The sequence below is a fragment of the Falco rusticolus genome, chromosome 12 (assembly GCF_015220075.1).
Source record: "Falco rusticolus isolate bFalRus1 chromosome 12, bFalRus1.pri, whole genome shotgun sequence".
NCBI classification, from domain to species: domain Eukaryota; kingdom Metazoa; phylum Chordata; class Aves; order Falconiformes; family Falconidae; genus Falco; species Falco rusticolus.
The window spans coordinates 23,267,738-23,556,095 of NC_051198.1; the positions used below are offsets into that span (position 1 = coordinate 23,267,738).

Below are 288,358 nucleotides of genomic sequence, written 5' to 3' on the forward strand. Positions count from 1 at the left end.
TGTGTAGTTGTATGATGACTAATTTACCTAGTTTCCACTGATTGAATTGCATGAGATTACTTCTGCAAATCATGTCTGGAGAATAGATCATGTCCAGAGGTATAATGTCATATCATAAATCCAGTCATAGCAGTATTAAAGTTTGGCTGATACACAATGACAGTGATAAAACATGTCTTTTCCATGTAGCTGAAAAACAAAAATATGCTTTTGAAAAACACAGGAGGTGACTTTGCTCCTCACCACACTACTAATTCAAAGTCACTTCTTTTTGCCTCTTATATGAGCAAAAAGCCTGTTCTCAAGAACATGTCAATCATTTTACTTTTTCAAAGACTAGTATAACTGCAGTGCAGCTATACTGCAAATAGTTTATACTATTGCTAACTGCTAGTTCCTACAAGTAGATACTTCACAATGTGGGGACAAAGCTATGTGTACTGTTAATCAAAAAATAAAACTTGTTCAGTAATACTTAAGCCTCAAAAGCTTGGAAATATAAATTCTTATCTACCCTTCACTTTGGGGGCAAGTGGGAACCATCTCTGCAACATCCTTGGCTTTGCCTTTTGTAAACTAGTAGAAGTATCTGTCAAGAATTGCAAGGAAATAAGCGGTTCACAGTTATGGTCCTGTATCTGTTTGTATCTGTCTGCTTCCTCATCTTGTATTTAGAGCCTAAATTTGGGGAGGAGAAGGTCCACCTCTTCCCTCTCTGTTTGTCTCATGCTTAACAAGGCAGAACAGTTGCCCATGGCTATGACCACAGTGCTTGCTTCAACGCGGGTAATACAGTAAGCAATGAGATAATCTCTCAGCAGAGTGGCCCAGTCAATGGCTGACAAATGTTTTGCAGATCACAGAATCATAGAACCATTTAGGTTGGAAAAGACCTTTCAGATCACCAAGTCCAACCATTAGCCTAACGCTGCCAAGTCTGCCACTAAACCATGTCCGTAAGCATCACATCTACACATCTTTTAAATACCTCCGGGGATGGCGACTCTTACTTTGCTTCAGCTGTACAGTTATCTCAAGCTGGTCCCCTTCTGGGTAAGTAGTTCTGCCTATTTTCAGCTACAGGAAGCGCTGGCAGGCATTGAGCTTTGGCTACTGCTTTGAGCATCTACCAGAGGTGTCTCTCCTTCTGTTCCCCTCAGAAAATACATATAGATAAAATTATACAGGAAACCAGTATGACAGATCGCTGAGGTGGGGACACAACAGGTGTCCTCCTCTCAATCCTTCGGGTTTCCTTTGAAAAGGTGGGAAGAGGAGGATGATAGGATTAATACCCTGTAGGCCCTGAAATGCAGCACTCCCTATGTGCAGAGAGTAAAACATCTCCGACTGCAGCTGGGCTTTGTCAAGGGTGGGACAAAGGACAAAAAGGACAAAACTGGCAGGTGGTGGTGCGCTTGCCAGCATATAATTAAAGACTGAAACTATATGGATCTGTGTAGAGGAATGAAGCTGGGTTAATTAGCATTGATAATATACAGCTGTGGGCTGGCTTCAGGGGCAGTGGGTTGGCTGATCTAGACAAGGTGCAGCTGTGGCTGGTTAAGTGGTTGAGAGCCAGTGAAGAGAGAGCAGCCGAGGAAAAGAAGGAGAAAGAAGCAAAGAGAAGGGAGAGAACATGTGCCCTGGATGAGGAGAAGGCAGCAGAGGGACTGGCATGAAGAGTATGCTGGTATGAGATGGTAAAAGACCTTGTTGCAGCCAGTAGTTTGGAGAGTGCAGCGACAGATCTGGAGAAGGTATAGTGGAACAGCATTTCCGAGAAGGGATGCTTCAGGCAGAACATCTTTCTAGCAATTCTTCCACAGGTGCTTGACAAAGATTCTGACCAGGAAAGCTGCTTGCCTGAATATAAGAAGGTGAGATTTTTTGTAATAGTAGATACTAGAAGTGCTTATCTACTTTATATTGTCTCAACAATAAATTGTGCATTTTAATAATCTCATAATATTCAAGCTGTTACTCCAAAATTGGAGCACATAGGCACCTCTCAAGTAATAATTTGAATACTTACAGCTACTTTTGAGACTCATGTGTCCTCTGAAAGGTCCCATCATGGAGTACGTGGGCACCATGGCTATCTGGGACCCTTGTAAGGAAGGAAAATGTATTGGTTACATATTATGGAGGCATTAAGAAATACATTTGCCTTTCTGCAGGTCCTATGCGAATCACAGAAGAGTCACCTCCTGGCCAAAATGCTATGCTACAACTGATACAGGTATGAGAAGGCTGGCACTTCTAAGTTTACTTTTCCCTCCAGATTTCTTCTGTTTGTTTTAATCCCTACCAATTAGTAGGACCCTTTTGACCAGACACTCAGAGAAAATTCCCTGTTACAACAGCATCTACAGGGTAATTTTCTGCAGGCCACAAAAATGAGCCGTGGCATTGTGCAAATGTCACATATTTTGCAATCTGAAAGATCGTCTCTACTAAACATAAATCTTCAAGGCAAAAGGAGGAGCAGCTCACTGTGCTACTGTGCTGCTTGTGCCCAAGGGAAGCACTGAGGGGGGGAAAGCAAAACATTAAAGATTTTCTAAAGATACTCTATGCAATAGTATAGGTTAATATCATAGAAGCCAGACCTAGAAAAGTGAGGCCCAACACAGCAAAGTAAGCAAACAAGTTCCATTTCATTTTAAATTGCAACTTGCCATTAAGAACACATATTCCAAATACACAGAATTCCACCTGTTTTTTGAAGATATGTTCCACTGCTGACAGCTGAATTCCTCTCAAATGAGTTGCCAGCTCAATTTTACTGTATGCCTTAAGAGCTGAAGGGGCCAAGTCTCAATTTCAAAAGCCACTTAAGTTCACAGGAGCCAGACAGACACAGGTTCATAGGAAATCCAGGAGATTTCAGTTCCTAACTGTCCAGTGGTGTGGTTTTTGACACAATCATGTTCCGAACTCCCACTAAAATCAAGGAGCTGGTACCTTAATTTGCAAGTCTGAACATTAAGACAAAATTTTGGTCCTAATTTTTTAACTTACTTTTAACTTAGTGAATGCAAAAGTTCTAGCAATAATTTGAACTATTACTTAAATAGACTTTGTCCAGTTTAAAAACTTATTTTGTTTTAGCTTAAACCTATTCCTGTTAATGTGAAGCAAGCCAGTCACCAAGGCAATGTGTATACATAATCTTCTCCACAAGATAAATCTTATCATTTTAAACCCACACTTAAAAGTCCATGCTTCTTAAGCAGATAAGCCAACTGGCATACAGGAGCCTAAAGCTCAGTAGCTTTATGCTCCAAAGGATTGTCTACCAGCAGAAGTTGCTTAATTGTGAACTTCTATTTGCCCGATTAAATTTGTGAGTTGCAAAGGAAACATCTCCTTAAAGATGATCCTGAATGTCAAAGGACACGCCATCAGAATTAGAAAAATCAATGCAATTTTTTTCTTTGATTTTAAGGCAACGTTGTAATTCAGGAGAGGAACCAGGGTTGTCTAACTCTTAAATTATGAAACCTTTACTTTTGTTCTCACACATGCATTTAAGGATAATTTTTGGTTTTAAAGGCATTGCTGCAACTTTGCAAACCTTGTGTTTATGCAGCTATAACCAAACCCGAAGGGCAGAGACTTTAGAAAGTGGCTACATGTTTTGGACCTTGATTTGGTGACACCTGACAAAGAGCCTGTTTTTTCAGAGAGTACATTCTCAGCTGGCTCTGACATTCAGGCCTCACCACTTGGAGCTTAGTTTTTGGCAAAATCGCCTGTCTGGGACAGCCTTCTTAAAAGGGTGCAGGTAACGGAGAGTATGACAACAGTGTTCTGAGAAAACAAAAGCTGAAAGGATTATGAGCAGTGCTTTTTTGATCAAATTCTGCCACCTTAGACCACAGGCTTAAAATAAAAACACTATGAAATAAATGGGAGCTGAGTAAACATTATTGCTTTTCCCCTGTGCTCATATTTCTAATTGTCATAGGTCCCTCAGTTAATAAAGTAATCAAAAGGTCAGTTTTTCTTTTTGTCTTTTAAAAACATCCTTCTATAGTCACAAAGGAATATAGATAAAGCAAGTTACTGCTATCAAATCCTAGGTGACACATCAAAACATTTGATTTTTTTCATTTATTTCACTTATTTAGATATATTCCTTGAGCATTTTGAAGACTAGTGGAACTTAATCATAGCTTCGTATATACTGGCTAAAGACTTAAAAGCAAATTAGTTTAGCTACACCTCAGTGTATATTACTAATAATAATTTTGATTCTTTGATTTCTTTTGAAATATAAATTATCTCTGGCTATATTATTACTTTTGGGTTTTTTCTTTGTCATATACCTGTGAAAGGCATGACAGACAGAAGAATACTATTATGAAAAGAGCTCTTAATAGTGTGCAACTTCAGAACAGGGAGCAAATCTCCATCTTCTTGTGTCCAGTCCTATAATTTAGCTCAACAATTACTCCACTATGATTTGAAATGGAAAAACATCAGTGGGAAACTGCTCTGGGTGTGGACAGATAAAAGTGGAACAAGCATATATCAAAAATTGTAATTGTTTGACCCAAGTACATTTAATTTAATGTGTGCTACATGTAACACATGACACAGGCACCAAACAGTTGTTATGATTGAACACACTCACAATAATGGCAGATCTTTAACTGGTCCTTTACGTGTGCATTTACAGTAGTTAACTCATTCAAGTGTTGCTGCTGTTTGAACTCTGGTGACTTCTTGAAGTCTCAGTCAGAATGCTGTCTCAGGTTCTAAAAACAGTCACTCGTCAACATACTCAAAGAGTTTACAGCTGAACTTTGCAAACCACATAAATAGCAGGTGGGGAAAAAAAAAAGCGTTGTCTTACTCTTTTTCAGCCTCTGAAATTAAGTGGTTTGTTCATTGTAACAAGATCGAGAGTTACCAGCAGAGAAACAAAACCTGTTTTTCTGAGTAACTAGACCAGTGCCTAAACCTCAGGACATCTATTTTCATCTTTTCTAAATATGTAATGCATGGAATTCTTCTTTCTCATGAGAAGAAACAGTGCAAAGTTTCCATAGTTGCAACCATTTTTGACTTATGGAGCCTTAAAAGCCTCTAGGAACCATGTGTTTCCCCATAGAAAGCCATACAAAAAAGGAAATTGTTTTGGCAAGGCGTATTTTGAAAACCATTGAGATGACAGTATAAAACCTATTGTGTTCAAGTTATGATGATTCATTGTGGTGGTCCAATACCACATACGGAGCCAGAGCTTATCCAAGGTGATGCCCACTAGCAATATACTCCAATTAAATTCAAGATCAGGCCTCGAATGAGGAACACCCTTTTCCAGAGTAGAGTCTCTGAGAGTGAAACAAGGGAACCGTTCTGCATCTGAATGTCTCTTAAATGCAGTAATTTGGCAATATCCCTTACCACCAACTTAGGTCCTGTTGGCTTTACACAGACTTTGTAAAACCATGCTTGAGTACTATCACTAAAATAATTCAGAAGCTATGCAGTTGCTACTATTTTTGCCTTTTCTTAGAATGAAAACAAGTAGTATATAGCCTTTGAAAGAATGGTGTTAATTTTTGTGAAGCTTTCCATTTCAGCCACATCAAATTGAGAGCGAGCAGAGCTTCTGCCTCATCTCTGCTTAAACTCGGGTATAGTAACAGAAGCTGCTGTGTGTTAGGATAGTTTCAGAAAGGAGGAATTTCCTAAATCTGTCATTCTTTATGACCACCCCTGTTAAACCTGTATAAGACACAGTAGGGAATCCATACCGCATACTCAACAGTTACCTATTCAGCTATAGATGAAGCCCTGATCTCTGCAGCCATTAGATGAGGGAACAAGCCCCAGATCTAGCAGAGATTCATTTCTATTTTATTACGTAGTTTGTTGTCAGCGTAGTCTCTTCTGTTCCTTTGCATTTTCTGCATTTCTATAATACCTGAATCTGTCTCCCTACACAAACTCTGCAGTGGTTACTTGTGCCAAACTACTTGAATTTCACTGGATTATAGTAAAACAATCAGTAAGTGTAATATTTTTCTATTTTACATCAATGCACAGTACTTTTAACAGGAGGCCCAGGCTGTAAATTATATGGATGAAAAATCAGGTCTTATAGCGGACAGATACTAAAATGTTTCACAGGGAATTGTTTCTTTTGAATATAAAACCCATCACACCTAAAAAGGTAACAGTAAAAGTGCTGAATGGAAGTTAGAGAAAGGAGAGATGCTTTTCTATATTTTAGCTAATAGCAATGCACTGATACAACGTGACATAGCTTGTGGCATTCACAGAAGACATAAGACAGACTATTTCTGAATATTTTGAATGATGTGCAATGAAACAGATTGAAGTATACAGCTAAGCAACTGCTACTGTGAGAGGATCGTTCTCCAAAAACAAAGGGTTTGATTCTGGAGCTTTGTACTTGCCTCCAGTAGGTTGCTGAGCAGCACCAGCTCTCAGATTTGCAGAGCTTTCTGTGTTGCAAGATTTGGCTCTCAGTACAAAAAATAGTGACAAGTCCAATTTTAAAGAAGGTTTCAACATCAGTTAGGTCTCCTGTACTGTTATTCTGTATTGGTAGAATATCCTGTTTCACATATTCATTTGGAAGGATTTATCACTGCATACTATCGTGGGTTAAAAATTAACCATATATTGGGCTGTTCCCATTGATGGGAATGTGGAAAGTTTAGCATAGTTCTGAAACTGAAACAGACCTGACCGTACATACTAACAAATGGAATTTATGCTTGAAAACATTCTCGGGAGTTTTCTACTGGTAGAGTAAGTTTGGGTGAAAAGGAGTGGACCTTCATCCACAGGAATGCAGAACTACAGTGTCTGAGATATGCATATGACATCTAGCATTCAGAATTGATTATTAGATATGCATTATTTGTCAGCATCATAAAATCCATGGTTTTGATTCCAGTCCACTAGGAAAACTCTGGGTCCATACTTGAATACCTACGGAAGCCTGCATCCCTCATGAGGCATCAGATATAGAAGCAGCATTTGCAAACTTAATCCAGAACATTAAAACCCAACTTGACTATTGCTTGTGCTTCACTTTAAAGCTGTTTGAAAAATTTCCAGAAAAACAGGACTTCTGCAGGCATTTTATGTCAGTTTGTCAAAATACAAGTATTTCTCAACAGAGGACAGGGTTTCACCGAACTTCAGAAATAAGGCCTGGAAGGAATTCCGCTGACTCACCCAGTGGGCTGCAGGAGAGCAGAGGCTCCCAGGGCCCGCAGCCCCAAGGCATTCCCACCTGCTGGGGACTGCAGCCACTCCACCTGCCAATTACAGGCCTGCCAGCTTTTTAGAAGCAGCAGAGCTGTCCTCTTTTGTGAACCCAAACACTACACATCACATTGGGCCTCCCAGCTGAGCAGCAGGAAACCTTTGAGAACTCAGCTTATGCCTAAGGTCTGAGTCTTGAAGCCCTGGGAGACCCTCCTCTGGGCTTCTCGGGGCTCACTCTGGTGCAAATAGCTAAAAAATGTGAAAACCCTGGGATTTGAGAACCTACAAGACACAGCATCTGGACCCAATGAATTTAAAAAAATGAATTTAAAGGCACGAGCAGAGGGGCCTTAACACGCATTCTTATAAGGCATCATTTGGACCTTTCTGCGGAACAGGAGCTCCGCCACTTGACTGGCTCTACTAAAGCCTACCACACCTGTATTGGATGAACACCCTCATATTTGTACTTTGCGGTATTAATTATCCGCTTTATTAAGCGGCATGATTAACTATTAAGAGCTGGAGGCAAATTAAGCAACTGGCACGGTTATGTAAGTGATACCCTCAAGAGCCCCTATGAAGATACGTACGAACCCACACCCAGGCCATCCTCCCACTGATCAGCAGGATCCAATTTTAGCAGTGTGCTTGTCAGCTGCAAGGCCCCTCAACCGAGCAAAGACACTCCTTTTCAAATGCCTTTGCTGTCACTGGGTGGTATCCACTTGTAGCTACAGAGAAAACATGGAGAAGCAAGGAGAGACAGATGAAAGGAAGAAAGATCAAGGCAGTCCTTCCTCAAATCCCTTTGATGTAAAAGGGAGATGTTATAGTTTGGGTATCTGTACAGGCAGAAAAGTAAGAACAGAAGGCAAATAAATAAGAAAACCATGAAAGCATGTGGAAAAACTATGACTCTGCTCTTTATTCTCTCTCTCATTTTATTAACAGAACGGAACGTCGTTTAACTAGCAGTATATTTTAAGAGGATGTCTTTTTGTAAGAGCTCCGACATTTTCACTCACTTCATGTCATTTCTGGGTAGCTGCATACAGATCAATTATTTCTTCTCGTCCAGGACAGATGCATAATTTCCTAGTTACACTTTGAAGACTCTTAAATAAATAGAAAAAGCACTATAATTGTATCAGCTTTTTTATCCCAATTAAATGGCTGAGGGTTGCTCAAGTACTGATTAACCTATACTCTTGCCCTGCAGAATAAAGAATCACTCTTATTGGGCTTTTTGTGGGCCAGAGTTCATCTGCAAGTTGTTATCCTTTACACTGTATCCAAATGAGAGAACTTCTTAACAGCAGGGAGACCATTAATACATAAACTCTAGTTGATGAAGAACAAATGACTTCTTCGCTTGAGAAAGTAACTGAGCTATCTCTCAAGTGTGCAGCCATGCTGTGGTAGCTCATGGTTTTCAGTGGGAAACACAATCAAGTAGTTACTTCAACAAGGGCAGGAACTCTTTTTTTGAGTTTCTAAAATAAGCACATTCTAAGTGAAGCTCTTCGGATTGCATTTATCAACAAGAAATATGGCCCCATCCTGGGCAGGTAAAAGCAAGATATAAATAAATGTATGCTGTCTCTGCTGATGGATATGAGCCTGCTGTTTTAGACCTCTTTGAAAATTCAAGCCCTAAGATCACATCTATCCCACTTCCCCTTCCAAAAATCCTATTTCTCTTCTCAGCAGGGAGAAGGCTGACTTTAGTAGGATGGGTGCGGTACAGATTCTTCCTTCTTCCAGGGCCCCAGAGTTGCCCTGGACACAATCTATACCCTGGCAGTAACCCTTTCTCCACTGACTGGGAGGTTTGTGGCAGCATCTTGCCAAGGATGTGCAGCTTACTCTACCAGCATGCTCTGCTCTCCCCCAGAGCAAGTAAATGCTTTCTTTCTGTTCCCTGTGAAGAGGGTTGAGTGCTGTGGCAGTGGAAATATCCTTGAGCTTCAAATTTCTGTGAAGGGGTTCTGCTGCTGTGACTCTGCAGCAATGTTCTATCTACCAGACTGGAAATTATTTTAGGAATATATTTATAATTAGTGCATAACTTAGAGCATCAAAGACCACGATGTGTACCTCTTTCCCTTCCAATCTGTCTTGTCTAGTTAAACCAGAGGTTTAAAGCTTCTCAGGGCAATAGTTATCCTTCACTATGCAGACATGTCTCTCAAAATGAGTCTTGACCTGTCAATATTTAAACACTAACACAGCACAACCAGCAAGTCACAAGAAATAATCGAAGTACAAATAAGCATTGAAACACGAGATAGGTGCTGCTAGAAAACTCTGAGGTCTATGTGTCCATCACACTGGTTAGGCAAAGACTGAAGACCTTTTTTCCCCCATAGGGCTGAGAAAGGAAAAAGGGAGGAGGAAAGCATTAGGGGAAAGTGTTGTATTCTTGTTCTGTTCTTACACTTTCCCAGGCAGCTACTTATGGCCAGTACTGGAGACATATTTGACTAGATGAACTTCTAGTCAGATGCAGGGCAGCACTGGTAAAGTCTTTTGCCACTTTGCAGCCTTCTTTACTTATGAATTATAAATGATATTATGTTAAGTTATAAGTTAGAAGGAGCTATTCAGACTCAGTTTCTTCTGTCAGTGTAGCTTGGTTGACAACTCCTTTCTGTTGTTTTGAGCAATATAAAGCCACAGGCTGCATAGGGGCCACTGACCTACACCCAGAAGCTCAGACTCTACCAGTCTTGCATGTTTTATTTACCATTTGGTCTTGCCTATAAAGGCTGAAACTGGAACTAATGCCTAGTGGGGAAAAAAAAAAAAAAAAGACAAAGCAAATGCACTCTTAATTAACAGGCCTTCATCCAACATATTCTGTTAATTTTATCCTAGTGTTTAGTTGCCAAGGAATGTCAGGACATGTGTGAACTATATTAATTTAAAAATAACAATATATCTTAAAAAAGAAATTAAATCAAAAGGATGAAAAAGAGCACAGAAAAGAATATTTAACCAGAGCATCTGGTAATTGCTGACTCGTCTCCCTTGAGTTTTAGCTATTTTTCCCTCTACTTGACTGGGTTTCCTCTGCTCATGCACGTGCTTTGAATTTTTCTACATAACATGATACTGGTGTGTTATTGTCTGACAAAGCAAGGAATTTTGAAGCCAACTTCTATTCTATACAGTGAAGAATTACTCAGTTTCCCCCCTTTTTGTCAGGTATAATGCATTGTCAGATATAACGTGTATTCAGCACAATTGTTGGAACTACAATATTACATGAATGAACTACTCGAATAAGTCTATAGTTTCTTTTGTTAGGACTTTGACAAGAAAATAAGTTCATTCTATTAAATTGTCACGCTATTTATTATTATTCTTCTGTTATTTCTATTTTCCATTTTTCAGCCCACAGGACTTTAAATCATCACTGATGTGCCATGTGGTAGGTCAAAGGTGACCATCTTGAGCATAAGATCTTCACAAGGAACTACAGTTCCCATTTGAAACCTGCTGGCTCACAGCAGTTAGTTACAAGTTTCAACAGTTCACAAAGGTAATGCAGCCTCTTCCTGCAGCAGCTGCAGCAGACAGAAATAACAGTCTGATGGCTGAAGAGGAGGAAAAGGTTTGGGAACTTTTTCTTTTCTTTATGTTGCTTCAGGGGCATGCTGTGCACTTGGTGGGGCTGCCAGGAAGCTTACTACAGCACCTTCAGCACGGGTGAGGAACAATCAGTGTCAGGTGTCAGAAAGCAAAGTCAAGATCGGCCACAACTGTGACAAGGGAGGGTGAAGCACTAGATGCTAGCAAATTTCTTCAGAGCAGGCAAAAAGCTCCCCATGGCCAAAAGCCAAAAACCCAGCTCTTCTCCCTCTAGACATAAAGCCTCTAGCATAAGGATAGCAGGAACAGCGATGTGTCTATTCATAAATGCCAAAAAAAACCCACAGGAGGAAGTATGAAGCCCAATTCAGGGGATAACTATCGAGCCAGTATAAATCACTGAGGATATGACCAATGGCAGTTCAAGAAGCTGAACTTGCTGTAACTTTTTAGTGACATATGTCAATAAAATGATGGCTCTTTTGTATCAGAACTGCAGTCTGTCTAGGTCAGCATCTTGCCACCGGAATCCTGCCTTTCAAGTACCTGAAAAAAACCTTTGGCAAGTGTATATATATATAAAGCTCAATCTGTTCCTGTCCTCATACTACGTCTTCTAGAACTCCGAAGCTACCTTCTGAATAAAGGCAGAATTTATTATTCTTCCCAATAAATCTATCAGAATTCATATGGATTAGTTGATATATCAGTTTGTGTCATCTCTAAACACAATTAAAAGTATGAGAAACAAGATCTTGGTATTTATCAATACTTTGTGGTATTAGCAACAATTTCAGCAGCTGCCTTGAAAGCATTTCAATTCCTCTAAATTGCTAAGTAATGTTAACATTTGCAAATTTTCCAGATACCCCTCCTGTTAACTGTATACTGTGACACTTTGACTAATGAGTCCAAATGAACAACTTCCAAATTTTAAATTACATAATTAATTCAGCCACTGATATCTAAATCTTCTGAGATAAAATTAAACCCCTGATTTACAGACAACTTCTCTATACTGTCACGAAGATAATGTAGTATTGAAGGACAGGGAAAAATATGCTATCAGATATTAATGATAAATTCAACCAAGGCTGAGACCAACAAGATTTTTAGAGAATTGTTAAGTTATAAAGTTAGCATTATATGTTTGTGTGTTTTTGGCTTGACTAATCAGATATTGCAGGATGAAAATAATGATATTATAATGTTTCTTTCCTGAGTGACAGGCATTAAAGCTTTCAGTAAGAATCCACTTCACATGCAGAATGGTGCCAACCAGTTATAAATAGCTAAAGAGCCAACACTTTCTCATCTTAATGGATCAGGCTGCCAGCACCAGCCAGATCTTTATGTCTTTATTTACCTGCCTGGACCTTTATATTCCTTGGTGTTTCTTAGAAAATATCTTAGGTCTCCATATTTTTGGGCAACCAGCAGCTCTTTGAACATGAATGAGCACGTTCCTACAACCCCAGCTATAAAACCGTTAGTTTTATTTAGATGTGAACTTTTTTATTTTGTTGCAATTTCTTAATTTTTTCATATTATGTTATTCAAGAAACCATCAGGACACATTTTTGCATATTTTCATTTCTTTATAATTCATTAAAAAAAGAAAAGTAGGATGCCCCCCTCTAAAATTGGTTTTGCATTTTTATCCTTCACAAAATTGGCCCAGTAAAACACTTACCAAAGGTATAATAACTGTCATAGGCAAGGACATTTTACTTTTGATTTTCAATCATGATTGTAAGTTTGCTTCCAGTTCCAGCCCCTGCTGAAGTCCACAATGATGTTGACATTGACTTCAACAAGGCTACAATTTGATCCTCTAGAAACACATGGGTGTTTTCAAGCAGGAGGTATGAAGAAATATGGGCAGGTATGTGAGTTTGTGAGAGCAACAGAAAGGCCACACCTCTGCCTTGTATTCAAAAAAACTATGTACTCGGCCAGTTTCTTTAAATACCATCAGAGTTTGGCTGAAAAAGGCTTTGTTGGCAGCCAAATACTTCATAAAATGAACCTTCCAAAATGTGTAGCAAAACTCTACTGTTGCAATTAAACTTTCCATTTTCTGAAAGAGGCCCTTTTCTGCTAGCAGTTCAACAACAAATAAAATGTACTCAATTACAATGAATCTCTCTGAAGCAGGACAGAGTACCTTCAGATGCATTCGTGAACACTTGCAATAGAATACTGGCTATGCTACTGCAGCTGGCTGTCTTCATCATGGACACCCAGCTCTTCTCAGCAAAAAAAACCAACCTGTGGTGATGTGGGACAGTTTTCTGATTTTTACTTATCTGTTTTTTCTTATCTTCTCAAATGATGCAAGGCACAGGTTAGATCAGACCACAAGCAGAGCATTCAGTAGGACAAAAAACCACTGTTTAAAACTACAGCACCCTTAAACTACCAGGCTTTACAGCCACGTGATTTTTTTTTTATTTTCCATTGTGCAAGCGAGAGCATTCCTGTTACAAGGGGAAATTAGTTAACAGAGCGAGATCATACAGCATAGTAGGGGAGCCCTGCTGTTACTTGCTGAAAGAACGTCAGAACTGGAAGGAGGAGGTATTAAATGTAATTCCCTGCTGCTCGCTCTCTTAAGGCACAGGCAGCTCCCCACTGGAGGCCTGCTAGCTGCAATCAAAGCTTGCCCTAAGAGACCTTCTCCACCACAGAGCCGTAAGCATCAGCAGGCTACAAAGCTCTTATTAAATTTAAGCACAATCCTGGGAAGTTTTAAGCAAAGGAGGACCCTCACCTGTGGTACTTCTGAGTGGGGCTCTACAGGATTTCACAGAATCGTGGGTGGGAGAGGCGGGAAGGGCCCTCTGATGCCACCTGCTCCCACCCCCTGCTCAGGGCCATGTCCAGGTGGCTGGCGAATGTCACCAAGGATGGAGACTCCACTGGGCAGCCTGTGCCAGTGCTCTGTCACCCTCACAGGAAAATGTGATTCCCCACCTTCAGCGAGACCCTCCCGTGTTTCAGTTCGTGCCCACGGCCTTTGGTCCTGCCGCCGGGCTCCACCGAGCTGCGTTGACCCCGGCACCCTGAGACCCCGCTGCCCCCCCGCAGCCTGGGGCGGCCCGCGCGTCCCCTCACGACCCCCCCGGGCGGCGCGGGTGGCCCTCACCTGGCGGGCGGTGGGCAGCCCGCTCGGCTCCCGCGGCCCCAGACCCGCACAGCGGCGGCCGCCGGCCCGGGGGGATCCGCCTGGCAACCGCGGCTGCCCGGGGAGGAGCCGCAGGGCCGGGCCGCCGCTCCCCTTGCCCTCCCGGCCCGCCGCCGCGGCCGCCCTCCCCGCTGCCCCGCGGCCATCTCGCCCGCCCTGCCTCCCCCTCCCCTCCTTCCCCTCCGCAGCAGCGGCTTGACGGGTCATTTTGAAACCTATTTCAGCGGCTCCTATTTATAGCTCTCCCGTCTTATTTTTAGAGCCGTGGCTCTCAGGAGGGCCTGGGCGGCAAAGGCTGGCGAAGCGTGTGCTGCGGGCGGGCAGCCAGCGAGTGCATCACCCCGAGCGCTTTCAGAAACATGTATCAAAAGGTGAGCGATAAAATGTGTTGGCACATCAGAGCCAATACTCAGACCCTCAGCACGGGGCTGTGGCTGCAAGAGCGGCCGTGTGCCCACTGACACCAGGCCGTGGCCGGGACCCTCCGCGAGGCTCTGAGGTGCAGAAGGGCCGTGGTGACCAGGTGGGTGATACTGACTGTCCGCCTGGCCCGCTAGCACGGAGCGCTCCCCAGCCACGTGCTGCTTCGAAGGTACTGTAAAAAATAACATCTTGGAAGCAATAATTCTCCCCACACATTTAATGTTAAGAGTGAGTAAAGAGTTGGTAGAAAAACATCTTTCTGTGCTGTCACTAACACACTACTGGTGGAGATGAACAATTGACGTGTATGTATCAGTCATAAAAGTGCTTAGTTATCGCTATCCAATATTTAACATTATCTTGGAAACAGGTATTATTGTAGGAGTTCATTAGCTTTTTTGAGGACATGCATTCACCCTGAATGGTACGTCCTCCCTTTCCTTGGTATGTTAAATTCACATTAAACTTAAAGGGAGCTGCACGTGCGTAATGAACCAGTGTATAGCCCAGGGCACGCACATTCCATCACCGGCGTCCATTACCCACACTAAGTGACCAGAGGATAAATTAGACTTCATGTGAGCACTATGATATTTTCTGCAGTTCTTTAAAAATGTTCATCCAGACCTCTTTGTCTCCTGCCTTTCAGATTATGCAGCTCCAAAAGAAGCTGTTAAGAAGCTGCGTTACAGAGCAGAACGGGAACTGAGGAGCCCGCAGTGGAAGAGTTACAAGCCACAGTGTCAGGCAAGAAGGCTATACCATAGGCAAATCAGCTGCATAGGCTCAGGTAATTTTGAAACAAATCCTTCATGGGATTATTAGCACGGATTAAATCTAGCTTTCTCAGAGTCCAGGCAGTCTTTTAGCACTTCACCTGAAGGAATGTTTTAATTGACTGCTAGTTATTTTATACTCTTATTGAGTGTGCCCTAACCACTCCAAAGGAACATCTTTGTTTTAGCTAGTAAGTTTCACCTGCTGTAGAGCAAGAGATAAGGAAGGACATTCCGAGTAAAACATGCTGATCATTGGTGCTCCTTGTGTATAGGTAAATAAATTTAAACATCAATACCATGCTCTGGAAAATAGTATAAGTTGCAGAACACAAGTTGTAACACTGTCTTGCTGTCAGTATTAAGCAGAGACACTGCTGTTCAGAGCCATCACAGTGACATCCCCTCTCTAAACTCTGTTTTGAGCCTAAGCAGCATATAGGGCAAGAATGTATCTAGAATAAAACCATGGTTATACAGGAAGGAGATTTAACTTCCAGCTTGAGAAAATTGTGTTTAATGTTTCCAGCCACTTCAAAATAAAATATGCCCAGGTGGCAAGTGGAAGGCAGGCTTTCTTTCCCTAAAAGTCTTCAAATTAAATCAAGCAACAAAACATTTTTATCTTCTAGCTTCATGTCTTCTAGCAGATCTCTACAGGTGATAAATGTTCTGAAGGGCAAGCTAAGCTTTAAATTTCCCCTAGGCAGTTAATTTGCATACAAATAACTGACTAGTCCTTTAATTATCCCATAGTTCTGTTGATGATAGACAAAAGCTGTAGCTCATACTCCCTCAGTTATCTTGACATAGCAAGAATAACAAGTAACTCAAAAACGCAGTATTTTGATTACTGAAGTCAGCGCACGCATGTCCAAATTCACACAGGGAACAGATGTAGTAAGTAAGACGATACCATTTATACACGGTTGCTCTTTGGGGTTGGACTGTGCTTAAGAGAAAGTTGCGTAGATTATAAACCTGCAATCAAGAAAAGTTGCTCTTATTGTGCTGATTCTTTTAGAACCAAGACAAGGCTTTTACATCCTTTTAAACACCCCCTTTTCTCCTATCAGTCATTGTTTTGACTGAAGACAAGGAAAACCAACACAAACACCTTATGCAGAAGATATAGAGCTATTTTGAAGAGCTTCCTTTACAAATGCTCCTCTTGGGACCCAGTCTCTTACATAGAGTGGATCTCTTGTCTGAACCATCCTTCTCTGTGAACAGGTAAGTTCTGATGCTTTTATTGCCTTTTACTCATAACAGGCAGGTTTCTAGCTTGTATTTAATTAATGTCTCTTATAGTGGTACTCTTGAAAAGGGAATACAAAAAATGTTTGTTGAAAGCAAACTATTACAGAAATTCAGAATGTTGAAGAATAAGCAAGAGGTAAAGGAGGTCAAACAGAAAATTTCTAGTTATCCTCATAAAGACAGAAAAGCTGTCTGCTGTTTTCATCCTTTGCTTTCCTTTGACTTAGCAGCTTCTTTTGATGCTGGCTGTGATAGAGTTTTGCTTACAGACCTGCTCTTGTATAACTCAGTAGTAAAAATTTTTTAAGACCCTACTCTGTAGGAATAAGGCAATGTCAGTCTTATTGCATACGTAGGTTCTGATCTGATGTGTTTCTGAGCAATATTAGTCTCATACCTGAAGAAATACAATTCTTTCAAAGTGATTTGACCAAAATTATACTCAGTGTTTGGGTTTGCAAATGTTGTTCAAGATTTAAGCAACTTTAAACTTGAATATTGTGACATTCCGGTTATGTTGTTATTTTCACTTTTTCTGGTACAACTTGGTCAGGAGACAACACATGAAGAAGCAACAAAAAATATCAGTCATCTGGTTCTGTAACCTTTACTCAAGTGGGTAATAGTACTGAGTTTGGGGGGACTGCTACTGCCATAGGGACCACACTGATGGGAAGTTATTTGGTTTTTAAAGATTTAATTCATTAGTAAAATACAAGGAAGATGCATAAAAATTCGGTGTTGGACTTCTCAAGAGGTACAGCAACTAAACAAACAGTTGAATGATCTAGCAGCAGCAGGAGACCTGCTAATGCAAATACTTAGTGGAGTGACTCATAAAAACAAGCTGAAAGAAAAACATTAACCAGCTTGCCCTTTCTTCCTCCATCCCTCTCTCTCCCCCCGCCTCTCTCTCCCTCTCCTCCCCTCTACTTCTCTCTCACCCATCCTCTATCTTAAAAGCACAAGCAGATCAATACCAGGGATTTTTCCCCTGCTTGCATATGGTGCATCCAAACGAATTGGTAAAAGAGGCAAAAGAGAGATGCTATTCCATTTTAAATCCCAAACTCATCTGTGACAGTCTCCCTGTTGCAGAATTATTGAAAGGAAAGACGTGTAAAGTGCTTCTCTAGCTGCCTTACAACATTCTTTAGTCACCATCTTGGTGACTAGGGCTACTCCAACCACGGCAGACAATGCTGTAGTAAAAACAAACATCAAGACTAAGACTTCAAATGTAGTTGTGCTGCAAAAACTCCTTAGAGGCTTTGGAGCCTAATTTTCAGAATTATAAATGTCAGAAATAACTGAATTCTCCCAGCCTTTGCCAATCTTCATATATCTTTAGGGTTTCTGTATTAATTCATGTTATCCTTTGGTCCTTTGCTTGCTTTCCCTCTGTGTGTCTTTCAGGGGATATTGTTATAAGCTGGGTGTACTGTAATGTGTTTGGAGTTTGCAGTTTTCTGTGGCTTTACTATTCTAAATTTTATTTCCAGGAAGCTGCAGTCACATGAGTTTAACCAACATACCTCTTACATTCTGAAGTAGTCGCATTAGCAAAGGATCACATTTGAATCAGTGTGAGATTCAAACTATTAGGTGAAAGCTACAGTACAGGAATTGAAAAGTATCACTTAGGGAGGAGGTCATCCTCTTAAGAGCATCTCTAATGCACAAGTTTTACTTCTTTAGAGAACATACCAACTGCCAATGCTTACACTGCCCTGTGAACATTAGTGGAGATCGTGCATCTTGCAAGTTCAAGCACAACATAAAGACTGCACAATTAAGCTGCTGCTGAGATTATTTCCATCATCTTCTTTTTTACATGCAACATACAAAATCTGCATTCTCACTCCTAACCAAGCTAAACTGATGGGTACTTATAAATATACTTACATCTGCTCATTTTTCTCCAGAGTACATCTTAATGGCACAGTTATAAGTTGTCTTGTTGCTGAAATTTTAAAAGTAAAATCTATCCCTTCTGTTTCTCATCTAATATATAAATAGCTTGATTTGATTCTTGGAAACCTTTAATTTCTGGCTGCAATAAACTGGTAGAGGAACATGTTTCTAAAATACATGTTTCCAACCACTGGAAGGAAGTCTGTCTTACTAATATCTTTATCATTAATTTGCAGTAATGATCCAGAAACTCAAACCAGCAGGAAGGATAAAAATATAGAGGCAAGCCTTAAATAGCTTGTTGACAGAGAAGCTTTAGAAAGAAATTTAACCTCAGTCTCAGCTACAGTGACCACTTGCCACTTTCTTTTTATATGGCATTATATTCTGTGCTATTTACTGTTCTGTCATGCATCTGTAAAGCAGATACTGTCCCTCAGTCCTTCATAGGAAAACTACATGACTGAATGCAACTCTGTAACAGAAAGCAGGATTTGGGAATTGGTGCAAAAATTCTGTTCTTTAAGCCATGTTTGGAGGTACACTATCAGTACCTTTACTCATGACATGGACTTCATAAGCAGGGCTGGTGGATTCTACAGGTCCTGAAGTCATAAAGGTAATTAGGCATTACATTTATAAAGTACCTCAACCTAGATGAACCCGTCCACCAGCCATATGGATCACTGCAATAATTTAGTCTCTGCAGTGGCACTTGATACAAGTTTGCAGTCTGATAAAGGAGACTTCATGTGACTCTTCAGGCCAGTTGTCAATCTGGGCTTGGAGCAGAGGATTTAACATTCCCTGAGACCCTCCTGAGCATTGCTCTTCTGTGTTCACTGCAGAAGATACATCTGCACAGCTAAGGAAAGGATTGATATAGATTCAGCCTTTCTTTAGAGAAAGGCAAGATCAAGCATGGGTTTGCAGATTGAGCTTCACCTTTCCAAAATGAGATCCATGACCCAGGGATTCCAAACCCTTCACATTCAAAGGAAGTGATCAGCTTAGATCCTGATGCACATCTGTGGGATTTAATCCATAGTATTGACAACTCAAATTATTACTGTCATTGTTAGTAATGCAATTATTTCATTAACAAGTTTAAAAATAATTAGCAGAATCTATTTTATAATGTTTTCAACAAATCTCAACCTGGATGCAGATGGACGATCCCTGATGAAGTGCAGGGATATCTTTTGAAGTGTTCAATTTGCGTTACAAGAGCACATTCCATGGCATTGCCATGTCATGTGTTACCTTGGCTGTAACATTATGTTGCCTAAATCTCTATGAAAGCCTTGTTCACTGCATTGTGCAAGAGACCTGGTGATTGCTTCCCAGCAGTGATGAGAATGAGTTATGAGCCTCTCTGCCTCTTCCTAAAATAACAGGGAATGAATTTCATGTGGGCAAACACTTGACTCATTCTTCTTGGAACTGATAGCTTACCACACAGGACTTGGAGGCTGCTCAGTGAACCAGTCCATGGTTCACAGGAAGAAGAAGCCTCCAGAGGAGCTCAGACACTCAAAGAATAACATTCTTAGCCAAAAATAACCCTGAACACTGAAAACAAATTGGAAAAAAAAGAAGTTGATTTACTTGTAAATCTGTTGCAGCAACATGTACCTCCAGACATGTCTGAGATGAATGGTACATCCATCTCTGTCTCTTCACTGTTCTGTTTCCAAGTAAGGCTTCTTCCCAACCATACGAGTGCTACATATGATATGCATGGCTTATGATCATGAATCACATGAGCTATGTCAGCTGCTGCTGGTGAAGACCCTGATGCAAGATGTGAAGGTAAGAATGGCTGCCCTAGGGCAATTGCAATGATACAATGATATCTGCAGAGGGACTGTGAAAAGCAGGAGAGCTTAGGAAAGACCAGAACTGTAACAATGGCATTGTGAGAAAGGGACAGTCCCACATGTGATGCTGTATAAGGAGGATGGGTAGGGATCATTCTTGGCATATCCCAAATGAATATGTAAAGGGTGCAGTGCAGCATGTTGTGTTGTGGGTCAGCACTGGTTTCTATGGATATGTGTGCAGATGGGTGTGGGGGTGAGGTGCATTCAGGATAGTAGGAGCAATACATCTCTCCTACCTGTTCACACACGCTGGTGAACTGGAAATCACCTTTTCTCACATATCCTCCACAGATGCTATATGTTTTTCCCTCAGTTCTGTAGCTGACTGTGGGGAATGGTATGGCCAAGTGTACGCTATGTTTTTGAATCTGTGTGTTTCGTCTTGACTGACAGACTTTCTGCAGACTCTTTGGCACAAAGTAGAAAATGGCTCACTGACAGCAGAAGGAATATGTCCTTCTTGGAGACGAGAATCCTTCCTTGGATGAAGGAGCTGCTGTGTACTGCCAGCTAGCATTCTTGCTGATTGTTAAGTTTCCAAATTAAAAAAATGATTTAATTCTACATGAGGCAATATGTGCTATGAGATGCTGCTGTAGCATGAAGCTTCATAGACTATTGCATAGATAGGAAACCAAAAACACACCTACCCACACAGCTTTTTCCTTCCTTTGTGTTGCCTTCCCTACGCCCTGTGCAGCCACTCCTCCTTGGCAGTGATAAAACATTCTTTCCTTGCTCACAATTTTAAATAAGGGGATAAAGAGTGATGAGCCTGCCAAGAGCAAGGCAAAGGGTCAGGAACTGCTAGGTGGTAGTGGGAAGTAAAGGAGAAGAACTTATCACTCCCCGAAGTCATTCCTGTGCTTCTGAAAATATGTAATTCCAGTACTGATACCACAGAAAGAATAATCTTTCCCATCCCTGGGAAAATTTCAGGAATCCCTCCTCCAAGAAGTACACTTAGCATCCTCGTTTGTGTGCTGAAAAATCAGCCTTCATTCCAGAGATGGCATGGGTCTCCAAGGAAAGAATAACATTTCTGTTCCAGAGTATTAGTGGCCTGAGGCTGATCTCTGTAAACTGTCTACAACTGAGGCTTCTCTGCACTGGGAAATGACATTCATGTTGGAACAGGAATGCAGGAAATTAATGTGGTAACAAACACAGTGCTAAACACAACTGCCTATATTTGGAGTTGGGCTTTTGTTTGTGCTAAACCCTGCTTACCTACACAGGAAGCTATAAAGGGATCCTGAAGTGAATCAGAGGCTTTTAACAAGATATGGAATACCCCACCTTGAAAGACACATTTAAATGCAATTTACTGGTTTAAACAGAGTGGGAAACAAGTAATTCAAAGGAAGCTGTTGTCGTTATCTTAATTTGTCATGCCAAATTCATGCTGAGGTTGAGTTTGTACTTGATAACAGAGATAAGCAAAAATGAAAACCCGTATCGGCATCTTTATAATATGAGGGATCTTATTTTTTATTAATCTGTTAAACATGTTTAGCATGGTTATGTTTACCTGAAGACATTAGTGTCAAAACCCCTATGAAACATCTAACGCTATTTGCCTATTCTTGTGGAGGGTCAAGAGGGGTCACTTAAAAATGGCAGGTGCAGATTGACATGGAAATCCCATTTGCTAAATGTCTTTAAGGAACACACTGCCTCTGTTCTATCCAGCTGCTGGTTTTGTTAGGACCTGTGCATCACTAGGAATGCTTCCTGTTATAACACATTATCTTTGAACAAAAATGTGTTGCATTTTACTTCTCGGAGAACTGGGATATGTAAGTACCTGTAATGGGTTTGAACAAATCATAGTAAGACTAGAAATGTTAGACCATAACTGCTTAATCCTGCAGTTATTTTATTAATTTTTCTTTGTTATTGATGTAGTAACTAATTGAAATGTTAATCTAGGTTATTTGTTAAGGTATTATGCCTACTTTATATTCAATTCATGTTCCAGTACTGCAGGTTAAAGATGGATTCGCTATTAGAAAAATATGAAATTCTTGGATCTCAGCGGTTTTGACTTAAGGGATTGAGTTGTGTTAATTGTACTTGTCTACCCACAGGGTGTAGAGATGATCAAAAGGTTGGCAAGCCTTATATGACTGATATTGTTGCATGTGAACAATAGATTTGCAAAAGCAGAAATTTCTCCAGAAGTTAGCCTATGGGGTAACTACTTCAGCGGGCTGTGCAGCACAGGTGTAATAAAACTAGTGACGGTGTGACCTTGGGGAGTCACTATACTTGATACTTTCTGCTTCAGATCGTAGGTGCTTTTTGTTGAGCTTGGATAGAGTTACAGGAAATACTTTCAAAATGGTATACGTAGTACAAGGTGGAAGATACTGCTGTTATTTTAATTCTGTTTTCATGCAGCATAGAAAGTGAGATAGTGTTTTGGATATTGTCCTGAGAAGAGAAGCCAGGAAATTATTTTTTAAAATCCTGATACTGACATTTAGGCAAAGCCAGAAAGAATGAGGCAGCTCCTGAGGCACAGTTACACCACTTTTGCTAGAGGATCGCTAAATTATCCCTAGTTACTCTATTTTCAAAGTGCAGATACAATGCTTATATTATGAAGGTTAACTACATAGTGTATGACAGATTGCTTTGAAGACTGAGTATTGAAGAAATTGCATACTTTTAAATAGGGCTCTATATTTAATAACTTACCAGATAGCTGGCTCCTGCTCCCTCTGTCTTGCAGCAGGTTTGCAATCTGTTTTAATGACAGTAGGATGACCTCCAGAGTTTCTATAATTTTCATCTACATTTTATTTGAAGACTGCAATGCCTAATCTAAATGACTTTTTGTGTTGTCTCCAACCCCAGTTCCACGTAACATTTAGAAAAGTCCAGTGATAATTCAGGAGACAAAAAAAGCTCCTTAGGCCCTAAGATCCTTTAGCATTTTAGATATTTGATCATGTATCTAAATTCCAACATTGTGTCAGATTCACTTTTTCTCTACTTTTATAGCTCTTCATCCACTATTTAAAAAGAAAGCCAGTTGTTCTGTCAGCTGAATACTTCAGTATGTGAATGTGATGAAAGTGAAATCATGACAAGTAAATAGCATAGAAACAGCTTAGTTGTACAATTGTGCACATTTTAGGAGAATAAAACGTGTGCTCACTTACTGTATTTGGACAGGAGAGAACTATTGTTTTGTAAGAATAATTTCCCAGCTACGGGAAAATAAATTTTAAATTCCTGGCACTTCTCTTCATCTGAAAATTCAGGGGAATTTAGAGCTGCATGTGCAATTTGTGGCTTAAACCCATCTCTGAAGAAAGTAGAAGTGTTGATGGAATAAGTCAGGGTAAAACAGTGACAGGTAACTGTGTTGTGGTAGACCTGTAAGGGTCTGCCAAGAGACATGATTTTTGCTTACTCTGTTCCATGTACTGAGCTGAACCTTTAGTCTGAGCAAATGTGAAAGTTTTCAGGAGCTGCATCCTTTCCCCTCTGTGTATGGGAATAGGCTATGCGGTATGCCACTTTTTCGCATCCTTGATCTGACAGCTTCACATCAGGAGTGGTGGACCGTGATGGTGACCTCAGCTGATGCTGAGCCCCTGGTCTTCTCTCATTGGCACTCTGGGCAAGTTGTAGCTCTCACTTACTTTTGTCTAGTCCCCTAGCTTATTCCAGACAGCACAGTTGCACTTTGGCTTTTCACTCTTGTGCAAGAGCTTCTCTCACGCTTCAGGTGTTGGGAAAATCAAGAGAGTACATGGACCAGGTTTCTTCATATGTCAGTGCCACATACAACATGTAGGCAGGATATTATGTGACCATATTCTTCTTCCTGATGGACACAGGGCTGTGTAGGACACTCCTCTCTTCCCCAATGCAGACATACAGATGCAGTCCAGTGGGAATGCCTCACTGTTGCTACAGTAAACTTCGAGGGCTACAGTAATACTTAAAGTTCAGGGTTGCTCAGATCCCTGGAAAAGAATTTGGTCTGTAATAAGTAAATTGTATTTGATTTAGAATCTGTTGTTTACTTTCATTTAAATCAACAAAAATGAAGGAGAAACAATTAAATATATTGCTTGCTAACTACATACAAGATGTATGTGTTCTATTACATCTCATTCTGTTATTTTTGTCCATTGGCTAATAAATATAATAAACATGCCCAACTTAAATACATTACTGCAGGATGCTAATATACTGAGGATATTGAATATAATAGTTGTCCTGGAGAAATTGTCCAACAGAACAAATAAAAAAATACATAAATAAGTTGATATGTTTTGATGTGATTATTCTGTCTTAAATTTCTAGGGACAACAAATATCACTCTGATTTCTTTGTCAGAAGTCCTAAATAGCAAGATAGAGGAACAAAGGGTGATCACCAGAGTCACTGACTTAGACCATTTGTAGTGAATTTTGCTCATTTATTTTAAATAGTTGATTTTTTGGCATATGCTTACTTGAGGGACTCTTTCCTAAGAGTCCTAATGAGTAATACGTTTGTGTTTTACAGAGGTACTTAAGAACAGAATTTATCTGACCTTGATCAAACTTTAGTTATCTGTTACTTGTCAGCAGGCTTCTTTTATTTTATGAAAAAAATATTTTATGAGGAGTATTTAATTCAAAGCAAGCCTGCTACACTTAATTTTCAGTAAAACAAAACAAAAAATAAATTCAGTGAGCTTTCCAGCACACAAAAATGTTGAATTAATTACTCAGCATTATTCTGTGTTCTTTGATAAAGGTTTCAGCACTGCAATTTATATCAGCAGGGTACCTGTCCAACATGATTTTCAGGGAGATTCCAACTGAGCCCTGCTGTGTAAAAGTATATACTTTAAATAGGTTCCTATTTTTGTATTGCTCAAGGGTTGAATGAAAAAATGAAATCAAGGTGCATGTGAAGGTCTATTTTTAGTTTTGCACATAGTGCATGAACTCTAGAGTAAGAGTGGAAATGCAGACCACAACCATGTATTTCTTGAAATAGCCCACAATTTAGTAGATACTGTTACTTTTATTTCTGCCTGAGCGATGCTCTGTGGATTTGTTCAGTAAATAAAAAAAACAGGATATTGATGATGATTTGAGCCTCCAGAGTCTTCACAGTCCTTGCAAGACCAGTGCAAGGAATCCTCTTACTCAGGGGTCCTCAAACTATGGCCCATGGGCCGGATACGGCCCCCCAGGTTCCTCAATCTGCCCCCCCGGTATTTACAGACACCCCCCTGCCCTCGTTGGGGGTGGTGGTGGGGAAACCAAGCACCCGCAGATGACTGCCTGCCACTTCATCCGCGCGCCAGCCTCCTGTTTAAAAAGTTTGAGGACCTCTGCAGTCTTACTGTTCCTGTCATTTTTCTATTATCAATTTTATCATTCATACCAAAGGAGTTTAATCAGAGCCTGTTATGCATATACATACAGCAGATAGCTCTGAAATTAGCTGCCTGAAATGCCAAGTTGTTTCTTGTAGGGAACAGCTCTAGTCTTGTTTGTGTTGATGATAACCCATGAACAGTTTTTCCTGAGTTTTCTGGTGGTTTTCCTTAAACTTGACAGGCTTAGTTGGATTTTGGGTTTTAGGCTGTCATCGTGTTCCATTTCCAAAATATGACTGGGAGAGACCTGTGCTGTAATCTCCATATAACTGCTGGATTTTTATATTTGGAATATAAAAAAACCCCACCATCATAACTGCAATACATCTAAAGGATGATCTATAGCTTTCTGCAAATTTATGCAGAAGTTCATAAATATTAGTCATTTTGAAGGCTGATACTCATTTTAATCCCAAAAATCCTCATGTGCCAAATAACTTTGTGGCTCCTTACCTGTATACTTGTATTGGTAAAAATTATTTGTATCACACATGCTTGCAAAGCTGTGTACATGAGTCCTTGTATGAAGCCTCATATCACTTTTAAGTTTACTGCTTGAAGGATGTGCATCAAAGCATTTTGTGCATCATTAGCTTGTTCCTTACCAGACGACATGGTACCCACACAAATATTACCATCTGGTAACTTCTGTTTAAAGCAGCTGTTGTCAGAGTGTTCCAGAATTTTAATCAGTATCTAGATTTCTAAATGGCAAAGCCAAGATACCTTTGATCTTATTGCAAATAGAAGAGCTTCTTACAGTACAGGGCTGTGCTACAGTGCGCTGATCACCTTGAACTGTATCCATGCACAAAAGGGCCATGTTCCAGATAAAAGTTCCTAGATGATAATTGACTTGTTTTAGGATAACTTTCCATGGGAACATCTGCAAGGTCATGTGGAGGGAAACAAGGAGTGGAGAGTGCAAGAGAACGAGAGTTGTCCACTAAATTGTGATGGTCCAGAAGTTGCTTGGGCGCTTGAGTTTTAAGGCAGGATGCAGCCGAAAGCACACTGATTTTATTTTGGGCCAATGCTTCTTATCAACCATGCATTGATAAAATCTGCTACTTTTAGGTTTTGTGATATCTGTGTCAGGTCACAGTTGCACACTGGAACAAGTTGGGCTAAAAAGAGATGAATCTGATATATAGCTTTGCAAATAGTAAAATCTAAAAGAACCAGTTCCCAATGTGTTTTTTTTTCACAGGGATTTATTTATCATTTTGGAAGGACACAGTAATGGAAAGATACTGATGAAAGAACTGGCAGGAATGGGTCTTCCATTGCTGACATGTAACAGGTGTGAAAATTTTATCCTTCATTTCCTTGAGTCAGCATAGTGTTTAAGTTTTTAGCTACAGGAGTGATTTAATAGGAATTTCTGTGTGTTACAGTAGCAAGGAATAGAATTGCCTTAGATACAGACATTGACTCGATAATTTTTACCAACACAAACGTGGATTTCTCTCCGAGGAACTCAGTATTGGTACCTTGTTCTCTGGTTAGTGGAGTTGTGCCATTGATGGAGCATATAACCATGACCAATAAGTTGTAACTATAGAAAACAACTTACGTGTTGCTGAAAATTACAGTTTCCTCTGGGAATTATTGGAGGAGAGAGAACTGGGGGACTTGTTGCTATAGCAGTAGGTAAAATGTAGCCCACTATAGATGAATAATATTGGCATAGGATTTCTATGAAACACAGCAGAATGCATGTAAGAAATCAGTGGGTACATTTAAAGAAGGATTAACACGGAAGAGCTCAAATGTCAGTTATCTATCATCTGATTTTATTTATTCCCCAAACGAAGAAACAAAACCCCATCCCCCTCCAAAATTCTGTAACATTTTATTTCCCTAAACCTTAAACACTTGTTCTTCTGTGCTGTTTTCGCATCGCCTTCTTATACTGGGCAAAGTTTGCATCCATATTTGCCATGTAGCCCTTAAAAAACACCAGTTACAAAGACTGGGGTACTCTACTAGAAACTGCAGGTACTAATGCCGTTTCTAGGCACTGTTCTTTGGGAGTGTTTTGCAGTCTGGGCACTGGTCTATACAGACATTAAAAAGAGTGAGAAGTGTTCTACTGTGATTCTTGTGTTCTGCAGATTCTCACAGCTATCCTTTCCTGTTGAATTCTTATGATTGAGTTTTTTCCACATTTGTGGCAGCTGAAGTTGTGTAGGCTTGATGTCTGCTTGTCCGATGGTATCTAGGAAATAGGTGGAGTGCTTGCAAAGACTGTATAGTTGCAGAGGGAACTTATATCGTTATTGGTGTCTTCTGCCATTGGGACATGTTTTCTGCTACTTGTAGTAATCTCCTTGCTCACTTCTGGTTAGGGTGGCTGAATACCCTTTCATCTGAAACTGTGCCACTTCTCCACGAGTGATTAAGGGACTGGATCTCAGTCCTAGGTTTTCACAGATATTGTCGCTGATTTGGTTCAGGTGAGAATAGAAGTTAATAGTCAGCCACATTTGCCCTGTGATAAATAGCTCCAGAGAAATAGCACAGGAGATTGATTTGGATGAATATGCTGAAACATAGACTATTTGAAGACACATACTGGGCATTCCACTTACTTATGTTTAATGTATATTATTTATTTTGTATGCCTATCAGTCCACGCAAGAGAGTGGGTTTCTGTAAAGCACTTTATTTTCCCTTTTCTCTGACTTAACCGAAGGCAGAGACACGCTCGAGGCACCCACACTCTTTTATGCATATCTACTGCTGTTCATCGATCAGGGAGCCACAGTCAGCTCATCAAGGCACTCTGCAACCTTTGTAATGTGCAGTTGCTGGTGATTTTTTTCCCCTTCCAGGGTATAATTGCTCAGTCCCTACTTTATCATAGATTTAATAAGATATTTTTCTCAGCCATTCAAGTGCTCTTGCTAAAGTACAATTATAGCAATTATATTAAGGAAGGTTATGAGCTGAAAAAATGTACAAAGCCTTATTTTGAAATGAGGTAGTATTAGCAACATGAAGCTTGGAACTTGACCAAGATAAAACAGATTAAAGAAGACCAATTTTTGGAAGACCGAGGTGTTTTTTCAAAATTGTAGAAGTGTTGAAAGAATTGGGAGTATCACAACAATGCTGATTTGGAACAGACAGAGGAATCAGATTGTTTTGCTCTCACACTTGAGTAAATCAAGAGATTCCAATTGAGCAAATATAATTCTGCCAACAGAAAACCAAATGTAAATAAGAGGAGAACTGACCTAGAGTATCTTATCCTTTGGAAAGCTCTAATGTACATGTCAAGTCTGACATTTTCTTTTTTCTGTATTGAAAAAACAAATATGCCTCCTGTTGGTTTATTTTTGTGCCCTCAACAACACAGGGAAGCATGTGACATGCCAAATGTCATTTCAGTATGAATTACGTATACGCATACATTCTGCTGGTACAGAAATCACAGCACTTTGCAATGGATTCTGCTGCCTCTTGCTCCTCCAGTTTGAACAGACTAGACTTCAGAAGAACTAGTCATCAGGAAAAAGGGAGCCTGCAAAGCCATGACATTTCATCAGTACCTGGCTTCTCTTAACAAAATTCTTGATAGGCAGAACATAAACAGCAAGATGTATCTTTCAAGAACCATTTTATATGACTGAGTTTTTAATGCTTGATGCACCAGGAGCAGTCTGCATTAGAAACAGACCATGATAGTAGCCTGATTTTATCAGATCTACTAGTGTAACATTTATATTTCTGCAGGTTTTATAGGAGATAGGGACTTTGTCTAATGTGATTCAAAGAGTCTTTGAATCACATTAGACTATTGACTGATCAAGTCAGATATCTTGCTTCCTACAGTGGCCTTGACCTAATACTTCACAGCTGCAATAGCAACTACTCCAAGGTGGCCAACTTAAAGACAGAAAGTAACTTCTGCCTGCGCCTATCACAGATTCAAGAATTTAAACAAACTATCCATAGTCATTGATTATTAACATGGTCTTAAAAACATAGCTCCAGATACTTCCTGTATTTATATACTTCTATATTGCAAAAAAATTAAATACAATTTTATAGAAAATTCCCTTTTTGTAAAAGCAGAGAGGCATCTATTGTCTTTGAACTGCAGGTTAGAAAAATGTTAAGTCCTCTTCTCCCCCTCTCTTCCGTAAGCAAGATAACAAGCTGTTAACTGAGTGCATCTCAAAAATGAGAGAAAGGGAAACTGCAGCCTGCTCTGCAAACACTACTGATGGAACTATTTCTGGTACTAAATTTTATTCAGTTGTAAATCTGTGTTGGCTTGAGCCCTCAGCCACCAGCTATGGATTTAATCAACGTTTGGAGCTGGATGAATAATTCAATTTGATCTATTTTCTTTCAGCACGCGAAATCCATCTTCAGGTTTCAGCTCTCATGTATTTATCCAGATACTACCTGAATCCTTTCAAAACTCTGCTTGTCTCCCTTCAAGATGATGGTTCCAATAACATGAGCGGGCTCTTAGTCCTGCAAAGTGTTCTGCTTAAACAAAAACAAATCAAAAATGCTGTGCAAGGGCAAACCTGCAAAATTCAGCCCTGATGTTTCAGTCTCTGGGTTAAAGGGATACATGGGTGACTTTCTAGCAAGGATGAAGTGAGTGGCACAGTTCCCATGTACTTGGAAAAGAGCATGGTTTCAGATTAGGTCCTAATTCCTGCATGTGAGAATGTAAAATTCAGACTTGCGAATGCTGTTTTTAAATGTGTTTTTCATGTTCAGCTTTATGAAATGTCTATTATTAGTTTAAAGAAAGAGAATGCAAAGGTGACTGATATTGTTGCATCGTAAATATTTTTATGAATTTTTATTCAAATCTGTTATATCAGTTTTATGCTGCAAAAACTTCAGGTTGGTCAGGTTGAAATATAACTTCCTTACATTAAAGAGGTCAAATTGAGTTTTCTGATTTGGATGACCTGACATAAAATACCAGATGACTCATTCCCCCTTCCTAAAAACATAACTTGACTGCTTAGATGCTATAGAAACTTTATGGAAAATACTGTAATTTAGTGTGGGGATGGTCATTTGTTTGCAAGTTTGGAACATCTTTGGTAGAGCAGCTGTTTTATAGCAGTCTTGTCCCTGGCTCTGGACTACATGACCATCCTGCATTTGATGGTCCTTGTATTTTGGATTTACTTTTTCTGGTTCTGTTAAACCTCCATCGCATTATGGGTTCAAGTTCATGTGCCTCATGTCTTTCATTCCCCATTAGACATCAGCAAAAGCCAAGGAACAATATCTAATACAACCTATTTACCTTCCATCCAGATCCCACTCTTTTCAGTGAACACTTTTAGCTACTGACATCAAGAAAACAAAATTATGTATTTTAAAAACAATGAAGGTGTGCCAGTAAATAGTGTTATGATGAAATAGGTATAATGGGGCTATATTGTGGGCAGCAGATTGATGCTCTTTATTAATTTTCATGCTTTTAGGTGCTTGTGTTTTTAATGCAAGGTAATAGGTACCATTTTATCTCATTGTTACATTTAGTGCCTTCAAGCGGATTTAGGAATATGTGTGATGATTTAGGTTTTTTGTTCTGGTAGTCTGGCAACCTTTGGATCAAATGGAGAAACAACATGTAAAATGACAGGCTGGTGAGAATGAAGGTCAGATAGATGTAGATTCAACATCAGGGTAAAGATATAGGCTAGAACTTGGAGACCAGTTTTTTTCTTGCCACTTGTGTTGTGACAGAGCTGCTGCAAATCTTTCCAGCAACGTGGGAAATCATATTTATTTCTGTTGAAAAAGTTACTGGTTGAGGCTAAGGCTAGAACTGGGTTAACTGCGCCTGTCCTGGTAATAGGTGACAGCAAGAAGATTTGGGTTGAGTTTGGTTATTTATGTTGCCCTCTAACATATTCCCCAATCCTCTCTGGGATAACTGCAACCATCTTCGCTTATAAAGGCTCTGGGTTAGACAAAAGGCATGAAAGCTTCTGCAGTTTTCCTGCCCTGCCCTGGTCCATGTAGTAGAGTGGAGTCCTTGAATTCATCCTTGCCTGCATTTCTTCCTTCCCATCCAAGTCTGATTGTTGATGGTCTTGAAATGTATGTCTATGTGGCACAGGAGTAGGAGGGCACCTCTCTATCCTTATAAGACCCTTTCTTGACTGGAACTAACGTGACAAGAAGAAGCAGGAACAAGATCTATTTTTTGTACGACTCTTCCCTCACCTGGTGAATTGGAGAAGAATAAATTCTCTCCTACCTCAGGTATACCAGTCAGTAGTGTCTCACTGTCTCCTTGTAGGAGGAAATCCAGGCTTTCAACAATCTATTTATAGAAACAAAATACCCATAAAAGCCTGGCTGTCTACAAGTCCCTGGAAGAACAATGCAGGTCACAGCAACTTTGAAGTACTTTGTCTTTTTGAGTAGTTTGGATACAGATTTAAGTAGATTCACCTTTTGGCAGTGATTCTCTATACTTTGTACAGAAATACCTGGAAATATTTCTGTTTAGTCCTTTTGCCTTCTGGGCAAAGATTATATTACATTTCAGATATGATCTGAAAATATCTAATGCCCTCTGTTTAAGTGCAATGGAGAACATTTTGATTTTCATGGATACTGAATGCTAGTATGGATTTAGCAGCTCAGTTCTTACTTATCTTTCAGATCATTAAATCTGACATATGTACTCCATGGAAAATAGAAGTAATTTTGTTCCTCATGATTATGAAAACATTAGAAAGGCTGAGGTACATCTGTCACAGCTGTCCATTAATGTAATTGTTATATTTCACAATAGGCAACTTGCAGGCTTGGATTTTCTTAACGCTGCTACTGAGAGAGCTACTAGTCTTGACCTTTCCAAAGAACTTCTTTCAGGTAAAGGCAGTCAGAGATGTTCATAGCACCCACACCATCTGGAATACACTGCCCAGCAGGACTAAAAGTGAAATGTTACTATTATACTACCTCTTGGCTCAACCCATTTGCGTGTTGATGTTTCTTGGGTAAGATTTCTCTCCTCTCTTATAATACCAATGCAGATTTGAGCCTTATGGCAGAAATGCTGAGTGGGTGGCAAGGATGTGAACAACTTATGAAGCCACTCTTGCTCCAGAGATACTATCCAAATGGCAGTCACTCATCAGCTTATTATCATTTCCTAATGTCACATTCCCATCATCAAGCAAAACAGCTTAACTGAATGTGAACAACATGTGGAAGATGTTTGAGTGTCTGGTGTCACCTATGTGATACATAAATATTTAACTAGCTTATGGGATATTGTTTTTCTAACACACAGCTCTGTTTTTCTAAGACACAGCAACTATCCATCTGCCTCAAGTATACAAAAGCACTCATATTTTCTAAAACTTGTGTGCTCTTGTATAATTGAAAAAAAAAGTTCTAGACACTTTCTGAAAAGGGACAGTCAATAACTCCATTTTCATGCTAGGGATATTGAGTTATAGTGTGTCTTTCCAGTGATAGCCTCACAGACTTGAAATTAATCCTATCTCTACAGACCTGCTGGGCGTAGCAAGTTGCTGCAGATCTAGCTGCAGACAGCATCCATCTCATTCTGTTCCTCCTGGAGGAACAGAATCCAGTTCTTAAAATCCCTCCTTGGCTGGTCTGAAGTTGGCAGTTTGCAAGCATGTATGAAGAGATCAGCTGCTTAAGGAAAGGCCGTTTCTGTGTTCTTTGGAGAAGAATGAGCTTATAAGAAAAAACGAGTGCAGTAAACAGCTGAAAGCTGATGTGCTAGACTAAAACAGGGCAGAATAAGATTGTTGGTGTCCCAAATTTCTCCCTTTTCATGCTCCATTCTCTCCTTCAAATTGGCAGCTGTTTTCAGGAATGAGCACTCATTCCTTCGCCTAACTGTTGGCTAAGAGGCCATTTCTAAGACTGATGGAATATCATTCAAGACTAGAGTGCTTTCCTTAGAGACACAAGTTGTCATACTCCTATCCTTTCCCCTAAACCTCAAATACATCTGTATGCCACACTTTCTTGTAAAATGGCCGTAACAGTTCGTGTTTCCTTCCCAAACCTTTTTATGGCCATAGCCCTAATGTTATTTTAGCGCCAGCTTCATGACTGCCAGCATACTTACCTCACAGTTACGTAGATTTTCCATGGAGACATAGGGCGTCTTATTCTTGGGGGGGAACTCCAGTTTAGCAAGTAAGACTGTGTTAAAACTGAAACTATGTTAATTGCATAGTCTATCTTATTACCTTAGGCTTCAACCTTCTCTGAGTCTTCTGTTGTTTTTCTTTTTCCCTTGTGAAGTAGTGAATCTGTACTTTCCTTTGTTTTTGACTTAACTTTGAAGTATGAATAGAACCTTTTCTTGGTTGCTTTTTTTTTTTTAATCATTGCTTTTAAAGCTCATTTTGCCTTTCAGCCTTTCTAACTCTGTTATGGCATTCTTGTGCTATTCCTTCATATTCATCCTTAGTCCTGTGGCCTTTTCACACTTTTTATATGAGTCCTCATCTTAAATATTACTGAACAGAAATTTTATGAAGAATTGTGACAAATTATTTAATGTATTTTGTAACTTTTATAAGTACATAATTCTGGATATCCTTCTACATAAAAAGTAGTCACATAAATATTCGATCATTTTGATCTTGTAAATTCTTGTCACACTGACTGAAAAGGATTTTCTCTTCAGTTTTGAGTTCATCACCATTTACTTTCACTGCAGCTGTGGTTATGTGTCAATGTAGTGTGATGTTCCTATTGTATAAGAATGCTTTTTGTGCCAACATGTATACACAGATGTCCGTGCCTTTAAAAATATAATTTTGCATCTGAAATCCACAATTCCGTTCCTGTGGATCTGTTTCCCATTTCTTAGATGAAAACAAGTCAATGGTGCCACTAGTACAGTTATGCCTGTGGTGCTGTTGAAGGTACATACATCAAAACTTTTACCTTCCAATGGTATCAGTAGATCAGCATCTTGGAGTTATTGCATGACTTTTCTGTAATTGATATGTAAGTCAGGGACTGAAATATAAAGCAGGAGCAGTTTTATCTCTAATTCTTCCAGTGCTGGCGCAGTTAAGGTACCTTATTTTGCCCAAGTATTTGTACCCGTGGAATAGAAGAGAGTCTATACTACCTTAGCAAAATGATATGAGATTGAATAGAAAGGCATTATGGAACCTGTAAAGAATACAAAGGATTGGTTAGATAGGATTCATATGTCTTTGAAAGGAGATGGATTTTTGTTTAGAAAAACAGTTTATATTTCTAACACTTAGGAGTTGTATGTGGGAATTTTCCAATCTGCTTCTTTGCCATTGATTTCAAAAGGAATGGAATTAATCTGACAAGATTTTATAAGAAAAATGCTCACTTTGAATATTTTGCTAATGACATAACAAGGTCAGTCTTTCAGTTGTGCACTTTTTATTTATCCCTATAAATGCCATATCTGATATATAAATATATAAAACATTACACTTCTAGGAAAGTTACATCTTCACAAGGCAAGAGAGTTAATATTTTTGTCTAAATAAGGAAAACATTTGGTGTTTAAATAAAGACAGCCACAGGTTCAGCCAAAAAGTGTACTACTGTTTTATTTACCCAAGTTCATTTAGGGCTTGCTTGCTGAAATGCTAAATTTGCCTCTATATTTCATTGATTAGCAGGTTTACAGCCCACCTATAGGACTATTTCCAGGCGTTGCATCTGAGAACTGATAGCTAGAAGACAAGAGGTAGCAAAAAACAGCTTACTGAAAGCTGATTCACTGCAATATGTGAACGCTCCTTACTCTTGTTTCAGGACAGTTAGGCAATTCAGTTAAAATCAACTGCAGCAATTCCTGAAACTCACCTGTCTGTGTTGTAGCAGGAAAAGGGCATACCTTCAGGTGCCAGGGAGAGAGGTTTTAGGAAGATGTTGAGGACTGATTATTGGGGTTTTTGTCCTCTGGAACAGACTGTGAGTGCTCATGGGATGAAACTTTGAGCAAGCAACTTTTGCCATGTGCTTAGGTGCCAAGCCTGCAGGAGCTCGCAGCCTGCATGGGCAAGCACCCCCTTGCCCTCGGGGCACCTTTGTCCCAGTGCGCTGGCTCCGAACCTGGGCCATGTTTGGAGTTGGCCCATTTTCTCAGATACTGGGAATTAAGGCCAGTTACTCCAGATGAGGAAGTAAGTGAATGTCTTTAGCCTAGCATTTATAGTAACTGGCCTGTGTTAATTGTCTTATGACAAGCGTTTCCGGCTCATCTTTTTGGTAGTTTTCCATGCCTTAGGTGTGAGACAAGCATCTGAACTTTGTTGAGCTTTGGAAACAGGAAAGTCTTTTATTACCTTCTTCAAAGAAGGGCAATTTGTGTAATATGTTTTATTTGTTACAAAATGTCAATAGTTTTATGTCTGATGGTAGAAGGCCAAAAAAGTATTTGAAACTGAATGTTTTCTTGTGTTGTCTTCTATCAGCTGGTATAGCACAGTGAAAGGTTGTCTGATATGTTAGGGAAAATGCTTCTGGGGTCTATTCCAAGGTTAGGCATATATTGCTACTGTGCTTAAAAGCGTCAATTACTATGCATATGCATTGCGTGTGAGTGAGAGATGTGTTTGTGGTACGCCAGTCAAAACATTGTATTTTCGTGTTCTAAAATTCCATCAGAAAGAGAAACTTGGAATTGATTCATGGAGTTTTTGATGGAAAAGGAGAAAGAGGTAAAGCAATTCTGAGAGTTTAAGAATATTCTTGAACTCTATTGAAATGAATAATTCGGGCTTTTTGGGGAATTATTCACAACTGGAAATCAAATCAACACAGGGAAAAAACTACATATAAATGGAAAAAATATGGTATTAAGCAAAAAATTATTCCCAAGCCATTTCATAAAGCAGATATACTTATGGAACTAATTATTGTTGTTTTTTTGTTTTGTTTTTTTTTTTAAATCTATAATATCCCTATCTGACATGAAGACCTTCTGGGCCATTTGATATAAGTATTCTACAGCAGAGATTAAAGAGATCCTGAAAAAACATTTTTGGGGACAGGGTTGGAGAGAGAAAGCTAGGCAAAAGAAAAGAAGGAAATAGTAATGACAAAATGGAAGTGAATCTAAGATCTAATAGCTGTAATATTTTTTCAGTTCCTAGAAAATCCAAATGACTACAGTTGAAGATTGTGAGAGACATAGCAGAGTTATAGCTGCATAGTCTTGGACTGCAAATGAGATTTGCATTATTTTATCAAAGAAAAGATAATTTGATCTGCCCTAATTCTCAGGGGACAACCCACCCGAGTTCCCATTCCCCTAGGAATTCCAGGAAAACCTGTTAATTAGTCTCTGATTCATAGAGGCTGACTCTTCCCCTACTCTGGATTTACACTCGAAGATTTTAATTAACAGACTTATATTAAATGAACGCATTTCATACATTCCTAATTATTGTCAGTACCAAAGTGCAGACACACTAGATTTACAGAGAGTTGTGGCAATTGCTCATAGAAACGAGTTACACAACTTGCAGAAATGAGAAAGGAGAACAGGCAATTTGTGTGCTTGTGTAATAGCCAAATGATCAAAAATGGCCTAAGTAAAAAGAATTGATCATCTGAAAGCATTTTTGTAGACATGCACACCAGGAAAATTTTTTGCCTGTAGAAAAAAAGCCAAGCAATCAAAACAGAATTAGAGCAGAAACACAGGCTACGTGGAAAATCTCTCTCGATAATTTATGCTGTCAGGTCACCGTGTCAGACTTGCTTTGACCATCTTTGATGCTTCTTTTAGTTCAAGAACATCTTACTTATTTTTGACCTAAAATTCAAGGGGCTTGGTTTTCTGTAGGATTTATTTTTGTTGATTCTTAGGTGGCAGCATTTACATGTTTGTTTTCACAGAGAGAGAGAAAGCTGTTACTGTAAGCAGTTGCTTACAGAGTAGCTGGAATCCTGTACTTAAAATGCACAAAAATAGAAAACATTCTCTGTTTTAAAGAACTCCTTGCACTAGTGACATATTAACAAATAATATGTAGCTCAGTCTTTCTTCAAGGCAGATTTTCCTTTAATTTGCATCTACATATTCATTATAGCTGTCAGGCTTTTGGTAAGTATAAAGTTTTTAAGTTGTTAAAAATACCACTATGATCTTATTTTATTTGGTCTTTGTGAACAACTCATATTTCCAGCTCTTCACTGCAAACAAAAAGGCAAAGAAATCAAAGAAAAAAATGTTCCAAAATATTTGTCTGACTTCAGACATCAGGGCTTTAAGCAAAACATTAACTATTTTAGACCTTCTGGTAGAAAGTTGTGAAGGTTAGGTATGCAAAACTATCAAAGTACCTATCACAGGGACTCATATATGGCACATCTCCCTATGAAAATTCCAAGAAATTACATCATATGACTGGACATGAGTACTATAATTGTTTTAATGTTATCACATATGGGTCTGTTTCCACAGTCTGGGCCCAGATTACTTAACCTGTAAAATTCAGGAAAAAAAGTTCCTTTTTAATTGAGTAAGAGTGAGAATGAGCTCTATGGAACACAGCTTTCATAAAAAGTTTTTTTTAGATAATTTTCTTTCTAGAGGAGTTCATCTATAGGCCATAAAAGAGTGGATTATAGTTAGCAGATTGGAAATCAAGCATGCACAAGTGTTTGGCTACAAGTTAAGTCCCCAAAGTCAAGGCAGATTTTCTTTTACTAATGATAATATTCCTTTGTGGATGCATATATTTACAAGTGGATTACAGAATGTTTAAGAGAGAGAGACAGAGTTACATTCATTCTCTTAACTCTCACCATATCTTCAAATATTTAAAATCATATATCATAAATTTTAGAATAAGGTTATATGACTGCCATATCACTAGATTACTTTAAATAGTATTCTTTGCTTTGTTAGGTGAGTGTTGTGATAATGACCTTTTCACAAATATTACAACTAACATCAGTTTTTCTGTGTAAGATTCCTATGTGATACGATTTCTAGAATATGGGGTAACTATGCTTTTTTTTTTTTTTAAGGAATTTAATACAAATATAAACAATATGCCTCAAATTAATAACATCTGAACTTGGAAAATCTGTGAGCAACCGAAGGTAGGGAACTAAATATATCAGGGTCCTTTTTCAAAATTTATAATTGGGATAATCATAATACTGCAGCCCATGGTGGGGGTGGGGGGAAGAGTGGATGCAGGAGACATCAAGAATTAAATTTCTAAAAAAAGTTACGGAAAATAAAATCAAACTCTAAAGATTATGTTATTCCCTTCTCCTTTGTCCTAATCAATAACTATTGATACAGCTGAGAAAAGATGCTTAAAAGCCTGTTATGTGACTGCTACTTAGGAAATTCATAAATTGGAAGAGAAATTGTAGCAGTGTACATCTTACTCCTTTAAACAATGGAACATGTTTTCTATTTTGAGACACACCTGACTCTAAAACATACTGGGGATCTTTCATCAGAAATTAGATTGCATGCTGCATATGCATGTTTCATGTGAATGATGCTTAAGAAAGGAAGAATTAATGGGGACACTAATTTTCATTTATTCATTTATAGTAAAGAAGCTGTGGTCTTTTAAAACCTTCTGGAATATTTGAGATACAATTATTCAATCTTTTAAGGAACTCTGTAATTTTGTTTCAGGTTTCTAAGTGCTTCCTAACCTATTCAATCAGCTGCCCTTTGTAAAGTAGTATGAAAATGTAAAACATTATATAGATGCTATGTATCATAACTAGTAACTTACTAGTTTACTTTCATGTGTACATTGAGTATTTTGGACAGGACATACAGAGAGAGAACATACGTGTACTTCAGAAGAGAATATGTTATGAAGAAATGACTTCTTCAGAAGACTCCTTAAAGACAGCCATAAAGGAAATGGTTTATGTTAGAACAAAAGCATGGTGACTTCTGAATATTACATCACCAAATGAGGAACCCACAAGCAAGACATAATTTTTACTGTAAGTACCATTGCTATAGACAAATACTTACTTTAGTTAAACATTACGGTTTCTAACCATTTTTCATAACTTCAGGTGGTGCACTAGAATATAGAATTAGATTAATTTATTAATAATTAAATCAGAGAAAATGCTTCAATGACATATATATTTGTTCTAAAGAAAGGTGATTTATTTTAGTTAATGGCCTTCCTTGTGAAAGTTGATTTTGTAGTGAAGTCTACACAACACTTGTATGTATTGAACATCTGCTATATCTGAATGGCATAACATAGTTAAATTGCATTAGCTATCCAGTATGCTCTTACTGAGAATGCTTATTTGGGGAGTCCGAGATATCCTTAACTGCTCTGATCACAAATATTACTTGAATATGACGCATATTTGTTTACATATACCAGTGTGATTCTTAATTTGGAGTTTGGAGATTAAGAAATTGTTGACTAGAGTGATCTTTACCACCCAAAAAACACTTAAAACATGCTTTCACTTAAGCATGTTAGTCTGAGTAGTCCCCACTGCAGTCCGATATTGGAAGTCCTTATGTTTTTATTTCGTAATTATCATCAGGTATGTAAATTTTGACTGGAAAGTTTTCTCAGGCCCTGAGGAAAATCTTAGCCAAAATCTGAGAAAGAAAAAAAATAATCCTTTATTGCTTAGACCACATGAAAGAGGAAAACCTGTAGTCTCTCTCAGACTAACGACTTACACTACTAGGTTTCTGAAACAGAGATGAATCTTTTGAGCTATTCTGGGTTTAGAATATTTCCTTTGCTTTTGTGTTGGTTTTGTTCTGGTGCCATGTGTCACCATCCCATCCCCCCGCCCAGCCTCGCCAAAGGAAAGCTTTAGAAAATGTCTTCTTCCTTCCAATGTGATGTATCAGGGGTTTTTGTTTGTTAGCAGGAATTTTCTCCTTCTGCTTGGTTGTCTAGTCCTTGCTGAGCATAAGGGTAAACATAATCTTGAATAATTGTGTTGGATTGGGATGTGGAAAATTACTGACCTTTACTAGTGAGGAACTAGAAACAACTGAGGGCCAGTTCAGTTATGGGAATATGGAGATATGAAAGGTACTGAAGGGTACTCGGTCCTGCCTCCCGAAACTGCAGGTGCTGGTGACTGCATTGTGTTGTGCTTAAAAACAAGAGGTCAGCAAAAGCATTTGATGTGTCAGTAAAAAATATTTTATGTGACTAAGACCCTGACAAATTCCCCGAACAAAGAAAATTCTGGGAAGTCCTCAAATGGGCTATAAATAGGGGCTCTGAAAGATAGCAAATCAGAGAAAAAAAGAACTCAAGAAGAAACACCTCGAGAAATGCAGGATGACTACTTCGGTTCACATCTCTCTCTGACTGGTTATTGTATGTGAACTGGCTTTTCCTCCCTTATGCCTAAGGATGCTTCTCATAGTTACTTTCTGTAGGATTGAGAGACATGAGTATTGCTCATGAATATTTAAGCACTTAAAAGAATGATTGCATTTATTTGTGTATTTTTATTATTTTCAAAAAGAATAAATAAACTGGACAAATTAGTTTTTGATAGCTGTATCAACAGATCACTTGAAATGAAACCTTGGTCATAGACTTCTCCCTTGAGGAGACAAGTTACACAAGGTAGCTTGACACGGAGATAAACAACTTCTCACCTTCATAATAGAACCTTTAGTGCTGTGTAACAGAACTTTATTCTTTCAGTTCTGTTGTTTGCAGAGTTATGTTTCTCTTTTGTCTATTTTTTTTGTCTGTCTACTATTCAGCATTTCTGAAAGTGAACTAGAACTTACCTTTCTTTTAAATGCTTAATTATGCTGAAATGATGGCTTCCAAAATACTTAACCCTTTTTATTGAAGGACGACTTCTCTAATTAATTGAATCCTTTGTCTTATACTCATTTTACTGCTTTAAGGTGTGTACTATGGATGTGGATGCTCAGGCTGGAATTACTGATTAAAAAGCCCAGCCAGTGATCTCTCCTTGTTTTACTTTCTTTCCTTCTCTGCTCCCTCAGACTACCAGTGATTATCTACTTTCCTCTAGAATTAGTTTAACGTTGCCTTCTGAAGCAATGTCAGAGGCTTTAGATAACCTGTCAACCATTAGCACCACAGCTGAAGAATTAGTAGTTTTGAATCTTTAGGAAGCTGATGAACTCAAGCATTTATTTTTTAAATACTGAAAACAAACACTGCCATCACCAACACCAACTTATTTTCTATCAGTTTTCATCCCATGATTCTAAAGAGTATAGAAAACTGCTGAGGTAAGTTGTACTGAGGTATCAAGACTGCTCTAGCACCCAAGTACAGCTGTTCCATAGCCTGCAGCACCACTATAAACGCATGACAAATGAAGAATACGTTTGCAAAGTCTAAAGGAGACCTCAGGCAGGCAGAATGGAATTACCTAACTAGAATTTAAGTAAGGCCCCAGGACCACCTGGGAAGGAAGGCGTTGCTTGCTGTTAGTAGGGTGCCAGGCAGGAAATGTTTTTAGATTATTTACTACATAGAGTAACCTGCACTGCAGTCATAATTTAAAATGATAAAATACTAAAGATAAAAATGTACAGCATCAGTAATTTTCAACTTAGTAATGAGGCGTAATGGAACAGAGCCATCATGTTACATTATGCAATCTGCATTATAGACTATGTGAATATAACTTCAGTTATTTTCTGTCTATTGGGTGAAATTGCAGCAACTTAATATTTAAAAACAAAAAGTACTTTTCAAAAGAAAAGGGAAGAAAATTCCTCCCTGAAATGGAAGTTTTCCATAGGGGCTTGGATTAGTAGGACACAACCCTTTCCTGTATCTATCTGCGGCATTAAATCTGAAGGGTACATCTCAAAAGAGAGTTGGTGCATCATATATAGGAGGAAGGTGGAGGTAAATATTAGCCATGGCCTGTAGCACAAACCCCTTTTCATATGAAAACCAAAATGTAATGCAAACAAGCCAACAAGATCAGACATGATTTGCTTTGAAGGTTGTATCTAATAGACATTTAATCCGTACCTCTTTAGAGTTATTGATGCTGTTTCAGTATTTGTAAGACAGGTGTTTCCAGGAAAGTCATAATCTAAAATAAGAAAGGAGAACTAAGCAGAAATAAGGGAAAATCATAAACAGCCTATTAGCACAAACAGCACCTCAGCATCTTTCTCTGAGGATACTGGAGAAGCTGAGGTGAAAGTCTGCTAACAGAATGGAAAAGAGAAAATATTTATAGTGTTTCTAAATTCTGTAGAAATAGGTATTATGTTTGAAAGCAGAGGAGGAAAAGAAGGTTGTTCCAGAACTGTCACTCATTGTTTGACTAACTGATCACCTTGCAAATATTCTTGGTATATCCTAGATCATGCTTCAGCCAAATGAATATTTTATTCTTGTAGGCTCTGTTCCATTTTTCCACTGTTCTTTAAACTTTCTAGTTTTCTCTATTAAAGAGCTGCATCAATAAATATACCCAGGCATTTGCCAGCCCACTACAGCTGTAAGAACTTAGTTTGCAGAGATTATTTAAATTTATGTACGCTTAGTATGTATGCTTTGTGTTTCTCCTGGCCCTTGGTGAGAATTCTGCTGTGGTCAAGATTTTAAACTTGGAAGTATGCCAAGTCCAAGAGCAGGTGAAAGCTGAAAATTGTCTGGGAGAAGATAATGAGACAGGGTTTGAAAAAGAGAGAGCAAAAAACCAGATGAAAATTAATGCCTAATGCCTGTAAAGTATGTAGTCAAAAAGATAAGCAGTACTGACAAAGCATGTTTGAGAAGTTGAGAGGCATCATGTTGAGATTAAGTAGATGTTTAATACTTTTATTTTAATGTGATTGATTGAGTTAGATAAGATAGATGGTAGTTTAATTTTCTCGTATGTATAACCACTTCCCATCTTAATTAATCTGTAACAAAAAGAGAGGATTTACTTCCTACATCCACTTCTGGAAGAGAAAGGAACCACTTTATGCTGGCAGGCAAATTCATGCAACATTCAACATGGTATAATGCTGAGATCTTCAGTATGATGCGGTAAACCACAAAATAACATGAAGACAAATACCTTTTTGGCCTCCTTCCACTGTTTTATTTATTATATCCTTCTTTATTTTTGACTGGTGGAGAGAAAAAAAATACATGATTTAAAGTGGTGATGACCACTTTTTAGCAATGTTTTGTTTTGAGACAGTACTGCATGAAACATCACAGTAAATGCATAGATTTGTCCATGTGTGATATTTGAGTTACTCAAAGAGAGCTTATATTTCTAAAGGGAGGTCAGAGTGGGCTGGGAGAGGGATGATTTTATTCATGCAGTGTTTCCTGTAAAGATAAAATTCAGGTTCACAGTGAAATGTAATATATTTTAGTCCAGAGTGGTCTAGCACAAATTTGCTGCATTATTTTTCTGCCTCCTTTTTCACATCTCCAGGTGTTTAGGCCAGGATCTAAAAATGCCTTTCTAAACTGTTCTGTTTGCACACTTTGACTAATCAAACCCGTAAGTTTGGGCAGGTTCTGGTTCCTGTTGATATAAGTAATCCAAAATGTTTGGGCAAAAGAGTCCAGTGTGATTTTTCTGAATAAGCACTCAAAAATAAGCAGTCTCTTATTTAAAAGCTTGATGGCAAAATCAAATGATTCAAAAGACATTAACTGAATTAGGAAACTATTTTATTTACTTTGGGATCAGGATTAAGATTATATTATGATGCTTTTTACTGGTGATATGTGATGAAAAAAGAAGCCCAGAATGAATAACATTTTTTCCACAAAATGAGTGAGTTGTTGTACAGGAACAATATATTGGACACAGATAGGTCAGCTGGAAAGAGACTTAGAGCTCGTAACACCACTTTTCCTGCTACTTGATAAGTGTATGTCTCCATATATAAAATCAGTGGGATTCTATACAGGCATAGCTATCCATTCAGAACTGTTGGACAAATTGAAGAAACCCTACCGATCCTATGTTCTAAGCCAAAATATGTTTCTTATTTCTCTATTTAACATGGACCAAGCTTTCCATCAAAGCTGAAAAAAATTATTTTCATTTCATATGTTTTTACTAGAAATGTTACGTGTAGATTATTTAGGAGAAAAATGATTTTGACTCATTTTCTCCCTCAAAGATTTGGAGTAATATATGCACTATCATATTATAAACTGAGCAGCTGTTAATATCAGAAAAAAATCTTAACAGTCACTTGAATGATGGAGTGGTGGCTGCTGAACTGTTCATTTGAAAACCCATTGAGTTGCACAGTAATCATAGACTCTCCAGTTTCATTGTCCTTTATGCCACTGAGAAATGCCTGCTGTTTTGTTCTGTTTTCATTTTCATCACGCTTCAAACCAAAAATGTATCACTGCCTAAAAATGTGTTGGTAGGTAACAGAGAAAAGCAAGTGAAAGGTCAAATCTCTTGCAAACTGGTAAAACCACATAACTGAAATTTAAATAGAAACCACATTATATGACCAGAGATAAACAACTTACGGGTTGTACTATAATTTATAAAGCTAAGAACATTATCATTAAGGGCGCCTGGGACTGTAGCACTGAAGAATAAGACAAAATTCCCATGGACTTGCCCTTAGATGTTGTTGGGCTCTTGCTTAGCTGAAGTAAGGACATTTGTTTGGATTCTCTCTGCTAATACTTCTTAAAAGAGGTATTTCCCACTCTTCACAAAAATACACGTAAAAAACAAAAACTCCTCAGTGGGAGACATGCCCATATAATGATTTTATCTTGCTAATGTTGCCATTATTCCCTCAAATAGATATTTCAGTTTTACCATCTACCATTTGCTTTATATTTGCTCACGAAACAACTTTGTGTATTGTATACACTTATGTTACACACAGAAAGCTTAGTAGAATGCTGAAGAAAGTGCTGATACCATACTCTGTTTTCTCAGACTTGTAACTTTACCTCCAACAGACTCTTACAGGCTGCTGCAGGATTCCCTTCAAAGTCTCATTATGCCCCCATTCCGTGGTTGGTGAGGATAGCTTCAGAGATGTTACTACCATACTGGAAGCGGTGGGAGGGATGCAAAGGCCATACCAAAGGTTGTGCAGATGATCTTTGTCATATGGAAGACAGGAGCTCAGATCATATGCCCAGCTATAAACACATGGCTTGAGGTTGTGTGGCCTCAAGAGCTCTGAGAGTTGAATCTTCACCCCCTTTATGGAGTACTCTAATGCTGTAAGTCAACAAGGCCATGGCAGCTGCTGGCTGTACTTGCTAACCCACACGTACACCAGAAGAGATCTGCCTTCAGCCCCACTGTTTCTCTCACGTGGAGAAAGCAAAGCCTTGAACACCTGGTTACACATTTGAATAAGAGATTGTATTTGACTATTACAGTACCAGTGCTGCCTGAACTGCTTCTGTGCAACTCTCCTGTAGAAAGGGAGGCAGATCAGCGGGGTCCACCTGTAGTGTGCACATGTTCCTGGCTGAGCCTGGTGTATGTAGTCTGATCTCTCACATGAACAAGCATTTGCTTCCAAAGAAATCCAGGCAGGCAGAAATCAAATGCTGAAGCTGAGTGCAACATTTTGAAAACCACAATGAACTTGTATTATATACTTTTTAAAAAAGGTGTTCTGCCTCCAGTATAATCTTGGCAATTGCAAAGAACCAGATCAAATGCTGAAATGATATCCACTACCAATTCATCAAGGAGAGGGTTTCTAAAGTTTTCTTGAGGCCTTCAGATGAGACACCAACTACTTTCAAATGTTACTGTAATTATTTATAGGAATTTTGAAAGCCATTGGTCGAGAAGAGTGTAAAAAACACAACTGCAGAAATAAGCTGGTCTGGAACTAAAGTAGGAAGATGTGTAGCCCTTGTTGCTGATCTATATGCAGAAATAACATGATGAAAATTGATAGGCATCATCATACTTTTGCTTTCATTTGGAAAATACATGTAAAGAATAAACTGTAGGAGGCTGAAAGTAAAATCCTATTAATGTACAAGTCACTGTTGCTTGGATTTGATGACGTCTGGAATGCAATTTCCAACAGAACAGTTGTAAAAAAATGGCAGAGAAGGGCCTTGCTGAAGAGCTCTGCTGATGTAGCTCAGCCTTGCTGCAGTCGGTATTTCTGAATATGAGCTATACTTTGCCATCTGTCTTCTGGACCACCATTTTCTCTCTTTGTACCATCAGCAAACAGAGAGGCAAGACACTCAGGAGGTGCTGCATGCTACCACTTCCCTTGTTCTTTGTATGTGCTGCTTGGAGTTGAGTCCTTTTTTGAGAATGTGGCAATTACCACCTAATGTGACACAGCGATGGCTTTATGGTTGCTCTGTGACTTAACTGAGACATGGCCAGCTCTCAGCCTGTGCAGTAAAGGCCACTGACCCAAGCAGAAAGTAACAGTACTTGTCCTCTTCAAGATGGGACAGAATTCTTGCCTTTACCAAGTGTATGATACAGAAGTAAAAGTAAGTGTAAAACTGCACAGAAATCAATACTGATGCTCAGTGAAAGCAATGTTTCGTGGCAGATATTTAACTAGACAGTTTTTCTTCGTGATTGCCTGGGCACTGCATGTGAACTGTGTTGCCTTTTCCTTGTATAGCAAGTGTTTTGGGAATCTTTTCTTTAACTACTTAGAGCTGCTGCAAGAGTCTTGGTTCTCTTGCTGCCTAAATGCAACCTGATGTTAAAAAATTCAAAAGAAGCTGATATATAGTCTGCACCTTTTTACCAAGGGTAAGAAAAGATTAATTTAATGAACAAGGAATTGGTAGCAGTGGTATACATCTGGTTTTCTTAAAAAAAATGTATAAAAATTGCATCTGAAAAGCCTATCTTTTATGTATATAAGGAGAATAAACTGTTTTCGCATAAGTAAAATCCTCAGAGAGGAGGAACCATATGTTACCGACTTTGCAAAATACACATTTTTTTATCATTTATATACTTCATTCTATCAATCTTGTCCTCGTACAGACTGTAAGGAGGCCAGGATACTTATATTCAAGAATCTGCTTCAGGTTTCTATTCAGGTGAGACGTGTCCAGCAAAAGGGGACACCACCATGAAGAGCTCACCCAGACTGCCATTATGTTGTGAAAAGAAGGCACACAGGCGAGGAATGAAATTCTGTACAGAAGTTTTCTGTAACTTACAGGTGCTATTGCTTCTGTAGAGAGCTGAACACTGGTGCAAGGAAGAGAACCTCTTCACAATGCAAACGTGCTTAACACAAGTGCAAAGCCATGGAGTGGCTTAAAAGATCAAATTGAAAACCGGTGGATGTGTAATGTCTCTCCACAGAGATGTAATGTCAGGAAAGAAAAATGCAGCTATATCCAGGAAACACATTTATCAAGAGTCTTTGCAGAAGTATTTGGGATTTCCAGTAAACCATAACAAACGCTGTAGAAATCCTGTTTTTAGCTGTGGGTGGAGGACAGCTTCTTCACAAAAACTCAAGTACATTTAAAGCTATGGGGAGACAGGACTTTAACGGGATAGTGATGGCAGAACTGTGGATGCCTCCAGCTGTATGACTTGAGAGTGCTGTAAGACAGCCTGTATGACAGATCTGTAGACAGAAAATCATCAGCTTTTAAGAGGAGAGTCGTTCTGGGCACAGTTTGGCAGTCCTCAGAGTTAAAAACAGGGGGAAGTCTCCTGTCTTCTCTGCTGAACTCCTACCTGTCCTTTCAAAATTCTCCAACTAGGTAGGCATTTTTCTGGGAACATTGGTGTTGGCTTCTCCAAAAGCTATTCACTGATCCATTGGGCACTGTGCACTTTTCATTTTAAACTAACATTAAAATGTGCATCAGAGCTCTGTTTCCCATAATCTATGGGAAAAATGATAGGTGGGAATTTTACTTTTACTGAGTTTATTCAACACTGCATAGTGCCTTACCCATGCACAGCTTTTGCTCATGGATGTAATTGTGCCGTGTACTCTACCTATGTGTGTCTATTTGCATCACCGCAGAGATAACATATAGTAATAGGGATGTACGACTTTTGTGAAAAAACAATGCCTTCATCCAGGTTGGTGGCAGACAGGAATGCACATCTGGCATAGCGGGTCAAGGTTGTGTTGCTGTTCTTTGCTACCATGAATTGGAGATGCTGAGAAATTTTCTCGAGGTGTAATAAAATATCTTTGATGACAGAAGCCAGTTCTTCAAGAAAAAAAAACTTTGCTCACAGGAAAGCACTAGTTTAACTGAAACTTCCCATGGGGACCTGCATTTCAGCTCCACCGTGGACACAACAGTGCAACTACTTGGTACTGCCACGCTAGTTAATGTGCTGGATCAAGCTGATTAATACTGTCTCTTCACTCTTCCATAGTCCAGTTGAGGATCCTAACCTACAGTTTAGTTGCTTTTGTGCGATGTGTGAGGGTCTTTTACCTAGTTCTAAACAACAACAAGAACAACAAAACTTAAAAAGTTTTCATTCTCACAGTATGTGGAAGAGTGCATTCACATGTGTGGGAAGATCCAGTTTCTATTCTACCTACCTGTGCAGTCAGTGCACACGCTTCCTTCTTAGTTTTGCTTCAGCAATTGCCTGGCTTCTTAGATCCTCCTCAGTAGCAAATAAGTCGTATCAGCCTCTGACACCATTTAGATGAAACAATGCAAGGTTTTTATTTACCCAACATAAGAAAAGTAACTCTTAACAGGAAAGAAAATGTAAATGGAAAAATCCTGAAAACACTTAGATAACCAAACAACCCACGGTCAACCTGTGCTCCCTCCTATGATTCATTTTCCTAGCTCTGTCCACAAATATATATTTTTTTTCCTCCAACTGCCCCAGAAAGGGTTGTCCTTCTATTCACTGTGACAGTTTTTCTATTTCAGATGGGTGCAAGCACAGCCTTTTCTGCAATTTCCAAACATGTATTATAAACAGAAGTACATTGTAGGGGGAAGTAACCTTGCTAACCTATGCAAATACCAGAGAAGTGTGAGGATTATATTAAAAAGGGTAAAAAAGGGTTAGTAATATGAAGAAGCAGAAAAAGTAGAAAAAGGCTGTTCCCAACTGCTTTTAAAATCTGTCTTTAAATTATTCACTTGGCATTTTGAGAGCTCACAATTTGATTTTTGTCACTCATCTTAATATTTAATCACAATTTTTAATTATACTAGTAACTTGAGGCTACTTCTTAACTCAGCAATAGCTTCATCTTCTATTAATAAACGGTACATATCCTTGGCTTTGACACTTACTTGCTGCGAGTGTTTTGGCTTTGATAGAACACGCAGTCCGGGACACCGTTATTGCCTCTTAAATCTCAGATCTTCTCAAGTTATCACTACAGTGTTTCACCCTGATGATGGTAACTTAGCATAAAAATGTTCAATTTTCACTGTGGTTCTTAGTGCTACTGTTGCTAAAAATACTGGAGATCAGAGAACAAGTTCTTGGAAAACAGTCTTATTCTAGAAGACATTTTTCCCCAGATGATTTTTCTTCTCCTTAGGCTAGAGAAGGGACAGACTGGTCCTGAGAGGTGTGGGTTGGAAGAATGTTACATCTCTGTGTGTGTTTGAGAGGGTTTGAGATGAAGGTCTTGGATTTTTCAAGCTGCATGCCAAATGAACTCCCATGCTGGGGTTGCGGCGCTCATGTGGCAGTGGGCTGCACTGGTTTGGAGGCTGCTGGGGGACCTGAGCCAATGGGCATGGCTTTGTCTGGGATGCAGAGGCCATCCAGCCCATATCCACAAGGGAACAGTAAAAGATGTGGGACTTGCTGAGCTATCCACTCTCCCAACAGCTCCCTGAAGTCTATGTGGCTCTGTGAAGACTGCAGAATGTGGTTTATGGGTTCAGGAAGGTTCACCATCAATCTGCTGAGCCTCTGAGACCAATCTGTTTTTGCAGGCAGCATGTCATTTTTTATAAATTGACCAGTCTCTATTTTACAACATTAGGTTTTTGTTCTCATCCTCCCTATTGAGAGGTTGTTCCAGAAGCTGGCTCTTCTCATGCTTATTGTGATTTCCAGCCAAAATTTATTCGCAGAATGGTTTTGTTTTTGTGCCAACATGGTCCATGAGCTCAAAAAAGTCTTTTTGATTGATCTACATACAGCAATCAGATGTCTTTTCAGCCTTCATTTTGCCAGAATAAGTGAGCCAAGCTCTTCCAGTTTCCTCTGAAAGAATGCATCTAGAAGCCGCCTTTGCTGCTTTTTGGGTTAATTTTTGTGGACCACCAATGACTAGAACTAAGTGCACTTTTCCCACTGATATTTTACTGGGGCCTGTAGGCTGGCATGCAGGACTGATAGCCCTTGCTGGCCAAACCCCACCTCCTATGTATTGTTGACACCAGCAAAAATAATCAGTATAAACAAGATGGTGGTTTTAACAGGACTTCTAATAAATTTCATTAAAACAGACTAGAAGGGCCTAGTTTATTAGGTGGCACTTTGTATTCATACAGTGATAACACAAGGATCAGGAACCAGAAGACACTGGCCCATATGGGTAGTTCTGTTTGTAGGTGGGTCCGAAAGAATCAGTACGCCAAATTGTGTGATGTTTGGTGGCTTTCTGTTCAGTGGCTGGCCACTTGGGATTCCTTTAAAAAGTGCTAGCTCTCCTCATTTACTTAAAGGAGACCTGCTGCTTGTAACAATCACCTTCCTATGGCCAGAAAGCTTATTTTAGACTTGGGTTGAAGCAAGGGTTTAAGGATAATTGGACTCTGAACAGTCATAAGCAGAAGCGTAACATTCCTTGCACAATGTATCGCTTTGAACCAGAACAGATCAACAGCAAGAGGAAGATGAAAAGAAGCATCAGCTTCCCTCCCTCACAAGCCCAGTGTCACACATGCCCAACACATACTTGTCAGTTTACCCATTACAATTTGGAAGATTCATCACAGTTACAAGATTCAACCTGGGCACTAGCATTAATCACCACTAAGAGCACTCAATGGTATCTGAAGAAGAACAGAAAAGACCCCATGCATCCAGTATCAGAAACATAGAAGACAATGTGAGGGATGAAGGACCTGGAATGAATAGCAGCTAAGGACTACAGCTATTGCATCTGGGGTTCTTGAGAAATGCATCAGGCAGAGGGATTAAAGGAGAATTTTGTCTCTTCAAAAAGAAAAGTTGCTAAAGAGAAAGGTGAGCAAAAGCTAGCTACTCTTTTTTTCTAGTAACCTCAGGCCAGGGGCAGTGGATATTATTTAATAACCTACAATTAAAGAAGAGCAGTCTAATTATCAGTTTGTGCAAAAAAAAGTTGTGTCACACTCTTTGAAAGAATGAAATTCTGAGAGCGTTAATTGTATGTGAAATACCCAGAAGAGAAATGTATTTGATATTTGTAAAAAAACCCATGCTTTTTTCTCTGTTTATGGGATCCTAATTTTGAGATCAGATTGCCATAGAGAGACCAAAACTGAGAGAGAAACACTGCATGAGATTCTGACTTACATCTAGAAGCAGCTGTGTTAGTTTGCCAGGCTGAGAACACTCTTGGATGAGAATGCAAGTTTTAGGAAGGAAAGGGGTGATGGCACAGTAGATTGGGCTGACAAACAAGTCTTATTTAAGAAGAAATATGGATTGACGAAGTAAAAAATAAACAACTTCAACAGTTCAATTCTCACATGGAGTGAATTTGCAAGAAGTAATGTAAAAATTTACACCGGACAGAAAAAAAGGAAAAGTAAACAATGCCTGGCCCTCAGTAGAGCTACTATTTTGGCAGGAAACAAAACTATGAGTGGGAAGCTGTATCTAAAAGGAAATTAAGTATACGTATTCTGCACGGTAAAAGAAGATTGTTCTGTGGAAATTGCTCAGATAGAGAGCTATTTCAAATGACTGAAACGCCCCTTTGAACATGAATGGAATTGTTGTTGCTTATAAATTGGATATTGATACCCAGCTCAATATGAAATCTTAAGTCAATTTGAATACAAACAAAAAAGCCCAGGTTGCGCAGTAACAAACTCAGTTCTGTAATAGCTGTATACAAACTAAATGTAGTTGCCAAGCAGTCTCTTGAAAACATAGAAATTTACTTATTATTGAGGGAGACAGAATTTGGAAATGTGCATGGTACTTCATCTCACAGGGAGAACGTGTAAGCTAGAAGGCCAGAAGCACTTGGAAGTAGAAAGAAAAACAGCTTAGAAAAAACCTTCAAACTAAATTAGGATATAGGCAGAAAAGAAAAAAAATTATAAGGCAAACTTCACAAGGGAAAAAGAAAATCAGTCATTACAGTTGTAAGAGAACAGTAAGGAAAATTTAGAACAAAGTTCAGAAGTTGTTAAACATACATGCATAATTAAACTTTCTATCCATGATCATGATATCCATTATATATTTTGGAGATTTTAGAAACAAATGTCCATTACAAAGGAGAAAAATGACCCAGTTCTCCTGGCGCACATTTACAGCTGAGTACACAAAGAACTAAAGCCCAACCTGTTAACAATTTCTTGTCCACAGGGAACTCCCTGTGAAATGTTGTCAAGTCACTGTTTTCTGGGTCACTTTGATAAAAATGGACGTAACAGCACTTTTCCACCTCAAAGAATTAATGAAATAAAGTTAACTTCACAATATTTAGCATATATATGCTATTGTAATGAAGCCAATACACACATCTTACCTAGTCAGACTTAGTAGTCTGTACTAGAGAGAAAAATTATGGCAAGAACTAAGGGAATAACTTTGAATAATTGGCATGCCATTCATTCTAAATTAATGGGTGACTGCTTTGGCTTGGTTCATATGCTGATTTTGAATCTGATGGGTAAGCGAGTTTCTATCATAGTTCCACTTTATCCAAAACCAAGCTGTGTACACCTTTTTCCGGTACACTTTTTTTTAGTGTTTGCCTTTCGTGCTTTCCTGCGGTTAGTATTTTCTGAGAGCTGTGCTCTGCTGAACGCCCGTGGAAACCTCTTAAGCAGGTAGACTACTTCTGTCATGGTATGTGGGAGTCCTTCCCATTTCCCTGGGCTCACAAGCAGATGCAGGCTGAATGCCATTGCTGTACAAGACCCAGGCATGTGCCGATCCCTTGTCCCCACACCTCTCAGACCCAGTTCTCATGCCAAGGAAAGCTTGAGCCCAAAGCCTGAGCGTGAGCCATGGCATGTTGTAGCCGGGCGTTGGTCTGAACGCTCTTTGGAGCAGGACCCTGGGGCATGCCAAGGCATGCATGGGAACATAAATATAGACACAGCCATAGATAATGTGAGAACTGAATGCCTGTAAGTTTTTAGGCTTCCTTTGAAGTCGATGGGAATTCGCCTGAATAAGGTATGTGTAAAAATGGAATAAAAGTGTTCAGTTTTGGCCTGTTAGGACATGGGTGCCAATAGAAAATGCTTTATTGCCAAAATCATAAGCGGCTAAATATTTGGGGATTAAGAATACTCCACCCAATGGCTTTCTGGTTAAAGCATTCACAGGGAGGTGGAAGATGTGAGCCCATATCTCCTCTCCTGACTCCTGGGTGGATGTTTCCAGCTACTGAGTTGCACCAAGTGGTGCCTTTTAGCTCTTTGTTCTCCATCTTTCCTCACTCCCCACTTTTTACTCTGTTCTTGTCACATTAACAAGCCCACCAAAACAGCATCTGGAACCTGAAGTGTGGACAGATCCTCCTTTGAGAGATTTAAATTGCAGAGCTTGACAGGGTTTAGTACATTTCTTTTTCTGTAGTGTCGCCCAGTGGCTAGTTGATAGCAGTTCCTGGAAGACCACTGTGGGTTCCCCTCATGGGTGACCGACTTTCCCCACATGTTACATGGGGAGCTCAGGCTCTACCTTTGGACTGCATCGGCTGTGTTCGGCTAAAACTAGGTGCATCAGTGCAGAGCATGGTGGCTTTTAAATCACTGTGTTGACTAAGCCCAAAACCTGTAAGAGCCAAGGTGAAATCACAAGAAATAATGAACAAAGCTTGGCTGACCTTACTTACAGTGGTGTAATCTAAGTCAGTGAGGTTGCATCAATATGCAGTAACTGACTGAATCTGGACTGGAAGAAAGACTAGGTCACCTACCCTTGTCCTCTGTTATTGCAGGCAGCTAGACCATGTAAACCCTTTCACAAACTAGGGGACTGGAGCATCTCCCTGGTGAGGAAAGGCTGACAGCGCTGGGCCTGTTCAGCCTGGAGAAGTGAAGACTGAGAAGGGACCTTATCAATGCATGCAAATATCTTAAGGGTGAGTGTCAAGAGAATGAACGGAGCCAGGCTCTTTTCAGTGGTGCCCAGAGAGAGGACAAGGGGCAACGGGCACAAACAGCAACACAGAGAGATTCCATCTGAATATCAGGAAGATCTTCTTTACCTTGAGGGTGGCAGAGCCCTGGCACAGGCTGCCCAGAGAGGCTGTGGAGTCTCCTTCTCTGGAAACATTAAAAACCTGCCTGGATGTGACTTTGTGCAACCTGCTCTAGGAGAACCTGCTTCAGCAGGGGGTTGGACCAGATGATCTCCTGAGGTCCCTTCCAACTCTGAACGTTCTGGGATTCTGTGATTCTGTGACCCTCCAGCCTCCAGCTTGACATTATACATTCTATAGCCTTAAATGAATATGAGCCCAAGGAACATAAACTTACCGACTTTACTACTGCAGCATCTTGTATGTCAGTATGTCTGTAGTAAGGAGGCTTAGGGAACACTTACGGTGAGACAGGGAGTCCCATGCTGCAAGTCAGAAAGTCACACATTTCAATGCCAGTATTCTGTTCAGCTAAGTGATACCTCTATCTTTGTTGCATTATAGGAGTGTTCATTAACAAGTTCATTACACTACTGATATTTATTAATTATGTAGTATAACCTTTTTCTGATATACTAATATGATTTTAATATTATAGTAATAATTAGAGCTTATAGCTAGTCTATGAATGCAGTATGTGGAGATAATACAGATGTATACCTATCTAACATGTGCAAGTGGTATATTGAAGGATGCATTGCTGTCAGTTAATCAGTAATTGTTTTATATGGCTTCAGTGTTATTTACTTTAAGAAAAACATGGCTGGGTGAGGCACATTCATTTGTGTTTTTCCATATGTAGGTTTCTGTCAAGCATTCTAAACACCAGCTATTGGGCATATGTTCTTCCCTAAGTGGTCATTTTGAATGGCTAGTAGTTCAGCAGTTATTGACAGGTTGCTTTCTGGTCTAAAATTAGAGGAATGTGTGGATCCTTGTACGCAGCGTGTATTCAAGTAATAACGAAAGTGATTGATGATAAAAAGCTTTCTTTCTACTCTTCTGTCATCAACAACCTATTGGGATCAAGAGAACACTGGGATAGAAATTAATCTTCCTTGAGTTATTCTATACAGTCAACTGATGGGAGATTTCTTTGATCTCATTCAGTTGAAATTGATTAATTCTGTTAATTACTCTGTTTGAACTGAGTTAGCAGGAATTTTCTGCGTGTTGCAGCATCCTTGATGGTTTTTCTTCTCGCATGCTAAACAAGTAAACTTGGTAAAGAATTTGAAGGGAGGTGGTGTCAGTGTAGGGTTTGCTGACTAAGATTGATGATGACTATCAGTGATAAATATCTGTAGAAGTGATCAGATGTAATTTGTTTCTGCACTTGGATTTTTCATTGAAACTGTCATTGGTTAAAATGCATAAACAGTCCTTGGAGCAGGAACTCATGTCTTCCTCTGCCAAGTGAATAATAATCACTAAGCTAGGAATGTTTTCTCTCTTTCTCCCTCTGTCTTTTTCCCACCTCGTGAATCCCGAGTTCTACAGGAAGAACTAGGATTACATTTGAATTCTTTAATGCCTGCTAGATTATGGGATTGTCATAAATCTAAGGACATCCTTTGAATCTCATGCCTTCTGCTTATTACCCTGATGACTGCTTAGTAGGTTCTGATTAACATTGATAGTGGGACCCTAATCTCCTACCCGGAGTCTGTTTTTTCCAGTAAGCAGGGTGCTGGGAACTGTCAAAATAGGCTGACACGGACTAAAAGATTTGTCTCATAATGAGGAGATGGCTGCTTAAGGTTTGTCAGCCACCCTGAAATCCACCTTTGCTCTAACTAGCTTTCAGTCAAAAATAAAATAAATTTATTATACTAAAATGTTAAGATTAAAACAAAAATAAATCAGTGACTATTTCTGAAGAGAGGTATGAGAAACGAAACATATTGTAGCTACATCTCTTTCTAGTTAGGCTTCAAGTTGATTCATCTTTCCCATGTAGCTAGTAGGCGCTTAAGCCCAAACAATTTCCAAAATAATTGCCACAGCCCTCTGGTGCTGGGATCCAGTTCTCATGCATATTCCTTTGGAGTGCCCTTTGGTGACAGTGTAGGCTCTGCTGGAAGTCAGCAGCTAACTGACTCTGAAGAAACCCTTTATGCAATAGGAAGGCAAAAAATAATGACAAGCTCAGTACTTGCTCTGGGGGTAAACAGGTCATTTACCTGTTTTCAGTAAAATTCTTTCTGCTGATGGCAAGGGACGTTAAACTTCCTAAGCACCTGTGTAAGTATATCACTATTTATAACACTCAAGTATAAACCTTATTTTGCACAAATATGTAAGTGGGGACAACAAATACAGGTCAGTAATATTTCCTAGAGACCAGACACAATTACAGGACTGCGCACCTGAATCGAGTAATGTGTTAGGATCAGTGATTTTTAAGCATGGCTTGCTGAAATGGAGGGAGCCCCAGTTATAGGCTCTCTCCAGGAATGTGAAAGATGTGGATTTAAATTCTTTTATGCAGAAGAAATAATTAGAGTCCTTTTTCCCCTTATCCTGAGAGAGTCTTCCAATCATTGCACTGTTGCATAAAATCTGGTGGAGGCTTTTCTTCTATTTATGTTTTAAAAGGAAGTGGTAACCATCCCTACATTTTACATAAAGTTTGTTCTGCTAGCATTCCAGAAAAGCCAAATAAACTCCCCTGAGGAGATAAGTAAGGAAGGCTTATTTTCTGGATCAATTGAGCATAAAAATGCCATTAGTGTTGAGCAGCATGGTGGGAAGTGTATTTGTGTCCAGAAGCAGAAAGCTTGCTAAAGGACACCAGTGGTGAAAACTGAGCCACACAGAAATTAAAAAGAAATGTTTTTTTCAGGATCACGATTTTGCATATAGGTGCCTCTGTCCAAGAGAGATGCCATGTCTGTCCCTGGCACAATGATACAGAAAAACCCAAAGCAGCTGACACAGAGGTAACCCCAGAACTGGAGGCAACACGTATGTGCTATAGGAGTACTGTATTTGAGCCAGTTTGCCATGCTGAGAGGTCAGTTACTAGTTTGAGTGTGCTGCTGTGAAGACCATACCTGCCCTACCTTCAGCAGCTGGCAATGTTTTTGTGTTACGGTGCACAATCTTGTGCATGCAGCAGCTTGCTCTGAACTCCCACACCGCTCCTTGTGCGGTGTTCCGCCGTGATGTTCAAAATCCTTCACATCTGGGTTACATGTATTTATATAGATTTGCTAGCAGCATGCAGGTCCCTGTAAGTTAGGAATAAGGGATATTTTTCCCACAAGTTTACTATGCTAATTACAATATTGTGATCATAGCTGACTTTCCAAAATACTCTAGGCAATTTTTACGAGTAAGAAAAATCATCAGATCATCCCTCTAAAATAAAGAAAGAAATTGCCAATGAGTCCCCAAGAATCTGGTACAAATGTTCAGCCTGAGGCTTACTTACTTACTGCTTTTGTTGCATTTCTTCCATTGAGATATTCTTATTGGATGAAGCCTTAAGTACATTTTGTGAATAGTAATCCCCTTTATATCCGAAGTTGTTATGGGAGAGAACATGAAAAGCTAGGAAAGCAGTAATTTCAGGAATTTGTTTCTTCATGGCTTTTCTATTAAATTTTCTTGGCAATTACTCTTCTTAAATCGGTATACTCCCATTTTTAACAAAAAAATAATGGAAAGTTTACATGAATTGTTACAGGGGGTCACTTACGATATATGTGGCCAATACAAATAATTTAGAAGAACAATAATTTTCATTGAAGAATACCTTTTACACTAGCATAATTAATTTTTTCCAATCTTACTTTGCCCATTTATGTGATAGGGCAAGTGACCTTTTTGGGCAAGTGATTATAAAAGTATTAAGATGTTGAGCATTTTAGAAATAGAACAGCCTTCATGTCCAGGCTGCTAAAATGTCATGGAAATTTCATAATATTAATTTTAGCTGGTTTATGTGAAGGGGTCATATAAAGCAACTTTCTCACCAGTCACAGTCCTAAGTGTGTCTGGTTGTCTTTGGTGCCTGGGGTATTTACATCTGGGGTATATTTACATTTGCTATGCAAAGAGGAAAATGTGGGCAAATCTTCCCCTATATTTTGCACCTTCATCTACCTTGGAGCTGGAGACCAGCTTTTAATGTTCCCTCTAACAACTGAAAATAAAACAGGAAACTGTACAAAACTGGTTCAGTTTCGTTGCATGCTTAACATCAGTGGCACGACACAACTGAAAAACCTTATTTCTAGCAAAAATGTAAAGATAGATTAACAGATACTTTAGAAGTGAAAAAATGAGTATGAACTTGTAGCTGTTCTCCTGCCAACACAGTCTGTAGCTGCCAACCCAAGATGAAACCAGCAAGCCCAGAATTTCAAGGTCTACACTTTAAAGAAAATAGAGGGAAGAGTGTTCAAGGATGGAAGTGCTGCGCAATGCCAATGCACTATCCATCTGAATGGCAGAAATTTATGCTTCTTGCCGTCCAAGCACCTTATGAAAACCGGGCTCTGTTCACCCAGCTTTCTGCCTGCATGGTGCTAGTGGCATCTTTAGCACAGCAGAAAGATTTGGTCACTGGAAAGGGCAGGCGATCCTTTGCAGATGAAGCTATGAAGTTGTGACACCCTGATTTTCAAAGTCAGACTTTTAATGTGATGTGAAATTACCTCTTCGCCTCTGTTTAGGTGCTTAATTGAAAATCTGGGAGGTACTTTTTTGTGCTGAGAGTTTTAAAAGCTGAAACCCTATACCTCTTTAAATTAACTAACCATTACTTACAACTCCCATATTTTGACATTAGCAGTAGCACACAGCTTAGTTGTACACTGTGATTTGTGAGCTCTGTTCCTGGCATGGGGGGAAGAGAAAATGATAAAATAATTGAGAAGAGATAAAATAAGAGGTCTATCCTTAGAACAAGCTATCAAATAAAAAAAAAAAAAAAAGAAAAACACTACCAAATGTTATCTTTCTATAAAAAATCTGTGGCATCTTTTCCAGACGTATCTCCCTGTAGCTGAACACGCAGAGGTTGCCAGAAAACAGAGTCTCTTGTGCACATTTGAAAATAATTCATGTATTTCATCACACTTTCTCTTATAGCTACTGCCATGTAGAGTAAGTCTGGTGGTTTAAAAACATAGATGATACTTAATGTTCTCCTTTTTCATCTCCTCATTTGTATTCTTTATTTCTGCTAGCAAGTTCTTTCATTATCCCTGCATGACACTTATTTAGTATTGCCTGGGCTATTTTCTCTTCTCTGGTCTTTGTCTGGTTTGTTTTGTTTCTTCCAAATTATATTTGTGGATTACTCTACAAGAAAAGCACTAATGCTATTTTAGGTGATTTCCAGCGTCCTCTGTCTCTTTTTTATTTTATTTACATATTGTTGTGCCATAGGTCTGTGTCACTATTTCCAGAGTTCCCTAAAATGTGGATGTAGTACTTTACAAATATAAAAATAAAATACCCAGCTCCTCAAAACTTGGTTTAAAACTAAGCATCTACTTAGTTACTCAAGGAAAACTACCTTGTGAAGTAAGCATGAGCTTTGGCCATTCTCTTGTCAGAGCTGATGTCTGCAGTCTTATATGTATGTTCTTCTTCTTTCAAAATATTACATGCTTTTTTCCAGTCTGCAAAGACAATCCAGAGATTAGGTTTCCACCTCATAAGTCATCCAGTAGCACCATGAAAATCTATGAGGACAGTTGCATGATTGGTACTAATGGGTGTGGACAGCCCGATATAAAATCTAGATATTCCCATTGCCAGTCTCCTATTTTGAAGAGACCACAACTAGCAACAATGAAAAACAAATTACAGACCAGCAACTTTGTAGAACATTTTGATGATTACAGGAAAACGTTTTGTAATCAACGCAAGGCACCACCAGCTTTCCCTCAAGGAGATCAGTAATTCAAAGGAGTAGTAAGCTTTTCCTGTGCATAAATAATCCATAATAAAGGTGACATATGGCAATTCACATTTATCATTGATGAGATTGGCATTGAAAACTTGGTTATAATTGTTGCTTCTGAAGCTATCCAAGCATAACAGGTTTGTGAAAGCAAATATGAAAAAACAGTGGCAGAACATGTGACAAATAAATCCCATTAGGTCTGGTAACATGACACAGTCAGGGAGGAAACCCACTGGGAGATTTGCAAGGCAGTAAAGAAAAATACACATTCACAATATTAATTACAGCAGCGAATACTTTATGGGTTCTAAAACAACTTCCCACTTACTGCACGTGGATAAATAGATAAGAATTACTAGTGATGGAAAGAATTAGAACCTAATTAAAACTGACAACTGAGCTGTATGAAAATAGATGGGCACATGTAAACATTTTTTCTAGTAATTGATAAGGTGAAAAACAATGACTTTTCTGTTGAACAAGTAATTCGTCACACTGTAAGACAGACACTTGTGGTAGATGTAATAGCTTGTTAGTGAGGTAAACGCCATTAATACATATTCTAGTTGCACCGCATATGCTTACTCATTTTAAAATGTGATTTAAAAGTGATCACGTATTTTTAAATGGGACTGCTTAGAGGCTTTAATATTTTCAGAGGCAGATGAGGGCTGAGTATAACTCAGCTGCTTGTGTCTCCTGCCCATTGCCTTCTCTTTGCCCTCCTAATGCTGGTGGTGGGCTGGGACAGTGCAGTCAGTCTCAGTGTGGTTACTGGGAGCAGCTCTGTGTCCTTACTGCCCGTGAAGCCCAGTGTCTGCCTTCTCCTTTGCTCAAAGGAGAAGCAGGCTGTATGCCATTAGTTTCTCGTTTAGTGTAAATTCCCATAGCAGGATACAAGTAGTGGTTTAATGGCAGAATACAGTAACATGGCATGGCCTTAATGTCATAATTACCCATAAAGAACTGACAGAGATCTTTTAATGTCTCCAAAGAAGTCAAGAGACAGGTCATTTGTAAGTCCCGCTGAATAAGTACAATGAGCTTTAAAATTAACCCTACTAAATAAGTCCAGTAGTATTTCTGCTGAGCTCTGTTGTAACAAAACCTAGCAGTAGCAAGGCTTTATCCTGGACTTCAACTGGGTGTATGCTTTGACCCGTTCTGTAGAAAGGCAGAGGTTTCCTGTTCTTACATCACAAGAAAGCATTGCTGCCTTTAGAGGGGAAGATGCTGTGTCCACAGCAAGGGCTGAAGCCTATAGCAAGGCAGTGTTTGATCAAAGGTGCAGGTCCCCTGCGGTGAATTAAATAGGTGCCCATATGAATAGTCTGTTGAAGTCACCGAGGGAAGCACCCTCACTAGGAAGCCTTGCTGTAACAGTCCCTTGGAAATGCAGAAAATCTTGGCAATTAAATAAGAGGGCTGGAACCTGTGGCACTTCCTATTACACAGCTGGTTAAAGAAGAGCATTTACTGCACCCAGAAATGGGGGCTTAGCAGGAACCTTTTGCTCTGGGCACAAAGAAAATATTTTTCATGGCCTTGCGGGGAGGAGATGGCTCCTGCAGCTGGAAAGAAGAAAAGATAAGGGTACTTTTTTATGTACTCTTTTTAAATTGGTCTTTCTAGGGTGATATTTTTCTGGAATAACTATTTCCTTTTGAATGCTCTCCTGTCCTATCAGAGCTATGTTTAGATCATCTACAGCTGTTATTTGTATGAATATGTGATTGCTATGTTTATCATGTAACTTTGACTTCCTCTGCATGCTGCATGCCTCTTTCAGCTGAGCCTACTTTTAACATTTCAAAGAGCTGAGCAGCTTCCAGCAGCCACCGTCTGTGAATAATGTGGCCATCCCAAACTCATGCCAAGACATTTTTAGACAGCATTTGAAAGTCCTGTACTTTGTGAGTTTTTCTCATGTTAGCATGAAACACACAAACCTGCGTATACTTAATCTTATGAGGTTTTGTTGTTGTTGTTTTGTTTTAGTTCAGATAAATCTCTTTGGCTCAACAGCAAGCCCATTTGCTTGCAAGGTTGGAGCTCTGTGTAGCCCCTTTTACAATTTAATCTTGGTTGGTTGGTGGTATGTTTTGTCAGTGATATTCTGCATTTGAGTGTTTGTTTAGTAAAGCTCAGGCCTGACATGTCAAACTGGTTGAATGTCAGTTCCAAATTTGAAGGCAAAATGGTCACACACAAAATTCAAACAATGCGTGGCATACATTACAATAAAATATTGGGGAGCATGACCCCACAGAATAAATGCTGGTGCTATATAAGGCCTCCAGGAAACAGGAGTTGCTATACACAATAGTTTTTGTTGTGCACCACAAAAAGAATTACTGCTTTTCATGCTGGATTTGAAGATGTCAGTCATTAAAGGTACCTGCCATATGTGGAGTGTTTATATCCCTGGCAGAAGTGAGAAAGCACAGCTCCAGTCCACTTTAAGTAAGCGGCAAGCTCCAGCTGAGGATTGCATCTGGGATCACAATAGGTGGAAAATATCAGCCAACTGAAAGTAGACATTGGAGCCATTTACTAGGTAATTAATGGAAATAATTACTTTCACAGAGACAGCTCTTCAGCTATTGAAGTTAAGGTACCAATGCCGTCATTCCTACAGTGGATCCCAAAATGGTTTCTGCCCGTTGGGTGGAATGACTGAATTTAAGGCCTCGTCCAAACGCAGCTGAAGCTATCGTGAGGCTTCCCACTGATTCCAAATTGTAGGCACTAAGTCTGACCCCCTTTCAGCTTTTAATAATAATTCCTTCACTCAAGGAAAAACAAAATCTTATTCCAAATATTTAGATTGCTAAAGAAAGGCATGTAGTACTATTTTCCACAATATTTTATACAGACGCAGGTCAGCATGGAAGGAAATTTTTGTGCCTGTCTTCCCATAGGATGTTGGAAAAAATCCTGCGGAATGATTCTTTCCCGCGAGGTAGTAACAGGCAGTGTTTACATGGGCTAACAGTTAAGAAATCTTTTTTGGGAGAAAGATGATTTTTTGGTATAAAAAAGATCCAGGTGTGAAAATCATTCATCTTCAAGGATCCCTTGAGCAAAGGAGTATCAGCAGATGGGAGCGGGCATTTTGCTTTTCTTCTGTTGTTTGAGGATTGGCACCGCAATGATGAAATTGACCGTACGACTGAAAGTCTACTTGCAGAAGGATTTGCTGGATTGGGCCCAACGGCTCTTGTTACTCGACAACGGCTTTGCTAGTTCATGGCAATGGGGAGCGATGAGCTACAGCTCAAACTGAAATAGCAGACGCAGCTTCCTGCCCTGCGCTGCATCTCGTGGAGGTGTGTGAACACACCAGGGAAGATTGGCATGATTGATACTGCTGAAATTGGAGTCCTAAGGAACTCAATATTACACTCATTTGTATTATGTCACACTGATACGGAGAAGCGTTCATATAAGTGACTTCTAAAGTGTTTGCTGATGGTGCTGCTGATTTAAGCAGGATTATAGCCCGTTAAACACCCAACGTATGACTGACTTTGGCCATACAGCCTCTGGCTTTAAATGCTTGTGACCTATACCCATTTGTTACGGCGAGTAATTCTTTAACATGCTTGCAGAGACTTTTTAGAGTGTGGCTGTTGGGAGCACTTTTTGGATTCTCTGGGTAAATCCTCTCCTGTCTTATAGGCAAGTGTAGATGTTCATCACCTCAGTGCGAACAACTGACCCACGGATAATGTCACAGGTGATAGATGACAGCGAAATCGGGGAGTTATCCCGTGGCAAAGATAACAAGAATCATTTCAGGCTTTTTAGTGGCAGAATCCACAGTTGAAGCAGCATTTCTGATGTATCTATCAGCCTAAAATGGCAGGAGGCGGTACACTGGCGGTGCTGCGATAGGAGAGCAACTACCATCCCTGACTCCTAGATCCCACCTAGTTAACTCCTTGCGGCAAAACGCCGGGCTGCAAAGCACACGGGTTAAAAATCAGGCCAAGCTGGCAAGGACGGAGCCGCCCTGCCCCGCAGCCCGGCGCGGGGTCCCCCGCCCGCCCCCCGCTCCTGCTGCCGCGGTGACATTTCGGCTAGTTCAAAAGTTCACGGGCAGGCTCTGGCGAGGCGGTGGCGTTTGGGGCTGGAGCGGGGACCGCCGGCGGGGGTGGCCGGTGCCTTCTCCTCCCTCCCGCCTCTCCTCGCTCGTTTCCAGGCGAGACCTCGGTCTCCGCAGGTACCGCTCTGCCTCCCCTCCGCCTCCCCCGTTCATTTTTTTCCCCGCGCCCCTGCAGCATCTGCCCGCCCAGCTGAGGGGCTGCCTGCGCGGAGGGGCGCTGCCTCCCCCCCCCCCCCCGCGGTGGGGGACGCGGAAGGGGGCGCACGGCTGCCCGCTGCCCCACAAAAGGCATCGCCGAGGTCCGCACGCCCGGCGCACCAGAGCACGCAGGGGCACGGGCAGCCACAGACACGCACACGGACGCGCAGGGGCACGCTCAGGCACGGCCACACGCGCACACCCGCACACGGGCGCACACGCGCACACCCGCACACAGCCACGCGCGCGCCGCGATGTGCGATGCGCGATGCGCGACGTGAGGCACCTCGCCCGCCCCGGGGCCGGGGGGAGCCGGCGGGATCCGCGCTGCCAGCCCGCCCGCCCCTGCCGCTCCCTCTCCTCCAGACCCATCCATCAGCCTCTTCCTCTCCGTCTGCTTCTTCCTTCTTCTCCTTCTCCTTCTTTTTAAATTTCTTTTATTTTTTAATTTGCTCTGACTGTATCTACCCAAGCCCTGAAAAAATGCCTGCCCGTGGAGCGAGGAGAGGGCACCGGGTCGGTAAATAAGAAGTGAGTACGAGCACAATGGCGTGCCTCCCCGCTCCCAGCCCTGCGGATGCTGCATGCGTTCCTGCTTCTCCCGCGTCCGGGCGCGGGGGGGACCCCGGGATGCTCCCCGGCGGGCCGGGCCCCCTTTGTACCGAGCCTGGCTGCCTCCCCTTCCCCTCCCCTCCCGCCCCGGCCCCGCGCCGCGCCCCGGCCCCGCCGCCGGCCGCCTCGCCCCCGCGCCGCTCCCCGACGCGGAGCATCCCCGCCGGCGGCGGCTCGGGGCTCGCCCGCCGCACCGGGGCCGCGGGCATCCCCCGGCGCACGGCAGCGGCGGCGGGGAGGGGGCGGCGGGGCCGGCGGCGGTGCCCGGTGCCCGCTCCTTTGTTCGCCGCCGGCGGCCGCGGCCGGTCGGCGCTGATCCGGGCGGGCGGGCGGGCGGCGAGCTTGGCAGCCCCGACCGGGAGCGCCGCGGCCCCCGGCACCGTCCTTGGGGGCTCGGAGGGTCGCAGGGGCTGCGGCGGGAGGGCGGCTCCCCCCGCCAAGGTGCGGGGCGCGGCGGGGGGGGCCGTGCCCGTGCGCCGGGTGCCCGCGGGGCGGGGGCCGGGGCAGCGGGAGGCGTGACCGCGTGGGGCGTGCGGGGCGCCCGGGACCCCGCTCGGCCCGGCCCGGCCCGGGGGCTGCCGCTGTCCCCGGGCCCCCCCGGGGGGTGCGTGAGCCCGCGACGCCCGGGGGTGGCCCTGCCGCGGGTGTCCCACCGCCGCCGTCCTGAGGGAGACTTCCCTCTGGATTTAGCTCGGGGCTCGTCCCACCGGCAGCTGGAAGCCGTGTGGTGGCCGTTCGAAATGTAATTCCGATGTAAATATAGCCTGTGTGGTCAACTGCTGTGGCCATCTTCCCACAGGAGACCTTTACCTGCACTTGATGTGGCGGATTTTTTTTTAGTGCCCATGTAGTTGCCGGTAGTCACGAGTTATCGAGATACTTGATAACGCACTCAGCTGCTCTTCTGGTAACCCGGTGGGTTTTTGTAGCTGTAAATAAAAATACATGCTCTAACAAATGGGTGGCTTTTCCAGTAAGTACACACGTTTTACTGGTATTTTTTGAAAGGTGTAATTGATACGCAGTTAACACTTTAAGACCGGTATGGTGAGCAATATGTTCTTTTTATGGTTGTGTCTGGGGAGTGTGGAACAGATCATGCAACTGTTCTCAGCATTTGTCGGAGTGCAGGACGAAATAGGTGAGAGAGAGAAGGGTTTGTGTTTTTCTGCTACTTCTGTAATGCTGAGGTAAAACACAGCTGGAAAGCTGCTTAGTGGTGCTTAAGAGACCAGCGGGTGTAAAGAATCTCAGCAGCAAAATACCACTCTACACTACCCTAATGAAATGCAACAGTGTAGGGGAAATCTGCATGTTGGAAATGACTGAATATTGGGAGGGGACAGACGCAGACAGAAAATGTGGCAAATGCGTGTATGCTTGTAAAAATGGATTAATACTGCTCAGAGCAGCAGCCTTGTTGTAAAGTGCATGGGATTTAAGGGAAAGATTCAACAGTTTAAGAGTTGCAGTTTGAAGCAACAGGATTTGTGTGATCTTTTTGCAAGAAGTTCAGTTAATGAAATGAGTGGCACTGTGAAAATTAACTTTCTTCTTGTGTTTTGCCAGTGGCGGCACCTGACTTGCTGGATCCCAAATCGGCCACTCAGAACTCCAAACCAAGATTATCATTTTCCACCAAGCCTACCGTGCTCTCTTCACGGGAGGAAAGTGATTCGGCCATTAATGTTATGAAATGGAAGACAGTCTCAACAATTTTTCTGGTGGTCGTCGTGTATTTAATAATTGGAGCAACAGTATTTAAAGCCCTGGAGCAGCCTCATGAGACCTCCCAGAGAACCACCATTGTGATTCAGAAGCAGACGTTTGTATCTCAGCATTCCTGTGTGAATGCAACAGAGCTTGATGAACTGATACAGGTAATCCACACCAAACCCTTGCCACCGTGCCTTAGAGGAAAAAAATCTGTATGGCACCATTACTGTGATAAAGGGGAAAAACGTTATTAGCAAAGCTCTGTGTTGGCCGAGCGATGTAACAAGTGTTAAGACCAGAAGTTGAGCAATAGCATTTTCATGCAAAGCCTCATGGCTGAAAAGCTATTGCTATTTTTAGGTCCAGTACATTTGGTAGACAGCCTTTTCTCACTGAAGCATCCCAGTATGCTAATTAAATGATTATTCATCAGCAATATATATAATTAATAGTTCACAAAGGAATTGATACATTGATTGTGCCTTACTAGGTCTGTCAATATTTGAAATGTCTAATTCTGAGGAAGAAAATACACTATCCATTGCCCTAAAGAACTTCTAATTTATCGTGATTGTATCGAGCTAGCTTCCCTTCCAGCTGTATGTTTCTTTTTATTGATTCTGTTTTAAGTACAGGGAAGTACTACGGACTTGCTGTTTTGATCTTAAATCTCAATTTTCTCCACTTCTTAAAGGCATACTCACAACTGATGTACATTGTTGTGTTCCTACTAACATGACTTTACCTTTGCAGGTCACCTGCCTCAGAATCATAGTAACTATTTATTTACAGTAGCACAGAACCAGATCCAGAGCCTTATAAAGGCCCCCTCCAATTCAAATCCTGTGTTCCCATGTTCTTATGAATATCCAGTGGCGCTGCAGGGAGCAGCAAGGGGCTGCCAAATAATGTCAGTTCTGGGGATAAGACAATGAAAGGGGAGGCTGGAGTGAACAGCCAAGAGTTGGCAAGGATTGACTCCTTCATTAAACAGCAGCCATGGGGCCGTCTGCGTCTGCAGAGCCTGAGATGGGACAGGGGAGAGCAGGAGAAGCTGGCAGGCATCCAGACCCTGGCTAGTGCAGCTGCATGTACACAAAGCCTTCTGGAGGTGGTTTTTGACAGCAGATAAGGCTGGGAGTTTAGAATTTGGTTTTACCTCTCTAGACCAATCTGCCTTGAGCATCAGCGTGGACACCTGGTTTTTTTTTCCGGTTTAAATGCGGAGCTCTGACATACCGAGTTATTTTTATGGCACACTACTTCTGGATTTTAAAAGCAAACTGGGAAAACCTCTTGTATTTTGTGATTTCCCCCCTGCCTTGTTGCTAAAACGTGTTCCAAAACCGCTGCCCTTTAGGCAGTTCCTATCTGCATGTGTCCTGACTGGGCATGCCTGAGGAGGTGCTGCTGATCTAATTTCAATGCTGTGTAATTGCGTTTCAGAGGTTCTACCAGCAGAATGTGAGATAATCTTTCAGAGAAATATACAAGCACATTCTGATTAAAACAATCTCTTGTAGCTAGTGTACATATCCCCATGTGAAATTTTTAGGTCAGATCCTGTACTTGTGAAGATAAAAATAGAAATTTTGAAGCAATATTATCTTACATCATGTATGAGATGGTCCTTAAGGCAAAAAATGCTGAAATTTTCTCTAGAGTACTTAGATATTTTAGCATTTATGATTCCCTACCCAGAAGCACAGATTGGTAATAAAAAAACACTTCATCAGCATTCAATGCCCATTTGATGTTCTGTGCAAAATAAATGACAGTTTCAGTACAATTATCAGAGCGCAGATACCTGTGTCAGCATTAGCTCCCTGCTTCGCTAGCAGTCTTGGCGTGACCAGAAAGACACAGGCTTGTGAGGCCTGGTGGGGTGACACAGCCTCCCACAGCACATGGATGAAAAATAGTTGTGGGAAGAGTTTGCTCTGTTTGTTGTTGGGGTGAATGGAAAATGCAATTTCTCCTTGTTCCCTTCTGCTTCTCTGCGAAGAAGAACATCACAACGTGGAGGTAGGAATGTGTTGTTATTCTCCTTTTACAAGAGGAGAGCAGAGGCATGAGGAGCCTGGTTCTACAAGTGCATTTTGGTGCCTTTCTTTGTGCAGAATGAATGATAACGAATTGCCTCAAGTTGTTTAAGGGTTGGGAATTAAGTGACTTACCCAAAGCAAAATAGGAAAGCAATGGTAAAGAAGAGTCTCAAATCCATTTTTTCCAAGTCTAGGCTGCTCTCTTAACCATGGGGTCATATTTCTTCCCTACTTACCACTTTGTCAGAGAAGCTAAATTACTGGAATACATTTTGTCTCTCTGGGTTTATGTCTGACTGCTATTACAGTATAATGCAGTGTTTCTTCAGTTTTTGTTGGATATCTGAATAAAAATAAATAGTGTGTGTGAGGAAAAAGTAAATGATATGTAAGAATTCACTGAAAGCTATAAAACTGAAAATTAATACGTACTAGTGTAGTAGGAAGCTGGAATGATTAGTGTGTGTGAAGAAAATTACAGAGCTTGCAGGTGGTAATGTCTTCTTTAATCAAGTATTTACCTTGAGTCAAACTATAATGGAATTTATTACAAACTTTTCCTTTTGAACTTCGTGTTCTGGGAATCCAGAAACTGGTTTCGCTCTGGTTCATGCTAGTCATTGCTCAAGGTGCTTATCATGCCAGGCTTTTTCAATCCTCACAACTTATGATCTGCCATTTAATCTTTACTGTGAAGCAGGCTGCACTATCCCAAGCCTGCTAACTGACAGTTCAGCGTGCGGTGGCATAGTCAGGTGGGCAAATCGAGGAGACTAGTTTGAGAGCACATTCAGCTACAAAAAATTGTACAAGTGGAATGAAAATCCAGTTTGCTAGCACCCAGGGGCCATCCAGTTTCCAGCACCTTTGTTGAAATTTCCCCCTTGCCACAGAGGTGATTACAACACAGATTTGTGTGCTTCTATAAATGTGCACAGGATAGGGAGTTTTCCTTTCCTGTCTTCTCCAACCTTATTTTATCTCACCAGTCACCAGAAACCTTCCTGGCACAACAGTACATACTGCTGCCAACTTTTCAGCATGCACAGCTTTATTCCCTGGGTTTTGAATTCCTGAAACTGGATTTTCACATTGATTGTGTGCCTTCTCTAACTGTCCTTGGTGAGAATTATACTTCTATAGACTTTATATGTTTTCTCTACATGTGAAACATCGGGCAATGGAGAACTGCTCTGCAGCGTAGGAAATGTGCAAAGTTAATGAAATAGGGTGCTCTGATGACGTCAGCCAAGCAGCCTCAGCTGCCTTAGAAAGAAAAATGACCTGGGTTTTCCTCATAACTTTTCAGCTCAGTCCAGCAGCATTGTTCATGTGTTGACGGAAGAGGTGGTCTTCATGACCTTCTCCATCTCTGACTTCCATGGCTCAGTGTTGCAGATCTCTTTCGGTCTAAACCACTTCAGTTACTCATTGCCTCAGTATAATAAAATACACCTGCAATGTATGACCCTGACACCTGCTTCCAGATACATATTTTTTTTTGATACTTCATGAGCACTTCTATTTAGTACCGCAATTAAAATGTACAAAAGTCATGCAGAGCATATCTGTACACCCAAGAGCCCATTTTTTCCAGGCAATTTCAACTTCTTTTGCTGTAGCCTGAAGCCAGTGTTAACGACAATGTTAAGTGGATCACTGCATGCTGTATGCAGCAGTGCTGCGATGGGCAGCGCACAGCAATCCGCGGGGGTATATCTGAATCTACAGCTAGAGGAGCATCCCAGGAGGGAAGCTTGTGAATGTACAAACACTACCTTGGTGACTCTAATGAGGATATAACAGACCAGCAAGCTGTGCATGGTCTGATGTTAAATTTCATTTTTTGAAGTTTCAGTTGAAAGGTCTTGAAAGGATCTTAGTTGTTAACAGATGGGAAAGCATTGGTTTGGTGAAGGTTATATGTAATATCTAATACATTATAAAGCTGTTGAAAGGGTTGTGGCCAGACACTTTACTAATATTCCTTCTTTTGGAAAAAGAACTCGTGACAATTCATCACAGATGGTGTTTTGGTTTCCCTGTCCATGCCTACTCTCAACTTGGCCCTGCCATGCAATGCAAAGTAACTGCCAGGTGACAGAATAAAAGAGTGAATGTAGTTCAGACTGTGTGGATTTTGTGTTTATGTGACAAAATATATAAACCTGATCTTCATTTACACTAGGGATTTTTTACATCTCGCTTGTAACAGGTTTTTCTCCACCACTGAGCTTTCTGTTGGCAGAAGCTGATAGAAACCTGGGAGTAATCCAGCTATATGTATGCAAATAACAATAAGCATTAAAGAATGAAAAAATCTCTTAATTAGAGAGCTTGTATCTAATTATTTACATCTAGTTCTAGTTCTTACAGTGTTGATTGTTCACTATAGCAAGCTTGCCACTAAACATTTAAAAATGTTGCAGTTTCCAAACTCAGATGCACAAAGTGTATTGCCAGGTACCTAGAAGATGTTCTGCTGTATTTATGCACCCGTGCATCGTAGCAAATGTGAAGGTCGCATTGCTGATGTTCAGGTTGCACGCATGCCCTCCTGCAGTGCTGCGCAGCCATGAAATGAGTGCATATGCTTTCTAGACATCTCCTGGGCTTAAGAGTTTGTCTCTGGGGACAGGTGAGCCTGACTGACTATGATATCCGACAACTTTGTAAAGCTGTCATTATTCATACACCTCATTCCCTCTACAGGGGATCCTCCTATAAGGAGAATGAGGTGTATGAAATAACAATGAATTTGCTTTCCCCCTGCCCAGAAGTCTTATTGTTCCTAGGAGGTAAGGATGTGACCAGTATGGGATGTCTTGGCAATGAGAGACAAGTATTTGTCCCCCTGCCAATGAGAAAGCTGATTTCAAAAAAGAGCTTTTTATGTAAATATCAGCTAATTATGTATTGCTCCGCAGTTATTTTAGTGTTGACCTTTGTAAACTGAAATGGAAAAAAAATTCCTTTTAATTCCCAAGCGTTAAGTTGTTTAATGTATTATTTTTGCATACCAAAAATTATATTTTTTGCATACAAAAATTTAAAATAAGAGAAATTTCAGTTATATTATTTTAAATACATAGAGTGTCCCAGAAAGCTGGTGTGAATTATTTTATTTATCTTAGTGAGTTTTTTCTGAAACTTAATAGTTTTCAAGTAAAGATACACTGAAACTTAAGTTAATAACAGAACATATCACATTTCTGTTTCCTTTAGCAGAAACATCCTTCAAATATGTTTATTCTGAAAACCCCAACAAGTGGAGAAAATAATATCACATTAAACAGCACAATCTTTTAATGTGTTCCAAGTGCTGTTTGTGGTAATTTTTGTCTTATAAAGCCTTTATTTTGAAATTTGAACAAGTTTTCAGGATGCTGCACCAAGCTGTCTCAGCAATAAAGGACTCTTGTAGAGTTTTAAGTCCAGCCCCTTTCAGGGTATGTGGCTTCTTCTGAAAACTAGATGCCCACAAAAATGTGCTTGCATTTAAAAAAAAAAAAAAAAAAAAAAAAGAATTAATGAACCACCAGGATTAGCTGAATTGACCTTGATCCCATGAGCTGATCTCCTTGGGTTCTGTGTGGGCTTGTGGTTAACATGACCGTGCTGGGGTCCACAGTCATGTCCCATGCCTGTTTTCATCTTACATTTGTGTCAGCTGCATTCTCCCTTTTCCTTCCATTCATCTCTTAGACTGTGAATGAGACCAAAATGTGTTTTATTTTTTCCTCCCTTGAGGAAAAATGTGGTTTTTTCTTTCTCTCTCTTGAGGGAAGCCTGACACAGTTATGAATGACATGGGAGCAGGGTTTCTGTCATCAAACTGGCATCACCAAAATATCATCATGGCTTCTTACGTGATTAATTTCTTGTAAAAATATTTTACTTTAAAATGTGCTTTCTGTGGCTTCATTTTCATAGTTCAAGGTAGCTAGCTGCATTAAGTTGCACCTCCACCAGTAGCTAATTTAGTGTCTTTTTCATAGGGTTTTTCACAACTTGCATTGTAACCCCAAGAAACTAATTTTTCTACACCCTCAGGAATATGTTGTTTTATTTCAGCCAGATAAGCTCCTTGAGCTGTAACCTTCCTGATTATGTAGAAAACTGTTAAAATAAAGAAGCATAATTCCTTCTTTCTCTCCCAGAGACTAGAACATATTTAAGCTTGCTGTACCATTTTTTGACATAATAAATCACAGAGATGCAAGCATTGTTTTCAGACAAATCTGAAATTCATTTAGACAAATTTAAAATTTATTAGCTAAGCCTATTAAGCCTGAATCAAATTTTATTCATTCTTTGAATCACATCATTTATAGACATTCTCAATTCTGTGAGCTGTAGCTTACAGGTACTTTTAAGCAGGAACTTTTTGAGGGAGTTTTAATGTACCAGTTTAAGCCCTAAATATTCTTAGTCTCTCCCTGTTGCAATTCCTTCCGGCCTCTCCAAAAGGAAGCAGGAACCATCCCATATCTGGATCCTAACCTGGAAGCAGCAGGTGTTTATGCTTCGTAAACCTTAAAGCCTTGAAAAGATTGATAGACCAGCATAAAAGAAGTTGTTGCTGCAGCATTTTATTTATTTATCTGGGGATCCAAAATACCGTTGCATCGTTTTTTTTAATGTACTCCTGCATTTCAGATGTGAAGCATATCACAAATTCAAATACCAGTAGCAGAGCTGCCTGTAGATGGTGTTTTCAAAGCAACGTGAAACGAATTACTTTTAAAGTAGTTAAAACACGAAGTGCAGGAACTGTAGTTTGTGTTGTTACCCTGTGCATATGTAATGCATATTAGTAAGGTGTCTCTGCCCATGAAAGCGCTAGAGCTTAAGTGTTCTTAAGTATACAGGTAGTCCTAACTGGCAGGGTAAGGTCCTGTTTCGGTGCCACTGGGTCTGTAAGTCTGGCATTCACTGCAGCATTGCCTTTCTGCTTCGCTCTTGCCAGAAATAGATGTTCAGAAGCTATTGTCTCCTTCCACAGTAAAATCCCCCAAATTCTACCCGTACCCACAGATCAGAGGAATATTTATTACATAAAAGATCTCTGTGAAAGACCTCTGATCATCACCCTCCCGCACCTGTCCTGCACACGGGTACCCACCGGCTGTGGCTGAGTCCAGACGGGCTGCAGGAGCCCCTGGGTTGGGTGCGCTCCTCGCTGAGGGTTGCTCCGGTTCCCACTGTCCCCTTACAGCCAGCTCCCTTCTTCTGGCTCTGCACCTCACTCCTGGAGGGAGGGAATATTTTGCCAAACTTTCTGCTGCCTGGGAGCGTTCCATCCCGTGACAGGGCAGCTCCCTTTTCTGTCGTTATTTTCTACCTGGTGGTTAAACCAACAGGACTTTTAAGCACAGTCTTTATCCTTCATGAGCATAGGAACAATACAGATTTTTTGGAGAACAGTGAATAAATTCTAACTGCCCTTGTCACTTCTTTGTTCAAGCAGGTTGCTTTCTAACTATATTTGCTGTTTCCGGTGTTTGGGCTTTTAAAGGATACCTTTACTTCAGATGAACAGTTTATAGGGCCTACAACCTAGCTAGCTTGAATGCCTCTGAATGACAGTATTTCTCTTAGAAAGGGTGGCAGATATGACCCATTAGAAAGTCGCTTTTGCTGAGCAGCTGTCTGCATAATTGTTCCCCTCTTTAATCTCAAGCAAAGAAAGGCCCTCTTCCCTGAATGTGTATGTATACATGCATATATATATATATACACACACAAAATTTATATACGTAGTCTGTTTGTAATGCATGTTTGGAAATAGAAATGTACGTCAATATGTTTCTACATTATTTTAGTTCAAGTAGATTGTGAACATAGTGTGAAAAGTGTTCTTCAATTCTTCAACGTGTTGAACAGTGCAGGTTATAGTCACAGATTAGACAAACTAAAAAGAAAAAGGTGGAATCACAGAATTATAATACAAACATTGCAACCTCTTTCAACAGCAAGGCTCAAAAGCATGTGCTTCTGGAGGCTGGGGAGTTGTTTGCAAAGTGTTAAAAGCATCCTAGTGTGCCTCTGAATAAAGAACTAGGATTTCCATTCTCTGTAAATCAAAGCTGAAATAAAAACGCAGCAATAGTGCAGTAGGTGGGCCATATGAGACTTATCCTTATACTGGAGAGCAAAAGAGTGCTCTTGTCGCATGGCAGCAGGACAGTGAAGGAAGAAATCCAGGCTGAGAAATGAATTTCCAGAAACTCTGAGGCACATTGGACTGTTTGACATCACTTGTTAAGTGACTGCTAGGAAGTACAAGCTAACTCCTGACAAGCTGGGTAATGAACGGCTGCACACTCTGTGTTTTATCAGAAGCATAATTTGAGGTGCTTCTATTTCAATCTTCAGATAGAAAAGCTGAGAGTAACGCAGTGTTGTGCTACATCATTTCATAAAAATGAAGCGACTGGAAGATGGTACAAAAACATGTATTCAGAGCCTGGTGTGGAACAAGGAGATAAGCATTAGGGTGACTGGTTTGACACAGGCTTGTTTCCGCCTGATCTCTGTGAGTCAGCGGCTGCCTACCAGGGGCTGACCTTCTCAGTTTATAACCTCTCGTGTTCCTCCAGTGGCCCTGTGGACCCCTGCTTAGTGGAGGTAGCTCTGTGGCCAACAGGCTTGTTTTTGTCAGCCATCTCCATTGGCTCCTTGCAAGGTCGGAGGACCAAAGGTTGAAATCCCTGACCTAGGAGAATTCTGGTTTTGCAAAATGACTGTTTGTTTTATCTCTTCTTTTGACAGAAAAAAGTCACCAAATTCTGTGTCTTAATCTGTGGGGGTATCTCAGCGTGGCCTCTTTGGACAGATATATGTGTGAATGCAGGGATGTGATACTACAAAACCATGCAAATTTTTTTACCAGAAAGCATTTCTAAGTTATATAGGAAATGAAAAGCTGATGAAATTAAAATGACATTTTATATTGTCACTCTCCTTTTCCCAGTGTACTGATTTCAAGCAAAAAGGCACAGTGTGAATGCAATGCTTATGTGTTTTTGGGCCTCGGTCCTGTTATTGAAAATAGGGGAGGTCATGCCTGGCCTATCCACTCTGGGCTCAGGTGTCCCTGCCTCTGTCCTCTTATGCTCTCTGCTAAAGCTTGTTCCTGAATATGGGTGCAAAGCCGGGTAGTTTGGATGTAGTACGCGTTAGGACTTGTACTCCAACACAACTCATGCCTATCCTAAGTTACAGTACAGAGCTAGCCTCAGAATCCATGTAACTTAAAAAATGGGAATTCTGTTACTAAATTTTTGAAATAATATATATTTATTATATAAAACATATATAATAATTTTAAATATTTAAAAAAATATCTCAGTTCTCTTTACTATCAAAAGAAGCCCAAAAATTTACCATTAGAAAGACAATTAATAAAACCCTGTTACTTTTACTGTAACCATACAATACTGTTCTTAAAACCACTGCACACAGAGGCCTTGATTGCATCCCATGCGCTGGGTGGCCCCCCCCTCTGCTCAGTCCTCAGACATCTCATGTGAACCAAATATGAGACAAAGGCTTTGGAAGAAGGTAAGGCAAGTGAAAAAACCTACATAGTTTAAGAATTGAAACTGTCCACATTTCCATTCTAATGCTGACTGGTTCTGTAGTGCTGAAGTAAAACTGATTTTTAAGTAAGAATTTAGATTGCATATGGAATGAAAATAAGAAAAATAGAAAATTTGCTACTGAGGCAGTCCGTTAAGTTTAATACTGTAATTTTTTAAAAGTAAAAAAATTCCCATGTTAAGATCACACAAAGTGTTAACAGGCTGCACCATATGATAAATGTACAGATTATGTAGAGTTTTCACGATTCCGTTTCGAGGCTCAAAATACACAGAGTTACTAGTGAGTTAAGATAAGCTGAAGGGCTCAGGTGACAGAACGAAGTTATGAAGGAAGGAAAGAATCACATGCCAAACATGACAAATGAAGCGGTTGTGTTTGCTCTAGTAGTAAGGCATCAGTCAAGAAAAAAGGCTGAGGACCAAGAATAAAGTGGCAGAGCAAATTGAATCTAGCAGCACTGACAGTGAATAGCATGCTGTTTGAACACTGAGGGTGAGATCCTGGTCCTCAGTGAAGTTAGTGGAAACCAGCTGCATGAGCCTAGTTTTTTTTTTCTGGGCTGAGGAAATGTTAATGTCCAGTATTCCAGGTGGGTTTGTGCAGTGGATGTAGTTAGAAAGAAGATGCTACCCTGTAATTAGTGCCCTGCAATGTACATATGTTAGCAGTTATGCTGTATATTATTTTTTAAAATTATGCTTGGCAATAGTCTTAGATGAGGATCTGCTCACAGGCAGTGACCAAACAAAGAAGAAAAGATGTCCTCTGATCCAAAGAACTGAAAAGGCCGAAAAAACATTCAAAGACTTTATGAGATAGTAGTATTGATCTCAGTAAACCAGGAGCCTTCCCTGTCATCCTTGTTGGTAAGGCAGACTCTTACAGAAGACTGAAGCAATATAATGCAGCAGCTTCGTTAGCATTCAAGGGTGGCTCCTCCCAAACACAGGAGAAAGTGTAATAACTGTGTGTTTGGAAACTTAATAACCCAGTGATGAAGGCGGCATCATCTGGCCCTTTATGACTAAAACTATGTTTTAAAAAATCAATAAGGTAAATCAGTAAATGTACAAAGGAAGTCGGTGATAAATACTGGCAATGAATGTTACTTGTATGCAATATTCAACAGATTTATTTAAACAGATAAATATGTTATTTAATAAGAAAGAGTCTTTAATTCAGAAAAAAGAGGCAGCTGATGTGTCTGTAAGGTCATTAATTTCTTGAAGGAGACAAATAAGACATGGCAATTCAAGTGTTTTTCCTAGCCCAAGAACTTATAAAATTACTTTGAAGCACATAAAAATCTCAAAAGGTAAATGCTTTTTAAATGATCCAGAAGTAAATTGCAGAACTTACTGCCACAGGATGACTTGGGTCCCAAAATACAAGTGAGCTCCAAAAGCAGTTAGATAAATTCATGGTATAATGATCCACCCAAACCAATCTAAACACCATGATGCAGATGCAGCCCCCCACTCACAAACTCCCTAAAACTGTGCTTAGTTAGAGCTTAAGAGGGTGTATGAAGAGGAAGCATCACTTGCCTTCTCACCCCGATTATTAGCTAATTGGCTAACATGAAAGATGCAATACGAGTGGCTAATTGTTGTGTTTTGTTAGGTCTGACCCAAAAAAGCAGTTTTGGGTTAGGTTGTATCTTCTTCCTGGAGGTCTGTAGGTGCAGCGTACTGCAGTTAGGGAATGCATAGCTGTAACGGACCTTTGAGCAGTTCCGACTGGCACACCTTTCGTGTAAAAGCCGTTGAGGTAGCATGGCTTCAAAAATGTGTGGTAATGATATAAAGCTCTGAAAACATTTTACATCTGGATCTCTATAAAATGTGGTCTTGCTAGACTGCCTAAACAGGTGTGTTGCTCAGAGTAGTGCCTTCATCCAGTACAATAAACTGTAATGAAACATGAATGGTCCCATAAAATTGGATCGATCCAGTGCTTTACCAAATGATGTCCTCACTGGAGAACGTGTTCCCATTTACAGGTACAAGGACTTGTGATGAAATTTCTTAGTCCACTGAAATGAAACTGTACTCAAAATTTATTCAGTAGGCTTTATAATGCAGCACACTGGGGTTTATAAGTCAGAGGAATATCTGTATTGTGTAAATTATAAAATCAATACAAGGGATGGTTTTTACATGCTGCTTAGCCTGATGTGTCCCTTCTACACTAATGTAAACACCTGTCAGTATCAGTGCTGCTGTATTTGCTTTTGCCAAGTTGTACCTGATGTACCAACATAGATTTATTCTTCCAACCCAATGGAAAATTATCCCCTTCCTTTTCCCCATCCTTTCTCCTTTCTCAGTAGGATTGAAAATTCCATGTTTGATGTCTGCCCTTCTGGTCTTTAAAAAAACTTAAAGTGAAAACAGTTGAATGTATAGAAGATAAACCTGTAAAGTCTGTGTAAAGATACCTCAGCTGGCTTTTTGTTGGCCACCCTGGGTGTTGCAGATGGCTTAGGTGCGGCAGCAAGGTCCCACTGGCTGCGGAGATGCAGCTGTGGACTTTCAAATGGCTACTTTGTGCATCTGAGCTTTGAAAATGGCAAACTAGAAATGGTGGATTTAAGCTGAGATCCTGTCTCAAAGATCAATGGCCTGGTTAATCCAGCGTTGGAATTTTGTCATTTCTGTCCAGATCAACTGACTTCAATGGGCACTGCTTAGAAACAGAAATGTTTTGCTTTGCAAAGTAGCAATGTATTTTGAGGTTGACAAAATTATTGCTACTGTACAACACTGCAACAGACTGCCTGTGCGGAAAACCTATTGCTGAATATCTTCATGTGCATAATCCTTGTTGGACAACTTGCCAAGCAGAAACTATTAGTTAGTTGAAATGCTCGTTTTGGCTTTGCCGTATTGCTTCCTCTGTTCTTTTGTTAAACCCTGTTTATTATTATAAGAGTCATGATTACGAAGTAAGTCCTGTTTTAAACTTTCAGAATGAAATAATAACTGACATTCCTTAAAATATTTATTGCAAATTTAAAAATACTTTTCCTTGATGTGTACTCTTTAACTCAAATACTAGTATGTGTCTGCAATAGAGATATAACTAAATAGGAATACTTTTTCTGATAAAAATTTACAGCAGGTGACCTGCTGAAACAGGACATGTTTCATATTTCTTGAGACTATGAAAATGTCAGTAGTGGCAAGCTTGTTCATTTCAGCTGCTGGAACTGAATTTTTCAACAATGACATTTATGGAGTATATAGGTGTATGAACTTGGAGTTACGTGTTTGATATTTGACTGATATTTTTATTAATATAGTGAAAGTTTTATAACCATAAATGTAATTGTTAATCTTTAATTATTGAATTTTCTGTTCTACAAAAGTGTTTTAACTAATTTGAGTTAATTTGATCCAAAACAATGCATGGGCATTTTTGCTTGGAGTTTTAAAATGACTGTGTTTTAAGTACATTTGCTTGCCTAACTCAATAGAGGAATATTTTGGGAAACTCTTATTGTAAATCTTTGTCTAATGCATATTTTTCTTCACCAAGCAGTTGCAACAGTAAAAATAATTGTGTTTGCCCTCTAGCTAAGGTGATGCTGTTACTGACGTTGTGGATTTTGCATTCTCCTTAATGGTCTGGAGTTTCCAGCTCTGCTGCGTGCTGAAGTGCTTGGGGTGTGTGCTGAAGATCAAAGTGTAGCCTGACTGAATGATAAAACTTGAGCAGAACAACACTGATCCTTTCCTGGTTTATTGCTTGGACTAAATAAGTGATTTAATCAGTTTACTGTGTAATGTATATTAATATCATTGTTTCATGAATATTGACAAAAATCTTTTTAAACTTGCAGCAAGTAGTGGCAGCAATAAATGCAGGAATCATACCTTTAGGAAACACATCTACTCAGATCAGTCACTGGGACTTGGGAAGTTCCTTCTTCTTTGCTGGCACTGTTATTACCACCATAGGTAGGACACAGCTTATTATCTTTTTATAGTCAATGGACTGAAACTCTTTTGATTTCCAGTGTGTGCATGTATTTGTCAATGGTAAATCTTCCACATCTGCTGGTTTAAAGTAGAGAGTTATTTTTAGTTGCAGGGGCAGAAATGATAGCTGTCTGTATGGAGCCCTAGCTGAGTAAATGATTCTTCCGTAGGAGAAAAATGTTGCTATATATTTCTGTGAAGTGACTAGAAGAGGTTGTGGAAACATTTTTGGGGCTGGGGCGGGAAGGGGGGGGGGAGCGGAATTTGGTCAACTATGTAATCACAAGTGTTAAATAGGGCATGATTTCAAGCGCATTAAACCTTAGCTGAGATGTATGGAATTTCAAGTCTGTATAATGCCATTCTATATTTTTGTTTTCTCTAAATTATGAAAGAGATGAGAAAATGGTAAAGATTCAGTTCATCTTACTGGGGTATTGATAGGCAGATTTACATACAAACGCTTACTTTGAGGCTTCTGTTGCACTCCAAGTCCAATGCTGTAGGGTGATTTATCTCTGCTCACAAGCTCAGGGAGTTTTCTGGATCTTTTCTGCATTTAGGAGCTACTGTCCCTCTGAGCAGTTGTGAGTAGGAGCAGCATTTGATCTTTCAGTTTCTTCTCTTTGACTACAATATAGTGGACATGGTATACAGTTCAACGATGTAGTGTAGCTCACAGGTCACAGAAGGGCTGTCCATGAAGGTGGGTAGAAATCTGAAGAAACCCAATGAGAAAAATTTAAGACCTAGCAATGTATAAGGAACTGTAGTGTTACAATAATTACCTCTACATAATATTTATATGCATATTGTGGTGGAAGAGGATGTTCTTTTCAAGTATGGTATGTACTTTTGTTCTTTCTTTATGCAGATGTGCATAAGTACTATATTTTTTGTGTGTTTGAGTGTATATGTGCCTATATATATGTGTAAATATTGTGTCTATGTGTAATATTTTTCCACATCTGGAGTGACAGAAAGACACAGGTTTAGTGAAAACAAAGAATGAAACTGTTGCGTCCTTGAGCTTAGTAACAAACTTACTGATTTTATAGTAGTAGGTCCACAAGGTAATCGAAACTCCAAGTATTGAAAAATGTAATTTTAACAGATTATAACCAAAAAAAAGCGATAACCTTGAGAGGATAGCTTTACGATCAGTTTTATGTTACTCTCTTCCGACATTGTGAAGCTTTATGTTGTAAGTATCCATGGTCCTGTAGAAAGTGCTTACTATTTGTCTCAGTTTCCAATAAGGATAAAAGTTAACATCTGGAAAGTTTTCAAGGAATTAAATGATTCAACAATTATTTTAAAGCAGTGGAACATTTTGTTTCACCATTTTATTTCCAAGTAAAACTAAGGTTTTTCTAAATCAAAATGTTTCCTGATTTAATTTCCTGACCTGATTCTACTGAGTCCTGCTTAGAGGAGAGTGGGGGATCTGCAAAGGCACCCAGGCCTCTGACCCACTGTCCCCAAGAGGCAAGATAACCCAATAGGAAATACATTTGAAAATTAGTATTTCAGGTCATTTCCGCAAACCAGAGTAGTCAGAATCAGGTCAAACTAGGCAACTGTAAATGTTTCTTTCAGGTTTTGTAATAGCAAACTGAGAAAATCTGGGGGAAAAAAGTCTTCCGTAAAACATTTTGGCTTTGGAGTAACTGTTTTTCATCAGAGAGCCTTTTTGACAGGACGGTCCCAGTCTGAGCTTTGTTTCTTAGGACCTGAGGACACCTGAGGACAGCACGCTTACGTGAAAGCTGTAGCGTGATTGGCATTGCCTTACTGCCCTGAACCATCTTCCTGGTGGTTCACAGCGCTTGCGGTGTGACAGCAGGTGGAGGTGTCATGAAAAGCCCTTGGAATTGTGACTTTCCCAGGAAAATGGTGACAAGCATAACAGTTGGGTGTGCTTTCCTTTATTCTTTATTTTATTATGTGCCATCAGGTGATTTTGTGTTCGAACAGTGTCTTTTCATGTATGAGTAACCTTTTGAAAACGAAGGCGTTCCTTCCAGTTAGAGGGCATATGGTTATCATATAACTTGGTATTTTAATTTTGCAAAGAGAGTAAAAATGTGGTTTATGAGCATCTCCAGAGAGTTGCCATAGGTTTCAGCCAAACACTAAAGGTACTTTCTGTGGACAAAGACAGGATCTTATAAATTCATAAAACAACTTTACAGAAATAATTTGTAAAAGGAATTTTATAAATATGAATAAAATTGATAAGTATCATGTCCTTTAGACTGTGTATCTTAAGAAGTACTTGAATAGAAGAATAAAGGACTACTACCATTTGAGAAAATGATAGCTTTCCAGTGTTGCAGCAGATTCTCTAGCTTTCCAAACCTCGTATTACTATAATTTTATCATTTAGCCCACACTCCTCCTTGTGATATCTCAGAATCTAAGAAATTCAAATGGAACCAATCATCTGTTTACGGACAGCATTTCCCAAACCTTTCTCTAATGAAAGTCAAGCCCTTCTTTATTGACAGTAGTGCTTGCATCCCACAAATATTTGATTCCTAGGGAGAGGGGGTAATAAATAAAGCCTTTAGCATTTGCCTAAGCACTAGGTTGTTGTTTTACAGTTACTGTTATTACTGTATCACAGTAGTGATGAACACTGAAGTGAAAGATTTTGACTGTGTAGTTTGGTGGCTGTTGGCACCAGTCCAGAACCCTCTGTAGTTTCTTGCTCTTCTGGGTCCCCTGTAGGTTGCTGAAAGGCGCTGTGACAGTGACGTGTATCTACTGGGTTTCAAAGCCAGCTCCCAAAAGCAGAGGTAACACTAGAGAAAGCATGGCTTAATATTTAACCTTTTTTTAATTCTCTTATAATCCTTCGTGTTATCCAATGAATGTTACAGTGCATATTATAAATTTAATAAGCTCAGTTTGAATAGAATACATCTATCATAGTGCTACTAGATCTTTCCTAAGAATGGATTTAGTTGAAAGGTCAGGGTCAAACAATTTCACAATACTTTATTTAGGAAAGATTCTTTGTAGCTTTTTTTTCCCCAAAGTCTGAGTAGGTTGGTTTGAATTTTGCATTTACTACTGTGCAACAGCATAAAACTTGTCTCGGGAAGGGCCCTCACTGGTTATAGGTTTGGCTTGCTTAGTTAGGTGTTCTTGCTTGTGGGTATATTTCTAGAACAAATACGCCTCATCTCAACAAAGATACGTGAAACTACATGATTACTCTGTGTGTATGAAACAGTTTCAGACAGTCCCTAAGAGGGAAAAGGGTTACAAAGGGAAACAGGAATGCTGAAATTTCTATGAAAAATATTGTTGTGCTGTTCCCTGGGATACTGTGCATGCTGCAAAGCACAAAAGATACTCTTTTTTCTACCTGAAAATGTCATTATCCAGTCAGTCCTATTCTAAGACCACATGCCCAAAGGAAAGGAAAAAGAAGGTTGAGAAGAAAAGCAAGAAAAAATGGTAACTCAGTTATAAAGCTGGAGACAGTGCTGAGAGGAGGGGAAAATAATCTTTATGTCACCTCTTTTTATTCTGAGAACTCATTGTTGGGGCTGTTCATGTTTTTTTTTCTTCTAGATCGTTCCCTTCAATAGGTAGCTTAACTCAGAAAGGGGGATACAGACACAACCTGTGCACACCCTGCTTCCCCCCCCAACAAGTTATATTTTAGGGCCTGAGAAAGTTTATAGCAGGGTAGAAAAGGACACCTCTCCTACTGCAACTTGAGACCCGTATCTAGAAAAATGAAAAAAACAAAGTGGACATGCCAAGGCCTTGAGCTTAGAACTTGTTTTCCCAAATGACTGCTGCCTCAGCACATAAAAAATATAGTGTCAACTGTAATATCAGAAACCATGTCCTGAAAACCTCTACCAGACTCCTATGGATCTTCATCTAAAATAGCTGTATTATTTCTGCTGTTACTCCAGCCAGTCTATGATGACTTCTTCAAGCACTGCAAGTAGACATATAGTGGAAAGGGTACTTACTCAGACTCCTGGAAGATGGACTATCTGGAACAGCAGCCATTGAGCACGCTGGGAGTGCCAGCAACCTCACTGGTAGCTGTGGCTTGGCAGAGAGCATCCTTTCAAACAGAGCCATGTCTACATGGGGGTGAACTCATAGGGCTCCAGTAATACCTTAGCACTCGAGGATACTTTGCAGCCATATCGAGGTCCAAATCCAATAGCTGCTAATAACTGCGTCTGCAAATCAGAAGAGGAAGGACACAACATGTCTTTTGGTATTTTCCCACTTTTTTTCACAAGCACTTGATTTTTGAACCCAAACTTCTCATACACACTGGAAACTAAACCTCTTGAGAAGTTCAGTCATGACTAAAGTGTTTCACTTAGCTTCATGGAGCTAGCTATGGAAGGACGGTTATGCTTTTTGGGTTCGGAAGCCTAGCAACCATTATTAAAGGGTGTAAAGGAACATGAATCTTTTTTAAAAAAAGAAAAAGAAAACAATTGTAAATATTTATGTTTTGGTAGACAGTTGTGAATAGCAAGCAGCTAAGATTCTGAAAAAAAGATTAATATTTTTGACTAGAAATCTGAACTTGATTTATTAGTTATGTAGCTTCAAATGCAATTTCACTCTAAGGAGTATTTCTTTCTGCCATCTTCCCACTGCCAGTACGCAAGCTTTTCTTGTGAAGGCAGCGTATTTTAAAAAGTCTTATTACATTGCTTATTGATAATATTGATCTTGCTGTTAAGTCTGTCCCTTCTGGCACCATTTCACTGCATTTTTGAAATACAAAGTAACAGAATAAAGTGTTGATAAATAAAATAACTAAAATATGTTTGATGTTATAAAAAGAAAAACCTTTTTGATAATCAAATGTGTCACCTATTACATCAGATAATCATAAAGATAAAAAATTGCAAGTGATGTTGAAAAATGTCTTCCCTTAGTTTGTAAAAGTAAGAAGCATCACATACTTAGGTTAGACTAGTTTTGTTTGTTTGTTTGTTTGTTCCACCAAGTAAGAAACAGAGCTATCAAGGAACAGCCTAAAAATTTCATTTGAAAAGATTACTCCAGTTTGCTTATCAGAATATAAATGCTGGGATTTCTGTTTTTTTATTTGAAAGGGAAGCTAGAAGAAGCAAGCAAAAGAGAGTAAAGTGCAAATGCTGAGGTGATTGAGGAGGGGGTTGGTGAAAAGCTCCTAAAATTAAGTAACACCAAATACATTCACCTGAAAAATATTCTGATATGTGATTTTCTCCATCACACCACTATTCAAAACTGCAGTTGGGACTATGATTTAGATGAACTTGACTACATGGTGGGGTGGGCATTGGAGTATATGGCTCCAGAGGACCTGGTTTTTTTAAGGCTCCTCAACTTGAAGGTAATGTCCTTTGGTTCCATTTCCAAAGCAACAGGTAAAGCTTCGTTAAGGCAAAGTCGTGGCTCTTGTCCTCCATGAACAGCCTGGATGCATGTGTCCAGATTTCATACCGCTTCTAGCAGGGGTGTGTGTCTGACAAAGCTGAGTATAAACGGTTGATAAGACCAGCTGCAGAGCAATGGAGAAAAAAAGTGGTTAAGGTTTATGGTCTGTGAAAATGGCGTAGTGAGAGACATGCTGAAGAGGTCACTAGGGAATGAAGTGGAAATGCTCCTTCCATCTCTTACTCCACCGAGGACTCCACTGAAAACTCCTGCTGTCTTACTGTGATTTCGTGTCAGCTCTCAAAGTGTGTTAAACATGTATATCTTATCTGATAAATTGTCAACAGAAAGAACTCTTGTTTAAAAAAAATAATGGCCCTGAGATCTCTTCAGAGTTTTCCTCTAGGTTAGCGCTGTGCTTACCTTCCCATCCCTATGCTGTTGTTCTTAATAGATGATATTAGAGCTAAAACAGCTTCTTAGTCACTTATTTGTTCCATTCTAATTTATCTTCTTTGCTTCTTTTGTTGCTTCTGTGAAAAAGTGACTGAATTTGACCCGGTTACTGGCTGTTGACAAATAGTGGTTTACTTGTGCTCTGGAAAGACCTGTTAGGATTTGGCAACAAAATTCTCCAAATGCTTCCTCTGAACAGAGCATGGTCTCTCCCAGGACAGTAGCAACTAAACAAGATTTCCTCTGTAATTACTTCTCCCAGGAACAGTGAGTAGAGAGTATATTACCACTATGCCCTCAATTTTCTCCTGCATTTGTTCAGGCAATGAGAAAGAGGGCTTATCTGACTTGATTGCTGAGAAAATAATGTTTGGACTGTACAAAATTCAGAAGTAATAATTAGAATAAGACTGCTGGAAGCTAGGAAACCTGGAACAGTGGTGGAGGAAGGACCATGGTGAAGGGCTGAAAGGAAATGATCCTATATGAAGAGCTCAGTTAGAGCTATTGAAGGCTTGCATATTAGAAAACTTTGAACTAAATTGAATGAGCAAATCAGAGAAAAGATATTGAGCCTCGCTGACCGAAACTACTGAGACTAAGAGAAGAGGACCACTTTTTCCCTGCCCATGCCAGAATACTCAACAACACTAAGGTTAGCTCTGAAATTGAAGAAGTGCAAGTCTATAGGATGATACACAGCTTTAATTACACAGACAGAGAAGTGATATTTTTTCTACCAGCCCCATTTTGATACACAGATATCTGATGTGCAGGTATATGGTAAACTGCAAGCACTTGCATGCTCTGTGGGCCATATTAATAACAAAAAGGATCTGCTATTGCTGGTGATATTGTTACTTTAAATTATTAGCTATATTAGAAAAGCTTAGGGTGTTGTAGACTCTTAGTAGCGTGGATGTACAAGGGAGTTTTTGTTGACCAGCTAAATTCTGAATTCTGGACAAGAAACTTGGCAATGGATGGTACAAAGGGATACTTTCTCTTTAGGGATGGTGGTGGCATCAGTGACATTTCATATCACTTTTCATATCTTTTTTGCACTGATCTTATTTCACTTATTTTTAGTCATTTAATCCTGATTCAGAACGCTGTGAACTACTTTTCTTGTAACACTGAGTTTCCAAATATGTTTATATTCTGGAATATTTTTTCCATCCACCTGGGATGTTTTTCAACATTGATGTGATTTCATTAAGAACTGGTTTTGTCAAAAAAGCCTTTTTAATTTCATTGATAAACCTCCTGCTAGGCAGCACTGATGGTTTTATTCTGGTGTGGTGCGTATTTATTGCTTGATCTCGCAAAGCAAGGAGGAGGACATATCATTTTTGCACTTTGATGTCCTTCACGGTCTGACCTTTTAATCCTCCTTTTCCTCAAAACCAGCAAAAAGTTGTGTTAAAACAAATTGCCAGGTATACAGCTTTACATCACTCTTTTGTGCCTTCTGTAATTTCCTAAACAACAGACCGTGCTTAATGCACTTCTGCTGAGGTTTTTGCTGCGGAGTGAAAATGTCAATTTGTCAGTTGTGACACAGTCCCAAATTTGCACTATAAATAAGCACTGAAATTTTCTCAGCGTACTCTGTTAATGCTAGTGGGCTAATGGAACTGGATTTTGTTTTCTTTATTCAGATTTCTCATCCCCAGCTGATCAATGTAGGGTTTCTGAGCCTCCCAATCATGTCCATTTTAATTTCCAGGTTACAAAAGCTTGTTGTTATCAATAAAGGAAGGGCTGCCAGGAAGGATTGCTGAATATGGTTATGCTGTTTGCAGAATGCTAGAATGAATGAAATTATTTCCTGCTTCCCTTTTTGTTTATTTTCATAATTGCATCAGGAGTGGTGCAACCAACTGTGAGAACCTCTAATCCTATAAGCAAATAGAGGAATGGGATTTTGGAAACACAGAAAAAAGTGAATAGTTTGTGCTTTGTTTCTACTAAACAAGTAGTAACAAAATTGGAGTTACTATGTAGGGTTTAGAGGTCAAAATAAAAGCACCTGTATGTAGTGTGTATATCAATCAGTATGATCTGGTGGCAAGTTCCCCTTTGACCATGTGAAGCTGTTTACCTTTACGTGCTGCTTTAGTCACAGGTGTTTGCACTTACTGTTCAGTTGAGCTTTTTTTTTTTTTTTTTTGAGACTAACAATGTAAGAGTGGGGTTGTAACCTCCTTTGAAGCTGACTGTCTCAGCTGGAGGTCTTGCCTACAGATCGCCATGGAAAGTAAAGTACTTTTTAGGTGCCTTTAGCAAAAGTTCTGGGTTCTGAAGACTTGAAGATACCTTGCTGAGCAGTTTTTCAGATCTGGCCAAACAGCATATTGTTTTATACCAGGTAAGAACCTGCTTAATGTAAGTCCCTCTCTATCACGTTGACCTGAACATAGGATGAAGTGGGTTTTCTTCTTAGAAACTAAGATCTGAAGAAGATTGCTTGTGTTGTATTGAGGTTTTGCTTGATTTAAACCTCACCGGTGCATCTATCTGCTCACAAGTCCCAGGAATGCCCCTTGGTACTCTGACTGGTTGGAGCACGGCAGGAGCTAGTGTTCACATGGAACAGCTGTGCCTTGATATTCTGGTGGTGTACTGAATTGGAGAACTAGGATCTACGGACGAAAAGGGTCAGTTGGCTAGGATAGACTCTGTGCCCCCTATTCACTCAAATGTTTGTATGTAAACTGCATTTCACAATCCCTGACAACTAGGATTAAAAAGGTGATGGATTCAATTTCATTGATGTTTCATTGAATGATAACTACACATTATTTCACTCCCCGCCCCCCCCCCCCCCCCCCCCCCAAGGAATTTAGACTGATAGCCTGGAATGGTTTAAAGATTTCTTGACGTGAACTTCTAGTGGTATAAAATCTGGTGTGTTGTGCCACTAGCATTATGGATTAAAATAGCATTAAATTATCACTACAGTGCAGGAGAATATCCATTAGTATTTTATAGAAGTGTTTCTTTCTTATACATTGAGAGCTGTCTATATTTTATGGATTTCGCATTATTGCCAGCAGCTTAGTTCCATTTAAAAAAATGAAAACCAAAAGGGAAGCTGGGTAGAAGTACAGGCAAAGGGGAAATTAACAAAATCCATTAACATTTTTCAGTGCTTTTTTTCTCTATTGAATCGTCTGATGCTTTGGAAAAATCTCACCCTGTGGTGTAATCCTTTTTGCAAGAGCTTCCTCAGCTGGTATGACTGCAAGCAAAGTTCTAGCCCACATCTCAGTGTGGTTAGAAATCCATATTTTTCAGGAGCCCAAGTTTGTTTCTACAGTAATATACATATAATCTGTGTATGCAGTGCTTAAGTTAAAGAAGATAAGAAGTGATAAAAATTGATGTGAACTGATAATGCAGGTTGTGATCATTGAGTACAAAAGTTATATTCTGATGACTTCAGTTTTTCATTTGGGAGGAGCAGACATTTACAAAAGACACACGTTACTTGCAAGTTAATAGTAAGATAGATGGTAAAAAGGACTCGTGGGATGCAGATTTTACACAGCACTGTAGGAAACCGCTATATATGTATTATTTACCCTCTCCTGGTCATGCTGGGCTTCACCGATGAATAAGTGCTTTTCCAGGTATGAAAAAAAGGGATGTAAGCTAAAGGAAGGAAAATTGTTTGCTATGTGCTAGCTAAAAGCACATAAATAAGCGTGGTAGTACAACTATCAGTCTGTAAAACATATGATGAGTTGCTGTCTTTGTCAAGGTGCTCTTATATTGAGTACTAATGGTTAAAATTTTAGTCTAGATTTGTGCAGCATGATCAGAAACAATAATACCTTTTTCCTTCTAGTTAATTTGCTTTCTGAAAGTCATCCTTTTCTAGGAAAGACAGCCTCTGATATATTTTTTAAGAGAAGCACTTAAATACTCCTTAATGTTAATAAGACATTAGTGTCTAAGTTTTTGGCTTTTGCTTCTGTGGGGACAAATCTGCAGATGGTTTTACTGTTGTGGCTTCACTAGAGATGTGTTTTTCTCCTTTTTCTGCACTTGTGTGGGATTCTGATGTGTTTTGCTGGACCAGTAACCAGAGCCTAGACAATGCCAAATTTAATTAAAGAAAATACATTACTTCATTTGGACATCTTTGCTGTAGATGTTTCATAGCAACGGTGCAAACTCTGTAAATTCAAGCCTCGTTTGTTGGATAGGAATTTGATGGTAATCATGGTCCCAGTTAGACTCCCTTACCTGCAGTGATCCTTAGAACCAGTTGTCCATCCGAAATCAGTAATTTGGTATGGCCTGATACTGTGGAGTATCTAAGTAGTAATTTAATATTTAGATGACTAGGCAGAGAGTATCAAGCAGTCTAAGTAGGAAAAAGTACTTCTATCTTGAGGATTCAAATATGTTACAAAATCTGTCAAGGCTAAGGGTGTGTTTTTTTTTTTTTAATGCTTTGAATGTAGCTACGTTTTTTTCATTCCACAGAACTTGTTATTCTTTTCTATAAAACATATGTTTAAGTTCTAGTATCCAGTGCTAAAGCTATAGCTGGTTAAGAAGGACATGATTTGAAAATGGTGGTGGTGCTTCTCACCTGCCAGAATGTCATGAGGATGCCTGAAATTGTAAACAAATGGAAGAACTAGCTGCAAGAGGGCTCTTGGGTCCTTCCTTGTTGCTGATAGCCAGGCTCCAGCTGTAACTTCTGAATTAAGTGCTTCCTTGTTGTCATCCTGGTTTGCTGTACAGATTTTTTTCATCTCACTTCCTTTCTCCAGGCATATAATCCGAATTAAATACTTCTGAAGAATGGCTTGGTGACACTTGCTACTTACTGGACTGACAAATAAACTCTTTTCTGTCACTGGGGTTAGTTGTACAACTAATGGTTCAGGAAAGTGTTTTCTTTTTGGTAAAGGTTCTTGAAGGATCAGGTCACTTTTCTTGTATGTGAGCATTTTGTTAACCTGTGAAAACTGTCACCATCTGAGGAGACTGCATAGGAAGGAAATTCCCTCCTCTTGTTTACAGTTGTTGTTTCTTCATGTCCAAATTCAGAATATTATAGTTGCCTTTTTTAGCTCTTCAACCCCCATGATTAACCATAGCGAGGGTTTATTTGTTCATCTGTAAGTTTTGCAGGCTTTCATTCTGAAATTCTATAATGGGATCACGTATTAGTAATGACTTGCTCAGTTTACTGGCATTCCTTGGGTAGTGTGGCACAAAACAGCTATCAGGGAAAATGTGGATGTATGGGTGACATTGGTTCATAGGTCTTTGGTTGGTTGTTTTTTTTTTGCTGTATGATGCATCATAGCTAACAAATGATTGCGGAACCAGCGTGGTGTTTGCCATCCACTGTTCTAATCTCTTTGCTGTTGTGTTGTTTTGTCTGTCTTGTTTATTTAGATCACAAACTCTTTGAAGCAAGTATTTTGGGTCATAATGGTGACAACACAATCAAGTATCCCAAGGGTCTGTGTTGCTCCGTTTAACTGATGGCACGTTAGAGAGAGATCTTCCAACATACAGTTAAAATTGCAGAGCTAGGAAGTAAAAATTAGCAATCAAGAAAAATCCCTGCATCAAAGTTCTCTCAGATTAAGGTTATGTACTACTTCTAATTTACATAATCTGATTTTATGTGATATTTGAATCCTAGTTAAAAAAACTCTCAATCGGCTAACTTAAAAAGACTGAAACTTTTTTTCAATGTAGTGGATGATCTTTTAATCTTACTCTATAATATTTTTTTAGTTAAATAAGAGTAAGTAATGTCAGAGGCTATTAAAGCCTCTAACTTCAGCTTTCAAGTAGATAACATTCTCTATAGAAAATAACTTCAGTAACTTTAATGGCCTAAAAAGGTCTTTGATTATATATTGTTGGCACTCACTCTAAAGTCATGTTGCAGTCTGAATGTAGTCTTGGATTTGGACGTAAATATGCTGAAACACATTTGATGTCACCAAATGCTTTTAGAAATGTGCCAACATCGTTGCTGAGTTAAACCTTTTCTCCTCTTCAAACTGACCGGGAGATACCAAATCATGCTTTTATTGCACCACAGGTTGATGAACTCTGATCAGGAAAGCACAGATTATTTGCAAAAAGTCAACGTTCAGGCTTAATAAGCAACCATGATTACTGCTTGGAGAAATGGCTGCAGGAAAATACATTTGCTAGAATTTGGGGAGTGTTAGGGCACCAACAGCCACAACAGTGCTGCTGGTGAAGGCAAGGAAACTTCTGCTCTCTGGCTTGCTCTGTTCCTTCCCTGATGTAAGAAAGGATGGATGTGAAAGGAGATATATTAGGGGCTGTAAACTTTGCTCTACATTTAGGGCAATTGGAAAGTGTAATTCAGCAGCCTGAGAAAGGAGACCATATGTCTGTCTACTGTCTGGTTAAGAACTGTCCGGAGAAAAATGTGCTTACCAGAACAAGAATCCATTATCTGATTCACTGCTCCATTACAGATCATCAAGACTGAGAAATTCTTAATTTTGGTGTGTCTCATTATAGGATTTATTGAGATTTGTCTGAGCCCTGAAGTGGTGTTTTCTTAGGCTACATAAAAATGTAATTTAGGTTTGTATTTGCCTGAAATACCTTATTTTGTTGTGAGATGGTTTGTAGATCATTTGTGTGGAGAGACATCTATAAATTTGTACTGACTTATGACAATCTTAATAATTTTGCATTTTAAATCTGTGCTTGCAAGTATTGCATGCATGTATCTGAACTTTTGACTGTTAATTGGTCATTGCTGTTAAATTGTTCAGAATTTTCATGTCTAAAGACAAATATGAAATACACATTTGATTATTGAACTGAACTGAGACTCTCTTTTGTTCACTATAGGTCAGTGAAGATTTGGAGAAGTCATTATTCTTTGCTCTGTGTTTTTTATCTTGTAATCATCAAGCTATGCTTTTCTTATGGTTGGGTAAGAGGAGGGTAACCACTGTGGCTCTGCAGCAGTAACAAGAGAAGAAATGAGTCAGTGCCATCAGAAATGCACACATGTTATAACTGAGCAATTGCTAGTAGAATATTAATCTCAAAATAGTGTTAGATAAGAGTAAAGATACCGAAATGCAAGAAAAGGATTTCATTGCTAGATGTCTTGTTAAAGATACAGATTTGCAGGTGTCTCTGAAGCTGCAGTATTACCGATAAAGTGGCTTTTGTAGGTATGGCATTTAAAAAAAAAAAAAAAAGTGTATCCTTCTACTAATCCAGTTGACTTTGGGTTAGCGTATGGAGTAAGATACCAACATTTACTTCTTTCCTTTTTTTTTTAATTGATTTATTTGTGGGAAAGACATATGCTTGCATGGAGTGCTTCACTGGTGGGATGAGACACAGGCACTGCATGTCCAAGTATACAGTATGAATTGGCTTGGACTTTGTGCAGTAGATGGTTTTGGTGTGAAGGAACATGAGTGTTGCAGAGACCAAGGATCATGCTCCATTTTAAAGGGTGGAGCTTCAGGAGCTGTAGATGGCAGGTACCTGGTCTTGGAGCTTGATGTATTAGAGCTTGTAACAGAAATGATCATTTGATATCTTAAGTTAATTTTTTTTTGTTTCCTTGAAATAGTGATGCATAGGGAAGGCCGGAGTATAGTTCCCTCAAGCACAGTAGGAGAGATGTGTTGTGTTATGTTGTGTGATGTTCTGCCACCCTTTGAAGTTACCAGCTCTGGCAGCTGCCCCTGGTGGGTAGTGAGGTTGATGAACCTACATGATAAAGTAGTATGGAAAATATTAGATCCTGTACACTAGAGAGACTTAAAGTTAAAATTCACCCTTGATGTCAGTAACAACACTAGGGAAGGAGAGGTAGACAGGAAAGAAACTGGGAATTAAAGAAATGAATTTAAAATTAAATTTAAAATCATTCTCAGATGACTCTAGTGAAGACCACTGGGAGTGGCTGTATGGAGGAGTAGATTGTAGTAGGGTATGATCGCTATTTCTTGGTGATCTATTATGTTTGGAAGAATGTGTTTTGTAGGGATTTCTTCTTTTATGAGCAAGCCTTACTACATATTGATAAAACCACAGCAAATTATGATGGAGAAAAATGACTATAACATAACTAGAATTCAATAACAGGTGATTACCTCTTTATAAAAAGTGGAATGATTTGTAGGGAAAGGCACTATCTTAACAGCTACTCAAAACAGCTGGAGGAACAGATAAGCTTTGTGGGCAGAGCTGAGGAAGGCCTCATTTACCCAAAATGCTGTAGTTTTTGTAATAGTATTCAATACTCCAAAACATTTTGCTTTTTTATCATTTTATCCCAATTATGTTCTTCTACCATCCTGATTATAAAACAACTATTATTAGGCCTCTCTATGAAACGTTTGAACTATCTTGTAGATATTTAGACTCATGTCTCTGCTTTTGTGATAAAACATTTTAAAATGTTTATTGTTTTCATTTAGCTTTTAAAATGAGATTTCCATAATGATGTGCTGATGGATCATCATACAAATACCAAGTGCAGAACTGACAGTGGAAGTGTAAAGACCCATCTGTGCTACTCTTTCCCCCCCCCCCTCCATGTTTTATGCCTGATATTTAGAACACCTCAACCTTAGTGGTTGCCTAATGTTTCTCTGTGAGTGGTAACTTACAGAGACTAATTAGAAATAATAATTCTTTCCAAAATGTGCTGAAAATAAGAGATCAAATGTAGAATAAATTAATTCAGAGATATGATTCATAAAAGGTAATGAAGCAGTTAAAATTATTTGTCAGTCAAGAAAATAATTTGTAATACATTGGCTTCTATATTAGTGACATCCTTTCTTCAGGTTCTGGCTGGCTGAACAAGTCTAGTCCTGTTCTCTGCAGCTATGATGGGGCAGTAGAGGTGGGAATCAAAGAAAAGAACACAAGGGCATTCCCCTAGAACTAACAATAAAACAGAGATGGATGATACAATGGGACCCATATTGATCTCTTATTAACATCAGGAAATTTTGTGTTTGAGAGAAACAGACCTGTCACGTTTAACTGGGTAGCTTTATACTGTGGTGCTTCGTGAACCCTCTTTGACAGACGTGTGAACGAATGTGCATATATATGAATATATAATGTTATCCATCATGAAAGCAGCCTGCCAGTCTTGGGCATGTGTGAGTTCGCTGTCAGCCTGGATGCATGCAACAGTGAGCAGTATACCTTTGCTGAGTATACATCCTGGTGATGTGTTTCAGAAGGGCAATAAATATGTTGTGGCATCTTTCCATTGGCTGGCCATATAGTCCTGCCAGTTGTAAAGATGGTTTGTGTGCTGGATGTAAAGATAGAACTACTTCATTCTCATCCATATGCAGAAAGTTCAGGATTTTTCAGAAGATAAATTTTTGTGATCTGCTTAAAGCACCTATTTCTAATGATGGGATAGAAGAATGAAGTACTGAAAGCTGTTGGAAGACGTGAAGGATTACCAGATGCTTGTTAGAACAGCGTGTTGCTAAGTAGTCACACGGAGTGGATGAGAACTTCAACTGCCATCCTCTCTGAAAATGCTCCCACAGAGATCTGCTTATTAACTAACACCAAAAACATCATAGCAGGAGAAGCTGAAAAAGTGGCTGGGATGGTGAATGCTTTATTGATGAGGGATCACTGGACACAGAATAGTGTGAAGTATGTTTTGGCTGTGGGGATGTTATGCCTCTCCCTGGCATGTGGCCTTTGCAGAAATTGTAGAGGAGACACCTACCATAAGCATCAATGCTGGGATGTTCCTCTGAGTTCTCTGGAAGCCCAAGTGGGTGTTCTTCATCCTGTGCTGGCTGCTTTCCCCATCACTCATGCCTTCTCTCCCTATTTAACATCCTTTTCATCTCGGGTTCATCTACACCCACTTTCCTGTCTCCTTTTCCACCTGTCCTCCCTCTGAAGTCACCTGAACTAAAAAACTTGCAGAACTAACAGAACACCTCACCCGGGAAGGCAGCAGCCTGCATTTGAATGAGGAAGGGGCTTTGAGACAGCAAGTGGCATCATTTGGAGCTGCTGCTTTTTATCGTGAACATTTTAAAAGCTTCGTTTTTGGGCTAGTCCAGTTGTGAACCCATAGTGATAAAAACCTGTCACATAACATATTGCATATGGCACTATCATTAACACTGTAGCTAAATACTAAATCACAAAGAAATTTCTAGGGAAATGAAAATCTGAAGATTACGGAGAGAAAAGCAGATTTGACAGTATTGATGCATATGGCTGGTAAGTCTATATATGAGTCGGATGGAATCATGTCCACCCATGAACATTGAAAAGTAATGCATGTGCGTTATGGGGTGTAGTGAAAATGTTAGGTCCTGAGCCTGCAAAAACACCTGTGTGTGTGCCTGACCTGAGGGAGCACAAGGAGGTTCTCTGTGGGCCAGGACCTTGGATAACTCCTGTGGGCAAGGGATGGTTTTGGGGCTAGGAGAAGGCGAGACATGCCTGGTGCTGGATCCAGTATTTGCAAGTTCAGGGACGTCTAACCCCAGATTTTTTCTAGTCTTCTGTTTTCAGTCTGCGGTAGAGGCATATGCTTCTGAAGTCTTTCTGTACTCATGACATTTTGTGCTTCCTGTGAGGCACTCTTTGGTAATGTTAATAGAAATTAATTTAAATACACTGGAAAAAACAGTATTTAAATTTTTTTCCTTCAATCTGGGGAATACCACCAAGGTCCAGTGTAAAGACAGTTTTACTGAAACTACCTCTAGGTTACTTGGCTATGTATTCTTTAATATTTCTTCAGATCTATGCCATTCTAGTTTTCTCTTCTACACATTGGAATCTGAGGAGTTTGTTTTGATACGGTTGAAGCCCTCTCTCCCAATTCTTGTCCTTTCAAAATTCTATTTTTCATAGAAATTATATGTTTCTGTAGACTGCCTGGCTTTCAGTCTCCTTAAAGCATGTAAGTTCAGCAGTCAGCTAATGTGTACTTCACCAATGGCTCAGCTGCTGCCCACGCTTCCTGTGTTTTGGACACTTTCCACTGAAGTCCCACTCAAAACTGGTGACGATGCACAGATGCTGAGGTCAGATCTTCGAGCACTGCATATACTGTCCCTGCCGACAATGCAGAAAGGTTTCAGGTCCAGCCTAGGGAGGTGGTTCTGCACTGGGAGGCACTGGAGATTTTCCCTTACCTGTTCTAATAGGGGAGCAATTTAGTTCCTGGTAGCTGTGCTGTAGGGCAGCCACAGTTGTTCCCATGACTTACCTCCGCTTGCTCAGATCTGATGAGGGTTAAAATAACTTAACTGGAGCACCAGAAGACCTCCAGAAGGATATGTGTTGTTCTGTGTAAGAATATGAAGATTTCCTGGTATTTGGCTGCAATACCATGGCTCAGCCACGAAGTAGGAAGCACAGTATAACACAATCTGTGTACAATAAGCTTCTTCATTCTCGAACTGCACAAATAAGGTGTGTTTAAAGGTATGAACATATGTTTACACATATGTATTTGCATCAAGATCTTTTAAATATATGTATGTTGGCATCTCGACAAGCAGCGCCTGGCTTTACCTTTTAATAATCGCTTATTTTCCCCACCTGAAGACAAGTAAGTTTGTTAATAACTTTTTGTTCATGCAGAGATTTCTCTTCAAATTAATGGAAAGAGGAGAGAGGCTGACCAGCTGTGGGAAATTGCATCTCTCATATATAAATTGTATACCCAAGATATCCTTCTGGGTGGTGTTTTGAGTGTTACTTTACATGTAGCTGATGGACCTTGGTAACTGCTGTATTATGTCCATTGGAAGTTTTTATCTCTGGGATGCAAAGATACAAATGATCTCCTCAACCAGTATATAAGCAGACACTGACTTAAAATCTCTGCTATCTGCAGAGGTATTTTCTGTTTTCAGACAGTTTCAGTCTGAACTGGGGCGACAGATGGCTTCACAGTCGAATGGCTGCACCAAGGCTGTGTGACTCGATAGCTTGTGGTGGTGATGTGGTGACACTTTTGGTCCTGTCTTTGTCCTGGTACTTCCCTGCCTGGTGGGAAGGGGTCTGTGGTGCTCTGTGCTCTGCAGTTTTGTTCTTTGTGAAGTTCCTGACTGACAGCTAAGCTTGACTGTCTGGGGAGGCTTTTTGTTTGAGTGATAGCAGGAGTGAGCCTAAATGCGTATTATCAGTCCCTTTGAGAATAGTGAGGTTTTCTGTAACATCTCTAAGGGATTTCTCAGGAATTTTTGGAGCCTGAGCAGGGTTCTAGCTTATGCAGGTCTAATCTCTGGTAGAAAAACTAAATATATCCAGCTTTTATAAGATATTGTCTTAGGAACTTTGCAGAGTATTGGTACTGTAGTCAGAGCCTCTGGCTGAGCTCTGGATCCTGGTCTCTGCTTTAACAGAGCTAAATTCTGTGAGGCTCAAGAGTTTGTCAACCTTCACTGAAGGGTATGTTGTGAAAAGAGAACGGGAGCAAATAAAAGAAAGCTAATTCGGTAGCTGTGGGTGAAAAAAACCACACTTCTGCCTTTTTCTTTTCTGCTGTTCATGTTCTTCCTTGTTTTGAGCCTCCTCAGCCAGGTCACCTCGTATCAGTTGGCTAAAAGATGCAGTTTCCTCCTTCATAATAGAAGATTACAAACAACACAGGGCTAGTGGTACTACACACTTATGTGGATGGTAAACCCGGGGGATGGTGTATGACTAGGCCTGTTGTTTGTGCCTGCTTAGAAAAACAGTGGGAGGAAAAAAGTGACACGCTCCTGTGGCTTCCCTGAAGAAGAGGAATGGAGTTAGCAGGGTGTCTGGTTTTCTTTTTGTGTGTGAACAACATGGAGGGGTTTTAAATTGGTTTTGTTCATCAGGGAGCTCTTAAGGAAGAAATTGCATTATAATTTATATTCTTAATTTTATTACACGACTGTCCAAAGGTCAGGGTATATATCCAGTGTAGAGCTATGACATTTCCATGTGCGTGACAATAATTTTGCAAGGACATCTTTGTTCTCGGATCAGCTTGAGTGTGGTAGGGGTTAAAATGAATGAGATAGTAAAAGGGAAATGTGCCACTTTAAGAAACGTGCATATTTTCTGTGCAGTGCTAAAAATTTGATTGGAGCTTCCTTCACTCTTCTATCACTTGCCCTAGTTTCTCCTAGCCTGCCACCATTGTTCCAGGCAGCCTGCATCCTAAAATACTAATGAAAAATAAGAAAATAATTTTTTTGTGTTGGCTAAATGTTGCCATGTGCAAAGATGATATAATGACTGTAGAAAACTTCTGGTTTTGTGGATCTTACGTGGAATCCTGCATTTCCTAGCCTAAATTGTTCAACTGAGTGTTCTGTTTATGTAGTAGTTTCTAGATTCTCAGTTCATGAAAATCAAGTGCTGTAGGAAAGACTGATTGTGCATTAGATGTTTCTTAGGACTCTGTAGTGTTTACCAAGAGTTTGAGTGCAGGGTTGTAGGACACAGATAAAACACACAATGTAGTTTTCAGCTGAAGAGGGCTGTGCTGAAAAGCTCTATGCCAGCTTCTTTCAGACACAGATTATATTTCTGCAATGCAAAAATCAGGTTTATTTTTTCTTTTTGCCCCACTTCTTCTACTGATATATGAAAATGAGCATCTGGAGGCTATTGTTCAGGATAGAAGATGTAGCATCAAGTGGTTTAATCATATGCAGTAGATGTTTTTTTTTTTTTTTTAAGATATTCAGGGAAAGAATTGTGATATATAGAGCCAGTTGCTCTCGTTGTAGTATTGAATACACTTATTTCCAGTTCACAGTATGTTCTTTACCTGGAAAAGAATTGGGAGGGGCATTACCTGTTTTGAGATGGTTATATGTATAATTAAAATAGTTCTAGCTTTCTTTGTTTGTCAGTACCCATCTAAAAATATACTTAATCTCAAAGCTAGATTAATTTTCTAGAGATATTTGTGGAAAATTGTTAAACTACTTGTGTAACTGATTTGTACTTTTAGTTGGCAAAAATCCTCTCTAGATAAGGGAGGTGATTTATGTGTTTCATAATCAGCATCTTACGATGTCCAAGTACTTAAGCATCTCATCATAATAACTTGAAATTTCACTTCCAGAACTCTGTGTCTGGTACATGTTTTTTTGAGAGTTATTATGTCCCTACACCGAGGATTCTGATTTTTGAAATTTCATTCCTTTTTCACTTCAAGAGATACGGGACTGAGTCTTTGTATGCAAACTCATGATTTGGTCTATTTTCATTATTGTCTGCATGTATTTCTAACCTGTATGTGTGGATCCTGAAGGCAGTGTTCAAAGCTTAGTCTTAATATCTTTTTGGAAGGGCATTTCTTCTTTATTTAAATATAAACACAGCAGTATGCGTTCATGAAAATAAGCATTACCGTACTTCTGGAACACTTTGCTTTAGTATGAGCTAATGACTGCAGCAATTTTCTTGAAGTGAGTAGCAAAAAGGAAAGGCACATCTGTTGCACTTAATTTTGTGTGCTTGTATCCTACGTGAATATATTTGAAGACACTAAAGGAATAGGATATTATTACGTAGAGTCTTTGTATGTGCTCTGTTTCCTCAGTGTGGCTGCGTGTGAATCCTATGTCTATTTATTTGCATAATGGCTATTCCAATTAGAGGCAGGTTTGGATCATTCAACTCTACTTCTGTGACTTCCTCTAAAAGGCATATATAATAATTTTATTCTAGTAGAAAAAGGTTGGATGAGGCTTTGAGCAGCCTGGTCTAGTGGAAGGTGTCCCTGCCCATGGCAGGGGGGTTGGAACTGGATGGTCTTTAAGGTTCCTTCTGACTCAACCCGTTCTGTCATTCTGTGATTTCTTTTGAGAACATTTCTTTAAGCATTTATTTCTGTTCAAAACTTTTTATCTATTTTGACCCTTCTGAACTGTAGATCTACATGTAAATTAAACTTACATACATTAAAATTATGAATACTCAGAGAAATATTTTTTCTAAACAATTGTATGTAAGTGCTGTAGGTAGCTACCAAATAACCTAAATCCCCAACAGCAGCAGAACTGTTATTGCCATTAATTCATTTATAATTCTTGTAGTATGGAATGCTTCCCCCCCCCTTTTTTTTTTGTGGTGGCAGTACATTTTTTTTATGCTTTGAATACTAAAATACTACTTTAGATTGATTTCAGGAACCATAGTGTGGAAAACCCTTAGGTCCCAGAGTTTCGTCCTTTTGATTTGAGCTACTGTACATTGGACCACAGAAGCACAGGCAGTTAATTTTGTGGTCTTACTTGGGGGGGGGGGAAATACGTGGTGCATAAGTTCTTTTGACTGCAACTTTAACACCTGGGATGTGATAGAAACTTCATAAATATCTTAGAAGCCAGTTGAAAGCCTAAAGAATTTTGTTGTGTGTATGGAAAAATTTAAAATACCAGATGATAAATATTGTAACATTTGTGTGCGCTCATTTAAAGAAGGGAATCAAAAGATTTGCACTAATAAATCCCACTGAGTCTTCAGGAATATGAATAGACATATGAAAATTTAGCTTTCATCTGTTTGTGTAAACATAAACAATTCATTCGATGGTTCATTTTCTACCAAGAGTCACAGAACTACACTGAAAAAAGAAAATGGCAACAACTTGTTTCCCATTTTTGTGTTGACAGATGAAGCTGTGAGATACCAAACTGACACAGATTGCTCTTACAAATATTTCTGGTCCCGGAAAAGAAGTCCTGGTTAAAAGCAAGCTAAAAATCATTAGGCTTCAGTTTCTGATAGCTTAATTACTTGCTGTAAAATTAATTGTTATAACCAGAGTATTATGGTGCTGTCATGAATATTGTCCGGTAGAATCAGACAGTTGTAGTTTAAACAAATGCAGTTAGGCTTTGAGTGGGATTTTTTTAAAAAATTCCTTGTTTTTCCAGTTATCATCCCAGTTAGGTTCCATTCTGTTTACTTGAGGAAAATGAGATCCTGTAAGCAAAAGCAGCTGGAGTTACAAAATATTTTGACTAGTAATCTTTCTGTGGTAATTCCATATAAATGAAATAGGAGGCGATTTTGTTCATGTATTTGAACACAAGCTAGCTACTCTAATTTCCTTGTTTAAGCTGAATGTAAAGAAAATCATATGGATTGGGGAAAGTGTATATGTATGTATCTTTCTTTGGTTTGTTTTCCCTGTGATTATGCAGGCTTCTGCAAAATTAGTTGTTTGCCAAAAAATTTGAAGAAAGTAATTTGCAGCATTTGGCTGCTTATAAACCATTCAGTATGGACAGTCTTGTTCAGGTTGGTGTGATTTTTCAGGATCATGTATTCCTAAATAAAAATAGAAACCTTTGGATGGGGTAGGTTTTCATGTTATCCTGTCAGGACGGCATGTGAAATAAGGACAAATACCTGTTCGGAACGGAAATGCTTACAAATGACAACTTAGCTTTTGGTCACACAAATATTTACTATATATGTAAATGTCATGAGTGTCTTAAAAGCCCAAAGGAATAAAAACATGCTTAAACTTAACACTGGTTCAGATCTTCGAAGTCAGTTTATGAACACTGATGCAGAATATTTGTAAAAAAACTTTTAAATGTTTTCTGGCAAATTTTCTGTGCGAAAGGGCAAAATACGTTTAAAGAAAATGAGTACAGGTTTCTTTCTTGGAAGTCACTCAAGTTTGAAATAGAAAATATGCATGGAATTTAAAATTCCCTACGCTATGTTTCAGGAAAAAATCCTGTATAGAGAAAGAAATACGGAATTCATAGGAGCTGAAACACTGAATCTTTCCCTATAACTATGGATAAGTCTGAGCTACTATTTGTTTATTTCTGATAGTAATGGAGCAGTAGTGACCTTTAGTGAGGTTAGTTAAAACATTCTTTTCTGCAATGTGTTTTAGAATACTATAATAACAATATTGATATTAATTTTTCTATCTGCTGAAATGCTATTAAGAATGTTACTCTCCTTACCTCCATCTTCTTTTAATTTTTAAGGTGGAATAAGGGCATGGGGTACACTTTAATTAATGTAACTGTCCTCTGCTCATAGGAATAGTCCTATTTAAGAGTCATTAAGATCTACAGTCCTTAGCTTGCATAACTGCTGTGCTGTCTGTATCTCTATTCATATTTTAGGGGAAGAGAAACAATATTATTTTATTCAGGGGATGGTTTTCCTTGTCTCTCAGTTCAAAGAGATATTGTGCTTTTGATGAAAAGGGAGCTGTTGCTTTTACAAGACGTACTGACACTTAAGGAGAGACAAAGGAAAAAGTAAATTGATGCTTCTGTGTTTTAAAAGTGGCATATGGGTGAAGATGTTCAAAGTAGGAACTAGATCAAACCTGCGTGCATTAAACCTAAAACTTCTAAATTGAAAGACAGCAGCATGCACTCCCCAGAGCTGATGCTCTTTGCTTTTCCAATTCCACTGTACCATGCGGCAGCGTAAGGCAGCCCAGGGCTTGGTTTGCTTCTGGCATCTTCCCTGAATCATTGTTTACTGTCAAACACCAAAGGATGGAGAAACCGAAGGGCTCGACCCTGCAGGGCACGAAATACCCTCAGGTAGCTCATATTTAAATAGGACAGTAGGTTGATAGTCTCCACAAGGATCTAAGGTTGGGGAGTACCTAGAAGCCTTCTGGGAAGACCAAGGAAGAGATGCATTGTGCTTTGTGCCTCACAGCCATGAGAGAGAGGAGCATTAAAAGTTTGAGCTGATAATCTGAGCTTTTTAGATTTCAGATTCTCAAGCTATTTTCCTTCTGATTTTCCCTGTGCTTATAAACAAATGATTATTTTTTTTTTTTTTAGCTCTTGGTTGGTGTGCTTGGTCTAACTGAGACTGTATTTTACACCTGCTAATAGGAGACTATACATATCCCATAGTCTAAGCAAGACTCAAAGCTGAGTTTGTAGAGTCAGATGGCTTAGTCTAGCTTAGCTATTTGTGTTCCAACTCAGGCCTTTGGAGGGTAGGCACAGTAGTGAAATAATGTTTGTGAAGTATCTTTACACATGGTGAATTCATATATATTTATTTTAGTGTTTCTTTTCCACTCGTGAACTGAAATGCAAGGTTATGGAAATTTAAGACCTTTAGCTGAAAGCCTTATTCTGTCTCGTGAAGGATTCTGTTCCATTTTGAATTATTTCCCTGTGTGTAGGTGAGGTAATTTGAGATACAAGTAAAATTGTAGCCTGTGTATTCAAAGAAAGTTGTGGAGGAAATGATTGCTCATGATTTTGCTACTTACTGAAATTCCTGTCCACAGTAAACCACACCAACTTCTTTTGAAAGCAATCTGGGGATGTAAAACCAAAATATCTTAGTGTAATAAAAGTACAAACTTTGGTATTTATTTTGCACTGCTTGACAGTAATCTTTAATAGCTTTACAGCATGCACAGAGGCAATTTTATATTCAATTACTGCTCTGTTAGGGACTTTTGGCTACAATTGCATACTTCAATGAGAATTTTATCTTTATTCTTTTCTATAAAGCCCCATATTTAGACTGCTGTCTGCCAAAGAATCGAGTGACCATGTCCATAGTAATAGTTCACCAAGTGGCTGGGGTGAAGACATGGGTTGTACTGAGGGTTGGTAGGATGCTGGTGAGCCACAGAATGCTCGTCCGCCACTGCCTTCTGCTGAAGCACTCACTGCAGAGGAAAAACCCACACACCTGCACAGTTTTAAGTCTCTGAAAACTGTGGAAGCAGAAATTAATTCTTGCTCCTTTGGAGGATTTTAAGTATTTTTGCATTCTTGTAATTGCACTTTCTTCAATTGCTTGGATAATGACATTATAACAAAAGAGTTTTCATATATAGTGTGAAATTCGGGGAAATTAAAGAGCTGGTGACAGTGTGATTTCCAGGATTGATTTCTGCCACATCATGACAGTGCTGAAAATCAATTGAAAATTTGTTAAGAATTTCATTTGACAAAGTATATATGTATGTTCATCTTTGCAGGTGCATATGCTGACAGAATGAGTCTGCTTTCAGGTATTTAAATGTTACCTGAATAGAGATTAATTTGAGCATTTTTAAAGTTAAGCGCGTTACTTGCTCTGCTGAATCAGGGCTATTACACATAAGTAGCTAGAAGCCAAAATGTGAAGTTAGTAAAAATTATTTATGCATAGTGGTTCATTTTTTCTGTTTTTAAGATTCTGTGTTAGTCCTAATTGTAAAGATTGCTTCAGGAAAAAAAAAAAAAAGGAAAATGAGAAATAGAAGAATGACCTCACACTTTCAGATACTTGATGGTGAGCCTCACTGACAAAAACCCTAATTTTCTTTTTAGAGAAAATAATATTATGACTAAAAATCTTCAGAGATTTTTTTTTTTTTTTAGAAACTTGGTAGTGTTCTTTTTTGTAACCGTAACTCTTTTGAAGAAATTGTGTTTCTTAAAATGCTGGCATCTGTTAGGACTAACTACACCACGAGGCGTTTTTATTAGTAATACAATACTCAGCTATTCGACATTATGTGCAGAATAACGTGTGTGAGTGTTCAGGTATGTATTTCCTCCTGAAGAGCCCTCCTTCCTACCTGTCTTACTAAGATTAAGCAATTGTGTACTTAAAATAGGTGCAAAGGAGGAGGTTCTCTTTCCTGGCAGTCTCCTTGCCTCCCATCTCCCCTGGACTGCGTGCTCTGCCCCAGAATTTCTCTGCCAGTCAGGATAAATGATCTGGATATATGGTCTATGTACATGTAGCTTAACAGATACAGAACGTACAGAAAGAAAACTGATGAGGCAAAATTTTTGTATTTTTGAATACTGACCTGGCGAAAGGTCTTTTAAATGAAGTTGGGATGCATGAAGAATAATTTAAAGCCACAAAGTTGTGGCCTACCTAACAGATCAAGGTACCTGCATTCATTTTGGCCAGTTGTATCTGCTTAACAGGACCTGAGGTCTGAGTTTGCCGATTGTAGTGTTATGGGATTTTTAGTTCTTGTTTTAAATCTGTCGAGTTCACTGAAGCCAGGGTGTGTTTAAGAATACCTGTCTCGTCACATAATGTGTTTCACGAGAGAAACTGGATGCCCTCGCCTCTGGGAATAGCAGCGCTGCTAGAGAGAAAGGGCAAGTGCTGGAGACTTGACGTATTCTAACTGTTCATGTCTCATTTGTTGCTGTAAGTCTGCCATAGTTCTAATTTGCTAATGCTTTTGCTATCTTTTATTATTTGTAGGGATGACAGAAACATTTACAGGTGGGGCAGTTTTAAACTCTAATGAAAAGCATGTGGATTGCTTTGTATTTGGGATGGAGAGGCCAGCAAGAGCTTGCTTTACCAAGCACCAAGGATTGCTTTATTTGTAAACAAAAACCCAAACCTGTTCCTTCAGTTTCTCAGAGGGAACAAAAAGGAAAGCTATTAAGAAAGCCACAAAACTTTAGAAAACAGTTACTTGAGATCTCCATCATAGTTGCAGTGTCAGAAAAACTGGTCATAGGTTGTTTTTGGCAGTATGTCTAAAATTAACAATTCTTGTTTTTCTGCGGATCACCTGGATCAATGTATTTTATCTGCATGTTGATATTGTTCATGACTTGGTGCAGGATGAATGTCACTTTGTCACATTTGATACATGTTTACACTTGATAAGAATATGTGGGTAGTAAAAGTTTCATGATACTGTGAGCTATTAACTTTTTTTCTTTAAAGTACACTCTGTTTTTGCTAGCTGTGTTAGCCAGGCATCTTGCTCCCATGGAGCAATCTCACTTCAAGGGAAAAAAGCAAGTGGGAGTTTTTTGGGTTTTGGAGCTGATTCAGTTTTGCTAGAATAAGAATTAGAAGGAACATGAATGCAAGCCATAACAAGAAAACAGTGAAATATCCGAAAAAGGGACAGAAGTCCTACTACTGATGAGAAGTAGCTACTCATCGGTGGGCAAAGTGACAGCTGAATGAGATGAAGAACCTGTTCTTGGCAGCAGTGCTATCTGAATTGATGTTTAAGTTTTTAAGTCTTTTTAACAATTATTACCCAGTTCCTGGAGATATTGCCTTAGCAACTGAATGTGAGTTATTGAATACTGCAACAGCTTCTGTAGCTGTACAGAGACTTTCCTTACAGTGCTCCTTCACCTCTCCAGCACAGCCCTTTGACTTGAAGAAAACTTATTTTCTATGAATATTTATAGCCTGTTCTTTTAAAAGAAGTTTTATTGATTTGATTACTGTTCCCACAGAACACAGATGAAAAGAAACCACCGAAAGGAGATCAGTCTTTGCCTTGTTGTTTCTTGATTATTACACATTTTATTAATGCCAGTCTAGGTTTTCCTGTTCTTATTCATAGTTGAAAAAGAGGTATTGGTAATTGAGAGTTTTTTTAATAAAACGTCTCTCTTCAGGCTTGAGCCAGAACATTACAATCTCAAAATAATATACTGACATTTCTGTGACACTGAATTATGGACTAGTGCTAAGAAACAGAATTTTGTAGGTTAGAATTCAGATAATACCAAAGGGAGTGCTGTGCTGAGCAATGATACTAAGTAGATGGCAGTACTTTGTGACAGTATGGTTCCCAAATGACTGGGTAAAACTATTAAAAACAATTGGCTTCTAGGAGCTATAGTAAGTGATAAAGAAATTACGCCTGACTAGTAAAGCAGAGATTTTCAGTTTGATAGCAGACCACAGTTTAAAACAGAGGTACCTTCACCTCTGTGTTACTGCACACAGCCCTTCGGCAAGATTAATGCAGCAATTTCATCACTTGCATGTATATAAAAGTATTTAACCTTTAAATTGAAGAACTGCAGGAGGAGCACTGGCTGCATACTCATAATGAGATCCACAGGCTTGTGAGCGATGGCTGTAAGGTATACCTGTAGTATGTGCATGTGTGAAAGAATTAATGTATATATGTAACACAGAAATATTGTGCTTTCACTGCAAGGGTATTCATATTCTATTCATCCAAGTATTCAGATTTGCAGAATCTTGAATAATCTTGCAAAAAAACTTGAAATCTGAAAGGCTTTGTCCTTATTCAGCCTTCAAATTCTCTTGCACTGTGTTCAGGAATATTTAAGTAAAAATAAATATTTAAGTACATGACATAAGCATACAGAAGCATGTCAAACTTCAGTGTAGGATGGAGTGAAGAGGAGGAAAGGAAAAGGGATCAGTGTAAAAACACAGGCAAGTTTTAGTATTTCTTCAGTGCATGCAGAGATTTCCATGTAGCCATTATGGTTACATATACTGCTTTTTTGTTTAATGATGATGTCCAGCCCATTATTTTAGCTAAAAGGGATATCTTATTTATCTGTGAGTTAGTGTATATCTTTGCCTTGGCACTAGTGGGCGGGCATGCATTTAAAGGGTAATCCCCTGAGCCCAAGTGGTGATCCAAAAGGGAAAAGCATCTTAGCTACTAGAAATTCAGCAAGGTACCTTTTATAAAGATTTCATCAGATGGTTCCTTGGGGGTTGGGAAAAGCATCCTTTGATGTCTTAAAATCAATTTTGCATTCAGTATCAAGACGTGTGTATGCCCTTTGAAGAGGGTAATCACTGTAATTGAGCTGCATAGTCAGTGTGGATGCTAACCTACAGCAAAACAGCTGCCAGTCCCACACTGTGTCTGGTGGCTGAAGCTGAGGGCATGGCAGCCACGTTACTTGGCTCCAGCCTCGTGGGATTCAGCAGCCAGGAGCTCAGCTTTTCCTCTTAAGTCTATGCAATCTTCTCAGTGTCAAGTTTCTGTTATCCATTTTCATGTAATTAAGGGTGTGCATGTTCACCAAATTGTCTTTCAGTATTTAACTGTTTCATTGACCACATACCCAAGCTTAACAGCTGAAAGTAGTTTCTCATATCTCAAAGTAGGACACTATTTTGGTATAATTTTGCCTTTGTTTGCTACCTGATGAATGATGTTTTCTGTAATCTGAGGTATGTCAAAACCAGTGAGAAAATAGCTACTGGTATTTGAATTTACATTTTCTTGTTTGGGAAGAAAATGTTTCAAACCTTCTGCAGACCTTTTAATCCCACTTGAGCTATTTGATAGAAATGAATCATAAGTGGTGACACACTTTTCCATCAATTTTGCAAGTAAAATCTAGTCCTAGAGCTCCTTAAAGCACCTATAATCTCTCACATGAGAAATACTTAGTTGCAGCCAGCTAGTTTCAGTAGATGCTCTGTGTTGTCTAGGAATTTTCTGTGAAAATATAATAATTTGGAGTCTCTCTTCTTCTAACTCCACTTTGAAAACGTGGATTTGAAAGAGCTTTCTGAAAGACTGAGATACCAGTTAACTAGAAAGCAAAGGGGTCTTTTTATCTTCTTAAAACAGAAATAAGATTTTTATTTTTAATTAATTGCCAGTATTCCTTTTTAGGAAGGTTCGAATACAAAGACAGTCTTATCTGAACAAAAGTGTCTTGTCAATTGTGTGAGAATTTCTAGCTTTTCAAACTTTTCCATATTTGCAATACAACCTATTGCTTGTCATGATGGGGTTGGAGCAGGGAGGGGGAGCTCAACTGGGAATTCAAACTTCAAACATTGTTTTGCTAAAAACCAGTAATGTATTTGCAGTTATCATAGTTACTAATTTCTGCTTAATAGCAATTCTATTTCAGGTGAGAAAGTGTATTACAGACGCTTTCATCCTCAAAGAAATACATTAATACATTTAAGAAGGGAACATGAAAAAAAATGGTTCCTATAGCATCTCATTTTGAGTTGTTTGTTTGGTTTTCGGTTTTTTTTTCCTTTCACTTAGCATACCCTTGTTTCCATCTCTGCTGCTGACCAAAGGGACTAGGTTTCCCTTTGAATCTGGTTTGAAACTTGGAGGCTCTAAGTGTTTTTGAGCTGAAACCATGGAATATGTTATTTTGTTGAATGGAGCAATTAGTTACAATCTACTTACAAAGGCCTTTTATTCTTAATTCACAAAGGGGTTACTGGAAGCTCCTTCTAAAATGCATTTCGTGTCCACAGCTGCTTGTCAGAGACAACGTATTCTAAATGCACAAAGTCCTTTGGGCATTAAAGGCATGCTAAGCAGCTAGCAGGACATGAAAGGGATTTGGTGAAACTAGGAAGCGAACCGTGCTTTGGCGAAACTAGGAAGCGAGATGGGGAGGGTGTACTGGGGAAGGACAGTCTGAAACCAGTACTGGCATTATCTTGAGTGAAACTGGTCCTGTGCTGTGAGTTAAATTTTGTGCTGTTCATCGCAGATAGCGTTGGTTAAAAGCTCTTTGACGGAAACTTTCTGATAAATTTAGCAAATTTAAATCAAGTGCTTTGTTCATTTCCATGTTCAAAAATAAGTGTATTGGTTGTAATGGGGAACCAACTGTTTGTAGGAACTACAATCAGTTAGCTTAGTAGAAACAGAGGAATAGAAAAGCTGCACAGGACTGCTGAAGGTGAGAAGAGTAACCGAGGCGCCGGGGCAGCCTGTAGGACTGCAGTGTGCACCGTCCCTTCGAGGCGAGCAGTTTGCGGAGGGGAAGAGGTGGCAGAACCTGATTCCCTGAGGTTTCTCAGTCAGTCCTAGGCAGACTTCGTGCTGGCCCCTGGAGCAGGAGTGGGAACTCTGAAGTGACAACACCGTGCCAGGGGATGCTGCAGCAGTACCAGGTGTTCCTACCCTGCATGTGGAGAAGAGCTGCATGGTGCACAGGGATACATGGTGGCTGGCATTCCTGTGGCCATGTGCTCCTCTCCAAGCACAGTGCCCGAAATGAAGTTTTCCTTGGGTTTTACCTAGCAGCACAATTCTTCCTCTTTATTTTTTTTTTTTTTTCTTTTAAAGCAAGCAATAATACTTTTCTGAGACAAAACCCTCAGGAATTACATCAACCATATGAAATATAAATACATTTCCTCTCCCATTGCATAAATGATGGATTAGCTTTTCACCGGAGAAACAGAGAGAGTAGGATGTAAGGACAACTTGTGTAACCCAGAGTAGGCTGTGGTGTACAGCAGCAGACTTACAAAACATGACACTGTAGGAAATATGATTTATGTATGATGGAAACCCCTTGGCAGATCAGTTCACTAAATTACATGTCCTATCATGAGAGCTCCATGGTTTGTATTATGTGCAGTGAGCGTCTGGACAGAGATAAACTACTACCTGTTGGGAGTATTATTTTATCCAGTAACGTGTGAGATTTTTTAAAAAGTATAGTTAATAATACAAGATCTTTCTTGTTTATGGAAGAAAGCGTTTGTCACTTTTCAGAATGAAAAGCAAGAATTTGCGAGTGTAGAAGGGAGATAACATCCTTTTCTTGAGCAAGACATGACTCTGATTTAGGGAGGAGGATACACGGAGCTGAACATGAACTTTGTGTCCTGATACCAATTAGCAGCAGATGAGAAGTGTGCTGCAGCAGCAATTGTCTCTGTAATAGCTGTGGGATGCACAGAGAATGCCAGTTTGCTTTATGAAGCCAAGAGCAAACTGCCTGCTTGGTGTGTGCTTCACTGGGCTGGTATTTTGTCACCATTTCAAGACACTGCTTTTGTAAAGCAAGCAAATACAGTTCTTAAACCAAAAACAACAAAAAAAAAGCTATTTCCAAATGCCCTAGTACAAGCTCTATAATTCTGGTCTATCCAGACCCCTGATTCTGAATTGCATTAAGACCCCTCAGGAATTATACCCTGGAACTATTCAAGCTCCTGTTGATGCACAAACAGGCATGTTTATAAAAACAGGGTAGCTCGGGACTGCTTGTCCCTTTTTGGTTGGTGATGAGCTAATTTTATTTTAAAACTCAAGGGTCTCTTCTGCTTGATGCATGAAGGGAGAGAGAGAACTCGGTGGAGTTGAAATTTCCTGAATTATAACAATCAGTAATTTTAGCCTTTGCTCTGGGTTAGGGAAGGATGCTAGGTTGGTCTAAAAGTGCTGTCACTTTTTTCCACTTACCAGAGTCAGACTTTTTTTCATTTATATTAGTAGAGGGAAAACTTACAAAGCTGGAGGATTCCAGAACTGGTAATTGATGATATTTCCTGTAACTTTTTTTATTTATTTTTTTTTTTAGTTTGACAGGCTTTATTAGTCATGATTTGGGGAAAATTTCAGTATCAACTTTTTTTTTATTCTAACTGAACTCTATCAACTTTAATTATTTACACAATTACTATCTGGAAGCTGATACTGGGGCAAAGTATCTAGGGATAAAATATATTCTTAATTGTGTCTATTTTTATATTAATGAAATTGAGTGAGGGACAGCTTTGTCTCCTGTGTACTGGAAGGAAGAAGCTGTTTTGACAACAGAGCTTTGTTATAGCTTACCTACATGAGAGCAGAACCAAAAATTAAGATAATAGGTTTCATAAAGAAAAATTATGTTAAATCAACATGCTCAAAATGGTTAAATACGAACTCTGGTAAATAGTTAAGCTATTCATTAAATCGTAGAAGCTTACAGACACATTGTGCAAAAATACTGAGCTCTAAAAAAGAAAACTACTTTGCAAGCTCTCAATAGAGCTGATAATATTTGTCTATCAGCTTTTTCAGAGGAAAAGTGGATTTTCGTTGAATGTTTTTTGTGTATATGGAACATATCTCACGCAAAGTTTAAGACACTAAGAAACAAATTTCTCAATTACTTGCTAAAATATCTTGCTTCTTATTTATGGAAGATATTTTTCCCAGCAAAATGTAATCAAAAACAAACAAAATGATTTTGTTTATTCTCTCTGTGGAAAATAAACGTTTTTCTGACAAGTTCTTCCTCTGGCCTCCTTTGAAGTGCATATTGTTGTGCTGAAAAGTGAAACAATGTAAGAAATGTTGTGGTGTTACTGCTGCTGCTCCCCCAAAACATCAGTGATCTTTTGGAGGGGAAAAGCTTTTGAATTAGGACTGATGCTCATGAAACTTGTCTGTAGGGTTCTGCCTTGGGGACCTTGCCATTTCCTTAAAATACGACTCCTGGGAGATGCATTGGAGGGGGTTTCACAGGTGTCGGGGCCGGTGCACTTTGTATTTTGGTTTCTCCGGTCTAAGTGCACCAGCAGCAATTGAGATGTCACAGGCACGTCAAGGTGCTCTTTTACACGAGCCAGTGAAGACAAAATGATTGTCACTTTCAAATGGACAGAGCTGTGAGCTGTAAACTGTCTCTCTAAGCTTTGTTTGCAAGACTGAAAGAACCGAAGCCTTTAATAACGAAGACTCTATCTAAGCAGTCCCATTTATGCTAGAAATCCCTGTTTTGCTTATCCAAGGTGTTTTTTTTCAGGCTGCTTCACTTTGAAACACAGCACATCTGAAAGATAATTGTGTCTTGCTGACAGGTACTGCAGCCTGCTGATTACGAGGCCAGTAATGGACATTTCCAGGTAGCAGAGGCTAACGCATAGCTTAACCAATTGGTACTAACTACATGTAATAGATAAGAAAAGCTGTCGCTTATTAAAAAAAAAACAAACAACAAACCACCAAAAAACCCCAAAACCAAACAACAAAACAACAATAAAAAAAATCTCTGGGAAAGTTTTTATTCTCCAGGTATACATACAATATAAAATAAGTGGGTGAATTGTGCAGCAGTTTAATTTTAGCTCAGAGAGGACTGTATGACCTACACTTTGATTTTCCACAATGTTTGCTGTGTCATATGGTTAACCTAGTAAGGACCTGTGTTTAACTGTTCTGTCCCTGCTGTCCTTTTAAAATGTGTAAGGTAACATCTATGTAACTTCTTGAACATCTCAAGTTTGTTAATTTAGGCTTTGGAAACATCTCCCCACGCACACAAGGTGGAAAGATATTCTGTATCATCTATGCCTTATTGGGAATTCCTCTGTTTGGTTTTCTGTTGGCTGGTGTTGGAGATCAACTAGGGACAATCTTTGGAAAAGGAATTGCCAAAGTAGAAGATACCTTTGTTGTGAGTATACTGACTGCCTCATCTGTTATTCTTGCTGCTTGTTGCTTTGAAGTTAACAAGTGAAATGAAAAGTCTATAAAAACCCAGGATATAGCTTATCATTGTAACCATGTATAGCAAAAGGAAGGAAAAACTTTGAAGTCTAGACATGTTATTGAACAGCTCTAATTGAGAACTGGATGAAGCCCAACATTTTTTACAGTATTTATGGTTAGGAAGATGAACAAGATCCAAAATACTTTTTTTGCTTTGCCCTTACAATACTGTTAAGTTTGCTGTGATGTTTACCTTTAAAGGTTTTCATATAGATTGTGATAGGAAATCAGTGACTTGGAGAGATGGAAGAGGGGAGCTGTGGGGGGTAACGTGTGAAGTTACTGCTGCTACTTTGAGCTGATTCACAGAAGATATTTGGTGTTAGAGTCTAAAATCACAGTTCTTAAAATCTCTACTCAGGTGACATCATACCTGAGGAAATATTTACAGTCTGTACACACCTACATTTCCAGATTTACGGGTCTGTAGGTGACTAAAGCTTTGGGTATTCACAGGAGCAGGACAGCCTAAACAGTCCAGAGCCTGTTGGTGCTGCTCTGACATTGGACTCCTCTTTGTGGTCTCACTAGGCTGTAGGATGTTCTATGGTTTAAGGTATTTCCAGCCTTTTCTGCTAAACTGCTTAGCACAGCCTTCAGGTCTGTGCTGTTCATTTTTTTAGCTACCAATCTTTAATTATTCATGCAAAGTGACACGGCTTCACCTGTCATATGGGCTAGAAGCTTGTGCACATACTGATAAAATTCAGCCATAGCCAGTCGTTCTGAACAACCAGATGCCTTGAATTCTGGCAGAGGAACTTAATTTATAATTATATAATATAAAAATAACCGTTTCATACACAGAAACGACTATTAAGGTTTTATTTTACCTATGCAGTTATTAAAAATATATTTACTGAGATTTTTGAAGCATGGAATAAATGGCATAATGAAACTTAATAAAATTAATTATTTAGGTGGTTTATTAACCTTTTATTAAAATGTTATAGGTTTAACTATTACAAAATGTTGAAACATGGGTGAAATACCATTTGTCTTTTTGATATGTAGAATGTGTCATATCCAGTGAATACTTAGTAAGCAGCCTGACTTTGTAGCTGTTTGCAAACGTTAAAAGAATTATTTTTCTGCAGCAAGCCCTAATCTTGCAAGCAGGACACCTTTTCCATATAGAAGGGGTCTGCCATGGCTTTATTTCTGAAGCAAAGTAAACTGGGGCTGTGCTGAGTAGCCTTGTGCAATAGGTAAATACAAGCTTGAAAGCTTTTTAAGAAAAGGCAGATATTTTTGACTCTGAAACATCAGTTCAAGTTCAGACAAGGTACTGGTGAATAACATCCATTTCCATTGAGATTTGCCTAAAAAAAAAGGCAAGAACATTCCATAAGAACATTTTATTTTTATCCTTTCTGGTTTTTATAACTGAATATTTTTTTTTGCTTGAAAGTACAGAAGTTTTGAGACCAATCTGTGTGTCTCTCGGCCTGTTGCTCTTAGGAGTAATGGTTTCCTTTTTGTTTGTGTTTGGTTTTTTTTTTTTTTTTTTTTTTTGTAATTGATGTACCCCTACACCAAGAATATCCCAACATAAAAAGCAGCATCTTGCCCCTTTTTGCCAATATCTGAATGAAAAGACTGATCTATATGTGGCAGTTGGAACACCCCCTTGTTCTGTTTACTGGTTTTCCAAAAGAAGAACTGGGAGACATTGATGGGTCAGAGCAGGGAATTTCATGTTGCCATAACCCAAATTACTACTGTGATTTGAGTTACAAAAGCTGGACCTTGGTCGTGCTGACTGTAAAACACTATTTCCATAGGCACCAAACTTAAAATACAAGAAAACACGTCTTGTGAACAGTCTCATTTAATTTTTCATCTCCTTTTGTGAAAGTTTCCAGTTTTGTGCATTCCCTTGTTAAGCTGAACCAACATGCTTTTGGTGGATGGAAAACTCTTTGGAAAAATGTCAGATTGTCAGGGCATGTCAAATAGGACTTTGAAGTGGTGTGGTTCTAGCTTTGGTACAGTTTAAAAGATAGCATTGATGGCTTACGCAACAGATAAAGGACTTGGTTCATTAAATCTACAGGGTATCTCAAGCTGGGGAGAGGTCTGAAAGCTGGAGGACAGAATTACAATTCAAAATGATCTTGCAAAATTTTGAGGAACAGTCTGAATATAGAGGATTCAATTCAAGAAGGACAAATTCCAAGTACTATATGAAGCAATAATAAAATACACAATTACATATCGGGAAACAGCTGTCTGGGTGCAATTTTGTAGAAATGTTCTGAGTTACTCTAGGGGCTCATATGCTAACATGAGTTAATGTCATAGTGCTGTGAAAAAGCATACTTCATAGTGGGAAGTATAAATAGGCGTGTAAATAGGCAAAGGATCCTTCCATTCTATTTTGTGGTATTCTTTTATATCTAGCTTTGAGTACAACACCTAATGAAATATGGATTAATTTGCTGGAGCCAAGGGATAGTAACAAGAATAGACAGGTGAAGAAAGACTGAAAGAAATCAATTTATTTTGGTCTAAAGAACATAGGATTGAATGAAAACACCTGTAAAAGTCTGCTGGAAAAAGAAAAGTAGCAGGTTTTTTGTTTGCCTTGGATAAGATCATAAATAGTAGACTTCAGCCGAAGGAGGTGAGATACAGATTAAGCATTAGGAAAACTTTGACAAGAACAGTTAAGCATGATCACACGTGGCCTGGCCAGTGATGTGTCTGCAGGGGCTTAGGTGGGGTTGTTTTTGTCTTGGGGCAGGTTTGGAAAAGGTCTCTTCACATCCCTTCCAGCTCTGTCTTTTGTGGTTCTGTTCAGTTACTTGAGTAGAGAGAACTGTATGGTTACAATTCACCTTTTTTTATTTTTATTCAGTCATTTGTGGGTGCACAAAAGTACACACATTGCAGGTGCAAACACTACTTGAAGCTCACTCAAATAGCTGGCCCCCACTCAAAACTAGCATTCGCTGATAGCTGATCATGCTACACATGCCACTCAGCCAGATCACAAATATGGCCACAAGAAGAGTTCGCCCCTGTTCTGCTTTTCCTGCTGGCAAATGCTTCCTAGGATAGTCATGTTTGCCTTGAAAACACTTTCAAAATAAAACCCTGCTTTGATTTTTTCCTGTTTGTCCTCTTGAGCAACGTAGTGCTCACTGTGGATGATAGATGCTTCTGTACAGTACTGCAGTTTTATTAACGATGGTTTCCCTCTCTTTCCCCTTCCCTTTGCAGAAATGGAATGTGAGTCAGACAAAGATTCGCATAATTTCAACAATAATATTCATACTGTTTGGCTGCGTGCTGTTTGTTGCTCTTCCTGCAGTTATATTCAAGCACATAGAAGGCTGGAGCACACTAGATGCAATTTACTTTGTGGTTATCACTTTAACTACTATTGGCTTTGGTGACTATGTTGCAGGTAAGATTTTCTCATAACTTTGTCTTATACTATTTTGTATTATTTTGGCACACACACATCTGTGGTGCCCCCTCACCCTGGATCATGTGGCAGGCGAGAGACAGGAGATGGGGCAGTGAAGTGCGTGGTGCCAATCTCTGCATACTGCCTTTGTTCTTCTCCTGTACTGTTAAAAGATGCTTTACTTAATTTTTAGGAAATTTTTTATTCTTACAGATTGAATGAAGTGCAAGAATTAATATGATATATTAGTCTGCTGAATATATATATATTTTTTTTTTCAGCTGGAGTTGCTTGAAATGTCTTACCCTGTGAACTTATATGACATATTTTTTGTGTGCACATCTTGCTTTTGAAGTGTTGTTCCTGAGCTGTTTCTGCCATTGAGATGTCTCTGTTGCTGTTAGATCCTGCTTTCTTTCCTTTGTTATGTACGCATTTATCCATGGGACTCATAGATAACATGTCCAACTTCTATGATTCTATTAACCAGAATGGAATTGGTTGCAAATGATTTTGGCAAACCAAGGTTAAAAAAGCTTGGGCCAATTCTCTGCATCAATTTTTTCTTGAAAAGGTGTTCAAAGGTGTCGGACCACTTCTCAGAATAGGATGGAGTAAGTATGCGTTGTCTGTGTTGAGAAAGCCTGCTGATCAGAATCAGTGATGTGTTTAGAGGACTAGACATTCGGAGCTTTGTGCTCTGAGTCAGAGACTTGCTTTCTTCAGACTGATCTTACGCTTCTGATGCAGCACCATCATCTCTTTAACGAGATGCTTCTCTCCCACCTCTGAGCTCTGCGTGAGGCAGAGGTAGCAAAGGAGGACAGCAATGCTGAGCTGCTGTTAGTGAGCCGCTCTGCAAGGGGGAACGGTTTCTTGTAGACATCCACGTGGTGTGGGCTCCTTCTGTGTCCTGTCTGTAGCCACAGGTGTTGCATGAGTCAAGTGCACCAAGGTGAGGAGGCTGAGTAGCTCCTCCTAGTGACTTGCAGGACTGCCTGACGTTTGCCTTGATGGCAGTGATGTTACTGTCTTGTTGCTTGCAAAAGTTTTTCAGCTTAATGAGGTCCCACAGAGACTTCTGAAGTCTGAACTGTTTGGCACATTCATAAAGGATCTGGGTAAAAGGGGGCTGAATTTAGTTAGTGTTGAAGATAGTTATGCAAGCTGTTGAAAAAACAAATGCTACATGAGGAGTTGCCAAAGATTCTTATAAATTATAGAACTGGAGTGTAAAACAGCAAATGAAATTTATTTGGACTTTTACATAGTTTTTTGTGATGCTTCCATATTTCTTTTGAATGTCTCTCACTGGTTTTTCCCTTTTCCTTTCCCATATTGTTTTTCTTATTTCCATTTTGTCTTTGGGAATTTGTGATTCTGGTCAGATTCTAACTAGCACCAAATAAAAAATGTATGCTGTTTCCAAGCCAAGAGTCTGGGTGTTTTAGACTTCAGTTCCTGAGGGGCACCTGTATGTCAGGGAATAAAAATAATAGTGCATAAAAGCCTGGTTATATTTACTGTAAAACATTATGTGAAATGGCCCACTTGGCTCTAACTAGAACACTGAGTACATTCATCATTACTCTCATTATAAATTTCCACAGATTTTTCTATTTGTAGACCACTTGATATCATAATTTGTTCTTACATCTGTGCCTGTTTCTCAATTTTACCAGAAACCACTTTCTAGAGAATGCCCTTGAATTACATGGTTCTATAGCTTATAGCCTTTTACTATTCACTTTGTATACACTTATTTTAAAGTTCCACTGTAAATGTATGATGTCAAAATATCATGAATGTTTTGTGTTTTCTTTTAGAGCAACATGCACAAGGCTTGGATTTGTACTGTAATATGTTATTGACTTAGTGAGCGGGAATTGGATTTGTACTTGCAGAGATGATGCTCAAGAGAACAGGGTTAGATGACTATGTCCATCATAACTGGGAGGTTAACATTGCTGCTGGACTGTATTTTGTCAGAGATGAAGTTGACAAATATTATCATTTTTGTGTGGACTGACATCCTTCAAGTCATCTGCCATAATTTGAGTATTTTTTTCAAAAAGGTCTATTTGTTTTCCTGTCATTCCAATACATAATTAATTAGTTAACTATTTTTCAGATTATTTTTTTATTTAAGGTATTCATTGGCTGTGCTTTGCATTGTGGAAGCTTACAGTCATCACTGTGCGTAAATACTAAGTTATCTGAAGAAAACTGATGTTGCAAGTTTTCAACAGAGCTGATAAAATTTGTCTTGAGGTGAGGGCTAGGCTGCTGTATTAATTTTGAGGGATTATGCAGGGTCTTTTATGTGCTAACAAATTAGTAAATTGTTTTTGGTTTTTTTTTGTTTGCTTGTTTTTCTTTTAGGTAAGTCATAACTATCATGCAGACACTAAGGGCTGTTGATATTTTTGTGGTAGGCTTCATCTAGAATGCTTTCTCCTTGCAGTTTAGGAGAGTTTTAGAAGCTGAGCGCCACAAAGAGAGGCAGAACAAGCCGGTAGAGTTAAGGCATGTAATGCTGTGTAAGGCTGTAGGGGAGGTTGTCGTGACAGAATATGGGTGTTGCGTCTGATGTTGTGGCTCGAGCATGGCATTCATGGCTCTGGTCCGCCAATGAGGCATGCAGCAGGCAGAGTGGCGTTTCAGTCCACTTAGTGTCTAGATGGCTGTGCATTTGGAAAAAAACCTCATGCTGGTATTAATTTATTCCTTTTTGTGATTATTTTTTTTCCCCTGGCCAGAAAGGCATGTTTCTTAAATAACACTTAGAGTGCAAATTACTATAATTCTAAGTGGAAGAAGATAAAATCTAAAGCAGAGTGGTGGGCAGTGATACTCTGATTTGCAATTATAGTGCAGTGAACTCTTTTAGCAATAGAAATAACATTTGCAATTCTTGTAGCATGTTAGAGTTCCATGGGATATTTCATGATTCTGTGTCAGTTTTTGTTCATAAAGTTATCTCAAAAATCCAAAATTCTTAAATATTTTTAAAATTCCAAATATTCTGGTAAATTTTTTTTCTGGGAGCTGTCATCCTAGAGGAAAAATACATGTCTGCAAGCCCTACATACAAATTTTAGGGTAGTAATAATGGGTATTGGTTACAAGAAGAGTTTCTTGCAATATCTGTCACTTTTCACTAATGTGGAACTTGCTGCTTTCCGGCACCACTGCAGGTAAAAGCTGAAGAGAAGCCCTGAAGAACTTTTAGGAGGTAAAGGAGAGAGTGTTTCTGAATAGCTGTACCAAAAGGGAGCCAGCAGAACATGGTATTCAGGAACATAATGGTGTTACGGGCTGTAGTGCAGGCTGTCATATTAGAAATTCTGATAAAGTTCTGCAGAGTTTTTTTACAAGTTTCTTCTCATTTGTACTGGAGATCAAGTACTCTGTTCCCAGAAACTAGAATGCCAAAACATTCCCTTTTGTACTCAGAATCTGGGTTGCTATTTGGAGCCTGTGGAAATTTCAGATGCAGTTTCTACCAGCAAGAGAAGCCTTAAGGCAAACATAAAAGACCGATCACTCAAGGTGGATGCAAGGAGAGGAAAGATGAAGAGCCCTTGTAGTGCATGTTCAAGAAAATATATTAATGGTATTCCAAAAAACAAACTTATGTCTTATGAAATGGTTTGTTTGGGTTTTTCTAACTTTTGGAAGGATTGGGTTTTTATTATTATTTTTGTAGGGAAATAGGCAATTTTTTGTAATTGAAGGAAGTTTGTTGTAGCTTTTTGCTAAAAAATGAAGAAACTGTACTACAGCCTGCATTATCTTATGACAATCAGGACCTAGTCAAACAACCCTTCTCTTGCTTTCAAGAGAAACATTGACTTTAATATGACAGCAGAAAATCCAGCCAACGTTATGAATATTCTGTGAAAGAGAAGAGAACTTTTAATGTCAAATGTGTTGTTTTGTAGTATAATGACAGATATTATTGGGTACTAAAGTTAGCAGAGGGGTGTGTGTGTATATATCTGTATAATACAAAAATATATTGTTCACATGTGCAGATAAATCCTTTAACTGCAATGCAGTACAAATATTTGACTATACCCCCCAAAGGGAGTTAATCTAACAAATTTCAAATATAAATTAGATGAAATGTCCAAAACTTGACTGAATTAAGTAGAAGTCAGAAATATAAGTAGCACGTCAGTAGTCTGATATACAGTGGGGCATAATGATGATAGAAGGTTATGCTGCAATCAGTCCAATTCAATAGACCACAGAATTTTGCATGTCTCGCTTTAAAAATTATGTATTCTAAGTCTCTTGGGTTTTGTTGGGTGTCGTCCCCCGCCCTTGTTTGAGCTCTGATTTTTAGCTTATCGCTTACTGTTTTGGTCTGTAATTGAATTTGGTGTATTGACACTGTAATGCAAATATCTGGGTCTGTGCTGTACTGCTTTGCCTGAGACCCAATTTGTAGAATACTGAGATATTTTAGTCTCATTTAATGTCACAGAACTGGAACGCTTCACCTGGCCATTGCAGCCCTCGCTGTTGTAGCTGATCTGTCACTGTGTGATATTACCTACCTGGCAGAATGACCTCTACGGAAAGAAATGGCTGTTATGCTGAGCAAGAGGCATGTGTCAAGCATCCTGTAAGAGAGCTGTGTGCTCTCCCACAGGCTTTGTGTCTTTTTTTTTTTTTTTGGCATTTGCAAGTGCTCTTTGCCACCTCAGGACTTCACGTCCATAATAGCAGCTGTCTAGTGCGAACCACGCAGCTCACTTTAAGCTTAAGCCAGCGTGCCGTGTCTTGCTCGATTTAGTATAGGAGAGCGTGTAAGGAGTGGTTTTTATAGCTGCACTTTGTACTCTGAAGTAGCTCTTTTTCCGCTGAGCGGCACCAAGTAACTGTATGGCCTACTTATATTCTCTCTCGCAAACACTGTGATGCAAGCTTGTCCCGAGCATGCTGCTTTTCCATGTCTTCACGTAAGCTAGCCTTCCTCTGTCCCTGTTTGCAGCCCTCGGGTAATTCTTTCCAAGGTGCAGGGCTGAACCTCCATATTTCTTTGGAGCGGGGTGAGTGATGTCTCTGGATGAAGCCTGTTGGCCGGGTTTGTAGTGATGGGGATGCTGGACAGCTACTCGTTATCCTGCAATTGAAACTGCATTTGGATTTAATCATTCCTATACCCAGAATCATTTGTACTGTTAATATTAAAAAAAAAAAAAAAAAGCCAACCAAAAAAACCCAACAACAACAAACCAAAAAACTTTTCCTGGATTGGAGGGCCAACTTGTGAATCATCCAGAAATTTGTGCTGGTATGGAATTAAGATGCTTTATGCCAGTAGCACTTTCTATTCTCTGCTTCTACATTTGAAGCAAAAATGCAAACAAAACCAGACAGCTTTACAGAAATAATTGCATGTTTCTATTTCAAGTCAGTTAGCTGTAGAAAGAGTGGGGAAAAGTGTGGCAACAATGAAGAAAATTATTTACTTAATATACTTGTTTTTTGTAAATTAAAAAATGCATGTATTTGAAAACCTGATCCAGGAGAACCAGAATCTGTCCTAATGTGCCCCTGAAATCTTCTCTAATGCCACCCTTCACTAAAACACAGAGCTTTTCATCTCAGTAAGGAATATGTGTTTGGGCCATAAAACTTCCAAAGTGTTGAAAATCCCAAATAATTTAAAAGTTGCTTGGCACATGTAAGAATGGTGGCAGCAGCAATCAGCAATACAGTAGCCCGTGATGAAGATGGATGGAAAAAGTCTTTGATTTCTCATAGATTTCGAGAGACTTTGGATTGAATCTTTGCATCTTGCCCATCAACTGTGGCTGCTCTTAGTTAAAGATTATGGCAGTGACACCTCTAGTTAAAGAGTGAGTGCGTGCCATTTGTCCCTTAGCCCACAAAATCGGTTTTGCCAAACAAACAACAAAGTTCAGCTTCTCCCTTCTCAGCATTTTACTTTCTAGAGGGCTATATAAAATCTCTCTGCAAAACCAAGATAGCATTAACAAGTAAAAATTACGGTATAAAACCCCCATGCAGATGTATCGGTTAATATGCTTTTTACAATGTTACCTGTAAAATCATTAGATGAAATCTCATATGCTTCAGTTCAAATACATTTACCTGTATACATTCATACCCATTTATGTGAATTGTAAATCAGTAGTTAATGAATTCCATTTACTTTAAATTCAGTACAGTTGACTTCTGATCATGCTTTCTTACCAGTGAAATCCTATTTCACGGCATTCCTGGGTAACTGCATTATAGTGCTCCATGATGTTTAAGCATCATAGGAGGCAGTTATCTGAGGACAAAACATCCTTGGGTATGTCTCTCCTCTTGGTATTGCACTAAATTGAGACCTCACCCGAGGAGTCCTTGAAATTCGGACACTCAACAGCTAATAAAGATTTGAGCTGTTAAGCCTTTTCCTAGAGGGTTGTTGACCCTTTCTAACTTCAGGAAAACTGAACTCCTTTGGGCATGGCTAGATGGAGCCATCTCCTGGCCAGACAGTAAAGAAAACTCTTGACTGAATATGAATGTGTCCTAACTCCTGCCCTGGTAATTAACCTTTCTGTAAACAAGGTAAATCGGGTATAAACTGTGAAGGAAATGCTCCCTGCAGAGCTAAGGTTTCAGTTTGTAAACTTAACACACCAATAATTAGAAACCCGCTGAGTATACTTCCTTGTGCATTGTAGGAACAGCTAGAAAAGAAGGTGAACCACCAAGTGTGGTTCATTGCTAGAGCAAAAGCATGGTGGTAGTCAACTGTCTTTTGAATGACAACAAATTTTGGGCAAATCATCCCTAAAATCCTGTTTTACTGGATGATATTAACAAGTTGCTTCATTTCTGATATTTTATTTCTCTTGGACTGTGGCACACTCAACCCTTTGGTGGTTGGCTGTCTTTTGTTCCAGACAGCCCTGTCTTCTCCCTTACTTGTGGCTGTGCGGGTGTCAAAATATATCCTTCTCTGCAATGTGGATTCATCTCTTGGGTAATTGAATAAACCACTACAGCTCAATGGATTTTTATTGATGAGAAGGCTTATTGAAATGGGCATAATAAAATTTCTGTCTGAGGGCTTCCATCCATACAAAGTAACCATCGTTAAAATGTCATACCATCAGTAAAATTATTTGTTGTTTGCATGTAGTCCCTATGACGATTAGATGATAACAGCTAGGAAAAAACATTATTCTTCATGAAAGTTAATCTTGTTACTTTAACAAGGTGCTTGATATTTTGGGGCAATTTTCCTTTGACAATTTCAGTACAGGATGCAGATACAGAAAACAACATATTACGTACCCGTACAGGCTACTTCAGTGTGCCTGAAGAGGTTTTACTGTAGAGTATCGTCAGCTGTGGGCATAAGATGCCCACCAAACTTCTACTTGCAGGAACCCAAACTAGGATCCTGATTTTATTTGTCGTTATAAAGCTGAATTGGAAGTTTAAGGCTTCTGTTTTATTGTACTGTGAGATGTGAAAGTGAGTTATTCTGTGTTGTCAAAAGCTCCGGACGAGCATAACCTTCTTGCATGGAAATGCGGCATCTGTTCTCTATAGCTTTGCTGTACCGCAAAGCTCCGTTACAGATGTCGCTGAAACTTACCCTTTTTTACTTTAACACCGGAAGGAAGTGACCGGTGCTTATGGCAGTGGGATTCAAAACAGGTGCCTCCAGCTCACATCTATTTTATTCACCTTTTTGTGAGTATGGTCAGTTCAGCTCATGTCCCTGCACCCTGGTTTCCTCCTCTGCAAAGTGGAGATGCTGCTGCTTGCCTACCCAACAGGGATGCTTGTTAATGCAGGTGCCGTTTCTCACTAGGGTTAAAGGATTCATGTAAGTATTGAGATGTGTTTCAGAGTCCTTGCAGAATCAGATTTCTCAGGGTATGAACACATTATGTATTCTAGAGCAATATGTAAGATTTAGTACAGCGTTGTTATTTGGAACAGGTGGGAAGTCCTTTCATTCATGCTGTCCCCAATGACCTCTACCTTAAATAACGTTGTATTCAGAAGCTGAATCAGTTTGTGTTCATTTTTTAATTATTACAAATGACTGGCAGTCGCTGTCTAAAAACTTGCATACTCTAAACTGTGTTTTCAAGAGTGGATGAATTTAAATCATCGTTTATTCAAATTCAACAAAATGTTTTGCTATGAATGCTTGCATGGGTAAGAAGATAGAAGTTGTAAGAAATATACCTGATTTTTTTTTTGTTTGTTTGTTTTTAGGAAAAGAATTAATTTAAAATTAGGTTTGCATCTATAACTATTAAATCTGCTTTAATTTTAACTGTATTGTTTTTCAGGGGGATCAGATATTGAGTACCTAGATTTTTATAAGCCAGTGGTGTGGTTCTGGATCCTTGTTGGGCTTGCTTACTTTGCAGCTGTCCTCAGCATGATTGGAGACTGGCTGAGAGTCATATCAAAAAAGACGAAGGAAGAGGTAAGAGTGTTTTGAAAGAGGAAGAAATAATACTTTTAAAAAACTTTGGTTAGAAGTCAGCTAAGCTACTAGCTGCTTTTGCTCTTAGGGCCTAGGTCGGAGCTGCTTATGTATGAAGTATATGCTGCAGCTCAAACTGCAGTGAAAATTGTAGCAGTCTAGTCAAACACAGTGATTTTTACATGGCTGCATATAAAATTACTTTAAATGTATTATTAAATTAAGTGTATGTGCACGATTGCACCTGACTTATGGGGGGGAAAAAAAAATCTCTCACAGGATTATTCTAGACAGTAGAATATAGTCCTTGATTTTCGAGGCAAAAACCATTCTGCTTTGATTGTTTCTATATGGGATGTAGGTATGTAAAGAAAAATACTAAATGACTAAATAGTTTTATTCAAGAGAGGGTTGATCTTTTTATAGTGGCAAGAGAATTAATCTTTCATATTGTGCAAGGTATTGGAATGAACTTTTTAAACATGCCTGGGTGTATTTTACCATAATATCTCTAGCAGCCTGCCTAGTTATTTGTAGTCAGGTGTGTTGTGTTCAGTTCAAATATATTCTTACTTCTAAATGTGTATTTATCTTTCCAGTGATGCTACAATATTTTACTTTAAATTGCCGTTTAAAAAACTGTCCTGGTTTTGAAAATGTTAGAGGATAAATAAAACTCCCTTTGATTGCAGCTACCATGGTTCAGGTTTTGCTAGCAGTTTGAGAAATAAATTAATTTTGTTTTAAGCAACGTATTATTTCCCTCTAACTTAACCTCAGTTCCTCTGCATGCATCAGTTCATTTCTGTTACTCAAATACAAAACCTCTTATTTTCTTTTTGATGGAATGAATACGTTGGTTACTGTGCAGTGGCCTACTACTTACACTGTTCTGAGTTGTTTTCCTAGCTGCAGGGCACAGCATCGATGCCTGGATGTAATCCTGGCAATCCTTGAGTTCCCAAAGACCTTGCTGTAGAGGGTAGCTTACCCCTACGGACCCTGGGGGGTCTCCGCCGCCTTCTGACCGGCGGGCAGCAGTGACGGTGACAGCAGGTGGGAGGGTGTGAGCTGGGCACCGGGGCAGGATTCAGCCTGCTTTGCAAGGCGTGTAGCGTGGGCAACTCTTTTTCATTGCCCTTGCTGTGCTTGTTTTGTGGCATTGCGGCAGGTCTGTTGTAAGTACACTTTTACCAGGCATTTCGTAAACATTTAGCTCTGAAGCAGAGGACAATGTTTAATTTGATCAGTTTAAAGAGTATCATCTTCTCCCTGTGCTGTAAATTTGAAAGGATATTTATAACTTCCCTTACACAGCGAGCTTCACTAGTGTCCTTCACAGATATGGAGCATCAGGTAGCTATCATACAAATGTTCCCGTTTGCAGGATCCCCATTTTATTTTCTGGAAAAGCACAGAGGGTTTCCTTAACACCTAACCTGCACAATTTACATTGGTTTCAGTGAAACCAACAGATCACTTCAAATGCCATTAACCTGCATGTTTTTTCTTCATTATTCTGAACTTCAGAATTAGGTTGGTCGAGCCTATTTTTCCCTCTGCACCAGGAAAAAGCAGGGGCTGGGCAGGCATGTGTGATGTTTCCCCTGTACGCTCTCCTATGGTCTCACTGTTCTCAACTTGGAGCATTTATTGAGCTACATTTAATTTTCCTGGGTTACTTGTTTCTGGATTCTTGGGAAAACATGATATGGCTGAGACACTATGGCTTGGGCCTATGCAAAAATACCTTGTTCAGGCTTGGTTTTGCTGCATTTCCTCAGACACTGGTGACACAGTTGAGCTCTTCACACTACTTCCTAGAATTAATCTTGTCATTAATTCACTTTTCTGATACTCCTCTCTTATCTAGACAGCATCTTATCCAGAGGTCTTACTGTCTTGAGTATACAATTGTACATAGCACACTGGGGGTTTAATCTTGCTTAGTGTCTCGTTATCCATATTATTATAATGATGATAATATATTAAGAAGGTTTGAATTTTGTAATATCTGTTTTTGTTTTATACTGAAGCTAGTTCAGTATAGACTAACTCTGGAAAAGGTTTAAAGAAACACAAATTGGACAAATTCATGGATTCCTTTAAAACTTTAAATACATCCCTATTTTTATAAAGTATAACTCCATTTGCCAGGTTATACAGCACGGTGCTATGCCAACCTTTCTTTTCTCAGGCACCAGGAATGTATGCCCTATTTCATCTTTCCATTCTTTCTCACCTTTGTAGCCTAAACAAGGATATTCATTTTGTCTAAGAAAGGAAAACCTCATTCTTAAGATATAGCCAAATTCTCTTGGCTGATGCAGGTATTCAGGATTTTGCTGTATACAAATGTCTTCGGTATTAGGTTAAAGACAGACATGACATAATTGATACCATTTGTTCAATTAATCATATCTCTGATGTTCAGAAATCTCCCCCCTCTCCCCTTCTTAGCCCATTGCTCAGGCATGTCTGAGAATTCATGACAGAAAGAAAATGTTTTAGCAGTTTAAAAATGTAACACTCTTAAAAGTGACAGAGACCTGTTTGAGAACTGAATTATGGCATAGATGTACTAGTTAAAAACCATGAAAATTTATTTCTGTATTCTATCCTAATGATACTCTGTAGGAAGAAAATGATTATAAATATGTTGATTGCATTTTGTTGTAAGATTGGCTGTGTTTGAGCAGAAGCATTGCACAAATATTCTCTTTACAGGTAGAATTTTATGATAAAACTGCTGCTCTTAGCTCATCCTTATTATCTGCCTAGGAAAATTTGAGTGAAGAAGCTAAGGAAGTCTAGTGGAAATGTAGTCATCAAGTCTCCTCTATGCCAGCAGAAGCCAGAGGAGACTGAAGTTCTCATCTGTTTTTTCAGTTAAACCTAAATTTACGATGCTCTGTTCCAGCGTCTATGGATGCAGATTATATCACAGGAACATCTCTGGAGCTACAATAATACTACTACAAATAGTAGAAAAGAGCGCAATGGAAAATCCTAGTTCTAAGTATGTTTTTTTAACTGTCTTTTAAGGAAACATTCTTACAGTCCTTGGGAAAACATCTTATTACACCTAAAGTTAGCCTTTGAAATTAGAAACAATGTTAGCTACTGAAATCTACTGAAAGACAGAGGCTATGGGAAAATCCATAGGATCATAATTAATGCAATCTGAAAACTGAAACAGTTTAATATATTTTCTAGGAAATATAAAACTGAAAATCTTCCTTCACAGGACTCCACTCACTATGGGTATCAACACCTACAAATAAAAAAAGATTTTGTTTAGGATTTTTATCATACCTTTCACAAAAAAAATAGTAGTAACCTACCATGTTTTAGATACAGGAGAGAGCAGAGCCTTCAGTAGTGCTCGGTTGTGTTGGTTTCAGCAGTCTGAGGGCTGCTAGCAGCCAAGTCTAGTGAATTGTGCCAGTGTTTGGGATGAGGACAGAGGTTGCAAGTATCGAAATGCCCTTCTTTTTACTTCCCCTCAACAACCAAAGCTGTATATCAGCCTAAATATTTGATATCCCTTTTGATAGGCAACTGTAATAATCTTTTGGTCTTTTCCTGTAGCCTATAGTAAAAAAAAAAGTTTATTGTAGCATATGTAGGGTGTATATTGTGGATGGAAACTTCCATATTCCAGGAAGTGGGCATGCTGATAATGAATATCACCTAATATCTACCTTCCTGTTCACATTTTTCTTAATGCAGTTGTGTTGTTCTTAAAAGGAGTTTACATAAGACTTTGCAGTAATAATGCATTTCACTGTTTCAACAAAACAAAACATCGGGTTTTTTTCAGGATACTACCAGGAATGTTTGCCATATGCAAGTGTAACGGAGACAAAAATATCTGGTCAGATATGCACTGATCCACAGTAATGCTCTATTTTGATACTAAATTCCAGGTAACCAGAATGTCTGTCAGTTGCTCAGATGGCTTTTGTCTCCTGAAATACTCTTGAGAACTTTGAACGCATCAAATGGGGAGGGAAGTGAAAGACAAGTAGAGACAGAAGTAGGAGTTTTGGAAGGATAGATCTGCTGCTGGAAGCAGTTCATACAGTAAGATAGATGAAGTGTCAGAAAGTCACTGGAACATGCTGTGTGCTGTAATCTTAAGTAGGCGATCTGTCTCTGAAGTTCAGCTTCAGCTGTACTAGCTTGCCTTAAACTCCCTCCTCTTCATTATTCTCTATACTCTGATTACTCAGAGCACTTTTAAAGTCTTCTGATTTTAGTCTCTTTGAAAGGTGAAATTTCAGCAGGAATTTTTTTCCTAGTCATATTTTTTTCAGTGTGCAGCAGCTTCTGAATTTCAGTGTTTCTAGCAAAAATGCTTACCCAAGCAAGAACCTCAGTGATTTGGGCTATAAATTTCCAATTTATTTTTTTTTAAATTAAGTGCTTATGTCCCTTGGCCTCATGATATTCTCTCTAAGCTCTAGTCCAGGCTCTGTTCAAGTCAATGAAGGTGGGATTCATCTCCAGTGTAGACAGCAACATCTGACCTAGTCGTCAACATTCCCTTTATAGTTACTGGATAGAAATTAGTATTTCTAGCATGACCCACTTGAATTTGTTAAGATTGCATCCTGGAAGAGCCTGTTCTCTTCACTGTATATCAAGAATCCAGATGACTGACTCATTGGACTTCAGCTCAGTTTGGACAAGTGATTTTTCATGCTGGGTGTCTGTCTTTTGAATTGCACAGTAGGGATTCAGCTTTAAAGACCAAGCCTAAAATTTTATGAGAAATAACACATTCAAGAGGCAATTGTAATCTTTGATATTTATAAACAAATTAAACAAACTTGACTCATCTGAATCATCATGCAGTTTAATCTTCTTGGCACCAGTGACAGAGCTGTCACTCTTATCTGTCAAAACAGAATTAGGCTTGTCATGATGATGCCATGGGGACTATCGCACTCCCTATAATACTTGTTGGCTTTTCATTTTACCAGCGTCAGGCTAAAGGTGCTCACCCAGCTTTTTTTTTATTTTAGGCTTAGGGTCCCAGCCTAAAGAGAACCTGAACCCATCACTCCTCTCCCAAAGGACAGACCCTAAATGAAGGCTGTATGCATGAAAAGATGAAAAAATGAGTGGGCTTACATGAGAAACAGTTTTGCAAGGTCCTAGTGAGTTGAACTGGCATACCAGGCAAGAACCCCCTCTGAGGCTGTTCAGTGGGGGTACACGACAGAGGAGGGGGTTCTTTCAGCGGCGGTGAGCTCTTTACCTGGCTCTCGCTGTTTTAAGAAAAAAAAAGTTATATTGCCAGAAAACAGTCCCTAGATCTGTGGTCTCAACTTTGGAAAGAAACTGCAGAGAACTATGAAAATGGCAAATGAGCCATCCGAAGAGAAGCCTTCCTAGCATTAAGGGTTTTTTCCAGTCCATCCAAGATGTACAGAAAAGTGTATTTGAGAACAAATAGCCACATTCAAAAAGGTGACTGTTACTAATAATTTCTGTGAGATGGGGAAAACTAGAAAATCTTTCTACAGTAAATAAAGCCATGGGTCTCATGTCAAATTGGACTAGCAACAGGACAAAAACCACCCCAAAGATGAAAGATGCGAGTATGGGCCCCCCTCCATAATGTCTCTGTGTCTTGGAGATGTATGAAGAGCAGTATTGGTGTAAGGAGAAGGTAGAAATGGCTCGCAAGGTTTTGAAAACAATTTGATCTTTTCCCTTCTCAAGAGATTATGTCATCCTGGTGGTGTTCAGTCCTGCCCTAGCAACAGTCTGTAATACTCAGTTTCAGTATTGATCACTCATACAAGTACACTGTAATACTATGTGCAGTAACGAATATGAAAGAACATGTTGTCCTGAGAGTCCGGGGAAAACCGATCTGCTGATGGTTTTTGACACTTTTGTGAGATGTCTGCCCTCATAACGTACTTTGGACACGTGATGCCCTGCTTAACTTCAGATTCAACACACACACACACACACAAAACTAGTATCTACACTGTTACCATTTGGCTGTGATTTATATTGTTTATATCGTGCCTCTTAGCTGGGCATATTGAAGCCCTTTAGAGGTGGCTGTTTTGTTACTGTGTATTAAGTACCAGGGCCTGAAGTGATGCTGTGTGGTGCTGATTACAAGAGATGTGCTATCTGAACATATTTCCATGAACAGCACAGCAGGCTGTGCCTGCCAGGGGCAGGGGGGCATTGTTGGCACTTTGCTTGCCAGCCCCTGGCCCTGCTTGCCCACAGTGCTCCCCTGGCCTCACCGTGCCAACTGGATGGGTCAGGGGAGACGGAAATGTCTCCAGTGTGAGCTGCAACCAGGCAGTGATGGCAAGAGCTATTGAATCTGCAAAAATAAAGCTGGAGCAAGTGACTTATACTTCATAATAAGATAAATTGATTAAAGAGAGTGCAGTTATAGCAGTGCTGTTTCTTGGAGTTAATTACCCATGAAGACTCCTGGATGTACATTATCATGGTTTACATTAGGCAATCTTGATTTTTTTGGAGACAAGATGTAATCATTCCTTTAGGTTACTGTGACAGATTTATTTGTGATTTAACTCTATTGACAGAGTGATATTTAATCTGGAATCTGTTCAGCCCACATCTTCATGATTAACATTCCTGAAAACTTTATTATTTTTTTTTTTTTTAGCTAATCTCAGTGCTTGGATATTGTTAGGAAAAGATGCCAAAACATGTTAGTAATACTGAGTGTGTATGCATTTTATAGCTGTCTTTTGGAAGAATCCCCAGACAAAGCCAGTTCAGCAGAATACCTTTGCATCTTCAAGAAGTTGAGTTGACAGTGAGGAAACTGCTTTGCAGTCACGGATAAAAAGGACTGAAGAAACTGTGGAATGCTTTCCTTTACAAGGGGTGAATGCCGTTGTAATAGTAGTTAGCAATGAACAACTACAACAGAGCTTTAATGTTTCACATAAATATCACTCCAGATATTGACATCAGAAAGATAAAAAATAAACTGTTTTTACTGGAATTTGACCATTTAGTTACAACAGCCTTTCCTTACTCAGTACCAAGTCAAAATTAAAAGCTTTTTTTTTTTTTTTTGGTTATGTGTTCTTTAGCATATCTTTATAAGCTACAGAAGTCCACTGAGTTTGAAACAGTCATTGCCTCTTTCCTGGGGGAGAAAGTGGAGATAGTCTTTCAGCTGCTTGTGGCTTGGGTTTCATTATGCTTCTAGTGTAATTTTTAAAAGGTTTGCTATTTCTGCTGCAGCAGAGACGTTGGCTGTGGAGTGCAGACAGAGAATACATGCTGTTCTCCTGAATCACCTTAGGTTCAGCTGGTGGAGCTTTAAGTACACCTAAATAGTTTCTTGTGGTTGATACAGGTGGATGTCATTCGCTCTTACCAGGTTGAAAGAGGGGTTGGATGGCTCTCTGAGGTAGGTGAAACCACTAAACAGAAAAGCTTATTTTGATAGGAAAAGCCAGCATCTGGGTTTTTTTTTTCTTTGGAAGTTAAGCAAGCAGACCATTAGGGACTGAGATAATCAGGCCAATAACTTGTGTACTGTGTTGAGAGACACACGTGCAGCTCTATGCCAAGATTGTCTGATGGGCGATATTCAGTAATAGTTCTGAGGAGATACCTAACTTAGGAGTGTTCATATTTCTGGAAAAAAAGGTAAAACAAAATAATTGTGGTGACTGTTAGTCTATCTGGTTCTGTTTTTGTAGACATGATTTTTTTTATTTTGTAGGCTACCTGTTTTTATTTTGTTGAATCAGACCATGATAGAGCAGAAGGGCCATTTCTGCATCTGCCATCTGTCACATCTCCTCAAAACATATTCCCACAGCTGCCACCATAGATGTTCCTCCACAAAAAGATAATCAAAATTCATGGACTCTCTGCATTCCCATTGGAGAATATAGCTTATTTCATCCAAGGCATCAGATGTGCTTATGGAAGTTATGTGGGTGAAACCAAACAATCATTGCTCACCAGAATGAACTCACAAACACTGCTTATTATGGGACTGAATAATCCCATTTCCAGTGGGAGAGCATTGTTCCCAAAACATTTCTGACCACCATGACTACAAAAATACAACTGTCTGTTGCTCCAGAAGATGGCAATTTCACAAAATAGAATGTTGTGCCCTGTAATATTTGCCTGAAAAACAGAGGAATATGTATACCAGCCAGGGGAACCAAAACATCGATCACTTAGTGCTTCATTTGTGCCAGTCACTTTGAAATTAAATTCTGGTAGCTTTAAGACCTGGTGTAGAAGAGTTCTCAGCTACAGACCTGAAGTCCTGACAGAATGAAGGAATAGAAGATAGTGGTTAAACAACCTGGGAAAGCTCAGCATAGGTGTCTCATTATTGCCTGTGGTATTTCTGTGTTGCATTTTGTACTGTTTACCTTCAAAGACAAGTACAGCACAGTCTTCTCAGTACCTGCCCACAGATTATAGTACGATGGGGTTTGGGTACTTACCAATAATGATATAATTACAGAAATACTAAAAGCCAGATCATTGGGATAGGAATTTGAGTTGAACTGTAAATAAGACTGAATGTACAAGAAATGCACAGGCTTCAATAAAAATATCTGTGAGACTGGTCTCTCTCTCCTGCCCTCCAGTCTTCTTTAGCCTATGGACAACTGATGCAGTGAACACAGAGTCGCGGCCAGCAGTAGCTCAGGTGGGAAGAGGTGGTGTGTGCTTGCCCAGAGCTGCAGGCAAGTGAGATGGCAGATAGACAAACTTCCTACCCATGCAGGGAATCAACCCGCACAGCAGCTGCATCGTTAAACCGATCAGCCCTCTTTGTACCTACATTATTTTTTTTTCTTCCATTTCAATTTTTAAGTGGGACTTTAAGAATGATTTCTGCAAATGCTGGATGAGTTTCTTGAAAGCTAAGACAAAATGTTATGTACTGTACTCTGCTGCTTGGATAATGTGACATGTACATGCTCTTTCTAGATTTGTCCCTGAGTAGCATATTATGGAGAGGGTAATTAGATCTTTTATTTTTAAGTAACAGAAAAAGTACTATGGAGAGACAAAAATGAAGCTGCAAAACTCTGGAGAATGCATTAGGGATAAATGTTAGCAATTATATACTGAGGAACTTCTAGAGCGTTAAGAATATTTGTAAGGAAGGCCATTTCCCCCTCCTAAAATGCAGTCAGATGGATATCTCCAGCTCACCTACTAGCTCTTTAATTCATTTTTTTGGCTTGCACTAACATGGCCATTGTAAAATATATGAGTCCTGTATGCCAAAGGGAAGCACCATAAAGTACAGCTATGAAAGAGGAAGCTAAACACATTATTTAGAAATATATTTTTTCATTTGCTTGCATAGTATATATAATGCTGATTTTTTTTCTTGTTTGGTACTTAGTGGCTTAGCTCATCCCAAGTATATCATAACTTTCATGTCGTGTATCTGAGTTCTGTCCAAGCAGGATACCTTTCTTCCAATTTGATAAGTAGATTAACTGGTTATACTGTAATGTTTCAGTTTTTTCCAAGAACCTCCCTAAGAGAGAGGAGAAAAACTAAGCAAAGTTAATTCAGGCAAGTGTCTACTTATTTTGGTTTAAGGATGCCCTTAATTAGGCTTGTGGGGTTTTTTTCTGTTAGACCACAGATGTGGCTTAATTCAAAGTACAGATTACTCACGTAAAGATTATGGCTTATGCTGTCCAGATGACACTTAACAGGATGAGTGGTCATCTTGGATGGTGGGCAGTTTTGTTTGTATAATTATTTGGATATCTGTTGTAAGCGGAGCATCCAGAAAGATCCCCAAACTCCTGACAAGCATGAGGAATTAGAATAAATGTTCTGAAGAATGAAGCAGGTGCTTCAGTCTCTTCAGATGTTGTTTGGTTGGGTTTTTTTTTTTTTTTAACAGTAGCATCCCTTGGACATATGTATATTCTGTGTTATGCTGTTGGCCTCTGTCCAAGCACAGAGCTCAGCTAGACAGTGAGAAAGCTAAAACATGCTGGTGATGAAAATGAGTAGAGAGTTTGGGTCTCATCAGTGATATTGGCTGAGAGCCACTTTTAGGTCATTATTCATTTAGATGGGTTTTGGCAGGAGTACGTGAAGGAATGGTTGCTTAATGTCCACCGTTTTTCCTAGTTCTGTCAAATTCAGTATGTCTGTGTTTAAATTACTTTGGTGAGAACATATGTGCCCAGCCTGGGAACTGGTCACTCGGGAAGTTCATGACTTATTTCTTTGATGTATAGTTAAAAGCAAACAGACAACCCCCCCAAAAATCTGAAGTTTAGCAGGAATATGTAAACACACTTTAGAATTGTTGAGGCTATTCCTCATTATATCCCAATAGAGTAGATATGACATTTCCACCACAGGTAGGTAGAGACACCTTAACATAGACATTTAGAGATGCTACTGGAGATGACCCATGGTGTTTGAGACATCCCCATGGGGCTGTCAGATATGATGCAGGATGTATGGGATATACAGGCCCATCTGCAGTGGTAGCTTGGAGGCCAGGCAGCCTGGTATGGGCAAAGGCAAGGAAATGAGTCAACACTGTTTATTTGATAGAAGAGTATCTAGTTTTTTGTGGTGAAGGGTGGTGTGTGGAATATTTAGTTGTGTTACCATCACCATATTTCTTGAGAATATGTCACGGAGACCTGTATTGCCTGGACCCATAAGGCAGTAGTAGGGTATTGCTTCATAAATACCTAGAAAAGTTACTAGCTGTTGACATTCAAAGTACAATGTTAATACGTTAGAGTTGATGCTCCTTGTGAAATATGTCTGACGCCTTGCAGTCTAATTTGGATTTTGATGCAGAGGAAGTCAATCCTGGAGCTGGGCTAGGGACTGTGTCCTGTTACTGATGGCATTTCTATTCCACGAAGGTTAGAATTGAGCAGCATCACCAGATTAGTGCTGTGTATCGTACGGTTGAGTCAGGTGCTATCACTGTGACATGTTTTTCCTGTTACTTCTGAAGTATTTAGTGTCGTTTGGCCTTATGTAAAGTACTTAAATGTCAAAAATTTCTGTGACTGAGGCCTTGTCCTCATGTCACATTGCCCCCGACTATGACAGCTGCAGAGTCTACAGGGCTGTGTGCTGTAATGAGGCAAGAGAATTGGAGAGAAGTAAATAATTGTTATGCTAGGTAGGTACATTAAATTTTTGGTGTTTCTTTGAGCAGTATAGGCAACTGGCATTTCAATCACTTTGCATAAGACGTTTTGTGGCTGTCAGCCCCCCGATGAAGAGGATTTGTAATGCAGTATGATAAAATGTCATACCCTAAGGACAGAAAGAACCTGAGCATATACAGAAATGACCTTATGGATAAAGGAGGGATCAAATTCTAAGAGCAAGTTGCTTGTGTACACTGGTAGTTAAAAACTGCGCTTTTCCTATACTCTTTTGTGCTTGAGTCCATGAGTGGTCTGGAATTGAGAATTTTATTCTGAAGAAATAACATTTTTTTGAGTGCATTTGGTTCACACAAAAGCTGGGGGCTGAAAGCAGTAATTTGGGGCACGCATAGTTCACACAGCACTGAACCTCTAGTTTCTCATGCTGTGCCAGTTACCTCTATTTTACTACTAATACATTTCAATTCTGCTTAGCAATAGCACTGCATTTTTTCAAATTTTTTCTATGATTTTAATATAAAACAGCATCGTAGCTCTGGTCTATGGTTAGATAGAATTGAGTCCACTATCTTCATGTTCCACATCACCTTAGTTGGAATGTGAGCACATCTCCAAAGGCATATTTAATGATGTTCTTCAGCTGTCTGCATAAACTTGCTTCCCAAAACAAATCTAATTAGAATTTAGGCATCAGGTGGCCTAAAAACTGCAATCTAAAAATTCTCCTGAATAACTTGCATGCATGAGTTAAAATACAGCAGCATCAGGTCCATCACCACCATGTGGTGAGGTGGGCTAGTGAGGGGATTCTGAGCCTGTCCTAGGGGTTACATAGTCTTGCCTTTGTCAGAAGCATGGCCTGGTGTTTTAATTTTCTGGGAAAACATGAGAGAACTGGGAACTGAAACTACTAGTAAAAGGAATGTTAACAAACATAGGCGGTGGGGGTGGATGGGTGGGGGAGAACAGCTCAGGATGCTTGTAGCTTCCAGTAGGTTGCCAAGACACAATTTTAAAGGTACCGGTCTGATACTATCCCTTGAATGTGGCCATGTGCAATGCCAGGGATGTATGTCTGAGCAAAATAACTGGTCTGGCAAATGCTTACACAGCTGATGAGGGGTACAGATGTGTAGGGTAAAACAGGAACCTGTATAGCGGCTCTTTGCTCCCCTGGACAGAGCACGCTCCAGAACCTGAGCAGCCTGCCTTTAGTAAAGCTTTGGAGAAGGACAAAGCTGCCCCAGGGTGTACACTGATGCTGCTTACCATGTTTTTATAACTTGTTTACTACAGATAAAAATATTGTAGCAGCTGAAATGTTTCAGCGTTGCAGATTTCATTATTTTCAGATCTGAAGTGCAGTGTGTCTGATCCTAATTGCACAATTTAAATACTAATAATAATTCAGCTGGGTGAATCCTCTGTGTATTACAGATAATAATCCTTGTTTTAGAAAATATACATAATGGGTCCACATTAGTCATCTGTGTAATTCACTGAAGCAGAGACAAATGTAATAAAATGACCCCTGGGTAAAGAGATCTTTTTGTTTTGTTTCTGGAGGGGGAAAGTTTTCCTTCACTCCTGGGTGAGCTGATTGTTTTCTGCCTTCGTTATATTCCTATTTTCCACTGCACTGCAAAGCATGAATAAGCCTGTGGCTGCTTTTCTCTGAGGTTTACCCCCATATTTCTCTGTTGTCTTTTTTTTTTTTTTTTTTTTTTTTTTTTGTTTCTGTGCTCACCAAGTCTGAGCTTGCTTGCCAATGACTGAAATTCTGGACTGAGCAGTAGCAATTAGACTAATTTAAGTTAATTCTTCTAAAATGTTTTGCTTTGGAGTTATATTTATCAGCAGTCATCTTCTCTTTGCTATACTTTCCAACTCTTAAACTCCCTACAAAACAGAGATTTGCAGAGAAACAATCTATTTCCTTTGCAGTTATAATGAGATATCTTCAAAATGTGCCTCCTTTAATTACCTATAGAACTTATTTGCTATTGTAATAGCGGTTTGGTTGAAGTACAGGGCAAAAATATAAAAATCTTATAAAGTACAAGGCCATAGTTCACCTCGGACTATTATCTGGGTGAGCTGTTCTGTCTACCTCATGCATATCTGAGGAAAAATAAGTATAATTTGGGATTCTGTGCCAGAAGCTGTCTTCCTCCCCCTCCTCAGCCCTACTCTCAGAGCTTGGGCTCATGGAATGCTCTAGCGTTCCTAGTACTGAATCACCAAAATGGTGGAAAGAAATCTTAAAGACTAAAAAATGATGGTAGCTTTTAATGAAAGTGGATCAGCCTTTACCATAAAGCTCTAAAGCCTGTCGGTATAAGGACACTGAGAGTTAGAGCACAAGAACTGGAGAGCGGGGATCTACATACATTTGTGAAAGGGTAGCGGTGGTACCACCTGGCGCCTGGCAGCTGATGTGACTGGAGATGTGCGTGTCGCAGGGGAAATACCCCCCGATGCCGCATGGAAATCGTGCAGCAGTGGCGACTGGCAGGCAGGTTGCACTTCCCTGAGCTCTAATCTGTAGCAGCTCTCCAAGTCCCACTCTGCAACTATCTGCGTGCTGCTTTTTACCGTGTCATTTCAGGGGAATCGGGGTGGTAAGCAGACATGTTGCTGACATGACTGAAACAGCCACTGTATTGGTGCCACGTTTGAGCAAGCATAGAAAAGAGAGAATACAAGCAGCTGACGTTGCCCTTTAAAAAAGCTTTTCTGTCTAAATTTAGAAAATTCTTTGCCAAGTCTCCCAGGGATCTATCCAGAGACAGTAAAAGTGCTCATAAATAACTCTGCACCCTAGTAACAATACAGAACACAGCCCGGATTGCTGGGATTTCAGCATCCCCTGGCCAGCTGGGTACCCTGCAGCTGTCAGGGCTCTGCAGCTTCCCTGCATTGCTGGCTGCCTATAATTAAGGAAAAATTAGCAGAAAAGATTTTTATTGTGTTTTTGGAACCGGTTTTAACTCTTAGTAGTGTGACATTTCTCATGCTGCAGACTCCTCTATTGATGGCAACTGAACAAGAAATCTGTGCTGGCAGCAGCAGCAGCTTTTTGACAGCCCAAAGCCACATTGCGCTCTGACTGGGCTCTGGAGCCTAAACAGTGCCTAAAGTACTTGGCCCCATAATGCTTCCTTTTGTTTGTTTATTTTTTTCCTTCTCCCATTTTTGCTGCAGGTAGGGGAATTCAGAGCCCATGCTGCGGAGTGGACAGCCAACGTCACAGCAGAGTTCAAAGAAACTCGAAGGCGCCTGAGTGTGGAGATCTACGACAAGTTCCAGCGGGCTACCTCTATCAAAAGGAAGCTCTCTGCAGAACTCGCCGTCAACCACAACCAAGACCTGACTCCCTGCAAGAGAACCCTGTCAGTCAACCATCTCACCAGTGAGAAGGACATCTTGCCAGCTCTGACAAAGACGGACAGCATTTACATGAATGGTTTGACACCACACTGTGCAGCAGAAGAGATAGCCGTTATTGAGAACATTAAGTAGCCATGACTTTGGATCCCAGTCATTGAGAAGCTCTTGGCTTAGACTAGCCATACACCTTTTTTTCTCCACCCTGTTGATGATCAATGCTAATAGCATTTTATGTGTGTGCATGAGTTCCACAGAAACTACAGTCCAGAGTTACCATCGCATCTCTTCAGACACAAAGATGAATGGCACTCCTGTTATCGAAAGATGCTGGAACAAGCAATGTCTTCTGCCTTTATCTGCCCAGACTGTTTTTCACTTCTCCTAACGTGCCATATGGCCTCAAGAGTGAATCACACTTGTTTATGGTAACAATGTAGCTTTGAGGGATCAGTCCTTAAAATTTCAGGGTCTACCTTACTGAGCCTAGGAATGGACCATTTCTGGACTACAACACATTTGTAAATGGCAAGAAATTCTTATGCAGCCTTTTACCTAAGAAATTTTTGTCAGTGCCTTATCTTTTGAAGAACCAGAACCTCTACAGTTCCTGTATGGTTTTTGTTTGGTTGATTTTTTTGTTGTTTTGGTTTTGGGTTTTTTTTTTTTTTTTTGCATGAGAAATGTATTTCATTTGAGCTTTCATTCTTCTTGATACGATGGCGTTTTAAAGGTGTCTGTCATGAAGATACCAACCAGCATGAATGAATGCCAAAACTCAACAATCATCAAATGATGTTCTTAGCTCTAAATTTAAAGGCACTGCAGTTTCAAAAGTTGCAAACATGTCCCCCAGAAGCATTTTATTTTACTCAGGTCCAGCTGATACTCGTTCACACTGACTTGCAGAATTTGAAGACCCTTTTTGGGTCTTTTTTTTTTCAAGCAGTGTTCAGCAGTTGTTTTTCTCTGCGTCAGATGTACCAAAAAATCTGCAGCTTATTGATCACTAAATTACTTGGTAGATGACAAGAGCAAATAAAACGTACTATTTTAAGCAGAGGCAGTAGAGGCTTTTAATTGCTGTATTCTAATAACCACATCCAGAAAACAATGCAGAAAAATACAGCTATTTTTAATAAACATAAGACTTCTGCCAGCTATTTGCTCTATGGAAAGGATTCTTAGCTTAAGTCACATCACACCAGATGCCATATGATATTTTACCCAGGAATCCTGCTGGAGTGCTTACCTGAATGTTACACTGTACAGTGGCTGCCTGTGCCGGAGCTGTGACTAACGTGGGAATGCAATTGAAACTGGTATCACTGTGACTTTCTACATTTCAAATAGAGATGGCTCTGAATATAAGTACAGGCATGAAGAAGAGCTGATAAATAGCACAATCTGAATACTGATGATTGTTCAGACAGGATAGGCTGATGAGAAGCAGATCTAAACCAGACTATGGGTTTTCTTTATTGGTTTTAAGAAAACACATTTATTTTGTATCTTCTGTTTTGCTTGTAGGTATATGTGAGATTCGGAAGAAATGCAGGACGGAATGGATAATTTTGCATTTTTTTCTTATGTTAGTCTATTGTAACCTGGCTGTACATAAAATGAATAGAACAGGCCTTAAAGAATAATTTAGGCTCTGTGTAAATTTAGGAATGGGACTTTGCTGATTGGGCATGATTCAAGTGGCAAATCTTACAGCATCTCTGACCATTAGATAACATGCAAGATATGAATGTTAATGTTTTTCAGATGCTTAGCTTGTTTTCTAATAAATATAAGTTAATATGTAAATTCAGTCAATTCAGTGTAAATATCAGTCAATTAACATTTACAGAGAGTACGCTTTTAAAACTAAGGAAGTTCCATGACACAGCACCGAGCAATGCTCTTATAACAAAGACCCTTGTCTCCCCAGCACAGTGTTCTGAATGTCCACATGGCAAGGGTTCGTCTTGCCATGTATAAACTGTGAATTGTAATGAAAAATAAAGTTTTTAATTAAAAGAAAATTTTCTGAATCTCCTGCTTGCTACAATTGGAATGCTAAGAAATAATTTGTGATACTGATTTTTGTGCATTTGTTGGTTACAGAGGATAGCAGCTTGCCACCTGCTTTAATTTAAGCTGGTTTAGCAATAAAGGCTTGACTCAGTACAGATTATTTTTTTTTTTTTTCCTTGATATCAAAAATAATGCTCTTTGGTTGCTGTACCTTAAGTTGTGTTTCTTGCTATTTCATTTCAAAACCTCGGCAGGCTGCAGTTTCTCCTGTCGTGTTCTACAGAGCTGATGGTGATGGCTCCATCTTTGCACTGAGGGAGGTGCGGGGAGCTCCAACCTGCTGTCCTGCCGGTTCTGCTGTGGTTGCTGGTAACCTTCTGCAGAAGGGCGTGAACAAGCAGCTCCAAGGCCAGTAGCCTTTCACATTGGAGCAGTCACTTCTGCAGTGGATATATTACAATGGCCTCTTTTAATTAGGTCTTGGCCAAGGGAACGATATCCTGCAACCACATGGTGGTAAGTGAAGAGGATCCTTTCCTTACATCGTTCCAATCTGATTTGCATACGATGGGTCTCAGTGGCTTTTGCTTCTCCTGTTTAGAAAGGGACTGGTAACATTTAATAATTGTCTTTGATGCTCAGAAACGTGTGATATCTTTAGGTTAAATCCTTGGATCATTCTAACCAGTTTGTTTCCATTTATGAACCTATAGAAGTGAATGTCTGTGTGATTTCTTTCCTTTTAAAGAATTTTTGGGGCATCTCAGGACCTGCTGGAAATAGTAGGTTGCTTTGAGATCCTGTGACAAGTCTTCAGATATTAGCATTTCATAATGTTTCATAAATTCATTCAGCATTTATTTACCTTGGCTTTGTATATGATCTCTGGGAAAAGAACCCCTGTTAACTTATATATAAAAGATACTGTTCTAAATTATCCTACCTTATTGAACTAGATTTACATGTTTGGAACAAAGCATTAACCAATGAAATCCTTTATTTGTAAGTTCAATAACTTGAAGAAGAAGAAAAGATGCAATAATCCAGATAGTATAAGTAGGTAGAGTCATTACAATCCAAATGTGTCTAGTACCGTTAATGTTATTGGAAATTATTTTTTTTTCCCTTTCCACATAGAGTGATAGATTGCAAATACTGAGGATGGTGAAGTGAATTTATAAAATTTGATGAAATCTATAGAGGCTTTTCCTTTCTGTAAGAGCAGACTTTTGTATTAACCTGTCTGTCTTGTCTCAGGAAATTTTGCGTAGCTCACTTTTCTCTTCCACGTATGGAGTGATGAAAGTGTGAATTAGCACTTAATGAAAATCCATTTGTAACCTCCTTTCACGCATGCATGGGGACGTTTCCAGACCGTGTGAATACTTGCTACTTAAGCAAGTTTGTGAAAATGGTATTTCAGTTTCGTAGAGGGTTGCTTTCTTTTGCACTGCCAATCAAATACCATTAAAAAAAAAAAAAAAGACATTGGCAAAACATTTTGGATGAGAGACAAGTTCGTAGCACATCAGAATCTGTAAAGGCGCATGTGACACCTAACAAAATAGTTTAACATTTCCACTAACACTGAGAAATACATTAATAAAAATGATCTGAAATAAAGCAGCAGCTAGAAGTAATCTGTATTCTCTACTGCTGCCTGTGATAATCTTGCCTTTTTTTTGCATTCTCTAGTGTGTTACATCTGGTAAAGTGTCTATGTTGGTCAAAGCCTCAGTTTTTGGATAGCCCTGCATGAGAGGCAGGGAGATGGAGCTGCAGAGAACTTGTTCCATGACCCATTCTTGCTTGAGTACCAGCGCAAGAGCTTGCTTTGGCATCCCCTCTGTGTTTTGTAGCTCCAGGCTGTCTGTCCTCCTTTTTCTGGTATTTAGGCAGCCTTGAGGTGCTGCTGTCTGAGCTGCAAACAGCCTGGAAGGATCAAACCCAGAAGCCTGCTGAATCTCATGAACGTTCTAGCTGTGTCTTCCTCTTCCTGACACTTTTTTTGATACCCTCCAGCTTTCCTTCTCTTGTAACATAGGAGCCCACAGAAGTGCTGGACCTCTAAAGGGATCACCCTTGAACTGGAACAGACCTTTCTTGGGTCACTGAGCAGAACATAAGACCAAGATGGCAGGTGGGAGAAAATCTGGTCTGTATGTTTGTTTGGAGTTCTCGCTTCTCCAGCGTTATTTCTATGCCAATGACCTCTAAATAGGTACACAACATGCCCTGTGGAAGAAATGGAAGGCTGCTCTACTCTACTCAACCCTACATGCACATCACAAGTCTATATATGTATATAGATTTATTTCCTGGGAAGGAAATTTTCCTGTCAGGGAAACTAAATATAGTGTCGAAATACAGCAGTAATATTTCTAATTGCTGTCATACAGTTATGTGGTAATTACCTTTCCTTTCCTACGTTGCAATACTGTTTGAAAGGAAAAGATTTTATATATTGAGAAACATACCTTTTACATGAATTCGTCAGAGTTAAAGTAATTATTTTGTCATAAAAACATGAATAAGATTTTTGTTTGTGTTGCCCTGCAGTTTTAAATGAACAATATAACCTTACTGTGAATAAATTTGGGAAAAATAAAGATGATGTTGATTTACTGTTATTAGAAATAAAAAGCTGTTGAGCTACACAGCGATATTAAAAATGCTAACTCTTGCATTTGAGCAAGCATTCTCTGCTTTGCCAAATTATTGTTACAATTGTAAAGAGCTTGTGTGAGAATCAGTTGGAACAGGTTTATTACACTTGGAAAATTTGAAGATTTTAGTTTTAGGCCATTGCTTATCATGCTTTCACAAACTTTCAGAGTAATATGTTGAATAAGTTTATAAACAGGTAATGTACCTGTTGTGTAACAACATCATTTTACCCTTTATACATACAACAGCTGATGCAGTAGCTTATACAGCTTTTTATTCTGGGCCCAGTTGTATTTGTGCCTTCACTACGTAGCGACACTATTGTATCATCTTAAATTGACTACAAAACCCACCTTGGTACATTGACTATTGTTTCATGTAAACTTAGCGATTTGAAACTATAGCTAAATTTAAAATCAGTATTTTAGAAAACCAATGGATTTCACAGCTTTTTATGAGTTACAGCAGTTTACACTGGTGATGTAATAAACAATATATTATTTTTTTGCCTGTTTTAGTTATTTCTGAATGTTTAGCTGTTTTTCCAGTCTAGTTGCTAATAGAGAAAGCAACTAATTTCTCTGTGGTTTGTAATTAGTACACTATGGCCAAGCTACTGGTATTATAATTCTTTGTGACTAAAACTGGGATAATATGCTGTGTTCTGTCTCCACTGTTACTAATTGTTATTGGTAGTGTTCATTAAATGCTCTGGGTGCACTGTTTTTTCTGGCAATGTCACAAGAGGGTTCATATAGACATCTTTAGTCTGACTTTGGCAAATGAATATTCCCAGTGAGAAACTCTTTTAGAAGGATTTACTTTATTAACTGAATTGTTAATTCTAGCTAATTCTACAAGACTAATTATATGCAGCCAGATCTTTGTCCTCCAGAGAAAGGCATGTAATATGCATATAATAGAGATCCTGATAGGAATGTACTAATTGTTGTTAGTAATAAATAACAATATTATATTCTCCAGAATGTGAACAACAGCCTGAAATGATTTTTTAAATCGTAGTTTAGTGATAGGTCTTTTTTTTTTTTTTTTTTGCACTATTTATTTGGTCCTTCAAATTAAACAGGGAGGCCTGAAAAATGTTGCTGACTTTCACAGTAAGTGTATTTTAGTCCCGTTTGGCTCAGGGGAAACACAGACTTAACTTTGCTAGATGACTAGAAATACGAATCTATTTGATAAAAACTTCTCTCATGGGAATGTGAGAGAATACATTGCTATACTGTCCTGATTTTATATCAGGCACAAAACTGCTCCTGTTTTGTGTGGATTTTGCATTTTCCTCAAAGGTGATTCAGTATTCATGCACTCAAGCATGCTAGAGTGGTGGAAAGCCATTCCTGAAGTTTTTTTCCAAGATCATGGTTTTTTATCCGAAGCGTTCCTATGCTTTCTGCCATGCAGAAGTTTCCTGACAGCGGAGTGCTGAGCCCAGTAGGGCGATACGGAAGGCAATAGTCTGAAAGGGGCAAATCTAGGATGTGCCCACATGAGGTAGAGTGCATCCCTGCAGGGGATAGTTCCTGATCTAAGTCTACTAGATCTGGTGGTAAACGTGATGAAGTAAGGTTCCACTTTAACTAGCACACCCATACTTGGCATACCTTTCTCTGTAACGTATACAGCATCTAGAATAATTTGCCACCTTTGCTTGTTCTGTAGCAGAAGAGGGAATTGTACAGATGTAAAGGCACTGTGTTGCACATCTGGGCAGAATAATAGCCCAAGAGTTGCAGTCTAGGCCCTTTGGAACTACAGAGTGAAGTCACAAAGTCTGAATGCTTTTTTAATAGAGAATGCCTTAGTGGTTTGTAGCAAAAAGGAGGATAAAATATTAGGCTCCACTGTGAAAAGTGAAAGTGGGAGTAACGTGTCATGTACTATTGTGTGCTTTATAAAGTGGAGGTGGCACAGGCACAAAGACCTTTTCATCTCTCTGTGTCCTTAGAGACTGCCAGAAGAGCATCAGAGTGCAGCCTGCGTTATATCGGTGCACGCTTGTTCCTTTGCAGTGCTTTTGCCAGCTCTGAATGTGCCCCAGCCACAGAGGTATTACATTTTTCTGGGTGCCGGTTGATGAATGAATGATGGGATAGCTTGAAAAGGAGGAAACTTTTCCTCTTGCTCATACTGCACAACTGGAGTAAGGAGAGATGGATTTGGTCTTTGTAGGACAGGAATGGCCTTTGGGAACAGGAGCTCCACAGCTACATGCTAGATGAAATTTTCTTTTTCCAATATGAAGCCCTTAAAAAGAGTTTTACATAGAGAAAGGGTTTTGAAAAAGTGGGTCCCTATTTGCTGTCAAGATCAGAGCAGAGTCTGTGGTTTTGTTTTATCACTGCAGCTGCCTGCTGCTTTTGAGCTTGACCTGCCTTTTATTGAGCAAGACTTTAGTACAAAATTAGCCACTAGAAGTGGTTTCTACTAGCGGAGGCTGAAAATATGAGAAATCAGTTCCTTGAAAACTAGTAAAGAGAAAATTCCTCTAAATTCTTGCTACTGGTTGGTGATCATGGAAATCAGGTTTAGAACTGAAATGAATTTTTATTGTCAGTACAGAAGGGCTGCGTTTGCACATCAGCTTAGCTCTGCTAGTCTCAATAAAGTTGCTCCCTCCATATTTACTGTCCTTTAACAAAGTCTGCTGCTCTGAGAGTAAAGGATTACAGCAGAGATTACGTAGAGCCCTTGACTACAGGCCATACCATGAACCTTTCTTCCTTCTCATTACAAATCTGAAAGCCAGTTACTCCATACAGGTAAACAGAATGCAGAAATGCATAACTAGCTACAAAGCTAATTCGGGACATCTTCCTTGCATTCCTTGTTTGTTTGTTTGTTTCTGTTTATGTAGGTAGGATGTAGTTAAATGACTTCATACAATTTAATGGACTTTTTTTTGTGGCAGCTTGCGTAACAGATGTAACTCACCGAAGCAAATTTGTGCTGTACACTTCTGGTTTGCACATTTCTGGTCTTATTAGAAATCTCCAGTGCAGGTGGAAAGGGTTATTGGTGAAAAAACGTACATGGGGACTGGTAAAGATGGACTAAGAATCTGATTAGTGTTTTTCCAATTAATATGCCAGAAATTTTGAAAACAAGGTGTTGCCATGGAGACTGTGGCATGACATTATGTATGAAGATGTCATGTGCAGACCTCCATGGTTGCCCTTTCTTGCAGTGCCTAAGACAGCTGTTGGAATTGCATGAAACCAAAATAAAGCTGTTTGCCCACCTCTTCCAGCTTGTCTGCCTGTCAGTTTGCTAATTTTGCAGCAAAAAAGGTCTTCAAAGCCAGTTGGAAGAACAGAAAGACAGGGGTTACTGACCTGAAAGGATCTGGGGGCAGCTGTGGTGATTAAGTTCTCAAGTGTTTGGGTTTTTTTCCCCACCTGTGCTATTTGGGAGTGGTACAGGTGAGGTATCTTGACGATTGAAGTGCTATCTCATCACTGCAGTTATGTAGCTTGGGTTTGAAACTACCTGTGAGCCTCCACTAAATCTTATCCTGAAATAAACAAACTAAAAATTAATTCAAAGGAGCAGTGGCAATTCTTGGGACAACAATTATCTCAGGAGCTTTTGATGGTCAATCTGTATTTGAGCTATATCTGAAGCACTGATCCTTAATGCAAGTCCAAAGCATTACAAATCAAGGTACCCTAAAGTCAGGTCCTTTACACCTGGCTTTGTATTCCTCTGACATCCTACAGATGACGATAAAAGCCAGAACCAAAAATGATTAGCCTGAAAAATCATTACAAACAAATCCAGTTCAACAGTTCAGCATAATACCTTATTTCCTCAGTATTCTCCAGCAATATCCCACCCCTATGATGTTGCCTTTTTTCCTCTTTCTTCTCTTTCTTTTCCTCTCCTTCACTCTCCTTTATTTTTTCCCCTTATTTTACAGTTGTAGTGTTGTATGGCGGTTATAGAGGAGATTGAGAGTTAGATTTAGGTACTCAGTTCCAGTTTGTGGCTGATTCAGAGAGCAGCAACAAGAGCCTCTTTAGTATAGGTAACAATTGTGTTAGGATGTCTATGTAAAAAGAAAAAAAGACACTTCTGGATACCTAACATAGAAAGCATTCTGGAATTGTGTTTTGCTTTCTTTTTACTGCTGCAGATCAGTGCCAGCACATTCTTCCCTTCATACATGAGAGAAGATCTCTACAAGTATTTTATCTCCTTTTCTTCAGTCACTAACAATTTCTCTTTTGCTGTGATAAAAAGACAGAGTACTGCTTGGCTACTGTCATGCTCAGAACAAATTTATTGTAGTCACTCATTTTGTTTCCATCGTGCCAAAATACAGGTACACAGATAGATGTAGAGTACTTTGTCTTGTCCTGGGACTGTAACTTTTGGAGACTTGCAACCTTTGGAGACAAGGATCATCTCTTTGCTTTTTGCTGCATGTGGTGAAGTTCTCTGTTCATGGCTGGTTGGTATTATAGTAATGCAGATTCATGGTAAGATCAAATGGTTGTATGTTTTCACCGAGTTGTATACCAAAATGCCTAATTTCTTATTAGAAATTTTATTAATTAATTAGAAATTGCCACATTCTTTCTTGTGGCAAGGAAAACGACTCGTCTTGAATACCCCAGTCACGTAGACTACCAGGAACTTCTTGCATTCCCTCGTTATTGTGGGACCAATGGTTCATTTATCGCCTTGGGTATCTAGTGAAGTGCAGGGGGATTCTGAAGAAAGGAAAAAATGTTGTGCACAGAAGAAATCTCTGAATTAGGATGTTAAAATGTTGGTGTGTGTTTGTGGAATTAGGATGATACTTTAATTCTTAACCAATGCAGTTTACTGGGAATGATTTGTGGTTATGTAATAAATAAATAGGATCACTGTAGTGAAAAGTATGGGAAGCACAGATAATATGTTAATTCTGTTTGTCATGTTTATTTGAGAGCACTCTAAACATCTGTCAAGTCACTATAATGATGGGCATATAAAATGAAAGCCATCTTCTGGGGCCTGGCCTTCTCCCCAGAACAGAACTGCTGGCTCACTGAAACTTCATCGTGTTAGGCTGTAAACCAGTACTCATTAAATGTTCCAGTTTTTCTGAAAAATAAGCAACCCTTATAGTACAGACTTTTGGAAAGTGTATGAAGGGGAAGAAACTTTGGACCTACACTTTAAGCTGGAAAAATGTTTATCTCCATATTCCCTTTCATGGGAGATGACAGCAATTATTAATTTACTAAAAGCTATGCTGCTAAATTACAGTAAAACACTAGACATGAAGCTGCTGTGATAAATGAGCTAGCCAGACTGCTGGAGTGCTTCAGCGGTGCTACTCGTGAAAAATCCAAGTCCAGTGGCAGGTACATGAAATGAAAAATCTGCCAGAGAAAATATAAAAGCAGAGCTTTGCTTTGAGTACAGCTACCAAGCATCAAAAGCCCAGGAGGCAGAGTCCTGTTTTATATGTCAAATAAACTGTTGCTGAAGGCAACATAAATAACTCTTGATTCCTATGAGAAGGGTATTAAAAGGATGTCCTTCCATTTGGGCAGAATATCGCCATAGTTTCATCTCTGCATCTTTCTCAGTCTCCTGGTGTCCACCTGGTGTAGGGGAGAAAAGAGTAGTTTCTATCTAAAGGAATGGAAGGATTGGGCAAGAAAATAGGAATACAGTGTTTGTGGAGGTAATTTCAATGTTGTGTGCCTCTCTAGGGTTCTAAAGTTTGGGTGAAATGTGTTGTTAAAGTGTCTTTCCAACCATTTTTTTGACCCAGTTCTTGAAATAAAGCTTTTGTCTAGTTTCTGAATAGGGGCAACAACAACAAAAGTCTTTTTTTTGCAGTTTCTTCTCATTTGCTTGTGCATTTGAACCTTACAAGTACCACATCTGCTTCTGCTCCAGTAACCCGCAGGGTAACATTGTCATTAGAAAAAAGGGGGAGAGTGAGGACATTGCAGGAGAGGGTTTGCTTTACATCAACCAGAAGTCTTAGTATTTGCAAAAGCACAATTTAGGCAGGGAGTGGGAGCTTAATATAAGTGCAATTAACTGTAATGATGTTGATAATATGCCTGAATGTTCATTCATCTTAGCACTTGAAGCTAGAAAATCAAGTAATTTTCAGGTCTGTTGGGGTGTGCAGCCACCTCAGCTCACTGTCAGTATGGCTGAGTGGCAGAAGGGGAAAAAGGTGATGAGGGCATCTTTTGGCTGACCCTGGGGTGACGAGGGACACTGAACCAGAGCTGCTTACGGCTGTCCTAAGCTGTGCAACCCACAGTCCCTTCTGACTTCTGCTGGCCCTTCACAGGGAAGATGTGTCCTGTGTATTGGAGTGACAAACACGGACTCAAGCTGGAAGAAGAATAGTTGTATCACTGTGGCACTTCAGGTCACCTAAGCTTTTAGAAGATTTTCTTGGTGTTCAGTAGCTTGCCAGCTCAGCAGTTTTGCTTTTTTGCACAAGTGCTAGTGCCTGTGCTTGACAGCGTGTGTGCTGAGCTACGTGGAGGTGAGGGAAGAGCTACCTCAATGGTCCCTTTCATGTTCACCACTCTGCAGAGCAGCCAAACCTTCGGAAGATGCTTTTTCCACCCAACAAAGTGCCCATCCCACCATTGTCACTCTCTGTTTATTCCATATGTAGGAGGACAGATGGGCTGACAGATGATGTTACAACTGGGTTTCTTTTTTTTTGGTTCTTTTTTTTTTTTTTAATAAATTAAGCTAGGAAAAAGAAGTGTATGAAGAGGAGGAACTCAGCTTCATCTTCATCCTTCTGCAATGTCAGTAGTCAGGTTGTCTGAATGTCTTGTCATAGTCTTCAAGCCACTAGAGGAAAACAAAGGTCATGGTATCACTACCTAAAAGCAAAAAAAACCCCCCACCAACCCTAAAAAAAAAACCCCAAACCAAAGGAATACTTTCTAAGGCAATCTGTATGCATCTAAGATCCATAAAGGAAAGAGCACAATATGTCTAAATTTTGTCTAAATGGAGATGACATAAGCACAAGAGATAAGGCTGGAATATCATGTGGTGGGATTGATCTATTTAATCTTGCCCCAGTTTTGAGTGAGTTCCATGCAACTGAATTGTGTTTATGGGTATTTTTGTAGAATAAAATAGATTTAATTAACATGCATTAGAGTAACTTCTAGCCCTCATTTTTATTATATTACAGACCATTTGCCTTCTAATTCATGAGCCTTCAAGTTTAAAAGATCAGGCTTGACATGAAAATATCTAAAATGACAGAAAATGAGAAGAGACAGATACCTCTGATCAAATGAGGGAATGCTAGGCTTTTCAGCTAACACGAAAGACTAATTACTGAGGTGAGACCTAGTAATTGATGCCTTCATTCGGTATAGCTCTGAGATTTAGGTCCAATAAAGAATTTATGTACATAAAAAAAGTCAATAGAGAACCTAATTTTCCAGCATTTGGTCCCCAGATAGGGAACCAGAACCCTATGCATATTACTGAGGCCCTAGAGCAACAAAGCAGCCAAGGAAATTTCTCAGCTCATCAGCGAGGGGCTAAGGTTAGTGCCCTCGGCAGGCCCACAATTAGCTGGGCTGCGTGTGGCTCTGCTAATGATGCAGAGGATGTGGCAGGGGGCTGATGAGCAATGGAGCTCTTTCCTCCATCTGACAGAAAGCATCAGGGTTTGTCAATGCATGAGTTGCAGTTTGCTTCAGGTGCCCATTGAATCCTCATGCCTAGATCCACTGTAAAAAATAGAAAATAGAGGGAAGTGTTTTGTTCAAGATTTATCTAGGATGCTGAGACATCCTTCTTCCCAGTCCTTGATCTAATGTGTTGATGAGGCTTTTTCCACCCAAAGCACTTAGCAGGACCTTTTAATGTGCAGTCAGAGAAGGCTGAAGTGGGTTTTGCTGCTGCCCCTTTTTACACAACAGCTCTTACCCAGCAGCTGCCTGGGACATCGGATTTCTTTAGCTGGAGAGGACAAGTTCATACCTCCCTGAAGAGCAGCTGAAACGTGGAACAACAAGTCAGGCTGTCAAGGTAGGACTTGTACTTCTGCTTGAAACTGAAGTGGTGTGCTGTAAATCATGGGGCTGAGGAGGCGAAAGGCCCACAGCTCAGGTGCAAGCGAGTTAGTCCTGCACAGCTGATCCCCATTGCTGATGCACTGCCCAGGTGAAGCAAGGTGAAGGGGTTAAACAGCTCTGGGGGGAGAGCTAGCCTCTCCGACCTGGGAGACTTTCCTGGGTACAGCCTAAGGAGTAAGGCTGCTTCTGAAAAACCTGATTCCAAAAATTTCTGAAAAAAGCCTAATTCCAAAAATCCAGTGCTCTGGGACTGAAGGGATTCATCCAAGTAAGACATGGCAGCTTTGTGACCTGCAGCAGGGTGCAGCTGGGGTCAGCCCCTGCCCCTGGTAGGGGTGGGGGTGGGGGTGGCGCTGGCGGTGGGGATGGTGGGTGGGGGGTGACTATGGTGGTAAGGCCTCTTGGGTCAGTGGGCTGTGTGACGAGCCTGTGGCCGCACGGGGCAGCGAGCTGCGGTACCAGGCTGAGGATCCGAAACCTCCTTGGGTTGTGACTGGTGTGCCAGGGCAAAGCCTGGGGAGCAGGTTCAAACTGGGGGGGGGTGGGTGTGAGGGGAGTGGGGCAGCGTGATCACTGCTCCTGCTTTGAGGGGGTGTCGGGGTTGGGGCGTGTTGGAGAAGGAAGTTGAAGTGCTGGCTGTCTTCACTATTGGTGGTTAACTTTGATATTTTCTTTTTTTAAAAATGGTGTATGAGGGTTGGCTGCTGCTTTGCTTCCCACCAGGACTGTCTGGGACTGGAGGGACTCCAGGTCCATACATGTGGCTGCCAAGTACAGGGACTTGTCCAGAGGTGGGGAATCAAGCGGGTTGTGTGTGCTCATACTGTTCCACAGTTAAAGAAACTAGTATTTTCTAATACACCATGTTGCTTCTTTTCTCTCAGGCTAGAAGTAAGAATTTTGTTTGGCCTGAGGTTGTCATTTACTATGGCTTAGATAGTGATGTCTGCTGTAGAAAATACTATGACGGGTGACGGCAAGTTAATATTCTTCCTACAATTGTGGCATTCCTGGAGAACTGTAGGAAATGTCCCAGTGTCATTAAGTAAGCTGGATAGTAAGAAATCCAGCAGCAACCATGCTGGAGAGAGAGCAGTCGAGCAGGAGCAGCATGTTAACCAGATGCATAGAAGGAAAGGAAACGTGCTGTGCAAAATCAGAGGAGTTGCCTGTTGCGCTGCTTCATGTTTTTTACATTGATAGTTTACTAAAAAACTGCTTTGTCAAATTTATTGCTGAAGGTTACTTAGAGAATGTGGGGTTTTGCCAGATAAAAGGACAAAGCGATTACCAGTGTGTGCAACTGGCTTTCAGAAGAGGAGCCAAGCAAGTCCGTGTTTTAGTACAGAAGGAAGAAAAGCCATGTGAGTTAGCTTTTCTTTAAGTTCCCTTTTTAGCCCTTAGTCTTCTATTCTCTTTTGTCTTTGATCCAAATTCATCTGTACCGATGCAGCATGAAGAATGATACCTAAAAATACATAATTATTCACATTCTTATTTATGTGTTTCTGTTTGTGTTTTGGTTTTGGTGGATTTTTTGGTTTTTGTGTGTGTGTATCTCTGGTTGGTTGATTTGGTTTTTTTTTGGGTTTTTTTTTTTTTTTAACAAAGCAAAACTTAGGGCTGTCAGGTGTATTTGTCTAATTGGGAATTGCTAAATAGGGTTTTGAGAAAAGTGCCGCTAGGTTTGGGTATATAGGAACAATACCAAAACAATCCAGGGAAGATCACCACAAACAACCAAAAAAATTAAGTGTTTTGACTCTGGCTCTTAAAAAAAAAAAAAGAAAAAAAAAAAAAAGTGCAAGCCTGCCTTTTTGGACTGTGGTGGGCTGACCTTGGCTGGATGCCAGGTGCCCACCAAAGCTGCTCTATCATTACCTGCCTTAGCTGGACAGGGGAGAGAATATATAACAAAAGGCTCGAGGATTGAGCTAAGGACAGGGAGATCACTCAGCCATTACTGTCACAGGCAAAACAGAGTTGACTTGGGAAAATTAAATTAATTTATTAATAATAAAATCAGAGTAGGATAATGAGAAATAAAACCTAAATCTTAAAACACCTTCCCCCCATTCCTCCCTTCTTCCTGGGCTCAACTTAATTCCTGATTTTTTCTATGTCTCCCCCCACCTCCAGCAGCCCAGGGGGATGGAGAACAGGGGCTGCGGTCAGTCCATCACATGCTGTCTCTGCTGCTCCTTCTTCCTCAGGGTGAGGGTGCTCACACTCTGGCCTGCCCCATCCTGGGTTCCCTCCCATGGGAGACAGCCCTCCATGAGCTCTTCCCGTGTGAGCCCTTCCTATGGGGTACAGTTCATTAACTGCTCCAGCGTGGGTCCCTGCAGGGTCACAAGCCCTGCCAGCAACCCTGCTCCAGCCTGGGCTCCTCTCTCCATGGGGCCACGGGTCCTGCCAGGAGCCTGCTCCAGCGTGGGCTTCCCACGGGGTCACAGCCTCCTTTGGGCACCCCCTGCCCTGGCGCGGGGTCCTCCCCGGCTGCAGGTGGGGATCTGCTCCCGCTGACCTCCATGGGCTGAGGGCACAGCCTGCCCCACCGTGGGCTCCACCGCGGGCTGCCGGGGCATCTCTGCGCCGGTGCCTGGAGCCCCTCCTGCCCCCCGTCCTGCACCGACCTGGGGGGCTGCAGAGCGGTTGCTCTCACATAGTCTCACTCCGCTCTCTGGCTGCAATTGTTCTTGTGCAGTAACTTTTCCCTCTTAAATACATTATCCCAGAGATGCTACCACTGGGCTCAGCCTTGGCCAGCGGCAGGTCCGTCTTGGAGCCGGCTGGCAAGGGCTCTGTCAGATGTGGAGAAGCTTTAAGCAGCTTCTCACAGAAGCCACCTCTGTAGCCCCACCACTACCAAAACCTTGCTATGCAAAGACAGTACATGGTCTTAATTAACAAATGTGTAGATTTAGTGTTTAAAATGTCCCCTCAAGCAATGGTTGTTTATTGGTTTGTTTGTCTGTTTGACTTAGCCACTCAGTTCTGTCTTGCATCCCTCGGGGAGAGGCTGCTCTCCCTCCTCACTCCAAGCATTCCAGTTCTCACCATTCCTGCTTGCAGGAAGGCCCCTGTCCTGGCTTTGAACCAACTGCCTGTTGACGGTGGCACCAAGCTACAGTAACAGGTCACAAAGCCATGTGGTGCAGGAAGCCACAGCATCTGGAACCGAGGGCTTTCGAGTGGCAACCCAGAGATGACCGCTGAGGTACCATGGGCAAATACAGTTAGAAACTTTTTGTTTACTCTTCCCACAGATAAATGGATTAAAAAGTAAGCATTGCTAGGTTCTGGTTTGCATCTGCCACATGCTTCTGAGCTCGATTATATCTTCCTTTTTGCCTTCAAGAGGAATAGACGCTCCTTCTTCCCTTTACTTTAGCCTGCCTCAGCCTGCTTCCACTCCACTGCTCTCATTGTACTGACCACACAGTAGTTTGTTGTTGCTGTGGGAGCTGCAAATGCCCTTCTCTAGACAAAGGCAGATCTCTCCATGAGACTTTTTGTGCAAAGTAGCCTGCCTGGGTGTAGGTGCTGCCAAGCTTATCCACATTCATCCCTGGCACGAGCTGAGGTAGCCATGAGTTGTAGGACTGCACTTGGGAAGACTGTCAATTGTGTCTGTGTGTGTAACCACTTCAAATTTAGGTCAACGTGCAAAATATTTCTAAGGTCACTCTTCGCTGATTGTCTGGTCACGTTCTTACCTCTAGTTGTAGAGATTTGTATGAAATATTAAATCTGGTATGAATGAAATATGAATTGCAACGTGCCTGTGAAAGCACTGGAGGAAGCATCAGACCAAGGGTGAAAAGAATGACCTGTGCTTAAAATGAAGGGTGCTGCTGCCAGGTCACCCTGCTCAGAACTAAAACTGAGAAACGTGTTTTTTATGTCGAGACCACAGTGGCCAGACCACAGCACAGATGGTTCGCTGGTGGAACACCCTGCATTTTTAACAACAGGAGGCATATGGCATTCTTTTTTTATGTTAGCTTAGAAATAAAACAAGCCTTTCCCCTACCCCCCCACTTCCTTCTTTTTACTTCTGCCCCCCTCCCTCCCCAAGGAAAAGCAACCTTTGCTGGTTCTGTGGCACAGCGCAGTGCTCACATTCCAGAGAAGACCATTCCAGGGCAGACGTAAGATGCTTGGCTGTACCACTGAGCCACCGTCATGTGCTAAAGCTCTTCTGCATGTCATTAAAGAGGGTTTAAACTAGAATTCTTATCAGTTATATGTACAACTCTTTTTAAAATGTTTAGAAAATTAGCACCAGTTGTGTACATGTCTCCTCTTAACTTCAGAAGATCTGAAGGGGTTTTTTTTGTTGTAGACTGCTTAGCTGGTCTTGGTCTACAATCCTCCTTCATGCAATTTTCATATTTTTATATCATATTGATTTCTTATTTATTAGCCTTAATGCATAGTCAAGCTACTGGTAAACAGGACTTTAAAATTAAATTAAGATTGTTTAGAAAAGGAGATGTAGTTGCACTCTGTAAGGAAATTAAACGGTGTGTTAATCCTGTCCTTCCGCAGTGAAGACCTGCGGAAATCCCCACCTTCAGCGCTCTGATACCCACAAGGCTGCTTTTCCCACTCTGCCCCCGTATCAGACAGCTAAATCTTTTAGACTATGGGGTCATACAGAGCCTAGTTCTGGAGTTCAGTGAATTTAATTCTTGCATATTACTTGTATACCCTTACTGGCAGATCCTTCAACAGGGCCAGGTTAAACAACAAAAAACGAATTTTGGCAATTGGTGACTCTGACAGACCTTAGTAATTCCAAGCAACAGGCAGTGATATAGCTCTAAAAAGTGGAAACAGCAGAAAAACCTGTATGACAAATAACATATCAGCATTGTTGATTTCCAGGCTGTCCTGTAATCTTGATATTAAGGAAGAAAAAGAGGGGTGCGTGGAGAACTTTGTTAAGGCTTTACCTTTGGAACACCGTGCTTTTTTCCCATTGACTTTTGATTATTTGGGAGGCTGTCAGAATCTCAGGGGATAAAAATAAGCCAGTGTTCAGGCCAGCTCTGAAGAGGGTTAGCACATTAAAGATAAATTATTTTGTCAAGAGGAGAGGACTAAAGAGGAAACACCACCAGCATCCCAGCCATATGGTCTCAATAACAGCACAGCTCCAAAAGGAACTGCAGCTGTTTTATAGCGTATCTGCTTCAGACCAACTCTAATGATAACTAGAAATTAATGTAACTGAACCACTAAAAGAGGGTAATTGTAGTTTAATATGAACAATGCAACAATATGATAACAGGTCATAATTTGAAGGAGCCATTAGATTTTCAGCAAACAGCCAGTCTTCATAAACGTAGCTCTACCAACAGTGAGGAGGGTATTCAAGAATTACTGAGGCTTCCAGTGAGCATCCTCTTTGCTCTGTTCACTTTCTAAACTATAACCAAATTATTCTTTATTTGTATAACCTAAAGCTTGGCAGAATTTCTCCTAAGCCTCGGTGACTTTCTTAAACTCTGGAGTAATTATCCTGTTAATCTCACTACAAGTAAAAATAAAAACTGCGAATCTAATCGGCTTGCTGCAGTCCTGGCACGCTGTGTCTCATTTCCAATTTTTGTTTTTATTAGCTTAGGCAGACAAGTTGGTAGGAATTAAATGTGAGATCAGTTACGTACTGCATTTCTGGGTATTCAAAAGCGCTGATAAAATCTGTTATGCATTGTGTGGATCAAGTGTCATTAGGTGCCAGACATCTTTCCTATCTGTGAACTTCCCATCGGGCTTTTGGCAATGCCTTTGAGAAATCTATACCTTCATTTGGAACTGCCTTTAGGTTAACCAGTACCAGAATGGGAATCTTGAAAAGAAGCAGCCTGTTTGTATGCGAGTCATACCCTTTATTCACCCACTTTCCTCAAACTGCAACGGCACGTGAAACACTTTAATGGCATGCTGACTGGAGGAGTAGCTGATCATTTCATCCTACTACTATCAATTAGATAAAATGAAGCCTAAAGGTTAAAAACGGTCACTTCTTTCTTCACTTGCTCTTGATTCTGTTTTTTGAATGATGTGAACATATTTAGCTACCCTGGTCGCTTTTTATGGGGCAAAATCTGGGCTCTACTAAATTCAGGTGGCCTCTGGATCTCATTTAGCTGCTTTCCCTTGTCCCACCTAGAAAAGAGAACAGTTCTGCTCGTGTGACATTCCCAGCTGAACCAAGTGACTGAAGAGCCAGTTAAACCTTATTGTGTGATTTAGTTTTCTTGGAAACTACTCATTTTTTAGAAATAATGAAATACTTCTGAATACTGAAATACAGCACGCTGACTACAAACATTTAACTGTTCTGCTATTTTTTTCAAAGCCTTGCTTCCTTGTTTTTGAAAAATGAGGGGTTGTGCAGGAAAAGGGAAGTCTTATACTACGGCTGGTTTGAGGGTGCCAGATGGTTTCATACCTCTGAAACAGCCATCAAAATTTCTCTTAATGGTGCCAGTGGCAGTAAATCCTGTGTCTAGCTTGCTCAGTCCCTTCCTTCCTTTTAACTAGGAGGAGATCCTCAGGACAGAAAAGACAGACATTGCTGTCCAGGAACAGCAGTGCTGTTCCATGATTTTTTACTGTCCGTGGTGCTTTGGAAAAGAAGGATTATTTATTATGAGTTTGTGATATTATACTGGGTGCTCAAGTTCTGTTCATGAGGGAACAAGACGGAGTTGGAATCCATTGGCATCAATAAGTAATGTGTATTTGTTCAAAACTGTTTGTTGTTTCTGTATTTTCTGAGGAGTAGGATGACACAGAAGGCTTCCAGCACCAGTGTGCTGTTTGTGCCCTCTGGATAAAATGAGGCTTTTTATCTCTCTGACTGCTAATCTTCTGTCAGGGTAGAAAAGTACTGATGTTTTTCAAAACTGCTTTTTATTTTTTTGAATCTTCAGCCCACTCTACCAGGGGATGATCTGGAAGGTAGCCTGGATGGCTGGTAACAGCCGAATCACATTTTCAGGGCTTCTGGGTGTAGCCAGGATAAGAGTATGCTTAAAATCGCCTCTCTCTTTGCAAAACCTGAGTTTGTACAAAGCAATAGAAAAGCTTTTACAATAGAAAACAAATTCTGTTTTCAAACAAGACAAAATCAGAATTTTTTGTTCCTGTTTTAATGATCACTGCTCTATAGGATGCTTTCACAGTCCTGCCTTCAGCCTGGCAGTGTCCCAGTCATTCGTAGCAGGATTTAGTTTCCTGTTGTAGTAGTGAAGAATCTCAGTCATCAACACTTTGTATTGCAAAAAAAGGTGTCAATTTGTAGTTTGGTCTCAGCCAGCCAAACCTGTCTTAGCTGAAAATCATAGTAAAGTGACAATTGGGTTTTGCTGTTGTTGACTGGTTTTGCTTTTACATTTCAGTGGTTAATGTCAAGATATTATCCTCTGAAACAAAGAGTTCAGCTGAGTGTATGTACTTTCCTCTGGAGCACTTAAGGCATGTCTGTTTTAATGAAAAATAAAACCCAGAATAGATGTGGTTCTTTCTAAAGGTTAAGAGTTTTCATGCCTGGATTTATTTTTTTTTTTCCTTTGTTGTTGATTTGGGGTATTTTTCCTGCCAATTGGAAGAAAAAACATTTGGAAAACGTATTTCTGTTTCTATTGAGATGGGAAATAATTTGCTGCCGCCTAATGATTATCTCTGACTAAACTCAAGGATGTCATGTTGACGCCATTGGATTTATCAATTCAGTGTCTGATTCTGCTTTTGATTTAGCTGCAGGGACAAGCAGTACAAATTCAATATAAAAATAAACCTCAGAAGTTACAGTTGGTGATCTTAAGATCTGGACTTTCAAAGGATATGCAGGGGTTTTCTTCAAGCTTTGAAGTTTACATAACTTATAACTCTTGAGTAGGTATCAACAATTTTATAAGAATGACTTGGGTTTTTTTCTTTTGACTTTTGTAAGTAACTGGTAGAATAATTTATATCTGCTAAAAAATTGGTTCTAGCAGTGTGCCCTGTAGACACATCCCAGCTAAAATAGGTATCCTCTCCTTTTATTCAAGGAGAGATTCTATTCACCTTGCAAAGAAATCAAATTATTGCAGTCATTTTCAGAATGGTAGATAATCTAAACCTTCTAAACCAGTGCTATGGAGCCTAGAAACAAGATTTAGTTCTTGCTAGAAATCATTTTAAGCAAGTATGCTTTTAGCTACTTATTTCTGAAAATTTAAGTTTCTGTAGTGAAAGTTGCGTGTCTTGGAAATTGTATTCTGGATCACCATTTGCGACACACAGTCAGAAACCAGATACATAAAGTGAAACAATCTGCCCATGTGAGTTGGAGTTGTTAGAAATTAGAGTTCTTTTGACATCTGAGTAACAAACTTCAAAAATCTTTGTCACAGTTGCAATATTTCATTTATCCTGCTCTAAACTCAGCATACATTACGAAAGTGTAAGCGATGACTTATGTTTCCGCAGATGGGCTCACCAGTTGCAAGCTGGGGTGATGTGGCGGAGGTCACGTACGTCAGCTGATATTTCATGGGTTTCCCTGAGGACGTTAGAAGGTTGCACTGTAAATGAAGAACAAGCTTCTGGTAGCAGTAGGCTGTGCATGTTAAGCTGGCGGAGCCTGCGTGTGTGCTGTGAACTTCACTGAAGGACCAGTGTCCTAACGGGGGGGTTTCCTTCAGGTGTGTGCCCAGAGATAGCAGCTTTCCAGCTATCTGCTAATATTAGATCAAGGCTTATCTAACAGTACGTGAGGCTACAATAATAAACTTACATGGAAGCCCTACTAAAAAGTGACGTTTTTGAAGCTTTACTGTGTATTTTGGAGTAACAAGTTAATAAAAGAGTCTTGTGCTCCTTTCCATAGAGAGAAGAGAATCTGAAAGAAAGTGTGGGGGAAAATATTCTCAGAAAGACACTGCTGGTTGTCCAGCCTGTATTTATTATACCAGGTGGAGTTCACCTCATCTGAAAGTTAGTTATTTAGCTTTTCTTTTTACTGCTGGAGAGGAGAGGCTTATTTTGAACTACCCAGCAAGTTGACTTGGATGCAAACCTTAACTAAACCCTTCTATGTTATAATAGTTCTTGTGGGTTTTTTTCACAGTGCAATATATATACAACATACAATGCATTACATAAATATAATAAAGCATGAAATGAAATAAATAAAATACAATATAATCTACCTCAAGAGGAGAAGAATTCTTTCCTCTTCACTCAGTTAAAACTCTTTACAGTTGCACTGTGGGAAGAAGAAAGGTCATGCTTTATTTATTTATCTATTTATATAATAGATATTTATCTATTGATAACCTACCCGGCTGTGTCTGGGTTCAGATTTGAATTTGTCCAAACTTTGAAAGTATGCAAATATCAAACTTTGTTTCAGATCTAGCTTTAAGGCTTTCTTTGGAATCTAGGACTGTTTTCAAAGACTACATGACTGCTTCTAATTAAAGCATTTCTGATGGTGGTGCCTGGGTTGCTGCTGATTGTTTTTTGCTAAAGAAGTGTTTCGTAAGATCTTTCACCATTTAATCAAGTTAGTTATTTCCCCTGTGGAATTGCCAAAGAGGTCCCAAACAATTTATTAGCTCAGTTGCTGACAACTCATTTGCAAACGAGTATGCCTAGCTTTTTTGGTAGTAAGCCTTTTGCAGAGTTACCCATAACTTCTGCTAATTGTGAACTGAAAAATGAAACTTCCAATGACCTGTTTAGATATGAAAGGTATAAATAATGCTGCAGATCTGAGGACATCATTCCTCTCCTTATTTATACTACCTTGTTCTTCAATAATTGAGGACAGACTTAATCAAAAGCCTTCTGAGTTTGCCTCTTATACCACGTGAGCTGAGAATGTGCGGTTCTCCAGGGTTTCATGGGACTGCTGTCCTTTATATTTTTCAGTTCTCAAACATTTTTTTTTATTTTTTTAAGGTTTACTGATATTCAGTCAAGGTCAAAGCATGAGAATACCACCAGCATAACCCCACACATTAGCTTGAGGGTAACTAAAACATTTTATTATTTTTCTCTTCTAATCCAGAAAAGAAAGAATGATGGAGGAGGGTTAATTATTTCTGAAAGCTGATTTATTTATAAAACTTATTTACAGAATTTTCTACCTGCATATCTGAAGTAATTTTAAAGATGGCACTGATATTATCCTTAGGGGTAAAAAGGTGCAATTTCAAGCAATCCTTTTAAACATTTTTCCTAGAAAAGAACCCCTAATCATTGTCCTTTACTTCTGCCACGTGCAGTGGTAAAAAGGAGGATGCTCTGTAGCAGAAGTGTTCCAGTTATTCTATCTGAAATTAATTCTGAAATGCAATGTTCCATCCTCAAAGAACAGCTCTCCATAAGAGAAGATTTCTTACCATTCAGATTCTATTTCTTTTTATAAGCTAAAGAGGATTGTCAGTAATCACTTGACGTGTGTAGCTATTGCCCATCCCAAAGAGCAGAGTCAGAGTGATGGTCACCATAGACTTTGAAATGGCTGATTGGGAACACTCAGGGTTTTGATGCACAGGATTAAGAAAGAAGGGGGTATGTATTTGGGGGAGGATATATCTTTTATTTTTAATTAAAATAAGCCACACTTCTGAAGTGATGATTCCTGAAATAAATGGCTGTAAGAACCGTAGCTTGGAAGTATCTCTGGTTTTCTCTGTGCAGCTTCATTGCCACAGTGCTCATAGGATCTGCACATCCATAATGTTAAAAGTCCGTGGTGGTTACCTGTCAGCTATGTCTTTCTTTGAAAATGCCAATAATAACTTTTTAATTGGCTTCAGTGGTACAAAATAAGGGCCTGAGATTTGTGGGCAAAAGACCTCTTCTTCAAAGTCTTACCAACTGAAAATTCTGAATTTTCAGCTATTCTAGCTATAAAATACAAAGCAAGTCCAGCAAGTCTCTACTAATCACCTGCAAACAGATGATTCTCAAAGGTACTTTTAAAAGGATCTAGGGAGCCTGAATCCTTGACACAAAATCCATAAAGTGATTAGGGTTTTGCAAAGTCATAACTAACCAAAATTAGGGTCTTTGGAAAGTTCCCTGACACCTTCCAATACAACAGCTAGAGCTATGCAACTCCATGAGCAACCTGTAGTCTTGTAGTAAGCGCAGGCAGGGCTAAAGACTCCAAAAACAAATTGAAGAAGTAAAAATATATAATGCTTTGTAATAGTGTGTGTGTTTTATTTATTATAGTTAAGACACACTTGAGGAAATGGCCAGTGTTTTGTTTTGTCTTTCTGGTAAATTCTCCTTTAAAATAACAAGCCAGGAAGGATCCTGGGCATCTTGCTACGCAATGCCACAAAGTGAAGAATATTGCACAGTTTTCAATTGAACAAGATGTACAAAAAGGAAAAAAAATAAATGAGAACAGAACCAAGTAAAGTGGGATTAATGGTGGTCATCCTGCCTAGGCCCTGGAGGTGACAAGTCAATGGGATGCCACTCAGTGACCTCAGGGTGATCATTTTGTGCTCCCCCACCAAATCCTCTGCTCTCCAAAGAAGGCAGCAGCAGTGGCTGGTGCTGGGGGGACTGAGGCCTTGCTGCTGGGCTGTGCTGGAGCTGTTGCCTTCCAAAAAGAGACCTGACTCGTTCAAGGCATATCTCATCTATGAGCAACATGTGCAGTTTTGATTGGAGAGCTGAGCTCAGTTTCCCACCTGGTATTGAATGGCATTTCACCCCACAATGATGTGTGAGATGCTGGCTGTGAGCTACTGTTCGAAAGCACCACCGTATCCTGTGTATTTTACATTATATTCAAAATACTAATAATATATCATAGTAACTGATACATCACTAAAATAACAAGTAAACAAATTTACTTCCAATCAAATACACTCTTTCTTCCCAGCTATTAATGCCTGTTGCTATGAAAACACTTTTTTTTGCATATGTAGCAGGAAAGCATAACCAAATCTAATACGCTCTCTGGCCGAACGTAGGAAAGGAAATATTTTTTAACTGAAAGAGATTTGATTACTTGGAGCTACAGTAATGAGCATTGAAAAAAATAACCATATGTTCACATTCTTGGCCCTTTTCCAAGTCCCGTTGTACAGTGGAGGGATGTTGGCGAGGTATTTGCTGTAGACCAGACTATGTAGGTATCTCTGGCGGAGCCTGGGCACGCAGCCCCTGCGCCAGCCCGGCCGCCCTGGGCCACGCTGGTGTGACCATCGCTCACTGCGCTAACGCGGGGCTGCGGGCTGCCCATCCCTCGCGGTGCTCATGGCGCTGTCAGGACCCGGTCTGAGTAAGGACTCTGCAACTTGCATTTCAACATCTACAGCTTTTCTGTTTGGTTTGGTTTTGTGGTTGGTTTTTTTTTTTAGCTTTTTGGGGGTTTTTTTTGTTTGTTTTGGATATTTTCTTTTTCTTATTTTATTATTTCTTAATTCCAGTTCTCTTTCTGCTCTTTGAAGAATAATCCAACTTGAACTGAAAAGTGTAAAAATATAAAGGTGTAGATGCTTTATGTGGTCCTGAATACCTGCACACGCAACAAGCCGTGTTAAGCAGATTGAGGACTGAAATTGATATTTAAGCTCCCTCATGTGTCTCCTTTTCTAAATGAGTATTATCTGTCCAGTGTAAGCTTAGAGATCTCTTCGTTGATATTAGGGTAGTGATACCTGTCAAGATAACAGTGACTCCAGAAGTAGCTGGTTTGGTAAGTTGGAGGAGGAGCTGGAGGGGGATGAAGAAAGAAAAAAATCCAGTACCTTCCTCCCTAACTGATTTTTCTGATGTGCTAAAATGATGAAAGGAAAACACCAAGAACTTCTTCAACTAAGAAACGGGAGAGATTTAGCTTCATCTCTAAAGGAGCTGGTCAGTAGAGGAAAAAGGTGCAAAATGTTTGTTTGTTTGTGAATTACCCTGATTTTATAATACTTAAATGCATGTGCTCTATTGACGTCAGCTGGCAGGGTGGGATGGCATTCTTCCACAGCGCTTGTTTTTTTTCTCATTAGCAAGGAAGAGCTATTGACCTTTTTTCAATATTATGTCTAATTGAAGCAGCAGCTTCTGCACCATGTTTTCATTTCCAGCTACTTGAGAGGATCAAGGACAGACTAAAGGGCCTCCTGTGACTTGGAGAACATTAAAGCTCATAACCTCTGGGACTGATTTGAGAACCTGATAGGGTTTGGTGAGTTATTTTCTCTCTCCAGATATCTTAATGCTTTACTGAAAAACATTTCAGGATCCAAGCTGATGAGCCGTGCCTCCTTTCTTTTTTTTTCTTTTGTTCTTTATTTTGTTTTGTTGTTTGGGTTTGGGGTTTTTTCCCTGATCAAAGCATCTTAGCAGAATTTCTTTGATGTCTCCCTAGCTCTAGCTGTATCATAAGCAGTTTGACACAGTAAAAAGGAAGAAAGCATTTGTGGAAAAAATAATTTTCCAAGCAAGACAATTTTTTCACTCAAGTGACTAAGAAGTGCACAGAGGCAAAGGCTTGTACAATTGGTGTTGTTTTGATTCCGTGCTCAGCCTTCAAGGAATGGAGCACTTAACTAAGATTTTTTTTTTTTTTTTTTTCATTCCTGCTGGCTTTTCTTCCGGAGGTTCTTGTACGTCACCTCTCAGAGCCTCCCCTTGCACTGACCGCAGAAAGCCTGCTTATTCCATCCCAAACGAGACTTAAACAAGCGTGAAGCCTATTGTGAGCAAGAGGAAAATCAGGCCAAGTGTGTTTATATTGCGAGTTGTTAATAACAACAGCTCTCGGCTTTTGTGAAGCACATGTCAGGCAAGGAATGCAAAGTGCTTTTAAAACAGGCATTAAGGTTGACAACCTCCACCCTTTTCCCTTGCCATGAAGTTAGTAAGAAGCCAGGAGCATTGATTTGCTTTTGATCTCCCCAAACTGTGAGCTGCCCCTTGGGTGGTGTGGTGGGTGCACCAGGGCAAGGTACAGGAGGAGATGGGACCTTCCCGTCCCCGTGGGGATGGTGCAATCCCCTGGGAGGGGCTCCTGGCACTGAAAGTTTTATGTGACCCGAGAAACAAATTTGCTTTGGGGGAAGGATTTCTGAGGTATGTGTTGACCTGTCTGTAGAAATGGCTGCTGTTCCTTAAATGTTAGAGTTGGGACTCGCTCGGTTACCCACGGCAGGGAAAAGACAGATTGCTCATAAGGTAACTGGGGCATGGCGATATGAACTGTTCCATCGGGCAGCTACTCTGCTGGATTTCAGCGTCCTGTCATTTTATCTGGTGGTAGGAAATCTCTGAACCGAGCCAGAATTTAAAAAAGAATAAAACAAGACAAAAAGTTCCCATTTGGACTAGAATGAACTAATAAAAGGGAGCTGAAAACCGTTCACACTATCTAATGTATCGGCTTTCTGTGACTGCAGAGGGAACTTTGGTCACATATACCTAGAGAAATGTATAGCTGCTACTTTGCAAGTTATGCGTTGATGCAGGCACTGTGACTATGATGCCCTAGTGTTTGATAAAAAATGATGAAGTTATCTGTAGACTTCCATTGACTTTGGCAGGCTTTGAATTGGACTGAGATTTTACAAAGTGACCTAAAGCCTCATCATCTTCCTATTTACAGATCCAGACACTTTCATGCGAAGCTATATTTTGGTGCATAAACAATAAAGAGAGGAACTACCTAGCTGTTTACCAGAGGGCCCTTTGAGGTGTGGTGGCATTTACCAAAGTGTATTCAGTTTGGTACTGTCCCGGTTTTTCCACATTTTCACATTGCTTCTGTTAGACTCACTTTTCTCTATACTCACCACCTGCCTCTTCATATAAATCAGCTTGTTGAGGAATATGTACTTTAAAACCTGTTTTGGAAGCTTGCTCGGTGAAACACCAGCACATGGAGGGTGTTAAGAGTTTCTCAACTGGTAGATAATCTTCTGAAAGACCATTTTTCATAGGGGTTAACTTTTAAATACAAAAGTTAAAGTTACTTTGTGAGAAGTAGCTAAAATTATTTATCTAGGCAGAAATACAAATCCCTGGATTAATAGTCTTTTATCCTTCAGTAGAAATTCTTACTGAATTAAGAAAATTTGTGAAGTGTGGTATGGGAATGTAAAACATGCTAAATAAGACTTTACCTTAGTCAAGATGTTCTTTGTTAAGTAGCTTTGTAAATGTTGTGGCTAAAGCAGTTAGCCACAGCAGAAATACTTTTTTTTTTCTTAACCCCCCCCCCTCCCCGCCGTGTCATGAGCAGAAACAATAATATGTTACAATGCCTGGCTCAGACACCAGAATCTGATTTCTCTGCTTACCTCATCTAACTTGAGGAGTCTGATTGAATAATATCAAGGTTATAGTTGATAAACTTTTATTGCCTCTCCACCTTTAAACGATACAAAAATTTCTTTAACTATCATTTTAACATCTTTAGATCTAAAAGCTCTTTTAAAGTATCTTTTAAAAGCATAATGTAAAATTATTACTAAATAAGCTTCCAGATTAATTCAGATCTTCTAATATGGCAGTTATTTTAACATACTTATAAATCATGTACAGGGGAGTAGTTGCTATGCTACTTTTTTTCTTGTTAATCTTCCAAGTGGCTAAGGATCCAAACCACGGCTTATAAATTCACAGTTTCCTTGGGAAAGTATAGTGTCAATGGCATGAACACTAGCTCACTGTTTTATTACAGTTAATGTTTATTTTTAAAGGACAAGGAATTAATGAGAAGTGTATTTGACAAAACTAGATTGACGTAAAGACACAAGTGGTATATTTTTATCACAGCTGAGCATGTCCTGACCATCTCTTGTAATAGTGTCTATGTTGCATTTCTTTTTGCATGTGTGTAATTATGTAGGGAGCTGACTCATGGTCTGTTACTCCTGCATCCTGCCCCTATGATGGGCCATCGCTTCTTACTTCAAAGGAGAGAATTCCAATACAGAAGAGATTTTTCTTCTGTATTAGTCTTCTCCCTGATCTTTAACATCATTATAACTTGTAGCTAGGCTGACGCTTAGGGTTCCAAGCTTTTGTAGCTATGACTGGTATAACTTCAGGTAGAAACAGTCAATTCCTTCTACTGCAACTGAATTATGGATGTAGTATTGGTGCAAACATTTTTTAAATTGTTGATTATCTTAATTGCCACAAGGTCTACATGAAACACTTATGGACGATCCCCTTACTCTGTTAGGAGTTTTGTAAATGTAGAATAAAGAGATTTTCTGTCCCCCAGAGAGTTTAATGTCTATATAAAAGTCTTAAGGCAGCAGATGATGATTGACATTTGGAAGTTGCTGAATAGAGGCAGCAATGAGATGGATTTTATTTGTATAATATGTAGTCATACCAACACACCTGAGGTTTAACCTCTAAGTGTATTGCAGTTTGTAGTCTGAGTTTCAAGGAGCAGCAAGGGAACTGAAGGCAGATCACTGAGGTACCTTTGTGGGGATCAGTGAGGAATTCCTTTCCAGCACAAGGGGCAGCATGGGAGAACGCAATGAACCGTATCGCAGCAGAAGGAGGAGGAGGGAACAGGGGACATAACTCATCTGTACTGATGGACTGGAAGTTACGGGGGAAAAGATGTGAAAATGTATTATGTGAGAGGACTGGTGCTGTGGAGCAGCATTAAGTGGTGCTTGGAGAGAGGGAGCATTTCAATTTTATTTCCACTTAGAGTTTAATAATAGTTAGAAGCAAAAATTCAGAGACAAACACTTCAAACAGAAATGTTGGCAAAATGAAGTTACTTTCTGTGTTTGCTTTTGTATCTCAGAGTATGTTGTCACACTGATAGCTAATTTGCAACCCACTGGTTTGGCAAAATCAGTGTCCCAGTTGGGCAGCTCAGCCTGTGAAATGCATATTAGATGTGCCTTAAAGCCACAATTTCAGACATATTTATTATGGTCCTCTATAATGAATATATAGTTGGTCTATGTAGATGAATAGTTTTGAGTAGTATGACGCTGCACAGCCCAGCAGTATTTGTAAGGGGCATATTTTGACTTAAAGGAGTAACTTTTCAACTTCACACTCAGCAATATTGTTTTCTCAAGTAGGAAAAATATCTAACCTGTTTTCACCTCTTTAAGAGGGGAGAAAACCAGGATTATGAAACGAGCAATTAAAATACACAAAGGAGTCACATATGAACAGTGAGGGGAATATAATGACTTGATTAAGGAAAGTGTCATGTCTAGAGCAGACTTTCACTCACTTGATTTATTTCCATGCAGTTCTTCTCTCCAATGTAACTTAAAAGTGTAACGGGCTCCTCTGTTAAGCATTCTCCCCATTTCAGGTTTCTGATGTGTGGCACCTGAGAAATCTGAATTTTTATTGAATCATCAAGAATAGCAATCACGCTAACAGTGAAGGATGGAGTCCCTGTGGCTTATTTTCTGCCATTTACTGAGTAGTGAATTACAATTCATAAAACCATTTCTCTGGTCTCAGTGCACAGTGCCCCATATTACTAAAATCATTTTGTTTCACAAATCTGATTATGTTCATACTATTTCTGAAACAAGACATTTCCCTTTCTGTTATCTTGGATAATACAATTTCCAGTGTGCATTTAGAAGATCAGAGAACATCAATGACTACAGCTGCTCCTATTTTTATGGCACATACTGTTCATGGTTCTCTGCAGCTACAGATGACTTAGTTATGTGCTTCTGATTATTAAACCTTATAATAACATAAGGCATACTATACAATCAATTACAATAAATGACTTTATTGCCAATATCTAGCAATTTCCTGTTATTTGTGTCTCAATTATTTTCAACAGAACAAATTGCCTAAGGTTGATTATAGGTGTTTTATGCACAGAGCATTGTGACCTTAAGGCTTCAGGGGCAATGAATGAAAAGGGGTAGAGAGAGCCTTGAAGATCCTCAGTTAAACTTGGTCATTATTGCATCTCACTAGGGAACATGGAAAAGGTCCCCACCTTGGTTGTGCTCATCGTAGTTTGGAGCCTCTGCGAAGGTGCTGGTTCACTAGCAGCCAATGGTGGTCACGGAGAGAAGATGAAGATAGTGGTTACATTAATGTCTAACAGCTAAATAACTATTGGTCGAGCCCTACATTATTAAATGAAAAAGAAAAAAATTATTTAACCATTTTATTTGCTTTCTGAGCCTTTGACTACTCCTCTATAGCAACAGGAACGTGAACAGTCTTTGAGAGTGGACTGAGATTCTCCTAGAACCTCTCTGTGAAACAGCAAGTACAAAAGATCAGAGGGATGCTGAAATGATGCTAGCACTTGGCAACATCTCATGCATTGCTGGCTCTGAAGAAGCTGGCTGAAATCACAAGAGTATGCTGTGAAAGGCCATCTTGTAAATGCAGGGAGAGCCACTTGCTGCAGCCAAGAATATGTAAACTTAACTATGAGATTGAGAAACTATGACATTCATTTTATAAAAGAAATTGAAGTGCAAAGCAACAGAAAAAAATTAGTCCAAATCCTGTGTATAACAGGAATTACAGTGGAGCCCAGAGGTCCTTATTTCAAGTTCAAAGAATTAACTAAGAAAAAAAAAAATATCCCTTTTTGTTTCAGCATGTGCATACCAGTGCTCAAGAACACTGAGAATGTAGAATGGCTGGGGATCCTCCTGGCACCTGCAAATCCACTCAGATTTGTGACTTTCACAGGCCTCTGCTACCCAGGCAAACCATTGCTGTGTGCTCTCTGCCTGCACCCCCCTTCCTAAGTGACCTCTGTGTTCATGTGTTGCTGTCATGACCTTCACTTCATCAGTGGATGTGCAGTCCCCTGTCAATGACTCAAGGTATTTTCTCCCTCCTGTGCATTACACATTCCATTAGTATGGGATGCAGCTGATGAGTTTAGGTGCTAAACACTCTTTCCATAAGACATCTGGCCAGCCTAAGGTCTAGAAATAGGTGCATTCAGACCAGATTACAAAGTAGATAACACTTGGAGCTATTACCCCATACCTGCTCCTTGCCATAAGGCTATTCACAGCAAAAAGTGAGCATTTGGGAAATGATTTATTGGACTAGAAAGAACATACCACTCTCGATGGATAAAAATATAAAAATGCCCAGAGAATGTATTTGAAGTAGCTCAGCCTTCAACTTGTTGTCAAAAACAAGACACCTAAATCAATGGATTGTTGTTATAAGAAAGAGACACTCAAGCATTTTTGTTTATTATTAGAATACTTCAATTGGCGCTTGTGCTATAGAACATAAATTAATTTTAATGTGACAGGTCTAATTGTGGGAACTTAAGGTTTTATATAGTGATAACTGAGGCTTGAAAATACATTACAAAAGCATGTTTGGTCAGGTTTGAAGAGGCTTGGAAAATGTGTTACAAGAAAGTAGAACAACCTAACTGGAAAGTGAAAAGGAAATGATTTGCTATTCTTTTACAAAGATGAAGAATTTATCTGTTTCTATTGGTGTAAAGTGGAAGGGAAAAATTATAAAACGAACCAGGAGAAAGTAATGTAGTTTTAAAGTAAGCATTTTCTATGACAAAAGGAAGATTATTGTTTGCTTTCAGTTTTCTGATTTCTTTTTCAAAATGGAATTGAAAGCCCATTTATTGGGAGCTTTTTCTCAAGAACGGGCTACTTAAATGAGCAAAGAATTGAAGTTCAAGAGGTGTTTTTTGTTGGAGTTCATTTGTTGTGTTTTTATCATTATTTATTTTTTTTTATTTTAGCTTATTTTAAAATGTTATTTCCTTGCATGAATAACGTTTCTGTCATATACCAGCACTCGGTGTTGCGAAAATCAAGGCAGAGAGCAGGCAGGTTTGTTAAAAAGATGTTTTGGTAAAGGAAAAGTATTGAAATATCATTTGCCAGTTGGAAGGCTGCAGAAGTCAAGAATCAAGTGCAGGCTTGCGTATTTGGTCCAAAAATCATTCTACTGACCCAGGGGCCTAATTTAAGAGCCCGGGTTCTTTGGGCTACGGTTGGCAGAGAGATGCTGGGTGGGATGTCGTGTCCCCCGCAGGCTCTCCCCACTGACTCTGGAAGGTACCTGAACAGACAAGTTTTAGGCATCAGGGTTCTGAGCCCTGAGCTTCAGAGACTGAGGATCAGCTCTGAGAAGTTCTGACACCTGATTTTCAGAGGTGGTCTTTAGCTGGACAGCTTCAGTGATTTCAGATTTGAAAATAACTTTAAAAATTCCTGTATCCACGTTTAAAGGTGTATGGCTTCAAATTGGAATAAGTTTCTGAAGCTTTGGCTTCTTGGAAGTATTAGACTAGTTCTGGTCTCCACAGCTGGCAAGCTAATAAAGTGCTTGTAATAAACGGCTTTCCAGGCTTTCTCCTTTTCCTTTAGAGGTTCCTATATCCCATATGAGACTGTTCTGGTGAGTGGAAGTTCTTGCGAATAGCACTGCTTCTTAACCTGAATGAGCTCATGTTCTGCAGCTCTGCATTGAGGTGGGCTCTACAGTTTTTCTGAGAAGCGATTCTTTTTCTGTAACTCTTACGTCTTTTAGGCAATGATCAAAAAAACCCTCTAACTCGCCAGCAGCTCTCTGGGAGATCAAAGAGGAAGGGAAAGTGGATTGCTAACAATAGACCATCCTCTAGCTGAACAGGCTGAAATTGTGATGAGGTATAAGGTGGGGACTTGTTTTTTTGATGTGGACCTATTTTTGACATGTGGTTCTTTGCCAGAGCTTGAGCATCTTGAAGATTTATTATGAGCCCTTGAAGGTATTTCTGTGTATGAATAGGTTTTGCCTTAGTGAAAATCACGTTATGTAGTCCTATTTAATTAGGACAAAATTCTGAAACAGCAAAACCATGAATATATGGATTTCTCAAAACATACTGCTAGAACAAAGAATTTAACCATTTTTTAATGCTTAATGTTAATTAAGGCTTATTTCTTTGCTTAAGATTAACTGCTTTCAAATGTTTTGTTCATTTGGGTCCTAAAATTTTCTGTTATGCTTGACTATAAGGGAAGTTTGAGGAGGGCAATACTGATTTCAGTCTCCTTGAATAGCCTGTTCTTGGGAGATCCTGCTTCTTTGAAATAGGTTCTCTGTGCGTTATTTTTTGGAGAGTTATTGCCTAGCTGAGAAGCCAGGGCAACTATTTCATTATTTTCCTCAGGTATGCTGGATAATGAAAATATATTATGTTTTTTCAAAGTAGATGTGTGAGCTTCTAGTCTGTTGAAACCCTTAGGACTTGGTCTTCCATGTTTGTATGTGAAAATCTCCAGAAAGACCCCAGGAAGAACTTCTTTTAATGCTCCCCATCAGGTTCATTTAACTGCCTGCTTGGCTCATAATGCCTTCATGGTCTAAAACTGCCATTACTGCTTCTGAGACAATGCTATGGAAAATGTGTTTTATCAACACTTGCTTCACTGGGAGGAAATTTAATCCGTGGAGCTCTGGTCTTTAGCTTTATGGGTCCAGGATATGAATGTTTTATCAGAAATTTTCCAAACAGGAAGGGATTTGTTGACCATTATCAAGCTCCTCAGTGATAAAGCAGAAGACCGTGGGAATGTTTCATTTTGAGCCTCGCACCTGGACTTTGAGAGCTCATAAACAGATGGGGTTTTTTTCCCCATTTTGGGAAAGTCCTTATGAATCCAGCTTAGACATCCTGAACACCTGGCATGGAAACAACAGAAATGCCAGGTGAATGGTCTTGGACATATCAGGACACACTTCTTGGCAAGTCAGTCTTTTTATTTTTGGCAGTCCAGTGTTTTTTAATGTCTCATGTTACTCTGTTTAAAAAGCCATAAGAAAAACTCATAGGTGTTCAAGCCATTTTGCATTTCTGGAAAAGTGGTACTCCCAGTACTGATATAATTGGACATCTGCAGTTCTGAACTAGACCCGCATAAGATGTAAGAGCAGTGGATGTATATTAATATGAATTCAGAAACTTTTCATCGCTTTCCTTCTCATTCAATGATCTCTTATGAGTCTTATGAGAGGTTTTACTGGAGTTAAAATCCCCCCAGTCCCTGGGTATTCTTTTTTGCATTGTGTTTTTACAGTTGTATAATCTTAGTTCTTTATAGTCATGACATTGCATACACCTTTTCAAAACACCTGAGAAAACAGGGGTCTAACTGTGTTAGGAAATAGCAAATACAACTGTGATAGAGCATGCTTCGTGTAGTCTTTGTGGAAACAAATAGTGAATCTTATAATTAAAGGATGCTCAACACCTCTCTAAGAGTATTTAGCTGACAACACTGTAGCTAATAAAATTATGCTATAGACTAATCTGTGCAAAAAAAAAAAAGTCAATTACTTCTCAAAGTCTAATTTGTCATGTCGGTTCTAGCACAGATCTCATTTTCTTAACTACTCTCAGTGCACCAAAATATACATCACTTAATTCTTGGCTGTGGCTGTGTTGATAATTCTTTACAGTTAATGAAATGTAAATCATAGCAATTGTTGGATGTTTCCTGTGGCCCAGGATAGCATACAATACACTTACTAAATATTAAAATAAGACTTATGGTCATGTATCATAATCATCCATTGATGGATTAATAGCATTGATCCTTCTGAGATAAGGTGGCCATTTGTAACTTTTACAGTAACTGCTCCAGAATAGGGACAGTGTCCCTAGATGACACCTTGCAATCCAGTATGTTCTAGAGGTACTGAGTGTGTACTGTACCCAGGAACACCACCACAATTCTAGTTCCTGTTTTAGCAAATTCTGAGCACAACTTGGATTTAGCTGTTTAACTAGTGTTTTCATACTTAGACTACCATGCTAAAGGTCTCCTAAGAGCAGAATCAGTGCTAATAATAAAATATAAAGGCGGGTGTCAAAACAGGGAAAGCCCCCATCTGCGCATGAGACCTTTTCCATAGAGATATATTTGAAATTATGAACTCTGTGCTTTATGTTGGCAGGAGAGTTTCTATTTTCACATGCGTTAAAACACTGAAATCACATGGGGAGATATATATATACATATATACACACACACACATATACTTTTTAATCACAAAGTTGTTGGTTTTGACTGGTTTCTATGAGTTTAAGGAAGCATTTTCTAGAACAGATATCAGTGTTTCGTTGTGGTACCTAGTGATGATAGGGTACAAAAAAGTCCCTAAATGTACTGCAATATATTCAAGAATATTCCATTCTCCAAAATATCAAGTGAAATTCTCACCTTCATGAGGTCATTGCAGTTTTTGCAGTTAACCACAGTGATCCATCTACCAGACTGCTTGAAATCCTGTAATGAAGTATGTTTCATTAATAACTTCTGGGTAGAGAACTGTATTAAAAGGCCATACACTGTAGTTTTCAAAATGAACAACAGGGGAAAGTGCATTTCTGTTAAGAATATCAGAAGTGAAAGTGGCTTCTTGGGATTTTATATGCCTTTTAGGAGTCAAAACATTGTGCTAATTTGCAATAAACAGCCTGACTTTCAAATCATAAGTAGAAGCCACTGAGCTCTTTTAAAATGGTGCTGCAAGGCAATCTGAAGATCTCATCTAGCTTACATCCCTAGAGGTTGAAAGCTGGAAAACCTGGAGCCTGTGGAAAGATATCTGGAGGATCAATAATCTGTTAGAGAAAAATCACAGAGGATGCCTGTATCAGGAAAACGTAGAACATATCTTTTTCTGAAGTGAAAGAAGGTTCTTGGAAGCAAGACTGCTTTTGTGTATATTCCCAGATTCTGTATAGGGAAAATAAAGGGGGAGGGGGGGCACTGCAACTGAGTTGATGTGAAGTTTTTGTAATGGAAACTGAAAATCTAAGTGAAACAGTGCGCTCTTCCCAATATTCTGTAAGAGAAAACCCAATTACTCACAATTACTCAGTCACTAGTAGAAGATGGTAAACTTTCATATCTCTTGAAGTAAGGTTTTGTATTGCTCATGAAAGTGTTTCAGTGTGGGTGGTTTCAAAGTAAACACTACAGTGTGAAGTTAAGGCTGTAACATTATAAATATCTCTCACCATTTTCCGCTGTATTTCTGTGGTGAACGTTCATCCTTTGAGTCATCATGTGGTTTTTCAAGGAGGTTTCCGTGGCTGGGTATCAGCCTTCAGGATCTCACGGGAGGATGCAGTGCTATTCTGCTGTCTGGTGTAGTGAGATGTACCTCTCTACCCCCGTCCCAGCTGCACACAACCTGTTTTGAGACAGGAGCAAGATGGAAACTCCAGCTTGGAAAACACCACGCTATTCAGACCTTGAAGCTGGCACTAAAAATCTAGCAAATGTTATCAAGTTCCAGGGCATCATTACGAATTCAGGATGAATTCAGGACAAAGGCTTACTTGGTGGAAATTTCACAAAGGATGTAAATGTAGTCACATTGTTGTGTGCGTGTGTGTTCACTGGGAACTGGGAAGAGACCTCCAGCTAACTTGAGACAGTAAGAAGCTCAGCTCAGTAGGGTGGCTATAGGCAAAAGGGCCCCTTCTGCTCACCTCCAGCACAATGAGCCACTTGCCGGTGCCAGCAGGACAGGACAAACCAGATACAAAGCAGAGATTGTATCTGGAGTACGAGTTTAAATCAGTTCTGTATTTATGCATCCACCAGACATCCCTGGTGAATCGGGTGGCAAATGTGGGCAGATTAAAATGTCTGTCTGCAGGAAAAAAATCCTCTTCCCATTAAATGTGCTGGAGAATAAAAACATCAGAATGAAACTTTTAGAATGGGAACGAGATTGAAATAAAATGATGTTGCTTTTGTAATCCTTAAAATGAAATCCAGAGCACTCCAAGACAAAACTAAGGAAACACAGGTCAAAGCAGAAGCAATTGGTCAAAAATGGGATGTTACTAGTAATAACGCGGTATTTCTGATATGGAGTTCACTGTCACCTGAGGTAAGATTTACCACTATTCTGTGGCATTTGTATATTATTGCTCTTAAATGATTTACATTAACTAAAAATCAGTGGGTCCAACACCAGCCTTGTTACAGATGGTATGCAGAAAGTGTTTCTATTTATTTAAACATGTATTCTGGATTTACAGATGTGTAATTAAGGATAGTGTTGAGACTCCCTGCTCTACAGGTAAATAAGAAACAAGCCAATATTTAACCATTTTTTAGTGAGTGACCATACCTTTCACAAATAACTGCAATGCTTTAACAGTCTTTGCAGGGAGGCTGAATAAAGTCAAACTGGGAGAAGTCTGTACCAGGAATTTATATAAAATGTGTATTTCACCTGTTCTTTATTTTTTTTCCTGGGAAAGAAAAGGACTTTTCTATCCAGAGTGATTAATTATACTTCTTTCACATAGGCTTAAAACAAAAAGGAGTAAGATCTTTAGAGGCAAGTGAGTCAATACATTGTCAGCAGTAATTTGCATTGTTGATGTATAGCATCTCACAGAAAACGATTCTTGAGAGGCTGACCATGTGCTAGAAGGGACTTCAGGACATAGCAGTAATTTATTGGAAGGAAGGAGAATAACCATAATTAAAACACAACAACACCCTTCACCCCACCCCCAACCCTACAATGTGAGAACAGCAGAAATAACAGCACAAGAGGTAAAAGGACATGCAGTACGTGAGAGTTTTAATGTGAGAAATACAGGAGGTCCTTTAGCCATGTCCTTAAATGTGCTGCTTTCAAATTTCAGCCCTCCTGACTGCTAGGAGAACCTTGAAGTGCAGAATATGAATGAGTGGTGTCTCTTCAATTTAGCTACTCCAAATTGAAAACAAAAGAGCAGCAATACAGTTCCCAGTACCGATCAAGCAGCAATGTCAGTAAAAGGAAGAGTTAGCCCTTTTTCTGAGCCTTAAGCTATCTGCCCTTTCATGTTTAGAGGGCCAAAGCCAGATTGATCCTGGCAGAGGTACCGCAACATGTATCAGAGGGAAGGGATGTTCTGGCTCCCTCATTTGGCCTTTTCTGGCCATATGTACTAGTGTGCATTAAAAAATTATCATTTCCAACTCTTAATGCTTGATCATCTTTACACTATAAGTGCAATAAAAATGGTATCCAAATGTACATGAGGATCTGTCATGTCAACATTTACAATTAAGATTGTTAAGCATAAGAGTGATATAAATGTTTTCGTTATGTCTCTCTCCCATGGTCTGTTGAGATAGTCAGGAGAATGCTTTCCATCGGAGCAGAAAGACAATGCTGATCTAAAAGGGAGTCACAAATACAGATTCTTTCTGAATGTTTCTTGTCAGCAACAGCTTCCTTGAGAACCCCAGAATTCTATTGGCTCAGTTTCCAAATGGATGCTTCTCTCTCCCCAGGTAGCAGAGCATTTAGAGTGAAATTCTCCTTGTATGTGAAGATGCACATGTCACTCATGGTACCCCTTGAAAGTTTATGCAGGTCCGCGTTCAAGAAATGCAGTGTCTCAGAGCTGCTGAGGGCAAGGATACAGCAGAAAAATGATACTGTCCATATCATATGAGTATCTGTGAGGACAGATATTCTCAGTCTCTACAGGCACCTTGTTTCAGGGCCTAAGCAAAACTTTTTTTTGTCCATCTGGAATTTCCCTTGCTGCAATGTGCAAAAATTGCCTTTCGTTCTTTCTCTTTGCAGCACCAAGAGGAGCCTAGCTGTCCTCTTGATAGCCCATGTTTAGCAGCAGACCTCTCTAAGGTGAAGTCCAAATTACGTGAAGATATAATTATATAATTATTTTACCTTTTTTTGTTTGTTGGTTGGGTTTTTTTTCCCCTCTTTGGTATTTTAATTCCAAAGAAATTTTAATGAATTTACCAAATAAACCTAAAATTATGTATAATTTTTATATGTTATTAAACATGCTATTATAAACTGGATGGAGTATAGTTCTGATAGATCAGCTGTTCAGAGGGATTTCTATAATTTTCATCTTAAAAGTCTGAATTTGTAAGTGTATCCAAGAAATAAATGTTATTACATACAAAGGGCTAACACCTTTTGAAAATGTTGTATTTGCACTCCGTTGAGATGACAGTCTGGAATAAGTATAAATGATAAAAATATTCAATACAATCACTCCATGCTCTATGGCCTCAGTTTTGGATTCCAACTTCTCTATAAACTGTGACTGCAGTTTTCTCTTAGTCCCATAGACCTTAATAGTTTCATTAGAAACGTGAGTCCCAAATTACAAAAAGTTGCCTCAAAATGAAAAAAAAAAACCCAAACCCCAAACGAATTAACTTTTCTGCCTTTCCAAATGCAGTATTATATAAAAGTACAGTTCAAGCACATATTTCATTTTGGTTGCTTGGGCTTCTGCACTGGCAAACAGAGCCAGCGGTGCATGTAGTGCCTGTGCTTTATGGGGCCCCGTGATTTAGTGAGTAGTCCGCTACAGCTAGTTGGCAGAAGCCAGCTGGAGGATGCTCAACACCACAAGGATGCACCAGATTATGTGCTCATATTAAGCCTGGTCATTTTGTGCAAGTGCAACGTTTCTATGTGTGCTGCTGAATCCCATGGGAGTCTTGGGGACAAAAAAGCTGCCTCCCTTGCTTTTTCCTACGCTCTGCTCTTCTGACCCTGTGCTTAGGGGCAGTTGGGTGAGTGATATAATAGGGGAAGGTCAGTCAGTTTGCGCTGAGGCAAAGTGGCTGTGCTCAGTTATGGGACCACACAGGATGCATCCATGGTGTGCCATGGGAAATGGCCCGTGTCATTGTGAGGCTACTGCCGTTGTCCTAGATGGGTTGTGGCAGTCAGGGGAGGTTCCCCATCACTGGAACAGGACATCACCACAGCCATGCTCAAAAAGAGGAAGAAGGAGAAGCCAGGAAACTACCAGCTGGTCAGTTCCTGGGAAGATCACAGAGCAAACTCTCCTCAAAGTTATTTTTTTTTTTCTAGGGATGCAGTGACTGGGAACAGCCTGTGTGGATTTGCTAAGAACAAATGTTGCTTGTCAAACCTCATTGCCTTCTGTGATGAACTGACCTTTTCAGTGGATGAGGGGGGAGCAGTGGGCATACCCTCACTTTAACACGCCTTGCAGCATGGTCTCCCATTAGTATCTTTGTAGTCTGGTGTCATACAGGCTTGATGGGTGAACTACAAGATGAGTGTCCAATTGGTTGGACTGCTGGGCTTCAAAAGCAATGGTCAGCAGTTAAAAGCCAGCTGATGTCTGGTTAGTAGCTATAGTTTCTGCAGAGCGTCTGTAATGTCAAATGACTTTGTTCCTGGATGATGGGACAGAGTCAACTTTTGCAAGCTCACTGATGACACCAAGCTGCAGAGCAGGGGAGGGATACTTTTGGAACCTGGAGATGTGAAGAACTTGATGGTCTCTGAGCAACCTGACCAAACTGTGGAGTTAGCCCTGTTGTGAGCCGGGGTTGGAGCAGATGGTCTACAGAGGCCCCTTAGGACTTATATACTGTCCCGTTAATTCCATATACAGCTTCTGTGGAAGAAGCACACATATATACACAATACATCTTTTTTGTGTGTTGAGGAATGTCCAGCTTCATGGTAGGGACAGAGTTGCACAAAGCCCTTCACCCACAGAAACTGTGCTCCTATGTGAGCAGGTGTGTAAGATTTATAATTTTGAACATACTTACTCTGTTGCTTATATGTGCAGAATCTTCTCATCTTTAAATCATAAAGTCATTTTGTTCCTCACAGAAATAATGAACCACAGGAGATGCCATTAATAATGCACCCTTCTAGATGTCCTAGATTTAGAAATGGTATGCTAAAACAATATTTTTAGCTATCGATCATCCTTTAAGCAAGAATTTATCATACTTTTACAAATAGTCTCTTTTTGCCTCTGCAACTCTGTTTAATATAAAGGTGCCATCTCTGATAGCTTCTCCTTCTCCACAGTAAAATTTTATTTTATTTCATGCCAATTTGGGCCACAGAGTTAGCAGAGAGAAGCTCAAAGCGGTTAGATACCGCTCATGCTAGTCTAGAAAACTGAAAATGCTGGTGGAGAAAGTTTTCATTTGCCCAGACAAGGGCAAGAGGACTTGGGGGAGATTTAAAAGCAGTGCAACCAGAACTAGCACTTGGTTGCTGAGACGTGCAGCTCCAAACAAACAAACAAACAAAAAAGAAAAAGAAAAAGTTAATTGAGGAAGAAACCTACCAAACAAGTATCTCTCTACTGATTTCTGGCCGTTTCTGATGGAAAGTGTATAGAAACTGAGAAAGACCCGTAGGAAATGACTAGTAGAAAATCCAACCCTTGCTACCTGTGTGAGTCTCTGGAAGAAGGACAGGAACATGAGGCCCCTGTGTAAATGGAGAGGTGAGGTTGTGTTTGGCCAGTTTTGTGGGTAAGGTGAGATTTTCTGTGGTTGCTCTCTTTCCCTCTCCAGAAGATAAAAGCTGCAGTGAGTCCACCGTGTCCTACATTTGAGAAGTACGGTGAAAAAGCAGCGGTTGGCAGCCTGTTTATGTGCCCCACAGCACACTTTGGTGACCACAGCTGTAGACCAGGACCTCCTTGAGGGGGTAGAAGAGGGTGAGGTAGGAGATCGAAGCCTGCCCAGGGCACGGGCACCCCTGGCTGCTGGCTGAGAGCAGAGGGGACAGCCAGAAGGCTCTCACCCCTCCTTTTCTGCTCAGTCCAGGCAGCTGGCAGCTCTGTGGTGGTGCTAGGTCCTGCAAGGATCTTCATGCTTTATGGATGCAGGGATGAGGAAAGGACCATGCAGAAGGCAGACGGTGAAGCTGCCTTGTATGGCGTCTCGATAGATGTGAGCTGTGAGGATGTACACTGCCAAGGGGGGCCACAATGCTGGTTGCTGTAGCTCATCTGACAAAGATCTGGATAATCTGTTGTGCTTTGATTACTACAAATTAGACATCCATACTCTGATTCATTTGGTGCAATTTCTATTCCTTAATTCCTACAAAAAGAAAATAAGAAGTTCTAAACCCAATTATTTTGTTTGTAATATAATTACCGCTAATGAATGGCTGCCAAAAAGACAATTTTGTCTAAATAGCATAACAATTTAGCAATGGACAGCAGTGTAAACGAGCTGTTCATCACGGAGCACTTTCTTAAATTAAAAACAAAAAAAGCCAGATCTTTTCCTTCTCCAGATTTTGATCTTGCATAAATGGAATTGAACGGGCACTAAAAACCCACCGTAAGCTTGTGACTGATACGTGACTCGGGAAAGGAGCCATGGGTCAGAAAACGTAACTGCTCAAAATCATCTATGTGCTTTAGGCTGCCAGCTTGCTTACAGCTGAGAGTAAATGAGGTGACAAGGCAGCTCTCCATAGGAATGACTGTACAAAGTTTGAAACTTGAATATCTTCTCAAATATGCATGTCAGCCCGGGCCAGAGGAGAGGATGGATGCTCAGGCCAAGATCAACCCAGATCCCTGCAAGCAGACACTGGGCTGTTGCTTAGTGCTGGGAGCCAGTTCAAAGCCAATCCTCCTGACCCAGCAACAAAATGTCTAAATTCTTATCCTTAAACCCAAGCACAGCATGCTGGTAATTTGCTGTGAAATCTTGAGCGCTAAGGCACTGAGTTTCAGATGTTTATGTTACATAATTTATCTTACAATTGATTTAATCTGCAAAAGCAGTCTGCTGTATGACTGGACCTGCTGGCAGGGCTGATTTTACATCTTCCACGTGTTTCTTTTTCTGCTTCAAATGCATCAGCTGTGTTGCTAGAATGCCTGCCTGCATATTCTGCTGGAAGCACTTATTTGAGAACGTCTCAATAACAACCCGTAAACAATGAGAAGAAACTGGTTCTTCAGAAAACATTTCGGTTGTGCCCTGCCCCTGTTCAGCCATCATTTTGAAAAGGGGGGGCCAACAGTGCTCTGAGGTGGTATGGAGTGGAGGTGGTGCTAGATCAAAGTCCTTTAAAAACAGAAAAAAAGGGGGAAAAAAAAGAAAACCAAACCAAAAACAAGTCCTGTGAGTTATTTCAACTCCATTAGCTTGACTCAGGAATTTCTGTGTGTGGGTGTTTCTGATTTCAGTTTGTTTTTGGAGAGGTGGTGGTTTCCTGCATGTTGGCAGTGTGTGTGCCCAGGCTCTCCGACATTGGGGTCCCCTTCCAGCATGCTGCCTGCCTGCCTGCCTTACACCGCACCACCCACAGCCTTGCCAGGACAGACCTCGTAGGTAGGCAGCTCCTAGCTGTTGCCTGCCTTTCGTTATTTTAGGTGGGACGGCCCAGAAACAGTGCACTTCAGTTCATCCCAGTATCTGCAGCACCAGCACAACGTACAAATAAACATTTTTGTCCCTGCAGGAGTCTGGCAGCTGGCTTGATCCTGCCTTCTCTTGGAGCCCAGGAAATCCAGAATATCTTTCCCAGACCAAGCAGAAGCAGATATTACTGTAGCAGCGCAAGGAGCCAGATTGATGTGATTGCAAAGGAGAAATTACAAAGAAAGGAGTATTTTGAGGAGAAAGAGAAGCAGGGGTGTGTGTAGGTTTCTTGTTGCTGTGATTTCTGCACAGCAGAGTTCAAACCATGGCCAGAGCAAGCAGTGTGGCAGAAGGCAGGGACGGAGCAGCGTGGGGTCAAGGGGTGACTTCTGCTTGTGAAAGAGTGCTGGTACAGGACTAATACCACTTTAAAAGGCTGTTTAATTCAGCTTATTAGCAGCAGGGCTTTTCTTTGCATGTAGGTCCTTTTAATAATGTCCAATATATGACAATTTTAACTTTCTAATAGAGATGAGACAGTGCTTTACATATACCTTCTTCTGTAATAACATTTTGCAGTTATTGATTTACCATACCATCTTTTAAAGACAAAATGCTTACATGTGTTAAAATGTTTGGTTCAAATAATCTAGATAGCAAATGCTTTTGCTTGATAGCACATTGCCATCAGATGCAAATTGTCATATGGTCCTTGGTTTTGGGAATCATGCAGCAAAGTCCACCTTCATGTAACCAGGAGCAGAAGCAAATGGGTGTGAAGTGGGACATAAGGCAGCAGGGGATGACTGTGCATTTAAAAAGTGGTTGGGTCTCTTTATGCGATGTGGATGACCTAATTCATTTGATGCCATGCTATTTTTAATCTACCAATTTTTGTTTTCTTCATTTTTTTTTTTCCTTTTTTCCCCTCTCTGAAGGGAATGGAGGCTTCTGAGACCATGCTGTCCAGGACTGTGATATGTTTGCCTGTGCATCCATTCCTTTCCTAGAAGCTTTTTGAATCCATCAATTACTTTCAATATAATTTAATGATGAGGTTTCTCTGAGGCCCATGAAAGCAGGTGGGCACATACAGGTGCAGAGCAATTGTGGCTGTTACTGCCCAGGCAGTCGGAGGTCGTGCTTCGTTAGGGAGTCCAGGCAGGAGAGGCAGCCTCACAAAACGCCTCCCCTGCCAGTGGCAAAGGCTTTAGTCAGAACTTGTACCTAAGACAGCAAGCAGGAGACAGAAATCGATAGGAAACCTGGCTTCATTAGCACCGCCGCTCCTACAGCTGGTTTTCCTTTACACCTTGCACAAAGGCTTATTTACACCACTGTTTTCTATCGGGTCTTAACTTCTCATTGACCTGATTTTATCTCCTTTTTTATATATTCCATAAAGGGTCCTTTCTCCTCCATCATTAACTCCAAGTTATTTCCTAGTCTGTTGAAGTGTTTTTTACCTTGCACCTCATTATGACCCAATTCTGATTACAATTTGGTGCGCGTAAACAATTTATTTACTGTGTAAATTAGTTGAACTGGTTTCTAGTGCTTAAAGAAAAGTTTGTTCAGACAGGCAGAGGGAAAGAGGGAAACAACCTTGGAAAGCAGGCAGACATCAGAGACAGGCAAGACAAATGGCCCTGATTTTGTTCCTACGCTGTGTGGGATTTGAGGGAAGTTAGATTAACTCTCTCCTCGCTTAGTTAAGGGTTCTTACTGATGGCAAAGGGAGTTATTCCTCAAGTGAGGAAGAAGTGAAAACTCAGGGTGATTTGGAGCTGAATATATTTACAGTTCTTTGTGGTTTTGGCTAGCAAGATATTTTAGCATTCACCATCATTTACCCTACAGGCTTTAATTATAAATGATTTGAGGCAGAGGAAATACTATTTGTTCCATTTGTGTGGTGCCCGGTACAGTGTGATGCTGATCCATGGCTGTGGCTTATACATTGCACAGATGCAAAATAAAACTAATAAAGGCAGCAGAAAGCATAGAGTTGATATTTTTCTTTTTGTTCTTTCTGAAACAAATTATACATTAGGAGGTGCACGCACACATACAGAGCCTGGGTGCTGAAAGACAACTTGTGAAACCAGGACACCAGTGCTAGTGCCAGTGGCTCTGGGAGTAAAGCGCTGCTTTTTGTTGTTTCTATTTCTTTAGAAATGGAAATTCCCAGTTTAGCACACCATCATGTTATATATGCATATATATGCATATATATATGCAAAATACATATTATATCATCCAGGAAATACGTCCCTGGATACTTGTTAGTGTAGGAAACGTAAAACCGGTGCTCTTTTTCACCTCGTATTTGGCCTGGCAAGGTTTTTCACCTGTGAACTGCCCTTATACTACTCTGCATGAGCATTTATCATGTAAAGGACTTAAGAGAGTTCAAGAAAATCATGCAAACACCTGCTTGGTGGGTTTCTTACAGGTAATCCCAAAGCTAGGCTTGGCTGAATTTGTTTTAGAAGTAGGCACAGTATTAGCAGTGCCCATGTAGTACTATGCCCGAAAGAATTGGCTTTCCTCATTGGAAGGACACTAGGTTACTTTGTTTTCACAGTGTTTTTATTGTACTAAACCTCTGCTTACAGCTGGCCCTGTCTGGAGGCTGGGTGAGAATGCTTGAGACGCAAAGAGCCTTCGCCTGATCAAACATTTAGCTTGCTTTTTGTGAACTATTGCAGAGTGACCACAGTTAGGCAAGAAAAGGTGTTCCCATACTGTTGTGGCACTACATGGTATATTTTACTTACATGTTCATGGTTAAACTGATCTAGGGCCAAGACCAAGTTTTCTCCTCAGACGTTCCTAACAGGTGAGCAAGGGTTGTGAAAAGGTGGGTTTTTTTTTGTTTTGGTACTTCTTTAGATTACATGGTGCCATCCATCTCCAAGGTCATTTTGGAGTTGTTCTTAGGGAATCTGCAGGTGTCTGAAATATGGCAGTGCCCTTGACATTTCATGACATGCTATGGCTGTAGCACGTGATGACTTGCTGTAGTTAGCACGTTTGACACCATGTGCTGGGAAGGTGCCGTGTAAGGTGAATTGCTCCAAGGCAGAAACTGTGCTACTTCAGCTCTGTTACTTTTGAGGTGGTTCTTAGTGTCTGTAAGATACTATGGTCACGTGTGTGTATGTGTAAGATTGTTTAGAGCTAGTTTTGGGATATTTAAAATAGCATTTCATTCTGTTCTGTGAACAGACCCTAAATTTAGCAGTTTGTTTTGGTGGTTGGTTGTTCTTTATTTGGTGTGTTGTTTCTTGGGTTTTTTATGTTTTCTTGGGCTTTTTTAATTGATTTCTTTTTTAACTGAAGTTGAAAGAGTTTAGCAAACCTGGACTCTTGCAAGTAGATTGTGCTGACTGTGAGGATAAGTTTGTGGGCTGAGTTTTGTATCTGCTGAAACTATATAAAAATCTTAGTGTAAACTGCAAGCTTAAGAAGATGCTGTTGCTCAATTTGTGTTAACTAAAAGTGCCTGCAAGAGATCAGACTAATTAAGGCTGTCTCTGAGGACCTGAAAAATGTGCAATCCTATTACAATATTCTTGAGCTTTTAATTATTTGCAGGTGGAAGTGCAGTAGAGGTTTATGCTTGGATTTTCCTATCTGGAACGAGCTAGCTGCCTTAGAGACCTGGCTGTGAAAAGTACAGGTAGTTCCAGTGGATGGACACAGGAGTTTAAGCAGGAGCTGGGGCACAGCACGAACCTTAGCCCCAAGAAACCCTGCAAGCCCCCAAATACACTGCCTCTCTTGTTGGAGCTACACCGTTCTGCATAAATAATGGGTTTTGGAACAGGCTTTCAAATATCTCAGAATGTAGCACATACTGCCTCTGTACCATAAAGCCCCAGAACACAGTAGGCTGGCTGGGTCATCTGAGGTCCAACCCCTGCTCACACCAGGGCTAGCTCCAGAGTTTGACTGGGGTGCTCAGGGCCTCGACCAGTCAAGTTCTGAACATCTCCAGGTTGGAGATCCTACAGCCTCTCGGGGCAGCTTATTCTTCCCTCACTGGGAAGATTATTTTTTCCCTTCTCTCCAGCTGGTATTTCCCTTCCTGCAGCTTGTGACTGCTGCCTCCTGCCTTTGCTGTGCACCTCTGAGAAGCATCTGCCTGAGCGTTGCCTGAGACCACCCATGAGATAGTGGAAGAGCCTGGGAGCCCCCCTGTAGCCCTCCTTCGCCCTGCAGGCAGGGTTAGCCCCGCTCCCACAGCCTCTCCCGGTGCCCCAGGGGCCCCTGCCCCTGCCTGCCCTGGTGGCCCTTCAGCAGGGACGGCTCTCCTGTGCTGGGGCGCCCACCGCTAGGCATAGTTCTCCCTTGATTCCTCTTTCCAACGAATATTTAATTCCTTCCAGCACAGAATTTATTTCTACGTTCCCTCCGCATTTCTATTTGATTGGTGTCCTTATAGTGAGGTCTGTAGTATTTTTTTTAATCTCACAAGTATGGATTTATTACTAACATTAATATTTTTATACAATATTATTTAAATATATATACACATTTTATATGTATAGATTGCATATATACATACACTATATACATATATAATATACTGCATCTATTATAATAATATTAGTAACACAAATGAAAGTATTTTTCAACCCTTATTTAGGTTCAGCACCTGAGCAAAGGCACAAGCCCCTGCACTTCTCTGGCCCTGTGTGATCACATCTGCTTTGGGCACAACCAGCTCCTGCAAGGGCACCCTGCACTGCTCCTTCAGGAGTCACTGCCAGCTGAAAATAACAATAATGGTGAACAGCTGTCAGTGCCACATGTGGGCTGCTTCTCCATTCTTCAGTTCCCAGCCTCTCCTTAGCTCCAAGCAGCTCTAATCACCTTATTTTCTAAACTCGAGAGATTCAGATGATATGCATGACATCTTTTGGAAGTGAGAAAACACAGTTTGCAAAAAAGGCCCATAATCTTTAATAATAACCTCCATTATTTTGACACTTTGAAAATAATTTTTTTTAAAAAATTCAGAGGTATCAAAGTGATATTGAACTAATGAAAATTTATTTGGTCTTCTATTGGAGGAGTAGAGTAAAGCATGAGGAAATGTACTTCTCTTTTGACAGACTCTGGTCTCTTATAAACCATAAAAGAAAACCTCCATCCTTTTAATGTTACTTTCCATATGTTCTTAAAGAAAAATGACAAATGTGAAGAGGAAAAGGAAAAATTAGAAGTCCAGGCAGTTGGGAAATTTGATTTTAGTGGTGGTCGGTTAGGTTGATGGATAAAAAACCCCAAACGTAGATCACTGATGATGGGAGACTGGGGTGGCAGTTGGCACCATGAGCCTGGGGACCCCCAGAGCCGGGCAGCTCAGCCTGCGTGGCTGGGGAGCAGCCACGCTTCCAGGGGGGCTCTGCTGCTGCTGTTCTTCCTGAAGTCTACTGAAACTCAATGTTTCCTTTTAAGAAAACCTTGGTGAAATAAAGGGCTTGATACTTCTGACTGGAGATAAATACCTCTGCTAAACGACCTGATCTTAGGGCTTTAGGGGGCTGCAGTTTAAACAGTATTGGTATTCTTGGGCTAGTAGAAACAGGGACAGCACACTTTGCTGATCTTAGATGATCTCAGCCAACAAAACATAATGATACAATAACCACCAAAAATAATTTGTTCAACAGGGATTATGCCTTAAATTTTATCTACTCTTTGACTTTGTCAGTCCTGAAATGGTATCCCTATTCTCAGGGTTCAAAATGGTATAATATACCAATTCTGAAACGAAATTCATAAATCACCTATCGAAGCTGCAAACCTCTTCTCTGATCAGTGCTGTTCTCTGAACTATTTAAATGATAAAAAGGAATCCTCACTAGGTTTCCACTGCAGGTCTGCTCTCTCAGTGATTTTTGTCTGCACAGCACTTGTGCGAGCAGAGGTGTTACCTTTTCTGTTTGTATTTAGTTTCTGCAGCAGTGAAGACTTTCAGGTGATCATAGTCTTTCCTTAATCTTAAAACAAGTTTTCTTCGGGAACCAGACACAGACTTCCAAACTTGGAATAGAAATTAATTTAACAGAACATTATCTAGAGTGGTGGTAGTAAGTGTGGTGCTATGCAAGTATGGGTCATTTATCCGTAACATTCATGCCAGCTGGATTTGTAGGTCTTATAGCATCTGCTGACAGCTACATTCAGCAACCAGCCCAAATACTGATTAAACATAAGGAATTAATGGTGTTGCTTCCATGCCTGCCTTGAGAAACTAAGCCTGTATCTACAAGGCAGCTTTGCCTGTTCCTCAGCTCCAGAAATTTCTTTAAATTTTCATGTGTTAACATGAAAAAAATCATTTGTTTGAACTCAGTTTTGGTCATCTGGGAGTACTAGAAAAATACTCCAGGCCAGAGTGCTGGTCCTGCATGCAGAATTCTAGCCAGGGCTTTTAGCATCAAGACACATCTCCTGAGCATGAGATGCTCGGAAGTCCATCAGGCAAACAGCCCCTGCAGCTTTTTTTGCTATTGGCTGAGTAGTACCTGTAAACATTTTATCTAACTAATTACTGCATTAATATGTAAATCTGCTAATGCTGGTCAAAGAAATCAGGAGCCTGGAGCTTCCACAGGCTTCCTGGAGCGCCTGCTGGTACCACAGTTAAGATGCTGGCATTAAAATTCAGGACTCTGTAGTGCTCTCTGGGCACAGGCTTCTGCCAGGGTTAGCAAGTTACTCTGATATCTGGGACCTTCTGGGAAATGGTTTTAGGAATGATCAAGCCTAAATGAGTGTGGGGGTCTGAAGCACTGCAAACAAAGCCTGCTGCATGGAGCTGTGTGCCTGAACTGAATGAAGATAGATGTTTCCTGATGCCTCTGCAGTTTTACCTAGGCTAGGGTTATGATATAGGATTTTGTCTTCCAAAGGTTGATGAAATTGAAGGTTTTGGTTTTTTTTTTTTTCAGAAGGATTATAAGGCTGAATGAAGAATTATTTCCAACAGGGTTGCTTAATTTTGCATGCAAGTGGACTCTCAGCATTAATAAAGCCATTAAGGAATGACTGGAGCAGGGGAAGGCTAGATTTAGGATTGCAGTAAACAAAGTCATAGAGGAATCTCATGGTTTCAGTCAGGAAGTTCAGACGGCTCATTACTCTGCTCTTCAGATAATTTGAGTTGTGATTATTGTGATTTTGGTCTTTTTTATTGCATAAGTTTTAGCACTTGAAGGTAACATGTTGTCTTTTAGCCTAGTCAAGAAGTGAAAAAATTAAAATCAAACTGGCCTACACTTTGATGTGGGGATTACAGCGATGAAATACATTAAGATGTTTTAGTTTTCTTATCAGAAAATATTACTGGTCCCTGAAGAAAAGGGCAAGTAGAATTTTGAAAACCTGATATAACCAGAAGCCACAAACTTTTATGGATTTTTTTTTTTATCTACGCAAGGATTTAAGTAATAATAATATACAGTAAATCAACAATGTTTGATTTTTGCAAGTCAGTAGGAAAAAACTGAGTACTGTTTGGCCTCATTAAAGGAAAAAATAATGCTGATGGTAGACTTGCGTGGGTGAAATCAGAGCTGAGGATAAGTCAGATATAAAACCTGCAGATTTTGTCTGTTGTTTTATCTTCAATTGCTTTGTTATGCCACTAAAAGAAGCAGCATGTATTGTTGGGGAGGGGGGAATGATACTGGTGTTTTCTCAGAAACATAGCCTTTAAGGTTAAATAGCAGCAGAACATTGATCCAAGACATTATTATTCCTTGCAGACTGGAAATAATTTAACAGATACATGGCAGACCTGACTATACTGAACGTTACAGTAACACAGAGCTAAAGCAGGAATTTGGCCTATAAAAATGCAGAACTTACAGAACATTAGCCCTGAGTAAGCAATTCACAGGGTTATTATGAAAGCCATATTCTCCCTTTTGTAAGGGGAACTCGCTAAGTTTTTAAGGGTACTGAAAATAGGGGCAAATGTAATTTTGATTTAATCATTTAACTAAACAACTTTGGTGTAAGTGGGAAGAAGTATGTCTGCAAATACTTTTGTAGTCATTTATACTAAATTGAATTTAGTAAAGCATTTTTTGACAGCAGTCTATCCTTTTCAAGTCTTCTGGCTAACTAGGTAATATGTAAAGGTATACTGTCAAACTAAAACCAGTTAAACCTGGAATACATGCTGACAAGTTCCACTACTCACGTGCTAAATGACATTTTAGTATCAGTGAGAGCATTCTTCAGACTAGAGGGAAAAATGGTATGTTTTAGATAAAAAAAATACAAAAATACAGTTTGCACCCTTTGGATGACTACTGATTTAATGAACAAGCTAATTACTAAGATAGTTCAGAATGTTTAATTTCTGTTTGAAAGTAATTTTAACCCATGTCACTTCAGAGTAAAACTGCAGGTGAGTGCCAATAGGTGAGCTGGGGCTGGCAGCCAGCGACGGCTGAAATGCCACCAGCTACTGTTTAAAGGCACAAGAGTCTGTCACATGTTGGTTGTGAACTGAAGGGAAAATGGCTGAATGGGGAATTTTTTTCGACAGAGCGAACATTTTCCAGTAACCTGAGTGACTAGCCATGCAAAGGAATAAATTGTAAAGCCTCACGCGAAGGACAGGGGCTCCTGTTTGTTCCGTGATGCGAGCTCTGCTGCCTGAGCAATGGAAGCGGGTTATTCCTCCCATTAAACAGGGCCTTCAGAGCCCCGTTTAAAAGCTCTGCTGCTCAGGCAGGGAAGCGACATGTCATGTGTTATAATAAAACCTGCCTTCCCTAGAACACTGTCTGCACAGAATTTTTTTTTTTCCAAAAATTAAATCAGTCTGGATGGTTCAGGCACTTGAACTATATGTTTACTAGATAAACATTCATGATGGATTAGAACACAAAGTATTTTATTTCTTGTTATTTCTTTCAGCTCTGTTTGTTGTTTTAGTGCTCTTACAAAAAAGCGTGCTCCGTGGGAAGGCATGCCTTGCATTTATGCTGACTTCACCCAGGAACCCTTACTGGCTCATGTGTTTACCTCGTGCACAAATAAAGCACATCCAGATTTGAACTCTGTCACTTGGATTCTGTTGGAAAGGAAAAAAACAAGTTGCTTTGGCCTGCTCATCCTCAGAGCTTTGGCTTATTTAGGCTCCCAAGCTGCATGCAGCATGTTTTCTGGAACACGTAACCTGGTTATATCAATCATAAGGACACGTGTAATGATGTTTGTCTACTTTACAGCTTGGGAATTGTTACCAGTGCTTGTTGCTCCTCTTTCTTCCTGATCTGCTTGGTCTCAGTTTTTCTTGTGCTTTTGCTTGAGATTTGGCTTCTGATCCCCTGGTGCAAGACGAAAGCACCCAAGCAGCAGGCCCACGATGAAAAGATGCACTTTTTCACACAACAGATAACTTCATAGTGGAACTCACTACCGTGGGATATTGTAGGAGTCTAACATCTGAATGGATTCAAAAGATCACAGAGAGTATGTCCACTGGGGCCTTTAAATGCAGCAGTTTGATGCCACCTTGTCTCAGAGGTCCCCATACCTATATACCTGCAGAATCGTAGGCAAGGAGGAATCTTTTCAATGTGTGCCGTTTCTTGTATGTTTTTCTGCATAGCTGTTACTTATCATTGAGAAAGACAAGATGATGGGCTTGGATGAATCTCTGATCTGTTCCAGTATGCCTATTCCTATGGGATAAGCTCCAAGAGAGCTAATTCTGAACTACAAGAAGACCTACCTGTTTTTTGTGTCTCTTTTCCTAAACATTCCCTGTGGTCCGCATGGGATAGCTTCTAACCAAGCATGCTGTTTTCAGTAAATGCTCACCTTCAGTGCTCAGTTCCTGGGTTGAAGCTCAAGATTTTGCTGAAGGTGGAAAGATTCCCAATGTCAGCAAAAGCATGGTTGCTCTAAGAGAGAGGATGAGCTGGGAGCCGAGGGTGGCACAGGCAGGGCAGTCACCCCAGCAACCAGGACACACTCCCAGAGTATCAGAAGACACAGCTGGGTTACTCTTAGGGTCTACTGACAGCACCAGACATGGTGAGGTAATGAAATAAATCCAGTGTGCACCTAAGGATGCCAGTCTGGAGCAGCAGGAGCTGGGCTGGAGACACGACTACAACATCGGGCTGGGGATCATTCAGGAAAACTGGTCAGCAAGTCAGGACGGCAAAGGAGAAGGGCAGGTATGGGTGCTCAAGGGCCTGAGCTTAAATAAGTCATGAGAAGCTGGACTGGGAGGAAGATCAAGATGAGGGTGGTCATAATAATCAACTGGTGGCCCAGGTTCCTTTGCAGATGTGGTCCTTGATGTCAGGTTTTGTATTGGTTTCTTTGTGTTTGGTTTTTTTTTTATATATATATTTTTCTATTTGCCAGTAGGTTACTAATATGAGTTAGAATGATAAATGAATCTCTGGTAAGATTTAATGGAAGAGATCACAAACTATTAAAAATGACAGGAGGTCTGCAGCACTTGGGAAATGACAAGTAGGAGAATCCAAGCCTCCTGTGCCATTTCAGTAGATGAAGTCATTAGTTTCTCACTAATCAGTAAAAGTTCACACACATTTCTAGATAACAGGCAGAAGGAAGTCTGCAATAACCAAATAATTTTACTCTTTGGGACTTCAAAGTCAACATCTGCAGCAATAATAGGCAAACACTAACAATGATAATAAATGGAAAATATAAACCAATGAAAAATGTAATCAAGACTGAGGGAATGTCCTAAGCCAAGTTCTACACTTACGTGCAGCCAAGGGATTTTCAGGCATGTGCATTAGCTTAAATCAGAGTAAATTTGGCTTGTGTTTCAAAGATAGAATGCTATAGCATATTTTGACATAAATTTTAACAACCCACTTAACATTTATAAGAATAAGATTAACTTATTTGTAATGACCAGGATGGTTTATACATCTGTTGTAAATCAGAAAAAAAGCTAACATAAATAGGTTCTGTCAGGTCCCCTACATGGTGATTCATTTCTTTCATTTTTTTTTTTAACTAATTTGCAATTTTCTGACAGAATTTTTGTAACTGTGTACCTGCTTAGATTTAAATCTTAATTAAGTAGTTTTCACTGTATCCAGACCCTTTAAAACTCTTGTTGCTTATCCATAAATATGCATTTGGTCCTGTAGCACGGGTGGACCTCCTGCAGAGGGAGATGGTGGCTTAGGGGATTTAGACACTCACAGGACTGGGACCATCCTGTGGACCGGGTTACCCTAACAGCAAACTGCTGCTTCATAAATGTCCCTGCTCAAGCAGATTGAATGAGGAACTGCGGTGATATACAAACACAGAATTGTGTTTACAAGGTTTATCCAGAAACTCTAAAACTCTTCTGATCTAGAAATGCTGCAAATCTTGGGTTAATATTTTTTTAAAGTGCCTGTTTATTTTTATAGGAATTGACACTATACTTTTCAGTCATGTAGCAATGTTGGGTTTACTATGCAAGGGTATGATAGCAGCTCCTTAAATAAAGATGAGTTCTGAGAATGGGCTTAAGATTAGGCATCCTTCCTGGCAGAGAAGCTTGTCTGCTCATGGGTAATATTAAGTAGCATCATTTTCTGAATGCTTCGAAGTGTATTTACATATTTTTCTTTACAATGTGCAATTTAATCCTGATTTTTTGTGATGCTTAGGCAAAAATGCAGATATCATAGCATCAGTAAAATGAGGGAAGCTAGAAAAATAGCGGTATCCTAGTACACATACTAGAAGCGGTATCCTAGTACACATCTCTCACATGCTATGTAGGAAACCAACAGTAAACTGACTTGAAGGACGGAATAGAACTGTTGATTTAAAATCCTGGCCCCAAGGCTGACAGAAAAGTTAGCTCCATTACTGGTAGCTGGGCAGGGAGGATGAACAGGCAGAGTTAGATCAGATTATTTTTTTGGGGGGGTAGTAGTGGCAGAAATGGTAATAGAAATTGGCTTTATACATATTAGCGTTTCAGAGTTAGTATCTCTGTCTTAACTATGTTGTGTATGCAATTGTATCCAAAAAGGCCAATTAGCTTGGCTTGCTTTCTTTACCTTCCTTCTCAGAAGCTCTGAATAATGGCTCAAACATCTATTTTATGAAGAAGCCCTGATGCAATTTTCTTGTTTCACATAAGGATCCTTTGCTTTCCTGTGCCATTTTAGGTCTAAAAAAAATGTATTTCAAATTATTTTCATATGTTTTTGATAATATCATGATCAAAATTGGCTTAACAGATGTCACGTATTGTCTGGCAGAGACAAATAGGGAAAAAAAAATCCCACAGCTGATATTGTATACCAGCTCTGCTGCAGACTTTTGAACTTGCATGAATAATAGAATTAATGATTATCTACGCCAAGAGAAAGCATATATTACCAGTCTATATAACAATCCAAATTCCAGTTGATACAGACAACTCCACATATTTGCATCTATAGCTATTCTCTGTTCTCTCTTGTCACCCACACATGCAAACTGCCCAGTGGAAACTGACACTTTCTGTCTAATAAAAAAAGTAAGCATGATCCAAAATTATCTTCAAGAGTTTATACACTGAAAATGGAATAGTATCATTTGACTTCATTGGAGAAAGGAAGAAAAAACTATTTCATAAGGCATATGTTTTCTGATAAAATTGTTATTCAACAAATAATTTGTTGTTGAAAATTTTCAGTAGAATTCTTTTGGTGGGTGAAGAAAAGGAGCAAAAGTGTTCTTTTGGTTTCCTCTGTAATTTCCCCAACCCCAAAATTGTCTTGCTGAAATTCTTTAGCTTCTGGCATGTTAGCTCTTGCATTTACAAACAGCATAGTAAAGAATATTTTTCTATAACTTGCAGGGGCAAAAAATTGCATGTAGATGGCTTCAAACTCCCACACTTTATTGCGCCATCACCCTCAGGATGAACCAGTATCTCTGAGCTCAGTATTTGAGTCCCTGCGTGACATGTTAAAAAATGTAGGCAATAAAAATATTATTTTTAAAAAGTCAGTATGTTCAGCAACCACTTAAACTAATCAAAAGAAACTGCCTAAGCAGAGCGTACCTTCAGTCACTTAAAATACCACGTGTTCATCAGGAAATGACCTGTCCATCTCCTATTAATTCTTGACTTCTTAATATTGCCTCCTTTCCCTTTTACATATGCAGATGCTTCTCTTCTCATATATATATATATATATATAAAAATACATATATTTATACATATATATATACATATATACACACACACACACATATATATATGCTGACCCTTCTCCTCTGCCCCATTTGCTGGTCTTGTCACAACCTCTGTCACCCAGAAAGGTATAAAACTTAGGGGAAATAGCCAGGCACAGTTCTGACCTGCGTAATGGGTTGATGCTTTATTAGCGAGTTGGGCTGAGTGTAGTGATCCTTACAAAGTTTAGTAGCTTGTGTTTTTATTTTTCCCTGGCTGGAAAGACTGTGGTCTTTTCTCACCAGCAGGAATATTTTTGTCCTACAGACAGTTCCCTGATGTGGTGGTCTCACCCCCTCCCCTGGGATGCTCTACGATCTCAGGAGCCCCGGTGAGCCCTTAGCCTCTGTGTGGTGAGTTGGGCAGTTGAGCACCCTTAACTGTGCTTGCAACTCGTGCAGGGCTGAGGTGCAAAACTGCACTGGCTGTACCAGGAACAGTTCTTACCTGAACAACACCACCACCTGACAGCCCTGAACATCCCTTAACAAGCCTCGGAATACTCTTTATTATGACTCTGAGTGGTATGATACCACCGTTAATGGAATTTTTTAAAAAAATCCACTAATTACCAACTCGGATTGCAGCCAAAACATAAACCGTTGACTAAGATTGGATCTAGCTGCACCTAAAATCTGTCAACAGTTTAGAAAGCAAGGGGGTCTACTCTGAACCTTGTGACTCAACGGGACGATTTCCCTTACCCTTTTACGTCTTAAATCTCTGTGTAAATCATTCCAGCTTAATCTTAATTTGATTCTTCTTTGTGAGTAAGCAATAGAGTGAACCTTGCCATCGAACTTTGTGAAGTCACGCTCCCACAGATTCCTATTAAAACTATTTCGCTCATAGCTTTGAGGATTATTCTTTGAGCGACTTAACCTAAACCACTTGTTCATGACACCTGATGTTGGCAAATGGGGCATGTTCCTTGCGGGGACCACGGCTTCATGAAATTTTAGAGCTGCTTAAGTGAAACATATTCCTCACCTAATGGGAAAATTTTGATTGTAACTAAACAACTTGGGATGGTGAGAGTCTAGTTTTCTTCAGAAATATGCATTTAGACAATTTTTGTATCCAAATATTTCTTTCAAACAAGCAAAGACTTATTTTGTTTCAAGCTATGGCTGTTATTTTAAACATCAAACATATTGGGCTGTCAGACCGTGTTTTCTGCTTCTTCTGCTTAGCAGAAGAATGACTAAGATTTCCCAAGAACTCACCAGCAGAACTGAGGTCTGAGCAGATAGCTGGGATTTGGATGGCGCTGATGCAAAGCAGAAGGGCATCAACAAAAACATCAGGAAACAAGGGGATAGTGGCAGAGCACTGATAATTTAATTTGGAGAAATTTATCTTTGATACTAGATATGTCAGCCTTTATGTTAAAAAAGAAGAAGAAAAAAATAATCAGAGCTGAGGGAGTAATACTTTTTTTAACAAAAGTGTCTTGATGGGGGAAAGGAGAACAGCAGAAGACTGTCATCTTCTTGTTTTCCTTGATGCCTGCTACAAAGAACTTGTCTACTGTCTCCTACACATATTTAGAAAGAAGAAACCCTTCTCAGGAATACATTTTTATAGTCTCAAGTCGCTAACTTTGCTAAAGACTTTTGAATTCATGTATAGCTTTACACTGAACTTTCCTCCTTCAACAACTCTTTTTCAGAGAAATTTATAACACCTGAGGCATCTGTGGCATCTTCTGCTGACAATAGTCAAAAGAAAACATGCAATAGCTCCTGCGAGAAACCTTTATTTCTGAAGGCGATCAAATGTTGGCAGCTTAACCTTAGATTTGTGCATTTAAATTAGCTTTGAAAGAGAAAATACGAACATTTAGCCTTTGAACAGGTTTGAAAAAAATATAGCACAATGTGTGGAAGATGCCAGCAATTCAATCCTGTCCTGTTATCCATAGGATAAAGTACATCAACAGTCCTTTGAGTAGGGTCTAATGCCTAATGAATAAACAGATGGGAGCTTGAATACTTTTTTTTTCATAAGGGATTTATGCAGAAAATTTCTACTTTTTGTGCCTTTAGGCATGCAATGATTATCCAGTACCACAGGACTCTTAAAAGTATTACTTTTCTGTGTGTCCTTGAAAGTAGAATTTTTAGGTGTTAAGGATACTTTAAGGTCAGGTATCTACAACAACAGAATCAGGATGCTTCTAGGTTAGATATCCAGGTGAACTGGGGAATGCAGGACAGTAGCTCCTACTTTATCTAAAATCTGCTTCAGGCCCTGTTTAGACACCTACATAATTTTTTAGCTGTGAAATTTTGTATTTTTGCTTACTTTCCCCATCAGTAAAATAAAGATAATGGGGATTTTGCTGCATTGATTTCATAGTGTAAATCCTTTAATGTGTTTCTGTATTTGTACAAACTTAAATTTTAGTTGTAAGCTCTGGATGTACTTCTGGTACATTAATATGCTACAAAGTAACAGGACATAAAAAGAGAATAATTAACATTTTCCACCAAGTACTAAATTTAAATTAAATATAATTTTAGCACTGAAATACTATTTCACCTTATCCATGTTTTAATGTAAGTATGAAGTATTAGCTTCCCCAAGGCAAAGCAGCTCCTGTAATTTAAGACCACCCCAAACCCCCCTCTATTATATGTATTCTTCCAGGGTAATTTTCTAGATATTAAAAATAGACAGTTACAACTTATCTATAACACTGTAACGTTAAATTAATTATATCATTAATGGAAACAAACAACACTCCTTCTCCCGTTAGAGCTTGTTCCTGTGGGCCCTGGCTGAGTCTCTCAGGCCAACGTTCTGCCAATGCCCAGGGTCAGGACTGAGGCTGGCAGAGAGCAAGCCTACAGCTCCAAGTGGTGTTGGAATACAAAGGGGTGCAAAGGGATGGTGTAGACTGCAAAAACAATGCTTCTCAGGGAGCTTGTTCCTGCAGACCATGATGTTGGTCTTTGGCTATGACTTGGCCGAAGTCTAGAGCCCAGTTATGAGTAAAGGGTTGGGTAGAAACAACGCCAAGAGCTCCAGGTGGTGTAGGGCTGCAAAGAGGCTGTCAGAGCATAGCACAGGCTTGTAAGTCTCCTCTGAGACTTGTGTTTGTCGTTGCTGTGGGTCTTGGGGTAAGGCTGTCTAGAAGATAGACCAAGCCTAAAACTCCAGGTGGCATATGGCTGCCAAGGACTGCTGAAAGTCAGAGAAAGCTGCAAGATTTCTCACTGAGGACTTCTTTGTGGCCTGACTATAGACCTGGAGTAAGTCTGTGTCAAGGTCTAGGGCAAGGGTTGGGCTTGCGGCTGGGATGGAGAGAGCCCAGCCCTGCAGCTGGAGATAGGCTGCAAAGGGGCTGCAAAGGATGGTTTAGGTGGCAGAAAGATTTCTCCCCCAAGAGCTGCTCATGCAGGCCATGGCTGGGTGTCTTGAGCTAAGGCTCGGCCAAGGCTGAGAGGGTTTGTTAGGGTTAGATTTACAGCTAGGAGAAGGACAAAGCTGAGAGCTTTAGGTAATGTGGGGCTGCAGGGGGGCTGCCTAAAGGTGGTGTGCATGGCGAGAAGTCTCCCCATAGCACTTGTTCCTATGCACCATTGTTGGGTTATAGTAAATGTCTGTGTTTTATCCCTGTCAGTAGAGTGCTTAATATATTCATTATTTAAATCAGAGGGAAAATGTACAAATTTTGTATTATATAGGGTTGGTTGGGGTTAACTTTGGAGCTTTGTGTTGTTGTTCTTGTTACATTTTTTTTTTTTTTTTTGGAGAATGGTATAAAAAATACTCCAGCAGCTGAAAACATATTTTGCAATTCTTGTTTATACTGAGGTAGAGGACTCTAGAGGAGGAAAAAGTGATGGATATTGCAAAACAGTATATTTCTTTCTGGAACTGGAATATTAAGTAATGAAGCACACAGTAAAATGTGACCAAAGGCCGTTTCATTTTCATTACTTAGGTGCAAGGTGTTTTGTGGTATTCTGCAGATAAATCTTATATAAGAAAGAAGTTCTAAAAAATATTTCCAATAAAATACAAAGACTTAAGTAGCACCAATCTTAAATGAAATTAAAGTTCCACTCCTTTAACTTCAGAGGAGGGGGTGGGGAGAGGATGGAAAGAGGTGGGAAATAAAACCTGCAAAAATTATTGAAGGACCTGTCACTTCTCAATTTGTATAAACTGGTGCATGGAAAAAGCACAGCAGTAAAGTTCCTTATTTCCATCCTTTTCTGTCCTGTCTAAAGCCATGCTGGTTAATGCAAACTATAGAAAAGAACCTTGCAAAATGGTTGCTATTGGCACATTTTGTAGGTTGGAACATGGATTTCTTTCTTTAAATCTTGCTGAAAGAAAGGTATTTTGTGAACTGGGTCCACTGTAAGATGATCAAACCCATCAGTTCACATGTCTGGATTTCCTGTGACATATTTTGATGTCTCACAGATAATTGCTTAGCCATCAGCTAGTCTGCTCTCCTTCTTACAGGGCTAGAATTAGTGTAGCAGGTACTACAGGACAAGCGCTCCCTGTTACCGTTTCTCTCCCTCCTCCACTGGAGATGCAGAACGGATGGGCAAGCTCTGCCACTGTAATCTTCAGAGCTTCTGCTTTACCATACACAGAACATGGGCTTGGCCACCAGGGTCACAGAAAGTGTGCCAAGTGTCTGGCATAGCCAATTTGCCCCATGGGACAAGAGGTGGCATGGCCAGAGATGCAATTTTCTGAGTCTAAATTATTTCCATAGTGCAGTCCCCACACGCTAGGATCAATGGACTGGGATTTCAGTCCACCCTCAGCAAGCAGTTCAAGGACAAGTCCTTAAACCGTGTTTTCACATAAAAGTCTCTGACACGCTTACAAATTGTGTTCAAACGTAAAGTCTTGTTTTAGCTTTCTGAAACCACTCGGCCAGAACTGAAGGCCAAAATTAACTTCAGTTCACGTAATGCCTTTCCTGTACGTCTAGAAAAGAAGGTGGAGGAAAGAGAAGGCACACGCAGGATGAATTTATATTTTTCATTCATCCTAATTCATTGCCTGGGAGAAACTTAACAGGCAAGGTATTTGAGCCATTTTTCAGAGACAATGAAGGCTTGCAGACCACATGTCCTCCTGGATATACCCCCTCTCAGCTCCCCTTCAAACTCCTTCATGGAGCCCAGACGCAGATAGAAGTGAAAATACTTGTAAGTAACAAACCCACACAGGTTGAATCCGTGTTCTGCAGTAATAGCAACAATCCCTCATTCTTTTCTAAGGATGCATCTTCTAAAAATAGCTGGTATATGTTTGAACTCTTTCATTTTTACAGGACTGTTAAAGAGACTTGACAGCACCCACTGCGGAGAGAGAAGTGGGAGCATTTCTTTGCACACCGATAGTGTGTGCTACCAGCTGCCATTTGGACAGTTTAACCCACAGTCAGCTATAGGGTTTGGATGCAGATCTGAATTGCTTCAGTCCCAAGCCAAGACAGACTTTCTCTTCAATTACTAAACGGCAGGCCTGTATAGACATAGCACATGGCTTTAAAGGGAATATAGGTTAAAGCAAAGTAGGTCAGGAGATTCCCAGGCTTGTGCTGCTATCTGGTGGAGTCAGCTTGGGAAGGAGGATATTCAGGAGAGGCAGGGACTAACGGGCCGATGAGGAACTGTTCCCTGGAGGCTTTTTAAAATTAAAATTTAGGATTGGAAGTCATCTCATGATGAGCAGCTCACAGGTACCATGGTATAGCAGGCTGGAAGCAAGGTCTTACTACCCTTCCCAGAGCAGTAGGTATACTCTTTCCTACTATTCCAAAGACAGTGGTAGCATCGGTCACAACAGGCACAAAATGATGTTAGTTGATGCCTGGCCCTTGGCCAAGTGTACAACAGGTAGCAGCCTAGAGCGTAAGATGTGAGCTCCGAACTCAGAAGCATGGGCTTTTCCCCTGGCTACAGTGCGGTGTTAAGAGGACAAATTCATGAAGCGTTCAGATAATCCTTGGTAAATGGAGGACCCCAGAGCCACATCTAAAGCTAATCCCTTGTGCCTTCCTCCATCCCCTCAATCTAGACTGTGTCTCCCTGGGGCAGGACAAGTGCTGGGGAAGAGATGTGAAGCTGTGCACCCATCCCCTTTCTCACCGCCAGCACAGATGCTTTCCCTGCGTACGTGGTTGCTGTCAGCTGTGCTGCCCGCGGCAGCTTCTGGCCCGCCTGGCTGGAAACCCTTGCTGCAGCCCCATGCTGGGTGTTTCCTCTCCTCAGACTTTCTCATTTCAAAGTGGCGGTGAAAGAAATGTCTGTTGTGGCAGGAGTCCCTTCACTAGAGCTGTGGGAGAGAAGAAGGAGATAGAGCATTTTGAAAGAAAATTCTGGTGTCACTGTACACAACAGCCCAAAGAATCACTGGGAGCTAGGGAGGCAAGGATGGGGTGGTTGGGTCTAACATATCATCAGGCAGATATTCTCAGAAGCAGGGAGGAGGTGGACTGTCACTCGGAAGATCAGGCAGCAAAAAAGGCATCCTGCCTTGATGCTACAGAAGCCAGCTGGGTTCTCTCGAATGGCCTCCGTATTCCTTAAAGGCAACTTCCTCAGCTGATGAACTGCTTTAATACAGAGCAGCTAGTCTAATTTTATTTTTGAGGATGAAAGTGTGACAAAAATTATGTGCATGCAAGCTCCTAGGTTGCCTCAAATTATTTATAACTTTTCACAGTCTAAGCTTCTGTCAAGTTTAATTTCATTGCTTCTAAAAGTGATATTCTAGACTGGAGGACTAAAAGGAGAAAGGCTGTCAGGGAAGGAGAAATTTCTGCTATTCAGTTCCATGTTTTTTTCCAAACAAGTTTTTTTTTTTATTCTGCTGGAGCTTAGGTCATTTTATTCTGAGCCTGTGGTGTGCATTTGTTACCATATGGAAAAAGAAGAACATCTCATATATATCAGAAAAACTCACCAGATCCCCCAAATACCTTGCATAATGTTATTTTTTATTATGAAACTTCACTCACACTGAAAAGCTCTTGATAAATTCAGAAAGAGCGGTTTCTCTTCCCTATTGTGTTAAAGTCTGTATTTTAATTAAATTTAAATCTAATGAGAGCCACAATAAAAACTAAACATGTTCTGTTCATTTGATTAATTGTGATTTTTTGAGAGTATGCTCTCATGTTTGGGGTTTTGAATTCACCATTCACACCATGCTCCTTGAGATCTTCTGGTGGAATGGCTACTTCAACGGGAAAAGCTCAGGCAGAAATTCAAGACCCAGCAATGGGAGAGGAATTGCCAAAAATAGCCAATAATTCACAAATATTGTCAGTCTTCTAGGGTCAAGCAGATGTTTCAGAATATCTTCTTGTAATAAATGTTGCCTTGATTGATGGACAGATGAATATAAGAAAATAAGAGCTCTTTCTGAATGTGCTAAAATCATCAAAAGCAGTCCCAAGCCTCCAGCATCTGCTGAAGCAGTCCATAGCTGAGGCACTTCATCAGAATGGACACTGTATTTTGTCTTTCTACTGCAAACAGACATTTGTGTCTGTTCTTTTTCCTTTCTTTGCAAACTGAAGCTGCCTTATTGCAACAGTGGCTTCACCTTGCTGGAAACTAATTATTAAATGTGTTAAAAGTTGGATCAAATATTAAATTATTCTCTTATATTATAGTGCTATCCTTACTTTGCTCAGAGTGAACAAATTTTTGAGCTTTACTCTGCAGTCCCTTTTGAATGAAAGTTCTTATAATGCAACTTGCTGAAGAATCTGGCTCCAAAAAATGTAGGAATGCGTGTATATTTGATAAGGAGATTTGAATCAGCAAGCTCGTTTAGACGTTAGTTGGTTTTAATGTAAAAATACAATCTCTGGTAGAAACAGCATCTTTTATTCTTTTCTTAGAGCTTTTATTTATATATTTGTATAGAAATATTGCTGATGCTTTTATGCCATGTGTATCCTTTTAAGAGATAATCCTTCATTTACCTGTGTAATTGGAAAGGAAAATGTTTGCAATCAAAATAGTCATTGCTTTGGCTCTTAATTTCCTGTTTATGTTGGAATTGATAGTTGTTTCTTCATTAGCATCAAGGAGGAAGGAGCTGGTCATCTATGAATAACTCATTTACACTGTAATCACAAAGCTACAGCAGATTGTAACCTCTGATTCAGTGACCAAAAAGGACCCATAGGCATCAGAAAATTGGATGGCCCAAGCCTTGCCCATAAACTCAATCCAAAATGGACCAAAGGGCATCCCAGCAATCTGTGTAGGATAATCAAGATTTGGCTTGGTATTCAGTAACGCAGGATAATGTATTTATTGTTGTAGTATTATTGTTTCATTTTGTAATTGCATTCTTTCCTTCCAGAATTCACTGACAGAACTCTTAAAAAATGAAATGTATTTAGCTTTATGTGATGTTGTATCTAAGTAGAACCTAGACTTTTATTTAAATATTCACATTTGAAGTGTCATTCTCATTTGTTGCAATTTACTTTAATTTCTATTTGCCTTCAAGTTTGTTTTCCCAAGGATAGTACTTTAATTAAAATGTATTTGAGCAGCTCGTTCTCATTGATTTGAGAGGAGGAAAGTAGGCAGGCACGTTGGAGGAATTGGCCTGAAGTCCTTTATATGTTTATAGAAGAAGACTTAGAAAAGCATAGACGAGAAATTCACAACTTCTTGCCATGGCTGTTGCTGTGGCAGCAAGTCTGTTTTGAGTAGACCATGTCTAAAGAAAAAAAAAAAAAGAAAAGGTAGTTCCATCCACATGCTAGTTCTGTATTTGACTTTTAATTATTAGTTTGGATTGATGCCACAAATAAGAACTGAGAACATAAGTAGATTTCTCTGATGATTCAGAAGACCATTCAGTAGAGATTAGATGTAACCATATCCAGTAAATCCTATGTACCAGACATTAAGACTGATATAGTTTTCAGGATAAACCTGAAGCTTTTCTTGATTTGTGAAAACCTCTTTTTTACAGCAGGATAAACCCAATAGTTTAATGGATCAGCATTTCTCTGAGAATCTTCTACCCGAAAGATAACTTTGAAAAAATGTGACATGTAGTTAGTACAAAGTGTCACTTGAATCATTTATATAACATTCCTCCCACCATACTGCTCATAATATCTTCAAAAATGCAGGTGAAGAGCTACAACAAAAGTGATAATGTAAGGGAAAAGCCTGAGATGTGAAATGACAGCAGAAGAGGTACAATTTATACTTCACCTTATAAAACTGATAAGACCAAGGCATTTCCAGGTCATGAACAAACCAGAAACCTTTATGTAAGAAAAACAGCACCTCTGTGCTTTTATAATGCGGTGAGCACGCATTTACATTGCTGTACACATATATGTGTGAAGTCAAATAGCCATGGCGTTTGCCCACAAATCAATAGTGGACAAACCAAAATGTATTGACATTCATGAGAAATTTATTTTGATCGTGTTTAGTAGCAAAAGGATGGCAGCTGGAAAAAGGTAAATATGCTGTATTTTTCAGCTTCACAGAACCGAACATATAGGTTAGTGGATTGCTTCTCTGGGAACGTTATGGTTACCACGTTAACAGGAGTTGGAGTGTCACTGGATCTGACAAAAAGTTAAAATCCTGTTCTGCATAGTTATTATGATGCCAGACTTTCACTGTTTTCTGCGTACTTACTCTATATGCATTTGTACAATATTTGGCTTACTGAGGTTGAAACAGGAATTCATCATAAATAAGTAATTTTAAGCCAATTGAAAATTAATTTTAAGGACCTAAATCTTATCTGTCTTAATATTCACGTAAATTAAGATGAATACCTCAGTGTAATTGAGGAAAGATTGTAACTTTAGCTCTGCATGACAGCTAGTTGGGAGTTAATTCTGCACTGTGCAAATGCCTGTGTTGCATAATGCAGGTCACTTAGGGTGCAGATTTTGGACAAAATAGGCATCAGACTTCTCTGCAACTGTTTTTCAACCAATATTGTTACCTCCTTCATTCCAGTACTTGGACTCGAGCTTTTCCCATTCCTAAAACAAGTCATCTGCCAGACCTCGACTGGTACTCCCACTTCTGCAGTTCAGCACAGCGGTTCTTTTCAGAGATCCCACCTGCCACACACAATGGGCTGGCCAGTCTAGGATGTCCCATATGAATTTGCCACACGGAGCTGCGAACAGAGCCACATTTAACCTAGAGTAATATTTTAATAAAAGCTATTTTACTCAGCAAAAGCCTAAAGCTGCAGGTCCTCTCCATCACGCCACTCATGATCGCCGCCTTAGCTGATGCTCAGACTGATGCTTGAGGGCACTAATAGGCAGGGACCCTCCACCCACACCCTCTGCCCATGGGTCCATTTAAACCCAGCCCTGGGTATTGGTCTGTCTCTTGGTTAAATTGAACTGTTGGGCTTATTTTCAGCCCTGCCTCCTGCTGCCTCTGGCTGGCAGAGATCCCCAGGGTCCCTGGATGGTCCATGGACTTGACTCCCCCCGGCCATGCCTGGGGCTGTCAATGGACCTGTTTCCAGCACAAGGCTTTGCTTGTCCAGCTGAGCCCCTGTGGGACTGCGTGTGGTGGGTGAGGACACTGCCCTGCCGGGGTCACCCTCAGCTCCTGGCTCGTCCCCCATCGTGGGGCAGCCCTACTCCTGCTGCTCCTTGGAAGGAGAAGCAGCGTATTTTAATCTTTCTATTTAGAAGTTTCTTTTCTCTTTCCACAATAAGCTCTCTTCAGAAAGAGATGGTCGAGGCTAGACTGTTTTAAAAAGTTATTTTTATGATATACAGCTGCATTAGAATGCCGTCATGATATATGCTTTAAATAACATGAAGAGATGGAAAACAAAATAATAAAGCATAGCTGGGGTGTTTTAGTGCGCACTACTGATCCATAGTTTGCTGGCAATATAAGACCTCAGGGTGAGCTGTTTATATTAATTTAGTCTTAACACCTTATTGTGCTTTACCATTTTGATTCTTTTTCATCAGTCAGCTTTTGTGCTTTGTCAGAGCGTTCCTTGACTTTCTCTGGGAGCTAGAGTTAGGACTTTACAACCAGCAGGTTTTGCCATTGTCTTCCCATTTTGCAGTTCTGCTCCGGTATTGTAAAACTTGGAAACAGCCTAAAGCAAAACAGCACTTTTCTATATGACACATACTAAATCAATTTATGCAATTAATAGAGGAATGGATTTGAATGGTTTCCCACATAAATAAGAGCTAGTCACCCAAGTAAGGGTTTTCAAGACCATGTCCATATAGTTTAGGTATAAAAATATCTTTCGTAAACTTCCACCACTGATTAGAGAATCCAGGCTGTCTTGACAAGACTGGCTGTGAAAGTAACTGTGCCTGACCTGCCGAACACCGTCGCTGTCGGGGATGTACGCTGGGGTGAGTCTTTTGGCGTTGAAGAGACAACTGTGTGTCAGCAAGTGGCATCGTGTAGCTCATGGCCTTAGCTTCCCCACCACCACAGAGTACCTCACGGTTTACTTGACGCTTGCAATGGTGTGTTCTCTAGCTATTGGTATATCAGCTATTGAAAACTATACATGTACATCAAAGCAATCATTCAATACAAAGCACGCAAGTATTTGCTGTACTAATAATGATACCAGATCCTGCCACAGAACAGGGTCTAGCCCAGATTACTTCCCTGCAATATTTTTTAGTCTTATTATTTGTAATACAGTATGACACACAATAAAACCACTCATTGTCACATTCTTGTTTCTCCAACAGATACATCATTAATATCTATATATACTGATGCCTAACTAATGATTTATGTGACCAACACCCATAACAGTGAAAATCCAATACAAGGCAGAACTGTGTTACGTATCAGAAAAGTCTGAGCTTAAGACATTAAAGCTACAGTGGATGCAAGCATGTTTTCATAGTTTAACAAAACTAAAAAAGCCCTTCTTCTTCGTACTGAGACTTTGCCATGGTGATCAACACGCGTTATTACAGAGAATTCTACTTCAGTAATCATTTCAAATTTAGAAACTGAAACTATTACAAATTTTGGTTGCCTAGTGTCTAACAAAATGCTTCCTTAGGTTGTGTAATAGAATATTCTGAACTGGCATGTGGACAGAGGGCATTGTGGTGAAGGGCCTTTGCCAGTTAAGAAAAATTTGATCTGGTACCCTATGGCTTGGATTTACAGACATCAATGTTAAGCTGCATTGCAGAATTTCCACTCAGCTCTTTTCTGACAACAGCTCTGAATGAGAGGGAGAATAGATTACAAAGGGCTCTTCTTGAAGGAATTGCTCTACTTTTTATTAATTACTGGGGTTTTCCAGTATTTTACATAGTTCACATTTTAATAAATCCAACTCAGCAACAGGTAATGTACAGTGCACCCCAGTGTCAGTGACATCTTGCTGTTTTGAAGCCTGTGTTGTAAAAAAGAGTGAGGAAACCATATTGCTTGCTCGCAACATTCTCTCAAGGATTATTTTAAAATAGACTTGTACATATGCCACATTGTTTGGAAATTTTATAATTATCAAAAATTGATAATATATAAATATTGTAATGATCGTAGTGGTGAATCTCTTTGGATAAGAGAATGATTGTTCTCTAATCATCTTCTATACCATGCTGGGCTGCTTTTCTCTTTCTGTTAACATTTTTGTCCTTAAATTTCAGCTTAGTTTAGCTGCAGCACTGACACGTATAATCTCGATTACTAGAATTCCATATTGCTTCAACACCTAGAGCTGTGCAGCTGTATTATATTGTGGGCTCTGCTCTGCATGGGCTGGTTTTTTGCCCTATTATCATTAAGAATATAAGCGTATTATAATACTAAAACTAAGCGCCTGATCAAAGTAAGGAATATTCAAAAGTGAAGAAAATATTCTAATGCCTACATCAGAAATAAATATGTACTTTGATTTAAAAAGCAATTAAGTTTTAGGGTGGGTGGGTTTGTTTCTCCTGATCTTACCTGTCTGTTTGCACTTACAGATACCAGGGCTGGGCCAGAAGGCTTTGAGTACAGGTATCTCTGTAGTAATAAGGTTTGCCTTACAAAGGCATCACTAATTTCATCTGAGATGGATTTGACATTTGATTCTGCATATTCTAATTAGTATTATGTACACTGTAGTTAGATGTTTGTAGCTGTGTGATTAATATTTTCTAAAAGGCGTGTGCTTTGTTTAAAGGGTTATTCAAACATGGGGGAAGGCAGTATATGAATTGCCTGTATTTGATCAGAACACATTGTGCTTCCTATTCCTTTTTACCTTGGAGAACACTAAGCAAAAGTTTGCTGAAATTATTTCCATAAGCCAAGGATAAAAAAAGTTTAAGAGACCTTAGGCTCCCGTTGCCTGTAACCACAAGATCACTATTGAAATTACTCACCCAAAGCCAATATATAACTGTTTCAGTACTTTGTGTGAGTAATGAGGTATCATTACCCTGATTTATTTCTTTGCCATAGGCAAATTTTATTAAAATACTGTAGAGGTGAACAGATAGTCTAAGTAAGTTTCTGCAAGTTGCAAGTTTCTGCAATTAAATCTTAATTACCTAACTGGGTACAAATGCTTGCGTAACATTGAGAATAACACCACAGAGGCTAAACTTTGTCTTTTTAACAGTATCTCACTGTAACGAACAAGGGAACTGTGATTCAGTGCAGGAAAAACTAAACCAGAATTTGTCAAAGTCAAGGAACAGATGAAAGGCTTCTGGTGGATTTTTACATGCCTCTCCTAGATGAAAAGATCTTCTACAACACTTGCACTTTCCACAGCATTTCTGCTCTGCTCTCTAATGACCTCTTTTCCTGCTTAGGTTTCATACAGCATGGCTTGGACAGTCCAAAATTAAAAGCAAGGTAATGCTTCAGGTGGGAATCTAATAAGCTTTTGCTAGCCCATAATCAAACCTGTTATTATAAACTAAGCAATATCAGACCTCATCACGCAGCCAGAACACCTCCAAGAAACACACATCACAGAAGTGTGTTTAGTGATTCAGTAGCTGGTACCGCTCCCTGCCATGTCAGTAACAACCTGCCTATGGAACCTGGCATCACAGCTATTGTAGAGCATTGTGTTTCACGAGGTATAGGTGTAAGCTATCTTTCTTATCATCTTTTACAATGCCCATGATCAGTGGATAATGACTTGAAAGAATTTATTTCTTCATAAAATAGTTACCAGAATCAACAGTGTTTTGCTTTTGTCATTTTTTTCTCCAGAAGCTGGGGTGCTTGTCTAAAAAGAAAAGCTCCCAAATAGCAAGTTTAAAATTAGCTACTTTTTGTGGTTTAGTTACAAAAAAATTAAGGGTATTTTTGTTCAGGTGGATTTTCATGGAGCACCCTAAATTTTAGCAAGTGTAGAAATTATCTGCTGAAATTTGTGTTTGATAAAAGAGGGTTTAAATTAGTCATATTGACTCCAAAAGACCTCAGAGTGTAGGTGTCTATATGGAGGAACAAAATCTATCATGCTTCCATACAGCAACAGTCTTACTCAAAAATACTTTTGCTTCAGGGACTTTTCTTGAGGCTGTTGATATAAATGCAGATGGAGCTGTGATAATCCAGAATCAATGAAATTCTGCCTCTGGATGTTTAGTTAGTAAATCCAAATATAACTTTGATATGTAAAATCATTACAGGTTACAATTTCCTTCAGTGTTTTAGAATATGTCCCTCTCTTTCTCTTGAGGTTGCCCCATTGCCACATTTATGTTGTCATAAAGCTTGGTTATGGTTTCATTAACGTTTTCTGTGTTATTGTTCATCCTGCTTAGGATCAGCATCATGGTGCATAGACTTCCAAAAGTAATACTTCCAAAAGCGAAGAACAGGAGGAAAGAGCCATGCTTTTAACTCATTTAAAAACCAAAACATATCTGAAAAACTAAATCAGTTGTTGGAGGAGTAGAACACTCTGCTACTCCAATGTTTTAAAATCCAGGAGGAGCACTCTCAGTGGTATGTGTTCAGCATCACTTTCAAGAATAGTAATATCCAGGTGACTCAGAGGTAAAGGCTTCAGATATTTTATCTTAAGTTGCATGAAATTCAAAGTTTAGGGTTATAACTTACTCAAAGCAAAGGTAGGGGACGGTGACTGACACTTTATAAGAGGCTGTATTTATACAATGCCTTAAATATGACCATCTATCAAATTATGTTGAAGCTCTACTGCATTTTTGTGCCGTACTTTCTATATCACATTTTGCTTTGTAGTTGCATTGAGCCTGAAGTGCTCTTCTAACAGCCAAAAAGCAAATACTGCGATCAGCCCCTTGCCTGGCTTATAGTGGTGGTCCTTGGACCTTTGATGGGTAAACCACAGTCAATACCAGATAGATAATACCAAAGAAAGTTTTTCCCTGTGGATAGATAGCTTAATCTGGTCCTGAAGAGCACAATTGTGCTTTTAAAAGAAATATAATGTTTTGTATGTTTTACTTTTAAAAATCACTTTCAGGGGAGATACGTCTTCGGGTATTCCCATGTTATTGATACTCTAAGACACTCAGTGGAATGGAATGCAGAGTTCCTTTTCTTTTTTTTTTTTTTTTCAGCAAATACCTTAAACTGCCTGTCCTTCTTTCGATTTGGCACTGATGGCCCAAAGTATGATTATTCCTAATACAGGAATATAATCTCTGGCAACATTTGAAAGTCAAAGCAAATAATTTTTCTTCGGTGGTGAATAAACTGAAAGAAGACTGCTGTCTACACCTCCTCAGGGAGGAGCATTTTGCTATGTTAGCTGCCACAAGAGCTAGAAAAGAGGGACATCTCCAAGGTTTCACTAATAATTTTTACTAAATCATTGCTAATTCTCAGTACAAAAGTAAGAGAAGGAGGAAATATAAGCTGAGTGAATTAGAGCTGTCTGGTTTTAGGGCTTGTCCTAACCTCCAGATCGAGCATGGTGCAATATAATTTATATAAAAATGCTTTTTCATTTACTACACATTATGATCAGGAAAGGGTCTCACCCCCTGTTTGACTTTGAAGAAATGTTTTTCTGTAAAACAAAGGAGCTCTAGGTTAGCTGTATATCTACATCTCCCTGGATTTGCCTTTGAAGGGTCTTCATTGAAAGGCATCAGAGAGACAAGCAAGCATGATCCTCTCTTTAGGATTACACATCCCTCAAAAGAGCATTTCAAATTACAGACCAAGTTCTACCTAACAATCAGGAAACTCCTTGAATTTTACACTTACTGTATTGTTATCAGTGTTTTGGGTTTAGGGATTTTTTTTAATTTGATTTTAATACCTAACTCCACAATATTGCTTGCTACCTGCAATATGTTTATGTGAATCATTAAATGAACCTGATGAATACTTAGATAAGAAGCAATGTTAGAAGTTTAGTAATATTTATCTATACATAGACTAGAAAGAATGAGAAGCTATCCTTTCTTCTTCAGATACTCCTACAGAGAATTTTTTCCATGTTCTCACTATATAAAGTACCAATTCTCAAGCAGTTGTATCTTCTTAAGGGAAAATAATATGATATGCCAAATAAACAGTAGCAGAACAACCCTTTTTAAACTTTGGAAAATAGCTTGTGATTTGTTAGTTTTATTCTCTAAGATAATAATAAACAGGATAAGTGTCTGAAAAGTAGATTTTAAAACAAATTTAGCTAAAATGTATGCAGTTCTTTTGGAAATGCAACAAGAAATAATTTTGTTTACAGTCTCACACAGTGCCTTAGTAAGGACATTTTCTCCTTTTTTAAAAGAAGGAAAAAAATTGCATTAATAATTTATTATTTAGAGTGAAGTACATTAAAAAGGATGCAGTTAATGCTATAGCCCAATACCCAAAGACCCGCCAAATCAGACCAGAATTTAAGCAAAGCTGGCATTCAGCCTTTGGCTACTTTTGATATAACTATGGAGATTAATGAAAATTCACTCAACTCCCCGTGTCCTCTTTTATCATCCTCTTGACTTAAATTCTTTTGTTTTCCAGACTTCCAAAAAGTGCGTTCAAAGTGTGCAGAGCTTTTTTTCCCCACTAGATTTGATTTTTCACAGTGGCATCTGGCTTTCAGTTGAATATTTAATCACACTCCCCATATCCATTCAGATGGACCATAAGTGCTGCCTATTTTCATGCTACAGCCTGTCCCTTATAAATGGGTTTATCTTTTGACTGGTATAAGGAGATCATCTTTTTCTGCTTTTGTGTATATATCCTTTTTATTTCTAACAGAGTATGCTCTTAAACAGCAAGTATATTGTTTACAGTATCAAAAACTACATTATGAATTCACAAGATTCAGTGCAAGTAACTTTAGCATTTCAATATTGCTGGGCGTTTTTTACTTTTCCTTTAGCAGCACATTCAATAATGAAAAATAGTATTTCTTTTTTTTTCTCATATTACTAATTCTTTAAAGTTTTTAATCTATTGTGTTTTTTTAAACAATTCCCAACTTTAAGTTTCTTATGAGACAATAAGAAAAAGCTGTTTTCTGTAAGTTGGTTCATCATCACAAAATGTCGTTAATGAAATGAATGTGTTTTAAATGTGTGTCAAGTTCAGAATTTTATTATGAAACAAATGATATCATAAAATCTGTATTGCATATATTATGAAGAAAAGTTGTTGACCTGAATGTGTTAGCGATAATCTTTATGTGCTTATCACACACAGGGTGAAGAATTACATGTCTTAATTCTGCAAGGACAGGAAAACCATAATGCAGAGAGATCAGTCAGAATTTCTCCATCACTCAGATCATATTCTGTAGGCAGCAGGCAACAGAACTATTTGACAATAGAGTATATCCCTTTTCCTTTCAGACCAGGAAAACTCGTCAAAGCATTCCATACAGTTGTTACCGCATGTTGCCATGACGTGGCACATTAATCACCATGCATTGGTAGCCCATGAAATGCTCTGCCTCAGCGCGCAGCGCTGATTCCAGATGTGAGCACGAGCCCGGGTGCAGCAGAGCGTGGGTGAGCGAGGAGGGCTGCAGTCACGGCCATCTCACATGGCGTCACGCGGAAGGCTACAACCTTCTCCCTCAACGCCTACACTCTGTTTCTTCTCCATTACATTTAGAGGTACAATTCAAGCAGTATAATTAAAACCGTATGTATTGTATAGTAGCTATGCTTTTTCCTATGCAGGTTCTATTGCCACACTTATTCCTGCAATAGAAGTAAGAGGAAAATGATCGTAGTACCTATGTATATTTTTGGTGCTTTTCTCCCTTAATAACAGCTGTAACCACATCGGTATGCATTTCCTTGGGCTAGGCTGAAACAGGGGAAAAAACCCTCTGAAGGCACTAAATTATGTAATTCAAAGAAAAGGAAGATCCACAAGAATCAGACATGAAGAATAAAACCAGGCACTTTTACTTCATATAGGATATAGTATAGTTGTGCTCCAGGTATAAGGCATCCAGTAAGTGCCAAGGGTTAGGAAGATGCTTTTCAGTTGTATGACAGCCACCATGACAGTTACCTGGATATAAAGAAGCACCTGGCAATGACCACCATCAGCTGCAAGACGTACTACTAGGAGATGTTGTGGTCTTTAGGAAGGCCTGAAATTTATTAAAGCATCTGTCTTGTGCTGTAAGCCAACCTCGTATAATTGTGGCATTAAGTCCAGGTAAGATTAAACAGTACCACTTCACTCCAGTTCAGGCTTTCAGTTCAAATCTGTGACCCTGAATAGAGAAGAAAGGGTTCTTTTGTTAGCTGGAAACCAGATTCTTTCTCTGGAACCATTACCTTGTGGCCACGGGAAACAATAACTTGAGCGTTTCTATGTGGCAAATGCAAGTAAATGGTTTGGAGCTAGGTGCTGAATGCCTTCTGAAAACGGTACCAGTACCAAATGGGTACAAGGTGGAGAGGTCTGATAAATGGGATAAGAAGGGGGAAACAGAGAAACACAGGGGTGCAAGAATGGAGGAACATAACAAATTTTTTTTAATAGACTATAATGTTTCTGAGATTAGAGAAATATTTTAATATATTAACAAACTGCTTTAATCAATTTGAAGATTCACAAACCAAAAACATCATCCCCAGCTGTTTGAAAACATGAGTTTTTCTATTTTATAATCCTAAGAGTTCTGAAAGAAAGAGGTAAAGAAAACATTCAGATATTACTAGGTAAAGCTATAGTTTATGTATTATTTATTTATATATTATTACTTTACAGCATTTTAAAATTAAGCTTTTTCTGTATCAGGTGAGAATTCCATTTAAATGGGAATAGACTACTAAATTGCACTAAGGCAACACCATTCTATGAAGAAGCCTGGAATGAAACTGCACCGCTGGTATTTCACTCCTAGCAAGCTGCTACTGGCATTTTATCTGACGTGTTGTTGATTGGCTCTTCACGATTTGTTTTATTAAAATAACAATTAAGGAAAACCAGAAAAGCCAGTGATTCATAAATTGGTATGTGTGGTCTAATACATGAAGTATTTTTCTGGAAATGTAGGAAATCAGAGATATAAAGCTAAAGTATCCATTTAAAGTGAGAAAGGGATAAGTAGAAACATCACTCATTAAACACTTCTTATTAAAGAAATGGCTCATTATCCTTTTGTGTGGCTCATGAAGCCACCATCAATCAGCTATGTAATATGTAATTATATAGCATTTCTTTGCCAACATGGGTGCAAAAAATCCATAGCTAGAACTCTATTAACTCTGACTCAAGGGACTGCTAAAGGATATTGGACTTTACAGCCATCATTTTTGAAAATGACTACTTAATTTGTGTGCCTTAATATTCGGGTTTTCAGGTGTAGATAGTTTCAAAACAACTTCAGAAACAGCAATGTACCCACCCTTTGAAAGTCAGCCCCTTTTACGTCGGTTCCATGACTTCCTTCTCCAATGTCCAACATTAAAACTGTCATAGAACAACTCAGAAATCCTGCAGCAGAAATATTAAACAACAAAATGATGTGTTTCTTAGGACCATGAGGTGACATTTTGATGGTAATAAACATGTAGTGTAACTATGAGTATTTTCATTATGCATATACTTGGCTAATCCTGTTTAAAAGCAGAAGACTGACTAAAAAATGAAAAGTCTTTTGCCTGTTCTCAATCACTATATTACTAATGCACTTTCACTTGGTTCGCTGACTGCAAATGACAAGTCATGTTTTATTCTACCTGCTAATTTATGGTTTTGTATTCTTATTACTATCACCGAAGTTTGAAAGATCCCCTCACTCATTCTTTTTTTAAATACAGACTTAAGCCAAACATCTTTCAATATTAAGTGCTATGCTTTCTCCAAAATGTGATGTCCACTGTTCTCTCACATCCCATTCCCTCAAACACCTCCTCTAAATTGCTCCCGCTCCTTCCTCAACCCATACTCGCAAGGAAACCTTTCACATTTCTATTTCAATATCTGATGACAAGAAGAAAAGCAGTATGCAAGGTAAGGATAGAACACTAATTGACAGAAATGTGAAATGACAGTAATGGTCTCGGTTTGGGCCATGGCTGGAGACTTCGTATAATGAAAAATCCTCCAGAGTCTGTATTTTCTGTCCCTCTAGGAATATTAGCTAAGATAATGTTTTAATAGATTTTTGAACAGAAATCTTAGTTCTGCTTTGCAAAGTTGAAATATACCAATACATTGAAGATCTTTTTTTTGTCTTTGCAGCATTTCTAGAGAGGGATTTCTTTTTTCAAAAAATATAGGAGAAAAAAAATATATTAGCAACCTTCACTGTAATTAGTCTATTTCATTAAGCGACAAATGGTTTCATTTTTATTCATTTCTGGCCTCAGAGATTTAAGAAGTTTTATTCAAAATTAGAATATTTTTTCAGGAATAAGATTTCATGTGTGTGTGTGTGTGACTTTAATATAGAAAACTGAAAATTACCTTTCCTTTCCCAAGTCAAGCACTGTGACAGTAATATGAAAAGAAGGATGATGCAACATTAATTGCTTCTGTGGTAAGAAGAAAGTGTTCTGGCAAGGTGTGAAAATAATGCAGTGTCATCTTTTATTTTATATACCATTAGAATTGGATCTGACATTTTAAAATTTTCTTCTTGTTGGATGTACTGCTAGTGACCTATACCAAAATAACAGAAGTTTCTGCTATCCGACTGTGGGAATTGAGACACAAAGAAAATGGCATCACACAATAAATGGAGCCCCACCACTAGAAATCCTCATCAATGAAGATGAGAACAGAGAGAATAAGGGAAAGATGAAACCATCAAAGAGTTTTCCAGGTGACCTGTGAAAGTCTGGCTCTTCCCCCTCTGGCTCTGGGTCTTTCTGCTTCTTACAGACCACTCAGACCAGTTTGGAAGCAGCAGCTGGGGATCAAGTCTCTGTCTCCCTACATCTACTGGCCTAACTTCTGCTTCCCAGCTGCCTCCCTGGAAGACTCTTAACATTATTTCAGGAGGAAGAAAGGGATAGCTGCTTTATCAGTAAAGATTTATTTAAAAAAAAATAATCTATTGGTCCATTCATAACATGTTAAAGATGTTTATACATTCGAAAATTGTTGTAAGAGATGTTTCTTAGACTATGCTTTAAAAGTTTATGTTGCTTTTGAACAGCTGTGATTGAAGTTTTCAGATGCTAATAGCTTGGTCAAATTTCAGTGACTATTCATAAGATTTCTGACAAAGCCTGTATTCCCCCAAAAGGAGATGATCTGTTGTCTTGCCAAATTTGAAGTCCTGCTTAAAAATTTCAAGTAAACCCAAGAATTGTCAGCAGCTTTAAAATGACATATTGCCTTCTATTTTTAGATATCCAGAACAGTTTTCAGTGTTTTCAGTTTTCAAAGAGAGCCTACAGAAGAAACACAACTTGGGAAATTTCAGCCTAAATGCCTGAAGACCAGCAATATGATAAGCAATTGGGGAACACCATCCTGCAAGGAACAGAGTCTGGTGACATGAAATTACAGATACTGTACATCAATTGGTTGCTACAGAAAAAGCCACATTCACCAGTTAGTTGTACGGAAGGTTTTGCTAGATTCAGTATGACTTAAACCTCACGATTTAAGCTCAAAGAACATAAAATGTGGGTAAGGAAGATGTATTATTGAAGAGGATAAGAAGGAAAACCACCAGTCACCACAGACAGTTCTGAAACCATGTTTCTCTGTGGTTTGAAAGGCAAAAGTCATTCTTAAAATACACAGCCACATTCACAGAATCGGAGTGGTTGAGGTGGGAAGGGACCTCTGGAGGTCATCTGCTCCAGCCCCTCTGCTCAAGCAGGGCCACCTAGTGCTCGTTGCCAAGGGCATGCCCAGATGACTTTTGAATACCTCAAGGATGAAGACCACCATCACTCTGGGCAACCTGTGCTAGCGTTCAGTCGCCCTCAAAGTAAAAAAGTTGATGTTCAGAGGGAACCTCCCATGTTTCAGTTTGTCCATGGTCTCTGGTCTTGTCACTAGGCACCACTGAGAACAGCCTGTCTCCATTCTCTGTGCATCCTCCCTTCAGGTATTTAGGAACATTGAAAAGATCCCCCTGAGCCTTCTCTGTACTAGGCTAAACGGTGTCAGCTCTCTTAGCCTTTCTTTGTAAGAGAGATGCTCCAGTCCCTTAATCATCTTAAACATTCCTCCTAATGCAGCCCAGGATACCATTAGTCTTCTTTGTGGCAAGAGCATATTGTTGGCTGACGTTCAACGTGGTGTCCACCAGGACCCTCAGGGCCTTTTCTGCCAAGCTGCTTTCCAGCTGGGCGGCCTCCAGCACATACTTGTACCTGGGATTGTTCTTCCCCCGGTACAGGAGTTTGCAATTCTCATTGTTGAACTTCATGCTGTTCCTGTCAGTCCATTTCTTCAGCCCGTTGAAGGTCCCTGTGGATGGCAGCATGAGCCTCTGAGATATGAGCCACTCCTCCCAGTTTTGTGTCATCTCCAAGCTTGCTGAGGATACATGCTGCCCCATCATCCAGATCATTAATGAAGATGTTAAACGTGATTGGCCCAGTACTGACCCCTGGGGTACACAGCTAGTTACTTGCCTCCAAATAGACTTCATGCCGCTGATCACCACCCTCCAGGCTCAGCCATTCAGCCAGTTTTCAGTCCACCTCACTGCCTGCTCATCCAGTCCGTATATCAGCAGGTAACACGCCAGCTGTATGCTAGCTCACTAGTATGTCCTGGCTGCATTGCACTGCTCTAGTAACTACTCAGACTGCTTATGGTAAAACATGGCTTAACTTGCCTTTTGGAAGAAGTTTATTCTACTACAGAGATATAAATCAACGAGCTCATTGCTGAACATGCCTTTGAAAAAGGAAATAAAGTTAAGCATGTTCACTTACTCAAGGAAAAGCAGAATATGCAGGTAGCAGCCAACATAATTCAAAAGCTTATATGAAAAGATGTATAGGGAGTGCAAGTGATGCTCCTCCAACAACTTTTGGACAAAATAGAGGAGAGCAGTCTTCCTCTCCACAGACAAAAATTTCAGGCACTTGCTGAGCTATTATGAAGTATTGTAAACATAATATTTGCTAAAATGAGTTTTTACATACCTATCTAGAACCAAGCAAGAATTTTATGTACATACCCATATGTTTTGCTAAGTGTTGGCAGTCGCTTACTCCAATAAGGATCTAACGTAACACGTTACTGTTTAAAATAATTACCAGTGAAGAAGAACAGGTCAGTATCTGTGTTTACATGTGTATTTTGAACTGCTAAAAGCTTCACCAAGATTTTCACATAAATATGGGTAGTTTCAAAACATCAGTGATTAAAAATGGATGCAGCAGAGTTTTGGACTCGTTGCCGCAAATGAAGCAAGGTAAGTTCACGGCACCTTGCACACAGGTGAGCATTCTATATATGTGGGTTTAAGTACTCATCGATTTGATAAGTGTACAGTAGATAAAGCTGGAAGGATTCCTAGGAACATGGGTTGCTCCTAGCTGTTTATACAGACAAGTACTCCATGTTCTCTTAAAACAAAAGTAACTAGTAACAGGACTTCAAATAGGACATTTTTGTTGTATATCCTCTCATCGCCAGTTTAGCTAACTGTACAGTTTATACAGCTGTAATTTCCTGTGTGTATAAAGTGCATTTACTTAAGACTTTAGAAGAAATGAGCTGAAAGGAGCTTTCATCCTCTCTCACCCTTATTACAGTTTTCAGGGCTCATTTGAGAGACATATATTGAAGTCATATGGATATATGAATTACCAGGTTTCTGTTCCTGCAGCCCAAGCCAGCACTGAAAACCAATTCGTAACAAACTATTTTGAAAAAGCAGGCTGCCTCATGCTGTTGTATGGTATGAGACTTCAGCTGTCAAAGAGCAGTCAAGTAGAGCTGTCCACAAATACCTATGTGAAGAAGGCACTTCAACATTTCTTCATTAGAAGGCAAACTGATGGCTGTAAAATGAAGGTAGACAAGATCGCATGGCAGAGATGGCATGAATTTTTACCCAGGTAACTAAATCCTAGACAGGTCACCTTCTTATGCAATGGATTTGAATCTTTGTCGCTGACCATTCAGAAAGACATCCAGCTCTGGTATTACAAACATAGGGTAAGAGTCAAACTGAGGAAGAAGGTGTTACGTGGGGTTATTTTGCCGGTGCTACACTGAAGGTCAGGCCCCATATCAGTTGCCCTTTTGGCTCACAGAAGTAAAAAAACTTTTGGGTGTTCCAGTATTGACTCCATGTACAGAATATAAAGTTCTCGTCTCTAACCCTTTCATGGCTGTAATTGAAATAAGGAACCATAAAGTAAGCATTACAATGCTTGAGCATCATCAACATTGATGGGCTGGAAAATGTCAGAAGGAGGATAAAGAGAACAAAATAATTGAGAATAATTTTTTTTTTTTTGAAAATTATTTCAGGATTTGTGGTTTTTTCTTATCTTTAAGAAAGTCTTTTCTAATCTGCATGCTCTTTATTCAATGACTCTTACAAACAACCCAGACTGATGAACAGTCTTCGAGAAATGAAGAAAAGATATAAATGAAGTAATTTTTCTGATAAATGTTACAACCTGTGCCTTTGCAATTTCATGCCTTTATTATTTCATGCCTGACAGTATATCCAGCTATTTATTGGACCTTCAGCCTGCTTACACAGCAGTCCAACATAAATGGAGCTGTGCTAACTCACTACAACCTAGCTTCGCTTCTCTGGGATGGATTGCAGTCTTAGGGAAGATAATTTGGTTACTAGCTACATCCAGTTCATAAACAGAACCTGACTCAATACAGAAATATAGACAACTTTAGCTGAATGACTTAAATAATGATGAGCACAAATGCATACATTGCACACAAAGTCAAGGGATTTTCAAACCAAACTGCAGTCTGCAGCAGTGGCATTCTTCCACTGTGCTGAATGCAAAAAAGCCCAGGCTTTGACAACAGACATGCACTAGCAAACAGCCCCACGCTGTGGACACAGCACGTACTAGCAAAATAACACGCACATTTATTGTACTTCTGCTGGCTCTTGTCTCACCCAGCTCTGCTGGGATATACTAAAAATTGTTGGGTTGTGATTCTTTTAACACTTATTTTCATCTTAAATTTGTCTAGAGGATTGGGATGAGGAGGAGTAACTTTCCAAAAAGATAGTAGATTTGGATATTTTTTTTTTTTCTCGTTTTAGCAGGGAAAAAAACCAACTGCAGAAACTCTGAAAGAAAAGCTTTTGGGTGGCACACTGTCCCGGCAGCCCTCCAGGGAGCAGAACTCAGCAGAGTCCTGCAGCAGGACTAGAGGACATCCCACGCTTGGTAACTGAGAACAAATGCTATGCTGGAGCATAATAGTAATCTCCCCCAGACTTGTTAAACACTAAGATTTTAAGACTTATTTTCTGAAAATGAAAGTTTTAAGAATTTTCCAGGGATTCAGCAGACTTGGATACACAGTTCTTTACAGGATGTTGCAGAATCTTTCCTCCCCTTTTAGGAAGCTGCTTTTGACTTGATTCTGTGTCTATTGTATCCTTTCCCTTCATTGTATTTTAAGAGGGGGGAAAAAGGCCTTTATAGACATTTCTACCAACATCCCTTTTATTTGGCTGCGGGGTGGAGCTGCTCTGGGTAAAGGGAACATCCTTGGTAGCCACCCACTGTGCAGCACTGCTTCTGGAGCTGAAAAGGAAGGTTGTTTCCCAATTTGCAAGCAACATCCATATGTTCAGGAACGAAGAAATGCATACTCCACCTAGTCCCATGAGCTTCTTCCCTCCCCTGTGGCCTATTTCAAGTTATTCCAGTACTCTTTATTGGACTTCAGCTATTAAGTGAGTACCTTCAAACTTCAGACCCTTCAAGCTAAGTAACTGTAAGCAAAGCTGGGGGAAAACTGAGCATGCACTATTGGTCCTAGTGACTCATAGTATTATTTCCCAGAGTGGCTGTATCGGTGAGGCTCCAAGATACAGAGACAAGATCCCTGCCACAAAGTTCTCACATTTTGTGAGAAAACAGCTAAACAAACTGATGGGGACTTTAAATTGCTGAGAGACTCCCCCTCCCCTCAAATATGCAAAGTGCCTTTTACTTTAAAATGGGCTCACAGACAATAATAATGTAACATGTTATATCATCACCAAAATTAAATGCTTCTTCACTTCCAAAGCACTTAATTGGTTTTCCAAACTGGATGCTATGAAAAATAAAAAGAAGAAAAAGGTCTGACTTAGGCTTGATATAAACAGCTAAAAATATATCTCAGGAATTGGTATCCAGCCACTCTGTAGTATTGCACAGACTGCTGCACTGTACTTAGCGTTGGTGTAAGTGATCAGAAGGGAGCCTGTCCAGGGTGGAGCAAAATATCCCTCACTATGGAGCTGCTGAGGAGGCAGAGAAGGAATTTATTACCTAACTTCCTTTGGCTGCCTGGGAGCCAAATTGTTTCTCAGTTAATAATTTTGCAAAACAGGTACCTGGCAAACATGCCAAAGAGTAGCAATCCCTACCTAAAATTGTATTTTAAGTAGCTTAAGGGCAATCATACCATTGGGAGGTGTCTCTTGAACGCAATTTATAGAGCAAAATTTGCCTTCTTTTGAATGGAATAATTAGCTTCTTGGCCAGAAAACAGGATGTTCCACAAGAAAACTGTACTCATACGCAAACGGAAAAAAGTGAGTAAGAAACCCTTCCTTGTACTCTTACCTTGGATTGTTGCAATTAAACACACCAAATGACAATGTGCCCCACTGCATAACCAATAATCTGTTGCATGTGCCTCCTTATTTCCTAAACCATACAATCATCACTCAGAAGCATGTATATTTAATTCTGATGACTAATTTTTTGCATAGTGCCACAGGTAACACTTTTCTGACAGGTTTTTTTTTAATTGAATTAATAAAAACATCATACAAACTAGCAACACAAAGTTGCTTTCTATATTAATATTGTATAACACTGATGTGATGTGTGGTTTGAAATGAGCTTGGGATTTATTTTTTTTTATTATTGCAAATGGTGTACTTTAATTGCGACATCAAGAGAAATAGCCTTGAGAATATGCCTTAAATGGTTAGACTAAACAGGAATTACATTTTGGAAGTTTACTTCAAAAACAATAGAGGCATCTAGTGGAAGTGTTTGAGGACTGCAGCTGTTACAGGACGGATCAATGCACAGCTGATTGTCTCACATCTTCCTGGAGTGATTTTCATGAATCAAATAAAAATGCCAATGTGTTTACATTTTATTTAAGAGGCAGCAAATCTTAAATTTAATGTTATTTAGGCATTGTGAGGCTGTCCTGGTTTCAGCTGGGATAGAGTTAATTCTCTTCTTAATAGATGGTACAATTATGAATTTTGGATTTAATATGAGAATGATGTTGATTAACACACCGATGTTTTAGTTGTTACAAAGTAGTGCTTACACTCAATCAAGGACTTTTCAGTTTCCCATGCTCTGCCAGTGAGCAAGTGGACAAGAAGCAGGGAGGGAGCAGAGCCAGGACAGCTGACCAGAGCTAGCCAAAGGGATATTCCATACCATAGAATGTCATGTTCAGTATACAAACCGGGGGGAGCTGGCCGGGGGCTGCTGATTGCTGCTCAGGGACTGTCTGGGCATCTGTCAGTGGACGGTGAGCAACTGCATTGTGCATCACTTGAGGGTTTTTTCCCTTGGGTTTTATTCCTCTCTCTTTCTCTCTCCTTTTCATTACAATTGTTGTTATTATTGTATTTTACTTTGTTTCAGTTATTAAACTGTTTTTATCTCAACCCACAACTTTCACCTTTTTCTCATTCTCCTCCCCATCCCATCGGGGTGGGGGAGTTGGTGAGTGGCTCCATAGTACTTAGCTGCCAGCTGGGGTTACACCACAACAGTGGCAAACGTGATTTAGAAGCCCAAGATATTTTTCAAGAGATATAAGCAAGCTGGGCCACAGAAGCATTTATATACACAATGGTTACAGTGCCATTTCTTTAACACATGTGGCCAGTCACTCCGCAATTTATAGTCCTTGACTACCTAAGCTATTAGACGCCTTATGAAACATGATTGAATTAGGCATGCAGAAAGTGATCTTTCAGTCAACTGCCTGAATGAGCAGCCACTCGACCCATAGGAAACACTGAGGACAGGTGCAGGTCTTCTGCACAGATTCTTTCCACAGTGGTATGGTTTCCAAGCATGATCCACAGCCTCAAGCCCTCTCTGTCTTAAATTTTTCTTTTAAAAGCTGATGGGTCAAAGTAGGGAGTGGCGGTCTTCCTTCCAAATACAAGAAAAGAAATAGGCTGTCCCACTCTTATCCAATACTTTAATAGTTAGAAGATTGCCCCAGGACATGGGAGAGGAAGTTCAATTTCCTTCTCTCCCTGACAGTACACCTGAACGTTTTTTATTTGCTATTGTTTACTCCAGGGAAGCAGAAGACAACTCAGAAGAAATCTTAAAGTGCGGCTCTTCTTGAGTCCAAAAAGAAACTCAAACTACAGCCAGACTACAAAGCGTACAGAAAGGCCTGAAGGTCTAGGGCTTGGTGACACATTCAGCTGCTTTTAAATTTTCTTTACACCTTAGGCTGTAGGGAGAAGATACTGTAGAAGCGTCTGCACCAACATACAGGACACATTATAGAAGTATTCATGAGCTCCCTGCCGAAGCTTAATAACTGTGCTGGTTAGCCAATTAGCCCAAGAAGCCCCAAATGGCTGCATGTTTCTCTGTGGTAGCAAGAGGGCCTTGTGATAGTGAATTAATTTCTCCCAAGTATTTCCCTGCCTGGCAAAGGTATCTTCATAGCTCTGGTCAGTTTGGCTCTGTGATACGACTAGAGGTATAAAACTTGAATTTCCAAGGTAAGTGAGCGAGGGAGTGGCCAGGTAACTTCAAGCAGTTTGTTCCTAGGCTAGTCCCAGAACTCTCCCAGCATTTTCAAAATACAATTTTTGAGCATGCTTCAGCTCTATCCGTGTGTCCTTGCAGAAGAACATTAGGTTTAAACAGGGCGTGGATCTGCTGGGTGGGTTTTCAGTCTCTAGGAAAATTTCACTTAAAAATAGTGGGCTCATATTTGCTCATTCCTCTCCTTGTTTGAGGGGAGAAATTAATCATCAAGCCTACCCTCACAACTTTAAACCACGATTTTATGACTTCCTTTGCTAGCCACAGTGTCACGTATTTCGGCAGTTTTCTCTCACTTGCTGTGACAGATTTCTTCCTCAAACCGCACTGCGGCCTCACATCTGTAGCATCTACTATTTTTTCTCTTTAATCAGTGGAGAATTTGATTAACGACAGTGGGCTGCAGCCCACGCTTTGAACCCCACTGTGCGGCCGCCGCCTTCCCGCCGCATTTCCAGGGAATGTTCCGGGTCGGTGCCGGCCGCCAGCGCCCACCGGCGGCGCGCTGTGCCCGGCCCGGCCCGCCCGCGGGCGGCAGGCCCAGTCCCGGGGCCGCGCTGGCTGCGGCCCCGTAGTCCGCGGGGGTCGCTGGCACCGGGGGGCGTCATCGGCAGCTGCCGCCCGCGCCCAACAACGCAGCGGGCACGACCTCCGCCCTCGGGCTCCTTCTGCTCCAGGTGCGGCGCCGCAGCCGGGGCCGCGCAGCACAGCCCGGGCCGGGCCCGCCCCGCCTCACCCCTGGCGGCCGCCCCGCCCCGCTCACCTGCCCAGCCCGGCCCCGCCGCGCCGCCGGCCCGCCCCGCCGCGCCACCCGGCCGCACACGGCCCCTTCCGGGCGCGCCCCTTCCCCCGGGGGGTGTTGACCAACTCCCGCCGCCGCCGCTGCTGCCGCCGCGGGGGGGTCCCCGCCTCCTCGCAGCCGGCCTCGTTCCGCGAAGGGTCCGGGGTGTTTTGGCCCGCGCCGGCCGCCCTCCCGCAGGTGCTGTCGCGTTGCCATGGCATTTTCCGCTCGGAGCGGGGAGGCGGCGCGGCCTGGCCGGGCCTGAGCGGCGGGGCGCCGGCGGGGCCGCGGTCTGGCCGGGCGCTGACCCTGCCCGGGCCGTCGGCAGCCGCAGAGGGCTTCGCGGGCCCGCTGGCTGATCCCCCGCCTCCTCCCTCCCCGCCGCCGCCTCCGCCTTGCCCCGCCGCTGCTGCTCTCGACCCCGAGGTTCCGGCGGCGGCGGGAGGCGGCGGCGGGCGCCGGCTGGAGCAGGCGGCGGGGAAGATGGCGGGGAACGGCGGAGGCTTCGCTGGCGCCGGGAGCGGGGAGATCATCCAGCTCAACGTGGGCGGCACCAGGTGAGCGAGGCTGCGGAGGCCGCCGAGCGGAGGGGCCAGGCCCCGGGTCCAGCCGGCGGGGCCGCTGCGGTCCCGCGGGGCGGCGGGAGGTGGCCGGCGCGGACCGCAGGGCAGCGAAGCGGAGGGGACCGCTGAAGCGGGGAGGTCCCTGCCGGGGCCGTGCCCGAAGGGAGGCGCTGCCCGGCCATGCCCGGGGCTGGGCCGGCCCGGCCCGTCAGCCGCTCCGGGCGGGCGGCGGTGGGACGCGGCCGTGGTGCTGCAGGCCCGGCGCTGCCTCCGGGAGGGCCCGGCCGGTGTCCCTGGCGCGCTGCAGGGGAGGGGGCCGGCGGGCACCTGGCGGCAGAACGGAGGGTGGTGGCGGGCCCGCGGGGTGCCCCCCTGCAGCTGCAGCCTCGGGGGTATCTACGTATGTGCTTGCGAGCTCTGGGGGTGTACTGCTGCTTCAGGAGAGACCCCTGGGCTGCCAGTGACCGGTCTGTCTGGCAGCCTCAGAGACGGAGGTAGTGAAGAGGTTGGTGTGCTGCTGCTGCTGTCAGCCAGAATAAAGAGCTGTATTGTGTTCAGATGTACGCTGGAGGCATGGAAGATGGCATGCGTAGACATTTTGGCAGGCTGAGGGAGAGAACTGGGGCAGCTGTGGTCAGGATCTGTGTAATAAATAGTGCAAATGTTCCTGTTGACATGCTCAGGCGTGAAATCGTTTGGATTGCCATAGCTAGTGGAAACTGGTGTGTCTTCCCGAGCCTGTGTGTGACGTGAAACCAGCTATAAGTAGTAGGAACTACTGCTACTATTTTAGGAATTTTCTTGCATTACCCTGAAGATGAACTTGTTCTTATAACTAAATTGTATGCTGCAGCCTTTTTTAAAGGAGGGTGCCATAAAAATCGATGCAGAATTTCTGTTTTATGAGAAGACATTAAGAACCTGGCTCAGCCCAGAGAAAAACAGCTTGTAACTTGCCTATGCAAAACTTCAACTATAATGGTGCTTTCAGGATAATTTTGACGTTGGCTTGGACCAAATTTTGTGTTATACTGAATAAGGTTCTTCAGTGAACTCTGCCTCTGAAATTAAGGCCAGTTCATCTTCTAGGTTTTTGTTACAAGTGGAATTGCAAAGATGCTTCAGTCTCATAATTTTAAATAGATCTTATTACACGCATCTGCAGAGAACAGCATGAATCAGGGCATGTACAGGGCATAAACTGGGGAAGAAATGCAGATCCGCAGAGGGCTTCCCTACACAAAAAAGTATGAAGAATAAGGTAAACTTAACATTTGTATATATTTCATTTCTGGTCGAAGGTCTAGATTCTGGTCAATGGATATAATTTGGATGTGAGGAGTAAGAAATGTGTGCATGGACATTCCCCTTTTAATAGAGAGACAATGTACACTAGTACCTCAGTGTAAGAGGTTTTGGTCTTTTGCAAGTTCAGCTTCTCATGTAGTGCTTATATTCTGTGAAAAAAATTATCTGAGGCAGGTTTTTCAGCTTGCAAAGGGCAGGTTACTCAAAGCTGCTGGTGGAGTGAGTTATCTGGACAGCAAATGAGGGAGTGTGGGATACTATACACATTTTCTTCTCTTTAGTTCCTGTTACCCTTACTAGAAACCTGAAACAGGTTTGTTTGTAGGGTTGTATGAGAAGAGGAAATTGGCATTCTCCTCTGTCTCTGACAGCAGTTATACTTTGAGCAACTAGTACAAAGTCCCCAGCTTTCCATGTTCAGACACGAGGATACCACTGCTCCCTGGGACTGCCAGAGCTTGTCTGTTGGGCATGGTTGCTCCAACAGTTCCAGGTCTCAGCTTCTGTGGATTCCTTTGCTGGGAGCACAAGCCTCTTGCAAGTTAACATTCACAGAAATTACTGTAACAAATGTAGTGAATTCTCTTGACGCTTTATCTCCCTCTGGTTATAAGATAACGCTGCAAGTGCAATAGACTACGAAAATGGTTGTTTTGTAACTGACACTTAGCGTGTATGTTTCCATTTGCCTGTTATTTTCTGTAAAATAAGGGTAGGCTGCCACCTGCTTGAGGGTATTTGAGGCGATTGCACTGGGTTTGCCTAATTTTCCTGATACAACGTATTTCTGACCACTGCATGGAGCTGCAGATGCACACGTAAATTTTGCTAGCTAAGCTTCTTTCTGTATCCTGAAAAGGAGGACTCTGTCCCATTGTTTACACAGACTAATGTATAGGTATTAAAAGTTTTAAAGTATGCATTAATATGGGGTATTGCTTACTAAACTGGTACCACAGTGCTAAGTCACAGACAGAAAATGCTTGTGCTATCTAAACCCACTGATAATGTTGCAAGGACACAAACATGGAATTGGTTGGTGGGTCTTTTCATGTCCTTGTTGTGTGGTGGCTTCTTCTGGAACATCTTCTGAACCATCCCTTACTCTTAAAAGTACATAGGGGTAGTGATCTGTATTACTGATGATAAAAGCTGTGTAAAACTGCAAACATACTTAGAAGTCATTTTACATTTAAATATCAAACGACTTTGATTCTCTAATTTTTTGGTTTCTTTGTGCATGTTTCTGCTTAGAACACTTACACTGTAGATTTTCTGCTAAGAACAAATTTATCATTGTTTGCTTGCAGCGAGCAGCTACGCAATCCACATCTTATGCACAGTGGTAGTTCCATATAGCCTTTGTGTTTCTGCCTCTTAAGGGGTATAAAGTAATACTTTTTGTTTACATCTTTCTCTCTAAAACTGGAAAATACAAGCAGTGAAAACTGGATAAACGATGGTTAAGTGCTTTTATTCAGACAATATTTTGTAATGTATTCCTCTACTATGTAGAAAGTTACCATGGAATTTTACTTCTGCCTTTCCTTTTTTGATTCCCATTAATGAAGAGGTCAGCAAAGGTTTCTTATTCATGGTACTAGTTAGAGGATATGTACAGTCAGAGAGCTGAGGCAGAGCACGACCTCCTTGTCCAAGCTGCCAATCCAGTTCTCTTTCTTCATGTTAAATCAAAATCAGAAGAAGGATAAAAGAGTTCTTAGTTATTTATTACGTAAAATACCATCTGGCATCAGAAATAATACTATAATTTGTATTATTTCATAATATGATCTGGAGTTAATACTTTTTCTTTTAACTGCTACTGCTATTGGATGCCCCTAAGAGGACCCAAATGGCAAATACTTAAATTTATTGTAGAATATTAACTTGAAGCTCATTGTAGTCTTTTGCAGCGTACAGCGTAGCACCCTTTGAGTCCTAAGTAAGAGTAACATGCAGTTAATGACAAAAGTAGCACATTGTCGATTAACTTGTATTTTAGTGGCTGTTTTTTGTGTGCCTGTGATTTTTCTGGTTTGTTTTTGTGTGTTTTGTCAAGCATTAATGTTGACAAAGTATGAGAACCAGAAAATGTGGGATGTTTGGGATGGTGTGTTATAAACATTTAAAGAATGACACTTTAGGGTCTCTGGGCAGTCCTGCTTTATGCTTAAGGACAATCTGTGCAAATAATGTGCAACCTCTTTGACTTTGTACAGATGCGCAGATCTTAAACTTCCCAAACCTGTTTGATATCAGCTTTATGGGAGAAGTCAAAGAATCTGGATAAAGCAGACTTCCTTCCAATTTTACAGCTGATTCTAAATTTGTTAACTTTGGTTTCTTAGGTTCAGCACTTCAAGACAAACACTGATGTGGATCCCAGACTCCTTTTTTTCAAGGTATTTGTAATATATCATCACATGAAACAAAGACAAATTAACAGTCATTAAAAATATATATATATATACTTAGTTGTTAATTTCTGCCATAAATAATGTCTTTATTCCTTAATGCTTTCCCCCCTATTTCAAGTAATGAGACAGATTCATTTGAAATGAGCTGTTACCCAAAAGGCATCTTCTGTCTTGAATGATGCTATGGCAGCTCATATGTGCTGAACAGTTGTCACTTCTCAGATGTTGTGGAAATAAGGCTCCAAATCTACAGGAAAGGGAGATGCCACTAAGTCTGTTACTATATTACCACTTGTGATCTTATTGACCATACACAGCAGCACTGCCTTTTATGGTTTTTGAGTTATTGCTGTACCCTGAATTAACTCAAAAGTTTTGAGAGTTTTAACTTGTGGTACAGGAGCTGTTGAATTATTGAACACCCTTCTGCTAACTTTTATGTCTCTACCATTACTACTTCTATAGGTTGTGCTGCCTACTGTTTGTGCCCTAGTAATTTTGTGCTGTAGTTGCTGTACCTCTATCATCCCAGTTAATCCTAAACACTTAAAAGAAGACCTAAAGGCTGGCAATTTTGCTTCATTACATTTAGGTTTTGTACTCTAGATTTCTTTCCCAATAAAAGCCTGGCAGCCGACGTAGACAGGCAGCGTTATCTGCTCCTGGTTTGCTGAAATGTTTAGATGAATGGAGTGCCAGGGAAATGTCACCTTCTTTGAGGCAGGGAAGGAAAGGCACAAAGAGGAAGTCTAATGCTATTCCCCAGTCTTCATACTAAATAGACTATCTAAGGAGGTTCTTCTGAAAGTCATCCAGTACTGGAAAATTTCAGAGATAATTGTCATCCAGACTAAGATGTAATCTTGTAATAAAACTGTTGATGTTAGTGTGTTTCTTATCTGTGTAAAAAAAAAAAAAAAAAAAAAAAAAGTTTTGGCATTGCATTTTCCATGGATCTGGAACAAAAGTACTTTGATCTGATGGGAGAGAAACTTTGAAGTGGAATTGTGTAAAAATTCATCCACCCCATTCTTGCCCCGGAAGTCCTTGCAGAATGGATTGTTTACTCTTCCTTTTAACTTAAGCAGCTTTTACTGATTTACTAGATTGTAACAAACTACGCAGCCCTCTGGGTGCCTGGGAAAACTTTTCCATCCTTTCAGGCTAAGGCCTTGTGTCTGTTTGAGAATCTGAGGGTCCTTATGATGCAGCTCTTAGCTTTTCCTTAGGTGTGCACGCACTGCCTCTTTGTTCAGGAGAGATCCTTCACCCTGCACCTCTGGAGCATTCTGCCTTACCAAGGCGGGTTTCTTTGCTCAGCTGCTCTGTTTTATGAAAATGCAACTGACTACACAAAAAGAGCAAACTGATTGAGAGTGTTGATGTCTTGTATTTGTGTAGTACATTTCTGAGGGACACTTAATGACGATTTCCTGTGTTGCAGTTTGCTGAGTGGAAGAATTTCAACACTGAAGGACGAAACTGGTGCTGTAAGTAATAAACCTACTGATAACTCATTAGTTTAATGTTATGCTTTCAGTTAGGTTTATTCAGTGTGGATGCTAGTGGGAGTTACGCTGCCTGAGTCAGTGTAAACTTCCATGAAAATTGGTGACATCTGTGGGTTTCTTGATTCTCATCTTCATTCCAAGATAGATGAAACTGGAATAATGTGCATATTTTTGTGCTCATTCTGCATTGTACAGACAATGCGGAGGCAGCAACTGTACTTTTTTTTTTTTTTTAAGAACAGAAAAACTGCTAATTGCTGTATTGCGGAGAGAGGTGTAATTTTCGTTAGATAGCTATTGCATATGTAGTTGAGTAAATCCGGACATGGAAACGTAGCTTTTGTTGGCAAATACAGATAGCAAAATGGATGTTTCAGTCTGTGTTTATGATATTCTTAAATGGGAAACTATAGTTATAGCAATGTGGTTGAGTGATAGTAAAGCACACAAGTACTTTGCTAAAAGTGTAGAAGTAGTTGTAATGGTAATTGACTTGATTTTAGACTTTTTTTTTTTTTTAACTTACCTTGATATCTTATTACATTTACCGCATCCTGAATACATGATAGAAATTGAGGGCACCCATTGACCTTTGTGGAGACTAGAACTTAGGTGGCACTTAACAATCGTGTTCTTTATTTGCAGCGGTTTTTTTATATAAGTCTTTTAAGAATGTTGAATTAGTGGATGGTAGAAGAATAACAAGAGCAAAGCAGAGGTCAAAAAACTTTGGGTTGTGTTCATCTGCCGACTGCCTCATCTTCAAGTCCTCTTTCCTGTGCACAGCATAAAAAAGCATTTTAGTTGACGGTTGTTCCATAGTAATGCTGAAGTACAGCAATTTTTCTTTGCAGATATTTATTGATCGAGATCCAGCGGCATTTGCACCCATTTTAAATTTTCTTCGCACAAAGGAATTGGACTTACGGTAAGAAGTTCTAAGTATTTCAAGTGAAAATTAATTTGATCAGATGCATTAGAACACTATCAAATGATGATTTTTCAGTTTACTCTTCTAGTTGGGTGCCTAGTATATGACTCTGCTCCCTGGTAGATCTGGGGCCATGTCTAGAGTCTATGTACGGCATGGTAGAGGCAGAAATGGTAGCATTGTGTTTTGTTAGTGGATTCTTGTAATTTTAACCACTTCTGGCAATGTATTTCTTTATTGTTTCTGGATCCTTATTTTAATGAATGGTAATTAATATTAAGATCACTTAGAAATCTCAAACATCAGCATGTTGAATGCATTTGGTGGTAATTCTGTAAACCAGTAAGTACCTTGTTCATGTTGTGCAGTGTCTAGTTATATGCAAGTATGAATATTCAGGGTGTTGACTCACTTTGTCCTTGTTTTCTGTTGTGTTTTCTCTTTCTCTAGGGGAGTCAGTATTAATGTTCTCAGGCATGAAGCTGAATTCTATGGAATCACCCCTTTAGGTAACTCCTGCTTTTTAAATATGAAGTCATCTCATGTTTATTACTGTAGTAATGACCCACTTATAAATAATTCCTGGACAGTTGTGACCCTGAAGATTTTCAAAACTGTTACAGCAGGTTATTTGAAATAACGTAATGTTTCCGGGGAAGTGAAAGCTGTGGTCATATCTTGTTTTCCTCCTTAGTAAGAAGATTGCTACTATGTGAAGAACTGGAACGCTCATCTTGTGGGAGCGTCCTTTTTCATGGCTACCTGCCTCCTCCAGGTATTTTTGTATTCATGGTATAATGTTGCTTGTGGTCACTTATTGCTTTAGTCTGTGGGGGCTATTGGTGGTTAAACTGTCCCGAGAAGGCTTTCTTATGGAAAGATTGAGATGAACAGTTGAATCAAACATGGTTCTGATTCAAAAGCAAGGCTTTTATCCGTATGCTGTATGAAACGGCATGTTTAGAGTACTGGGCAGGGAGGGAGTTGTGGCACATTATTACTAAGCAGGCTGTGTTTGGTAGTAGACTCGAGTAGGGGTTCTTCAACTATGTTTCGGTTAAATGTTACCAGCATGGAGTGCTTTCTTCTTTTGGACGGTACAGTTACGTGTCGTGTGTCTAGATGACAGATCCCCACAAATGACCTTATCTTAACGATATGAGTACTTAGATTTTTCTTCTCTCTAGAGATGGATGCAGTTCATGTGTTAACCTGAAGTCTAGGGGATACCTAGCCAATCGTTGACAAGATTTTTGAAGATAGCTCCTTAAATTGTGAATGTCAACACAGAGAGCAAAAGCATTTTCTGTTTCAGTGTTACGATATTGCCGAATTCTTATAGCAGTTGAATTAGACTTTAGGTCAAAATGCAGAAGTATTAATCCTGTGTTTTGGAAGTGAATGAATATCTGTTATATCACTAAAGTTTATGGAGCGGAACAAAACATCTCTTTTTCTTTTATAGGCATTCCCAATCGTAAAATAAATAACACTGCTGGGCCGCTGACTGATGTTAGAACTGGTCAAAACTGCTCTGAGAGTGAGATTCATGGAGGTGGTGTCCAGCCTACACTTGCTGGTACTGGGGAAGGTACAGTCAGACTGGGTGAGGAATGTCAGTTTTAAAACCAAAATAAATTGAAAAGCTGATTGTCACTGGGAAATAAAACCTGAGTGACTATTTCTGGTTTCAGTCTGTTATTCTATGTTTGCCTTATCTTAAAATGGCTGAATACTTAATTAACCACTACTTCCTGTACGGTATTTAAGGCTCACTGCTGCACAATCAAGACATGAGGCTGAGAAGCAAATCAAAGTTCTTCATGCAGTCTTAGTATGGCCCCTTAGACAAATGCCTTGCACTGCTAAAGATGTGATAAAAAAACCAGACAGACTAGTGTCTGGTCTTTGTTCAGGACCTCCTTCCTGCTCTTGCGCCTTTTTCTTGCTCCTGGTGTGTTTCTTGCCCTGCAAGAGTCAGGTTTTTAGAGTAAAGATAGTCTTCAGTTGTTTGACTATGTACTTTCCATATAAAATTCTAAAAAATTTGTAAATAAGATGGGCTTGAATTTGGTAATTTTCCAGCTTTTGACTTTGCAAGCAAAATGATGCTGTTAGAAGTGTCATATTTCTGCTATAACTGTGTAAATTGTAGCAGTGTTAGGAAAATCTGGAGTATGTTAAAAGGTGAATCTGTATCCAGGTAACATAAAAATAAGCCTTGGATATGAATTGCTGATTCTTCTTTGTGTTATGGCAGTCTTGGGGAAAATGAGGCTGAAGATGATGTAATCTTTAGGTGTTAGTTCTTTAGCATATCAATGCTGAGAGGTAACTCAGGGAAGTACCATAACCACTGATTCCAGTGCCATCCCACACTTCTGCCAAACCTAATCTAGTTATAGACCAGAAATGGGCATGCTTTTCTCACTGGATAATAAATAGAGGAGCTATAGGTATTCTGACATACCGGAAATTTCAGTTTTACAGTCTGGAACAATATAGGGTTGCACCAACTACTTGGAAAGAGCTTTTACGAAAGAGAGCATTGCTTCTTATTTGATAACAATCCTCAAATTTTTACCAATTTGCTTGCCTCTTTCTCTTTATGAACGATTTGCATTGTATTGACTGAGAAATGTCTTGCTTACATGTAAGAACTGTAATAGTTGTAAGGACTGTGTGGAGTAATATTGCTAACTAGAATCCGGCTGAAAATGTTTCTTGAGAAACTGCATTGTCAAAGTGTCTGTTGCATATCTTAGCAGACAGCTCTATCCTGTTACAGATGTCTCTGCTTGTCTTCTAATACCTGTCACTTGACTGACTTCAGCTTTGGTTTTTTTAGGATTTCCTGTGGACCCACGGAAAGTCCTAATAGTAGCTGGCCACCACAATTGGATAGTAGCTGCCTATGCCCATTTTGCTGTTTGCTACAGGTATGAATACAGTTGCTTGTCAGGTAACAGGAATTTTTAAAAAAACCCTGTAATTTGCTGTGAGCAAAGCAAAGTTTGCTTTACTCTATAATGACACTACATAAGATGTATTCAGTCTGCTCCTATAAATGTAAGTTGCTGCTTCTGTATGTGCAAATAAACTGCTTGATAGGAACTCAAATTTTGCTGCTCTGCTGTCAATTCTTGATGCTGTTGCAAAAGTGATGGATTTTAATTTAACTGCTTCAAAAGCCTGTTCTAAAGCAGGCTTTTAAATGAAAGAATAATTTTAAAATTTCATCCTACTGTATGGATTTGAAGACAGTCTGTGAAGTTAGGCTATCGAAGAACTTGAAACAGATAATAGATTTTTGTTACATAAGTGATGTACCTTGTCTTAAACTTCAGGTTTTTTACCTTAGCAGAACTGTTAAGTACTTGTTCCTTCACCTGGATGGCTGAAAATTATCTTTAAATGTCTTCTATATTGGCTATTTTTTTTAAGATCAGGTGAAGATAACTAACACCTTCATATTACAGAAGCTGCTTTTAGTTCACATCTGGTAGTCTGGATTTCATTGGTGGCTGTCTTTCCATTGAAAAGTAATGTTTTAACAAGAGCTGTTGCCAAAAACAATCTTAGTGCTGCTGTCATAGTGTGGTTCCGAAACAGAAGGGAGAATAAAGAGTGCAATGTGGATGGCTTCTTTCTGGTTACTGCCAAGTTGAAGCCATAGTTTGCTACCTTTTTCACTATATAGAATACTAATTTACTTGCTTAAACTTTGTAACTTCAATTACATCTACCTTGTCTCTCGTATTCACCACTATAATTTGTTTTGCTTTAATTTGCACTAAATGTGGCTTTTCTTGCTCTACTTAATGTTCTTGTTTTCAATTATGCTTAATGTGGTCTGACTGGAGAAAGCGGCAATGATTTGCAATTGTCTTTTGCTAATTGTCCCTTCCTTAGGATTTTATCTCTGACTGTTTTCCTTGGGGGCTACCTCACTTTTAAGTGAAAGATTCTGCCTCTTTCCTGCTTGGTAATCTACTTAATGAAACTTGTTACTGCTGAACTTAAGTCATTAGTGATGCTTTTGATGAAGCTTGTCAGGCTTGAATGGTTCCTGAAAGAGGCATGGGTCAACATGGCAATTTAAAATGCTGCTTTTCTTCATGGTGACTCAAGGTAGCAGTCTCGTCTTGTTTTGAATATTTTTTTGGGGGGGCTGGGGGGACGGGGGGCGGGCGGGGGGTGATTGGGCTTGAAGGAACACTGGGAATACAATGGTGGAATTTTCCCTCCTCCATTCTGCTCTTACACAGTTTTGGGTACAGTGTTTTCTCCTCTGTGCTGTATCTCAGTATCTCTCATTTTTATGGCTTGGCAGCTGCATTTGCCCAGACATTTTTGAATATCTGGTGTTTGAGAAGGCAACATATTCTTAAAGTTACTTCCTTCTACCTACAGTTTTAAATAGAGCTTGCTTATATGGTGCTACTGCAGTGCAGTATAATGACATGATTTATAAAATTCTTGTCACTGCTGTTTAAAATGTAAGGGCAGCATCTGAATTTTAGCCAGAATAATTTCTCAGTGTAAGTGGTAATTTGTAGTGGACAGTGAATCCCATGCAGTAAGAAATGAAATGTATTTAGATATTTGGTTTTGTGACTTTCTTTTAGGCTGCTTGTAAGCGATAATATTTAAATACTTAATTATTTTGGTAAAAAACTACAGCAAAGGACATCCTAAAGAGAGGGGTTTTTTTTCTTTTTTTTTCTCCTTTGAGGTGTGACAGAAGTCTTGAAAATTTGATAATAAAGCTTGTGAGAATGTCTTGGTTTCATTCAAAGGCTTATGGCTATTGCGGTCCTGCTCTTAAGTCAGTTCACTACAGCTTGTGCATGCTGTATGGGTAGAGCACAGTGAACTGTGATGTTTCAGCTCCAGGCAGGATGCAATGTTGGAGTGGAAGAATGGCAACAATGGCAAAAGATACTAGATATGTTTTTGCTTTCCATGTTAACATTTATATAATTTGACTGCTGAGATTTAGTGTGCTTTAGCTCAGTCACAAAGCATCTAAATTATTGCTTGAAATTAAATCGGATAAATTGTGCTCTTCTGGCATCATGTAAGTCTTTAAAATTGCACAGGCAAATGCTTCTCTAAAAATAAAGCTTATAGTCAATTCAGTACTACCTGTGTACAGTATACCGTAAATAGAAAATGTGACTAGATAGCACAGCCTTATGCTAGAGCGTGATTGGGTGTCTTACACGATATATAAGATACCTTGCTTCTGGGAATTTAAATAGATATTTCTTCTAAAGTCTTATGCTGAACCTTGTTCTCTAGCACTTGTTTAGCCCAAGTTTTTGGATTGGTCTGGTGACTTCTATATCAGACGTGCTTATATGAGGAAAAAGCCCAGCACAGGCTTTTAGTAGCCACAAAACACTGAAACAATATGCAGTATCAGACTTCAAGGAAAAAAAAACCAACAAACCAACCTGCAGCTCTTGTAAACTATAGTGCTTTACTGGAATATGAAGTTCTCTGGCGTAGCCTGTAAGACTGGGTCATCCATGTTGATTCTGGCTTAGGTAGAGTTGTCTGTTTCTGAATCTGTAACCTCTACTCCCTGTTCCTTCCTTTGTCCTTCCAGAATCAAAGAGTCATCTGGGTGGCAGCAAGTGTTTACAAGTCCCTATCTGGACTGGACGATTGAGCGAGTGGCTCTTAATGCTAAGGTGGTTGGAGGACCTCATGGAGACAAGGATAAGATGGTTGCAGTTGCCTCGGAGAGTAGCATAATCTTGTGGAGCATTCAAGATGGTGGTAGCGGCAGTGAAATTGGTAACTATAACTGACTGGTTTCTTTTTGCGTGTGTGTGTTTAATGAGAAGGAAGTCTGTGATCTGATTTTGAGGTATGTATGATCCATGGTGTTCAGTATTTGCTTTCACAAAGTGACAAAACAAGCTATAGTACAGCAACCTATTAGAACATATTTCTTCTCTGTGATGCTAGAAGAATCCTTTCTCAAAATCAAAAAGATGGAGAATACAAAAGTAGTCTGTCTACTGAACAGTTACTAACACTTACTGTTCAGTTTGAGTTTTTGTATCAAGATGCAAATTAAGAGTTAAACTTTTCCTTGGACTTGCATTTGAGTTTAGGCCATAGCACAAAGGAACTAAGTTCCTGAGATGGAAAGCTACAGATGCTGAGAGATTCTGCTCTTTTCTTTCCTGTGTCTTATTAAAGCTGTATTTTTAATGGAGGCAATGAAAAGATTTAATTCTCTGTCACATGTAGTTCATAAATGGAATCTGAAAGATGAAAATTTCTTCTTTATATGACGTGGGTGTCTAGGTAGGAAAAAGACAAGCTGTACTGCCCTAAGCATACAGGAATTGCTGCTTGTACACCTTGGTATTGAAGGACACACAATTAGTGGGGCTTTAGAAACAGCAAGGCGGCTTTTTCAGAAGCAAATATTACTTGGTACTAATCTGATGGCTTGTCTGACTCACTGTTGTTCAAATACAGGGCAAATTTGGGAGGCAATATTAGGTATTAGGAACTTACTCCAGTCTAATCCCTGGTGTTTGAATAACCACTATTAGGCCAGTAAAGTCTGTTTCTTCTGGCAGTGGATACTGCTAACAAAGTATGACAGCAGTCTCCTTATGTGGACACTTTTCTCTGAAGCTTAATGCTGAGATAATTTGTTATTAGATGTATCTCCATAGTTGAAGGCATGAGAATTAATGTGGTCATTAATGAAAGTCAAAATGACCAAATTCAAGTTTTGATCCATATGCCTTTAAAGGAAGAGCTTACTTGAAAGATGCTCAGGCAATTTCCAGCTATGTTAAGGGCTGTTGCTTTTTTTCATGCTTGAATGAGTGGAAACACCAAGTCAGATGTGAAGATGGGGAAGGGCAAAGGTCTTGCATGAGTTAATGCAGCTGTGTACTGTTCTTTTAGTTGTGACTCACAGAACTCTTTTATATAATAATAATCAGCACAACAGAAAAGGAGGTTCCATTGTATTAAAAAAAATAAATACGAATGGTGTGTCAGTTGAATATGAAATATCTGTTAGGGAGTAAATACTGTGAATACTTGAAGCCTATTCTCCTGTTATGCCCCTGGTGAACAAATCTTAAAGGTAGGGAAGATTTAGCATGGCAGCTGCACTCCTGTATGTGGTGGGCTAACCTTGGCTGGATGCTAGGTGCCCAGCAAGCTGCTCTATCACTCCCCTCCTCAGCAGAACAGGGGGAAAGAAAATAAGATGGGGAAAAAAACCACAACAACTTATGGATCAAGATAAAGGCAGTTTAATAAAGCAATTGCAAAGGCCATGCATACAGAAGTAAAGGAAAACAAATATTGTTATTCTTTACTTCCCATCAGCAGGCAATATTTGACCTCTTCCCAGGAAGCAGAGCTTTAGTACGTATAGTGCTTTCTCTGGAAGACAAATGTCATAAATAACTAATTCTCCCTCTTCCTTCTCCTTTCTCTTAGCTTTTATCCCCGAGCAGCCATCACCAGCCCCCAGCCAGCTCCCCCCAGTTTATATACTGAGCATGATGTTCTATGGTATGGAATATCCCTTTGGTCAGTTTGGGTCAGCTGTCCCGGCTATGTCCCTTTGCAAGATCTTGCCCACCCCCAGCCTACTGGTGAGGGGGGAATGTTAGAGAGACAGCTTTGGTGCTGTGTGGGCACTGCTCAGCAGCAGCCAAAACACTGGTGTGTTCTCAACACCTTTCTAGCTGCCCATACAAAGCACAGTGCTGTGAGGCTGCTCTGGGGCTCAGCCAGACCCGACACACTGTAATAGGCATCGTTTTAAGCACTGTGCTGTTCCATTCCTCCTGCATTTTCTGGTTTGACTTAGCCGCTTTTGTGTTGCCTTGGAATTTGCAATGAGATACGTGAAGCAGCATCTAGGATTTTTGGAAATTGAGTGCAAAGAGATGCAAAAACCATAAGTGGACTTTTACTTCAAATAACTCTGAAATGTGCCAATAGCATAAGGTTCTCATAGCTCAGACTACGTCGGAACATGGCAACAAAACTGAAGGAAGCACTTTTGCTAAACAGGCTGTACTATGTTGAAGTGACTTTGTGAAACAAAGGAAATGCCACTTGAGGGTGGGGGGGAGCAGAGAGAAAATGCCTGCAGGGTTGAATCTGTAGTCGGACTAACATTGGCCAAAATGTACTATTCCTCATTTGGATAATAGGTCATGCTGCTTGGCTTAAAAAAACTAGGATAAGCTTGTGTTTAATAGTAACAACTTGAATATAGCAGTCTTGTTTCCTTGTAGTGGCAAATGCTTGCTGTCCTGCTTTGTGTTGCAGTACATTGCTATCATCTTGTGAAAGAAAGTACTTGTTCCAAACAGTCGTCGAAGCCTGGTGACACCATCCTCAGAAAATTGTGTGGGCTGGCATCTTTGTGATAGAGCTCTCCCAGAGCGCTCTCCTTCCTTTCAATATTACTTACATAAGACACTGCTGCCGGATTGCTCTGTAAGCAGTATTTTACTGAGAGGGACCCTTAAGACAAGAGCCTGTCATTACGTATAGCGTTGTCTCCCCTGTGGCTGGGTCTCAAGATTGTTGAGCCTAAGCAGGACTGACACTTCAAATTCCTCCAGACCATTCAAGCTGTCTTCCTTGATTTCCTTGAACCTCATCCTTCTCTAGAGTAATCAATTCGAGTTGTTTCTGTGGATTTTTTTATTATTGCCTTTTTCATCTGCCCTTTACTGCTGCATCTTATCTGCATGGAATGATTGTACTGTTCCCTGGAAAACAGTTTAGCATCCTAATTAAAACATAAGTATATATTGAGCTTCCTGAGGTTCCTTCTTGGGGTGTAACAAAGGGCTGCTGCTTGGCTGGGAATGGCACTCTGTTAATTTGTATTTGTCCAAAAAAATATTGGGAGATTTTCCAGTTACTGCGTATTCTTGTTTTGAAGACATTGGTCTGCTGCATTTAAAGTATTTTAGTGGGGAGTAATATAAATACGTAGAGTGAGCAGTATGGGATAGAAAACTTGTGAGTGAAGCTCGACACTTGGTTGTGTAATGTATCCCCAGTAGTAATGGCTTTTTACTGACCAGGCAGTAAAGCTTAACCTGGAATTACTTACAAATGCAGTTACTTACAGGGCCAGTTTGCTGTACGGATTCATAGCTGACAGACTTGGAGTTAATCTATGATCTTTAGTTTCATATAACTTTTAAATACATGGTACAATACATAGTATGAAACGTAGTATGCTGTCCAAGTTTGCAGTTCAACTAAACATACTCATGATGGATTATGATGAGGCTAGGAAGCTCTGGAGAGGACAGATCTTCTGGAAAAGCTCAGATGTTAAGGTCTACTGTAACCGTAGCCATCAAAGCCTGTCATGTTCCGCAGTGTTTGGATTTTTATTACGCAAAACATTGCTGCCACATTTGCTTTATTTGGAAAGCCAGCATTTGCTAGTAAGTCTTCCAGATTTTGAATCTTAGGTGATGATTGGTGAAACTGGTTCCCTATATAGCATCAATTTTTAATAGCCTTGACTCACTACTCATGGACTGTAACCAAACAAAGATCTGGAGATGAGGAGAGTAAGAAAGAAAAAAAGAAAGAAACAGGCTTTCACAGGCTGCTTATTTTTCCAGGTTCAAGTATTTCTGCTAAAAGAGAAATTTGAATGTATTCAACTAATGTCACATTGTGTTCAGTCTTTTCCCAAGAATAAGGATGAAGCGTTGTAGCCATATTTAATTTTAAAACTGTTTTCAGACTAACTCTGTTTAATTTGGGTAAAAAATAGTGGTGAGATCCTGTAATACTTTAAAAGGCAATTGCAAACTAGTATGGCACAAATTTGTCTGTCTAGCAAACCCCATGAAATTACAACTTACATGACACTTAATAGTCACAGATTAAATAAAAATCCTATTACAGCAAGCAGGATTTTTTTGGTGGTTTTGTGGGGGTTTTTAATTTATTTTTTTTATGTCTTAGGATGTGCAAAGCCATTTGAGAATTCAATGGCTTTAGAAAAACAAGGAATGTATATTTTACATGGGCTCTTCTTCCTTTTCTTGCCTCCTTTCTCCTTCCCAAGTAATGATTGCATCAGCAGGGATAACATCATGCTGGCATTTTATTTATGGAACCCAGTTTGTTGCTGGAATGGTACCTCACCTCACATGCTGCAAGCTCAGTTTTGGCTGTTCTTTACTTGCTACTGTAATAAATGTGACAGATGATAATAGTGGAGAGATTCCATTGTTACTGGTTTTTTCCTCTTTATTTTAGATGAGCTTCATAGACTCTTCATTTTTTGTAGGAGTGTTCAGTCTTGGAGTCCCTGTAGATGCTCTCTTCTTCATTGGCAACCAGTTGGTGGCTACAAGCCATACAGGGAAAGTGGGAGTGTGGAACGCTGTGACTCAGCATTGGCAGGTGTGTTCAATTCAATTTTCTGCATCACTTTCAATGAGCTGGTATGTCTTTCTAGTAAAAAAAGAATAAAATAATCTAAAAGCACGTGTGAAATGCTTGTCACAGGGTTTTCAGCCCTGACTTGTGTTATGGAGTTTGCCGCCGTAATACCTGAGAATTGTGCCTGTGAGCAGAATGTTGAATTCTCTGGTGGTACTACTATGCTTTTTAGGCTTTCAAATAAAAGGACATGGTGCGACTTGGAGTAATAAATGTCAAGTGTGTGTATATTTAAACTTACTTGTGGATTACTAACTTTGTAAAAATTCACTAGGATCATAGGAAATAAATTGTGGGGAATATGTGACAGCAATTTCTGCACTATCTGAAAGAAGGAGGAAACAAGAAGGCAGTCTGATATCTGGGTATCTCAAAAGTTGTTTTACAATGGGAGACTGTTCAGCAGAAATATACATGGATATTCTTTAAAGGTGTCTGTCTTGTATGTGGATGCTTCTGGCTGCACTGACCCTATTCCTGTTGTTTGGAGTCTGTATGAGTCTGAGAAAACAGTCGAGCATTCATGTGAATAACAAAGCTTGTAACACAGCCAGGTGTACATTTTTGTGGCATAAAACCTGGATGCAATAAAAATCCCAAAACTGTCTTGCAAATCTCGAGAGGCAAAGCTGACCTGAGGCAGCTGCACTGTTTGCTAAATTCTGATTCAATCCTTAAGTGGCAGTACTGCTAACACATAACATGGATGATAAGCACGGGATAGCATTGCTTCTGCAGCAGAGAGAGACATGTTAGTACGGTCTTGAATTAAACAAAACATTATTTAAAGCTCTCTACTGATGCCTTGCAAAATCTTCTGTTAAGAGACAACTTAATGCTATGTGACAAGCTGGTGTTTGACAATATTTTCTGAAGGAGTAAAAACCGATGTCCTGTTCATCATCATTGTTGCTAGGGGGAGCCACAGAAATCTTTCTGATCACGTTAATAGTTCCTCGGTTTGACTGACTATTCCTTTGGTGAAAGCATTTCTTATTGAAGAATAGAAAATCTTTAGGAGGGATGCCAGGATCTCTTCAAACCAAGGTTTTTGGCTTTCTAGTTTTTTGTTGGGTTTTTTTTTTCCCTTAATGGCTCCCTTAAAAAAAACAAAAACAAAAGAAAAAAAAAAACCAACAACAAACCTACCAACAAACATAACCTCAAAACAACAAACAAAACCCCAACCCCCCCAAAAAATAAAAAAACGCCCAAATCCAGCTACCTTCAATGTGCTTTGTGTACCTCAGGCTCTTCTGTTAGAAAGGGGGGGTGGGGGGAGAGGGAGGGAACATCTTCCTGTAGATCATCATCTCCCTTTAGAAGACATTCTTCTTGAAGAGCCCTATAAAGCCTTAAGTGGTGGGGTTGTACCTCTGAGCTTCAAATTCATTATGAGAATACATGGCGTTTGTGTAACTTCTTTCCATGAGTTGCGCATAGCTCTGGACTTGCTATGTAATCATACTTGCTGCAGTGAGAGAGGTTTTGAGGCACAGAATACGCCAATGCCCCATTTGTTTCTTTTGGGGCTTTCTTTCCTGATGGCTTTCAGAGTCCTACTTTAAGGAGGCTTAGTTTGTGCAAAGCTATCCTTCCTGACACTGAGTTTTGTATTTGATGGATTGCACCTGAAGATGTAACTCTGACTGCTGCCTCTACTTGGCTCTCTCATCTTCTTCCCACCTTGGAGACTTGAGCAGACCAGCTGAGGTGGTTTCCCTAGTACTTATTCATAACTCTGGTGGTGTTGCATGCAACAAGGAGAGGAGGTTGTGGGTGCTAGATACATCAGTAATTAGATTTGTAGCACAGAAGAGCTTAAAGGAAGCCAAGTATTTAGTGTTACAGAGTAAGATGTAACATGAAGCAATGGAGTATGACAGAAAAACAGTCCGCGAAGCGAGGATTCTCACTGGCTGTGTTTTACCAGTGACTGGTGTATAGTGCCACTCTGTTTCCTAATGAAAGTTCCCATGTTGGCAGGTGCACCTGCTGAATCATCTCTGGTGTTCCTATCTCTGCTGCAGAAGAAAGGACTCTCCTTGTGTTGTATGATCTGTCTGACCCAGGCAGTCAATCTCAGCTGTCAGCAGCATGGTAGATCCTCTTGCTCAGTCCTCTCCTTGCAGTTGTTGTGTCTTTGCAAGGTGACAAGTGAAGTGGTGTATCTGTTGATGGGTTGCCTGTACCTTCAGTAGTTTTGTAAATTTTTTGCAAATGGGAGAGCTTCTTTATGTATCTTTGATCCACAGAACCAGAGAGCACGCTGCACCTTGGTCCATAGACTCTTAGATGCTGAGAGACTGTTTAGGTTCTTGCCTTTCTGTTCTTGTTCTACTTCTTTAAAGTAGTCTGGAAAAAACCCCAACCCTCAAAACCAAGTTCTGTGGCCCTGATCGTTAGATGCCTTATTTGGTTAGGTGTAGTATGAATTTGACTGTGGGGAGAAGAGGGTACTTAAACAGCTGTATCTGGAAAAGTACTGTGTGAAAGCACTGAGATCAAGAATACCCATTCTTTTCAGTAATTGGGAAGGATCCTTCTCCAGGTCATTCAGTCATAAGCTACACAGGGAAAATCCAGGTGTTCCCAGAAGAGTTTATTTTCAGCATTGGATCTGTGCTGAATTGTAGGTGAATGTAAGTGAGAGGGGCATAGCTCATTAAACAAATACAGGAGGGAAAGTGCCTCTTCCCCTCCTTCCCCACCACCCTGGAAAACGCGCAGCAGCTATATTCGTGTTGCAGCTTTTTCTGTAATGGCTTAGAATGTATTTTAGGGGCTGACAGGCTATCCTTAGGTTAGGAATGGGTTCTGGATTACATGCTAGCTCTTTGAGGTGTGGGGAAATTTCTTTGTTTTGCTTTTATCCAAGAGATTCATTGTTGGTATTTTGTAAATGATTTTGCAAGTCTCTGAGGCAATTGCAAGGATGCTGCTGGTCAGAGAGAAATGAGAACTTAAGCTGGTATTTCCATGAATTAGTATTTAGTGGCCATTAAGTGGACTGGCTGAAACATACAGAATATAGGAAAATACTATGGCTTTGTGCAGTTTGAGTGCTCTGGATGAAACGGCTTTTGGATTTTTCTTCCACAGGGTGGAAGCAAAAAAGAATTGCTTGAGATAGGGGATCATACCTAGGATAAGCTAAACTTTTTCTTTGCTTGAGATCTCTGTCACACCTGAGAGGGGATAAGCACTCTTTTTGATCCTAGAGGGCAAAGAGAGGGCATTCTTAATCCCTCACCTTAAGTTGAAGACCAGTAAGTAAAATATGACAAGGCTGCCTTCTAGTTTACTTGGTGTGGATGTGTATTTGAAGTGGGAAGTTGTAATAGGATAAGAATTCCCTCCCCCTCTCGTTATGTATCTGCTGGTTATCTACCTATCCATAGAGGTGGGCAGAGGGACACGAGAACTGGGGGTAAAGGAGGGCTTAAGAGAGGCAACACCTAGTTCCCCTGCCCAGCAACCTCTTAAGGAGTTGTCAGAAAGGAAAAAGTGTGAAGTACGCTCATTTTGCATCCTGGTGAAAAAAAATAAATCCTCTTTTGAAGATGAGGTTTAGCTGCAGCACTCCAAGCTTTGTGCCTTCACATGGAGAAGGATCTTCCAGAGCAGCTGTGCTAACTTATATGCGTGGTTTTGCTGAACTCCATGACTTAAGATCCAGTTTGGTAGAGGAATGCAGTTCACCAGCAGTACTTTAAGAATGCCATTGTTTGTGTGAGTGTGTGCATAATGGCTTCAGACCTGTACCAAACTCAGGTGTTCTTCAACAAAATATACCAGAAAGGTCTGAAAACTGAGAAAGTAACAACCTAACTTCTTGATTTATTTATTTATTATTTCTTTCTTTCTGTTTGCACTAGGTTCAGGATGTTGTTCCTATCACAAGCTATGATACTGCTGGATCTTTTCTGCTGCTGGGCTGTAACAACGGCTCTATTTACTATATAGGTAAGAAATGGGAGCAGGGTGGAATAAAAAGGAGGTGGTGCTAAGCAGCTTTGTTCTTAAACTCTTTCGTTGGTCTAAGTTGCATCAGAGCAACTCTGTCTATCCAGTGTAATAAATAAATGTATCTTCCCCACAGACATGCAGAAGTTCCCATTGCGGATGAAAGACAATGATCTTCTAGTGACAGAATTGTACCATGATCCCTCCAATGATGCTATAACAGCGCTCAGTGTCTACCTCACGCCTAAAACAAGTCAGTACTGTATTAGTGTCTCTTAGAGTCTGTTACAGGTGTGGGCGTCTTTTGTTTTTTCTAAATGTACTTTATCTGTCACTGTATAGCAGGCCTAAAGCAGACAAGGTAGCCCTTGACATAAACAATGTGTTTTTCTTCATTTAATCAACTTCAAATGAATGATGAACACTAGGCATAACTGTTTTCCTTACATCTGTACATATGAATAAATAGGTACATGTACTTGCATGTATGTGTATATGTTTGTATATCATGCATTATACATTAATGTATAATGTAATAACATAACGCATCATATATTAATGCCTAATAGACCTTTGCTGGTTTTAAGCCTTTTATACAAGATAAGTACTCAGATTATGAATCGTATTCACTGAAATAGTCTGTGGTGATCTGGGTGGGGAGACAACCTTGCTGTGGTGTCTAACCTGATAACCAATATACTAACAACCATTTCTATATGCGGCTGAATGACGCTTAGCTATTCTGTCTATACACCCTTTTGTAATCACAGTGCAGCTTTTAAATTAAAAAAAAGCAGCACACAAAAAACACCCCAACAAAACAAAAGAATAAAGAAAACCAATCAAACAACAAAAAAAACCAAATCAATGCAAAAAAAAAAAAACCCAAAAAACCAAACTGGAAGACAGTGGTTACTCACATAACTATGTTGATACCACAGTGACCTTTTTAACTCTAGTCCTCCCTGCTCTTGCCTTGCTTTCCCATTTGCCTCCCACTAAGGCAGAAAGATAAACGATATGAGGTACTTATTGACCATATCACTATGAGGAGTGCCAAAATATCCAATCATGTTTTTGTCCATCTCACTTACAGGAGGGAGGAGAGAATGGGAGAGAAGGCTGTTGTTAAGACAGTGTGTTGAAGAGCACAGTATGGAATGTTGGGGTTTTTTTAGCGGCAAAATGTCCTCTCTATTCATGGGAAAATAAAGAGTAAACGGTTTAAAACAAATATCAGTCTTACTGTGGAAGCTTGGAAATACTGCTTTCTACAGCCTCGTTCCCTGGCCCCAGTAAGTCAAACTTTCATTCCTGGGGAAAACAACTGTGTTCTTGCTTGCTTTAGGTGTAAGTGGCAATTGGATTGAGATTGCGTATGGCACCAGCTCTGGAGCAGTGAGGGTGATTGTACAGCACCCTGAAACAGTTGGGTCTGGGCCTCAGCTCTTTCAGACCTTTACGGTTCATCGAAGTCCTGTTACGAAGATCATGCTCTCAGAGAAACACCTTGTGTCAGGTAATCTTTTCCGTGTACAGATTTCTATTGGCGGTTCTCCCCTCCTCCTGAGCAATGAAGTGTTTGTAGGCAGTGCTTTATAACTTGCATTGTTCCCACGTGTGATAGAATGAATCGGAACATTTGGGGGCAGGGGAGGGGCTAGATTGACTTGGATCCTCTTTCTTAAAGTAAGCGTTCTTCAAAGGCTCTAGCAGTTAAAAGGCCTAGGTTTTATTTGACCAGATACTGGAAAACCTTTGTTTGTGTCTTATTCCAAGGCTGTCATTTGTGGAAATGAAAGGGCTTGTAAACAAATGTATCCCTGTCAAGTCTTACTGTTGTGGGCAAAGTCCTCTAGGACTTGTCTTTGTTTGACAGCATTTCAGGAACTTTCTTGATTGCAGCAAAATGTGCATCATCTCCTCTTGGGCCCTAGAAAAAGCCTTCCCATGGCTTCAAAGGGCTGTCTGTGTTTCTTCTTTTCTCAGCAGTCTTCTGGTGTTTGTTGTGCTACCCTGTTGTCCTGTCTTATGCTTGGGAAAGTGCCTTGCTTTTAGGGAAGATGCAATCACTCCTCCCTCCGTAAGAATCTGTTTCGCCCAGAATCCAGCAACCAGGGCATGGCAGAGAACAGATTTACTTTCTGCTGCTATCCAATTTTTTTTTTTTTTTTTTTTAAAAAAAAGGAACAGGAAACATGGTATCCAATTATACTGTAAACAAACAAGCCAGAGGTCATCTGTTCTCTTGCAGCCTGGTGCTAAACCCGCAGTGCTGGGAAAGCTGTATGTATGTAGCAAGCTAACTGATGAATGAAATAAAGAGCACTATTATGTGATGAGGGTTCTGCTGCCAGGCTGCTCTCTTGACATGTCTTGTCCTAGCACCTGCACACAGAGGATTAAGTGTGCTGTAGGCCACTGGTGCTGACTCAGTCAGACCTTAATGTTGTGTTCCACCTGCCTCCAGTTTGTTTCTTGAATGTCTGAGAGAAGAGATGAAACTGATAGAAAACAGGACACCAGCAACAACTTGCAGATTGTTAGATAATTGTCTGGATTCATAACATGTGACCTGACATTGACTAAATTCTGCTTGATCGCTCAATCTTGAAAAACTTATCATATAGAAATCACTAGATAAGTTTTATCTGAAAAGTTTTGTCATCCCTTGTAAATGTTATTATACATCTTTTCCTTTCTAGTTTGTGCTGATAACAACCATGTACGGACATGGACTGTGACTCGGTTCCGGGGCATGATTTCAACTCAGCCAGGCTCAACACCTCTTGCATCATTCAAAATCTTATCTTTGGAGGAAGCAGAGAGTCATGGCAGTTACTGTTCTGGAAATGACATTGGTAAGATGTCTCTTGAATGCGCTGTGCTGAGCCTGTACATTCGCTGGCCTTTATAAAGGTTTAACAGACCTTCAACCTGGTAACATGCAAGTCAGCGGATGGCTGTAAGCTCTTAGATACTGCCTTCTCCTTGAAAAGATGGGGGGAATCTAAGATTCACCTGGAAATACTCGCTATTTAGGCTGTTTGGAGTGAGTACACTTAAAGGGCTTACTGTGAATGTGAGGAAAAACTTCCAAACACAGATACTATACCTCTTCCTTGAGCAAACCAATGTAGCATTTCACTTTTGGTGTAACTAGAGAATGACAGAAAGCGCAGGAGACTGCATCAAAGCAGATTAGCATAGCAAGGTTTGGGTCTGCTGCGAATTCCAGTGCATTGTTCAGTCGGGGTTAAATGATGCACATGTGACAAATTCTTAAATGAGTTTGAAGTTGTGGCAAGGTTTACTGAAGCCTTGAAACCACAGAGGCAAATGGTGCTAGCACATTGCTACAGCAAGGTACTGAAGGAATGCACGTCGCCAAATATGGGTAGACAGGTAGTCTCGATTCCTTTGTGGTCCGAGTCTTGCAAATGAACCTTTGATGAATAGGATGCCCTGTGAACACAGGGCGGGGTCAGTACTATGGCAAGAAATCTGATTAAGCCTTTAGACATCTAGGAGCTGTGAAATAAGAAGGTCCTACTTGTTATTATAGAGGGCTGATGTAGGATTTGTAGCGACAGTGTAATTCCTCCAGGAATATGCAGGCAACTCAAGAATGGGTGTCCTTTAAAACAAAAGAACAAAAAAAATCTGTATCTGTAGAGGCTCCTACCCATTGGATGGCTTTTTCTAGCTATTAGTCATCTTTGGTTCCTGTTCCTGATTCTTAAAAATTACAGTGGTCATACTAATGTGAATTTGGGTCTTCAGGACTGTGGGGAAGAGGGTGAGGGAATTGAAACAAACAAAAAAGTGATCTTTTTTTTCTCTAGGACCCTTTGGTGAACGTGATGATCAGCAGGTGTTTATCCAGAAAGTTGTTCCCATCACTAATAAGCTGTTTGTAAGGCTGTCTTCAACTGGGAAAAGGTACCTCCATGTTTAGGGTTTTAAGTGGGAAAGGAGCAGGACTCTTCAGGTGGCAGGGTCTCCTGTCCCTTGGGGGTGCATGCAGTTGCACTTAGCAAGCTTCTAATGTGCTTGACATTCTGGCTGAACTCTAGTTTGTGTGTTAGTAACAGAACTGTATTTATCCTCTGCTATAACCTAGAAGCCAAGTGGTATTTTGCAAAATGCGGTATCAGAAACTCACTTCACAATGGCTCACCTGCTGAGCTCACAAAACAAACATTTGTGTACCTCTACAGAATCTGTAACTCTTAGCCATGGTACCACGCTAACATTAAATTTTAAAACTAATGCTGAAGTTGCTGGTGGCAGGGATTGTGCTGCTCACAGAGGTAGACAAGGAAGCACTTTCTCTCCCTTTGCACTTGTCTTTGAAGATATTAGAACCTTTAAAACGGAGAGACTGTCTTCTAGGTCAGCTATACAATTATTTACTTAAGCTTGACTTCACAATATTCTACTACATTGTTGCCAATGTAGTAAAAATGTTACCAGATAACTGCAGCTGCTTTTCTTCCGGTTTCTTAGACTAGTAAGGTGGCAAAAGATCAGAAAAGATGGTGCATCTCACTTCTGTGCTGCTTCTTATTCTTGCATTTCTTGCCTAATAACTTTGAATCTGGGTGAAAATGTTGATGCCTTAACACGTTTAGCATCTGAATTGAGGACAGAAGCCCTGCAGATTATTGATGTGCTTTTCCCCCATCCCCCACTTACTTCAGGCTAGATTTGTATGTAGTGGGGAGTTTTAGTAGATGATTTATTTTGGAACATCTTGGGCAAGAAGCTCAATCCAGGGGGCCAGTAAAACAAATTACTCAGAATATGTGAGGTTCTGGTGTTGGGGTATGGCTTAACGGCTTAGTTTTGGGAGTCTTTTTCCTCTCTCTCCTCTCATAAGCTTCTAAAATGGAAAAAAGCTATGGAGATCTGCCATGTCAAGTTGTCTTAAGACAAAAGTTACCTGTATAGATAACCTTGGATTTATCATCCTTGGATTTTTTTGTGTATCTTTTATATGATTAAATGTGCTGTTCCTGCAGGTTAGTTTCCTAGAGTGTCTAGCATGTGAAGGGGCTTAGTTGCTGTCCTTCTTGTTGAAAGCCTTAGGTTTCTAATCATTGCAAACTGAAAATGGACATCAAATATATGGGGGTTCCCTAATAAAAGTAAACAAGTAGTAGGACTGCAGATGGATTGAGGGGAAGGTACCGTCTGCTGCTGAGCAGCATGCTGGTCGTGCAGGGAAAGGAATTTCATCTGGAAGAAAAGTCTTTTTTCTGTTGGCAAGTTTGATGCCATCTCAGAAAATCAATACAGTACTAACTTTATTGGTCAAACTGCCAGGTACAATTGTTTTGGTAACTTGAGGTTTCTCTTCCTGTAGGATCTGTGAGATCCAGGCAGTTGACTGCACTACCATCTCATCGTTTACTGTGCGAGAATGTGAAGGATCCAGCAGAATGGGCTCCCGGCCACGCCGCTACCTCTTCACTGGGCATTCAAATGGCAGCATCCAGATGTGGGACCTGACCACAGCTATGGACATGGTTAGTAAGAGTGAAGACAAAGGTAAGTTGTGTTACACCAGGACTGTGGTGTGGGTCTTTTTCTGTCCTCACATGTGCATGACTACAGTAAATGAACTCGAGCACTCTGTGTCTTTCAGATGTTGGTGGCCCCACAGAGGAAGAGCTGCTCAAGTTGCTTGACCAGTGTGACTTGAGTACGTCTCGCTGTGCCACACCCAACATCAGTCCTGCCACCTCAGTTGTTCAGCCAAACCGGCTTCGGGAGTCTAATTCCAGGTTAGTCACCAAGCGTGGCACCGGCTGCAGACACCAAAGGTTTTACCTGTCAGGTAGGCAGTGAGGGGTTTGGTGGCCTGAATGCTGTAGCTGAGCCCCTGAGTCTATGCCCTAAGTTTCTTGAACTACACACACATACTCCTCAATTGCTGTTGGTCTACGTGTGTACAGATAAAAAGTATCCTATGAGAATCTGGAGTGATCTGGAGCCCCTTGTGTGTGTGGGTTGTGAGGAGTATATTGCTATTTAGTGGGAGTTGCAGTGGTGGGTGGGAGCAGGGTGTGGAGAAGAACTGGCCACCATTCTCAGCGTAACATCTGCTCTTCTCGTCCTCGGTGTTTTTTTCTTTTTTGAAGCCTCCAATTGCAGCACCACGAAACAATCCACGAAACTGCCACGTATGGCTCTGTGCGGCCATACAGAGAAAGCCCTCTACTGGCAAGAGCAAGGCGGACGGAGAGCTTCCACAGTTACCGGGACTTCCAGGCTTTTAATTTACCCAGCAAAAGCCCAACAGAGAAGGCAGCTGCTGCAAATGGGAATTCAAGCCAGCCAGAGGCCAGGAAGGCAGCAGCTGAGGGCAGCACAGCTGAGAGGAAGGCAGTCCTGACAACAGCACTTGAAGTGCGAGGCACAGGCATGACAGATGCAGGTGGGTGTTGCAGTACGGAGGTTCTCCGTGTGCCAGAGAGTTCTCTGGATCTCAAAAAAAGAGGACCAGAAGAGGAGAGTGAAGCCAAAGCAGAAAGCAAAAAGAAAATGGGGTTTGAAGGAGCCGGCTTCCTGGGAAGGAAGAAAGTGCCTCTCCTGGCCTCCGCACCAGTCCTTGCCGAAGGTGGGCCCGAATTACCTGGTGCGGCTTCTCCATCGCCTACGAAGACAGCTGCTTCACCACGGCACCGGAAGAATGATGCATCCTGCCAAGACTATGGCTTGTGAAAATGTGACTGGTGGCAAAGATGAGGGGCAGGTGCCCTCTGGCTGGCAGCAGGCATAACATGACATGGTTCTTGAACAGGACTGTATTCTGATACCCAGAATAAAAAGTGTGAGGTTATGAGAAATTAACTGGCTGCTGCCAAACCTTTGAAGAGTCATCCACATCAATGTGTGGCTTTATGTGATGCTCCAAAATGTAGTATGGTACTTGGTCCAAAATATTGTTGTGCATTCTTGCGTAAACGTGGTCAGGCATGTGATATGTTGTGATTATTTTTGTTTTGGGGGAAAGGAGGGTGCTAAAGGAATACTTGGTTGCTCAGTGGAAGATGCCTTTTAGACACAGCCACACAGCCAAGAGCTGCTGCTGTCTTGGCTGGATTTTGCCCAATTCACAGGGGCTGCATCTGTAGTCTTGTTTTATGAATGGGATCCTTGCTCTGTATGCTGCTGTCTGAAATCTGAAATGTTTTGTGCAGGTTAAGGGGGAAGCTATTCAAAATAGCATATTATTTTGCCTCTTAGTCCAAATAAATTGCCAGAGGAGTGTTGCTTGTGCTTCCTGAAAATGTGTGGTATCAGATGATGGGTTTTGTTGATTGTGACTGAGAGCGTGCATAAAAATAGGCTTGGCAGAGTACATGGGACTGGCAGTCTCTTGAGGGCTTCCTTGTCACTTTCTCTGGAAAAAGGACAGAGATGAATATGGGAATAGGTTTACTGTCATGGTATAATAATTCTCAATTACAAGTGCCTTGACATGATATTTCCTACCTGTGTTGCACTGGCTGTTTTGCTGTTTGCTTCTAGTTTACTGTGGGTGGTGAACAAATTTTATTGCCGGTAGATTAGTAATACATAAGCAAAAGGGAAGGCTGTGACAGCAAGTTTTTGACAGGGAGTGGGTGAGGAGGTTTTCTACCTCTGAAAAAACATGCTTGGAGTTAAACTTTAATTAATGGCTTTTTGGTTGTTTTTTTTAACTTGAGCTGAGAGGGTGAGGAAGAGGGAGGGAAAGAACACAAAGGTTAAAGCAACTCCAGAATTCCTTCATTTGATGTTTATTTACTTGTGCACGAACACAATTTTGTGGTGGAGCTTTGTCAGGCCAGGAAAAGACGTGGCTATCCTGCCACAGGCCTTTTTTAGCCACGTGTTGGTTTTTTGGACAGGTAAAAGACTTTTCCTTACCAAACATGATGCCCCCCCCTCCCATCCCCTCCTCAACTGTGAAAGTTGTATGGAGACAACAATGAAAGCCTCTACCTTCGCAGTCTTCTAATACTATATGATTTAGGGATTTTCAAACTGCTCTCTTACTTTTCTGAGGTGTCAGTGCTAACACACATTGTTTTACTATACAGTTAAAGAGACTGTGAAAAAAAAAAAAGGCCAATTTACTCATCCCCTCCTAGCAAACAGGTTTGACTTTTAAGTAGTGGGTAAGGGGTGGGGAAACAGCAGCCCTCTCCTCTCCCCCAAAAGCCATGCAGGCTGCTTTTGGCAAGTTACCCACTTTCCATTTTCTAGAGAAGGTGCTTGTGTTCTTCAGAGGTGGGTGTCGGTGAATGTGGTGTGCTCCTTGGTGACGGTGCTGAAGCCTTTGATGACATTGACAAGATCTTCTTCATCTACATACTGTTAAGAGGAGGGGGGGAAAGCATTTAAGCCAAAGCTGTACATGACTAAAGGCAATTCCTTCATTTTCTCTTTCCTTGCACCCCCTAAAAAATTGTGAAATAATTAAGTGCATGTTTTCCCATTGCTCCTCCCAGCATAAGGTAAGATCCTAGAGCATTCAAGCACCTGAATCCAAACCAGCTAGATTTTCATAGTAAGCAACAACTTTTAAAATAATCAATTACTATATAGACATCTGATAACTGGTAAATGGTGATAAATTCTAAAGAAAATAGTGTTTGTTACAGCGTGATGGGGAAATTGGAGAGATGAAAAAGAGAAAGAATACATGTTTAGATTTTTGGTTTGTATAACAACCCTGTCACCTGTGATTTAGTTAAGATTTTGTTCTTTTTGTTCTTCAAGCTTCTCAAGCAGAGTCTGAGATTCTTCCACCTGTACTCATGCTAATGCACTGAGCCAGGATAAGAGTTGAAAAGAAATAAAACTCTCTGTTTCCATAGCATGAAGAGATCACCAGCAGCATTATTGCAGATGGGTGTCTTGATCCACTTCAACGTTCAGTCATTAATTTGCAAGGTGGACAAAGGGGTGAACAACACTTGCTGACAGTCCTAAGCTGCTGAGTGTAGTAAAGGGAAGAACTGAGTGAAAAGCATTGCAGGAGGTTTGTTGACAAGAGTAGCAGAGCGATGCAGGAGCAGAGACTGGAGCAATGTACAGAGGGTGGACAGAGCGCTAGCTTTGTGTTGTACAGCTGCTGATTTCAAAAAGCACCTGAGTTCATGCTGTCGGGTGGTTTGCCACCAAAAGTGAGAGGAATTTTTTGTTCTGCTCCTACCACGTCTGAAATTTCATTGGACTATTCTGTAAACAACTTCTAACATGCCAACATGCAGCATGTGCTGGGGGTGGGGCGGTGCAAGCTAACCCAAACCATGGTGTTGGCCCAAGATAAGCAGATAGAACAAGGGAACAAGGGCTTCCTCTCTTAGCACTGGGAGCTGTTCATTTGGCTGAGATCATACAGAGGTACACCCTGGCTGGGCTGTTAGTCTCCAAAGAATTAAATCATGAGGATGTGATAGCTCCGAGAAAATGACTTGAGGCTGAGTTACGATACCACTGAATCAGGAAGCCCATGAGGTGCTGAATGCAGGCTGAGGGTTAACCTGTACCTATAGGGGGGTTGCCTACAGCTAAGTGTCAGTATCTTCTTACTTGATCTTTATGGTCTAAGCAGGTACGGCAGCAGTGGTAGCAACACCCCGGTTCTGGGGCTGTTTGGTGTCCTGAAGGTGAAAGCCCAAGGGAGCTGTCTGGATTTATGTGCCAGATCATCCTTCTCCAGTTCACTTTGCATTTTGAACAAGATCCACTCAATAACTGCACACTCGTTCTAACTCGTACCTCACATGCCTTTCACTCCCATCTGCCCCATTTTTTAGGAACCTTATTGGCTTTTTCTGGGAGCAACCGCTCCCATCTCGCTGGCCCCCGAACCACTTCCCACACATCTGTTCAGGGAAGGATGGAAGCCAGGGGATGCAGGTTAAAAAGCCTGTTCCCTGGTGACAGACAGGAAGGGAAGTTGCCACTGTCCTTTACTTAAGAATCATAACTTCTTGTGTTTGTGTGTTCAGGTCCATGTTGGTGACACCAGCCAATCCTGTCCTCTCCTATTTTAAAAGACAGATACTCTGCCCGTCCCCCCCCAGTCCCCCTTGGGCAGACTTGGAAGTCATTTGTCACACGTGCCAGAAGATTCAAGCATTGTGACTGAGCAGAGGACAGAGAGGCCTCGTCAGCAACTGAGCCCAAGGTCACAGAACAGGAGTCACTAGAGTACAAGCTTCTGCTTCTGGCAATGAACGTGTGAAGGATGCCAGGACATCCCTCCTTGCACAGGTACATTTGCTAAAATGCACGGAGAGAAAGGCCTATGTGTTGACCAAATAGAAGGGAATTCTTCAAGGTGCACAGCCCTGGTAGACCATGCAGTTACTGGTTCAATGGGAATCATAGACAAAGGCATGTGGACCCCTCACATCCCGTAAGAGCAGTGTGTGACCACCTGCAGCTCCAGAAGAGAGCAGTAGGCAGGATCTAATCTGACCACGTCCTTCTAGGTCTTTTGGCTGTACCTCCAGCAGCTTTTAATATTTAGTCCTTTTCATGATCCCAACGAGACAGACAAATCACTAGCAGCTCACCATGCACAGCAGCATCACAGAGGAACAGGAGTGCTTACCAAGCCACGACCAGTAGTGCGATGATGATTGCGAATAATGGCATCCCAAGGTGATTCCTCAACAAGAGACTTTTTGTCGTAGAGGTCGAGCAGCTGGCTGACACTGCGATGAAGAGAGGCTGGGGAATATGTGTGACTTAGCTGGCTCTGACTTGGTCTCCTTGCCCCAGATGCGATGTGGAAACCACGGCTGTTTGTGGGAGAGCCAACTCCCGGAATTTTTGTATCTGTCAGCCCCTATGAGGAAGGCACAAAGTAATAAATCAAAAATAAAGGTCATGGTCTCAAACACTTTATCTGAACAAAACCAAAGCAGGAGCGGAAGAGAACAGAGAAACCCATGCTTCAAAAATCATGCACAGTCATAGACAGAAGAACAAAAATAGAGTGGACCTTTCCCCATTGTAGGATAATCATATAATTAAAAAGAAGGAAAAAAAACCCCACCCAAGCCTCTAAAACAGGACTTTCCCCGATTACTACTTTCCCCCCTAATTTTCTGTTGTTTTTTTTTAAAGTAGCCAACAGGCAGAGGGCCAAAGATGTTTTACTACCAGCACGACAGCCCAGACTTGCACAGCAAGGGGATGTTAGGAGACTTCCTGTTATTGTGACCAGGAAAAAGAAATTCAGCCACCAGGAGAAGCATGCAATGTAAGAAAGATGCCTTCGTGCATGCTCTTTGGGTCATCTGGCACATCACACGTTGCAACTCTGCAAGCTAACAACTCTACCTCAAAGTGCATTGTGTATCTTTTGAGAGTGACACTGCTTGATGCATCAGATGTGTCAGCAATGGTCTCGAACTGAGATTAAAGAGAGGGAGGAAAAGCATCAGGGCAGGGCAAGGTGCAACGCAGGTGCAGTCTGTTCCTTGCAGAGGGTGTGAAGGGGAGCAATGTAGCAGGATGTGGGGGAGTAGAGAACTGGCAAAAATGAGACACTATTTAACGGGTCATTGGGTACCATGTGGGCAGCCAGCATTGCTTGCTACATGATCTCACTAACTCTTGTAAAACACAAGTGATTTTGCTACTTCCTAGTAGCTGTATCCTAACTTCTCAGATTAAGTCCTTCCTCTGATGAACTGTAGAATCTTCTTTTCTATTAAGTCCATGAGCTTCTGGAAAAATGAAAAGGAAGGGGAAAAAATAAAGAGGACAGGAATATGGAAAAGAATTGCACAGGCATGCCAACGGCAAAGACATTTTAAAGTCAAGAGGAACAACACAACATGACAGACTGTAGAGGAAAAGGAATCAAAACCATGAGACAAAAAAAAAGAAGTTTCTTAACGCTTTTAGCCTTTGCCAGAAGAAGGGGCACACTGGAAATCCTATTGTTTCCAAGAGCTCCTTCGTTGAGGCACAGATGCAGCTTCTTGGCACTGAGACAAGAAGGAACAGAATGCGTGAAGGATGCAGGAGTCACTATCCTGCTTGATGGTGCTCACAGGAAAAAGACGCTGAGAAGTGACAAGAAGAATCATCTCACGGCCTGTGGCTGGGAAGAAGCACAGAAATGGAAGGCACTGCTGCTCCCAGTCTCCTAACAAGTGCCATATTCCTTTTGTCTTGCTTTTCCTCAAAGGGTAGGATAGCACTACTGCTATGCGACATGGTGGAAGATGCTCTTTATCCATTTTTTTACAGATTTTTAACTTGTCATAATAAAAATGATACAAAGCCTCCCTCCCAGTCACTCCCCAGCAGTCCCCCTCCCACCTCTGCAGTGGTCCCACTGTGGCTCTGTGTGTACAGATGCACACACACATCTTGTGGAGGTCCCTAGCGTTTCCCTGGTTGCCCTTACTCTAAACCTTGGTGGCATGCAGCTCGTCCTAGAGCAGTCAGGCTTGGCGGTATGTGGATAGTAGAAAGAAGCCTCCCCCTAAGTCCTCCTTTCTGCAGGAACATTTCATGGGTACCTGACAAAGACTGTCGGATGGATCCTGGTTAGCCATCAGATAGCTGGAAACACAGGACAGGTTCCTCTGAAAGGCACATTTTATCACCTACCTTCTCACAGCATGCCGAGACTTTTTCACCTCCATTGCAGATGTCAACTAACATCAGGTGGCATCAGTGGCTTTGTATTTTCTGTGACTCCAGATCCAAAGTTTGTCTCAGGCATCAGAAGCATTTCAGGGCTGCAGACCAGGTGCCACGGGGCTCTTTTTGGGCTAAGCACCTGTAGCCTGGCTCTCTGTGCCCGTGTTAGGTACCAGGCAGTTCTTTTCCTACACTGAGCAGCCTTCATTCGGTAACCGAGTGTGCAACAAAACAGTGGAAGGAGGAAGAAAAACTGTGTGTGTGTGTTGGGGGGTGGGGGGCAGATAAAAGTGTTACACAACTGTAATGGATGGATTAACTGTAAATGATGGATACACAACACAGCGTTTTACCAAACGTACCGGATGGGTTTCACCTGATGAATACACACTCATCGGCGACGTTCTTTTCTGGAGTGGAACTAAAGGAGGCCTGTCTCGTGCATAGGGTTGCTTGTGGACTTTCCTTTGAAGAATTAAGGAGAGAAGAATAGCCAAGAGGATCAAACCTAGAACTACCATCAGCACTGCAAACCACAACTCGTTGTAGAATTTTGCACGTTTGGACTCCGCTTTGTCCTTCTCTCCAGGTGTTGTCAAGATCAGACCTGTAAAAATCAAGAGGGATTAGGGGAGAAAGGGAATGTTATTTTAGAAAGCGTTTAACAATATGTTATCCCTTTCCTCGCTAATAAATTAGGCAGAAATTTAAGTAATTGTGTAGTCATGTGCCTATTTGCACTTATGTTCAAGGTGGCATAATGGTTCAATATGCTAGCGGGCTATAATAAAAACCTTACTACCCTCAAGAGACCCTGCTTAAAGTTCTGGCATTGCTGCTTAGGCTGGAAATCACCACTGCATCAGCAGCTCTTGAGAGAGGAGGCAGTGGAGGTGGAATGCAAGAAAAAAAAAAGGGTTCTCCAAGTAACCTTGAAGAGTGGAAATGACTACAGTAATTTCAGAGCAATACAGACGGAGGACGTTCTCTCTGGCACTGTGTAGTGGCAAGCCTGTGCAGTTAAAAACAGAGAAGGAGGAAGACTTAACTGAAATGAGTGATAAATTTATACAAAAACAAACATGAAACATTCTATTCCTCCTTCTCCCACCTGTTAGAAAAAACAGTCGCTTGGTTGTCTTTGCTTATACAGAACACAAGCATAAGAAATCTCAGTGACAGGGTTTCCTGGTTATTTGCAATCCTCCATGCATATCCAGACACTTGGCTAAGGGATTTTCATCACCTTCACTGGCAAGCCTCTTCTGCAAGGTGCCTGCAGTGCTGATCGAGTTTGCATTAGACTCTCAGTACAAGCAGCAATCAAAAGAGCAGAGAAGCCGAGTGTGGAAGTTGATGGATGTAGAGCAACTGGGATATTATAAAAGGCATTTTATAATGCCTTTACAGCAGCCTTGCCTGAAATTCTGCAGAAGGATGGTGTGACAACATGAAAAGGGATATGCAATGTAAAGAGTAATTGCAAAAGATGAGGCACAACTCTTTTAAGGAGCTGAACAAGAGGCAACTTAATAAATAAATTAATTAAAACCGATATGTCGGTTAGAAATGGTTCAAGCTTAGGTCTGCTTCCCAGGGAACTAAGGGGTTAAAAAACCTCCAGCTTTTTGCTGATTAGGCGTCTACTACTTAGTGGACAAAAGTGACTGGGATGTCACCACACCAAACTCTTTTTGCTTCTACAAAACAGACAAAGGCCTCACGGACAGAAGGAAAACAGCAGGTGTTATAAACTGGGTCCTGACAGCATCTCGTGTGGCATTCTCATACAGTGGTTCAGGAACACATCCCAGGTGAAACTGCAGAGACTGGCTGGCTGGTCATAGGAAAGGAGCAGGTGGATGCCCCTTGCTGCGGGGGTGGGGTGCAGGGAGGAGAGGATATGTATTTTCGTTGCCAAACTGAGGAGGAATGAGGGAGGACAGGGTTACAATTCAAGATACTCTTAATTCAGAAGTAAAATCTGGAAGAGAGCAGACTCTCTTCAGCAGGAAAAAGCACTATATTTTGGAGCAATATATTTACATAAAAATAAAAGAAAAAAATATTACTTGTCTGGAGGGAGGATCCCAAGCTGACCATGATGTAAAGGAACGGAAATCCATCCATGGCAAAAAAGGCACATTGCCTACATACCTCATACCCTAAGGCACTAAGGAATCCCCTGATCCTGCAATGAGATGCTGTCCTGTCTGGCATGTACTACACGATACCAAATTTCTACCCCAAACACTTACAGTGAATAAGTGCTAGGTAATTTCTTCACATATTTACCAACTCCATCTCCAGCGCTGTACTTGATGACTGGTGTCATGGCGCTCCCTTCATCAGTGATGCAGGTCACTTGAAACAAAAAGGCTGAGCAAAAAAAAGCAAAAAAAATTAAAAATACTGTCAGCAGAAGTCAAAATTCTGTAGGTGCTGCTTTTTCACCATGATCCACCAGCAGAGATGGACAGGTCTAAGAAAAGCCAAGGCAGATATAGCACATAATCCATCATAACCCACCTAAGTCCCAGATCACATAATCCCTTATCCATGGGTATTGAACTGCTAAACTATGAACCGAGGCAGATCATAGGTAGTCACCACTATGATGTTGCTATAAATTATGTTCCTATTTTACCACCCAAACCTCCCTCTTCCAATGACATGTGCCTGGCAACTTTCAGTTTGTTCATCATTTTGCCCTAAATCTCTCATATTCCATTCATGGCTGATACAAACATGTTAAGAATGTTTGAGTAAAACAAAAAATGTATTAGCCTCATTGCAGTAATCAGGGAAGTAAAATATAAATGATAAAAGCCTTTGACATACAAAGAACCCAATGTCTGGAAAAACAGAAAACATTTTTTTCTTGGTTGTTTATTTTTTTTTCACCTTCTTATTTCCCCCTTGTTGTCAGTTTCCTTGCATTTTAGAGATTGCAAATTTCTGAAGAGAAACTGCATTTCAAAACATGCCTGATTCCAAGAGCTACTGACTTAATTTGATCCAAATGAAAATTCAGGCTCCAGTCTTTCCTGAATCTGCAGATTTCCATGCATTTCCCGGAGCATAGCCCTGAAGGAAGGAATTGCAATGCAGCTCCAGGATTTGGGAAAGCTCGACCCTCACAATGAGCCACAGCAGTCTCACCCAGCAGTCTTTCACAGAGAGAAAGCTATAGGAGATTGAAACTGACTTTTGTCAGATGTCCTCGGTAAATACAGCTCGGTGTCAAAGCCGCTGTAGATGCGCTGCCCGCTCTCTGTTAACGCGTACTCCTTCAGGCGGCCGTTGAGCACAAAAGTGCGACTCCAGTCTATGTGGATGGTAGATAAATTGCTGACAATGGAGAAGGGAGCCATGTACCGAGGTGCTACAAAAGAAGGTAAAAAAGCTCATTTCTAGCCAACAGGCATGACAGCGCAGAGGAAGAGACTCTGCATGACACAAGCTCCCTGTTGCATGCACTCCCTCTCATATACACGTGTATGAGTAGGAAAGATACAAAAGGGAAAAGAGAAACCTGCTGTAGCATGCCAGCCTCTACACTAAGAAAGCAGAAATATATCTTCAAAATAAAAACCTAGAACTCCCTTTCTTTGCCTTTGTGTATGTAGTACAGACACTAAAACTGTATAAATTAAAATCTAGCTTAAGGCGAGGGGGCAGGGAGACACGGGAGGTTGTGCAAGTTCAGCTGCAGCATGCTGGGCTGTGGGAACCCAGCTGCTAAGGGGGAGCCTCTTGCAAGCCCCAAGAAACTGCCCAAGATCATCTTTTAACACGCACACACATGAAAACCTGAGGTTTCAGAAAAGCAAGAGCAAATCACAGGCAGAGAGAACAGAACCCCAGAACTCACTTCAGGGAGGAAGAGCTCATTAGTTGGGCTCAACAGCTTGCTGACAAGACTTAGGTTGAGTTTGAGGTGGTCCTTCCTTGTGGCTTTGCCATTATGCCATGTGCCCAGTATACGCTGGTTTGTTCATAAGAAAGTTGCTTGTCCAGCTGCACCGTGCTGCTAATCTCCCACTGTCACTGAAGCCAACCCCCCGGCAAGAGGAAGGAGAGGGTCACAGTGACCCAGGAGACCGGGTGTGAAGAGGTCAGCAAGGCAAGAAAAGCAAGACTGAAAGAAGAGGGCTTGTGGACCCCGTGGGTGGGGGTGTAAAAATGCCTTTCAAACTCCTTCCTTCTGTCTGTATCACCAGTTCCTTACAATTTTTCTCCATTTAAAAGTTCATTATCGTGTTCCAGCTTTTTACTTTTGTGATTTAATAAAACACAGGTTTAGAGATAAGGGCATTTTTCTTTTTTTCAGTGGTGATATTAAAGAAATTCTGGGGCTGTTCCACTTGAAAATTTCAGCTAAGGATATAGCAGATAAATTTTTAGTAATTGCTAGGCAGAACTACCAAGCGATGCAAAATTCTAAAAATTAGAAAGGTGATTCTGAAACCCTGGCTTAAGACCTATGATTAAAAGTGAATATCCTCTTTGCCCCTACCTGGCAAGCTGAGGTGAAATGCCCCTCTCATCTGTTATGAAATGGCTCTGGCAACAGCAGTGGAGAACTTTTTAATAAAAGCTGATGTTAGACTACTACAAATTCAGTTTTGATGGCAAAATCTATCCTGACGGTAGGCACAGGTCCTGCATGCTTAATTTCCATGCAGATCACCACATGGCCTTAAAGTACTGCCTGTGGTGGTTAGATAGATAGCAAAAAATTCCTACTTCAGTGTCAACAAGGATCCAATCATTCAGATGGCATCCAAGAAAAACTCTCATGAGACCTGGCAGAAGCGTGGCATGAATTAGGACAGTAAGATTGTTCCTGAAAAGAATCACCATTTCTCTTTCAAGATCTCCACTTTTCCAACAGATTATTTATGTCAGTGTATTGATCACTACACATCACCCTTCTATTAACACTTGAACATTTTATGTTCTGCAGCTTTGCTGCCCATTTTCAGTAAAATAAAAGGTTTCCAGGCTCCCAAGACAGAGGATATGGTATTAGATGATGAGCAAAGAAATATTTTTGAAGGAATGAGCAGTCAAGCCCCAGAGCAGAATTTCAATGAATGGGCAGCAGAGGCACAGTGACACAGAAGAGCAGGTTTCTGGGGACATCATCTTTCACAGAGGTGGAGGAGTCATTTGGTGCTACGCAGCCCTGTGCATCAGAAGCGGGCATTGGTGATCGCTCAACCAGTTCTCATACTCACGCTCCTTTTCTGTAGTGAAACCAATCCATTCTGAGGCGCTGCTGCCAACAGAGTTGTAAGACACAACTCGCAGGTTGTAAGTTGTGTAAGGCTCCAGGTTGGACACGTTGGCACTCTGTCCTTTTCCTGTATATTTCACCTCCGTTGGGCCAGGACTGCAAGCCTTCACTGCTGGTTGTAGGTTCAGGGGACAAGCCATATACACATGGAGCTCATAGCTGAGAACAAAGTTGAGATTTTGATCCATCAAGAGCCTTAATAATATAACTGCCAATCGTACATCTCATCCCAACTGCTGTATATCTGGCTACTGGAGAAGAAAACGGACCTGATGCCATTTTTTCTGCTGGAGATTTTAGCCCCAAGGGTAAGATGCCTCTGAGCAATGGTGGTGGTAAGCGAGCACACACGCAATGAAAGTGCTGATGCCTGTTACCTTGCTGCTCCCTTCTGCAAATCAGGATCTGCCTTAGTAACTACAGGATGCAGCTGGCTCCACTGCCATTTGAGCTCATAACTTTTTGGCTGTGCAACCACAGCTGTCAGACAATTGCCTCCACTCACAACAGCTCATCCTCTCCTCCTTTATCCTCCCCAGTATCCTGCTCAGGAAAAAAGCAACTGTTGCATGCAAACACCTCTCAGATGGTATTCAGGCCACCGGGGCTACCACCACCACCACAGGGAAGGAGGAGCATGGCTACCACAACCACCCAGTGCTCTCAGCCCCACCATTCCAGCTCAAAATGCTCTGCCACCACCCCCCTAGCTGAGGCGTGCAGGTTTGGCTGAGTGGCAGCTCCTACCTGGTGACAATGCCGTTGGGTGACTGAGGGGCGCTCCACTGGAAAGAGGCGTTCCTGGAGGTCACGGTGCGGATCTGGGGGGGGGGCTGCTCTGAGGGTGGAGCCGGCTGCGTGGTCATTTGGGCCATGGGTCCTTTGCTGCAACAGTTGAAACATGTGCAGGCCTCCACGCCAATGGAGTATGTGGTAAAAGGTTTTAGCCCATGTATTGTCTGCTGGGTGGCAGTCCCTTCTGACAGCTATAAAAATTAAGAGGGAACTTGTCACAGCTTCACGCACCACAAGTACTAAATAAGAGTTATGGAGGTGAATTAACTCCAGAAGAAGACTGGCACAAGGTTCTGCATGTCCTTTAAGTCTGACATTAATGCAGCTGTTGTGCATTGGGAACTCTGCATTCATTTTTTTCTCATTATGAAGTTAAAGGGCACTGTTCAAAGGAAAAGACCATGTCATCAGTGGCCTCACAGATGCCTTAAGTTGAGCTGTGACCACTGTATGTCAACTTGCAAATGTCATTCTCAGGAACAGAGAAAACCTTCAAGGGGAAACTCTGCCATAAGTGGTACTGAAGCAAAAAGAAATTACTGTGGATAATAGCTCCATGATAAGTGTTCTAGCAAATACTCATGCGTAACTCACAAGCTTCCCCAGTGTGGACACAGGAGGTGGCACTGGGCAGAGTGGTATGACCGTGCCTGGTGTGTCAGTTTACTCACAGACAGGAGAACGTGCCCTCCGGTAGGTACCTCCAAGTTGAGGGCCAACATGCTGCTGGCTCTGCACTCAAACGGCCGTGGTGCTGGGCAAGCCTGTTAGGAACCTCTCCTATGCTCAGCAAGGGAGGCCTGGCAGTTCTGGCAAAGGAAACGGTGCCGCCTTCTAAACTGCTCGCAGCAACTGGCACTTCTCCTTGTGGCTGTAGTCATTTGTGGGTATAGCTTCTTAAGCCAACAAAACAAAAATATGTAGAAAACACCAACAAAGGGGCAACATCTGCTCTCACTTGGCAGCATGTGATTTAGCAGAGTGCAGCAAAATATAGGAAGGAAAGAGTCAAGCGAGCAAAGCACTCGGTACTTCTTGATGCCAGAGACAGAGACGAGCCAGTGGCATGGTGGGTTTGAGGGGATGGAAATGGAGGGCCATGCACGCACCAACAAGATGAACTGGCTGAGTCAGACACGGACACAGCCAATTGCACTGGAAGGAATAAATGCATAATGTGCAGTCAGTAGGCAACTTAAGCACAGAGACAGGCCTGATGACCTGGGAAGGTGCCCCTAGCACTTCCAGGCTAAACAAGATGGGATAAAGGAGAAAATCCCATACAAATATTTACTTACATGTAAAACCCAAACAGATAGTGTTAGAGACAAAAGGTATACACATATTTTGCACTGATTCAGTGGTAACTGTTCCAGGCACCTTACACAGCTCTAACGTTTCCCCACATTTCCCTGTTTTATAACTCTAATGAAGCCCTGCAGGCTTCCTAAGCTGAGACCAGTCATTTCTGGACACCTAAGGGTTTCTAGGCTGAGACACCCAACATAGAAGTTGCTTGGCTACTTGCACTATTCAGTTCTTTACTACGAAATGCTTCTTACCAACAAGAAAGATTTTAAAGGAAGCTCGTGCACAGTATCTCAACTTCACATTCACAGGCACACAATCACCTGCACCATTTGGACGGGTGGGAGCTGTCTGGGAGTGTTTTGTCTGGATGGCTAGCCGCCCCTGAACAATACTTATGATTCCCATCACATTGTCACTGCACGTTACCACATCAGAAGTGTTTAATGATGAGGTTAGTTCCTTGAGAAGCACATTTAGATGAGTGAAAGCGTCAGTGGCACTTTGGCCAGAAGAGAGCATTGCAGAGCAGTTAACGATATGAGTGCAGGAGAGGAAATCAGCCTGTCACCAACAGCAGCAGCTTGCAAGAACAAATTCGTTAAAGCTAGAAAATTACAAGCTCAAATGCGAGTACAGAACTAGTGCTGACAATACTCACCACCACATCGGTCCCTGTAGTATCATTAGAAAACAGCCTGTAGATACTGACCACCCCGTTTGGCTTCAGAGGGGGGCTGATGTTCACCACAGCCACTGTGGATGCCACTGTGCCGAAGACAGGAGCTCCCAGGCCCTCGGGAGGGGCAGGGCCTGTCCGGCAGCGGGACCACCTGCTCGGCGTCCGTCCTGCTGAGTTTACTGACCACACCTTTGCACACAAAAACAGAGAAACCGTTAGTGAAGGCCTCTAGCCTACAGAACATTCATAATTAGTAAGGGATGCTACTGCAGTGGTACTGACACTGAGAAAAATGAGTGCAATGACACCTGTGCAGAATGTCCCTTGACTGCCGCCCAGCACCTGCATTGACCTAGTGACTCTCTAACAGAAGACTGGAATATTTCCCACTGCTACATTTAGGGGAAAAGAAGCAAATTTCATGTCTCCGGCAGTGTGTATTCACGTGTCTTCTTCACACCTGATTCCCAAACTCTGAATTCCCACCATAGTCTGTATCATACCATGCAACGAGGACTCCCTGAGAAGCTGTGATCAACAGTGAGAATGTTTTCAAAGATATCTGAACAGAAATACTTACTGACACCCAGTCCTGCCAAGGTCTCCCTTCTACACACTTTTTTCACGTATGCAAGCAGGACCCATGAACCCAGCCTGGCACTGTGTGACATTCACCTTGACTGAATCACACAAGCCAAACTCCAGTTACTCTTTAAAACCAGAAAGTTTCACAGGAATACCCCTCTCTTAAAAATATTAACGTATCGGTCATTTGGCAACATTTTCAGTAACTCATAATATAAATAAAGTCCATTGAAATGTAAAGTCAGCATCTCTCATTTATTTTCACAACGTTTGCTTTATTGCATGAGCACAAGGCAATGGCTTCGGTTCCAAGATTTCAAAATCTAGCAGCTTGAATAAGGCCTGATTAAAAACCACATGTCTCTATGAACTATGCCTACTGATTTTGTCAGCTACCCAAAACCAGAGTTAACTGCAGACTACATAAAACTCAGCACTTATTAAACACACTCTCCAACAAATCTGCATGAAAATTAAATTTTGCTTTCATCAAGGAGTGAATAAACATATGGAAGGATGTATAATCTTATTTATCAAAAAGCATTTGTATAATTAAACACGAATACCATAAAAGGTTGCCTTAGGTCATCATTTGCATGAGTAAGTAATTTGTAGAATGTCAGGTACAATAGACAGAATAGATGGATGCGTGAGCATATAGGGTTAAATTAGGCTCAATATTAGCCAACCACATAGTGATCAATCAGAATGATAGATCTAAATGGCAATACAAGAGGACTGTCTGAGCGATTTTTAGTATAAGTATTCCTTAGTAAGCTTTCACGTCAAGTGGTTCTAAGTACAGTAAAACATGTTCTTATGTGATCTACTGTGGGCAGAGGTTCTGGGGACGTGGATGTTGGGAGTACACCTCAAAAAAAAAAAAAAAAAAAAAAAAAAAAGAGGTTTAGAAATAAGAGGTCTGCAAAACTGACCCTGGAGTCTTCCCAGCTTGCAATATTAAGTTCCAAGACCACAGGACACTTCACAAGGAGCCTGGGAAAGGAAAAAAGCCAAAACCCACTACAATGGCTTTGGAGACTGGGGTTCTGCCAATTACAAACCCAAAGTTCCTGCCTGGTTCCGTCAGTAACATAGAGCACCATCCAGTGAAACACTACATAAGTACAGATGACACCCTATGATAAAAAGCTCAGCCAAAGCACTTTCATTTTCAGCGAAATCAGTAATGTATCTCTGTTGTGAACTTTTCATAAAGTCAAACTCTGTTCACTTTACTGCAGTAGGTCAAACCCTCTATCTCAGTTCAGTTCGAGCTGCCACCAAGATTTACCCGCAGCCGTTCATTTCAAGGGACATATTTCTTTGTGGGAAGAATGAGCCACGTACGGTAAGGACAGTTCCGAGTGTGCCACTGGCATCGACTCGGCACTGGCCTGAGCTCAGATGCTCTAGTTATATCCAGGCTGTGGCCTTATTGAGCACGGAGCGTAGCGGTGTCGGACCTGATCTGCCAAGCAAGCTGCCCACAGCAAAACTGAATATTTTTTTTTTTAAACAAAGGAACAAAAGCTTCCTGTGTAGCACAGGAATTGGGCCTCAGAATGGGATCCCTTGGGAATTTTGGAGGAGAGAGGGATACAACTTACTTGGGAAGCAGTTGCCTCATTGAGGGTTAGATGGACACACCTTCCTCCGTCAATACCTCTCCTATCACAGGTGCCTGCACCTTGTCTTTCAGAAAACAAGCCTTATTTCAGGCAAACAAGGTGTCTTTATCTCAAAACACCGTCTTAGTGTTTTGGCATGGGAAGCGAGATGATCATCCCCTTTCATTCTACAGCTAAGTGGTTAAAGGACTCCTCCAGGAGGCAGGTAATTCAGTTCAAACACATGCTCCAGTGGAGGTGGTCAAACTTGCCGCCCTCCAGAGTGGGAATGCCCAAGAGGATGACCCATCTTTATACTTGGGGTGCTCCCAGGGCACCTTTTGGAGCTGATTGACTTTGCATGAACACAGTGAACTCATGGTTGACTGGGCAGAGCACGAGCAAGCGGGAGCAGGCATGGTTCCCCAGCCCAGCCCTTCCCTAGGGAGGTGGCAGGGAGCTGAGGTTATGGCCCATCCTCCAGGCACCACATGCCTGTTCCTCTTGAAAAAAGGCTAAGGTCATGGTCACGTGTGTGTGGGCCTGACAGACGGGCATGCTCTGAGTATGCCTTCTAGACAGACAGCAGCTACTCAGTCCTGCCAGCAGAAAACCTCTAGGTGTCCATGAAACTCTCTAACGCCAGCTTCTGAAACAGCTGTGACAGCTAAACAGGACTTCTGTGGATCTAAATTCTGGGTATACACTGACCTAAGCTGGATTCCCTTAACTCCCTCTGCTTCTGCTCAACCATCTGTAAAAGGATGGGTGGGTGTAAAAATATCTCCCTTTGAGAATTGCCATCCAAGTAAATCTTGGTCAGTGGCTGGAAACTCGGAGCAGTTAAGTGCCCAGAACTGACTGCAGATGGAAATGCTGGTGTTTAGCCACTTCTTTGCATGAAGAGATGTGACAGCATAGCAACAGAAGCCACAATGAGGAGTGCCAGTTAAAATCAGAGGTGTGGTCACGGCTCCTCAAAAAATCACCACAGAACAGTCACAAATTAAAGCCGTTGCCTGGCTAGCTTGGTTAAACTGAAAATTCATGGTTTGGACTTCTGTAAAAAGCTTTTTGGGATCACAGATATGTCTTCTAAATTGTGATATAATCAGTACCAAAAATGTTTAACTGCATTCATAGAGAAATGTAAAAAATTTAATAGGCAGCTGTATTACCGGCTGCTTATAATCTAAGAAGATTATAAAAGAGCACGCAGGAACAGGGGGCAAACAAGAAGCAAACGCATCCCAGAAATGTATAGAATGGCAAAGGACAGACAGCAGAAAGCCAACAAAAGTTTCTTATAACTTGACTTTCTGAATATACTGCTGCCAAAAGCATTAAGTCTGACATCATAGCGAATGGCTCTGCACCCTGCCAAAAGATGTGCTGCGACTACTGGCCACACTGTCCCCCCGAAGGCAGGAGAAAGCTCCAGAATCAGCCCCACGGTTACTGTTTAAAGGCTTTATCAACCTGCTGGCCCCTGGCCCAGGCTGCACTTTGAAGAGGGGCCAGAGAGAGGAGGGGGGGAACCTCGCTGGAGACCGCATATTCGGAGGACTGAAGAATTCTAGTTACAGGTAACCAAGCTTTTTTCCATCATAAATGAGCCTTTACAGAACTCTGCTCCTGGAAGAAACCAGTGATCAGCTGTGTCTCAAAATGATCACAGGACAACCTCAAGGTTTATTGGCACAGCAAGACTGGGCAAAACCTCTGAGGAGCAGGAAAGGCAGGGCTGAGAAGATGGCCACAGCCCTACCATGGTGAGCCCAGCCTGTCTGAGCTCAGTAAAGCTGAGTAACAACTCCTCCATAAAGGACAACAAAATCGCAACAACCCTCAGGCGCAGATGCAAAAAGATCATGGTACTGTAGATTCTAACAGTGGAAGAAGCCTATTAGATGACTTACTCCATCCCTGAGCCACACAGTTTCATCTGCTGAAACACACTTGAAACCCCAGATCCTTACTGAGGAAGCTACATTTTAAACTAAAAAAGTTTTTCTTTCACCAAATTGAGATCATATGTGAAGGTATTTACGCCATACAGGACAATCTAATGGGAACTGAGGGAAATGTCTGACTATATGCTTCCACAGCTCCCCCGGTGCTGCAGTGCAAGAAAGGCACTAGAAGAGGAAAGGCAATGATAAACCAGGTCAGCACTATGGCCTTGCCGTGAGGAAAAAGAGAAGGTGAAGCTGCCAAAATAAAGCACTCAACCCCCAATAAAAGGGCAAAGAGAGTACCAGATTAAGGCAGAAAACACAGTGTGTGGCCAAAGTTCCCCAAAACAAAAAAGCAATCCCTTGATCATACAACTCCAATTACATGAACAAGTGCAACCACAGCCGACAGCAGCGCTTTGGCAGAGGATGTTGTGCGTGCACTAATGTCTGCAGTTCACAACACTCGCATCTCAGACCTGGCTCGAACAACGTGACAGGTATTACAGCTGCAAACACAGGGACTGACCGAGAAGTCCCCAGGTGGGAAATCTCTCCTGTTCTGCAAAGGGGAGCCTCAGGCAGCTGACAGCCTACAGAGAATGAGAAACTCTCCCTTACCGGAGAGATCTCGTTCACTTCTGCTGAAGCCTGGCAAGGCAGCAGCAGGCAGAAGGGTGGACTGGCTGGCGATACCTTGCCTGTCTGAAGGCAGCAGTCCTGACCTCCTGCTGAATTCCCAGGTCAGGGAGACCTGGGATACTCTGCTTTGCACTGAGGCCAGGTGCTTCTCACCCTTCCTGCTTGCAGGGCATCAGCAGAAGGGAGGGCGAGCCAAACAGCTGACTACCAGCAAGCAGCAACTTCTGGCTCCCACCGTATCTGCCCTACGTAGAGGCACCGTGCATCATACTGCTCTGTCCTGCTGTTAATCTGCAGTGCCTCACAGTTGCCTCTGTGAAGGACAAGATCTCGGCTCTTTATGTGGCAGCAGCTTGCAGTAAGCTCCTGCAGGCATTCAGAAAACAGCCTTTTGCCTTAAAATAAGTCTCATTAGTAAAACACTACCTACCTTCAGCTTTGAGCACTGCTTAAAGCTGTAGGGCAGTTAGTGCTGTAGTTCCCGGGGCACCACAAGGTCATATCAAGCCACCACATTTCACATGCACACATAACTTTTACTCCTGTGTCTAAGTCAGGTACAACTTGGGTCTCTGCCCTTAGGGCATCCACAGACTGCACACACCTGTGACTGCTCGTCTTTCCCAAAAAGGATTCAATGCTGGCACTACTTGGCATGTGCTAGGAGAGATAAATGGTAGCAGAGCGGAGTTCGTACCACTCTTTCTAGAGTTGCTTCATGGAGGTCGCAAAGACACAGCACTACTTTGAGACTTTGCTTTGGATTTCTTGAATCAGATCTGTTCAATTTCTAACCCTACACTTGCATAAATGCAGTTTTCACAGCATAATTTTTTTCCAATCAGAAGATATTTTAGGGGTATATAAGAGATGCATCGGTAAGTTCAGAAACACAGCACCCAATTTTCAGTTGTGTTCAAATAGCAGTCTACAAGAAAACTGAAGAGACCATAATCTTGGCTAGTTAAAATTAGAGAAAATCAGAAGCTCCCCCTCCTCATCAGCTGCAGCACCCTTCACGAGTCTTTCTTCTCATCAGAACTGACTCATGGGCAGCCTGGGTAATTTGGAGTTACTTGTGCAACGTCAGTACAGCCCAGAGCACAAAGCTTGTCTACCAAAATCTAGCATTCAGCGTTAGGATAATGTATTCACATCTGGGCACGATAGTGTCAGCCAGGTATTAGCAAAGTAGAAAGTTTCAAAAGTGGTTGCAATCTACACGGAACAGAGCAAAGGCAAGAAAGCGTCGTGTCCACTCGTGACCAGGGGCACAAAAAGTAAAAAAAAAAAAAAAAAAAGTAAGCAAATGTGTGCTTTCTGATTGCCCATACTCAGACCCATACTTTTTCCTCTTCAACATTGTTGGCATCCTTAGGGAGGCTGTAAACATACAATGGCATAGATTTTAGATCCAGGCTTCTAGCATGGTGATAATTTGAGCCTCTTAACATTGCTATTCATCTCCATGTTCAAATGCTAAAAATAAAAGTACTAAAACCACTCTGGGGAAGGGAAAGGGAATGAGAACAGGCAAACACTTTGGGACTTAAACAAAATTATCGGATTCTAGAGGAAGCTCATTTTATATAACATAGTATAGCACCAGTAATTAATGAGAGATGTAAACAGATTTAACTCTGAAAGGTAGAAAATGAAATAATTTGTTTCCTATGGGTGTATAATAAGATAGTTACCAAGTTCCCATGAGAGAGATAAGCAGATATTAAAAGGTCTTTCCAATACCTATAATGGCTAAGGACAACAGCTAATTCAATAGATTCGATCAAAATCACCACTTCTTTCTCTGCTTCTGATTTATTACTTTGGCTGTAGTTAGTCATCACTCATTTTAGTTTGCTTTTCAGCAGTCATAAATTATGCCTCATAAATAAAAAGATACAATCAAGGAAATCATATCAAGTCATCTACAGCCCTGGAGTGTATTTTCCCCTGGCACTCACATTAATGTCTTTTTAAAGGATAGCTTGCCGTGGTTTTGAATATGTCAGAATCACAATTTACTGAGAAGGGTCTTGCAAGAGCGGTGCTGTAACAGTCTCACTGGTAAATCTGGAAGCCAACAAATCCAGTCCAATATCCATATTCAGTTTAATGAACAAAAGTCAAGGTTTGTTGCATCAGTGTATTCTTTACATATTTGAATTTAGGATAGTGTTGACAACAGAAACATAGTGCCTGAAGCAGGGTTTAATGAAATTGTGTGGTTTCAAATGGACCTCCTCCCTACTGTGTACCCTCTACGGGGGGAAAGAAAGCATCTTTTCTGCAAAAGGGTATTTAGAGTAGGTGTTGCCATTACATCAGTGAAACAATACAGTTATATCTGCTTTACTTTTCGGAAGCTCAGTAGCGTAATGCAGGTGTAGCATGAGAATCTCTCTTTACTTGGAAGCAGGGAGCGCAACAAACCTTGTAAGAAAAAACACTCTTCCAAACAAAACGAAGAGGGGATAACAAGCAGGGAAAGAAAGAACGAACTACATTTCATTTTATGTCACTACTTTGTAGTGTATCTTTCTGTCAGGGAGACAAGAAGAAATGGTGAATTCAAACAATGAAAAGGAGCCAGATACGAGGGGTACTACAAATGGGTGACTATCCATCACCAGCCAGTCAGAAAACCAGTTTCACCCCATTTTAAGCTGCAGAAGTCACTGAGCTGTTTGTCAGTAACTAAGCACCACAAACTGGATCTCAGCCAATTATTTGACAAACTGGTAAACCAAGTGTCATTCTTGCCATCTCTGAAAAGTGACCAAGAGGGCTGACGTATTCCGCACTCTGTGTAGTTGGTCCTTCCTTAATCTTCATGACTTTGCAGCCATTTTTTTTCCTTTTATCTCTCCAAAGGCAGCATATGATTTGTTTTCTCTTTGATAGTTCAAGATGGAGGACTCAAAAAACCTTTGCCCTGGTATATCTCAGGGTATTTCCTAGGCACTTTACTTGGCTGCATTAACTGGAGCGTGAGAAGCGTGCTTCACAAGCAAGAGGGATACTGTGCCTCCCACAGTGGTCGGAGGCAGCCAGCTCCAGTGCTGCAGACCCTGTCCTGGTGCACTGGCTAGTCCTCCTGGAGAATAAACCTCTACAGGGAGCCATAAAATTTCTGAAAAAGGACAATCCTACTTTTCTGTCGTTCACATATTCCGTGTCTGCCAAATGGAAATAAGGATGTGTCCTAAACCAGGAAGACATTAAGCCATTAATCTAAAGAAACAGTCTTAAGCACTCAATTAAAAGCAATTGCGGAGGAGTGACATTGCACTCGCATGGAAATCACACCATACTCTGACAGCTCTGCTTTGCAGAATAGCACTAAATGCCCCAAGTCTCTGTTCCAAAGAGCCTTCTCTTGGCTGAGAAAAACAGGTCTGACTCTATAGGTTGCTATATGGTAACAGTGCACGCCACCCTCAATAATTCCTGAGAAAGGTCTACACACTCTGTTTCAGAAATATTCCAGAAATTAAAATATTACACTTGCAAACACATTAGGCCTCATGAGTTATAAAGTTGAAGTCAGGTGGGTTTTTTTCAGGACCTTATACAATTTCATCTGTTTAACACAGCTGAGGATCTCAGGCAGCATTCCAAGAAATACCTAAAAGGCCAGATGCTCTAGAAAATGCAGATATCTAAATGTACAGATGGACAAACTGATAAAGGGAATTTCAAAGATCTAAGTAATTATTTCTGAGTATGGGACAGTGGGCACCTCAATGCCTCTTAAAAACCCACTGAAACCTGGCAGGTGCTAATATCCTTATGCAGATCTTCTCTTTAGAGAATAAAAGTGCTCTCCTGAACAGTGACCTAAGCACTTGGGGGCTGTAGTCCCTTCGACCAGCATGAGCTTCTAAAGCCACTTCAGCATTTCTGAAGGTGCAACTTTTGCATCTATCTAAGTATCCTACTGAAGTTTCCAGCAAAAAACCCAAACCAAACAGACCCCAACCCCAAAATCCTGATTTAAAATCCAAAGAAGCTGTCAGGGTTCATTGAAGTAAATCTCAATACCTCCAAAAGTCCTGGAGAGAGTCCCAAAACAGCACTTTGATTTTATCTGCATTCTGCTGGAGGAAATTCAGTTGCATTTAAAGTTTTATGTCCAGCAAACAAGCCTCAAATGCAGAGACAGCAGAATCAATATCCAGTTTAAGTGAAATATAAATCTGGGTTTCATCAGCATAATAGCAAAAGCCAAGCCCTATACTTATGAATAACTTGTCTCACAGGCAAGATATAAATTGTCAACAATAGAGGGGCTCAGAACAGATCCCGGAGGACTGCTGCAAGTGACATGAGCAGAAGACAAACACATGCATGCAAAAACCTCTCATGGTGAAATAAATGGCCACCAGTGAAAAAAACCAAAAATGATTTAGGACAGCAGTCAACAGCTCAGCCCGGTTATGGAGCAGAACTGAGACAAAAAGCAAAGTCTTGAATACAGCACGGTAAACCACGGAAATCTGGTTAAGAGGCTTCCTTTGTTATCCATCACTAATAGATCATTAAAAAATTTGGCTCAAGAAAGTCTCTGTGGTATCAACTTCCTAAAGAACAGCTTCTGACTGGGAAAATTGGAAGTTGGTGCAACTGAGAACATCCCATAGCCAATGTCTACAACTTTCAACTTGGGAAGTTTTTCTTGATTTAAGAAAGATTCCTAATAAGTAGGGCTTGGGTCTGCTACAAAGCTTCCTACCTACTTAGCCCCATCTGCACTTGAATTCATATTCCTCACTGATTCTGTCCCAAGCAGCAAGGAGATCTGGTCTAACAACAGTTCTGCTACAAGGGAACCTCAGTATATGGAGAGCAGACTTCACACTGTTGTGGCCAGCAGATAGGTCCTACAAAGGCATTAAAAGAAAGCTGGGAGAAAGAAATGGAAGCCTTAATATTTGTACATAGTAGGACTTAAAATGCAAACAGTTCACCCTAAAGTGTGCTGTTTCTGGGAAAGGTTGAACAGCTCTCATCACAAGAGAAGTGAGAACTGGAAAATATATCCCCCTTATATATTTTAAGTGCAATAAATTTTCAGTCTTTGAGTAATTATCATTTTTGCTTTGGAGAGTATTATTGCAGCATTTCCTGTACGGCTAGGTTCAAGAAGATGTTATTAAGTAACTGGAGGAAATCAAGTAATGTTGGCTGCAATCAGCAATAAGCAGCAGTCAGCTCACAGATGCTCATCATTTCCTTCAGCACAAAGTAACAGACTTGCGCAAAGCATTTAATACTGTCCTGCCTGAAAAATCTTGTCTCTAAATTAGAGAGACATGGATTTGATAGATGGACCACTTGGTGGATATGAAATCGCCTGAATGGCCACGCTCAAAGAGTTGGGTCAACAGCTGGATGTCCAAGTGGAGACCAGTGACAAGTGGCGTTCCTCAGGGGTTGGTACTGGGACTGGCACTGTTTAACATCTTTGTCACGGACAATGGGATTGAATACACCATCAGCAAGGTTGCCAAACCCACCAAGCTGTGTGTGTGATCAACACACTGGAGGGAAGGGATGCCATCCAGAGGGACCTTGACAGCCTTGAGAGGTGGGCCTGTGTAGATCTCGTGAAGTTCAACAAGGCCAAGTGGAAGGTCCTGCACTTGTGTCGGGGCAATCCCAAGCACAAACACAGGCTGGGTGGAGAATGGGTGGAGAGCAGCCCCGAGGAGAAGGACTTGGGGGTGCTGGTGGACAAGAAGCTCAACATGACCCAGCAATGTCTGCTTGCAGCCCAGAAAGCCAACTGAATCCTGGGCTGCATCAAAATAAGCGCAGCCCGCAGGTCAAGGGAGGTGATTCTCCCCATCTACTCCACTCTTGTGAGACCCCACCTGGAGTGTTGCGTTCAGCTCTGGGGCCCCCAGGGTAAGAAGGACATGGACCTGCTGGAGTGAGTCCAGAGGAGGGGCAGGAAGATGCTCAGAGGGCTGGAGCACCTCTCCTGTGAAGACAGGCTGAGAGAGCTGGGGTTGTTCAGCCTGGGGAAGAGAAGGCTCTTGAGGAGAACTTACAGCGGCCTTCCAGGAGCTAAAGAGGCCTCGAAGAAAGCCAGAGAGGGACTTTTTACAAGGGCACATAAGTGACAGGACCAGGAGGAATGGCTTGAAACTGAAAAAGGGTAGATTTAGGTTAGATATAAGGAAGAAATTATTCACTATGAGGTGGAGAGGCACAGGAACAGGTTGCCCAAGCGAAGCTGTTGATGCCTGGAGGCATTCAAGACCAGGCTGGATGGGGCTTTGAGCAACCTGGTCTAGTGGAAGGTGTCCCTGCCCATGGCAGGGGCGTGGGAACTAGATGATCTTTAAGGTCCCTTCCAACCCAAACCATTCTATGATTCTACGATGACGCTCCACTTCTCACACTGACTGTTACCTTACAGACATGCTGCCAATCCAGAAACATACAAAGGAGAAAAAGAGGATTGTGACTGTCAAGCAGAGAAGGGCTTTATGAATACTGCAGTGACTACACTTTTCTAGTAGCATCCTAGGCTCTCTTTTCAATAGTTTTATAACTGTCCCTTCAGAGTCCTTTCTTACCCAAACTGGAGCTGCTAGAACTGATTTATGAAGAAAGCCACTGCAGTCCTCCCTCCAGGACCTGGGACTCTGACAGTAATGGAGCAAGAGGCAAGGGACACAAGCTGAAACAAGGCAATTAGATGCAAATAGAAAAGATATGCAGTCAGAAATTAGAACAGGGTGCCCACACAGGCTGTACAATCTCCATCCTTGGAGGTCCAAGGATGCAGAACTTGATCTAAAACTCAGCTGGACACAGCCCTGAGCAGCCTGCTCTATCTAGACCTGCTTCAAGCAGGGAGCTAGGCCAGATGCCTTCTGGATGTCCCTTCCAAATGACATGACTCGGTGAGTCTACAACACATGTACGCAGAGCAGCTGGATAGACTAATGTGATAAAACAACTTTCTAGATTTAATTCTTCAAGGTTTCTGGCTACTAAAAAGAATATAACAGTAGCAGTGGAGCAGAGCTACCAAAGAACCTGACCTGTACAGTGCACACTCATCAAATTTGCAGATGGGGGACCAGTTGATACGTTGAAGAGCGGGTCTGCTGTTCAGAAGGGCCTAGAGGAATAGATCATCATCAGCTTTATGAATTTCAGCAAGACAAATGCAAAGATTTGCTCCTGCAAAAGAGTAAGTCTTTGCAGAATTACAGGGTAGGGACTGACCCGCTAAGGAGCACCTCTGCTGGAAAGGACCTAGAGGTCTTAAGAGATAGAAAGCTGAACATGACCCAGCAGTGTCATCTGGCAGCAAAGATGGCCAACAACATCTTGAGCTGTTTAACACGACCACAGCCAGACAATTAAAGGAAGTGATTACATGCCTTTACTTAGTGTCTGTTCTGTTTTGGTCCCTGAATACAAGAGAGAGATCGATAAATTGGAGCAAGTTCACCAGAGGGCTACCAAGGTAATCAGGGGGTTGGAGACCATGGCCTTTGTGGAACTGGGGCTTGTTCAGCCTGGTGAAGAGGTGGCTTTGGAGAGACTTGATCACAGTCCCCCAGCGCCTACCCACAGGCTAACAAGAAGTTCCTCACAATGGTACGTGGTGGAAGAGGACAAGAGAAAACAGGTATAAGTTCAAGCAAAAGGGGTTCAGACTGAACATAACAAAAAAAACTTTTTCACAATGACAGTCTTTGTGGAGTGGAGCAGACTTCCCCTAGAGGTTATACAGTCTCCCTCCCTGGAGGTTTTCAGGATGTAACTGGATAAAGCCCTGCACAACCTCACCTGACCTCTTAACTGATCTGCTTTGAGTGGGAAGTTGGACTGGATGGGCTCCTGAGAGCCCTTCCAACCTAAATTACCTTGTGATCCTATAAAGCAAATGTAAAAAAGATCATAAAAGAAAGATTGCCACCATCTTGCAGAAGCTCAAGAGGTGGAACACACTGTGTTTCATATACATCAAAACAAATCCGTGCTTGAACACTTTTTTTTTTTTTTTTTTTTAAAGGTGATGAAGGTTTTTGAGCATTGCCAAATGCATCTTCAAGACATATCATGTGCACAAATATTGTGTACGGAATCAGTAGCAAGGCTTAGTGGTATCCTGTTCGGTGGCATGTAAACATGGCTATTCATAGACATTAAAAAAATCATTAGATCATTGAAAAAAATCAACCTCGTCCTTACTTTTACTTTTAGAAACAACCAATTCGAGGTTTTTTTTTTTTTATAAGGGTCTAAATTCCACTAACTCATAAAAAAGGGAAAGATTTCAGATGGTTACAAATACAAAGTTCTTAATTCATAGGCTGAAATAAAGTAAAACCCTACATTATCACTAGGTACTGCATGACAAAATAATGACACTAGAACTTGCAACTTTGACATGGAAAACAATTCCAGGTGAAAGAATGGCAGAACTGGTCTCCTTCCTTTATCTTAGCCTTATAAGAAAAACAATAGAAAAAATACTGACATGCAACAGTAACACCAACCATCAACAACAAATACACTTTTGAACCACCCAGGAAAACTGCACATGATCCTACATCTAATTTAAAGAGAAAACAACACTGGTCTAGTAAACTACTTTAGGATCATAAAATAAAAATAAATTCGTAATAGATTGAGAGAGGATGGAAAAAGAAAGAAAAACGAATGAAATGAAGGTGCGTTTTAGGAACTAGAATTTCCCACTTCTTACATAACATTGGAGCCTTGCAAGAGCTCTGGATGGTACACAAACAATTAACATACAAGAAACTCAGGCATTTACGATTAAGCCAAAGAAAAATGAATGCTGAATGGATCTATTACTTGTGCAAAATTATTTTCAGCTTCTCAACTATTTAAAATACATTAACAACAATCATTCAGGTTTCACAACACTATTAACATTAGAATTGAGATGTTCACTGTACATGTAAAGTAAGGTTCTCAAAGTGTACTGAAACGATAATCAGAGTCTCACCTGATATTCATATTCTGTGTAAGGCAGCAACTTGTCATCTTTGAAAGAGGTTGAAGAACCGTTGTAAACAAGTGCAAGGTCTAAATTTACGTGGGCTTGAGTCGTTCGCCTTCTGTAAAGTTCATAGTATAAAATCTTCCCATTTGGCTGCTGCGGGCCAGTCCAGAGGACAGAAGCAGTGGGCTGGAAGCCCCCAGCCGCTGTCTGTATTTCTATGAGAGGGGCAGGCTGCACTGCTGGGGGTGCCTCCAGCGTCCGTACCGATGCCCACTCACTGGAGGCACAGCCCAGCTCTGTGCAAGCTTGGAGCTGTATTTCATACCTTTGGGAACACAAATCAGGAATGAAGTGATTAAAACACTGCAAATACAAACATAGAATGTGCATGAGATCTGGGGGATTTCTTAATTTCTCTTGGTCTTTGGCATTTTTAAATAGAAAACAGTTTGTATAAACATGCAGATTATATGCTGTGCCTTTTTTCAGTAAAAAGGAAGAATGCTGTCTTCTGGGTTTTCATTTGTTTTGGTTTCGGTTGTGTTTTTGGTGGGTTTTTTTCTTTTTTTTTCCCCAGACTGGAGTTAACATCTGCAGGAGTCAAATGTTCAAAATTGTTTTGATTTTGATGATATGAATCAAAATGATGATTCATTGTATGATATGATTTGGCTATCATTTGAGAGCTATAGAGCTTCACTCTATTACGCTCCTCTCTTTGGATTTAGATTAGTTACATGTAAATAGTAGACAGACTTATCAACCATGTAAGACACACAAATTATGCCTACACAAATACATAAGGAAAGGTCAGATAAATAATCAAGAATTAGTGGGGAAGATATTTCTTCAATATCAAGTGTGCCCCTTCTGTAGCAGAGTCTGGTACACCCTCTTAAGTTTTAGCTCTCACTTAAACACAAGTTGTTTGCTTTCGGCTCAAGGGTGTGAGCGTATTCCTGGTGTGACTTCATTAATTTTAGCCCAGCTACGCTGTGAATGGGCTAGCCAACAGGTCTTTAGTCTTCTCACCATGAACTTTGTCAAATAAAGCCCTATTTATTCTTGAATGCAGACATCTTGTAAAAGATACACAAGTACAAGATTGCAGGTTTTGGAGTCTACAGCAGAGTGCTGAATTACTCCTTGTATTAATTGCAACCTGTGCCAACCCTATGCACTTTGTCAAGATGATATATAGCTGGTGTTACTACAAACTAAAAAAAAAATAATCCTGGTTTTATCATGTGCTTTCTAGACAATAAAACCCCATGGGTTTGACTATCTGTTTAAACAAGATGGTTGAACTGGCTGCCAGCCCACTGAACCACACCGCAGCATTTATTCAACAAATGAGGTCTTCCAGACTTACCTACTGTAAGGTTGTAGCTCTGCCACTATGTATGACCGTCTCAGAAAGGAAACCTGAGATGCATCAAAGTCAACAGTTTTCTTTCCTGTTTCAGCAGGCTTGTGGATTGAGATTGTGTAATTTCTGATGTCACCATTTACTTTGATAGGAGGATCCCAGGCCACCAAAATCTCCTTTGAAGACCATGCCTGCAACCTAGGAGGCAACATCCCAGATGGAGCAGAGGGGTTGGTTTTTATCTGAGCTGACGGGCTGGTCACACTCCCTTGACTGTTATTTGCAGTGACAGTGTAGCTGTACTCCATGCCTGGCATTAGGGTGAAATCAAGATACCGAGTTTCCAGACCTGAGTAAACAAGTAGACCGTCCCTCCTTAGCTCGTAGCTTGTGATTTCACCATTGGGGTTAGCTGGAAGTTTCCATGTGATTTCAATTGACTCTGAGCCCATGACAAGTAGCCTGGGAGCTTCCATATTTAATGGTGGAGCCTCCATGGTCATCACTGACTGGGATATGCTAGATGTGCAGCCCCCCGCAGTACAGGCAACCAATGCAAAATCATACTGGGTGTAAGGCTGCAGATTAGAAACCAACATTTGCAAACTTTTGCCAGGATAATACTCTTCATTGTTTAATTTCAAGATGTACTTGGTGATATCTCCGTTTTGTATTTGAGGAGGTGTCCAAGACACATTAATTTGAGTGGCACTGACAGCCTGCAGAGATGGTGGGTCCACGAAGGCAGGAGCTGCTTCCAGCGTCTGTATTGCAGCTGGTTCACTGGTAGAGCAGCCTCCCATCGTGCAGGCAACTATCGCGTAAGTATACGTTGAATAGGGCAGTAAATCTTCATCTGTGTAGTTGAAAGTAGCAGCGTCAAAGCTGAAAGGATACAGAACGTCATTCTTTAGCAGCCTGTATGACTGAAGAATACCGTTGGGCTGTGCTGGGGAGGCCCATGAGATGAGCACTTTACGGGGGTTTACCGACACCAAGGATAACCTGGGGACAGCGAGACCTTCTGGGGCAGTCTGACTAGTCTTTGCCACTGTCCAGGAGCTGTCAGCGTAGCCTGCAGCATTCCAGGTGCGTATTTTATATTCATACCTTGTCCACGGCTGTAAACCTTTATCATTATATATGAATGCGTTACTTTCAGTGTTATATTCTGTGAAAACAATTTTCTCGTCTTCTGTTGTTGCTTTGTACCCTGCAGCGTTTTCTTTTGTGCATCTGTGAATAACTTCATAGCGAATTATTTTTCCATTTGGACTAATTGGCTGCAACCAGCTCAGTTCAATGTTGGTAGCGTTCACTGCCTGGATTACAGGTGCCATCTGAGATGCTGGGGGTGCCTCACCTGTCCGGACCGGCTGGGGTGCGGAACGAGTGCAGCCTGCCACACTGCAAGCCTCCAGTACCAGGGTATAGAGAGTGTATGGCTCCAGGCGTCTGAAGAGGAACTGGCGAGATAAACCACTGTACTCCAGGTTGTCATCACTGAAAATATTGTAGGTCTGGTGAATAAATAAAGAAAGGAAAAATTAAAAAAAAAAGGCAGGGAGGGAAGAAAGGACAGAAGCCAGGACAAAAGAAAAAAACAAAAAATCAACATTTTTTTTCAATAACCGGTAGATGAGACAGCTCAATCTTTGCAACAGGGTAAGGACTATTAACCAATGATTCAGAATCTTACTTCCTTACTAGTAAAAATCAGCACACAAACAGATCATTGATACAAAAGGAATGTTTTGATCCATTTTTCATGTTTGTTTTTTTTTTTATTTTGGGTGCAGTAATAAATCACTTAGTGACAGTTTTCATTATATTTGTTTGTTACCAAGTCTCATTGTGAGGCTCTCATGGGCTAGCACAAAGCTTCTCACAGGCTAATTCTAGAGCAAATCACTTAAGAAAAAACCCTCCAAATAAACCCCTCTAGTTGCCAATCTTGCAGGTAAAGGTTTACACTCAGTTGAAAACGTTGAGCTAAAAGAAGTCCCAAATTTCAGATCAACACTCTGTCAAACCCATGTTTTCTAGAAACACATTTTCGTGATGTCTAATGTATGCCAAGTAAGATTATAAGCTTTCACGCATAGCTTTCTATATGTTAAATGAACAATTTGGTTCATTGTAAATGAACATTTACAGCTGTAGGGTAGCACAGGAATGTTAATATATTATTCATTTTAATATAACCACAAGCAGAGAACACTCACAGAGTGTCTTGTGCTTACATAGGACTTCCGTCTTATT

The 288,358-nt window shown here is 40.4% G+C and overlaps 3 protein-coding genes and 1 long non-coding RNA gene across 6 annotated transcripts in view; 3 read left to right on the forward strand and 1 right to left on the reverse strand.

The window, feature by feature from the left end:
• The first annotated feature begins 14,333 nt into the window (after positions 1-14,333).
• LOC119155909 lies at positions 14,334-38,808 on the forward strand. Its single transcript, XR_005106909.1, has 4 exons — positions 14,334-14,415; positions 15,117-15,257; positions 16,320-16,476; positions 38,734-38,808. It is a non-coding gene; the product is annotated as an uncharacterized LOC119155909 (long non-coding RNA).
• Positions 38,809-39,508: 700 nt separating this feature from the next.
• Positions 39,509-143,665, forward strand: KCNK2 (potassium two pore domain channel subfamily K member 2). 2 transcript variants are annotated; one of them, XM_037406005.1, is made up of 7 exons: positions 39,509-39,687; positions 67,402-67,712; positions 81,046-81,163; positions 114,854-115,014; positions 118,335-118,521; positions 126,870-127,009; positions 141,391-143,665. In XM_037406005.1, the coding sequence occupies exons 1-7, from the start codon at positions 39,654-39,656 to the stop codon at positions 141,706-141,708; spliced, it is 1,269 nt and encodes a 422-aa protein (XP_037261902.1). In that variant the 5' UTR covers positions 39,509-39,653; the 3' UTR covers positions 141,709-143,665. The 2 variants fall into 2 exon arrangements, with proteins under 2 accessions (XP_037261902.1, XP_037261903.1); XM_037406006.1 differs by lacking the exon at positions 39,509-39,687 and adding an exon at positions 65,551-65,751.
• Positions 143,666-229,044: 85,379 nt separating this feature from the next.
• Positions 229,045-257,455, forward strand: KCTD3 (potassium channel tetramerization domain containing 3). 2 transcript variants are annotated; one of them, XM_037405641.1, is made up of 18 exons: positions 229,045-229,545; positions 233,211-233,264; positions 234,724-234,769; positions 235,645-235,718; positions 236,172-236,230; positions 236,416-236,496; positions 237,187-237,312; positions 238,570-238,660; positions 241,336-241,526; positions 246,055-246,170; positions 250,088-250,175; positions 250,312-250,428; positions 251,524-251,694; positions 252,881-253,036; positions 254,021-254,117; positions 255,544-255,728; positions 255,826-255,964; positions 256,322-257,455. In XM_037405641.1, the coding sequence occupies exons 1-18, from the start codon at positions 229,472-229,474 to the stop codon at positions 256,902-256,904; spliced, it is 2,448 nt and encodes an 815-aa protein (XP_037261538.1). In that variant the 5' UTR covers positions 229,045-229,471; the 3' UTR covers positions 256,905-257,455. The 2 variants fall into 2 exon arrangements, with proteins under 2 accessions (XP_037261538.1, XP_037261537.1); XM_037405640.1 differs by having other exon boundaries at positions 229,046-229,545; positions 237,187-237,327.
• Positions 257,456-257,598: 143 nt separating this feature from the next.
• Positions 257,599-288,358, reverse strand: part of USH2A (usherin) — a 390,912-nt gene continuing 360,152 nt past the window's right edge. Inside the window, exons 62-72 of the mRNA XM_037405643.1 lie at positions 286,100-287,616; positions 284,731-285,052; positions 270,914-271,123; positions 268,897-269,135; positions 268,091-268,308; positions 266,056-266,232; positions 265,143-265,226; positions 263,210-263,454; positions 261,531-261,602; positions 260,797-261,033; positions 257,599-258,542 (exon numbers count right to left, since the gene is read on the reverse strand). Of these exons, the coding sequence (XP_037261540.1) occupies positions 258,453-258,542; positions 260,797-261,033; positions 261,531-261,602; positions 263,210-263,454; positions 265,143-265,226; positions 266,056-266,232; positions 268,091-268,308; positions 268,897-269,135; positions 270,914-271,123; positions 284,731-285,052; positions 286,100-287,616 (3,411 nt within the window). The 3' untranslated portion in view covers positions 257,599-258,452. The remainder of the gene's footprint in view (positions 258,543-260,796; positions 261,034-261,530; positions 261,603-263,209; positions 263,455-265,142; positions 265,227-266,055; positions 266,233-268,090; positions 268,309-268,896; positions 269,136-270,913; positions 271,124-284,730; positions 285,053-286,099; positions 287,617-288,358) is intronic.

What these genes read in the sequence shown, in the direction of transcription:
- KCNK2 (XM_037406005.1), top strand. Translation starts at nt 39,654, where the DNA reads ATGAGGAACCCACAAGCAAGACATAATTTTTACT. An exon ending in AAGTAGAAGATACCTTTGTT is followed by an intron (nt 115,015 to 118,334) that starts GTGAGTATACTG and finishes TTCCCTTTGCAG; the next exon opens with AAATGGAATGTGAGTCAGAC. An exon ending in CAAAAAAGACGAAGGAAGAG is followed by an intron (nt 127,010 to 141,390) that starts GTAAGAGTGTTT and finishes TTTTTGCTGCAG; the next exon opens with GTAGGGGAATTCAGAGCCCA.
- KCTD3 (XM_037405640.1), top strand. Translation starts at nt 229,472, where the DNA reads ATGGCGGGGAACGGCGGAGGCTTCGCTGGCGCCGGGAGCGGGGAGATC. An exon ending in CTCAACGTGGGCGGCACCAG is followed by an intron (nt 229,546 to 233,210) that starts GTGAGCGAGGCT and finishes TTGGTTTCTTAG; the next exon opens with GTTCAGCACTTCAAGACAAA. An exon ending in CTGTTCTGGAAATGACATTG is followed by an intron (nt 253,037 to 254,020) that starts GTAAGATGTCTC and finishes TTTTTTCTCTAG; the next exon opens with GACCCTTTGGTGAACGTGAT.